We start from the raw sequence: 226,905 nt of genomic DNA on the forward strand, positions 1-226,905 counted from the left end.
TTGTGTAAAGAGCATAATTTACAGAGTATATGAAAAGGAAGATCAGTTATACCAAGCAAGAACAGTATAAGAACCCTGTTATGGGGTTCATTCAGAAACTTTCAGGGAGAAACTGTCTTTAAGCATGTTGGAGAAGAGAGTGCATCTGAGGAATGATGGGTCTTTCAGAATTTTGGCTGCTTTTCCTAGGCAGCAAGAGATGTAGATGGAGTCCTTGGAGGGGAGGAAAGTTTTTGTTATTTTCTGGGCTGTGTTCACCACCTTTATAGTTTCTTCCAATCTTGAGCAGAGCAGCTCCCATAGCACACTGTGATACATTCGCGAATTATGCTTTTGATGATGCATCTGTAGAAGCTGTTGAGGGACAAGGGGAGCATGCCAAACTCTTCATCTTCTACCAAAGTAGAGGCACTGGTGCCCTTTCTTGATTATCACATCAGTGTGTTTAGTCATGTCAGATCATTTATTCCTCAGAACATGAAGCTATATTCTTTCAACTTCACTGCCATTCATGTGGACAGGGTGTGGGTCTACTATTTTTCATTAAAATTATGTAAATAATTTGGATGACAGAATTGATGGCTTTGGGGCCAAGATACAAGGATAGGTGGATGGGCGTGTAGTATTGAGGAAGCAGGAGGACTTGAATGAGTTGAGAGAATGGGCAAAGAAGTGGAAGGTGGAATACTGCATAGGAAAGTGTATGGTAATTCACTTTGGTTGAAAGAATAAAGAAGTAGATTATTTTCTCAATTCAGAAAGCGGAGGTCCAAAGGGACCTGGAAGCCCGCGTGTGCAGGTCATTGTTCAGGTTGAGTTAGTAAGGAAACCAAATGCAATGTTGGCAGTCATTTGGAGAAGACGAGAATATATAAAAGCAAAGATGTAATGCTGAGCTTTTATTAGGAGTTGGTCAGACCAAGTTGTATTGTGAGCAGTTTGGGCCCAACTTCTAAGGAAGGATATGCTGGCATTAGAGATCTAGAAGAGGTTTGCAAGAATTATCCCAGGATGAGAGGGTCAATATTATGACGAGTGTTTGATAGCTCTGGGCCTGGACTCACTAGAGTTTTCATTGAAACCTCCTGCGTATTGAAAAGGCTAGATAGAGTGGATGTGGAGGGCCTGTTTCCAGTGGTGGGAGAGCCTGAGAACAGAGCCTCAGAATAAAAAAATACATCCCTTTAGAATAGACATGAGAACATTCTTCACCTAGAGGATGGTAAATCTGTGGAATTCATTGCCACACTTAGCCATGTCATTGGGCATATTTAAAGCAGAGGTTGATAGGGTCTTAAGTCGTAAGCATGTCAAAGGTAATGGAAAGAAGGCAGAAAAATGGGGTTGAGAGGAAAACTATATCAGCCATGATTTGAGTGGTGGTGCAGACTCATTGGGCTGAATGGCCTAACTCTGCTCTATGTCTTACAGTCTGCTCTTGCTCTACACTGGAACAACTCATTCTCCACCCCATTCCTGATCTCTTTGTCCTTGCAAACTTATCCATGTCCCTCTTCAAGGCCACTTTGGATCCTGCTTTCACTATATCCGCAGGCAGTGCATTTCAGAATCTAAGTAGACGCTGCATATTAAACAAATCCCCATGTCGCTATCAATACTCATCCTCTTAGTTTTATACCAATGACCTCCAGTACTTGATACCTCCACCAATGAGAAAATCTTCTGACTATCTACTCTCTTTACACACTTCATTTTCAATATTAAACCTCCCTTCAGTCTTTGTAAATGTTAGTTCTTACTGCTCTAATCAATCATTTTAACTGTGGTGCCATCACAGAACTATTCTGTTTTCGATATCTTCTGAATCTTTTCTGGACCCTCTCTAATGTCTTCACATGATCCTTACATGGAAATGCACACAATGCTCCAGTTAAGGCTTGTCTAAAGTTTTATCAAAGGTTTGGCATGCTCCGTTTTCATGCTCTCTGCCTTTTTTAATAAAGTCTAGCATGACTTACCAGCTACTTTACCTGCCATTTTCAATTGCCTCTCTTCATTCTTCTTATTAAAAAGTATCAGCTTGCAATTTCTCCATGTTACATTTCATTTATCAAATGTCAATCCATTCCACCAGCCTTTTTTCCCTCCTATTTTTCCCTATCTCCATTGCAATTCACAATACTGCCAAGTTTTGTGACACCCTCAAATTTAGAAATTTGTCATTTGCATCCCCAAGAATTTATCATTCATGTAGCTCTAGACATTGGTTACCTTCCTCCATCCTCATTTGTTATCTATAACATAAGTTCATATTCATGTTATCAGTGTACATATTTATGTCATGTGCTTTAACTTTTCAGATAAGCCTGTTATTGTTGCACCTTCTCAAAAGCTTCATGGAAATCTTTTGATTATGTACCCTCATTAAGTCTGTTACCCCGTCAAAAAAAATTCTATCAAATTGCATAACCACAAAGGTAGAGGGGATAGCAACTGAAATCTTCGGTAAACAAGCAAACTGCTGGAGGATATCAGTAAGAAATGGTCAGTCGGTATTTCAGGTTGTGTCCCTGCTTCAGGATTGAGAAAGGTGAGGGGAGACACTCTCTTCTCTCTTCTTTCTCCTAAAGCATGGTTTCGACCTGAAACATCAACTATCCATTTTCCACCATGGATGTTGTCTGACCTGCTGCATTGCTCCTAAAGTTTTGATGGATAAATATCTTGTGCTCTTAGCAAACCGCCTTTAATTAACCAATTTTCCTCTAGGTGACGATTGGTTCTGAACTGGATCAATGTTTCTAAATGTTTTCCCACCCCAGGGGTTCATATCATTTGCATCTGATTGCTGGGCTTGTCAATTTTTGAACATTTTGACACACTCCAGTAAAAGGAAAACATTTTCTCCAGAAATTTTCCCCAACATTTTAAGTGCATGAAATAAATAATCACAGCTGGAGACCACAGTTGCACGGTTTTGGAAAAAATAATCAATTCAGCTTAAAACAGATTGTTAAACTATAATAGAATAGCTATTTTTTAAATAGACTAAATGAAAGCAGTTTGCTTTGAATTTTGAGTGGTCCAGTGAAAAAAAGCTTTGCCTTTAATGTTCACAACCTCCTCTGAGCTTGCAACAGTGAACCATAGAAAGTATCCTGTCCAGATGCATACAAGTTCAGTACGGAAACTGCTCTGCCCAGGACCGCAAGAAACCTCAGAGTTTTGAATACAGTTCAGACCATCACACAAACCAACCTCCCCTCTGTCAACTCCAACTATACCTCCATCTGACTTGGAAAAGCTGCCAACGTATTAACAGACCCATCCCAACCTGACCACAATCTCTTTATCTCCTTCCACTGAGCAGAAGATACATGAACTTAAAAATGTGAGCATCCAGGTTCGACATCAATCTCCTTCTTACTGTTATCAGACTCTTAAGTGGATTGCTGATTGGCAGAAAATGATGTCCCTACACTGTTTAATTGTACTTTTCTCTATATCTTGCACTTTGTGATGGTAACACAAACACTGCATGCTTTGACATGCTGTAGCATAACCTGCACTTTTGTTTTATGTTGTACTATCTGATGTACTTAAGTGTGGGTTGGCTTGCAAAACAAATGTTTCCACAGTACCTTCTTACCAGTGACAAAAAAACCATTTGTTCTGGTCTATGCACATTCCAACTGCTTTGCCCACTTTTCATCCCTTATTCACTTCCCAACACCCTACACCTTGGGAGAGCTATTAGGTTCAGTAATGCAAATCAGGTAAGTGAAGTCCAATCTTGTCATAGCTGTTGTCAAAGCAGCAGGATGGAGAATGATGACTTGCATTTGACAAGGAAGAACAATTCTGAGGATACAGTCTTAAGATCTGGATGGGTTTAAGCTGAGTACTGGGCCGAAAATATTGGTGAACTGGACCAGACCAGAACATTAGGTCCAGTGTAGATATATGAGGATTCGGCCAGTCGCAGGATTTGTGGGGGGGAGGGGGGATGGTGGAGAGCACATTGACCTTCAACCCTTGGATGTGGGGGAGGAGTGGGGGTTGGTTGTGTACCATGCCTGGTGGAGGGGCAAGCGCTGAGCTGCAAAGCAGCATGTTCCAAAAGTGGTCTGTGGAAGCCAGGGTAAAGTTTGTTTCGTTGCAGCACGCAAAAGAAGGTTATAGTAACAATAATTAGCAATGAAGCTTGTCATTGGCATTTAATTATACTATTGGAATGAGCTACAAAATATGGGCCTTTTTCCCTTGATAAATCTTTAAAACTACTTGTACTTTAGCTGTCAGTTTTATTGCTTTAAGGAATCCTGAAGAAGTATGATAATGAGTACAATGTGCATGTGCCCAAAATTCTTACTGCCAAACAGGTATGTTGTTTCAAAAAAACAATTCCAGTTAAATAGGAAAGTCTACAGTGCAATACACAAAAGTGCTGGAGAAACTCAGCAGGTCGCGCAGGAGCTGTAGAAAGTAAAGGGTAACCAACGATTTGGGTCTGAGCCCTTCATCAAGGTATGAGCAAAAAGCAGGCAGGTGCCTGAATAAAAGCTGGGCGAGAGACTTCCCTTCCCTCTCCTTTCAGACAGCTACTTCCTCCCTCATCACCTCTCTTCTGCTCTACCCCTATCCATCTATGACTGCTTATCTGTCGGCTTTTATTTCTCCTCCGTTCCTTCCTCCCTCCTCTTCTTCCCCATCTCCCTTCTTCAGTCACCTCCCTACATTTTGCTCATACCTTGACGAAGGGCTCAGCCCAAAATGTTGATTAGCTTGTACTTCCGATAGATGTTGGGTGACTGTTAGGTCTGCTTTGTTCATGAATGAGTGAGTCAAACACCAGACTGAGTCGAAATCAAGGTTCTTTGTTCTTTATTGCCGGATTGTAACACTTGCAACTAACAGTGTTAGTTGGAGAAGGCGCATTCTGCCGTTATCAGCAAGTGGTGTTTTTTTATACCTCAGGATTTTCTTCTTTGGCTTGGCTTCGCGGACGAAGATTTATGGAGGGGGTAAAAAGTCCACGTCAGCTGCAGGCTCGTTTGTGGCTGACAAGTCCGATGCGGGACAGGCAGACACGATTGCAGCGGTTGCAAGGGAAAATTGGTTGGTTGGGGTTGGGTGTTGGGTTTTTCCTCCTTTGCCTTTTGTCAGTGAGGTGGGCTCTGCGGTCTTCTTCAAAGGAGGTTGCTGCCCGCCAAACTGTGAGGCGCCAAGATGCACGGTTTGAGGCGTTATCAGCCCACTGGCGGTGGTCAATGTGGCAGGCACCAAGAGATTTCTTTAGGCAGTCCTTGTACCTTTTCTTTGGTGCACCTCTGTCACGGTGGCCAGTGGAGAGCTCGCCATATAACACGATCTTGGGAAGGCGATGGTCCTCCATTCTGGAGACATGACCCATCCAGCGCAGCTGGATCTTCAGCAGCGTGGACTTGATGCTGTCGACCTCTGCCATCTCGAGTACTTCGACGTTAGGGGTGTAAGCGCTCCAATGGATGTTGAGGATGGAGCGGAGACAACGCTGGTGGAAGCGTTCTAGGAGCCGTAGGTGGTGCCGGTAGAGGACCCATGATTCGGAGCCGAACAGGAGTGTGGGTATGACAACGGCTCTGTATACGCTTATCTTTGTGAGGTTTTTCAGTTGGTTGTTTTTCCAGACTCTTTTGTGTAGTCTTCCAAAGGCGCTATTTGCCTTGGCGAGTCTGTTGTCTATCTCATTGTCGATCCTTGCATCTGATGAAATGGTGCAGCCGAGATAGGTAAACTGGTTGACCGTTTTGAGTTTTGTGTGCCCGATGGAGATGTGGGGGGGCTGGTAGTCATGGTGGGGAGCTGGCTGATGGAGGACCTCAGTTTTCTTCAGGCTGACTTCCAGGCCAAACATTTTGGCAGTTTCCGCAAAGCAGGACGTCAAGCGCTGAAGAGCTGGCTCTGAATGGGCAACTAAAGCGGCATCATCTGCAAAGAGTAGTTCACGGACAAGTTTCTCTTGTGTCTTGGTGTGAGCTTGCCACACTGACCACCGGCTGGTTCGCTGCAAGCTCAACCTCAGGATACGTACTTTGTAAATTATCATACCATTACATTGTCCAATGAATAAGCTGTTGCTACCCTTCTCTGTTAGTCTGCTGCACATCATTCTTGTTAGTGCAAAGCTTATCTTGAGTGTACAAGGTCACATCTGCATTCTGTTACTCCTTAGTACTGGGTGACTCCTTCTCCGGTCCCATCTCATGATGTTTTTACCTTACAGTGACCCGCTGAATTTCTCCAGCTTTTTCGTCAATTTTAATAGTATGCATTAATTTACCATATGGAAAAAGATAATAAATATAAAAAATAGATAATAAATGCCGTATATTTTGGCATACAAGTTGGCCGGCAGATAAGTTGATCCCCTTTTTTAGCCTCACTTTAATGGTTTTATGTTATGTCCGGCATATAAGTCGACCCCCATTTTTCAGGCTGTCTGGGCCTCCCAGGAACATGCCATAATTTTTAAAAGCTCCCCCAATCGCAAGTACAAAGCTGTAAATGAAGTAAGTTAAAAAAATCTCGGCCTACCAGGCAGCAGTGGCAATGGCCCCACGGAGCTGGAGCAGCAACATCGTGCTTTCAGTTGGAGCAGGAACCTTGGCCTAGCAGGTAGGAGTGGTGACGGCGACCTCAGGGTTCCGTGTAGGAGCGGTTATGGTGGCGCCCAGTGGTGCGGAGGTGTCGAGGACCAGCAGTGCTGGTGGTGGGGAAGTACTTCCAGCATCGACTTGTGCGCCAAATTGACATCGGTCTGTTTTTTTTTGGTGAATTTAAGGTCTCAAAAATATATCTGTCATATAAGTGAACCCTCTTTGAGAATTTTTTTAGGGTTTCACAACTCTGCTTATACGGCAAAATATGCAGTATTTACAATTACAGTAGAGCAAGAAATATTAATTGATTATTGTTGCAGTTATGTTTTGTTAAAAGTTGCTAAATACTTACAAGCTGTCTCATTACCAAATGAATATACGCAAAATTATCTAGGACTTAATAAATTAAAGCAGTGTAACCTCATGCTGTCCTGCTAGGAGAATTGTTGACAGTAGGAATACATTTTCTGAGTATATGGAACTTCTTGTACTATTTTACATAGCTTGCTTTGTCACATTTTTATTGAATGGAATTTATAGTCTTATTTATAAGCCATCCTGAATACTTAGGCTTTTTAAGGTGTATCTGAATAAATGAATTTGGATGTTGGGGCAAATTTTATATTGTCAGACTATTGGGTGGCTAATCCTCAACAGAGCGACAGGCCTGAGCCTTTTAATTCTCTTTATTATTGTTGTACAGGTGCCTAATCTTTTACCTGGAATCGTCAGGACTGGACACCTGCCGTTGTTCAGAATCATCCGGATTTCGGAATCATTTTAAAATGGCAGTCCCTTTAAGCAAATACGATGTTTCAAAATCACACAAAACAGGGGGTGTGGGATGTTAAATGAATTTAGATAAATAAAGACCATAATATCACTTTTTTTTAATTTTAAAGTAAAGCCTCAAAATAAAACTGGCACAGACATCTCAAATACTGCAAATGCAATAAATGCACATTACAGCTCAAACATCATGTCAGAAGGAACTCTTTTTAAAGACTTCTTCCAGTGTTGTCTCTTTAATTAAAAGGTTTCTGTCTAAGCAGAATATACAGATTCTCTAATTGAATATACAGCCATAACCTCATGCTCATTGATCAATGAACGTTGTTCTATCCCATCAATTCACTGATCGTACATTTTAACCATATCATCAGTGGGCATTTTTTAACAGGTGCGCACAATATCTTCATCCTCATCGGTATGTAACGCCATTTCAGCAATTTCCCCATCACTTAAGGAATGCACACTGGGTACATCATTGTCAATGTTCAGCACTTCTTCAATGTCAGATGCCTCTAACTTGTTTACATTTTCTGGTGCAACACTTTTGGCGTATTCGAGGAGGTGAGTGATCCTCCTCTCACTACTGACATGAAAATCTTCAAAGTCTTCACCTATAGGCTCATTTTCATCAAAATCTATGCCAAGATGTTTTAATGTTACTTCAGTTACATTTTTCCATGCATTAACAAGTGCATAATTTTAGAGTTTAAGTTTTCATTAAAAGTCTTTAATGCATATGCCTCTGTTGACTGCGTCGGGCGCACAGTTTAGTAAAAAGTCTTTTTAGTTGCTCTTCATTGTGCATAAAATTCCTTGGTCACAAGGCTGTATTAACGATGAAACATTAGGGGGAAGGTAAATGCTGAACACATTTTCTCACAAGAACTTCACCAGGGGGATGTGCGGAGCAATTGTCTAGGAGCAATAAAATTTCGAAGTTTTCTTCCAGGCCAGCCTCTGTACAATCTGTGCGTACAGCCGGTACAAAGTGGTTATTGAACCAAACAGTAAAAATTTGTTGCGTTACCCGTGCTTTCCTATTGGCATAATAATGCACTGTTAACCTTGTAACACCTTTAAAGCAGCAAGGTTGTTGGCTTTTTCCAAGCACTGCTAACGTTAACTTGTACGTGCCTGCAGTCACCCTGTCCTTGACATCCTTGAAACCTGATGGTGCTTTTTCATCTGTGGTTGTTGATGTCTTTCTAGGAAGGTAACACCAGTAGAGAGCCATCTCATCTGCATTGTAAATTTGCTCTGGGCTAAGATTTTGATAATGTATCATTTCAGCAAATCTATCGATGTAACATTCAGTAGCATCATAATCTGCAGAAGCTTTTTCGCCACAGAGTTTAAGATTGTTTATACCGTGACGCTTCAGCCAAGGAATATTAACACTCACCCTCAAGGTTCAGTTCTTTGTGGAATTTTTTAGCTGTTTCACTACCAGCAGACCAGTCAGTGGCATGCGTTCACTTCTCATTGACGCACCCACTCAATAAGTCAATATCTACGTTTTTTGCCCTATGTAAAGTTTTCCCTTTATTCATCAGTCTGTGGTTATCACTCTCACTGTAAAACTTCAACAGCTGTTCTTTCTGTTTCCTCAAACCATATAGGGTGGATCATCCCACACCATAATCTTCCATTAGACGACGCACAGATAGGCCACTATCAAGCTTCCTCAATAACACTACTTTCTGCGCACTGCTACCCATAGGGGACTTTGCCATGTTCATGGGTTTCACAGAGACTTCTGATAGCGTTCACTGGGAGGGCAGGTTGCGATGATGCTCAACAGGGAGGGGCTCTTATAAAGTGATAATCGCACTAATTAACACACTAATTAGTGCGCACCAGGAAGGACCACTTATTAGGTGATGATAGTGCAAATTATTGACGTGGAACTCAACAGGATACATGGGAGTTGAGCGAGGGTCACATCAGGTCATGTTTGGGCCCAAACTCCATCTTAAATGAGCAGATGTCTTTACCAAAAAAGTGCCAGTTTTTGGAGGTTGCCAGTGTTCGGAATTCCAGATAAAAAGTTAGGCACCTGTACAACAATCACTCTTGTGGGCAACACAGCTGCATCACGGCTGCTTAATTAATTAATTAATTACAGGTACTCCCTGACTTGTGACCTATGCGACTTACGTACACCCGCACATACAACCAAATTTTTTTAAAATCAAAAAGAAAATAAATAAAATTTACAAATTTATGTTGTATTTGATAAACTGTAACAAGGATACAGGGAATGTAAGAGCCAAAATGTGCATACTTACCTTGTTAGTCGGCATCCCAGGGTCCATAGGTTGGGTGTGGCAACTTGATTCCTGTGCACATGCACGGTGGGTTTGTGTATTGGAGTTCGGTTGGTGTATGCGCGAGAGTTAAGGGCATGAATTCAATATCATTAGGGCACTTAACTCTCATGCATGCACCACCCGAAGACACACGCATGCGCACAGGAATCAAGATGGCCACACCCAGCTTACGGACCCAAGGACGCCGACTAACAAAGAAAGTGCACAATTCCAACATGCATTCAATCTGAAATACGATCGGTCGTCCAGAACGGAGCATGGACGTATGTCAGGGAGTACCTGTATGTTAATTAAAAACTGAAGAGTCAATGTTGGCACAGATATAATGGCTCAATCCATTTAATACCTGGTGCTGGAGCATGATCAATGATATTAAGAAAATAATATGGAGATAGGGAGAAGAAACAGCATAATACCTGGTAGCTCACCTGGTGATCAGTAAATATTTCAATCTTTAACTTTCAGTTTATATAGTACTACTTATTCCAAATATTAAATGCATCTTGCTTAAGTTGCTTTTTCCCAAAGTACTTATTTTTAACTATTTTTCTTCCCTTCAGACTGGTAACTGAACATTGTTTCTGTCCCTACAGTGCTTTTGCCCGTTATCCCAATGGAGTTGTGGTCCATTATTTCTGCTGCAAAGACAGAAATGTTTGTCCTACAGAGACGTGAATATGCCAGCTAATTTGGAATGCAGGAATCTATTTGCCGCCAAAATGGACGTTTGGATAAGTTGGAGGTTGGGCTGGTAACCTGTCCTTCATTGAAGGATGAGCAATTGGGAAAATGACAAGCACTGTGTGATATATATTGTTGGCATTAATGACCATATTAATAATTATGTGTACATAATATTAATGGCTTGTTGGCTTTCTGCTTACATTGGGGAATTAGTGTAAAACTGGAAGCTGTTTCTTGTGTAAAGTTGTATATTTGACTTTTGCCACTTTATGAAAGACAGTTGCACTATTTGATGGGAAATCCCCAGCATCTGTAAACACTGTGCTGAAGTATTTTGTGAAGGAGTTGTTAAATTTTTAGCTTGACCAGGGATTAAATCTCATACAAAGCAAGATGACATTTTGAGCATTGTTCTCATTTAAGTTATTTCTTGTTCAAAGCCCTTTGTTCATAGCACTTTAGGTTTGTAACTTCTGGCTTTTTTCCCTTCATTCTCTTTTCTTTGAGTGTGTGCCTTCATCTAACATGAAAACTACCAAGCTCCCTAAGCAATGCATTGTACAGAATAATCTCCTTAACTACAAAGCTCTATTTGGAGTTTCTGCAATGATATAAAGTGAATTTAATGATCTTTCTATTTAAAATCTTGAATCTGTAAATGTTTTAAAAATTGGGATAAGTATACTTAGAACCCCAAATTTTGAAATGCAAATTGTTTCTTATATATCTTGCCACTTTGTATTTTTTCACTTAAACATCCTACTTAATAAAACATCACAGAATCATTTCCCTCCTGTTCTCGGGTTGGGGTAGGAGACATAATGCAGCATTTGATTTTGGCTCCCTTCTCCTTTCTCTGCCTTTTTTTTTCACTTTAGAACAGAATTCTTGCACCCGTATGTGACCAGGATGAAACATGTTCAGCTTTAAAGCCACCCACGGTTACCTGATATTCAACATCTGTGGAGGTGTCAGAGTATCATTGTAATCGTTTTGTTTCAAAAATGTTCTTTTGGCTTGAATTTTTTTTAAATAGCCCCTAGCTGTTTTGGCTGTTTTTATTTGTGTGATTGCAATGTCAGAGCAAGGAATGTAAAAATTTTTGCTTGTTCTGGGAAGGTATGTAGTCATACTGAGGAGGAAGGTAGCTGGGTAAAAGAGGGAAAGTCAGTGCAGGGCTCCCCTGTGACAGTTCCCCTCACAGCAAGTGTACCATTTTGGATTCTGTTGTGGGAGGGGAGGAGAAACAATCTACCAGGGACAACCCACAGCGCTCAGGTCTCTGGCACAGAGTCTGGTCCTGTGGCTAAGAAGGGAAGAAAGGAGAAAAGGTGAGCGGTAGCAAGAGGGGATTCCATAGTTAGAGGGAACAGATAAAGGTTCTGTGGAAGAGAAAGATAACCCCAGATGGTATGTTGCCTCCCCGGTGCCAGGATCTGAGCTATCTCTGATCGAATTCATGGCATTCACAGGTGGGAGGGTGTCGTAGTCATGTCATAGTCCATGTAGGGACCAATGAAATGTGTAGGAAGGGTGATGAGGACAAGCAAAGAGAGAGTGGATAGTGGATGATTGCCTCTCTTAATGGAGGCCTGTGACTAACGATGTGGCTCAGGGATCAGAGCTGGGACCATTGTTGTTTGTCATGCCACTGAGCTGGCTGATAATGTGGTGAATTGGATCAGCAAGTTTGCAGATGATACTAAGATTGGAGGCATTGTGGACAGTGAGGAAGGCTTTCAAAGCTTGCAGAGGGATCTGGACCAGTTGGAAAATAGGCTGAAAAATGATAGATGGAATTTAATGCAGACAAGTGTGAGGTGTTGGATTTTGGAAGAACAAACCAAGGTAGGACCTACATGGTAAATGGTAGGGCACTGAGGAGTGCAGTAGTCAGAGGGACCTGGAAATAGATACATAATTCCCTGAAAGTGGCATCACAGGTGGATATGGCTTTAAAGAGAGCTTCTGGCATATTGGCCTTCATAAATCAAAGTATTGAGTACAGGATGTTATAGTAAAGTTGATTAAGATATTGGTGAGGCCAAATTTGGAGTATTGTGTGCAGTTTTGGTCACCTAACTACAGGAAAGATATCAATAAGATTGAAAGAATGCAGAGAAGATTTACTGGTATGTTGCTGGGACTTCAGGAACTGAATTACAGGGAAAGGTTAAACAGATTAGGACTTTATTCCCTGGAGCGTAGAAGAATGAGGGGAGATTTGATAGAGGTATACAAAATTATGAGGGGTGTGCATGGTGTAAATGGTGGTAAGCTTTTTCCACTGAGGTAAGGGAAGAGACAAGCCAGAGGATATGGGTTAAGAATGAAAAGGGTAAAGTTTAGTGGGAAATTCTTCACAGAGTAGTGCGGCCTCAATTTGAACATTTAAGAACAAATTTGGACAGGTACATCGATGGGAGAGATATGGAGGGTTCTGAACTTGGTACAGGTCAGTGGGACTAGACAGAATAATAGTTCAACACAGACTAGAAGAGCCAAAGGGCCAGTTTTCTGTGCTGTAATGTTCTAATCAAGCCCCATCCAGGTCTTAGTTTAAAAGTGAATCAGAGCCTGTGACGCACTATATTACTTCCTGTGTAATGAATTGTGAGGTGCTTTCTTTGAGGTAAGATTAGGAGGGGCAGAGATAGTGGATATCCACCAACTTTTTCCCAGAGTGCTAATAGCCAATGCTAGAGGAAATCTGTTTGAGGTGAGTGGATGAAAGTTTAGGGGAGATGTCAGAAGTTGTTTTTTCTTACACAGAGAGCAGTTGATACCTGGAATGCACTGCTGGAGTAGTGCTTGAGGGGGTTGCAATTGGACATTTACAAGAGTCTTAGCTAGGCACAGGGATGTAAGAAAAATGGTTGGGTGTGTCATGGACTGTAAGGGATGGAAGGATTAGGCTGATCATGGAGTATGTTTAAATAGATTAGCACAACATTGTGGGCTAAAGAGCCAGTACTGTGCTGCAATCTATGTTCTAAATGAATTAAGCGTGTTCTCAATTCTGTTCCTCAGCTTTACACATTGACAATTCTATTCAAAAGTCCAGTTGTACACATACAGGCTTTGGGATACATTCTTAAAGCATCTCATAATGGACCCCACCAGGGGGAAGACGATTCTGGATTTGGTGTTATGTAACGATGGGATTTGATATGGGGCTTTGAAGTAGGGGACCCATTAGGTAATAGTGACCATAATATGGTGAGTTTTAATTTACAATTTGAAAGAGAGAAGGAAAGAAAGTCAGAAGTATCAGTATTACATCTGAATAAAGGGGATTATGGAGCCATGAGGGAGGAGCTCGCCAAAATACAATGGAAGGATACCCTGGCTGGGAGAACTGTGGAAATCCAGACTTGGAAGCATGTGGTCTTGAGTAAATTGAATGGACTGAAGGGTGATAAGTCCCAGGGCCTGGTGGACTGCATCCCAGGGTGCTTAGGGAAGTTGCTCTTGAAATTCTGGGCACATTGGTTGACATTTTCCAGTGTTCTTTGGATTCAGAAGAGGTGCCTGTGGATTTGAGGGTGGCTAATATTGTGCTGTTTTTCAAGAAGGGAGGGAGGGAGAGAACAGGCAATTACAGTCTAGTTAGCCTGACGTCAGTAGTGGGGAAGATGTTAGAATATATTATAACAGAAGAAATAACAGACAAGTAATAGTATAATTACAAGTCAGCATGGATTTCTGAAGGGAAAATCATGCTTGACTAATCTGAAATTTTTCAATCCTGTGACAAGGAGGGTGGACATGGGAGAGCCAGTGGATGTGGTGTACTTGAATTTTCAGAAGGTTTTTGATAAGGTCCCGCATAGGAGATTAGTAGGCAAAATGAGAGAGCATGATACTGGGGATAGGGTGCTGACATGGATAGAAAATTGGTTGACAAACAGGAAATAAATACTTGGGGGTTAACAGGTCACTTTCGGGATGGCAGGATGTGACAAGTGGGGTTCAGCAGGGCTCAGTGCTGGGTCCTCAGTTGTTTATCATATTAATGATTAGATTAATCATTATTAATGATTTAGATAAAGGGATTATAAATAACATTAGCAAATTTGCAGATGACATGAAACTGGGTGGCAGTGTGAAGTGTGGGGAAGATGTTAGGAAAATACAGAGGGCGGATGCATAGAAGATGCTGTTTAATGTGGATAAATGTGAGGTAGGACAGGAAGGCAGATTATAATTTAAATGGGGTCAAGTTAGGGAGTGGGGAAGTGCAACGTGATCTAGGTGTACTTGTACATCAGACACTAAAAGCTAGCCTGCAGGTTCAACAAGCTGTGAAAAGCAAATGGCATGTTGGCCTTCATAAAAAGGGGAATCGAGTATAGTAGTAAAGATGTCCTGCAATTGTACAGGGCCCTGGTGAGACCACACCTGGAGTATTGTGTCCAGTCTGGTCTAATTTGAGGAAGGACATTCTCGCTATTGAGGGAGTACAGCGTAGATTCACGGGATTGTGGGATTGACGTATGCCAAAAGGTTGGATAAACTGGGGTTGTATTTGTTGGAATGTAGAAGGATGAGGGGAGATATGATTGAGATATATAAGGTTATTAAGGGATTGGACACAATAGAAACTGATTACATGTTCCCGATGTTGGGGGAGTCTAGGACTAGAGGCCATCGTTTAAGAATACAGGGAAGGCCCTTTAGGACAGAGATGAGGAACATTTTTTTTTACCCAGAGGGTTGTTGGTCTGTGGAATGCTTTGCTGCAGAGGGTGGTAGAGGTGGGTTCTCTGGATAAGTTCAAGAGAGAGTTGGATAAGGTTCTTGTGGACAGGGGAATTAAGGGTTATGGGGAGAAGATGGGGACAGGGTACTGATAATGGAAGATCGAAATGAATGGCTTACTCCAGCACCTATTGTCTATTGATAATGTAAAATAGAGCTTATGGATGAAGCCTGTACCTTTCCTTGTGAAATTGCATGTATATTACTGGGATTATTAGCAGTCCTACTCCCATTTGTTTTTCAGCAAAAGTTACACTAATGCCTGACTTCCTGAAGTTTTAATTCTAGCATTTGTAAAAATTGCTGCTTCTCTAACCTGTTTCTCAGTTTGTGCAGTTTGAATGGAAAAGTCTTTTATCTTTTAAATTTTTAATTAAAAATCAATTACAACACAGTAGAAGCTAATTCCAGCCATTTTAACACAGCCCAATTGCACCAAATTAACCTACAATCTTGTACACCTTATGGAGGGTGGGAGGAAACTGGTGTACCCGGGGAAAGCCCACTGGGAGAACATGCAAACTCCTTACAGACAACGCTGATTCACACTCGGGTCACTGGCACTGTAATCATGTCCCATTAACTGTGCCACCCTTTTTGGTATTTTATCAAAAGCTATTTACTTTTCTGTGGAAATGTTCTCCCTTGAGGAATTTTGACCATTAATGTTGACATCAAGACGTATTATCCAATCTTTCCCTTCCATCCCAATAAAAGTTAAAGCATTGAATTCCAAAATGACCAAATGATGGGAAATATTTACTTTATTCTAACTTGGATTCGATTGTTCAGAATTGATGGAGATGTGCAGTGGCACAATGGGGCAAATGGCCCTTTTCTATATTGCACATTTTCTCTATAAGAGTTAGCTCTTATCTGTAATTCCCTCTAAACAAGCATCACCACCATTGGTTCCCAGTCTCCCTGAATCCCATGCCATTATAGTCATTCCTTTTGAAACAGTAAAGAAAGGCTTGTGGAGATCCTCTCGTCCCCTTCCCTTTTTTTCCAATTTACATGATTTAGTTTCCCCACTGACAAGGTTTAGTAAAAGATCTTTCCACAGATGGTGCTTGATTTTCCAGCATTTTCTGATTTTACTTCGGCATTGCAAGAATTGTTCTTCACTCCCAGTTCATCACCTGAACAATTGTTGATTCATCATAACCTTACTGCATTTCTTCTCTATGCATGTAGCATTGGAAGCTGGAGTGCAGGGAAAGGAAGAGGTCACTCAATTGAGACAGCTGTTTAACATAAGTAATTCAGTTGTGGTTTTAGCGAGACCATGTTGGGCATCTGGAATCTTTATTTGGATGGTCATCAATAACTAGTGGCATAATTCACTTGCAATGGGTTTGTTTAAGACTATTTTTCAATATTGGGAAAATAAAATATTGATGTTAACTGCCATCATACCTCCAAAGTAAGCCTATGTTCTATTGCTTCCTCACTGTAAGGGGTTATTATAAAGAGAAACAAGAAATGAGAATATTGTAAATAAACAGAAGACTCTTTCAATTTACCCAGCATTAAAGCTCTAAGTTCGATGGTACTGTACCATATCTAACTCGTGTTTTAAATAATGTGTCTATCTTCGTCTTTTTTTAAAAAATAAATAAATATATGCAATTTTGCTTAACAGGAACTCCAGTATCTTGGTGTAATTTAACCCATATTCACTTGTGTTTGCATAAATGCAAATCAATTCCCTTTTCTATTTTCCTTAATGTGCGGCATTGAAATGGAAGCCTTGAATGGGTTGATTTTTCTGATGTGTAATACTCTTTCTAATATTCATGGAATTTTAACCTCTAGTTGTCTTTCATGTAACATGGAGAGATTAGAGAACAGGGTGATTGATTTTTAGGTGGAGAACCTTTTCCAGAGTTTTACTGAAGTCTTAAATCTGAGTTATGTTTCAAAAATTGTCTCAAAACAGCAAGATTGATAAGGGTGCCAAATGGAGCATAATTTGTAATTTAATTAAATGATGCCATGCCTACTTAACAATGTGCACCACTGCTATTCGATTTGCCACCTGAAATAATGAATCATGGACTACTCCTCTATAATGTCTCACCATTCTGAAACTGTACTAATTTATACATGGGACTCTTTTGGTCAAACCATTCTCTCTAATGATAGACTGGGTTTGCTTACAGCTGAAGTTTACATGTACTTTTAAACCTCGAACCTGGAAGCTTCCACAAGAACAGTGTCAGTCTGAAGCTTTCTCTCTCTAGTTTCAGTTAAGGCATGGGTAACAAGCGGGCTTTGTGCAAACCTCCAGGCACAGCACATATTCTAGATATGAGTTACAAGAACATTTCCATTTTCCATTCAGAAAAGTTAAGCATGTAGTGATATGTATCCTTTATTTATTCAATAGTTTAGTAAAATTGGACAGAAAAGCTCACAAGAAGACTATTGACCATTTTAGTTTAACAAACAGAAAGTTCATATCCACTTAAATAATTCTGTTTTCCTCTGCTGCATTTCTCCTACATTTTAGCCTCTATTTAACAAATGTAGAAAACCATATCATCTTTAAAAACAACTCCAGATTAACTGAGCTCCAATTACACCAGGGCCATTACAAATGATCAAAACAGCTGTGGACGAATGTGTCCCCACCAAATCATTCAAAGTTTTCCCTAACCAGGCGTGCTGGACGAACAATGAAATCCGGAACCTGCTGAGAGCCAAATCAAAGGGATTTAAGGCCAGAGATCCGGAACACTATACAACACCACGCCATCTCATGTGAAGCAGAGATTACAGGTGAGAATGGAAACGACGAAGGATACCTGCCAGCTAAGGCAGGGCCAAAATGACATAATCTGCTACAAAGCCAAATCTAGTGCAATAGGTGATGGCTAAGCTTCACTCTCAAATAAACGATGCCTGATTTGAGCACCAGAGCAAGGAAGAATCACTGCACACTTCCATGTCCCTTGATGATCGTCTACTGTCAGTATCTGAAGATGATATGTGAGCTGCTCTCAAAAGAGCAAATCCAAATCTTTTCTGGGGGGGCTGGGTGGGGGAAATAGCTGTCACTACAAAATCAGTTGACGCTTGCGAGTGGATTCGCAAATCCAAATGGAGAGGGGAGATGTGGTTGTCCGACAAGGGATAAAGGACAACTCAGGAGGGGAAGGGGAGATTGGGGATAAAGAAGATAGAAATAGGAGAATAAGGAAAATGTTGTAGGAATGTTGTCTTATAAAGAGTTGAAAATAAGAAAACAGAAATGGAAAAGGAGGAAAGGTAATGATGGAAAAACGGAAAGAGAAGATAAACAAAATATAAAATGGCTACGCTGAACTATATGACTTTAAATATTAATAAAATACATAACCAAATTAAAAGGAAGAAACTACTAAATTTACTGAAAAAGGAAAAAATTGATAAAGCATTTGTCCAAGAAACACACTTAACTGAATTGGAGCACAAGAAATTAAAGAGAGATTGGGTAGGACATGTAACAGCAGCATCGTATAATTCAAAAGCAAGAGGAGTGGCTATATTAATTAGCAAAAATGTGCCATTTAAAATAGAAGAGGAAATAATAGATCCAGCAGGGAGATATGTTATGATAAAATGTCAGATATATTCGGAGTTTTGGAATCTACTTAATATATATTCACCTAACGAAGAAGATCAAAAGTTTATGCAAGATATCTTTTTGAAGGTAGCTAATACGCAAGGGAACATACTAATAGGAGGGGATTTCAATCTGAATTTGGATCCAAATATGGATAAAACGGGGAAAAAAATTAACAGGAAGAACAAAGTAACCAAATTTATAATTAAATCAATGCAAGAAATGCAACTTTTGGATATATGGAGGAAACAACACCCAAAGGAAAAGGAATATTCATATTATTCGGATACAATTAAGATACCTATCAGATTTTTATCAAACAAGGGAAAAACCAGACTGGACGAGATTAGAATTAGATAAAATAGGGGAAAAGATACCTGAACACATATTATATAAATGGGATGAAAAATTGGTACAACATAGAACTTCTCCAGTATTACATCATCTCAATATTTGGAAGAAGATTCATGTAGAAAGAAATAAAACAAATTATCAATTACCAAAACTAATATTGACGCAAAATAAGCTACTCCCTTTTACAATAGACAACTTTTCCTTTAGAAAATGGGAAAAAAAGGGATTAAAAGAATAGAAAATTGTTTTTCAGGAAGTAGATTCTTATCCTTTGAACAAATGAGAGATAAGTACAATATAACTGGAGATACAGCGCTGGCATATTACCAACTGAGATCCTACTTGAAAGATAAATTAGGAAGCAATTTGAGTTTACCAGAGGGAAGTAACCTTGAATATGTGATTACAGATACAATGTTAATCAAAAGATTTATAACAAATATGTATATTAAACTGCAAGAAAAGGAGAATGAGGAAACAAATGGTAAAACTAAACAAAAATGGGAACAAGATTTAAATATAAAGATAAAAAAGGAAACATGGGAGAAATTATGTTCTGGAACGATGAGAAATACAATAAATACGAGGCTACGTATGATACAATATAATTGGTTACACAGACTATACATTACAAGGCAAAAGTTAAATAAATGGGACCCAACAGTATCTGATAGATGTTTTCGATGTAAAAAAGAAATGGGAACAACAATTCGTGCAATCTGGACAAGTGAGAGAGTAGAAAAATTTTGGGATGATCTCAATCATATATTAAATAAAATAACAGAAAACAATATACCAAAGAATCCAGAGATCTTTCTCCTAAGTAACATAAAAAATAAAGAATTTGGAATTGATTTGGAGGATGCACAAAAAAGATTTGTTAAGATAGTCCTAGCCGTAGCAAAAAAATGTATTATGTCAACCTGGAAATTGGAAGATAATTTGAAAATACAACAATGGTATATAGAAATGAATAAATGTATTCCATTAGAAAAAATAACATATAGTTTAAGAAATAATATTGAAATATTCGAACAAGTATGGGAGCCTTACATTAAATACAATAGCGAAAATCTACCGGGAACAAACATTACCTAAGTTGATGGAAGGAGAAGGAAAGAAAAGAATGGACTCAGTAGAATTTCTGGTGTATTTTTGTTGAATGACAACATTGTCTGAATGGCTTAATGCAACCTAGATTGTATACCTAAAATGGAGGAGGGGGGGGATGGGGGGGTGGCTTGGGAGGAGGGAGGTGGGGGGAGAAAAAAGTCACTGTATATGTGTGAAAAAGTGTATATCATGGCTAATGTGATTTATGGTGTGAAAAATAAAAAATTTTAAAAAAAAGAGCGAATCCAAGGAAACCATCCAGTCTAGACAGAATACCCAGCTGAGTAGTGAAAAACTGTGCTGACCAATTGGCCGACGTATTCACGAATATCTTCAGCTTCTCACTCTGCCAGGCCATGGTATCTATCTGTGTCAAACAGGCTTCAATTATATCAGTGCCCAAGAAAAGTAGTAACCTGCCTAAATGGCTACTGACCAATGGAACTCACATCCACTATTATGAGAGGTTGGTGTTGAAGAACATCAGCTCCAGTCGGAGCAGCAACCCTGGAATAACTGGACAGCAAAAATGCAAACATCAGGATGCTCTTTATTGACTACATTTGGCATTCAAATCCATCCTCCCCTTAAAAATAATGAGCAAACCTGTGCAATTGGTAAGCACATTTTCTCAACAATCTCCATCAGCACTGGAGCACCACAGGGTTGCATACTTAACTCCTTCTCTACTTGCTTTACTCCTACGACTATGTGGCTTGGTACAACAACAACACCATTTACAAATTTGCTGATAATATCACCATAGTGGGCTGTCTACAAAGGGGTGATGAGTCACATATAGAAGTGAGATTTAAAACTTAGCTGAATGGTGTACTAACAACAACCTCGCACTCAATAGGAATGAAAAGACAGGGGAGTATGATCATTGGGGGATCAGAGGTGGAGAGGGCAAGCAAATTTAAATTCCTGGAGTTACCATCTTGCAGGATCTTTCCTGAACCCATCATACTAATGTCATCACGAAGAAAGCCTCTAATTCCTCAGGAGTTTATGTGAAGGTTTGGAATGTCATCAGAAACCTTGGCAAACTTCTACAGATGTGTACTGGAAAGTGTGTGGACCAGCTGCATCATGACCTGGTATGGGGGTACCAATATTTCTGAGCGGAAAGCACTGCAAAAGATTCCGGATACAACCAGGTCATCACCAGCAAAACTGTCCACACCATCAAGAACATCTACATGGAACACTGCCATCAGAGACCAGCAGTAATCATCAGGACATTCTGTGTTTTCACTGCTGCCATCAGGAAAGAGGTATAGTTGCCACCAAAAGAAGTGTACAACCAGGTTCAGGAAGAACTGCTACCCCTCCACCATCAAACTCCTAAACAACAGACTCATTTGTGCAAGAAACACATTTAACTGAATTGGAGCACAAGAAATTAAAGAGAGATTGGGTAGGACATGTAACACCAGCGTCGTATAATTCAAAAGCAAGAGGAGGAGCTATATTAATTAGTAAAAATGTGCCAATTAAAATAGAAGAGGAAATAATAGATCCAGCAGGGAGATATATAATGATAAAATGTCAGATATATTCGGAGTTTTGGAATCTACTCAATGTATATTCACCTAACGAAGAAGATCAAAAGTTTATGCAAGATATTTTTTTGAAGGTAGCAGATACGCAAGGGAACATATTAATAGGAGGGGATTTCAACCTGAATTTGGATTCAAATATGGACAAAACTGGGAAAAAAATTAACAGAAAGAACAAAGTAATCAAATTTATAATTAAATCGATGCAAGAAATGCAACTTTTGGATATATGGAGGAAACAGCACCCAAAGGAAAAGGAATATTCATATTATTCGGGTAGACATAAAACATACTCAAGAATAGACCTATTTTTGTTATTAGCTAGTATGCAGGATAGAGTAAGAAAAACAGAATATAAAGTGAGAATGCTATCGGACCATTCACCCTTAATACTGACAGTAAAGCTAGAGGACATCCCTCCAAGAATGTATAGATGGAGATTAAACCCCATGCTACTTAAAAGACCGGATTTTAGAGAATTTATTGAAAGACAAATTAAAATGTATTTTGAAATAAATACGGAATTAGTGCAAGATAAGTTTATACTATGGGATGCAATGAAAGCGTTCATTAGGGGGCAAATAATAAGTTATGTAACCAAGATGAAGAAGGACTATAATCAGGAAACAGAGCAGTTGGAAAGGGAAATAGTAAATATAGAAAAGGAATTAGCAATGAAGAAAGATACAACTAAAAGAAGAGAATTGGCAGATAAAAATATAAAATATGAAACACTACAAACATATAAGGTGGAGAAGAATATAATGAAGACAAAACAGAAATATTATGAACTAGGGGAAAAGACGCACAAAATTCTAGCATGGCAGCTTAAGATAGAACAAGCTAAGAGAATGGTATTGGCATCAAGGAAAAAAGACAAACAAATCACATATAATCCAACGGAGATCAAGGAAAACTTCAGAGAATTCTATGAACCATTATACCAAACTGAAAACGAAGGCAAAATAGATGAATTTTTAACTAAAATTGAACTACCAAAATTACAAATAGAGGAACAAAATAAATTAATAGAACCATTTGAAATAGTAGAAATACAAGAGATAATAAAAAAAAATTACCAAATAATAAAACACCAGGAGAGGATGGATTCCCAATAGAATTCTATAAAACATTTAAAGATTTATTAATTCCTCCCCTCCTGGAAGTAATCAACCAGATTGATAAAACACAAAGCTTACCAGATTCATGTAAAACAGCAATAATTACAGTAATACAAAAGCAAGGGAAAGATCCACTCGCACCAGCGTCATATAGACCAATATCTTTACTTAACACAGATTATAAGATAATAGCTAAACTATTAGCAAACAGATTAGCAGAACAGGTACCGAAAATGGTAAATCTAGTCCAAACTGGATTTATTAAAAAAAGACGCACAACAGACAATATTTGTAAATTTATTAACTTAATTCATGCAGAAGAAGGGAGTAAAGCGCCAACAGTAGCAGTTGCTTTAGACACAGAGAAGGCCTTTGACAGAGTAGAATGGAATTATTTATTCAAAGTATTGCAAAAATTCAGTTTACCAGAGAAGTATATTAATTGGATTAAAGCATTATATAAGGGGACATTGGCGAAAGTGACAGTAAATGGATATATATCAAAGCAATTTAACTTAAGCAGGTCAATATGGCAGGGATGCCCACTATCACCCTTATTGTTCGCATTAGCTATAGAACCACTAGCAGAATTGATAAGAACAGAAAATAATATAAATATAAATAATATAAATATAAAAGGGATAAAAATAAAAGACAAGGAATTGTCTATTGTCTGCAGTTTATTTGCAGATGATGTTATAGTATACTTAACAGAACCAGACTATCAATAAAAGAATTATATAAGAAATTGAAGGAATATGGAGAAGTGTCGGGTTACAAGATTAACGTAAATAAAAGTGAAGCAATGCCAATGAATAATGCGGATTTCTCAAAATTTAAGAAGGAATCACCATTCAGATGGCAAGTGCAAGCAATAAGATACCTAGGTTTCTAAATAAATAAAAATCTCTGCCATCTATATAAACTCAATTATTATCCACTAATGAAAAAAATTACAGGACGATTTAGAGCATTGGAAAGATTTACCATTAACACTAATAGAAAGGATAAACTGTATTAAAATGAACATTTTCCCAAGGATATTATACCTATTTCAGGCATTGCCAATACACTTGCCAGAGAAATTCTTCAAGGAGTTAAAGAAAATAATAAGGAAATTTTTATTGAAAGGGGGGAAACCGAGGATAGCACTAGATAAATTAACAGAATGGTATAAACAAGGAGGCTTACAACTGCCAAACTTTAAAAATTATTATAGAGCCGCACAATTAAGATACCTATCAGATTTTTACCAAACAAGAGAAAAGTCAGATTGGACTAGATTAGAACTAGATAAAATAGGGGAAAAGATACCTGAACACATATTATATAAATGGGATGAAAAATTGGTACAATGTAGGAGTTCTCCAGTATTACATTATCTACTCAATATTTGGAAGAAGATTCATGTAGAAAGGAATAAAACAAATTACCAATTACCAAAACTAATATTGACGCAAAATCAGTTACTCCCTTTTACAATAGATAACCTTTCCTTTAGAGAATGGGACAAAAAAGGGATCAAAAGAATAGAAAATTGTTTTTCAGGAAATAGATTATTATCCTTTGAACAAATGAAAGATAAATATAATATAACTCAAGTTACAGTGCTGGCATATTACCAATTGAGATCCTACTTGAAGGACAAATTAGGAAGCAGTCTGAGGATACCAGAGGGAAGTAACTTTGAATATGTGATTGCAGATACAATGATAATCAAAAGATTTATAACAAATATGTATATTAAACTGCAAGAAAAGGAGAATGAGGAAACAAATGGTAAAACTAAACAAAAATGGGAACAAGATTTAAATATAAAGATAAAAAAGGAAACATTGGAGAAATTATGTTCTTGAACGATGAGAAATACAATAAATACGAGGTTACGTATGATACAATATAACTGGAAACACAGGCTATACATTACACCTCAAAAGTTAAATAAGTTGGACCCAACAGTATCTGACAGATGTTTTCGTTGTAAAAAAGAAATGGGAACAACAATTCATGCAATCTGGACATGTGAGAAAGTAGAAAAATTTTGGGAAGATCTAAACCAGATATTAAATAAAATTACAGAAAACAATATACCAAAAAACCCAGAGATCTTCCTCCTAAGTAACATAAAAAACAAAGAATTTGGACTTGATTTGGATGGTGCACAAAAAAGATTTGTTAAGATAGCTCTAGCCGTAGCAAAAAAATGTATTATGTCAACCTGGAAATTGGAAGATAATTTGAAAATACAACAATGGTATATAGAAATGAATAAATGTATTCCATTAGAAAAAAATAACATATAGTTTAAGAAATAATATTGAAATATTTGAACAAATATGGGAGCCTTACATGAAACACAATAGAGAAAACCTACCAGGGACATTCACTACCTAAATTAACGAAAGGAGAAGGAAATGAAAAGAATTGACTCAGTGGAATTTCTTGTTTATTTTTATTGAATAACAACATTGTTTGACTGGTTTAATGTATCTTAGATTTTGTACTTTAAATGGATGGTGGGGGGAGGTAGGGAGGGTGGGATGGGAGGAGGGAGGGGGGAGAAAATGACACTATATATTTGAAAAGGAAAATGTATGTATTATGGTCAATGTGGTTTATGGTGTGAAAAATAAAAAAATAAAAAAAAAAATACTGCTGAATATTTATTTATCTGTATTTGCATTTGTTTACATTTCTTTCATTTGTACACATTTTTCTTTTTGGGCACAGTTTATAGTCACAAATATGTAGAAATTCTGCCTGGCCAGCAGGAAAAAGAATATCAGAGTTGTATGTGATGTACTCTGATAATAAATTTGAACTTGAAGATTATTACAGCTTGGCATTGGTGCACAAATAAAGGATGACCTGGAGGAATTCTTTTTTTTTAACAGTTGGAAATAATTTGAGTTGGATGACTGGAAGAAATGTAAGTTGTTTTAAAAGTTTCATATTGTGGATATACAGTTTACTATGTTTTTGCTATAAATTTAGGTGGATAGTCTCCAATGGATTTGACAGAGAAACATTTATTAATTGCAGAAGCTTGAAGAATCAGAAGGAGAATAGAGATAAGTGACAAAAGAACGAAAAGTGAGAAAATAAATTTTTTACACGGTGAGTGGTTAGAATCCAGAAAGCACTGTTTGGGACTGGAGTAAAGGTAGGTCCAAAAGAAATTTGATTCAAGTACTTGATAAGGATTCCAGGACTGCACAGTGCAAAGAGCCAAATTGCCTTTGCATTAAACTAATACTGACTCAATGGGCCAAATAGCCTCCCTCCCTGGTATGCTTTATATAACCATATAACCATACGGATATCACTTCATAATCTTGTCATGAGAGCATTTGAGAGTCGACCACAACAGTGTGCTCAGAGTTCTATCCAAGACAGATGGGGTAAGGGTAGTATATAGTCTGAAGGAGATGGGTTTTTACCACAGTCTGGTAGTTTAGTGGTTATCTTTCTGACACTGGCCTTTTTTTAATAATTCCGTATTTATTTAATTGCTTGAATTTAACTTCATGGTCAAGATTAAACGTGTCTTCCATTCAATAGTTCAGACTTATGAATAGTTGTCCTGTAACAATCGAAGAGTTGTCCATCACCACCTCTACTATTTTGGACTTGCATAGATTCAGGAACGTTTTGTATTGCTTTGTGATTGCTGATAGTTATTTGTTGAAGCCATAAAGGATTGAGTAAATTAAGTAGATCCTTAGCGTAATTAATAGTGAATGGACAAGAAAGGTCCAATTGTATTGGCCCTTGGTAAATGGAGGATTCTTTAACCAAAAGGATAACTTATCCTTCTGGAGCTTCACACATTAACTCAAACCATGTCTTCCATGTTCCTGGAGATAACATTTTGTGCGGGTGAGGCATGATTTAGTTTCATTAGTTCTGGGCTACTACACCCACTCTGATGTACTAATCTATTGTGGTAAAAGAATGAAGATAACCTTACAAAGCAGTTGAATCAACCATCTTTTTCTCTTGGTTACATTTAATAAGCAATTGAGAATTGCAACCAAATGTTTTATTGTTTCCCAGAACAGTCAAGTTTACAGGAGTGCTTGTCATTTTGTGAGTTTGAAATGGCCTCAGGCTTTTGTTTCTTAATTTATATTGTTTATTTTTGTATAAAGACAGCAAAGGTGTAACTCTTGCCTATATATGCAGCAATATTAGTTGAGCCACTTCACATTTGCAAATGTGCATGCAAATCTTAGTTTTCCAGTGCTTCATTAAGTGGATTAATGTGTGATCACTGTGCACTTCTACAGAAGTACCTTTTAAGACATTCCCTCACTTACAGTCAGGCGACCATTCCTCTTGCTCTCTCCTCCCAGCTTTCTCTCCATTGTAAACGCAGGTGTGTGTGCTGATCAGTTATTCCTGGGTAAACCTTTGCTCCTGAATAGACTACAAATGAAATCAGGTTTTTTTTTTAAATTTACCAGTATATATTTTTTTAAAAACATTAATATACTCCTATGCTCAGTTTTCCTGCTAACTGAGAGACTTGATGATGTCTCGTGCAAAGATTGACCCAGTATCCTTTATCCCACCTTCCTTAAATTCTTGCTCCTCACAATTTTGTTGCATTTTGTTTTAAATTGCAATGTTCTGTTTGCTGTGGTTTCCCATTCAGAAATCATCGCGAATCATGTCGGGGCGATAAAATTCTTGGGCTCAATGTCATTGTGCCATCAGCCACATGGTTCCCTTCCCCTTTGCCAAAATATTAATTTTTCAATTTTAACATGTTTTACCAGAAGAACTACAGCAGGAGGAAAAGATCACCCTGCCGCATGTTGGGAAATGGACTGAGGTAATCAGGGGTGAAAAGTTAGGGAAGAGTCGAAGGTTAATGAGAAAAATGTGCTTGATTTAAGTATCAACTTTATTTGAAGCAATGCACTGAGAGCATACTGGTAACAATGTTGTTAATAATAAGTTGAAGAGGGTGGAGAAAAAAAAATGTGAAGAATGTAAGATAAGGCAATTAAATGTTTAATACAGTATGAGAAAGAATGAGATGTGGAAGTTGTTGGAATATAGGGGTTAATTAATCATAGAAAATATGTAGAATATATGCTTATGTACTATTCATTTTGTATACATGAATCCAGTACTATGTAACAATTTAATATTTATCTCTTGGTGAAGGGAAAGAGTAATGTAAGTAAGGGGCTGCCACAGTATGTAGCAAAGTTGGCTGATTACAGTAGGCTTAGAATTGCCTGCTCCCAAAATACAAAAGAGAGAATATGTATGAAACAATTTAGTAGGAAGGTTAAGGCAAAAGGAGGTGTTGATTAGCACAGGAGACGATGGCCAGACAAGAACAAAGAGACTGTCAGAAACAAAGAGAATGGAATAACTCAGTAAGAAGGCAGAAGGAGGTGTTGAGTAGGACAGAAGAACATGGCCAAATGAGAACAAAGAAATAATTAGAAATATCTGGGGTATGAATTGATTTCTGATCAAAATAACAGGATATTCTGGCCTTGAGGATTAAGATGGGAGCTCTATACCCCAGATATCTGCAGAGCAGGAAATTACTTGTGATAAATCTTATCCAAGAAATCTAGCAAAGAAAGCCAACTTTTGATCTGTATGATAATGAGATCTAGCAAAGGAAGCCAACTTTTGTTCTGTATGATAAGGTCTTCTTCTTTGGCTTGGCTTCGCGGACGAAGATTTATGGAGGGGGTAAAAGTCCACGTCAGCTGCAGGCTCGTTTGTGGCTGACAAGTCCGATGCGGGACAGGCAGACACGGTTGCAGCGGCTGCAGGGCAAAATTGGTTGGTTGGGGTTGGGTGTTGGGTTTTTCCTCCTTTGCCTTTTGTCAGTGAGGTGGGCTCTGCGGTCTTCTTCAAAGGAGGTTGCTGCCCGCCAAACTGTGAGGCACCAAGATGCACGGTTTGAGGCGATATCAGCCCACTGGCGGTGGTCAATGTGGCAGGCACCAAGAGATTTCTTTAGGCAGTCCTTGTACCTTTTCTTTGGTGCACCTCTGTCACGGTGGCCAGTGGAGAGCTCGCCATATAACACGATCTTGGGAAGGCGATGGTCCTCCATTCTGGAGACGTGACCCACCCAGCGCAGCTGGATCTTCAGCAGCGTGGACTCGATGCTGTCGACCTCTGCCATCTCGAGTACTTCGACGTTAGGGATGAAAGTGCTCCAATGGATGTTGAGGATGGAGCGGAGACAACGCTGGTGGAAGCGTTCTAGGAGCCGTAGGTGATGCCGGTAGAGGACCCATGATTCGGAGCCAATCAGGAGTGTGGGTATGACAACGGCTCTGTATACGCTTATCTTTGTGAGGTTTTTCAGTTGGTTGTTTTTCCAGACTCTTGTGTCGTCTTCCAAAGGCGCTATTTGCCTTGGCGAGTCTGTTGTCTATCTCATTGTTGATCCTTGCATCTGATGAAATGGTGCAGCCGAGATAGGTAAACTGGTTGACCGTTTTGAGTTTTGTGTGCCCGATGGAGATGTGGGGGGGCTGGTAGTCATGGTGGGGAGCTGGCTGATGGAGGACCTCAGTTTTCTTCAGGCTGATTTCCAGACCAAACATTTTGGCAGTTTCCGCAAAGCAGGACGTCAAGCGCTGAAGAGCTGGCTCTGAATGGGCAACTAAAGCGGCATTGTCTGCAAAGAGTAGTTCATGGACAAGTTTCTCTTGTGTCTTGGTGTGAGCTTGCAGGCACCTCAGATTGAAGAGACTGCCACTGTTGGAATCTAGAGGTTAAAACATTATGAAAGAAATGATTAATTAATAATTTTATATTTACTGCATGGTTCAGGGAAAAAGAGGAATGTGATTAAGTGGCAATCACAGCATGGAGCAAAGTTGGCTGAGCAAAATTAGAAATATCTGGGGATGAATTAATTTCTGATCCAATCAACAGGATAGTCTGGCTTGGAGGATTAAGATGGGAGTGCTACACCCCAGATATCTGCAAAACAGGAGATGACTTGTGATAACCCTTATGCAAAAAGATCTAGCAAAGGAAGACAACTTTTGTTCTGTATGATAATGAAATCAAGCAAAGGAAGCCAATTTTTGTTCTGTATGATAAGGTTGATCTATATAAACTGAGCCAACTGGACAATAGGGGTCAGTCTTGGGGAATAGCTCACTGTGCAGGTGACCTATGAACTAACGACTGACCCAGAACTCTGTTAAGTTTTATTCTTGTGCTGTGTAATAAACTGACTGTTGAACCGAATACCTTCTCCTATCACTTCATTCAAAGAACACGCTGGACTCAGACCACACATAGACTAAATTAAGAGTAAGGTAAAGCCAGAGTCCGACAATTTGGTGACCCCGACGCGATGAAGATGGAGAAGTGACAGAAGAAAAAGATACGAAACACCGGTCGATTGTGGTGTGGTGATAACAACAAGTGACCATTCTACAAAGGGAGGTAAGCAGACGCCTGTTTTAACGAAGTTCTGCTATTGGCAACGATAAATTGTGTGTTGTCACTACTCTGCAAAAGCCCTCGTTAAAGCCCAAGAATAAAACAAAAAGGGGGTTGGAGTCCCCCTAGTAGAACGGGGTTGGAGTCCCCTGTAGTAAAAGGGGGTTGGAGTCCTCCTAGTAGAACGGGGTTGGAGTGTCCTGTAGTAAAAATGGGGTTGGAGTCCCCTGTAGAAAAAAGGGGGTTGGAGTCCTCCAGGTAGAACGGGGTTGGAGTCCCCTCGTAGCGATCTCGAGAGATAGGTTTAGACACTTGGCCAATTAGAATAAGGTGTATGGTGATGGTTATTTGCTTCTATAGTGTGTAATAAGTATTTGATTAAGGATCGTGTACCATAGTAGTGTATAATAAGTATCTGTATAAGGTGCATTGTGATAGTTATTTGTTTCTATAGTGTGTAATAAGTATTTGATTAAGGATCGTGTACCATAGTAGTGTATAATAAGTATCTGTATAAGGTGCATTGTGATAGTTATTTGTTTCTATAGTGTGTAATAAGTATTTGATTAAGGATCGTGTGCCATAGTAGTGTATAAGTATCTGTATAAGGTGCATTGTGATAGTTATTTGTTTTTATAGTGTGTAATAAGTATTTGATTAAGGATCATATACCATAGTAGTGTATATCCACCGTGAGCAGGAAAGGGCTTTGGCAAATACTAGAGCGCATCGGATGTCCCCCAAAGTTCCTCAACATGATTATCCAACTGCACGAAAACCAACAAGGTCGGGTCAGATACAGCAATGAGCTCTCTGAACCCTTCTCCATTAACAATGGCGTGAAGCAAGGCTGTGTTCTCGCACCAACCCTCTTTTCAATCTTCTTCAGCATGATGCTGAACCAAGCCATGAAAGACCCCAACAATGAAGACGCTGTTTACATCCGGTACCGCACGGATGGCAGTCTCTTCAATCTGAGGCGCCTGCAAGCTCACACCAAGACACAAGAGAAACTTGTCCGTGAACTACTCTTTGCAGATGATGCCGCTTTAGTTGCCCATTCAGAGCCAGCTCTTCAGCGCTTGACATCCTGCTTTGCGGAAACTGCCAAAATGTTTGGCCTGGAAGTCAGCTTGAAGAAAACTGAGGTCCTCCATCAGCCAGCTCCCCACCATGACTACCAGCCCCCCCACATCTCCATCGGGCACACAAAACTCAAAATGGTCAACCAGTTTACCTATCTCGGCTGCACCATTTCATCAGATGCAAGGATCGACAATGAGATAGACAACAGACTCGCCAAGGCAAATAGCGCCTTTGGAAGACTACACAAAAGAGTCTGGAAAAACAACCAACTGAAAAACCTCACAAAGATAAGCGTATACAGAGCCGTTGTCATACCCACACTCCTGTTCGGCTCCGAATCATGGGTCCTCTACCGGCACCACCTACGGCTCCTAGAACGCTTCCACCAGCGTTGTCTCCGCTCCATCCTCAACATCCATTGGAGCGCTCACACCCCTAACGTCGAGGTACTCGAGATGGCAGAGGTCGACAGCATCGAGTCCACGCTGCTGAAGATCCAGCTGCGCTGGATGGGTCACGTCTCCAGAATGGAGGACCATCGCCTTCCCAAGATCGTATTATATGGCGAGCTCTCCACTGGCCACCGTGACAGAGGTGCACCAAAGAAAAGGTACAAGGACTGCCTAAAGAAATCTCTTGGTGCCTGCCACATTGACCACCGCCAGTGGGCTGATAACGCCTCAAACCGTGCATCTTGGCGCCTCACAGTTTGGCGGGCAGCAGCCTCCTTTGAAGAAGACCGCAGAGCCCACCTCACTGACAAAAGGCAAAGGAGGAAAAACCCAACACCCAACCCCAACCAACCAATTTTCCCTTGCAACCGCTGCAATCGTGTCTGCCTGTCCCGCATCGGACTGGTCAGCCACAAACGAGCCTGCAGCTGACGTGGACTTTTTTACCCCCTCCATAAATCTTCGTCCGCGAAGCCAAGCCAAAGAAAGAAGATGTATAATAAGTATCTGTATAAGGTGTATTGTGTTATAGTTATTTGTTTCTATAGTGGATAAGTATCTGTTTAAGAATCGTATAGTGTATCATAATAGTTTATAATAAGTATTTGTTTAAGGATTGTGTACAGTGTGCCGCTGGTGTTTATAATAACGTGGGAAGGGTCGAAGTAGATTGCAGGGTGTCAAAATCTTACCAGGGGAGAGACCCAGTGAAGTACGAAGTCTAAAGGGTTAAAAATCGGAACAGAGATAGAAGGAGTAAATAGGGATGTAGGGCAAGAGCTCGGGGAAGACAGAGGAGTTCCCCCATCTGTAAACCGACAGTGGGAAAAAACAAGGAATCAATTACTGGGAGGAGTACCGAAGGGAGAGGAAGTACAGGCTATGGCACGGTACGAACAGATATGGAAAGAGCTGCAGAGTCAGGGGAAGGTACCACGAGGGTTTGAAAAAATCCGGCTCGTGCTGTACTTAGGAGAAGCAGAGAGGGAAGCAGCCAAGGAGGTACAGGAACATGAGGCAAAGGGACAAGGATCCAAATGGAATAGAAGAAGGCTTAAACAGCAGAAAGAAGTGAAGGAACAGAGAAGGGCAGATTTACACAATATGACATTGGCTTGCATGGCTGTGGAAGCGAACCTTCAACATGATATCATAAAGGAGAAAACGGGGGAGGTTAAGCCGTCAGCCCCGCTATATCCAAAGTTACCAGAGACATTGCCACCACCTTATCCGATTCCACAGATGCCAGTGATGCAGATAAATGAGGGAATAGTGAATGTCCCTGAATTAGCAGGTCACGAACTCCAGGAGGCGAAGGAGAGACTTAAGAGAGTTAGGCAGGAAAGGGTGGAGGAAATGAAGGAGTTAACAAAGGAAATACAGAATGATGTATGAAAAGTAAGGGAAACTAGTATGCGACTGGAAAAAACAAATGAGAGAGAGCAAGAACAGACACTTGAGAATGTCTTCTCGGTAGGAATGTCAGAGATCACATCACCCCCACTCCTCACAATAGACAAAAGGAGTCAGAGGATGAGGAGATCGTGACCTTTTTGAGTCAGTGTAAGGAGAGTTGGACGGATAAAGCAGGAGTACACCCAGCCACAGATCCCTTGCAGACTACACTCTTTAGGGCTGCAGTAACGAGCGGACTGCCAGCTGTAGTTAGGGAAGCGTTAGAGAATAACCCTGATATTCCTGGCTGCTCGAATGAGCAATGGGAAAAACATTTGACCCATCACATGAAACGTTACAGGGCTAGGCAAAAGGAGGACAAACAAACTACGGAGTCGGCACAAGTGCAACTCCTTATGCTTCAATTGGAAGAGGCTAGGAAAAAGGCAAATGAGGCAAAAAAGAATCCCTCAAAGGGTGCGAACCAGATGATTCAGCAGCCACCACAAGGGAATAATATGAGTTGGCACCCGGCCCCATATTGGGCACCGGGTCCCACCTATGTGGGCAGAACGGGAGGTCCAATGGGGGGATTCCGAGTAAGAGGGAGAGGTCGGGGTGCTCCACGAATGCAACCAGCCGTATGTTTTGTATGCGGTCAGCCAGGACACTGGAAGAGAGACTGCCCCCTGGCTTGGGATCCTCGGGACACTGGGGGAAGGGGATATGGACCACCACAAAATGAGCATTGGGTCCAGCCCCAGAGATCGTCAGTGCCACCCCCGGTACATCAGGCACCCTATGCGGCTCTAGCTCCGAAGAGACAATTCCCTTTGCTGACAGAGGAGGAGCAATATTGCCCACAGTGACGGAGCCCGAGCACCCACGAGCAGGCTAGGTTGGCAGACCCTTTCCTGCAGATTAAAGTAATGGACATGGAAGTATCCTTTTTAGTGGATACGGGAGCCAGATTTTCAACACTCACTGGCACTGAGTTTCAAGATAAAACATCATCCTCTTGCGTCCAGCTAATAGGGTTCTCGGGTACACCAGAAAATCTGCCGTTTTCTACACCACTAGTCACTTCTGTGGCGGGACAGACTTTTACACATCAATACATTTTGTCAGCCAGGTGCCCTACCAATCTCTTGGGCAGAGACCTGTTGGTCAAGTGCGGAGCATCGATCCTTTGTGGACCCAACGGAATAGAGGTCACCTTTCCAAATGGATATTCTATGAACTGTTCAGTAACTACACTTCATTCCGGTTCTCAGATGTTGTTGGCGGCAGCTGGAGGATCCGCGTCTGAGGGACAATGGGCTGACATTTACTGGGGGCTGTTGCAACCAGAGGACCCACAAAAGGGAGGGCTGCTAAAGCTTTATAATCAATGGAAGCCGTGGATCCAGACGTTACACCCATATACCCTCCTTCGGACCCTCCCCCATATGACCCTCTTTTATGATAGGGATGGGGATGAAATTTATCAGCATGCCTTTTATGAAGAGGTAGAGGGCATGCAATGGGTGATTAATTTGGACTACATAGTGGTAGGAAAGGAGGGAGTGGCCGCTACGGTAGCACTGACATCTGAACAGCTGGAATGGTATGAGATGGCAGGTGAGGCCATTCCTCATGTCACCCTTGCAATTGGCACTACTCACCAGGCAAAAAATTTGGGACCGATGTGTCGGAACTTGATGTCCCTAGGTGACTGGTCCGATACCCAAATACCGACAGTGCAGTTCTCCTCATCTGGTCAGGCAAACAGGATTTTGTCCCCGACATATGATCGAGTCCTCCTTGAGCATAGACAGATTGAACGCTTTCATGGTAGAGAGAAGATGGATCACCCCGACTCGGCCCCTATGCTAGATTCTCTCCCTGAGAACCTGTGGTCAGTGGGATCAGCAGATGTGGGTTTTTGTCAGCAGGTTGATCCCATAACCTTCGAACTGTCAGACTACACCCCAATTTGGCAGATGCAGTATCCCCACAAACCTGAAGCTGAGGAAGGTTTGGCAGATACCATTGATGGTCTTATGTATTCAGGGGTGTTGGAACATTCATGTTCTAGATGGAATACACCCATCTTACCTGTTCCTAAACAAGACACGGGCAAATATCGGATGGCCCATGACTTAAGGCGCATCAATGGTATTGTGCGAACACCCACAGTTTCAGTACCAAATCCATATACTGCCATGACTGCTTTAACCCCTAACCACAAGTGGTTCTCTTGCATAGATTTAGCGAATGCTTTCTTTTGCTTGCCGCTGGCAGAACCATTAAGAGATGTGTTTTCGTTCACGTATAGAGGTAGAAAGTTGCGGTATACTCGACTCCCGCAGGGCTTTATCTTATCCCCAGGGATTTTTAATCAGGTGTTGAAAGAACAGCTGGGGGGGCTAGCTCTGCCAGGTGGGGTAGTTCTGATCCAGTATGTAGATGACATCCTATTAGCAGCACCTGATCATACTTCCTGTTTGGAGGCCACACGTCTCCTGCTAGTGCAGCTGTTCAAGGCAGGCTTTAAAGTCTCTCGCTCAAAGCTGCAATGCTGCAGGCAGGTGGTCACCTTTTTAGGGAGAATGGTCTCAGCGAAAGGCACAGGGATTTCCCTTGCACATCGAACAGCGATACTACATCATCCAAAACCAAAGACAGTAAAGGAGATGCTTTCGTTTTTGGGTTTGTCAGGTTATAGTAGGCAGTTTATCCCATCGTATGGTGAGTTGACACATCCACTGCGAACTTTGGTGAATGAGCAAGGGATGAGGAATCTGGGAGGTACACTTGATTGGACTTCACAGACTGAGATGAGTTTTATTCTACTTAAGCAAGCTCTTACAACCGCTATAGATTTGGCGATTCCAAATTATAGACACCCTTTCTTTTTGGATGTTTCTGAAAAAGCACACACGATTGTTGGTGTCCTTTTTCAGAAAAAATGGGGTGGAAGATGTGTGCTCATGTATGTGAGTATCACACTAGACCCGACGGAAGACAGACACCCACCATGTACGAGACATGCAGCGGGAGTAGCAAAGATTTTACAAAAGGTGGCACACATAGTAATGGGACATGGCCTGACGGTATTAACAACACATAGCATTGTAGCATTTGTGAGCTCGACAGCATTTACAATGACTTCGCTAAGGCAGACGAGACTAGAAAAGATCCTGAATGCTCCAAATGTTACATTTACCCATGAAGGCATTAACATGGCAGACAATATGGGAGAGAGAGAACCACACTGTTGTGAGAAGAGGGTAGTGAAGGATATTAAAATAAGACCTGACTTACAGGCTACACCCTTAAGAGAACCAGATGAACCTTGTTTACAGATGGGTGTTGTTACAGACACCCCACAGATGGATTGAAATCATTACAGGGACAGTGAGAGGAAAGGAGTCAGCACAACTCGCAGAACTACATTGAATGATAGCAGCATTAGAATGGGCAGAAGGGAAGGAGGTCAATATATATACAGACTCGGCATATGTGGTAGGGACAATACAGGTTGAACTTAGTCAATGGATTAGAAGTGGGTTTTTAACAGCAGCAATGACCCCAATTAAACACGAGAAGGACGTTAGGAAATTGGCTGAGGCTCTCCTAAAACCAAGGGCATTAGCAGTTCTTAAATGTAAAGGACATGATAGAACAGATACGATGGTGGCTCGGGGAAATCAGGAAGCAAACATGGCCACTAAAAGGGCAGCAGGATACGGCCCTCAGTTTATTATGATACAGGCAGACAGAACAGCACATGACTTATTACCACCGTGTAGGGTAGAAGTAATAGTACAGGAACAAGCAAAGGCATCACCTCAGGAAAGGATGGTATGGGAGGAAAGGGGGGCAACCGAGGATCAAGGACTATGGAGATCGATAGACGGGAGGCCAGTTTTACCATCTGGACTCATGAAACCCCTCCTCGAGGAGGCGCATGGGCTAACACACTGTGGAAAGAAGCAGATAATAAGGTATTTGATACATTGGTGGCACCCCTTCCTGCCGGCGATGGTGGAGAACCATATTAGAGAGTGTGAGGTATGTATAACTTTCAATGTCAAGGCGACTGTAAAGCCACATGAAGGACAGTTCCCGTTACCTAAGTTACCAGGGCAGGAAATCGTACTTGATTATACGGACATGATTGAGAGGGTAAGTGGCTATCGATACCTCTTAGTAGCAGTAGATGTGTTCACAGGGTGGCCGGAGGCAATCCCTGCCAAAAGAGAAGATGCAAGGACGGTATGTAAATTCCTGATCAACCAGTATATTCCGACACACGGATTTCCTAGAAAAATTAGGTCCGATAATGGAAGTCATTTTAAGAATAACGATCTACAGGAGGTAGAAGCAATGTTGGGATTGAAACATGCCTTTGGAACGGTGTACCATCCACAATCCCAAGGGAAAGTGGAGAGGATGAACCAACCAATAAAAGGTAAGATCGGAAAAGGACAGGCACGGACCAAACTAAATTGGGTGGATGCGTTGCCCCTGGCATTAATGTCAATAAGGAGTTCGGTAAGTTCTGTGACAGGATTTACTCCATATGAACTACAAACGGGGCACCAGTTTCCGGGACCGGGAGCCGGAATTCAGACTACGAAGAATGAAGTAAGTTCAATGGGATGCAAGCTTTATTATGATAAACTAACGGTTCTGGTGTCAGATTTTTCACAACAGGTCACAAGTCCCAACAGAGAAGGGGAAACACTGATACCTTCAGTCGCGGAGTGGGTTCTGCTAAAGGTCATCAAGAGAAAGTGGTCGGAGCCCAGGTGGACAGGACCTGACAGAGTGGTGGAGAGGACGTCCCACGCGGTTCGACTACTGGGAAAAGGCGAGACGTGGTATCATTGGAGTCGGTGTGCAGCAACGGACCCACCTACATGGACACTGGAACAGATTCGAACGGAGATGACTGGGACCCTGTGAAGAAACCACGGACTAAGAACACTTAACACGTCCCTTTTTAAAGAGACTATTGGACTACGGTGACTGTATATCAGTGGTTGACGGTATAATCAATTTATTGGCATCAAAACAATGAAGGGAGCTGGGATGAATACTATGTGGGGACTATGGGTACTGGTGTTCCGAGCCCTTGAAGGGGCTGGGGAAGAAAACCACTGTACGAAGTGTTTGCACTCAGCCTGGGAGGCCCATAACGAACCGAACAGTACTTTGCGGATTGGACTGACGTTCCTGAACACTGTGTTGGGGCCCCCACTGGACTGAAGTGTGTTCATAATGGCCAAGTTTGTGAGGTTAAGTTTAACAAAGGGTCAGAGATGCCGGTCCTTGCAAAAAAACTCCTGAGGTCTTGGTCCCATAAGTTAACTGGTGGTTGGTCTCATTTTCATGAGACCAAAAGGGGGACTGTTGGAATCTAGAGGTTAAAACATTATGAAAGAAATGATTAATTAATAATTTTATATTTACTGCATGGTTCAGGGAAAAAGAGGAATGTGATTAAGTGGCAATCACAGCATGGAGCAAAGTTGGCTGAGCAAAATGGTCTGCTCCCAAATCTTTGGCTTGGCTTCGCGGACGAAGATTTATGGAGGGGGTAAAAAGTCCACGTCAGCTGCAGGCTCGTTTGTGGCTGACAAGTCCGATGCGGGACAGGCAGACACGATTGCAGCGGTTGCAAGGGAAAATTGGTTGGTTGGGGTTGGGTGTTGGGTTTTTCCTCCTTTGTCTTTTGTCAGTGAGGTGGGCTCTGCGGTCTTCTTCAAAGGAGGTTGCTGCCCGCCAAACTGTGAGGCGCCAAGATGCATGGTTTGAGGCGATATCAGCCCACTGGCGGTGGTCAATGTGGCAGGCACCAAGAGATTTCTTTAGGCAGTCCTTGTACCTTTTCTTTGGTGCACCTCTGTCACGGTGGCCAGTGGAGAGCTCGACATATAATACGATCTTGGGAAGGCGATGGTCCTCCATTCTGGAGACGTGACCCATCCAGCGCAGCTGGATCTTCAGCAGCGTGGACTCGATGCTGTCGACCTCTGCCATCTCGAGTACTTCGACGTTAGGATTGTAAGCGCTCCAATGGATGTTGAGGATGGAGCGGAGACAACGCTGGTGGAAGCGTTCTAGGAGCCGTAGGTGGTGCCGGTAGGGGACCCATGATTCGGAGCCGAACAGGAGTGTGGGTATGACAACGGCTCTGTATACGCTTATCTTTGTGAGGTTTTTCAGTTGGTTGTTTTTCCAGACTCTTTTGTGTAGTCTTCCAAAGGCGCTATTTGCCTTGGCGAGTCTGTTGTCTATCTCATTGTCGATCCTTGCATCTGATGAAATGGTGCAGCCGAGATAGGTAAACTGGTTGACCGTTTTGAGTTTTGTGTGCCCGATGGAGATGTGGGGGGGGCTGGTAGTCATGGTGGGGAGCTGGCTGATGGAGGACCTCAGTTTTCTTCAGGCTGACTTCCAGGCCTGAAGGCAAATACAGGGAGAGGAAATGCATAAAACGATTTAGGAGGAAATGCTCAAACTGAGGAGATGTTAAAGAGAACAGCAGAAATTGGCCAGACAGGGACAGAATGGTGATTAGAAATATCTGGGGATGAATTAATTTCTGATCCAATCAACAGGATAGTCTGGCTTGGAGGATTAAGATGGGAGTGCTACACCCCAGATATCTGCAAAACAGGAGATGACTTGTGATAACCCTTATGCAAAAAGATCTAGCAAAGGAAGACAACTTTTGTTCTGTATGATAATGAAATCAAGCAAAGGAAGCCAATTTTTGTTCTGTATGATAAGGTTGATCTATATAAACTGAGCCAACTGGACAATAGGGGTCAGTCTTGGGGAATAGCTCACTGTGCAGGTGACCTATGAACTAACGACTGACCCAGAGCTCTGTTAAGTTTTATTCTTGTGCTGTGTAATAAACTGACTGTTGAACCGAATACCTTCTCCTATCACTTCATTCAAAGAACACGCTGGACTCAGACCACACATAAACTAAATTAAGAGTAAGGTAAAGCCAGAGTCCGACACCATCCGTGCGGTACTGGATGTAGTTTATATAGCTCTACTGGATGTAGACCTATATAAACTGTAGAGACTGGACAGTAGAGGTCAGTCTTGGGAAATAGCTCACTGTGCAGGTGACCTATGAACTAATGACTGAACCAGAGCTCTGTTAAGCTTTATTCTTGTGCTGTGTAATAAACTGATTGTTGAAGCGAATACCTTCTCCTATCACTTCATTCAATGAGCACGCTGGACTCAGACGACACATAGACTAAATTGAGGGTAGGTAAAGCCAGAGTCCGACAAAGTACAGCTTTCCCTTATTGGTAAGATTGTTGTATTGTACAGATTGATAAAACCACAACAAAAGCAAACTAATCATTGGATATCCTGAGCAATAGAATTGGAAGGTGGAGAAGTTGTGTTAAACTTGATTTGAGCCTTATGCATATTACATTTAGAGCAGTTTGTTCAGCATTGGTTGGCAAGCAAAAAAAAAGTTCAGACACTGGGGTGGGTACAAGGCATTGACCTTCCTTCCCAAAAAAAGCACAATTATAACCATAAGACAATGATTTATAGACTGTGACTCTTCTCTGTTGACAAGGGAAAGCTGCAGTGACTTAGTGGTTGTCTTTAAAGTTGAGACCTTAGTTTCAGCTCTGCCACCTCTGTTCCAAATAACCCAGGCTTATCCAGTATTTTATCACATCAACAGTTTTTCAGTTCAGTATCTTAGCCCAATTACAATAGCCACATTGACTCCTGCTCCCAAATATAGTGAAGCCATTTTCTTTGGAATAAAGAATAAATCAATGGGAAAATCTTCATTTTCTAATTTCTACTTTTCAAATAATTTAACTACTTTGCTTTCTATATAAATTTATCTATAAAGTTCTCGCCCAGTATCTTTTGGGCATCCCAGTCCATGTCTTTATACCTCTTTACTCTATCAAGCACATTTGCAACAATAGGTTCATTTGACACCAGAAGCTGTGAAGCTTAAACATGATTAAAATGTACAATTTCAGCAATATGTGCATCCATCAGGTGGCATAAGAAATTAGAGATGTCTAATGTGCTTTCATCTTTGGTTAAGTTCTTTAGATTAAATGCATAGAATGTGTAGCACGTATGTTTTATGCTGTGTAACTTACGTAATCCAGATGCAGCACAAAATTCCAGATAAGAATTTGGAATTGGTAGAAATGTTTAATTTTTATTAAGAATCAAAGGAGAAGGTTTCACCATTCAAGGCACAATTCTCTGCCCTCAGTGAACAAAGTATAATAGTGTGAGAGATGAGTAAAACTAATATAAAAATATGAAGATGAGGAAACTAATAGATATATGGGTAAATGAATAAAGCCAGTATGAACAGGATAAGAAATGGATATTAGAATGTAGGAAGCAGAGTCAGTCTGAGTAAGATAAGAATCTTCTAGCCTTTAGACAGAATCAGCAAGTTCACCATATGAATAAGGGTCTTCTAGCCCTAGATAGAATTAGCAGGTTTTGCATATGTAATTAGTAAGCCCTAGACAGTATTAGCAAGTTCTACATATGAAGAGGTTGTAACCCTGAGAGTTGAGAAGGTGTAAATTAGAACAAAGACAAGTTTGTGAATAAGGACAATGAGGATAATGACATGGTGAGACACACCGACAGGATACCCCCTGGTCCTCCAAGTTCACAGAAACAGCACCTAGGCAGGCAGGATTGCCTAAACCTATCCAGGAGGCAGAAGAATGTAAGGGGGAGGGTATTCCTATACTGAAATAAACTGTATAAAAGTTGGGTGAGCCCCAGTGTATGTGTGTATTCCCAGGGTAAGGGGAAGCACCCAACTTTGCATTGTTGTTATAATAAATGTTCTTTGTTCTCAATTTCTGTGAAGGTACTTCTGTTTCTAACAGAAGTAACCCTTCGAGAGTATTAATTCTCTCATTGCTCATCTTCAGATGGCCAAAATTCAGAACAATCTACATAGTGTACTAATACTGTTGATTTAAAGATTCAAATCCATCTAATAGTCATCTTATCTCCAGTTAAATTTTGAGGTTCTCAACTGACATTTTAATTAAGCAGAACCATACTCCTATCAGGTTTGCAAATTTGAGGAGTTGCATCTTGTATTCTGTCTTGGCATTCTCCAACCAGACAGCATTGACTTCTCCAATTTCCAGTGTCCCCTCCCCCGTTTTCTCAAGTAACACTCCTCTTGATCCATATCTGTGGCATAATTTCCCCTCCTCCACCTTCCTCTACCTGCCCATCACCCCACCCCTCCCTTCCTTCTATTAGAGTGCATCTTCCTCAGGCCTCTGCCTCTTCCTCAGGCCTCTGCCTCTTCCTCAGACCTCTGCATCTTCCTCCTAGTTTCTTTTTTCCCCATTTCCATTCCCACACCTGTATTCACTTATCCCCTGCCTAAGTGTGGCCCTCCCCACTCTTTTATTGGGTGCCTGCCCGCTTCTTGCTGTTCCTGATGAAGGAATTCAGCCTGAAACATCGACTATCTTTTGCCTTCCATGGATTCCAGCATTTTGTGTGTTTCTCCAGTTTTGTTAGCATCTGCAGTCTTGTACACCTCAGCATGAGTAATAAATTCAAATGTTTTGCTCTGTAAGCATTCTTCAGTGTCTTTCAGCTGTGTTAAAGGTATTCAGCATTTTAGCACCTCCACTTGGTGATTAAGAAGTGGGTGTGAATTTAATGTTGAACTCAGTCAATTGAATGAACAATAGATAACGACTCAGATTAAGTGAACCAAGCAAGAATTTGACAATGTTCTTAAGAATGTCAACATGACTGCTCCCAGCTGTGGTCAGTATTCTTTATAAATCAGAAGATACACCAAGAACATCTACCCAGTTTTCTCTTTAAACTTTTACTGAGATTCTATTTAGCGTTAATTGAGCAGAGCTTGACTTGCAAAAAAGGTAATGTCCAAATTAGCAGTTTTGAAACAAAATGTGACAAGAAGTGAAGTCTTGCTGTGATTCCTGTTTTAGTTAAGTGAATGAAATTATTTTTGCTTCACAGTCAAACTTGTATCGCTCGAATGATTTTCATTTTGTGTATGTTAAAGATCATAGTAGCTTGAATCCAAGTCATATTTGAATTTAACAAGAGAATGGCTTGATGCTTCCACTCTGCATGCCTTAGATGCACATACCTTTCTGTACCTTTCAGCAGTTCTGGCACCCTAGTAATGGCATCTGTGATTGTCCAAGGTAAACTGAGGAAATCTGTCAGCAGGTGAAATTTCAGAAGATTATTGCAAAATGGGCCAATTTATGACAAGATCCCAGTAGGCCCAAAAAATGTCATGGAAGACTGCGGCACAGTGATAACAGAATGCAGAAAACTGCAATCATTGAAAAGACAAAAATGAAAGCACATCCTAGCAACTAGGAAAGAGAGAAAGTTACAAAATGTGAGTGTAAACTTACAAGGGGTATCAAATTCAAGGTGGTCCGAAGAAGCAAAGTGAGCCCCTATGCGTGCTAACTAATAATGCAAGTTAAGAGTAGAAGCAGGCGGAGATGTGTTGAATGCTTCCTTTGTTGGTAATTCCAATCTGGACATCACAAAGTAATGATGAACCAATTACTGAGACACACAGAAATTGACAGAAGCAAAATAGTAATAAAGTTAATGCAATCACTTGAACATTAAATTCCTAGCACCACATTGTTCCTTGGCATGGTTTTCAAAGGAGATAAGCAAATGCCCTCACTGTAACTTTGTAGAGTTCTCTTAACTCAGGAACAGCCACTTTAGGCTGGAGAGTCACACACATGATACAGGTATTTGAGAAAGGTGTAATTTACAGCGGAGAAACAAGAGATTCAATCCATTGTGTCCTTTGCGATTGAAAAATATTGATCAGTATTATCCAACATTGATTCTTGGGCTGTACCATTCAAGGTTACACCACATTATACATTTTCAGCCTACATGATACATTAAGCTTTTCATGATTTCTAATGACTATCAAGTTGGTCATATATGGTTTAAACCATGGTGACTTAATTTATTTTACAATATTTGATGTGATTTTGTCCTGGGTTATAGCTTCAAATTTTCTAACCACCATTGATAGCCTTTTTAAACATGTAATGTTTCCTATCATATAACCATATAACCACTTACAGCACAGAACAGGCCAGTTTGGCCCTACTAGTCCATGCCGTAACAAATCCCCACCCTCCTAGTCCCACTGACCAGCACCCGGTCCATCCCCCTCTAGTCCCCTCCTCTCCATGTAACTATCCAGTCTATCCTTAAATGTAACCAATGATCCCACCTCAACCACGTCTGCCGGAAGCTCATTCCACATCCCTACCACCCTTTTTTTTTAAATTTTTTATTTTTCACACCATAAATCACATTAGCCATGATATACACTTTTTCTTTTTCACACATATACAGTGACTTTTTCTCCCCCCCCCCTCCCTCCTCCCAAGCCACCCCCCCACCCCCACCCTCTCATCCATTTTAGGTATACAGTCTAGGTTGCATTAAGCCAGTCAGACAATGTTGTCATTCAACAAAAATACACCAGAAATTCTACTGAGTCCATTCTTTTCTTTTCTTCTCCTTCCATCAACTTAGGTAATGTTTGTTCCCGGTAGGTTTTCGCTATTGTATTTAATGTAAGGCTCCCATACTTGTTCGCATATTTCAATATTATTTCTTAAACTATATGTTATTTTTTCTAATGGAATACATTTATTCATTTCTATATACCATTGTTGTATTTTCAAATTATCTTCCAATTTCCAGGTTGACATAATACATTTTTTTGCTACGGCTAGGGCTATCTTAACAAATCTTTTTTGTGCATCTTCCAAGTCAATTCCAAATTCTTTATTTTTTATGTTACTTAGGAGAAAGATCTCTGGATTCTTTGGTATATTGTTTTCTGTTATTTTATTTAATATCTGATTGAGATCATCCCAAAATTTTTCTACTCTCTCACATGTCCAGATTGCATGAATTGTTGTTCCCCTTTCTTTTTTACATCGAAAACATCTATCAGATACTGTTGGGTCCCATTTATTTAACTTTTGCGGTGTAATGTATAGTCTGTGTAACCAATTATATTGTATCTTACGTAGCCTCGTATTTATTGTATTTCTCATCGTTCCAGAACATAATTTCTCCCATGTTTCCTTTTTTATCTTTATATTTAAATCTTGTTCCCATTTTTGTTTAGTTTTACCATTTGTTTCCTCATTCTGCTTTTCTTGCAGTTTAATATACATATTTGTTATAAATCTTTTGATTAACATTGTATCTGTAATCACATATTCAAGGTTACTTCCCTCTGGTAAACTCAAATTGCTTCCTAATTTATCTTTCAAGTAGGATCTCAGTTGGTAATATGCCAGCGCTGTATCTCCAGTTATATTGTACTTATCTCTCATTTGTTCAAAGGATAAGAATCTACTTGCTGAAAAACAATTTTCTATTCTTTTAATCCCTTTTTTTTTCCCATTTTCTAAAGGAAAGGTTGTCTATTGTAAAAGGGAGTAGCTTATTTTGCGTCAATATTAGTTTTGGTAATTGATAATTTGTTTTATTTCTTTGTACATGAATCTTCTTCCAAATATTGAGGAGATGATGTAATACTGGAGAAGTTCTATGTTGTACCAATTTTTCGTCCCATTTATATATGTGTTCAGGTATCTTTTCCCCTATTTTATCTAATTCTAATCTCGTCCAGTCTGGTTTTTCCCTTGTTTGATAAAAATCTGATAGGTATCTTAATTGTGCGGCTCTATAATAATTTTTGAAGTTTGGCAATTGTAAGCCTCCTTGTTTATACCATTCTGTTAATTTATCTAGTGCTATCCTCGGTTTCCCCCCTCTCCATAAAAATTTCCTTATTATTTTCTTTAACTCTTTGAAGAATTTTTCTGTCAGTTGTATTGGCAATGCCTGAAATAATTATAGTATCCTTGGAAAAATGTTCATTTTAATACAGTTTATCCTTCCTATCAGTGTTAGTGGTAGCTCTTTCCAATGCTCTAGATCGTCCTGTAATTTTTTCATTAGTGGATTGTAATTGAGTTTATATAATTGGCCTAGATTTTTGTTTATTTGTACACCTAGGTATCTTATTGCCTGCATTTGCCATCTGAATGGGGATTCCTTCTTAAATTTTGAGAAATCCGCATTATTCATAGGCATTGCTTCACTTTTATTTACGTTTATCTTGTAACCCGACACTTCTCCATATTCCTTCAATTTCTTATATAATTCTTTTATTGATAGTTCTGGTTCTGTTAAGTACACTATCACATCATCCGCAAATAGACTGATTTTATATTCCCTGTCTTTTATTTTTATTCCTTTTATATTATTATCTATTCTTATCAATTCTGCTAGTGGTTCTATAGCTAGCGCAAACAATAACGGTGATAGTGGGCATCCCTGCCGCGTTGACCTGCTTAAGTTAAATTGCTTTGATACATGTCCATTTACTGTCACTTTCGCTAACGGTCCCTTATATAATGCTTTAATCCAATTAATATACTTCTCCGGTAAACTGAATTTTTGCAATACTTTGAACAAGTAATTCCATTCCACTCTGTCGAAGGCCTTCTCTGCGTCTAAAGCAACTGCTACTGCAGGTGTTTTATTTCCTTCTACTGCATGAATTAAGTTAATAAATTTACAAATATTGTCTGTTGTGCGTCTTTTTTTGATAAATCCAGTTTGGTCTAAATTTACCATTTTCGGTACCTGTTCTGCTAATCTGTTTGCTAATAGTTTAGCTATTATCTTAAAATCTGTGTTTTGCAGAGATATTGGTCTATATGACGCTGGTGAGAGTGGATCTTTCCCTTGTTTTAGTATCACTGTAATTATTGCTGTTTTACATGAATCTGGTAAGTTTTGTGTCTCATCAATCTGGTTGATTACATCCAGGAGGGGTGGTATTAATAGGTCTTTAAATGTTTTGTAGAATTCTATTGGAAGTCCATCCTCTCCTGGTGTCTTATTATTTGGTAATTTTTTTATTATCTCTTGTATTTCTACTGTTCCAAATGGTTCTGTTAATTTATTTTGTTCCTCTATTTGTAGTTTTGGTAGTTCAATTTTAGTCAAAAATTCATCTATTTTCCCTTCTTTCCCTTCGTTTTCAGTTCGGTATAATTGTTCATAGAATTCTCTGAAGTTTTCCTTAATTTCTTTTGGATTATATGTAATTTGTTTGTCTTTTTTCCTTGTTGCCAATACCATTTTCTTAGTTTGCTCTGTCTTAAGCTGCCATGCTAAGATTTTGTGTGTTTTTTCACCTAGTTCATAATATTTCTGTTTTGTCTTCATTATATTCTTCTCCACCTTATGTTTTTAATGTTTCATATTTTATTTTTTTATCCGCCAATTCTCTTCTTTTGGTTGTATCTTCCTTTTTGTGCAATTTATTCTTGAACTATTAGTGGGATATCTGTTTATAGATAACAAGTGTAAAGGGGAGAACCTTTAAGTCAAAATTTGCCATCTACAAATCTACAGTGGACTCTCACATAACCTGTGTCAGTATGGGAAATCTTTTTTGGGTCTGCTGTCCTTGTGTGATATGACTCAAGGTTTGACTAGAAGCCAAGCCATTGGTTGGTTTTGCTGGAAGACCTAAAGTGGGTTTGCTTGTTTTTTTTTGAAATTTTTTATTTTTCACACCATAAACCACATTGACCATGATACATACATTTTCCTTTTCAAATATATAGTGTCATTTTCTCCCCCCCCTCCCATCCCACCCTCCCTACCTCCCACCCCATCCATTTAAACTACAAAATCTAAGATACATTAAACCAGTCAAACAATGTTGCCATTCAATAAAAATAAACAAGAAATTCCACTGAGTCAATACTTTTCATTTCCTTCTCCTTTCGTTAATTTAGGTGGTGAATGTCCCCGGTAGGTTTTCTCTATTGTGTTTCATGTAAGGCTCCAATATTTGTTCAAATATTTCAATATTATTTCTTAAACTATATGTTATTTTTTCTAATTTATTCATTTCTATATACCATTGTTGTATTCTCAAATTATCTTCCAATTTCCAGGTTGACATAATACATTTTTTTGCTACGGCTAGAGCTATCTTAACAAATCTTTTTTGTGCACCATCAAGTCCAAATTCTTTGTTTTTTATGTTACTTAGGAGGAAGATCTCTGGGTTTTTTGGTATATTGTTTTCTGTAATTTTATTTAATATCTGGTTTAGATCTTCCCAAAATTTTTCTACTTTCTCACATGTCCAGATTGCATGAATTGTTGTTCCCATTTCTTTTTTACAACGAAAACATCTGTCAGATACTGTTGGGTCCAATTTATTTAACTTTTGAGGTGTAATGTATAGCCTGTGTATCCAGTTATATTGTATCATACGTAACCTCGTATTTACTGTATTTCTCATCGTTCCAGAGAATAACTTCTCCCGTTTCCTTTTTTATCTTTATATTTAAATCTTGTTCCCATTTTTGTTTAGTTTTACCATTTGTTTCCTCATTCTCCTTTTCTTGCAGTTCAATATACATATTTGTTATAAATCTTTTGATTATCATTGTACCTGTAATCACATATTCAAAATTACTTCCCTCTGGTAACCTCAGACTGCTTCCCAATTTGTCCTTCAAGTAGGATCTCAGTTGGTAGTATGCCAACACTGTATCTTGAGTTATATTATATTTATCTTTCATTTGTTCAAAGGATAGTAATTTATTTCCTGAAAAACAATTTTCTATTCTTTTGATCCCTTTTTTCTCCCATTCTCTAAAGGAAAGGTTATCTATTGTAAAAGGGATTAACTGATTTTGCGTCAGTATTAGTTTTGGTAATTGGTAATTTGTTTTATTCCTTTCTACATGAATCTTCTTCCAAATATTGAGCAGATGATGTAATACTGGAGAACTCCTACGTTGTACCAATTTTTCATCCCATTTATATAATATATGTTCAGGTATCTTCTCCCCTATTTTATCTAGTTCTAATCTAGTCCAATCTGGCTTTTCCCTTGTTTGATAAAAATCTGATAGGTATCTTAATTGTGCGGCTCTATAATAATTTTTAAAGTTTGGCAGTTGTAAGCCTCCTTGTTTATACCATTCTGTTAATTTATCTAGTGCTATCCTCGGTTTCTCCCCCTTTCCATAAAAATTTCCTTATTATTTTCTTTAACTCCTTGAAGAATTTCTCTGTCAAGTGTATTGGCAATGCCTGAAATAGGTATAATATCCTTGGAAAATGTTCATTTTAATACAGTTTATCCTTCCTATCAGTGTTAATGGTAAACCTTTCCAATGCTCTAAATCGCCCTGTTATTTTTTCATTAGTGGATAATAATTGAGTTTATATAGATGGCCGAGATTTTTATTTATTTGTATACCTAGGTATCTTATTGCTTGCATTTTCCATCTGAATGGTGATTCCTTCTTAAATTTTGAGAAATCCACATTATTCATTCGCATTGCTTCACTTTTATTTACAGTAATCCTGTAACCCGACACTTCTCCATATTCCTTCAATTTCTTATATAATTCTTTTATTGATAGTTCTGGTTATGTTAAGTATACTATAACATCATCCGCAAATAAACTGATTTTATATTCCTTGTCTTTTATTTTTATCTCTTTTATATTATTTTCTGTTCTTTTCAATTCTGCTAGTGGTTCTATAGCTAACGCGAACAATAAGGGTGATAGTGGGCATCCCTGCCTTGTTGATCTGTTTAAGTTAAATTGCTTTGATATATATCCATTTACTGTCACTTTCGCCAATGGCCCCTTATATAATGCTTTAATCCAATTAATATACTTCTCTGGTAAACTGAATTTTTGCAATACTTTGAATAAATTATTCCATTCTACTCTGTCAAAGGCCTTCTCTGCGTCTAACGCAACTGCTACTGTTGGCGCTTTACTCCCTTCTACTGCATGAATTAAGTTAATAAATTTACAAATATTGTCTGCTGTGCGTCTTTTTTTAATAAATCCAGTTTGGTCTAGATTTACCATTTTAGGTACATAATCCGTTTGCTAATAGTTTGGCTATTATCTTATAATCTGTGTTAAGTAATGATATTGGTCTATATGACGCTGGTGCGAGTGGATCTTTCCCTTGCTTTGGTATTACTGTAATTATTGCTGTTTTACATGAATCTGGTAAATTTTGTGTTTTGTCAATCTGGTTGATTACTTCCAGGAGGGGAGGAATTAATAAATCTTTAAATATTTTATAGAATTCTATTGAGAATCCATCCTCTCCTGGTGTTTTATTATTTGGTAGTTTTTTTATTATCTCTTGTATTTCTACTATTTCAAATGGTTCTGTTAATTTATTTTGTTCCTCTATTTGTAATTTTGGTAGTTCAATTTTAGTTAAAAATTCATCTATTTTGCCTTCTTCCCCTTCGTTTTCAGTTTGGTATAATTGTTCATAGAATTCTCTAGTTTTCATTGATCTCCGTTGGATTATATGTGATTTGTTTGTCTTTTTTCCTTGATGCCAATACCATTTTCTTACCTTGTTCTGTCTTAAGCTGCCACGCTAGAATTTTGTGCGTCTTTTCCCCTAGTTCATAATATTTCTGTTTTGTCTTCATTATGTTCTTCTCCACCTTGTATGTTTGTAGTGTTTCATATTTAATTTTTTTTATCTGCCAATTCTCTTCTTTTAGTTATATCTTCCTTCATTGCTAATTATTTTTCTATATTTACTATTTCCCTTTCCAACTGCTCTGTTTCCTGATTATAGTCCTTCTTCATCTTGGTTACATAACTTATTATTTGCCCTCTAATGAACGCTTTCATTGCATCCCATAGTATAATCTTATTTTTCACTGATTCCGTATTTATTTCAAAGTATATTTTAATTTGTCTTTCAATCAATTCTCTAAAATTCTGCCTTTTAAGTAGTATGGAGTTTAATCTCCATCTATACATTCTTGGAGGGATGCCCTCTAACTCTATTGTCAATATCAAGGGTGAATGGTCCGATAATATTCTAGCTTTATATTCTGTTTTTCTTACTCTATCCTGCATACGAGCTGATAACAAAAATAGGTCTATTCTTGAGTATGTTTTATGTCTACCCGAATAAGATGAATATTCCTTTTCCTTTGGGTGTTGTTTCCTCCATATATCCAAAAGTTGCATTTCTTCCATCGATTTAATTATAAATTCGGTTACTTTGTTCTTTCTGTTAATTTTTTTCCCAGTTTTATGCATATTTGAATCCAAATTCAGGTTGAAATCCCCTCCTATTAATATGTTCCCTTGCGTATCTGCTATCTTCAAAAAAATATCTTGCATAAACTTTTGATCTTCTTCGTTAGGTGAATATACATTGAGTAGATTCCAAAACTCCGAATATATCTGACATTTTATCATTACATATCTCCCTGCAGCTCCCCACCATGACTACCAGCCCCCCCACATCTCCATCGGGCACACAAAACTCAAAACGGTCAACCAGATTACCTATCTCGGCCGCACCATTTCATCAGATGCAAGGATCGACAATGAGATAGACAACAGACTCGCCAAGGCAAATAGCGCCTTTGGAAGACTACACAAAAGAGTCTGGAAAAACAACCAACTGAAAAACCTCACAAAGATAAGCGTATACAGAGCCGTTGTCATACCCACACTCCTGTTCGGCTCCGAATCATGGGTCCTCTACCGGCACCACCTACGGCTCCTAGAACGCTTCCACCAGCGTTGTCTCCGCTCCATCCTCAATATCCATTGGAGTGCTTTCATCCCTAACGTCGAAGTACTCGAGATGGCAGAGGTCGACAGCATCGAGTCCACGCTGCTGAAGATCCAGCTGCGCTGGATGGGTCACATCTCCAGAATGGAGGACCATCGCCTTCCCAAGATCGTGTTATATGGCGAGCTCTCCACTGGCCACCGTGACAGAGGTGCACCAAAGAAAAGGTACAAGGACTGCCTAAAGAAATCTCTTGGTGCCTGCCACATTGACCACCGCCAGTGGGCAGATAACGCCTCAAACCGTGCATCTTGGCGCCTCACAGTTTGGTGGGCAGCAACCTCCTTTGAAGAAGACCGCAGAGCCCACCTCACTGACAAAAGGCAAAGGAGGAAAAACCCAACACCCAACCCCAACCAACCAATTTTCCCCTGCAACCGCTGCAACCGTGTCTGCCTGTCCCGCATCGGACTTGTCAGCCACAAACGAGCCTGCAGCTGACGTGGACTTTTTACCCCCTCCATAAATCTTCGTCCGCGAAGCCAAGCCAAAGAAATCTCCCTGCTGGATCTATTATTTCCTCTTCTATTTTAATTGGTACATTTTTACTGATTAATATAGCTCCTCCTCTTGCTTTTGAATTATACAACGCTGCTGTTACATGTCCTACCCAATCTCTCTTTAATTTCTTGTGCTCCAATTCAGTTAAATGTGTTTCTTGCACAAATGCTATATCATTTTTTTCTTTTTTCAGTAATTTTAGCAGTTTCTTCCTTTTGATTTGATTATGTATTCCGTTAATATTTAAAGTCATATAGTTCAACGTAGCCATTTAATACTTTGATTATCTTCCCTTTCCGTTTCTCCATCATCACCTTTCCTTCTTATCCATTTCTGCTTTCTTGTTTTGAACACTTTATAAGACAACATTTCTAAAACATCAAACATTTTCCTAATTCTCCTATTTAAAACTTCTTTAACCCCATTCTCCCCTCCCCCTCCTGAGTTGCCCTTTATCCCTTGTCGGGCAACCACATCTCCCCTCTCCATTTGGATTTGCGAATTCACTCGCAAAAGTCAACTGATTTTGCAGGGACCGTAACTCCTCTCCACCCAGCCCACCCCGGAAAAGATTTCAATTTTCATATGTAACAAAGGTCACTCTTTTAATTCCCTCCTTATTCCCTCTATTCCCTTTCATTCCCTTATTAATTCTTATCTATACTCTATATATTTTCCTCTAAATAGATACATGTATACACATATATACATACACACCCACATATATATATATATATATATATATATATATACCCATATACACACATACATATAGTTCGTGGTCATTTTTACTCTCATTACATGTCTTCATCTCTCTGCTTGTTTTGTCGTTGTTCTGCAAATTTTCGTGCTTCCTCTGGATCCGAGAATAGTCTGTTTTGTTGCCCTGGAATAACTATTTTAAGTACCGCTGGGTACTTCAACATAAATTTATATCCTTTTTTCCATAAGATCGTTTTTGCTGTATTGAACTCCTTCCTCTTCTTCAGGAGTTTAAAACTTATGTCTGGATAGAAAAACATTTTTTGACCTTTGTATTCCAGTAGCTTTTTGTCTTCTCTTATTTTCTTCATTGCTTTCTCCAATATATTTTCTCTTGTATATCTTAAAAATTTTACTAAAATGGATCTTGGTTTTTGCTGCGGTTGTGGCTTATGTTCTCTGTGCCCTCTCTATTTCCATTTCTTCCTGTAATTCTGGTCTTCCTTGGACCCTGGGGATCCAATCGTTTATAAATTCTCTCATATTCTTGCCTTCTTCATCTTCCTTAAGGCCCACTATCTTTATATTATTTCTTCTATTATAGTTTTCCATTATATCTATCTTCTGAGCTAACAGCTCATGTGCCTCTTTAACTTTTTTATTAGATTTTTCTAATTTCTCTTTTAAGTCCTCTACTTCCATTTCTACGATTATTTCTCGTTTTTCCAAATTATCCACTCTTTTTCCTTTCTCTGATATGACCATTTCTATTTTATTCATTTTTTCTTCTGCATTCTTAATTCTTTTTTTATCTCATTAAATTCTTGTAATTGCCATTCTTTCACTCATTCCATATCTTCTTTAAAAAAAAGATATATCCATTGTCTTGACTTTCTCTTCTTCTTCCATTTCTTTCTGTTCTTCTTCTTCTTCCTCTGGGTTGACCATCTGTTGTTTCCTTTTTACCCTCTTTCTTGTTGTCGTTATTTTCCATGTTCTGCACCTGTTGCTGTGCTGCAGGTGTCTCTCTCAGCTGTGGAGATTGACTCTGCAGCTGTTCCCCCCCTCCCGTCAGTGTGTTTTTTTTCATGCGCGGTTGCGCACTTTTACTTGGCTCTGTGAGCCATTTTTGTATTCCCGAGCCCGGGACTTCCACTGACCTGCGGGAGTGGGCTTCTCTCTCCGCGGCGGGCCTCCTCGGACAGGTAAGGCCTTCACTTTCTTCTTTCGACGTTCTTTCTTCTTCTCTTCTTCCCGTTGTTTTCGACTTTTCTCTCTTCGCTGCCATTTTCTTCTCACCTTTATTCTTACTTTGTTTTAAATTTTAATCTTGTACCTTTGTGTTTTGTGCGTTTTTTTTTTAAACTTTTCCGGAGAGGGCTGGAATTCCCTGACCGGCCACTACCCCATCACGTGACTCCTCCAAGTGGGTTTGCTTGTTGAAATGAACAGCAGATGCACTCAAAAGAAGCTCATGTAGTGGAGAGCTGACTTGGTTTTTTAACTGAGTCATCTGGATGTAATGAGTAAATGTGTTTACTTTAATGACCAGGGCCAGCAATCAGGTACAACCTGACCATTTGGGCACCTGTCTACATTTTGTCCATATCTTGAAACATAACATTGGTTCTTTATCTTTGACTATATAAAGTACACCATTTGACCTGCTTAGTTTCTCCAGCATTGTGTTTTTACTTCAATCATGGTGACTGCAGATTTTCATGTTTTACTACAACTTGAGTGTAATTACTTCTATAATCTACTGGCTCTTTGTGTTGGCTTTCCATTTCCCCAGTCTGGATTAGCAGCCCTAGTTGCAGAAGAAACTGGTTGAGAATGTTACTGCGTAGTCTTTGGATACAATTTTTATCATTTGCCAGGAATATAAAAATCAGCCTAAACGGATGGTGTTTATTAGCTTGAGCCGGGTATATCTGGGGTACATTGAATATAACCATTTAAGTTAGTGAAAAGTTAGGTTGCAGGGATAAAAATCACACATAGGCAGAAAAACTATTTATTTAAAAATCTACATCAAAAGCCAATTTACAATTTTGAATGATTCAAATTTCAAGTATATTTGTACTGTGGAACTTGCTCTTTTACCTTTGGCCACAAGGGTAGAAACTAGCAATGTCCCTACAATTTGAGGCAGAACCTCAAACAGTTATTTTGCTTGTTCCTCCAACTGTTGTGACAACGGCACTGTCTAAGACAGCGTGAAAGCCTCAAGTTACCATGATAAAGTACAATGGCTTCATTTGTCATCTTTGATCTCTCCTAATTGTTCAGTACTTCTGGCTAATTCTACAAACACCAGTCTGAATAGGCTGCTTTATGGGTTATAGACTATAGAGAGTGCAAAGCAAGTGACTTAACCAAGTCGGGGTGGGGGACAGTATCAGGCCAGAGTAAATCATTACAGCTGAACCTCCATGTGGTTTTCAAACTTAAAATCCTCAGCTCTTCAAACTGGGCACAGTTTGGAGCTCTTTATGATAATTTGGTGTCACTATGCTTAGATGTCATTCAAAAATTCTCCCTTCGAAATCAAACCCCATGAGCAAAAGAAAAAAAAAATCCCTGCTTTTTGTTCAATAGATTCATGGGCTGATTGAATTCAATCTACCGCCATGGGCCAGTTGCTTTAATGCTACTCAGCAAGAGGTGGGCTAGTGGATTTAAAAGGCACTCAGTCACAGTCATTTTGTTCTATTCAATTGGCTGCCAAAGACAAAATGGTTTAAAGCACAACTGTTGGTTAGTGAGAGTTTAGCACTGCTGCAGGCACATCTCAGGGAATGGAAGTAATTCTATGCAACAGGTTCCGCCGATCATGACCTGGCATAGCTCATTCCTGAACTAGGGGCTGGGAGAAACAAGCTAATCAGCAAAGATGCAGAGTTTGCTTCCTGGTTAAACCACAGTGAACATCTGCCTCAAAAAAGGAACGCAGTTGATTTGTGGTACCAAGTCTGGCCATGGTTGGGATACTAAATGTAATGTGAAAATAGCAGCTGTCTCACATTCTGACCAGAAGACTTCTGCTTGGAAAGGACACAGTGTGGAGTTGTGCCTGCCACTGTCCAGCAGATGACTGCCTCAGCTTCAGGTGAAACGGGTGCTATGGGGTGAGATGCTTGGTAGTCTCCATAAAACTGGAGCCTAAAGTTTAGATGGGGAAAACAATCACATGAAGGTGTGCTCAGAATAAGTTGGAGGAATGTTGATGGTGCAGTTTAACACACTGCAGTAATACACGGGATGTATACTTGCAACACAATGGATTGATCAATTTGATTCAAATATTTCCAGTGTCGTGAAGCAACATTCCAGTTCTCCAAGTTAAATGGCTCATAAAACTTTTAAATATCAAAATAATAAATACACAGTACTCAACACAATGCTCCTTCAAACCTTACTAGAACATAATCTGGTAATAGTCATCTTTGTAACTGTACACCACCAGCATGGACACTCTGTGGAGACAAAGGTGCAAATGTTAGTGACCCACACGCATCCCACTGAAGACCAAGTCTAGGCCTCCAATAGTCACAACTACCTTGCTTGCTTCGTCTGTCGTAGGGTAACATAACATGAAGCACACAACTGATGATTCTTTGATCCAATGAGTTCGTTCTTAAGACACTTAAAATCCTAGTATTGGCTGTGGACAATTTGGAAATAATTTTGTAAACAAGAAGCGAATTGTTAATGTGACACCTGTGTTCCATACTTATGGCCAGAGTGGTAAATTATCTAAGTTACAGCATTAACCTGCCTCAACCCTAACACCCAATCTCCATTCTCTGTGGCAAGTGAGGAGGGAGATTGGTGGGGTGGGAAAGACCTGCAGGGGAGGCCAAAGCACTTAGGAACCTTATTTCCCTCCGCCCCGATGTTCTGGAACAGCTCTTACCTCTTGACCAATTTGAAATGATGGATTTGGTCACAAATGGATTTCAGGTGGCGTTGTTTGATTGGCTGTGAGAACAGCTCCTGGACACTGGCATTAAACGTTTGTTCATCGCCATCGCACTGGGAAAGCAAAGACCGAGAATAGGAAGGATGCATAGGACAATCACCAATTTCATCAAGGCAAGGATGAAGCCATTTAACGGTCAAGTGCTGAGAGTGGGATCATTGTGTTGCTGAATAGCAGAGAGCTCCAAGCTGTGATCTTTACATGGATGTGACCCATTTGCAGGAGGTATACATGGACTTCCACTGGGTTGTGTGGTTGGGCCAGTCACAGACTATGGCAGCCTCCCTCACAGTTAGCTCGAGGGCCGGAAAGAGTCCAGTGTCTCAACTGCAGCACCTATGTGGATAGGCCCGGCTCCACACAGGCAGGTGGTTGGGAGAAAACCAGGGCAGGAGACCACTTTCAGAAACACAGTGAAACACCAAGTTTGCATGATCCTTCCCCTCACTACCAGAAAGCAATTTGCAAAGAGTTACAAATACAGAAAACTCCGAACACTCCACAGGTCAGGGAGCATCAAGGGTTAACGTTTCAGGGCAAAGATGCTTCATTAGTTTCATCAGTTGCTGCCTGACTTGCTGAGTGTTTGCAGGGTCTGCAGTTTTTGATTTAGGTTTATAGAGAATGGGACCCTACCTTCAGCGACAAGAAGCTCTTCACAGTTTCCTTTGATACATCAACCTGTGAATTACATCATACATGTAACTGACGGGATGCAGACTGCCAAACCTTTCATAATCCCTCCTAGGTGAAATGATTTGCTATGGCCAGGCCTCACTCTGAACAAAGGCAGACTTGCCAAGGGGAGAGTGGCACTCAGAACATACAAACAAGATGCAGACAGAGACCCACAGGTCATAAACCAAGTGCTGGGAAATTCAACACAGTCTGGTTTTCTGCCTGATGTGGACTCAGCAGGGATGTGGAAGGGTTATGGTGGTTTATTTCAGAGATGGATTAATTGGGCATGGGGAGGTTGAGTTGGCTATAAAAGCATTGGGAATAGGGACAAGTGGTGCCCTTCTCTCTCAGGGATCATTTGTCATTGCAGAATAACAGACAAGATGTACATTCAGATTTGAAATAAATGATCCAAACTCCTCCTCCCCCCACCCTCACCAGCCCAGCCCCCTGCCCTGATCATTGCACTGTGAGACGGGCACAATGCGCCACTTACCATTAATACTTCGATTTCACTACTTTTCTGCTGCAGGTTACTAACGAAGGTTTTAAGTCTTGTTAGTACCTAGACAGAGAGGAAAGACTCAGACAAGTGTTGCAGCAAATGAAGATTCCTATCAACAGGCAAGAGGTATTCTTTTTTGAACCCGCACAAATCTGTAGGAAGATGTACAATGTACTATATGGGTTTTGGAAGAGTACAAACAGTTTGCCAGGACTGAGTACAAGGATAGAAAGTAAGGTCTTGGCCACACCCACTTTTAACCCTGAATGTCTAATTTAATGCAATACATGTTGACAAAGTTTCAAATGTGTAGTGCTGTCTTGACATTTCTACTTTAGTTGATAATGAGGATCAAAGAATCTCATAACAGCATAGGAACACTAAGTAAGCCTCTCACCTTATCTCCATAACGCTGTTTGTTGCTGGCAGATAGCTTGTCAGGTGGAATGAAATTAAGGTTTGTGATAACAGAATCTTCATCTGCTTCAAAAGATCCTGTCGAGAGGAAAGCAAAAATGACGTCTAAAATTTATTAATAAACTCAGGAAATGACAGAATCGTTTCAACCGCAATTAATCTCAGGAACAGGCAAAAGTATGAAATGTAATGCCTGAATAACAGAAAAATACCACAAGTACCAGGAATGGAACTTAATGGTGACCCCAACCATAGGAGCCCATTCAATAATTAACAGCCACTTCCACATTATCTCCCTTGCACCATGTTACCTTTAGCACTGCAGAGTAATCCTTTCAGGCCCTGAGAGGAGAGGATCTCTGGAGATTCCCTGCTTATAGAGTGAAAGGGAAGAAAAATAAAGCAACCTTGCAAAATCAAGCTCACAACAGAATGAATAATGTCTTTTCCTGTATCATCTTTTAACACTGGCCACCAAGGATATTTGAAAACAAGCATATTATCTCCTAATGTTCTCAAATTATAGTGGGGGATAATTATTGAGCCAACCACTTGAAACCTGTATTGCAGCCTGTATATAGTATGGATTAGGCCACGTTAATAGTCGACTTTCTCAAACCATTATCATTAAACTGATAGTATTAACAGAACTTTCCTTCAGTAAATAAAGCTGGAAATACTGCAGGTATTTGTGAAGAGAGAAACAGGCAATGTTTCTCTCCAGGATCCTTCTTCGCAACTGAGAAAGACAGAAAGCAATGCCTCAAGACCTGATCTCCATGTTCACTGATGATGTGACACCAAGTCCATAATGGGTATCACATTCAACTCTGAGCATCATCAGTAGTTTTGATGCTGCTTATTGCTCCTGAGGTTGTGGCATAAGAGCTCCCAAACACTTTTCCCCCCATTTCCTTCAATATTTTTTATTCACTTCAATTTAATTGTCACAATCTACTCTTTGAGTTACAGGAAGGCTTTGAGATCTGTGTTACGCCCCTATTGTGAATCTGGATTCTCGAATCCAACCCATGGCAATAACCTTTGCTATTTCCCTTCTCCCATTTCTCAAAATTTCCCAGTCTGACCCACAGAGTTCACCACCAGTATTTACACCGGTGGATGGGATGCCCAGGATGAACTGTGCTCACCTGCTGATCTTGTCCTCAGATGCTAAGGGCCGAAGCTTCTGGGAAAAATACTCATGTAGGTCAGATTGCAAAACTCGCTTTTCCGTCTGTTTCTCTTTCTCAAATGACCTCACCTGAGGAGAGGAAATGCCATGACAAACCACAGTCCATTGATGAAGGTGAAGTGGAAGGTTTCAACTCAACAAACTCCTCTCTCTCATGTGAATATACACTCATACATATTTGCATATATTCGAGCACATACACAGCATGCAATGTGAACTCGTGCAAACATACACATGAGCACACACAAGCTTATGTGCACACTCATGCTCATACACACGTGTACATACACACATATTCACACATGCACATGTATGTGTGTGCTTCTGATTCCATTCTTCCAGAGAAGGGTCATAACCATCCTATGAGCAAAAAATGAGAAAAACTCATGAACCCTGCTCAGGACTTTAAATAATAGCGTTTTTAATCCCTAGGTTTCCAAAGCACAGGGATTACTTGAAATGGGCATGAGATTAGCATTATTCACATCTCAACCTGGAAAAGATTAATACCCTTGTGTCTCTTAATTATGACTGTATTCAAAGCAAAGATTTTTAATCCCATTGAAATAAAATAACAGCAAAATAAATCCAGATAAATTATTCCCTTGGAAGGGATAGCCTGTGGAGAGACTTAACAAACACCAGTGATAATTTCTAGATGTTCTGTCAGCCTGTCAAAACTGTTCATAAACTATATTGTCACTCCAGAGATGTGGTTTTACTGACTAAATGGGTCAGATCACGAAGCCACTGCTTCACAGCTCCAGCAACCCCATCACAGACTGATAGGTGAACTGGCCGCGATAAATATTGTCCACCCACAGTGTGCAGGTGAGTTAGGATGTGATGGGAGTTGGTGGGAAAATGGGAAGAATGAATTATGATGAGTAGGTGGATGGTTGAAAGTCTGTGCAGATATGTTGGGCCGAATGGCCTGTTTCCCTTTCCTATGACTTGACTATACAGGTAGCCCTTGACTTACAACCGTAACGGGGACTGAATGATTGGTTGTATCTTGGGTTTGGTCGTAAATAGGGGAATGGGGACCTCGGGCTGGCGCTGGTAAGGTGGACTGGAGACCACTGTATACAGTACTTTTAATACAAAATATGTACTTGTAAGGTAGTTTTAATAAAGATTTTTTTTAAATTGTTTGATCGTATGTGTGGGTGGACATGACTTTGAGTAGGTCAGAAGTCAAGGACTACCTGTATATGGTGGGGTAACTCAATAACCATCCTTGCAGAAGTAATGACATTGAATTTTTATGTGAAGATTTTAAAAGTCAGATACAAAGAATGTGGCTATTAACATGGAGAAGAATAACCTGAACCACTTGTACCTTCACATATTTAGCCTCTTTATCCTGGACCAGGACTGAATGACCTTCTGCTTGTTTGCAAGGCTCCTGAACTTCTTCCTGTTCACAGAAACAGAAAAGTTATCTTTGAAAACCACAATCACCAGAAGTACAGTTGACTGTAATGATATATTACAGTGTGGTCCTTAACCATTCAGGAAGGAACAGCTCAGATTCAGTTCCCAGGCAATGCTGAGTTGGTTGATCTCAGCTAGGCAAACAAGTGGGAGGGGCAGGGTTAGAAAAACTGCCCTGAGACAGAACAGGGGGGAGGGTGTGGAACAGGTGCACTCACCCCACTCCAGCTGCTGCTAAAGTGGCCAACTGCTACTCAATTCACATGCAAAGTTCACCTCTATAAAGGAGAAGAAAGGATAGCCTGAAGGCACTTACTGGCCACAAAAGACCAGATGTTTATATCAACCCCCAGAAGCAAGGCTTCCTTTGGTCCCTCACCCTAGAGCAATGATTCTCAATTTTTTTATTTCCATTCACATACCACTTTAAGCAATCCCTGTGCCATAAGTGTTCTGTGATTAGTAAGGGATTGCTTAAGATGATATGTGGGTGGAAAGAAAAAGTTTGAAAACCACTGTTTTAATCGTACCTCATTGACTTGTTATGTGCACAGTTTCATAACTCCAAAGGAAATATAACAATTTTTCTCAAGCAAAATATTTCAGTAAAAATTGGATCTAGAGCAGTGATTCTCAACCTTCCCTTCCCACTCACATCCCACCTTAAGCAATCCCTTACTAATCACAGAGCACCAATGGCATAAAGTGGGATGTGAGTGGAAAGAGAAAGGTTGAGAACCACTGCCCTAGAGGCTGTTGGCCATGGATGTGATGAGAACCAAGCCCTTTCTGATCCCTGCAAAAGTGATCTGGGCTTAATCCTGCCCTCGGATGCTGTCTGTGTGGAGTTTCCACTTTTCCCAAGGGTTTCCTCCCACATCCCAAAGACACTGATTGGATTGTGAACTGGTTGCTGTAAATTGCCCTGTTGTGTAGTTGAGTAATGGGACGTGGATGGAGTTTTTTTTTAATTTTTAATTTTTTAAAATTTTTTATTTTTCACACCATAAATCACATTAGCCATGATATACACTATTTCTTTTTCACACATATACAGTGACTTTTTCTCCCCCCCCCTCCCTCCTCCCAAGCCACCCCCCCACCCCCCCCTCTCATCCATTTTAGGTATACAATCTAGGTTGCATTAAGCCAGTCAGACAATGTTGTCATTCAACAAAAATACACCAGAAATTCTACTGAGTCCATTCTTTTCTTTCCTTCTCCTTCCATCAACTTAGGTAATGTTTGTCCCCGGTAGGTTTTCGCTATTGTATTTAATGTAAGGCTCCCATACTTGTTCGAATATTTCAATATTATTTCTTAACCTATATGTTATTTTTTCTAATGGAATACATTTATTCATTTAAATTTAGTAGTTTCTTCCTTTTAATTTGGTTATGTATTCCATTAATATTTAAAGTCATATAGTTCAGCGTAGCCCTTTTATATTTTGTTTATCTTCTCTTTCCGTTTTTCCATCATTACCTTTCCTCCTTTTCCATTTCTGTTTTCTTATTTTCAACTCTTTATAAGACAACATTCCTACAACATCCAACATTTTCCTTATTCTCCTATTTCTATCTTCTTTATCCCCAATCTCCCCTTCCCCTCCTGAGTTGGGACGTGGATGGAGTTGATGTGAAAGTGGGAATAATGAGTAATAATTCATATCAGGAGGTGGTTGATGGTCTGCCCAGACTGGTTGGGCCAAAGGGACTGTTTGCCTTCGCTAGGACTTGACTATATGGGCTGACCCAAAGTGAAGATATTTACTCAGGTACATAGAATAACATGGAGAAGAATAACCTGCACAACTTGTACCTTCATGTGTTTAGCCTCCTTTTCCAGGATCAGAATTGAATAACTGATGCCTGCCTGTTTGCAGTGCTCTTGAACTTCTTCCTGTTCATAGAGACAGGCAAGTTAAAAACGACAACCACAAGCAGTGGAAAACATAGATTCAACTCACAAGCAAAGCTGGATGGAAATATATATTCAAAGACAATAACTATACAGTCTGGTCCTGAACATTGAGGGAGGATCAACCCTGATTCCATTTCCAAGCAATGCTGAGTTGGACAATCTCAGTTTGGCAACAGGTGGGAGGGTCAATAAAACTGCCCTGAGAAAAAAAATAAGGGATTGGGCCTTGAAGAGGTACACTCATTCCACTCCAACTGTTGTTAAATGACCTTTCCAGGAAGGAAGGAAGAATGGTCTGATGGCCACAGAGACCAGATGTTTGTATTAACCCCCAGGAGCCAGACTTCTTCCCATCATGGATGGGTGGAAACCAAGCCCTTTCTGATCTGATTCCACCAGATATTAGAAGGTTACAATCAGTGACCCTTACTGATTTGTCCAAGATCATCTCTTTATTTCTAATTGGTACTGACCATTCGGGTAACTATGCAAGGATGAGTGATTTTTTTTTGGGGGGGAGGTATGTGTAGCATAGATGTTTATTATTAATAGCCAGACAGAACTTTTAATCACAGGGATTAGGCCTGAGAGGGTGCTGAAAAGATTCAAGGTTGATGGGACTGGAGGGCTTGAGTTAGAAGGAGACACTGGATAGGCTGGGACTATTTTCCCTAAGGGTCACAGATGAAGTACAAAAATCAGTCTTTTTCTCAGGGTAGGGGTGTCTAAAACTAGAGGAAATAGGGAGCTGAGGGCCAACCTTTTCACCCAGAGGGTGGGGGTATACTGAATAAGTGCCAGAGGGGGTGGTGGGAGTGGGGGTAGAATTATGACATTTAAAAATTGGATAGGAAAATTTAGAGGGATACAGGCAAATGAGACTAGCAAAGAGGGATGAGTTGAGATGGAGCCCATTTCTATGCTGTATAACTCTACGTCTCTATGACAATGATTGAGGTCAACACACAAGGTGTCTATCTGCTAAAGCGACAGATAGATGGGAGAACATGCAGCTAAATTCGAGCAACCGCCTCAGAAAGAAAGCACTGCTCATTGCTAATCTCCAGAACTCCATCAGGATGAAAGTTGTAGGGGTGTCCAAGCAAAGGCTGTGCCAAGATGAGAATATGGTGGTGGTAATCATCTGACAATACATTTGCTTCCGCCCACTAGACCAAACTACCTGCGGGCCCAACAGCCAGATTTGTGGTGCTTTACCTGGGTGACATCACACAGGAGCTCAGTATTTATCCCTACTTTCCACAGTTTCTGGATGATCTCGATGGCTTGGTCGATTGATGACCTCCCAACTGGAACCACCACTGCCTTACAACAGAAGCCAACATGCTGTAAGGGACAAAAAGTTTAGCCTTCAGCCATGGATATTTAAACAGGTAGTTCACACTGTTACTAGTCCAGAGGACCCCAAAACATAGCAGCAATAGATATTCATCAAGACAAATGGTTACTTAAACAAAAGTTGCTTTTAATTATCTTTAAACATGAAAACAGAATCACACTTTAACTTAACTAACCTAACTTAACCCCCTTCTAATTCTAAGTGCATGTGCATGTATAAGTTCAGAAAAGTTCTTTGATTCACAGTCCAATCTCACTTCTCATTCTTCTTTTTTTTTAATTTTTTTATTTTTCACACCATAAATCACATTAGCCATGATATACACTCTTTCTTTTTCACACATATACAGTGACTTTTTCTCCCCCCCACTTTCCTCCCAAACCACCCCCCCAGCCCCCTCTCATCCATTTTAGGTATACAATCTAGGTTGCATTAAGCCAGTCAGACAATGTTGTCATTCAACAAAATTACACCAGAAATTCTACTGAGTCCATTCTTTTCTTTCCTTCTCCTTCCATCAACTTAGGTAATGTTTGTCCCCGGTAGGTTTTCGCTATTGTATTTAATGTAAGGCTCCTATACTTGTTCGAATATTTCAATATTATTTCTTAACCAATATGTTATTTTTTCTAATGGAATACATTTATTCATTTAAATTTGGTAGTTTCTTCCTTTTAATTTGGTTATGTATTCCATTAATATTTAAAGACATATAGTTCAGCGTAGCCCTTTTATATTTTGTTTATCTTCTCTTTCCGTTTTTCCATCATTACCTTTCCTCCTTTTCCATTTCTGTTTTCTTATTTTCAACTCTTTATAAGACAACATTCCTACAACATCCAACATTTTCCTTATTCTCCTATTTCTATCTTATTTATCCCCAATCTCCCCTTCACCTCCTGAGTTGTCCTTTATCCCTTGTCGGACAACCACATCTCCCCTCTCCATTTGGATTTGCGAATCCACTCGCAAGCGTCAACTGATTTTGCAGTGACCGCTATTTCCCCCCACCCCGCCTCCCCCAGAAAAGATTTCACTTTTCATATGTCACAAAGGTCACTCTTTTAATTCCCTCCTTATTCTCTCTATTCCATTACCTTCCCTTATTAATTCTTGTCTATACTATCTATATTTTCCTCTAAGTACAGATACATTCACGTATGCACATTGTCTCTATTCACTCTTATACCTCTTTACCCGCATACATATCAATCGTGATCATTTTTACTCTCATTACCCGTCTTCATCCCTCAGTCTATTTTTGTCTTTACCCACATACATATCAATCGTGATCATTTTAACTCTCATTACCCATCTTCCTCCCTCAGTCTATTTTTGTAATTGTTCTGCAAATTTTCGTGCTTCTTCTGGATCCAAGAATAGTCTGTTTTGTTGTCCTGGAATAAATATTTTCAATACCGCTGGATGCTTTAGTATAAATTTATACCCTTTCTTCCATAAAATCGCCTTTGCTGTATTGAACTCTTTTCTCTTCTTTAGGAGTTCAAAACTTATATCTGGATAAATGAAGATTTTTTGCCCTTTATACTCCAGTGGTTTGTTGCCCTCTCTTACTTTTTCCATTGTCTTCTCCAGTACCTTTTCTCTTGTAGTATATCTTAGGAATTTTACTACAATAGATCTTGGTTTTTGTTGTGGTTGTGGTTTAGAAGCCAATACTCTATGTGCCCTTTCTATTTCCATTTCTTGCTGTAGTTCTGGACATCCTAGGGTCTTAGGGATCCACTCTTTTATAAACTCCCTCATATTCTTGCCTTCTTCATCTTCCTTAAGGCCCACTATCTTTATGTTATTTTTTCTGTTATGGTTTTCCATTGTATCTATTTTTTGAGCTAGTAGTTCTTGTGTCTCTTTAGTTTTTTTATTAGATTTCTCCAATTTCTTTTTTAAGTCTTCTACCTCCATTTCTGCTGCTACTGCCCGCTCTTCCATCTTGTCCATTTTCTTTCCCATTTCTGTTAAGGTCATCTCCATTTTATTTATTTTCTCTTCTGTGTTGTTTATTCTTTTTCTTAAATCCTTAAATTCCTGTGTTTGCCATTCTTTAAATGACTCCATGTATCCTTTAATAAGAGCAAGTATATCCTTTACCTTGCCTTTCTTTTCTTCTTCTATTTCACCATACTCTTCCTCTTCTTCTTCCTCTGGGTTGACCATCTGTTGTTTCTTTGTTGCCCTTTCCTCCTCTTCTTTCTTGTTTCTATTGTCTTCTGTGGTCTCTTCTTGCTGCAGGTGTTCTGCAGCTGTCGTTGCCGGCTGTGGAGATCGACTCCCCAGCTGGTCCCCCCTCCCGTCGGTGTGTTTTTTTTCATTCGCATCGCGCATGCGCGAAGTATCGCGCATGCGCGGTTGCGCACTTTTACTCGGCTCTGCGAACCATTTTTGTAGTCCATTATTTACCGACCTGAGGGAGCGGGTTTCTCTCTCCGCAGCGGGCCTCTTCGGACAGGTAAGGCCTTCACCTTTTTCCTCCTTTGTCTTCTCTTCCTCTCTTCTTACCGTTGCTTTCGATTTTTCTTTTTTTGTCGCCATCTTCTTTCCACCTTTATACTCACTTTTCTGTAACTTTTATTTCTGTGCCTTTGTGTTTTCTCTTGTTTTTCCCGACTTTTCTGGAGAGGGCTGGAGTTCACCGTCCGGCCACTACTCCATCACGTGACTCCTCTCACTTCTCATTCTTCCATGTTTACTGGTTGCAGTCAATTCTTATATTGTGCACAGAATTATGTCATTTATAAAGTTCACCAGGCTTTGGTGAAAGGTAAATGTTTGCCACTCAGGAAGGTTCTTGTCGGTTTTCAGAGAGAGATTTGTTGTATGATGGACACCCAGTCACTTCAGTGTCTTGCCGAAGAAACCTGCCCCCTCAGGGTTTTCCAGATGATAACCTCTTTCTTTCAGGTCTCCACAGAGTTCCTTCTTGTTTCTCTTATTTCAAGTGAAACATGAGACAGCCAGTGCTCTCCTCTTGCATGAACCACAAGGGCTTTGACCAGGCTGAACTAAAAACTCACAACCCATCTTCCAAATGGGGTTTTCCACAAGCTTGCCAGCTTGTCCTGTTCCAGTCCCAGCTGCTGTTGCTGGCTGTAACACTGTAGAACTGATTTTTCTCTCTCTCTCTCTCTCTCTCTGTGAGAAAGCCTATTTTACTCTCTCTGCTTGCGAAACCACAGGATCCTCTTAGAACATAAAGTTCCCCTCCAGACAGCCTGCGGCTCCGAGAAGTGCTTTCATCTGTTGCCTTTTTGTAAACAACAATCCATTAGTGAAGTCTTTTGGGCACTCTCTAAAGCTTTTGCAAAGACTCTGAGGCCCCGACATGTCTAACATTAGAAGAGCTCCAATTTTTTAAATAAGATCTGTTTTGAAGTGTTTGTATGTGATCTACACTAACAAACCATGCCCCAATTTATCTCCCAAAAACATATCTATATACTCTGTCACAACACTGCAGTAATTCAGCACAAACAACCAGAGGTGCTTATGCGAGATTATATGTCTGCCTCTCATCGCTGGTCATTCCCTCTCCAACGCTCTCCCATCCTGAGTCCAATGCAAGCACAGAAGCTGATAAGCTGGAGAGCTTGAACATATTTGCCAGTGCCTGCAGCAACTCTGACCTCACAATTAGGACAGAACAAACAGATGTTATGCACCAAACTGTACCAGACACCTCATGCTCCAAACTGATCGACCTTGTCAATGGCCAAAGCTCAGTAGTGAACAAGTTCATACATTGTGGCAGCACTCTCGAGATCAGTCAAATTTGATGACAGGAGACCAAAAGCCAGCTTTGCTTTTGGAAGATGAGGAGTAAAGTGTTGGAATGAAGAGGAATGAGCCTGATGCCCAAGTTGAAGGTGGGTCATGGCCCAGATGACGTGTTCTTGCTTCGTATCTTTTTCATTTTACTTTATGTTATTCTGGGTTTATATTTGGCTCCTTTAAGGGTCGGTGACAATAGATTTTTGTTTTTTTTTAAATGTTTGTTTAATATTAATAATCTTTTCCTCGTGATATTAGGGTATGGGAGGGAAGGGAGAGGGGTTGGGCTTGGGGTGAGGGGAAATGGACTCTGAATGTAATAAATCAGTGTTGAGAAGATTGTACTGATCTGGATTTGTGTGAGTTTTTGGAAAATCAAAAATCAAATATTTTTCAAAAAAAGATGAAAGTGGATTGTGCTGTTGTCGTAACCACTTCACTCAGTGTTTATGAGGTTATGAGACACGGTCATTGGGCAGTAGATCTGCCAGACAGCTTGATCTCTTACACCTCACCTGACTGCACAGAATACTTCACCTCAAGTGGCAAGATTCAAATTCAGACAACCCAGATTTTGTCCAAGACAAACCTCCCCAACATCTCCAGAGCTGAGAGAATCATAAATCAAAGGGACAGGACATGTTAGAAGACTGTCTGATGACAGAACATCAAAGCAGCTGCTTTTTGGAGAATTGACCAAAGGGAACTGGTCACATGTTGAGCACAAGCAGAGATTCAAAGACTCCGTTGAACATCCTGAAGAGTTTCAATACCGACATACCACTGGGCTCAGCAGTCACTGTTTGGTGTGTCTGGAATAATAACCAGTGTTTGTTTGCATGAGGAGTAAAAAGTGAAAAGAAAATTCAGAACCACGGTCACGACAGCATCTCTACTCCTCTGTCAGAAAGTTTCAAGCCCAGATGGGTCTCATCAGCCACTTTTGTACGCATCCCAATACTAAAGTCAAGATGTCATGGTCTAACTCAAGAACAAGCAATGAACAACAACAGACAATAATGATGGAAGATGACTTACTGGCACTAACGTGTTACAAAGCGTGGAGATTTTATCTAAGGCTAGGCTGACTCCCACAGCAGAAGGAAGTGGATCTGTGACTTGTGGCTCCCGGAACTCCTGGATCTAAAAGAGTGGAAAGGAATGATTTATTTCTTTATAAGGTCAATAGATTTACAACCCTGTTTAGCACCTCTGGGAAACCCCTGCAGTTTAATGGTCCTGCCTAATATGGCTCCCAAACTGATCTAGTTTGAGCACTGACCTCAATTCTGCCAACTTCATGTGGAATCATAGACCCGTGGAGCAGAGAAAGGACCCCTGTTGGCCCACCACCTCTATCTATGCTATTCCTATTTGTCACAGTAGGCCCATATCCCTCAACAACTTTCCAAGCCAAATGCCTTTTAAACATTGGGATTGTATTTGCATCCATCACTCCCTCTGGCAGCAGATTCCAGACATCCACCAATCTGTGTGGAAAACCCTGCTCTCAGATCTCTAACTTTCTCACTTTAAACTTGTGCCCTCTAGTTGTGGACTCCCCTGACCTGGGGAAAAGACTCTGACCATTTATCTGATCTATGCTTCTCTTAATTTTGTAAACTTCTAAGATCACCTTTCAGATTCCTTTGTTCTAGAGGCCCCTGCTGTGATGTGCTGTGAATCCTGCTCCGGCTCACTAGCAGAACGACTCTAGTGGTGTGGGGGATTATGGGTAAGGAAGACGCCCATTGCTTCTGAATTCCTAATTCAGCTGTCGCTATGAACCGGAGCGGAATGACACGGCAGCATCCCCACTTCCCCGCAACCCCCACCTCCATCTGGGGCAGCTGAGCATGTCGTTGGTGGGGGGTTACGACTGATAGGTGGGGGTCAACTGACGGCCAATACTTCCTGTGGGTGCATGATATGTCACTCACCACGTTATTGCAGGGGCAGGATCCCCTTTAATTCGCCATGTTGGTGATTTATCAGGTAGATCTGGCTGCAATTTGAAAGGTAAGTCCTGTACCCACATCCCAGTAATCGCACTATGGACCCAGGAGGGCTACCCCCAGGACCCAGGTGCTCCAATTTGAAAGCACAGTGAAGATGAACAGAGGGACCATGGGAACCAAATCCATGCCTCAAAGTTTCCCCACAGGTTGATAGGATAGTTAAGAAGGCCTATGAAATGCTGGGCTTCATTAATAGGGGGATTGTGTTCAGGAGTAGAGAGGTCATGTTGCAACTCTACAAATCTCTGGTGAGACCACATTTAGAGAATTGTGTTCAGTTCTGGTCACCTCATTTATAGGAAGGATGTGGAAGTTATGGAGAGGGTGAAGAGGAGATTTACCAGGATGATTCCTTGATTGGAAAATAAGTCTTATGAGGGAAGGTTACCAGAGCTGGGACTTTTCTCTTTGGAGCGTAGAAGGATGAGAGGAGACTTACTAGAGGTGTACAAGATTATGAGAGGCCTAGACATAGTCGTCAGCCTGCACCTGTTTCCCACCAGAGGACATATGTACAAAGTGAAGGGAGGGAAACATCAGGGGTAAGTTTTTTTTAAAAACGCAGAGTTGTGGGAGCCTGGAATGCCTTGCCATGGATGGTGGTAAAGGCTGAAACATTAGGGGCATTTAAGAAACTCTTAAATAAAGAAAAAATATTTCAATGGTTAGGCAGATGTGGGCACTGGGCTATGTATAATTGATTATACTCTGTTCATATCCCTGATCAAACCGAATACAGTAGCAAATATCAAACATACTACTTTGTTTAAGCTGTGCCGATGACTGACTGAAGCAGTGTTTAAAGAATGGGAGGACTACACTACAACCACTCCTGCATCTATCAAGAAGAACTGGAAAATACTTCCAAAGGAATGTGAGATGAAATGAACTCACCAGATTGTCGTATCTTCCACCAGCTGCGAAGATATCAGGAACCACGCCATGTCGCCGATTCACAAACGCAACGTATTGGAAAATGATTCCGCTGTAGTGGTGCACCTTGTAGACAAGACCCAGGCTGATCTCCATCTGCAAAGCAGGAACACTGTTCACTCTCTGGTCACCACAAAGAGCATCGTTAGTGACTTATGTTTGGAAATGTTGCTACGTGGAGGTAGGCTCAGGCCGACAGTGTAGGTTCTCTGATTCCACCTCCATAACAATTGGGCAGGCAGTCGAGTTAAAACTCAGGGCTGCAAATATTGCAGATCTGACAGTTAATTAAGACACCTAAGAATCAGAGGAATTCAGCTGCAGAAATACGTTCCTACTCCTGCTCCACTCCAGTAACACACCTCAGCCCTAACACTACAACAGATTATCAAAACTATGTGACATTTCCTGCATGGGGCTATTGCAACTAATGTGATTTCTCCATGAGGGATTAAATATACTGATGTGCAACATTCTTCTGGACCAACCTTTAATGCCGAAGACTCAGGATTTAATCTGGCATGATCTAAACAACTAAAAAGAGGAAAGGGCTGCACCAAAGCTAATGGCACTGGAGCATTGTTTAAATTATTTCAAAGTACTGCAACAAGCAAGATCAGTGCCCCTCATCTACTTGAATCTCAGAGTCTTCACTCGGAATCCATGAGGATCGTGGTTGAGGAATGTGGAGATCCTGTCTAATTCATTTGACTGAGGTATTCCAAAGAGGTGACCAAGCAGGCCAATTATTATGGATGTAGAGTCATAGAGCTGTGCAGCACTGCATCTGTGCAATAGACTACCAAGTTAATGAAGTCTATACTGACTTCAGTAGGACCTGTGTAAAAAAGGCCTATGTGAGAGAGACTGGTTTAATGGGCAAAAACCCACAAGATCCATGAAGGTCAGCGAATTGGATCCAAACCTGGCTTGGTAACTGGTGATGGTCAAGGGCTGTTCTCACAATTGGAAATCTGTGACCAGTTGTGTACTGCAGAAATCAGTGCTGGGACTCTTGCTGTTTGATAAATACACTGACAACCTGAATGTGAACACTTGGAGGCAGCAGTAGGATTTCAGATGACACAAGAATTAATGGTGATTTTGAAAATAAAGAAGGTGAAAGGTTCAGAACAATATTATCAGTGGGTGGAAGAGCCTGTTTCTATGCTGTACAACACTATGAAGTTCACGGTTGTGTGCAGACAGAAAGCTTAAGCTGGCATTTCACCAACATATTTGTTTAAATTAGAGGTGAAAATTGGGCCTATCTATGGTGGCCAACCTTTTGCAAGAGCTGACCTTGGTGGCCGCCATGTTGAGATATTTCACTGCATTTTAACTCCCTGTGTCCCCTTTTTTCCGATTCTGTTGCTCAATATTCTGATGGTCAGACAGATTTAGAGACTAGTAGAGTCCGCAGGGGGCTCAGGGTCCACAGCAACAGAGAGAATGAGAAGGATTTGGAGTTAGAGAATGGAAGGAAATCGATCGTTTTACACTTCAGTAAAGCAGGTAGGGCAATTCTGACATACATCTTTCCCAAGATGTATGTCAGAGAGTACCTGTACTAGCTCCAAACCAGTTTCCTGCCACAGGCAACACACTACAGGAAAGATGCCTCATTTTTTATCCATAACAAGATAATACTCTAGAATGGGATACGCACAATGAATTGAAGGACCCTAGGAAGTACAGTTGAACCTGGGACACGACACATCCAGGGATCTCCAAATCCCGCTGTATAGGTAGATAAGTGGTTCAGAAGGCACAAGAAACACTTGTCTCATGTTGACTAATGAGGTCATTTATCCCTCTGAGAAGAATTCTGCCTTTCTTTTCTTTTGGCCAAACAGTTTCTTTCTTTGTAGTGTGTTTAGATTTTCCTTTTTATTTATAATAATCTAATATATATTTGTGCATGTGTGACTGTTTGTTTGTCTGTTCTCCATGCAAATCTGGAGCTGTCCAAGGAGGTTCAGTAGGGGTAACATTTGAATGTCATGACCACATTATAGGTTAAATTCAAAGTTCAAAAATAATTTGAACTTGCACCAGGGACACTTCAATTAGTTACAATGCAGTGCATCAATGTACATTCAGAATAAAAACAAGTGGCCAAACCCAGTTCAATATGGGCCCAAAAAAAGTGAAACAACATTGGCAGAAGCTCTTCACAAGCCTGTAGAGTTAGACAAAGAGACAGCAGAGAAACATTAGTCTCGCCTCACTGTTGATGCTTTCAGACATGCAAGGAGCAGGCAGCAACAAATAAAACAGTAGCGATATGCCCATCTCAGTGCTCAGGCCTCCAGACAAACGAGGAGAAGGCAGCAGGAAACTTTGTTTCAACCACGTAGTCAACACCTGAATGTTTTATTTCCAAGATAATGCCAGGTATCCTGCTAGTAAAATAATAAAATATCAATATAATCTGTTTGATTAAAATGTGGGGTACCTTGGATGAAATGATATATTTAAGAGTAATGTATCTTTTGAATTTTAACATATATCCATCTGTATTTTTGGATGTGATATTTCAATGTTAATGAAAATATTGAAAAAGAAAGGATATTTCAAGGTCATTTGATCAAGGAGGTTTTCATCCAGACAGGGGTTGGAATTTTGTAGGCATTGCCTAAGTGGGCAGTGGAAGGAAAGACCCTCACAATGTGAAGAATGCAGATGGACAGTTGAATTGCCAAGGTGGAGAGACAAATTGGATCAGTACATATAAATACTTGAAGGCCAGCATGAGAAGAGTGGCCTGAATGTCTCTTTTGGTCCTGTGTAACTCTACAAGCCTATGGCTGGTGCATAGAGAAAGCTTTACAACCTTTAGTTGAAATTAAATCCTGTAGCTCTCCCTAACAAGGTCATACTCTGGTGATGAAGAACTGAACAAAACTGGTTTGTTAACAATTCCTGGTAAAGACACATCTGACATATACACCTCCTTAATTAGTAACTCTTGCACCTCTTTTCATAGTGTGTTCACTTCTAATCTCCAAATTTCCTCCGTCATAGACAGTTCCAGCATTTTGACTCTGTACAGTCTTTAAACAACACCTTGGTGATGCGAGTCCAGACCTATTAACTATAGAGAGCTACAATCTTCACTCAACAGCAACTAGAGCGCATTGTACAATGTCCAGGAAAGGGAACTCTAGCTGATGGCTAGAGGGAGAAGGCAGCAGGAAACTTTGCAGACCAACGATTAAACTGGAACTGTAAGGTTTAGCAGCGTTCAATGCCTTTAAAAAGTTGAGCTATCAGCTAATGTTTAAAAAGGGTCCTGACCCAAAACAATGATTGTCCATTTCTCTCCATGGACACTGCCCAATCGCCGTCCCTGCAACTTCTTGCTCTTTGCTCAAGGCCCCAGAACCTGAACCTGCTTTTCTTTGTTTCTCCATCAGTGACATTCTGACTTCGTTCTTGAAGAAGTCACTGTCATTATTACCAACCTGGTGTTTGATATTGAGTTTCTTTAGAAGTTTTGTCACGGCCTGCAGGTCCTTTAAGCCTTGTTTTGCCAGCTGGGAAACAGTCAACTTCCCCTTCATCAGAGGGTTCAACGTGGTGCACAATTCTTCTATGTCCACCTTCATCTTGATGTACTTGTACAGGTGCAGGAGCTGAATGAGTGAAAGCAGAAGCCTTAATAAGATAAATCACCTTTCCTGCTAATTTCTGCATCGCATCCTTCACAGCACACAACGTTACACATATGCATTTCGGGAAAGTAGGTTACAATAAAATTCTGATATAGTCCAACATCATTCAGCTATTTGCCACACACTCCTTCTAACCTGTCAGGACCCCAGTTCCTGTGCTCTCTTTAGACTGAGCAGGATCCTGGTTCCCACACTCCCTACATCTCAACCAGGTTCACTGGGAAACTTATTCTGCTACTTCGGTGCAACATTTTAAAAACATGTTGCATTAATGTTGAGAAAATCTGGTCTAGCAAAAATCAAATTCCCAAGTGTAGTGAATGAATGGAGTTTTACTGTAACCTTAAATGGAGAGCTTTGCTGTTTTGGTGAATGAACTTCACCTGCATCAGAAGGATTGCCATCGACCAGCTGTTCTCAATAACTAGACTTCGTCCATCCATTTGGTTCAGTTGCAGCTAAGGAAGTAGATGTCATTAAAGTGCCAATAAACAGACACCAAACTTACATTATTTTGAGATAGGGAAAGATTGTAGAACTTGGCTTCTCTCTCTCGTCTGGTCAGCTTCCCTGTCTGTAAAGGAAAGGAGAGGTTGACAGTTAGAACATTAATAGAGTTGGAAGAGCAATGCGTTTGGAAATAAACCAAACACAAGCATTTTGTATTTGAAGAGATGTATTTAAAGGCACAGACTACAGGTTATTTATGCAATAAGTCCAGTCAGATATGTTTATGTCCTTCAAGGATCTTTATAGAGTCAATCTTCAGGATAATTCACTTGTTTCATGTGGTACAGATGCAGGGACATTGGAGACCCAGTAACCGTAATAGATGGATCCAGGGACTGGAAAGTACTAACATTGTTTCCCATGGCGGTAGAGCCTATGACAAGAGGACACAATTTCAGAATTGAAGGACTTCCAGTTAGAACAGAATGCAGAGACATTTCCTTAGCTGGAGGGTGGTAAATCAGTAGAATTTGTTTCCACAGGCAGTTATGGAAGTCAGGTCATTGGGTGGTACTTCAGGCAGAGTTCTTGATTAGCCAGGGCATTAAAGGTTATAGGGAGAAGGCCAGGCAGTGGGGCTGAGTGGGAAAATGGATCAGCTCTGGATTAAATGGCGATGCAGACTTAATGGGCTAAATAGCCTATTTGTGCTCCTATGTCTTATGGTCTGTCTAGATTGGATGTTAACTGCTGCCTAAATTCAGATCAATATACCGGTAGAAGTCTCAAACATCCAGGAGTGAAGGAGTCCAGACTTACACAAGAGGCCATTTCATCCATGGGTTTACAGGGATATGGGCCAAATACAGGCAGGTGGGACTATTGCTGGTGGGACACTTTGGTTGCCTTGGCAGGTTGGGCCAAAGGGCCTGCTTCCACTCTGTATAGCTCAAATGACTCACATTTCACATCAGCCTGTCGAGGACTGGATACACCCAGATGTCGTTTCACCTTTGAAACCCAAGCTTTTTACACCAAGGCAGTTCACGTGACAGAGGGTTTGAAAAAAATCCCATGTTAAATAAATCAGGGCCATGGGATATGGACACAGGTTAGAATGACACAGCCAGTAGAGTTTTGTCTCATAGCCAGGGACACAGGCTCAGTTCTGATCTCCAGTGCAGACTGAAGTCTTCCTGGACGTCCCTGGGTGCTCACACTTCGGTCACATCCCAAAGACATGCAGGCTGACAAGTTAAATGGCCACTGTGATCGTCTTGTTGAAGAGAAAATACAGATGAGACTTGAAACACAGATGCCTTTTCTCCCCCACATTCACCTGCTCTGTCAGTACTGGGATCAATAATAGGCAGTAACAGAACCATCTTTGAATGCCATAGTATTTTCTGCTACAAGTACAGTTAAGGTTAAACTGCTCCCTTGACTTACCATGTCATCACACAGGATGTTGCACACCTGCTGGAATTTGTCCTCCGGTATCCCACAATGCATCAGCACTGCCCTTAACAGACATACATGGTTCAAATAGATGGTATAGTTTCTCTCCTGCAAAACCAGAAAAATGCAATAAGTTCTGATGGATGAGCTTAACTAAGTTAATTGTGCACCTCATTACAGCTGCAGTGATCTTAAAAGGGAAAAGGATGTCCATGATGTGTATGATCATGTGATATATCTCAGTCAAGGTGTTTGCGGAGGTTTGGCATGACACCAGAAACCCTGGCAAATTTGTAAAGAGGTGTGGTGGAAAGTATGCTGACTGGCTGCATCACAGTCTGGTATGGGAACACCAGAACGAAAAGCCTTCCAAAAGGTAGTGGACACAGCCCAGGACATCACAGGCAAATCTCTGCCCACCATTGAGAACATCTACATGGAATGCTGTGTCGAAGAGCGGCAGCCATCATCAATGACCCACACCACCCACCACAAGCTCTGTTCTTGCTGCTGCTATTAGGAATGAGGTATCGATGCCACAGACTTGCACCACCAGGTTCAGGAACAGCAGCTACCCCTCTACAACAAACTCAATTAGGGACTCATTTAAGGACCCATTACTTGTGCACTTGATTAAGAGTTTCTTTTGTTTTCTCTGTATTGCACAGTCAGTTTGTTTACATTTGTTATGATTACAGTTCTTTTATTTGTTTACATGTTTATTTTTTGGACTACCAATTAGTGGTAATTCTGCCACTAATCACAGGTTTGTATGTGATGTCATGTATGTACTCTGACAATAAATTTGAAATATGAAGTGTCCTCCACGGGTGCTCTCTTTTGCTCCCATATCTTGCTACATTGACCTGGATATTATGCAGCTAAGATGCAAACCTCAAAACTTCAAGGGTAATATCCAGCTGCAGAAATGACTCCAGCAAAACTCCATCCAGCAGGCTTGGGACTTCTCTGGTGGCTGACTAGCTGAGTTTCTGGATGACCGCATGCACATCTCCAACAGACTTTTTATTGTTTTCATTTAATATTTTATATTGAGAGTCTCAGCACAGTAACAGGCCCTTCCTGCCCATGAGAGCCCCTGCTGCCCAAATACACCAAATAACTGACAAACCCCATACATTTCTGGAGGGTAGGGGGAAGCTAGAGAATCTGGAGGAAACCCACACAGGTCACAGGGAGAACATACAAACTCCTTATAGACAGCACCAGATTTGAACCAGGGCTCTGGTGATGTAGTAGTTTGTTCCAATTTTTTTTGTTTGCTAAGATGTTAGCACAGCTAATATATTTCCAGTGAACCCAGTGCGTGATCGGGTGTGCAGGAAGTGGAGATCTGGTGAGTCATTAGGAATTTCCAATATTTGTATCGCAGATTGTGGAAGTTATAATGTTTCTTATCTACAAAGGCTTCACACGTTGGGATTTAACAAAAAGAATTAGATTGGAAGAGGATACAGACCATGAACTGAATCCCTACCTGCAGTACAGGAAACAACTGAATGATTGTGGCAATGGTATAGATGACTTCTGCATCTGGCAGGAGGTTGTTTGTGATTGGCGTAACAATATCAAATGCACATTCAAGGAGTTCCTTCGGTTGACAGCGGTGCAGCTTTCGTGGTCTGAATACCCGTTCGATACAGTACCTTGTGAATAAGGAACCAGACAACAGTGTGGATAACTACAGGCTTTAAACAAATAAAATAACACACTTTTACATTGCATTATGAGCACATTGTTTCATCATACAGCCCGAGAAGAAGAGAGAGATGGATAGATGAAGGTGAGAAACAGCCTTGTTTATTGCAACAGTATCTGGACTAACCAGACTAACTAAACCTTGTCAAATAGGGTCCTGAGAAGAATTTTTGGTTTACTAAACTGATCCCTGACAGATTTACTGGCAGGCTTCAGTCTTGGGATTGGCTGCTGCCTCTCACAAGGCACAATACCTTTAAGGCCAAATGTTTTACTTTGGATCGTTCATAAATAACTATCGTATAAGCAGTCTTGAAACCCTCAAAAAAAAGGGGATTGAACCCTTCAAAATCACTATCATCATCTAAGGCAAAGATGGCAGCAAACACATCCATACTCCCACTGTTTAAACACTCATCAGTCTGTAACCGATGAGGCAGTTTCAGCTCCGTCGTCAGTGTAGCACAATAAATCACCTTCGTACCATCAATTGCACAAGAGATCCCGCACTTTTTAAACAATTTTACCAGGCTCTACTTTCACTTTATCCCATGCTTTGAGCACAAAGTTACACAGAACACCAAGTGATGCAGCTCGCATTGCTCTGCCTTTTGTAAACGACTTTTCTGCACTCGTCATCCATTCCTCGTGCACCAGGTCTGGCTTGTTCACGCAGACGTCGAGAGGTTGCAATACAGACGTCAAACTACACAGGATAACTGCCATGTATTATGTAGTGCTAATCTACTTATAGTCTTCTCAGTTAAGTGGATACAAAACATATCCTGGACTAGCAATCTGTTTCTTGCGTAAACCGTCCGGCTGCTGTAGTGGGTTTGGAACACACACACACACCCACCCTCATACAATACATTCAGAAGTGATATGATCTTTCAGAGTGTGACGTCTACAAGCCAGAGGTATGAAGATCACATGATTTCCAAGAAAGTGCTGGTAACAGCTATTAAAATTCCAGTAAATGGTCACGTGGTTTCAAAGAATTGGAACTGACCTCATTGATGATGTAAATAGTCACATGATTTGGAGAAATATATTGTTAAATTCAGACATTTTGAATCAGAAGACGGCAGGAGTTGAGAAGTCAAGACCCTGTGGCACCCACACAGGAGCACAACAATAATCACTAGAAAGAGAGGGAGATACTGGTCTGTACTATATCACAGTAGCCGGAACACTGGTGTTAGACCCTTGTGAAGCAAAGGGTTGAATTAAAGTGACCAGAATAGGTGCCATTAGGTGACTCCTAACAAAAGGAGACTGCAGAAATAAGTGGATTTTGAAAGGGAGGTCACTTCTCAACTGCTCTTTTGAAGGGTGCAGCCTTATAAAGGGAAGAAACTCCAGAACTCTTAAGAAACTAAGAAGGAGTTGAAATCACGACTGTGAGAGTTTAGGAAGAAATCTCTTCCTGGGAAAATAGCTCAACAAGATTTGTGAGTTACATTCTAAGGACTGAATCATTGTTAACAAACACTTCATTACTGCTTTAAGCAACAATTTAAAAGAACTTGATGTTTCATAATCACTTCTGAACTACAATTTAATAGACCTTCAAGTTCAACAAGAGTTTAAAATACTGGGCCTTGACTCAAGTTTAAACCAAAATAGTTTGAGCTTTAATGCACACACACATTTATACAATTACATTTGTGCATAGTGGAGGGGGAGGGCGGGGGGTTAAACTTAAGAGTTTAGAATTAACTAGAACTGTTATGTGATTTTAGTTTAATAAAAACTATTATTTTGAATTTACCACTGTCTGGTAAATCTTCCTTTGCTGTTCCTGTGTTAGGACTAACGGGGGTTGGTTAGTTTTAACAGATATATGATAACAAATAAGCTTTTATGGCACCTTTTGCAGAACTTGCTTTAAGCCTCAACCAAAGCTTAGAGGTTTTTTCTCAGAGGTTTGAAAAACCTTGAATGCAGGTGGGCTCAAAAATAATAAAAGGGTATCCTGAGCTGGAGAAGTAGAAAGCAAACATAGAATTGCTGGAGGAACTCAGCAGGTCAGGCAGCATCGATGGGTAGATACTGTCACTCAATGTTTTGGGTCGAGAACCTTTGTCAAGACGAAGAATAAAAAAGATGAAATTGCAAAGGAGCTGGAGGAGAAGCCCAGAGGTGATGGGGAAATAGGAGATCTGGCCATAGTACCTGAGGGCAGTTGGAAGTGAGCAGTGGGAAAGCGTTCTGAGAGGGAGAAAACTTCAGATCGGGCTAGCCTTGAGAATTGGCAAATGAGAGCAAGTGTTAGACTAAGTAGAGGGAACTGCTGCAAAGGGAAGCTAATGGAATGACTTCCAACTTGGATTGAAAAGTCTGATTATAGTGAGAAGATGGGACGTACCTCGAGCAGCACAGTTCAAGATATCAAAGTACACAAGGCATGTCAATAAGAACAGAGGTCAAGGGCAGAAAGAAACTTCAAGGTGCAAATATATATTTGTAACACAAACAAATCAAGAGGACTCTGCTTCGGTTGTTCAGATCCAGTCTGGAGAACTAATATATTTCCATTGAGTTAGCTGGAGTAGAAGATTAAGGAGTGGACCAATGGAAGTGTTCACAATGATTTACAGATTTAAGAGTAGATTGGGGAAAATTGTCTGCTGCTTTCTGAGTCAAAGCTTCAAGTTCCACTCCAGAGACCAGAGTGGGCAAGGCCAGGTCAACAAGTTCAAAACTGAGAGGAGGTGCTGCACTGTCTGAGGTGCTGCTTTCAGAGCTGGTGTTAAATCAATGTCCCTTTGCTCTATCAGATGCCAAGGAGTATTTTAAAAGACAAATAGGGGAATTATTGTCAGTGCCAAGACAAGACTTACCATGAATGAGGAACAGTATACAGTCATGCACTACATAATGTCCACTTGGGCAATGTCTGACCACATATACGTCCATGCGCCCATAAGGTTACAATAGAGTTAGCGAATGGGACGTAACCGGACACTGTGAACACAACAGCTCTATGCAACACATGAATCTCATGCCTCTTGTTTACAAAGCGATTGTGCTGCCAGGTCTATAATGGTACAGTACATATATAACCTATAATACGTATGTCTTGCCAGTCATAATAAATGTCTATGTTACTGGCTTATGCATGTACTGTACTTTCTATCGTTAGTTTAATGTGAACTTTCCCTACTTACAAATAAACACAGTAATGTACAGTATTAACTTACTTAACTCATATATTACCTTGCCAGATACATGAACTGAAATGCAGTACTGTATGTGTACACTATGTTGGCTATTTAATCAATATAGGTGCAGTACGGTATCTCATATAGCTTTGCTAAGTATATATTACGGTGTTCGCACAGTCCAAATTGCATAACGTCCTATTTCACAGAATATATCGTGAATGTTAAATGGTGACTGCATTGGCATCTGGTCATTACCACATGACGTGTGCAGTATTTTTACCTTTATAGCTGTAAAATGCATACAAATATCCTGTGACTGTAATGGAGAGGCAGCATCCACCACCTGGTGGCGCTGCTGTGCTCCTGTTCAGAGGACACACTGCCTGCCAATCAAGACTAAAGACTCACCCAAGCCATCAAGGTGACCCTTATGACTGGCCCACTTAAATCACCAGGTGCTGCAGTCCAGACAGCCTGCCCAGACTCAGCCCTGGCCTTCACCTAATTGGCTTAGGTGAATCACGAACTGAACCCTGATGAGCCCCTGCAGTTGGCTTCAAGCCATTGGCCACAGCAGCCAACGGGGGCCCAGGCTGCCCCGAGTGATTGGTCCCCCAGTACTTCCTGCAGAACTATAAAGGACCGTGTGCCCCTTTGTTCTGCCTCTTTGGACTCCTCGTGGCATGTATCACCTTCCACACTGGGTTGGGGTGAGTCTCGAGGCCAGGCAGCAAGAGCCGTATCTGCACTGGTTAAGGGGTGGGGGCATGTAATATCGCCCTGATCCTGATTGTTGAATGTGTATGTTCATGTAATTTCCCCCAGTCTCTGTCAGTTCCTCCCTTGTTATCCGAAGTGTACATTTACGCGACTTCATCCCTAACATCGAAGTACTCGAGATGGCAGAGGCCGACAGCATCGAGTCCACGCTGCTGAAGATCCAACTGCGCTGGGTAGGTCACGTCTCCAGAATGGAGGACCATTGCCTTCCCAAAATCGTGTTATATGGCGAGCTCTCCACTGGCCACCGTGACAGAGGTGCACCAAAGAAGAGGTACAAGGACTGCCTAAAGAAATCTCTTGGTGCCTGCCACATTGACCACTGCCAGTGGGCTGATATCGCCTCAAACCGTGCATCTTGGCGCCTCACAGTTCGGCAGGCAGCAACCTCCTTTGAAGAAGACCGCAGAGCCCACCTCACTGACAAAAGACAAAGGAGGAAAAATCCAACACCCAACCCCAACCAACCAATTTTCCCCTGCAACCGCTGCAACCGTGTCTGCCTGTCCCGCATCGGACTTGTCAGCCACAAACGAGCCTGCAGCTGACGTGGACATTTACCCCTCCATAAATCTTCGTCTGCGAAGCCAAGCCAAAGAAAGATTGTGTGTGTATGTGTGTATAGGTTTGCCTAGCATATTGACCCCGTTGACCCGTTTGCATCCCCGAAATAAACGTGTGCTTTGTACCCTCAACTTTGGTCAGGTTCTTAACCACACGAATCCAAACAACAGTGACTATAAACATAACAGCACGTAATGAGCTAAATCACTTATGGTGTACCTATGTCTGGGCATATACAGTCCATCCCAATTAAATAATTTTCTTTTATGTCTCCTAAAGACACAACCCACCCCTCCTAAACCCCTTGTACCTTAAGTATGACTCCAAATGTGAGCTTGGTCAGTGGGCTATTAGGCAATGACGCATTAGGCCTCAACCTGAAGTCATCGCCACGTTACCTCTCTCACAAGCACTGACACCCAGGAGGCCAGTAACAAAAGCATCAGTTGACTTTGCCTCTCTGTAATCCAAATGGTTCTGGACCTGTGTCATCCCACACTACACAAACGTGTGGCTGACATGATCTTCAAATTTTAGAAAAACAATAGGCCCAAAAGGTGTAGAGAAGCTGAAGTGAACAATTCTGCTCACCTTTTTAAATTAGTGATGTTGTTTCTTGCCACAAATCTTGCAAATGGCACCTGAACAAACAAGAAGAAATAAAACCTGTGAATTCAAGACTAACTCAGCTTTTGGGAAAACATGCTTAACTCTTTTATTATTAAAATAACAAAATTTTCTTTAAGCACCCAACAATGTTTCACAAAGTGCATAATATGCTCCGAAAAGGCACCTATATTGCAATTTTTAAAAAATACAGATGTTAGAAAGTTGAAGCATCTGTGGAGGGAGAGAGAGAGTGGAAGAGAAAATGAGAGTGAGTGAGCAGGAATGAGTGAGGGAGGGAGGGAGGGGGAGTGAGATCTAGTTTCAGGTCCAACACCCTTAGTCAGAATTGAAGTCTGCTTCACTTTCCACAGACACTGCCTCAGATGCTGAGTCTTTTCAGCAGTACCTGCTATTAATCTTACATTCACCTCACTGAAAAGAGTTTTAACTTCTACAAGGATAGGAATAGACAGGAAATGAAGCACATTATGGATATTCAACCATCACACCCAATAATCAGCTAATCACATGGCTTACCCTAAGGTCATGGGGAAGCATCACCAACATTCCACTATGGTCCATGAAATATGCTCCTTCACTACTTTCATACAACTTTTTGTTCTTTGGCATTAATAGCAGTGTGTTTACCCAAGTGGCACCTGTAATAAGAGTTCAAGCATTCAGAAAAAACTCTACACTCAGTCACAGATACTTGCAGATGAAGAGTGGTCCCAGGTTTTGGTTACTCAGTACATTAGAGCATTAACTGAGTGGGAGAACAGTGTAGAGATTCCAGCAGCACGGGAGAAGGTCATCATTCCATGATAGCTCTTTGCTGGAACTGTTAATTCCACTATCCTGCACTTCTCTCCTTAATTTCAGAAGCAGTCTGGCAGATCGTTTTGTTGAGCACCTTTGCTCTGTCCACTGCAATAATGGGGACTTCCTACTTGTGTTTGTTTTGTTGTAATAAAGAAACTTGGGTTCTTTTAAAACAACTGTACATTATTAGCTAGAGAACTCATTCACGACTGAGTGGAGGCATCCATCTTGAATCCAACTGAGCTGCACCAATTAGTCTCCAACTCCCTCTAGTGGTCAGGAGGATCATTAGTATTCTATCATTACACCACTGGCCAACCATTTTAATTCCACACCAACATGTCTGACCAAGGCCTCATGCACTGCACTGCCAAACAGGGCTCATGCAAATTAGAGGAACAACATCTAATATTGTGTCTGAGGACTCTTCAACTGAATGGAATTGACATTGACCTCTCCAGTTTTAGTTAGGCCCTTCCCCTAATGTCTCTCTCTCTTTCCCTTTGCCTCCTTTCCTCCAGCTCCACCATCCCTTTCCCTTTCCATTCACAGAGCTATCTCCTCCCCCTACCACTTCTCAGCCTTTTTCTCCTCTGCCCTCCCACCCATATCCACTATGACCTGTGCACCTCCCACGACCTTTTCTTCCCTCCTCTCGTCCCAACCTTTTTATTCATACTTTATGTTCAGACCTTGACTAAGGGCTCAGGACAGAAATGTTAGTTACATCCCTTCACTGTGCCCCGCTGAGTTTCTCCAGCACTTTTTTGTATTGCAATGTAATAGACATCTTGCTGCTTAAGAAAACAATTTCTTCAGTATTTTGACCAATTACTGTCAATTTGTGCCTGTTGTTTACTGACCCTTCCTTTAATGGAAACCATTTATCTTTTAAAAAAAAGTTACAACTTTAAACACTTCTGTTACATTTTCTGTTAACCTCTGCTCCAATAAGAAAAATTCAGCCTCTCCAATTTCACCAACAACCCAAAATCCATCCCTGCACCAATATTGGATGGCACAGTCGGGCACAGTGTCAGAGTCCCGGATTCAATCCCAGCCTTGGGTGCTATCCATCTGTGTGGAGTTTCTACATTCTCCCTGGTAGGTTTCCTCCCACATCCCAAAGACATCCAGGTAGCAAAATTAATTGGCTGCTGCAAATTGCTCAAGTCTGTAGATGAGTGCATAGTCCGAGACAAGTTGAAGAGAGCATGGGGAGTACAAAATGAGATCAATGTAGGATCAGTGTCAGTGGATGGTTGATACCATTAATGGTCTTCCATGCAGCATATCAATGAATCTGTGAGTTGGATCTCAACTTGGGACTGTGGCCACAAGATGTGAGCAAGCAGATAAATTGGCAGCAGGATCGGTAAGTGTTCTTTTGGGTCTCTCCACTGGCCATTTAGTTCTAGCCAATAAAAAGAGGGGCAACACAAGCAGAGCAGCCAGTGAGCGGCTCAGGGGAGGAGTAGGACTTTGAGGATTTAGCTCGAAAGGCTTCGGTGAGAAGATTGCACCTTCTCCTCAGCCTCTTTTCACCGAAGCCTCTCGAGCCAAATCCTCAAAGTTGAGGCAAGGTAAGAACATGTTCTTCTAACTTTTTCCCCCCCATTTCATGGATAGTGGGAATGGCAGCCAGGGCAGAGACATGCTTCGCTTGCAGGACGTGGATTGTTATGGAAGCCACCAGTATTGCTGACGTCTTCACGTGTGAGAAGTGCATTAAACTGAGTTAGTGAACTGAAGCTAGTTGGATGAACTCCAAATTATTCAGGAGGGAGAGGGGATGAGAGACAGGAAGTTAAAGGGACACTGTACAGCTGGGAGGCAGAAGGAGTGCAGATGGGTGGCAGTCAGGAGAGGGAAAGGAACGGACAGTCAGCCAGGGTACCCCTGTGACTGTTCCCCTCAATAATGTATACCATTTTGATTACTTTTGCGGGGGGGGGGGTTACAACCTATCAGGCACAAGCCACAGTGGTTATGTCTCTGGCACGGAGACTGCTTGTGGCTGAAAAGGGAAGGAAGAGGCGAGCTGTTGTGATAGGGGATTCCATAGTGAGGGGGACATATAAGAGGTTCTGTGGTAGAGATCGAGTATCCCAGATAACATGTTGCCTCCTTGGTGCCAGGGTCTGAGATATCTCAGATCAAGTTCATGGCATTTTCAGCACAGAGGGTGAGCAGCCAGACGTATGGCCCATGTAGGAACCAAAGACATGGGTAGGGAGAGTGAAGAGGTCCTGATTGGAAAGTTTAGGGAGGCAGGCACTAGGTTGAAGGTCAGGACCTCCAGGGTAGTAATCTCAGGATTGCTATCCATGCCACGTGCTAGTAAGGTTAGAAATAGGAGGATAATGCAGTTTTACACGTGGCTAAAGAGATGGTGTAGGAGGGAGGGCTTCAGGTTTTTGAATCATTTGGCTCTTCCAGGGAATGCGGGTCCTGTTCCATCTGAACTGGAGGGAGACTAATATCCTTACGGGAAGGTTTGCTAGTGCTGCTCCGGGAGCTTTAAACTAAATTTGCAGGGGGACAAGAACCAGAGTAGATAGGGGAGTGGAGTGGGGTGGGGGGGCAAAAGGAAATGAAGATTACAGGTAAGGTCAGAAGTCAAAAGGTTGTACGTGATAGCAATGATCTCAGGTGCATCTATGTCAATGCAAGAAGAATTGTAGGAAAGGCAGACGAGCTTTGAGCATGGATTGGCATGTGGAATTATGACATTATGGCTATCAGTGAAACTTGGTTGAAAGAGGGGCAGGACTGGCAGCTCAATGTACTGGACTTCCATTGCTTTAGATGCAATAGAACAGAGGGAGGAGTGGCATTGCTCAACCAGGAAAATATCACAGCTGTGCTCTGAAAGGATAAAACAGAGGGCTTGTCTAATGAGGCTACATGGGTGGAAATTAGGAAAGGGAAAGATATTACCACCCCCATGGGGTTGTATTATAGTCTACTCAATAGTCAGGGAGAATCTGTAGAGAGATAGCAGACTGCTGCAGGAAACATAAAGTTGTGATAGTAGGAGATTTTAATTTTCCACATATTGACTGGAGCTCCCAAACTATAAAAGGGTTGGATGGCTTGGAGTTTGTCAAAATGTTCGGGAAAGTTTTCTAAATCAACATATAGAGGTACCAACTAGAGAGAGTACCTATTAGGGAATGAGTCAGGACAGATGACAGAAGTACGTGTACGGAAACATTTTGGGTCCAGTGATCATAATGTCATTAGTTTCAAGTTAATTACAGAAAAGAATAGGTCTGGACCTTGGGTTGAGGTCCTACATTGGAGAAAGGCCAATTTTGCGGAAATGAGAAAGGATCTAGAATGTGTGGATTGGAATAAGTTGTTTTCTGGAAAGGATGTATGAGGTAAGTGGAAGATCTTCAAAGGTGAAATTCTGAGAGTAGAGTTTGTATGTTGCTATTGGGATTAGAAGAAGAGGCATTGGGGGCTTTGGTTTTCAGGGGATATTGGGGATTGGGTTCGGAAAAGAAGAGAGAGGTGCTTTGAAGGTATAAGCAACAAGGAGTAAATGAGGTACAAAAAAAACACAAGACAAAACTTAAGGAAATCAGCAGGGCCAAAAGAAGACACGAAGTTGCTTTGGCAGACAATGTGAAGGAAAATCCTAAGGGCTTCTATAGGTATATAAAGAGCAAAAGGATAGTAAGGGAGAAAATTGGTCCTCTTGAAGATCAGAGTGGTTGGCTTTATATGGTGCCATAAGAATTGGGGGAGATCTTGAATGTTTTTTTTTGCATCAGGAAACTGACACAGAGTCTAAGGAAGTAAGGAAAACAACAGTGAGGTAATGGAACCTATAAAGAGAAAAGAGAAGGAAGTGTTTGCTGTCTTAAAGAAAATAAGGGTGGATATTCCCTCAAACCTTAAGGGAGGCCAGTGTAGAAATTGCAGGGGCTCTGGCAGAAATATTTAAAATGTCCTTAGCCACAGGTGTGGTGGCGGAGAATTGGAGGGTTGCTCATGTTGTTCCATTGTTTAAAAAAAGGATCCAAAAGTAACCCTGGAAATTATAGACCAGTGAGCCTAACGTCAGCAGTAGGTAAGTTAGGGATCAGGTATACAAGAATTTGGTAACCAGGGACTGATTAGATAGACAACATTGCTTTGTGCATGGTAAATCATGTTTAACCATTTTGAACAAAAGGCTGTGGATACATGGACTTTAGTAAGGCCTTTGGCAAGGTCCCACATGGAAGGTTAGTCAGGAAGGTTCAGCTGCTAGGTATTCATGGGAAGGTCATCAACTAGATTCGACAATGGCTGGATTTAAGAAGCTAGAAAGTAGTGGTGGATGATTGCTTCTCTGATCAGATTGGAGGTGTTGTGGACGGTGAGGAAGGCTTTCAAAGCTTGCAGAGGGATTTGGGCCAGGTGTAAAAATAGGCTGAAAATGGCACAGTAAATGGAAGGGCACTGATGAGTACAGTAGAATAGAAGAATCTGGGAATACAGATATATAATTTCCTGAAAGTGGCATTGCAGGTGGATAGGGCTATAAAGGGAGCTTAGTATGGACAAATTTGGAGTATTGTGTACAATTTTGGTCACCTAACTATAGGAAAGATATCAATAAGATTGAAAGATTGCAGAGAAAATTTTGTAGAATGTTGTCCAGATTTCAGGAACTGTTACAGGGAAAGATTAACAGGTTAGGACTTTATTCCATGGAGCATAAGAGAATGAGGAGATTTGATAGGGGTACAAACCATGGGTTAAGGGTGAAAGGGGAAAAGTTTAGGGGGAATTTCTTCACACAGAGAGTGGTGGGTGTGTGGAATGAGCTGCTAGTTGAACTGGTGAATGCGGGCTCAAATTTAAATTTTAGGCAGAATTTGGACAAGTACATAGATTGAATGGGTATGGAGGGCTATGGTCAGGTGCAGGTCAATGGGACTAAGGAGAATAATAGTTTGGTACGGACTAGAAGGACCCATTTCTGTGCTATATTGATGAATGGTTCTATGATTCTACCCCAACTGAGATCTAACCATTCGCCTCAATTTTATCCTTCACTCTACTGATCTTTATATATGACTCTATTTTATCAACAAAATATATTTATTTGAATGCTTTTGAGCATCAGTCACTGTGACTCTCTGGGTTAAACATGTCTCATATTTCTTCTTTCCAAATTGTTTTGGTCTGTGTCTTATTTGCATCTTTCCCAATTAACTTAGCCATTACATTGTGACCACAATTAAAAAGAAGACCCCAAGTGTCCTTCCCTCGTCTATTCTGGATCTTTCTCTGTGCTGGATCAGAAAGCATTGCCGACACATTGTTAAAAAGTGCCCCTTTTCTTGTCAGGCCATTGAGGACAGTCTCACTGAAAAAGAGCTCTCCGACACAACCAATTGTTCAAGCACTATATCCATAGTCCAATCTATATTTCCATTCATCCAAGACTTTTTAAATGCGATGACAGTTCCCCATCTACCTCGTTATCAGACCCATCTACACCCCTCTAACCCTGCTATCAATCGCCTTTTGTCTTTACCTCCTGTTTCTCAATCTTACTCAGAGCAACAGGCCCTTCCATTTATTCAGTCTCGGCACCTCACAATTTTTATGGCCCTCAGGTCTCTCCTCAACCTCCTATTTCAGAAGCAACAAACTCCACTTGATTTGGTTTCCTCCTACTGCTAGAATTCACATTTTTGTAAAAATCTCCACCACAACTAAGAGACAAAGTTTGAGGGAAACAAGTCTAAGTGGAGAAAATTGAAGAATCCCCATCATTCAAATGGTATTCCTTGCATCCTCTTCAGGACATGGGGCCAATGTTCCATGAAGCCCCAAGTCTAGATCATGTTGAAGTAAAACATGTCAGAAGAAGTGATGTGGTGGACATGGTGGGGTTTAGCCAGTGGATAAAGCAGGGTAATTACACACTCTCCTTCCTTCAGCAGTTGCCTCCACTTTCAGCTTCCCCTACCCCTTCCTGGCTCCGTCTGCCCTCTTTTTCTCTTTTATATATTGTCCCTCTTTGTCTGCTTCCATCTATCTCTCTCATGCCTCCCTCTACACCTCCTGGGTCCAATCGTCCGTCAATCATTATCCATCCTCAGTCCATCTGTCACCTACTGACCCCTCCCCAATGTTACCAGCCTCTCTTCCCTTTCTCCCACGCCTACTGTCCGCAGATGCTGCCCAACCCACTAAGTCCCCCCAGCAGTTTGGAGCTTTTGGCATTACACTCACCATGCCTTTTGAAAACCCGGCACACAGTCTCACGCACAAACTCCTGCACCATGTTGTGATGAACTGAGAAGCTTCCCTGAAGACATAAAATAAGTTACATCTCTGTTACAGATTCTTCAGAACCAAGAGAGGGGCCCACCACAATAAAAGGGGGCCATAAGAGAGACCGCAGATGCTAGAATCTGGAGCAAAAAAATCCAATTTGCAGGTTAAGCAGATTCAGAGAAAAAGAACGGTCAATGTTTCAGATCAGAACCCTTCACCAAGACAGTCCTTTTCTCCCAGCCAAGCTGCTCGGCCTGCAGAGTTCCTCCAGTTCCATTGCAATAAAAGGCTGCTGAGGCTGCCATCACCATAAGACGTGGATGTTGCTCCAGCACCCAGTTATAACCTGTATTCTGTGAAAAGGGTTTTGAAGTGTGTTGCAGGGGGAGAGATAAGGATCTGTTGATTTTTTTAAAGAAAGGACTGGTGAAGGAAAACAGCTCCTTGAATTAAAAAGGCCATATACACAATGAGAGAGAGATGGGCGTGCAGTGGTTGCATTGTGTGACAGAGTAACAGCTGGGCCAAACAGCAATTTCACAGGAAAAATAATGGATGAAAAACATCCATTCTGATTGATTTGATTTTGTTCTGGAGTAATAGAGATGGTTAATGACAGTAGTTTGATTAATGATGAATATTTAAAAGTTTTATGTTAGCAAAAGGCAGTGGGAGTATAGTTAGAAAATTGCCCAATGGACAGAAAACCATGAATTATTGCTTCACACACAGAACTATGTTACAGAATGAATTCTTCCAGAAATCAGCATCAGACACCTACAGATTTCTGGTTAGGCCTCACCAGGAGCCTCACATCCACCTCTGGTCACCAGACTTTAAGAAGAGAAAGCCATAGAAAGGTTCCCACCTGCTTCATATTGGTACCAATCATCCCGGTGCCCAAGAAGAACAGAGTGAGCTGCCTCAACAACTATCGTCCAGTAGCACTCACATCTACTGTGATAAAATGCCGTGAGAGGTTGGTCTGGACCCACTACAATTCGCTCCACAGCAGACACAATATCATTGACTCTCCACTCAGCTCTGAATCACCTGGACAACAGCAACTCATACATCTGGCTACTCTTCACTGACTACAGCTCAGCCATCAACATCATTGGTATGGGTGGCGTGATGGTTACCGCAACGCCTTTACAGGACCAGAGATTGGGACTGGGTTCGAATCCCACATTGTCTGTAAGAAGTTTGTGTGTTCTCCCCTTTTCTACGTAGGTTTACCACAAGGGTTCTGGTTTCTTCCCACTATTCAAAATGTACCGGGGGTGTAGGTTAATTGAGTGGCACGGATTTGTGGGATGAAATGGCCTGTTAGTCTATGTGTTGCAGTGCTGTATGCCTAAATTTAAATTTAAAAATTATTCCCTCAATAAGCTTCAAACCCTGGGCCTCTGCACACCCCTCTGCAAATGGATCCTTGACTACCTTATTGGAAAATCACAGTCAGTACGAATTGGAAACAACGACTCTTCCTCACTGACAATCAACACAGGCGCTACTCAAGGATGCGCGCTTAGCCCACTGCCATGAGTGCACAAGTCAAATGCTATCTGAAAATTTGCTGATGACACCATGGCTGTCGGCAGAATCACAGATGGTAATGAGGAAGTGTACAAGAGGGAAAAAAATCAGCTCATTGATGTCACAACCACCACCTAGCGCTCAACATTAGCAAAAGATGATTGTGAACTTCAGGGGAAAATCAAGAGAACACAAATCAGTCCACATAGAGGGGTTAGCAGTGGGGAGGGTCAAGAACTTAAATTCCTGGCTGTCACATCTCTGAGGTTCTGTCCTGGAGCCTCCATGTGATGCAATCATGAAGAAGGCTCGCCAACAGCTATACTTTGTAAGGTGTTTGAGGAGATTCAGTACATCATCATAGATTCTCAAAAACTTCTACAGGTGTACCACTGACAGCATACCATTTGGTTTCATCACTGTCTGGTATGGAGATGCCAACCTGTTACAGCCAGCGATTGGAACGGGTTCAAATCAGGCACTGTCTGTGAGGAGTTTGTATATTCTCCCCAAGACTGCGTGGGTTTTCTGAGTGTGCTGGTTTCCTCCCACTGTTCAAAATGTACCAGGGGCATAGGTTAATTGGGTGTAATTAGGTGGCATGGCTTCGTGGGCCAAAATGGCCTGTCACCGTGCTTAAATTAAAAAATTTAATGCTCGGGACAAGAAAAAACTCCATTGGGGTTTTAACTCAGCCTGTGACATCACAAGCTCCAGACTTCACTCCATCGAGGACATCTACATGAGGTGGTGTCTTAAAAAAAAGCATCTATCCTCAAAGATCCCCATCACCCAGCCCATACCCTCTTTACTCTACTACCATCAGGGAAAAGGTACAGGAGCCTGAAGATAAGCACAAGGACAGCTTCTTCCCCACTGCCATAAGATTCCTGAATGAACCATAGGCACTACCTCACTTTGTCTTTTTCTTGCACTAATTTTATTTATTTTGAAATGTGGTTTTATAGAAATGTTTGCACAGTGATACTGCCTCAACACAACAAAATTCATGACAATAAATTCTGATTTTGAGTAGGCACCAGAGAAGGCCCGAGAGTAGGCCCTAGAGAAGGCCTGCAAGTACGTGGAGAACTGCTTCTGGCTATCCATCCCATAGGATGACAATGGTTCCTTACAGTCTGTTTAATATGTGGTTGTACATGGAGAACTAGAACAACTGGGACTGTTCTCCCTAAACAGAAAATGCTAAAAGCAGATTTAATAACTGGTGCCCTGAAAGTGTGATGAGAAATCAAGATCATGCACCAGAAGGCCAGTCTCTGAATTTGTCAAAATGACTCCAGCATCAGTGAGAGCACCACAGGTTTCAACTGAAAGACCCAACAGAGATGATTCTGAGGACTGCATGTTCCAGGGACAGTGCCAAGTGAGGAAGGATGAAGGGGTACAGCTGACAAAACATGGACATGGATCAGAAACGTTGCCAGAAAGAAGATTTTTGAGCTCAGTGACTGATGTTAAAAGGAGTTTTGGTCAGAAAACAGGTCTGCATGCCCACAGGAGGCTACATCTCATTCAAAGATAATGAAACCATGTAGGGTATAGTGATATGGAAGGAAGGTGTAGAACCACACTGGTACCATAAGGAAGGCCATTGTGAGGCCTGCAGTGGAGCTGGTGGAGTGCAGCGGTAGATGGTAGGAGGGTGATGGTCTTCCTAGGTAATTCTGAACTATACAAGCACTTCAGCTGCTGGCGGCGGGTAGGTTCATTGGCCACATGGGTGTAATTGGGCAGAAGGGCCTGGTATCCCACTGTATCTGTAAAATAAATTAAAATTTTAAATTAACCGACAGGGACTGAGCTGAGGTTGGAGAGGTGGTAATGAACATAGATATGTCATGGCTGGAGCCAGGGTACAAAGCCGTGGATTTCTCCTCTCACTATTAAACTTCATCCCACTCTCTTCACCAAAACTAAACCAAATGGATCACTAGCTCTAGTGACGATGAGGAATCCACACATGACCCCAACATCCTTGTGTGAAACTGCAGCATTGAAACACACAGGATTTTGTCTATTGGTAGTTTGGTTCAGGCAGACTTCTAATGCTGAATCAACCTGTTGCTGCAACTGTGCCAAACTTAAACCTCATTGTATACTATCAATGAACACATACTGGACAACAAGATCCACACATGGTGACTGACTGATTTTATAGATGAAAGACACTCTCTATAGATACATAGAGGATAGAGCAAAGGATCAGGTTTTATGTGGTCGTCGCTGTGTAGATGCACCCTGACCCTACAACATAAACAGGTCACGGTGAGCATAGTGGTTAGGGCAATGTTATTGTTTGTTTCCCTATGAATGCTCCAGTTTCCTTCCACTTTCCAAAGACATCACTGTAACTATATACTGTGTAAATTATGCTCCTGACATGGCTGTAAGAATGTTAGAGATAACCTGTTAGTCTACGTGTACTAGGCATCAATGTGTCAAATAAACGTAAAGCATATAAACAAGCTGTCATGTGTACCGAGATATCGTAAAAAGCTTTGTTTTGCCTGCTACCCAGGCAAATTATACAAATAATAAATAAACAAATAAACCACAGTGTAGAAAGTACTGTTAGAATATGTCCAGAGTGCAGTTACAAAATCATAATGCAAGGAATGGAGAAATGTACAAACAAAAACAATGTAGGAGCATCATCCGATGTCAATGAGAGGTTAATTTTACAGTCTAATAACAGCAGGAAAGAAGGGGTCCTTGAATCTGGAGGTTCATGTTTTCAAGCTCATGCATCTTCTCCCCAAAGGAGGGGGTTGGGGAAGAACAAGAGTGTGATTGGAGTGAGATCGGCCCTTGGAATTTGTCAGCAACTTTCCAGAGGCAGAGGGAGCTGCAGAGATGGAGGGGAGGTTGGTTTGTGCAGTGCTGACAGATCCATTAAAGCTGCTGATCTCTGTAAGGTGAGGAATTAAAAGAGACGAGTGCAGGCCATAAATCACGTGTTAAATTGCACTGGGCTACTATTATTTTTCCTGCTGTCTGCAGCACCCCATGTCCTTGGCCCACCCCACGAGTACATTCAATGACGACACTATTCGACAAAGGAGGTGTTTGGGAGAGTGTTTCCTACCTTGTGAACATCGAAATCGTATGTGAAGTCCATGGCAGGGGTGATGTGTTGCGAGAAGATCTGAGTGACCATCATTCGGTAAGCCTTGCTGCAGGTGTTGGACAGCGTGTGGTGCAGCATTTCATGCAGCTCTGACTCCTCCATTTGGGGGGGCGGGAGGTGCTCACTTTTCAGCAATTCGACAGCGGTGGGACGCCTGGCCGGGTCGTGGTTTAACAGCCAGCCAATTATCAATCTCTACAGAGCAAACAAACAGCACTGGAACCCAGGGTGCATGCAAAACTTTGGTGAGAGTCAGGAGCTGGTGCTGAGCTACCATGGAAACAAGAGCAAACCATTTAGCTCCGATTTAATTAGAGCACAACTATTTGGTCACAGAACCCTCGTGGCCATCTTGGGAAGAGGCATGACTCTCCGCTCCTGGCCAGATCTGATAACCACAATGCTAACATAAGCACAGGAACTTTGAGCTACTCTGCTACACTTTTAGTGACTCCCAGGATGCTGATGGTTAGTTACATAGTCCTGGTTATGTTACAGAAAATTCAGGGTAAGTGGTGAGATTCTCTCGTTATCATTATTTAATCAGTTCAGGTCTGCAGGGTACTCGGGGGTTGCTGCCTTGGCTAAAAGTTAAACAAGAAAGTCTGCAGATGCTGCAGTCGAGTGCAATAATCAAATGTGCTGGGAAAATTCAAGCCCTGACAAAGGGCCCAGGCCTGAAACAGGGCCCAGGCCTGAAACGTTCCTCACCCTTCCTATGGATGCTGCATGACCTGCTGCGTTACCTCTGCACGTTGGTCCACTGCCTTGGCAAACAGCTCAGTTCTGATGGTGCAATGCAAGTATTAATTATGAGGTACCTGGCAGCAAGATCTGGTTTGGAGTGAAGATGCTGCTCCAAGAAACATTTGGAATCATGCCCGGGGTCTTGAAGAAAACTTTTTTTTTTAATTCATCCCATTCAATCCTTTTCTAATACATAAAGCTAATGCCATTTATTCTCATAATTTAACCTGGAATCCAGCGCTGGAGTCCCTAACCCTAATTTCCACCTACTCCAACAGGATTCCACCAGCAGACACACCATTTCCTTCTCCTGCCCTTCCAGCATTTCAAAGGGGCCGTCCCCTTCTCAGCAGCTCCCTGGCCCTCCCCAACAACTGCTCCCCTTCCAACTGCTCTTTCCCATGCAACCACAGGCAGCGCCACATCTGCCCTTTCACCTCTTTCCTCCCAACAGCCAGGGACCTTAGCAGTGGTTCCAGATGAAGTGACGACATACTGACCTTTTCCAAACTACTGTGCTGTATTCAGTGTTCACAAAGAATCCTCCTCTATGTTGGAGAAACTCACCAGCATTTGACTGACCACCGTGCATAACTTAGACTTCAGGAAGGATTCAGAGCTCCCTGCCAACGGACACATTAACTCTCCACCTCACTCCAATCCATCAGTCCTGTATTGTTATAGTGAGTCCCAAAGCTGGATAAGGTGTACCTCGTCTTCTATCAGGGTGCTTCGTAGCCTCCAGGCCTGGTGTCAAACTCTACAGCTGCAGGTAACTTGCTATCAAAGTCTGCTGTCAATCATCCATCTTTTGGATCATTTTTTTTCTCTCCATTAGCGCTATCTAAGTCTGCTGTCAATCATCCATCTTTTGGATCTTTTTTTCTCTCCATTAGCACAGCCTGATTTGCTAGATAGATCCCACCACATAATACCTTTTTATGTTCCTTTGTGTGTTTTCATTCTCCAGCTACCCTAATTTAATGACTTTTATTAATTTTCTTACTAACTACCCACACTGACCGACCCATCAATCAGATGACCTTTTCAACATATCCCCACAGCAACCTTGGCCGACCCCATCAGTGTTCCCTTTGTCCCCTATCATTGCCCCCTCCTCTCCAACCTTTTTTTTTGCACACATTTCCTGGATGGTAATCCCTTCCTGAGATGCAAAAAGCGAATCAGCAATTGGTTACAGATTCTAATGTAGGCACTTTAAAACTAATTTTGTCTCCTGTGTGTTGTATAAGCCCCCAATCAGCTAACTACAACATTATTACATTCTATTTGTAGCATAGGAAATATAGAAAAATATAATTTAAAATATAGAAGAAGAATAAAAGATCTATAACAATGAAAGAATAATAACAGGGACTGAGAATTTTAGAGACTATTGTATTAAAGAGCACCTCAAGATATCCCACAGAACTTCACAGCCAATTAAATACTTTTCAAATTCAATCATCACTGACCTCAGCTGCCTCATTCCAAAAACAGTAATTACACAGGTGTCCCCATGTTCTGGTTCCCTGTTGATGCCGTGCTACTTTCTCTGCTCAAATCAGTGAAGTGAATATTGAACATTTTCAAGGTAGGAGAGTCCAAAATATGATGGCATAAAGTAAAAACGGAAAGTTTAAAAGGGTCCGGAAGGGCAGGGATGTGGAACGAGCTGCCAGAGGAAGCAATGGAGGCAGGTACAACAATAACAATGTTTAAAGGACATTTAGACAGGTACATGGATAGGAAAGGTTCAGAGGAATATGGGTCAAAATCAGGCAAATGGGACTGGCTTGGGTAGTCAATTGGTGAGCATAGGGCAGCTGGGCCAAAAGGCCTTTTTCTGTGCTGTAAAACTCAACAACTCTAGGACAATGAACGGTGCCTCATTCCCAGACTCAAAGAACTTACTTGTACTACTAGTTCGGATTCCCTATTGATAAATCAATCCATCTTTGGAAATAAAATCTGTCTGCCACGCAATCCTCAGGTGAACACATCCCCTGGCTATAATTGAAGAACATACCTGTTTTGAACATTTTTCTTCATCAAAATCTTCAGGGAATTCAATAGTTGGCTAGGACAGAAAAAAAAATCTCAGTTGGTTATCGAGCAACATAGCTTCATTTGACTAACATTTAATTTCCAACTTCTTGATGCACAGTCCCTATAAGAGGGCATATAAGGCTATTTGATTTAGTGAAAGAGGTGAAAATATAGAAAAGGAATCAAAGATCTAGAACACTGAATGAAAAATGGCAAGGACCGAAAATTTTGGAGACCATTGATGGATAACTAAAAAGAGGAAGCGAACAGAATACTTTAGTAAATTAGCAAAAAATATAAAACAGATTGTACAAGTACCTCAACCATGCATACAGAGAGAAAGAGTTGAATCTTGGAATAGTAGGGCAATTAATAATGTGGAATAAAGAAATAAAAGAGGCATTACATTCTTCCCTCCTTTATATATCCAGATTTCTTAATGTTTTTGCCTGCCTTTACTATCTACCACTCTAAAGATCAATGAGGATAGTAAAGGCAGGCAAAAACATCCAAGAAATCTGGGTACATAAAGGAGAGAAAAGAGGAATCAATAGACAAAATGCATTAGGTACACTATTGGAACTAAAGATGATGAATTTCTTGGTCCTGAAGGCAGATATAAATTGGTAACATTGCAAAAATAACACCTCAATAAAAGCAGCAGTCAAAGGCTATGTAGCCATGGGCAGATTAACCTGACATCTGATGGCAAGGAAATACTGGATGGAGTCCATTATTAAGGAAGTAGCAACACAAGAGGGAAAAAAAAAAGAATGATTGAGCAAACATGGAGATTTTATGAGAGAGATTGGGTTTTGGCAAATTTCATAACGTTTTTGAAGTAACTAGTAGGGCTACTGAGTAGAAACCTGTGAATTCACTAAATATTTCAATTTCCAAAAGGCGTTCAATGATGTAACACAGAATAAATATAATTCTCCACAGTAAATAGAGGAAGCTGATATGATGGTAGCATTTAAGAGGCTTCTAGAGAGAGACACCTGAATATACAGAGAATGAAGGGATCATGTGCATGTAGCAAAGTTTTAGTATAAATAAAGCATCCTGTTTATCGCAGATATGTAGACCAATTCCTGTCCTGTACTGTAGTTTATAAGGGCTCGTAGAATTGAAGGTACACATTATCATTGCAGATATTGTTAACTGACAGAAAACAGAGTAGGTTAACAAGCTGGAACCATTGAGGTACCACATGGATCAGTACTGCTGCCTCAATTAATGATTTAGTTGAAGGGACCAAGTGCATTCTATCCAAATCTGCCACATAAACAGGCATCGACAAGTAAGTCAAGAGCCGACCATAAAAAGTATCTGCAAAAGAGCAAAGACATTGAAATGGGTGGGAAATTTCTGGTAAATGGGCACGCAATTATGGGAAACATAAGGCTATCCACCTTGGCAGAAAGAATGTTATTTAAAAGGTGTGAGAGTAATGAAAACTGATGTTCAATGATCTGGGTATCCTAATTCTGGAAATTAATATCCACAAACAGCAGGTCATTAGAAAAACCATGGAACATTAGACTTTCTGAAAGGGGGTTGGAGAACAAACGAAAAAGTCCTGAAGTATGACAAAGTTCTGATCTCTTAATTTAAAAAGAGGCAGATAAAATTTCTGAGAGGAAAGGATCATTTTAGGAGAAGAAATTGAAATGACTGGATCCAATAATGCTGCAGTTTTAAAAAATGAAACAAGATTTTGAGATGGAAAGAGATTGCAGGGGAATCTCAAACTTGGGAATGGTTGCAGGGTAAAAGATTGTCCATTTAAGTTAGACACAAAGAGAATTATTTTTCTTTCAGTCAATGGTGAACATATGGAATTGTTTCACAGAGGGATGCAGAGTTAGCAAGGCTGAGGTAGATAGATTATTGGGCATGGGAAAATCAAATCTTTTAGGGAGCAGGGGAGGAAAATGGCAACAAGACCAATCATCAGATGAACCATAAATGTATTAAACAATGGAGCTGGCTTGAATGGTCCTCCCCTCCCCTCCTATTTCTTGTCATATCCTTATGCTCCACGTAGTCAGACTAATATCGTATAGAAGCAGAGCTTCAGCCTATCATGTCTAGGCCATAATGCCTGTTTATACATCCCATTTGCCTACATTAATTCCATATCCCTCTACCCCCCTGCTCAATCAAGTATCTGTCCAGAACCCTCTTAAATGTTAACTGTTCCTGCTTTCACCTCCTGCTCTGGCAGCTCATTTCAGACACCAACAGTCTGTGAAAAATCTATCCCTCAAATCGCTACTTGTTCTGCTTGAACTTATCCCCTCTTGTTTTAGACCACACATGTCAAACTCTGGCCCGCGGGCCAAATTTGGCCCGCGATATAATTATATTTGGCCCGCAAGATCATTTCAAAAATGTATTAGAGGTGGCCCGCTGGCCGCGGCGCCAATATAGCATATGCACAGCTAATACTATAAATCCCAGAATGCATTGGCGTCAGCCCGCTAATCGCCCCCACCTCCTCTGTTTACGTTGCAGGGTCTCACTGTGGACTCTGGTTTTGGGGCCTGGCCGGTGTCAGGGGAAGCCAAGGTCGCTTCCCAGCACCCGAAACCGGAGGCCTCGGGCCTGACCTCGCCAGGACCGTTGCCCACTCCCCCTCCCTGCCGCAGGACGACCCGCGACTCACGGTGACGGGGCCGCTGATCCGCCGACCTGCAGCGAGAGCCGATGCCCCCGCACTGTCGTTGTCCAACCCGATCGCCCGCAAACCCCGCCCTCCCGCACACAGGCCTGAGTAAGGATTATGAACTTTCATCTCAGGATAAAACGATCTTCCAATAGTTTCATGTCACAGTGATAAATATATTCCTGGTTAAAAATGGTCCTGCACCTGGATACAAGCTCATTAGGCATCAAACTTGAAAAGTGTGTAAATCAAAGGATATCTGTACCAATGGAAAACGGGCATGGCAAATAACCCTGCTAGAGTTCATGCCCACAATTAGTCACCCATTTGATTGTTTCAGGAATCATGTTATTCTCCCACATTCTCAATAGCCCTCAGATTTTACTATTCCACAACACACCAGCAACATTTGACAAATCCTCTATGGAGAAATATTATTTATTGAATATTTTATTTCTCATTTGTTAATGCTTCTGGAAAGAGTTTATCCAAAACTATTATTAAACATTTATTTTAATAAGAAAAAGTTTAACATTACATATGTTGAAAGAAGAGAAAACATGCAGATGTTGTTGAAAATTTTCAATAAATATTTAGTTCGGCCCTCGACTTAGTCCAAGTTTTTAATTTTGGACCTCCGTGAATTTGAGTTTGACACCCCTGTTTTAGACCTTTACCTGAATGTCTGCTCAATCTGTAACCTTATATACCTCCTCTGCTCCAAGAAAAACAGACCCAGCTTATCCATTCTCTTATATCACAAGCACTCCAGTCCACGCAATATCCTTCTGAATCTTTTATGCATCATCTCTAAATGAATTACATCCTTCTTGTAGTGCGGCAATCTAATCTTTTCATAACTCTAAGTACTCCAAGTGTGGCCTAAAAAACTTTCTTTAAAATTGTAACACAACATGCCAATACTGCCAATGAAATCAAGTATGGTATGTACCTTTTTTTACCATCATGTCTACCTGGGTGGCTATTTTCAAGGAACCATGTATCTGCAGCCCAAGGTCTCCCTATTCAACAAGAATCTCCAGGGCCTTGCTATTTACTGTGCATGGCCTGCTCTGGTGCATCACTACATTTGTCGAAGTTAAAATTCCATCCACCATTTCTTTGCCCACTTTCCCTGCTAATCAATATGCAAATATAATCTTAGATAACCTTCTTCATTGTCCACTATCCTACAGTGTTGGTGTCACCTGCAAACTTATCAAACAAGCCATCTACATTCTCATCCAAATCATGAATAAATGACAAATGCCCAACATTTATCCTGCTGCAAAATGGTGGCCACAGGCTTCCAACTGAAAAACTCATCCTGCCATCATCAACATTCTTGGTCAACTTCTCAAAAAAAAACTTCATCGATTACGTGCTGACCATCACAAATCAATATTTGCCTTTCGTGGAAATAAATAATCCTTTCCATTAATTTTCCCATCTCTGATTTAAGGCTCGGCAGCCTGGTTCCCTTGGCTTATCCCTGCTGCCATTCCTAAATAAAGGCACAACATTAGCCACCCTCCAGTCTTCCGGTACTTCATCTGTGGCTAACGAAGACGCATGTATCTTTGCCTGAGCACTGGCAACCTCTCCTCCAGCTTCTCAAAACATTCTAGGATACACCTGGTCAGGCCCATACCCCAGGAAGATTTGCTGCCTGCACTTGCCCCTAAATACTGCTGCAATTTGAAATTTAGTTTTCAAGTAAGAGATGCCAGTATGATGAAAGGAGTTGTTTTTCTGCTTTTTGCAGTGATCCCCAAGCAGGTCAGGTCAGATAAAGAATGAATGTGCCTTTCCTTGAGCCTATGATCTCAAAAGAGAGCCATCAGTAGTTCTGAATGGGAGATAATTTAACACCAATGCTTATGTAGCAGACTTCAACAAGGATTTTATCTGAAGGCTACACCTGGCAATTGGAGTCAGGTGACTCAGGCAGTTGGATTTGAAAAGCTTCAGATCAGCAGGAAGATGGTTGGGCAATAGAGATCAAGTGATCCAGGGGACTTGTTCTTTTTCATGAACTTGTGACACAGTGTGGTATTAATTCACTTCAGCTCAGCAGACTGGAGACAAAACTATCAACTGGAGTTCCATACTGTACATGCAGCAGTGAGTAGAAAATTCACAACTAAGTAGTTTTTTTTTCTACACAATGGGTCACATTTTTTCAATAAAAATTGTGTTATTAGATCTTGCAACAATTATTATTGCATAACAATTTTAAAAACACTATTTGGCACATTAAACAAATCTAACATTGCCCTCCATAATGTTTGGGACAAACACAGCTTTTTAACCTTTATTTGCCCCTGTGCTCCATAGTTTTAAATTTGTAATCAATCAATGCCCATGTAATTAAAGTGCACATTCTAGATTTTATTCAAGGTTATTTGTATATATTTTGGTTTGACCATGTGGAAATTACTGCACATTTTATACATGGTCCCCTCATTTCAGGGCACCATAATATTTGGGACATAGCAATGGTGTGTATATTAAAGCAGTTACGTTTAGTACATTTTTGCATATCCCTTGCATGCAATGACTGCTTGAAATCTATGATTCAGGTAATAAGTATTTTCTCTGGTGAAATAAGTATTTTCTCAGGCCTCTCTACTGCAGCTATCTTCAGCTCTAGCTTGTTTTGGGGGCTTGTACCTGTGGCGAATGTCTGCCAAGCTGCCTGTCTCCTCTCTGGCGAGCCTTGCTGTACTAACATTGGCTGTGCATTATCTCTACTGTTAAGGACACTCCCCTTGGGTATAACTATATATGCATCTATTGTCTTTCATTATTGTACCATGAGTTTCTGCTAATAAAAGCCGTGATTATTGTTTGACCACATCGTCTTTGTCTACTTCATCAACTGGCACTTCAATTTTATTAGCAGAAATGGATGCAGCCCTCAAGCCAGAGTGGCTGATAATCGACCAGTCTGCCCCGAGGGCCAGAGCCTTAAATTTGCGGAGATATCCAGCGAACCAAAAGATATCGATGGCTTGTAGTGAACTTACAAAAACTGTACGGGACAAGTATAAAGTTACTTTAAATTTCCAGGGACATTGCCTGGCTGATGTGTGGCTCTTTATTATGCCGGAACTCTGCGCCCCTGTGGTACTGGGGTTAGATATTCAATCTCAGATGAACAGTGTAGTGTTAAATTTCGGTGGGCACTTTAATCACATGGGAATTGTAAAACTGTGGAGCACAGGGATATATAATGGAAAAAAACACTTTTGTCTCAAACATTATGGAGGGTAATGTAAAATTACAAAGTTCCATGCTCAATGATTTATATTCTGAGGATGTTGTAGAACAGAGTCCTAGGGTTACAGCTATCACAGGAAGCAGGATGGTGAAGAATCATTTGGCATCGTTGCCTTGATCATTCAGGGTATTGAATACAGGAGTTGGGACGTCACATTACATTTGTACAAAACATTGATGAGGCCACTTTTAAAGTATTATATGTTATCTTTGTCACCCAGCTATAGGAACAATGTCATTAAGAGTTCAAAGGTGGCCTTCTAGAGGTTTCTAAAATCATGATGGGCATGGATACAGTGAATGACTAGTCTTGTTCCCAGGGCAGGGGTTCCAAACAAGGAGTCATAGGTTTAAAGATTTAAAATGGACCTGAGGGGCAACCTTCTCACACAGAGATGGGAGGTTGCATGGAATGAGTTGCCAGAGGAAGTTGGAAAGGCAGGTACAATTGTGACATTTAGACTGTAAAATGGATAAAAAAATGGGTTGGAGGGATCCAGGCTAAGAACAGACAGGACTAGCTTGGTTGGACAAATTGGGATGAAGAGCATTTTTCTGTGCTGTGCACCTCAATGACTCTAGTTTGCTCAGTACACTTGGATTCACATTAAATACCTATTGTGAACATTGCAGGTTCTACAGTAGAATTCCACTGATCACCTTGGAATTTAAAAGTTGGACTGATTTATTGGAATTGAAAAAGCTGATTATTTCTCTCCAGCAGACACTTCACATGGAATCTATCACATCCCCACGGAGGGTGAAGAACTTACCATCCGTAGCTTGCTGAGGACAACGATCCTCTCAGAAGCAGTGTGCATAGGATGATACGACATCTCAAAGAAAATGATCCCTAAACTGAATAGATCCACTTTCTGGAAGAGATGATAGTGAATTTTAGTAACATTGACACACAGCAACAGATGGGACATCACACAGGCAATTTGGAACTTTTAAAAATGTGGTATATTTTGCCATTTACACATATATAATGTTGTTTGTCCTGCGATTCCACTGACTGCTTCCTTTGATGAGCCTTGCTAGGCACAGCAATCCTATCCTTTAATATCTCCTCCTTCCAACATCACCATCAAAGGCCCATTTTTAAGTTCAAGGGTGCCAACTCCCACCAGTTGGACCATCACATATGCAGAGGCAAGTAACACAATTCACTGTTCACATCAACCACTCCGTAGTGTTTAAACTTGGGTATATTTTTACTCAATCCCAAACCTGAGACCTCAAGAACAATAAAGGGGCATGGGAACCCCACCACTGCACATTCCCTTCAAAGTTGCACTTCATCCTAACTTGCAAATATATGGCTGTTCTTTATTTTTTTTTAAAAATCACCATGTGTAAATCCCAGAACTCCCCAACAGTGCTACAGGAGTACCTTCACCTGAAAGATTGCTGCAGTTCAAAACAAAATCTCACCAGTACCTTTCTGTGGGCAGTTAAGGATGGGCAGTGAATGATGGTCTTGTTAGCAACTTGCTGGTCTTCAACAATGATTTCATGACAAGGGATCTGCAAATTACAAGCTAATAATTGTTGTGGACTGACTTAGTAACTGACTAAGGCAGTTGTTCAATCTACGAAGCCTAACCATAATCAAGATTCAAATGGAGAATTTGAACAAACTGGTCTTATATTTATTAGTGAACGTTGCCTTTCAATGAAAACTGAAATTAGTACACATGTACCACACCATGTGCTCCATGCATCTAAATCTTTGCAGAAGGCTCAGGGTCAGGTGTGCTGATTTTATTGCAGATTATCAGCCATCGCACTTTCCTCTCAAGTTCTACTGCCCTGATTAATTCGATTCATGACTAAATGAATAAGCCTGTGCTAGTTTAATGTAACTCAGATGGTGATGCTTTAAAAGGACCAAGCAACTCAAGCCTAGTTCAAGTTTAATGTTGCCTTTGAAATGGACATTTCCAAAACTCAGCTAAGAACAACGAGATCTCCAATAATCAATAAAGCATGAATAGCTTGTACATCTCCATATAAAGGCTCCTTTCCAAGTGGCACTGACCACAACTGCAACATATTCCAAATGCCAAGCTAATCACACTGCAATAGGGTAGAAGACAAAAATAAATTAAAAATACACTCTGTCATTCTATAATTATATCAAACATGGAGAATGATGCTTAAGCCACTCGCAAGGTGACAAGCAGCTATCGGCACCTCTTAGTATTATTGTCAATGATCTTTACACACATATACAATGTATTACCTGATTGTAGGTGGCCTTTGCATTGTCCTGTACCTCAGGGCTCACGTACAGGGCAGTGCCAACCATTCCAGTTAAATTCTCTGTCAGGGAAACAAATACAGAGCTGTTAACTGAAACAAGTGAATGCAGATACTGAAATCTAGAGCAAAATAAGCTACGGGAAGAACTTAGGTCTGCCAGGATCTGTGGAAGTAGATAGTGATCAATATCCAGGCATCAGAATATAGCATCTGATGGATAATCTCTCCCCTTAAGGGCGGCACGGTTGGCGTAATAGTTAGCGCAATGCCTTTACAGCACCAGCAATCAGGACGGACCTGGGTTCGAATCCCGCGATGTCTGTAAGGAATTTGAATGTTCTCCCTGTGTCTACGTGGATTTTCTCCGGGGGTTCCAGTTTCCTCCCACCATTCAAAAACGTGCCGGGGTGTAGGTTAATGGGGTATAAAATGGGCAGCATGGACTCGTAGGGCTGAATTGTCTAAATTTAAATTAAAATTAAATCTCATTTTTCCAATCTCCAGTTCATACAGGGAAATCTTCCTCAAATCCTTTCCTCATCCACTTGTGCTGCTGTGATCAAACGGTAAGCATGTTTTCTGAGATAAAACTGCATGTTATAAATAAAGTTTTTATGAGAAATATGAAAAGAACAAAAACTTAACAGTTCTTCAACAGTAACAGCATCATCTTAAGACATGAAAGGTAAAATATTAAGAGGCAAAACTTCATTGGATTACAGAAGAAGATGGAAGGGAACAGATTCACTGTGGGCAAGGTGAGACCCAACAGTGGTTTGCAAATGTGACCAGCTTTACAAAGGTGAATTTAATTAAAATTCCACAAGACGCCTGATTAAAATTGATATGAAAACAAATTAGCATTGATGGCAGCAGACAATGAGAAGTGAAAGTCACACAGTAAGGACAGGCTGAATGGGCCAACTGAAGGAAAACATAAATTTTGGACGAATTCAACTGGTCTTGCAGTGTCCATCGGAGGCAGATATATTATCAACGTTTTGGGCTTGAGACCTTCAAGGAATAAGCAAAGGAACTGCACCCTCAGAGAGTGTTTTGATAAAATGGGGTATGACTCTTTTCAGCACCATCTTAGCTCCTCCCCATTACAAAAAAGTGGGAACAGGAGTCGGCCACCTGAAGGATTATGGCGGATCTATGGTGACCTCATCAGTTCCCCATGACCATCAATTCCTTGATTTTTCAAGCATTTAACTATCTCAACCTTAAATATATCTAATGATTATTCCTCTACCTCCCCTGGGGCAAAGAATTCCAGAGATTTCACTGTTTAATTTTAATTTATAGATACAGCCTGGTAACAGGGCCTTCCAGCCCACACCACCCAAATGAGATATTCCATACAGTATTTTGGTGGAAGGAAACCCATGCAGACACAGGGAGAACATGCAGACAATGTTGGATTTGCTGGTGCTGTAATTCTGTAGCGCTAACCACGCTTCCCTATACATGCTATAAAATCCTATTCATCAGGTCGTTCTGTCTCTGTGAAGAAATTTGAAATTTACTATAATTCACTAAATATTTACAAGGAACATATGAACAATCTATAATTTCTGAAATAAACAGAAAACATTGAAACTACTCAGTGGGTCTGGCAGCAGGTGCATTTTGGGTGAATGATTTTTTAATCGCAGTTAGTGGAAGTTAGAAAAAGAGCTATTTTTGAGTTACCGAGGAGACGCACGATCATGACAATAAACCTGATTCTGATAGGCCAGAGAGAACCAAGGGAGTGCCTGAGCCAGGGTTGGGATCAAGGGATTCAGAATGGCACAAGCAATGGAAGTGCTGGCTGAGAGAGGGTGATGAAGACTTGTTTATTGCAGTTCATCTGCCTGCAGGAGAATGATCACAGGGGAGTGAAATGGGAAGGCTGGTTAAAGTAACAGGCGACGAGGATCTCAAGGTCACCCTTGAATTCTCCGCCTACCCTCATCAGTATTGGTCTCCTGCGCTGTTTTAAGGAAACTCAACACAGGCTGAATGAAGGAGCTTCTCCCCTTCCCACTAGGCATGTTACAGCCTTCAAGACTCAACATTGAATTTAAGACAAGCAGGGTTTCAACTTTGTACCAGAACACAGTTCTGAGAAAAGATCAGATTTGCCTGAGCATCGGCAACTTCACAGAAGTTGCATCATCTGTAGCATTTTCTTTTATTTCCAATTTCCAGCAAATGGAGTGTTTTTCCCTCTGTTCTTATTCATCTCCTTCTGCTCCCCTCAGACAGAGCAGCTGTGAGCAACAAGTCTCCACCACCCTCTCTACTAGGACCCACCCCTTGTATCATTCAATCCCTCTCAGATCCTGATCTTCCTTTTCCATTCTTCACTCCTTCCCTTTCTCTTCAATTTAAAACATGTTGAATTTCTAAACTTTCCTCATTCTGATGAAAAGTCATCAGCCAAAAGCATTATTTCTGTCTCCTTCTGCAGAGAAGCTGGTTAACCTGCTGTGTACCAGTGTTTTGTGTTTTATCTCAGTTTTCTACAATCGATGCTTTTGGCTTTTCTGCTCTTTAACCTCTGCTGCAACTGGTCTGCCCTTGACACTTTATTTCATCGAGAAACTACCTTATTTGATGGCATACAAGACCCACAGCCATATATGACCCCCCCCTCCATTTCATTAGGGAATATTAAGAATTGTTTTTAGTGTACTTACGGGTAAGCATAATGTCTTTAATTAAGTTCTCACTCACTTTGTTGTGCGGCTTCTCCTTGGCAGGCCGCCCAGCACCAAGGCCCGGGGCACCTCTTGTGCCGCTGGCAGGGGCTGCCGTGGTCGGCCTTCTCACCAGAGGAAGTGAGTGGCAGTGGCTCCGGAAAGCACAGTCTTGCGCTGCTGGTGGGAGCCGCCGTGGTCAGCCTTCTCACCAAGGGAAGTGAGCAGTGGCTTTGGAAAGTACAAGCCACCCGAGGGAAGGTGGCCTGCAAAGCTGCAGGCCTGCTTTCTGGACAGCTGCAGAAGCACCGTGGGTTTCATGAAGCTGGATGATTAGCCAGCGGCCTGCTCAGCAGCCATCGCGGCAATGACAAGTGGAGAGTGGAGGATTCCTCCCTCCCTGATACACTGGTCAGGCAGCAATACCAGGTGGACAGTGGGGGATCCCTTCCTCCCTGATACATTGGTCAGGTGGCAATACTGGGCGGACAGTGGGGGATTCCTCCCTCCCTGATACACTGGTCAGACAGCAATACCAGGCGGACAGCGGGGGATCCCTCTCTCCCTGATATATCGGTCAAGCAGCAATACCGGGCAGACAGCGGGGGATTCCTCCCTCCCTGATACATTGGTCAGGCAGCAATACGGGGTGGACAGCGGGAGATCCCTTCCTCCCCGATACACTGGTCAGGCAGCAATACCGGGCGGACAGCGGGGGATCCCTCTCTCCCTGATATATTGGTCAAGCAGCAATACCGGGCAGACAGCGGGGGATTCCTCCCTCCCTGATACATTGGTCAGGCAGCAAATCGGGGTGGACAGCGGGGGATCCCTTCCTCACTGATACACTGGTCAGGCAGCAATACCGGGCGGACAGCGGGGGATCCCTCCCTCCCTCCCTGATACTGAACCATGCAGCGATGATGACCACTGTCAGCATCAATTTCAAATACAAGACCAGGGGATATTTTGGGGAAAAAAGTGGATCTTCTCTGCTGTCAAATAGGGTAATTCCTCTGGTAATCCAACTCAATTGGAATAATGGACCAAAGTATCAATTACATCTTCAGTCCAGATCTTCATTTAAACACGCAGCATTTTTCTTCACAGATACAAGATGATGATTGCCATTTAAAACAAGTTAATAGGACATAATCAAAAATTTCACCAGTTTGATTATGTTTACATTTGAAATGTTTAGTTTCTGCACCCACAGTAAGTCTTTGAATAGGACTTAAATTTACATCACTTTGGAACCACGTCAAATAAATAAAAGTACTGCAGGGTCACAGACATTTTGCTTGATGAACATCTTACTCATGAACAGAATTTGCTGATAACATGGAGACACGATAGATTGCAAATGCCGGAATTAAGAGCCAGAAAAAAGCACTTCAAGAGGAACTCTGCAGATCTTGAAAACTCAATGAAAACATAATGCTCAAGATTTGCATTAACTTGATATACCAGCTATAGGTGCCTTTCTGTAATCCAAAAACAAAACTCTTTGAAATAGAAGTGGAAAACAGCCAGGCCAGGCAGCATCCATGAAGATCGAAACATTTAGTTTGAAGGAAACATCTCCAACCTGAAACATTAACATTAAGCTGCTAATTGTTTCCAGTGTAGTTTCTTAGTAAATTGTAAATCTGCCACATGCGTGTGTGCAAGTGTAAGTTACTCTGTTGGCGTGGATCCTGGGTTAATTAAACCGACCATTACGGCCCAGCTCCTAGCGGTTAGCTGCCCCAAAGTTGACACAGCCTGGTGTGAATGGGCCAAGAACTAGAAGCTAGAATCATAATCTCTGTGCTACTGATAGTGGTCTCACCTGCTGGGTCAGGTTTAATCATGCAAATTGATCCACTTCCTTCTCCCTCTCGTTTGTTGCTTGCCTGTGGAAAAGAATATTTTAAATTTGCAAGTTTTATTTGTAGGTTGCAGTTTTTAGCTCATGACAAGTGACATGGTATCATGGCCTCAACCCATGATGTCTACATTGACCATCTGACATCTGTCTACTCTCCACACATTCCCATTATCGTCCCACAGATTTGACCAGTCACCTAGGGAAAGTTTATTGTGGCCAGCTAACTTCCTCCATGTCCCAAAGCAAGCCACATCTCTTTTGGACATTGGAAGAAGCTAGGACTCTTGGCAGAAACTCAGTAACAGAGAGAATGCCACAAAGACAGCAGAGTTCTGGTCTGAGCCCAGTTCATTGGAGCCTGGGCCTGCGTTACAGTAGGCCTTTTCACACTGCCATGTAAAAATTGGGATTCCCAGGGAATTTTCCCAGGAACCCTCCCGTGAACCGGCAGTGTGAAAATGTCAGCTGGGGAAAATTACCCACGTAATTTTCCCAGACCACCCTCTCCCTGTGGTGTGAAAAGGCAAATGGCCAAGCAGGGGAAGAGTCATGACATCACATTGCGTGCTGGGTCACACAGGCGATTAAAATAGTCATACTACCTGACAACAGTGGCCGCTTAGGGACAGTGGCTCAATGCGGGATCAATGACTGTCCTTGTTACCCATAATCTGTTATCACGGGGGGGGGGGGGGGGGGGCAGGACCCCCACAAAACTGCCAGTGAGGGCAAATTAGAGGGAATTTGGACTACAGTGTGAAAGGCCCAGGAGGACTTGCCATCCTGAGAATTTCACCCGTGTCCAAGTAGGGTCACCACTCGCTGGCGGGGTGAAAAAGAATGTCATTCCTCCTCCACAATCTCCATTAGCAGCTGAACTCCACAGGGCTGCGAACTTAGCCCCTGCTAAACTCGCTTTACACCCAAGACTGTGTGGCTCAGTATGAAAAACCACCATTTACAAGTTGGCTGACAGTACAACAGCAGTGGTCAGTATAAAAATGGGTGATGAGTCAGCATACAGGAGATAAATTGAAAATTTGGCTGAATGGTGCATCAACAACAACCTCACACTTAGATTCACCAAAACTAAATAGCTGAATGTAGATTTTAGGATGGAAAACCAGAGATGTATGATCCAGTGATCATTGGGAGATCAGGGGAGTCACTATCTCGGAGGAGCCTTTCATGGAGCCGACATACTAATGTCATTGTTAAGAAAGAACGTCAGCACCTCTACTTCCTCAGGAGTCTGCAGAAGTTCAGTATAACATCGAAAACCGTGGCAAACTTCCACAGCTGTGTAGTGGAAAGTGTGCTGGCCGTTGCGTTATGACCTGGTACATGGGCACCAATATCTCTGAGCGGAAAGCCACACAAAAGGTGGTGGGCAAAGCCCAGCAGATCACAAGCAAAACCAAATAAAGATGGTGGCACTGCCAGAGCTGTTGTAGAGGCAGCACTGCCACTGGTGCAGACCCACTGGGTGCAAGGGAGTGGAGATGCAGCGCTCCTGCGGGGTCCAGCCGCCCAGTCCACAGCCGTGGGCTCTGAACGGGCTTTGAATGGCCCGTTGAGGGAGCCAATGGGGAGTTTTTATTTGAAGACTCATGACTGCAGGCCTGCATCCAAGAGAGCAACGCCTATAAATCAGCAGCAACCAGGAGGGACTGCAGACTTCGGGGAAGCGGAGGACTGGAGCAGGACACCAGATCACCCCCAGTCTGAGAGGGAGAATTGGAGGAGACAACCTGCGGGGATGGTGACCACGGCGGCAGACCAGTGAGGGGGCTCTGCGGCTGAGGGAGCAGTGGGGCTGCAGGTGACTCGAGGTAAGGAACCTGTGGGCTGCTGTCAGGAGATTCACGCCAGGGTGCGGCCTGCTGGAGACTGGTTCAAACTGACTGGCGGGGTACCATGTATCGGAACCAGGATGTGAGGAAGTGCCGAGGCCGCTGAAGGGTTCCTGGCCATGTAGATTTCAGATTTAGAGCTCAGTTGGTAGCACTGGAGGCGACACTCTACAGACACTCAGTGACTCTGGGGGACTCTCTTTGCTTCTCTCTCTCTCTGACTGTAAGATGTGCTTAAGCAATTTCTGCCGGTGGAAATCTGTCCTCCTTGCAGCAGCAAAAGGATATATCATGTAATATGACGGTGTTTTATTACTCTTTGATGATAAACCCTCCCATATCGAAAACATCTGCAAGGAACGCTGCTGTCGGGGAGCAGCAACAATCATCAAAGATCCAAATCATCCAGGACACTCTCTGTTCTCACTGCTACCATCAGGGAAGAGGTGTAGGTGCCACAAGACGTGCACCACCAGGTTCAGGACCAGTTGCTCCCCCTGCACCATCAGACTCCTCAACGATAGACTCAGAGACTCATTTAAGGATTCTTACTTTGCACATTATTTACTACTGAATTTTTTTTTTCTGTATGGCACAGTTTATCTTTCTTTCCTGTTTACATTTTTTTCTTTTGTATACATATCTTTCTTCTTGTGTCCAGTTTACAGTAACTGATAAGTAGAAATTCTGCCTGGCGTGCAGGTAAAAGGAATGTCAGGGTTGAATGTGATACCATTTATGTACTCTGACAATAATTTTGAACTTTTGAGTGTTGAACTGAAGCTCTGGTTCTTTATTTACTTTGTGAGGTAAGTTTACATATGGTAATATACTTGTGTAAAACTTCATCCCATATAAAAGTCAACCTATTATTTTTGGCCAAAGAGTTTGAAATTTTCTATACATCTCATGTAAAAGTCAATCTTTATCTCTCACCTCAGCCCTGGAAGCCCACAGGCCGGAACTCCTGACACCTCTATGCAGATTTCCCACCTTGTCTCTACCGCCCACTGATCAGGCCTCCCGACAACACAGATACTTACTGCAGTTCCGACCTCCCAGGTACTGGCGTCCAGTTCAACTCCCTCGCCAGTTCCCATACCCTCAGCCCCTGTGCAGCTGACATGTCGGATACGTCCACTGTTGGATCCCACAAGCTCTGCCCCCCTCCCACCACTCCTTACTCTTCCCTATCCCCTCACATCTTTCCTTACTCAACCCCCCATCTACTCCTTTGTGTTTTTAATCAATCATGGGCGCTGTGGACTTTTGTGTTTTACTCTTATGGATTTTGTTAGGACGTGTGTGATGCGCAGATTCTGTATTATTTCTTTAATTCATTGTGTTTTTGATCATTATTTGTTTAGAAATCATTTGGACCTGCTACTGATACAGTGTTTTAGATTCAAGTGTGAATTTCAGCCCCTCAAAAGTAGTACCATGTAATAGTCGACCTCGTAAATGGAACACCCAACCCCAACCAACCAATTTTCCCCTGCAACCGTGTCTGCCTGTCCCGCATCGGACTTGTCAGCCACAAACGAGCCTGCAGCTGACGTGGACATTACCCCTCCATAAATCTTCGTCTGCGAAGCCAAGCCAAAGAAGAAATGGAACATTAAAAAATGGTCCAGAAAATTCAACTTTTATACAAGTACATGCAGCAAGCCAGTCTCATTTTCTTTGAGGAGGTTATAGGAATAAACAAAAGGTAATATATTCAGACCCTGTTATACTGTGCAAGGCTAATCTAAATCTCTACAACATTCACCTACTATTGATACCCTTACAACTCTAGCGATCTCAGTCTTCAAAGAGTTTAACATTTCCAAGTCCCTCTGTGTGACAAGGACTTCCTGGGTCCACCCAGAAGTGGCTCCATCATTTTAATTATTGGTCGCCCAGGGATACTCTCGCTTATGCCACATCAAATCCTCTTAAGTATCTCCATTAGCTCCTGCTTCAACCTTTAAATCACAAGAATATGTTCAACCCACTCTCATTTTTGCCTTCAGGGAACTTTGTGGTCCAATCATTCAGAACTCAAATACATATTTTACTAACAGATCATAAAATTAGGATGAAAACATTAAAAAGGATAATTAAGTTTCTCGGAAAGAAAATGAAATAAATAACATCAACAGCTTCTGCAAAAATACTGACTTCAGAAACCCCAGAGATTCAGCTTCTGGATCTCCAGATGATGCTTGCCACATCCCTTTCAAACTCACCAAGCCCCTGGTTCAAGCACTCCCTTCCAATCCACTGGGGTCCCAGTCGTCAACTTTCCCTTTAGCTCACTAGGGCTCCAGAGTCTGGGTTCCCTTTACACTGTCTGAACTCCATTTCCCACACTCCATTTAAGCTCACTGGAACCTCAATTCCCATGCTCCCATAAAATGACCTGGTCTCTGCTTAATATACTAGATTCAAATATACTAGGTTCATTGGAAAATTTATTAAAAGACTGTGTGACTTCTAAAAAAAATTAACTGTATTTTGGGAGTTTTATGGGAAATAATATCCAATCATTTGGAAATCTGCTGGTGCAGCACCAAATTCCAGATATGACTAATTTTGGTGTAAAAAGCTTCTGTTGAGATTGCTTGACCAGGAAGGAAGGGGTTAAGAGCAAGGTCTTGTAAGGAGACATTCTTGTCTTCCTTATGTTGAATCAACAAAGGGCCTCTCACCTGAAATTCCAGGGAGACCTGAAGTCACTATTTCCTTCTTTGGTGAGGGACAAATAGGCTCCAACAGGTGAACCACCACTTCTCACAAGCCAAGACCACTGAGCAATGACATTATTTTGGGAATACAAAGGGATGAAGGGAAGAACTATGCCAAATTGGGGGGTGGAGGGGAAATCTCCTGCATCTTCATCTTCTAAACAATATAAAAGAAAATCCTCAATTTCAACACATAAATGTTGGGAAAGTTCAAGAGTGGCTTCCCTAAACTAATTCGTTCTTTCTTTGGCTTGGCTTCACGGACGAAGATTTATGGAGGGGTATGTCCACATCTGCTGCAGGCTCGTTGGTGACTGATAAGTACGATGCGGGACAGGCAGGCACGGTTGCAGCAGTTGCAAGGGAAAATTGGTTGGTTGGGGTTGGATGTTGGGTTTTTCCTTCTTTGTCTTTTGTCAGTGAGGTGGGCTCTGCGGTCTTCTTCAAAGGAGGTTGCTGCCCGCTGAACTGTGAGGCGCCAAGATGCACGGTTGGAGGCGAGATCAGCCCACTGGCAGTGGTCAATGTGGCAGGCACCAAGAGATATCTTTAAGCAGTCCTTGTACCTCTTCTTTGGTGCACCTCTGTCACGGTGGCCAGTGGAGAGCTCGCCATATAACACGATTTTGGGAAGGCGATGGTCCTCCATTCTGGAGACGTTACCCACCCAGCGCAGTTGGGTCTTCAGCAGCATGGATTCAATGCTTGCGGACTCTGCCAGCTCGAGTACTTCAATGTTGGTGATGAAGTCATTCCAATGAATGTTGAGGTCGGAGCGGAGACAGCGCTGATGGAAGCGTTCTAGGAGCCGTAGGTGATGCCGGTAGAGGACCCATGATTCGGAGCTGAACAGGAGTGTGGGTATGACAATGGCTCTGTACACACTGATCTTCAGGTGGTTGTTTTTCCAGACTCTTTTGTGTAGTCTTCCAAAGGCGCTATTTGCCTTGGCGAGTCTGTTGTCTATCTCTTTGTCGATCCTTGCATCAGATGAAATGGTGCAGCCGAGGTAGGTAAACTGGTTGACCGTTTTGAGTTCTGTGTGCCCGATGGAGATGTGGGGGGGGGCTGGTAGTCATGGTGGGGAGCTGGCTGATGGAGGACCTCAGTTTTCTTCAGGCTGACTTCCAGGCCAAACATTTTGGCAGTTTCCGCAAAACAGGACGTCATGCGCTGGAGAGCTGGCTCTGAATGGGCAACTAAAGCGGCATCGTCTGCAAAGAGTAGTTCACGGACAAGTTGCTCTTGTGTCTTGGTGTGAGCTTGCAGGCGCCTCAGATTGAAGAGACTGCCATCCGTGAGGTACCGGATGTAAACAGCGTCTTCATTGTTGAGGTCTTTCATGGCTTGTTTCAGCATCATGCCGAAGAAGATAGTAAAGAGGGTTGGTGCAAGGACGCAGCCTTGCTTCACGCCGTTGTCAATGGAGAAGGGTTTGGAGAGCTCATTGCTGTATCTGACCCGACCTTGTTGGGTCAGATACTAATACAAGTAACAGAAATAACCCACACAACAGATATAACTAATTGTGGGCAACAGAACAGAAAGCACTGATGTTATAATTTATGTGACAAACTATGCACTTAATAATTTTAAAGTCACTTCTTACCACATTAGCAAGGTGATCTGTGGCTAAGCCAAAGTCTCCTATTTTCACATGATCATAGGAATCGAGGAAAATATTAACAGGTTTCAGATCCCTATGAATCATTCCCTGAAATAAGAAAGAACAGAACAGTTGGTCAGAAATTGGTCAGAGTTCATCCAAGAACATTATCTGGAGAACCAATCAAGATTCAGATTTGATTCAGGAAAAGCACATTTAATTCAAACTTTGGACTATCTTTCCAAATGATAATGTTTCAATTTGCAATATCTACATTTTTTTTCTTCAGAAGGCGGTATGGTTGGTGTAGGCAGCACAATCAGTGAAGGGGCTAGCACAATGCCTTTACAGCGCCAGTGATCGGGACCAGGGTTCAAATCCTGTGCTGTCTGTAAGGAGTTTGTGTATTCTCCCCATGCCTGCATGGGTTTTCACTGGGGGATTCAGTTTCCTCTCACCATTCAAAAAAAGTACCAGGGGTGTGGGCTGAAATGACCTGTTACTATGCTGTATGTCTAAATTTAAACATTTCTAAAAACTATTACTTTCCCTCATCTTGCCCATTCTTTCTCTATAAAACCCCACTGATATTCCCTTAAGATCTAGGACATAGGTGAACTTGAATGGAAAATAACGGTACAGTCTCTGATTGCATATATAAATCACTCAAGTCTCGGTATCCAAGAATAACAAAATAATTCCAGCTTTTCTTCTGCAATCCATCTTCTCATGCCCTGATTTCTTTCCCCCTCCATCCCTATTCTCCTGCTTGAGAGGTAATAGAACCAAGGGTCGTAGTCTCAGAATACATTTAGGACTAAGATGAGAAAAACTTTATTTACTCAGGAGGCTGGTAAACTGTGGAATTGTCTACCCAGAGGGTTTTGGAAGCAAGTTTGCTGAATATTATCTATAAAGGGAAAACACAACAATGTAGCTGTCTCAGTGCTCCAGTGACTTGGGTTTAGCTCTGTCCTCCAGTGTAGAACTTGCACATTCTCCCTAATACCTCCTGGGCTACTCCCAGATGCTCCAGTTTCCTCTCTTGTTCATCTTGGTAGATAAGTTAGTTTCCACACTTCCCCTGGTGTAGGTGTGTTACAGGAAATGGTCATATGAGACAAAGCAGGACACAGGAAAGTAAATGGGATTGGTGGGAATACTCAGGGCCAAATAGGCTTGACAGCCTCCTGATGTGAGAAAATACGAGAGGTAATTGAAGAGAAATATTTTTTGGCACAGAGAGCAGTGCGGGCTTTGGGGAGAGAGCAAGAATCAAGCCCAAACCACTGGTTCTCAACACTTTTACATCCACAGGCCACCTTACAAATTTCTTTATTTACCCTGCACTACCTATAATAAACCCATTCAGTGGGGAGGGAGCTGCTGAGAATACTTCATGGACCACTGATGGGATTTTTGTATTGGTGGGAAATATTTTTGAGAATTTTCATGTAACATAATAACATTATAGCATAGTACAGGGCCTTCAGCTCATGGTGTTGAGCTGATTTACCATTGTTGCCTTTGTTGTCAGATTTACCCCTCTGGTTTACATATTAACCGTATGCCATATCAGAAACATTTATCTATGCCGGGTCGCCAAGGGCCAGCTAGAAGAAGCTCGTGGACCACCAGTGGTCTGAAGACTGATATAAATGCACTGAACCATGATCACACTGAAAGGTGCAGCACTGTCACAGAGCCACTTCTGTGTTCTGAATTAACTTTGCCCATCTCTCTTGCGTCCTTTCATCTGTGGCCGAATCCTTCGCCCATTCCTTTGCTGTTGCCAAGATCAATTATTTCAGCACACTCTTTCCTGCCCTCCACAAGTTTCAGTTACCAGGAGCTTTTGTCATGCCCTCCCTCACGCCACCATTCGATGATTAGTCCACCACAGCAACTGCTCATCCAATGATTGGCCCTTTGTGCAGCGAAGCCTCGATTGAACACCTTTATCCTTGTTTTAAATCTTTGCTAACTCCACACATTTTTTTTGCAGCTTTACAACCTTCCAAAATCTTCAAACTTCTTCAGTTTGACTTCATCCAAGACCAATGAAGAATGAAAGAAGTGCAATACAAAGTCAAGGAAAACAGAACAGCCACAAAATAAAAATAAATTCTGAAAATGCTTATTGCAGGCCATAATGATAAACTCACGACTAATGTTGAAGTGGCAAAAAGCATTTATTGAAATGTATCTGATTTGAAGGATTTCAGCTAGAGTCTGGAGAGGCTAGGTTCTCCTGGGAACAAGAAAAGTGCAAGGATACTCGATGGAAGTGTACCACATTGTGGCGGTAAGAGAAGTGCACTTTCCATTAGGAAATGGTTTACGGACTGGGAAATAGAAATTTCAAGTGATGTCCAATAGGTGCAAGAGAGGTACGAAATAAATATGTTTAAAGCAAAGGGAAGATGTGATCAACAAGCTGCTGACCTGGAGCCTCAAGAAATTGCAGATGCTGCATTCTGGAGCTAAAAACAAACTGCTAGTGAAGCTCAGCAGGTCAGACGGCATCTGTAGAGGGAAAGGGACATGTCCTGAAACAGGGTCCTGACCCAAAACATTTATAATCTTTCTCTCCACAGATGCTGCCTGACATGCTGAGTGCCTGCAGTAGTTTTCTACTGCCCACCAATCCTGTTGAAAAGCCCTGACTGATTCCGTTGGCATTGTCCTCACAGGCAGGGTGTGGCGGATTGTAACTATCCTGGAGCTTTCCCTGCACAGTTTCTCTGAGGCTTTCCCAGCAAGTACAAAAATCAGACGCAACTTCATGGAAGTGCGACAACTGTCTACAACCTGGAGCAGAAACAGCAGTGCCGATTCATTGCCATGGTTCACCAAGACCACTCAGACTGGCAGTGGGAAGCAGTTCTGAACCACTGGCATTCACAATTTATACAAAGGATTTGGATTCAGAAATCAGTGACATGATTTCTAAAGTTGCATTCAGAACACTAATTAATCTGAAAACGAATGGGATAAAATTCTAGAAGTCAACTTGCAGGTGAGTGTCTAGATGACAAAATGAATTTCAATGGAGACAACTTCAAGGCCGGTGTATTTTGGCAGGAGCAGGATGAGAAACGTGCACTGCTATGACAGATGGAGGAGGCACGAAGAGGGCAAATGTAAGGGCAGTGTGGGGAAGGGGCACAGTCTGCAGCAGTCCTTCTCATCCTTTTTCAGCTATGCCTCCCTCCCCCCAGGACCCTGCTCAAAGTTTATGGGTCTCCTTCCCTGTGAAGCATTTAAGTTTTGGTTTATTTCGTATTTCTCTCCTTCCGACAACATGAAAAACAAAAATTGAAGTTACGTGAGGTGAAAAGAAAACAAGGCTTTTACTTAAATGTGCTGTGGCCCCCAGAGAGAATGGCTGGTCTGGAGTCCTTCCGTTAGTAGGCATTGGGGACTGAGACCGAGGGTAAGGGTAAGCCCCTCAAACAACAGAGGGGGAAATAATAACAAGGTGCCACAGTGTTGGAAATTGTGTAAATAAAAATGTATGAAACAATGTACAGTGATGGAAATGTATAGATACAGAACTAAGGGTGGGAAGAGACATTTGAATGGTTTTCCTTTGGTAAACAATTTATTGTGAATAAAGTCTATTTATGGTTAAAAAACCAGATACACAAATCATTGTAAAATGTCACACAAGTTCATTCCAATAAGATAACACGACTTCTATTAAGGTGCAAAATAGATTTAGATGGATCTAGCAGAACTGAGAGAACATACTGATTCTACCTCAAAATAAAAAGCTCTCTGTGGAAGGTGGGTGGACAGAGTGACTTGCCATCGATCCTCAAACTAGTGAAGGGTTTCATAAAATAGATGTATAAATAAATGTTTTTATTTCTGAGTAATCCACAGAAGGAAATGCTAGTCAAGTTTCAATAGGAGCATAACTGGTAGTAAGAGCAGTCTCAATGCTGGCTAACTGTAGCCATATAGATACAAAGCCACATCTGTGGTCATTTATTTATAGCTGACTGACTAAGTGGTCATTAAATCTAACCTCTAACCTGGATGTCTTTAATTTTTAAAATTCTCTCTCAAGGACATAATGTATATTGAAAGCCTAAAGCCAAACCAACCTGTTCGTGGATGTAGGCCAGGCCATCAAGGATTTCCCGGAACAGCCTCCAAAGAAGGTTGGTGTCTCCAAACAGTCCATGGTCGATGGCATCTCGTAAAGTGCTTTTCTCACAGTATTCCATCTGAAACAACCAAGTAAGAGCAATGTGTGTAATAGCAGTGTCATCACGAGCTTTATATCTCAGATTCAAGTCTTTGGTATTCCAAAAGATCAGTTCTTTAAATGAAATGCAACCACAGCTCTATCTCACTGAGTCAGCACAATTACAGATCTTTCAGCCAAGTTGGCACATGAGCTTGACTTCATATTATGTATGTGTGTACAGTTACAGATCCTGGCAGGTGGGGAATTTTGCCGTGGATTTTCTCAGAACTTCTCCCATTCACCAGAAACTCTGGAAGCCACAAGGAAGTGTGCTATGGCACGCTGCTGGTGTGGGCAGAGGGCAAGGAAGCTCATGTCCCCTGCCTGCCAGGATGCAGTGGGACAGTTCCAATTGGCTTAACTTGCTACGCAGCACAAATCCCTGTCTGCTTCGCAAATGGCCACAAGACACGACTGATAGAAAGCTGATGGAGGTGAAGAGTGAAATAGTGAAATATCTCATCACATCCTCATCCTTGTTTGCTTCATTATTTATCAATCACATATGATCTGCAACAGTTATGTAGGTACTTTTGTCAATTTTTACACAGCAAGATCCAAATGTACATTATCATTAAATAATGACAGTACTGCCAAAGCTGCTGTAAGTAACAGTAGCGTTGCCACTGGTGCAGACGTGAGAGAGTGGAGATACAGGCTGCTCCGCAGGATCCAACTGCCTGATCTTAATGTCGATGGCTCCGTACAGGCTTTAAACAGCCTGCTAAAGGAGCCGATGATGTTTTTAACTAAAATCCTGTAGTGCCTGTGCTGGGTAGCAGCAAAGAGGGGTTGCAGACTCTGGGAGAGCAGCGAATGGGTGCTGGGAACCAGGAGTGGGGAGAACACCCCTCGACCCCCACCCAGCCCATTGAGAAGGAGAAGCATAGGAGACAACCTATCAGCTCCTGCTTGAGCAGCGCCATGGATCCATTCCAATTCAACCATCGCAGTAACAGGCAGTTGCCATCTCACTGCCTCTACACAAAGCTCTGGAACATCTGAACAGCAAAGATGCATTCATCAGGATGCTCTTTATTGACTACAGTTCAGACCAAAATTGATCAACAAACTCCAAGAACTGGGACTCAAAACCCCACTTTGTAACTGTATCTTGGATTTTCTCACCTCCAGACCTCAATCAGTGAGGATCGGCAAGAACATCTCCAAATCTCCATCAGTACTAGAGCACCACAGGACTGTGTTCTTAGCCCCCTGCTCTACTCATTTTACACCTACATCTGTGTGGCTCGATACAACAATAACACCATCATCTACAAATTTGCTGACGGTACCATGGTAGTGGGTTGTATAAAAAGGGCCAATGAGTCAGTATAAAGGAGGGAGATTGAAAACTTGGTTGAATGGTGCACCAACAACAACCTCACACTCAGTGCCACCAAAACCAGGAACGACTGTTCACTTCATGAAGAGAAAACCAGAGGTGTAGAATCCAGTGATCATTGGGGGAAATGAGAGGTGGAGATTTAAGTTCTTGGATGTCACCATCTCAGAGTATCTTTCCTGGACCCAACACACCAATGGCATCATGAAGAAAACATGTCAGTGCTTCTACTTCCTCAGGAGTTTATGGAGGTTTGGTACAACCCCAGAAACCCTGGCAAATTTCTATAGATGTGTGGTGAAAGTGTGCTGACTGGCTGCATTAATGGAGACACCAATACCACTGAGTGGAAAACCCTGCAAAAGGTAGTGGACATAACCCAGGACATCACAGGCAAAACCCTACCCACTATTGAGAACATCTACAGGGAACACTGCCGTTGGAGAGCAGCAGCAATCATCAAGGATCCACGCCACCCAGCACACGCTGTGTTCTCACTGCTGCCAACAGGAGACAGGTATAGGTGCCACAAGATTCACATCACAGGTTCAGAAACACCTGCTACTTTTAAGAACTCTTACTTTTGCACTTCATTGATTTTTTTTTCCTCTCTGTATTGGTTTGTTTACATTTTTTATTTCTTTACACATGTAAGCTGTGTATGGTTTTCTTTAGCACTACAAATAAGTGGTAATTTTCCCTTACCTGCAGGAAAAATAATCTCAAGGTGTCATGTGTGTACTCTGAAAATAAATCTGAATCCAACAGGACAGTGACCAGTGATAGACTCAGTGGCTGAAGGACTCACACAGTTTGTAAGCTGCTGCCAACTAGCTCATGAGCAGCAGGTATCGGAACTTTGATTTGAGAGGGTGCTGAGGGCAAGAAGGGCCTCGGACACTAAAGGCTTCCTGATCGTTTTGGAGGTTTGGATCTGGAACTCAGGTTGCCAATGGAGTCTGTGAGGCAGGGGGAGGATTAGGGGTGAATCCATGGACACGCAGTGTCTCTGAAGGGATTCTCTTTTGCTCTCTCTTGGTTCCATTGTACTTTAAAAGCTGTGCTCCACCTGGCGTTCATATCTGCCCTTTGCTGAGGCTCCTGCAGTGGTGCAATGGCAATCCCCATGATACTGGAGTGAACAGAGGCAACATGCAGTGGCTGCCCCATGGCCTGATGTTGGGCAGGCTGGCTCCATACCAAGACATGCAACAATGACATTGCTTTAATCATAGGGGTAGGAGAGCATCTCTCCATCCCAGCAGAGGGGTGGGAGGGGTCACCCGGTCCCAGTAGAAGGATGGGAGGGTTCACCACAGGTAACCAGCACAGCATAGCTGCCAGTATCAAATATCAAATAATTACTCCTTTTAGTGGAAACACATCCTGAGCACCCTGTGGCCCCATCACTTCAATTAAGTCATTCAGATCTACCTTTGAGTGTTAGGCCTTTAGCCCTTCAGGTCACCAGTCTTCAAGTACAGGACTTATTCAGAGGTAGTAAGTTCCACATCTCCACCACTCTCTTGTTAAGTGTTACTTTACTCCTCAAGCCCCTCTTGCTAAAGGATATCGCTCCTTCCTCTTTATTTATTCTCAGCCTTTAATTCAGTCTTTCCTCAACCTCTTCCCAAAAGTAAAAACCAGCCATATCCCTGCAAAAATATCAAACTAAAGGCATAGCTCTTGTCTTTTTCTCCCTGCCTTATAAAATTCTCCTGCCTTTTCTGATCCTGTTGTCCTCAATCAACTGGATCCAGCATACATGCTGTGGTCCATCTCACATTGAATGCAATTTCAAGACAATGTTCCTGCCTCAGTGTAGAAAGAAAACATACTTCCTCACATCCCTTAACATTCTCCTATTTACTGCATATTGCTTAACCTTGCAGTACCTTCCCAAATGCATCACTTTGCCCATCTCCAGAGTAAAGTGGCCAGACTGACAACAGTTTCCTGTCTAAATCTTCCTTCCTGTTAATACACAGCCAATTCTTTCTCTCCTCATCAAATATCTTGATCAAGCCGTCTGTACTAAAATCGAGACCATTAATGAAAGAGATTGATTCCAAAGAATGTGGAAATTCACAGGATACAAGTACCCTGAGGCAAAAATACCTGTCAGCCCTATTTCCTGCCAATGAGTCAATTTTGGATCCAATTTGTCACTCTCCAAAGAGGATTTTAGCCTTTTTTTTTGCTCATCAAGCCGAAAGCCAAACTATAACCCATGTAGAGTGTATCCAACATATTGCCATCATCAACCTTCCTCCACTTCTTACTGCTTGCTCAAAACAGTCAAACAAGTTAGTTAGATAAAGCCTTTCCTTAAATCCAAGCTAGCAGTCCCCAATTAATCCACATCTTCCTAAATGTAGGTAAATACTGTCCGTCAGAGTTCATCAACACCACTAAATTTACTGGTAGTAATTACTTCACTTATCCCTTTAATTCAACAGTACAACACTCTCCATTACTAAATGTACAAACTGTGCACAATTTAATTGTTACTCAAATACACAAACATTGCACAGTCTGGAACATGCCCTTCCCTTTCCACAGATACTGCCTGACCTGCTGAGTATTACCAGCACATTTTTTCAGATTTGTATCATGTACAGTTTTTTTTTAATTATTTACTGGGATACATACAAGCAGGCAAAATATGCAAAATTTGGATTTACCTGAATGTACAAATAGTGCACGATTTGTGGCACCGGCATTATCTCTGTTCTCTCCACCTTCCCATTGCCTGGGTCCTTATTACTCACAGCTTCTCTGCTCTGTCAGCAAACAGATGATCATAATTTATTATCACACTGTAAGTCAAGTAGTCTGAGGTGTTAGCAAACATAACACACTCAAGCCATTGTTAGGACAAGAAGAAAATCCACATATTTGTTAAGAATCAAACATATGCAAGTAACCTTCTCAAAGAATTATTGCCAAGTCACCAGTGAAATCTTAGCAAGTGATATTATGCTCGAGTTAGTAGATTGTAATGCAGCCCTGTGGGTTACTGGGGATTTGGTCCTTGCCCTATCTTCTCAGACATGGGACTCTCAGCTTCATAATTAATTGCAACCCCAATTTACGAGTCTGTAAAGGTCAGTTACATCCTGCCTTTCCCTGGTTTTCAAGTGGTGTGGTTGGTAACCTTTAGGATTATTCAAGTATCAAGCTCATATAATATATTTATTGTTGTGGCAATGTTTTAGAAGAATTGCCAAGGTAGAATATAAACACAAAATCTCATTGGAATAGGCCATTTGGACGCTCAAACCTATTCCACCATTCAATGAGATCATGTGACTTGACTTAACCATGACTCTTATGTTCCTGTCTGCCTCCATAACTTTTAACCCCCTTGCTTATCAAATCTATTTACCTCTGCCTCAGAAACATACAAAGTCACTGCTTTCACTGGCCTTTGACAAAGAGTGTTTCAAAGACTTAAAATAGAAATAAAATTTTTCATCTCTGGCTGACATGGAGTTAGCGACATTAGTTCAAGATTCCCCCACAGGAAGGTATAGTCCCTGCACATCCACCTTGTCAAGATCACCTACATTTCAATCAAATCCCCCTCACTCTTCTAAATAAAAGCAGATACAAGCTTCACCAATCCAACCTTTCAGAGATCAGAAAAACCTGTCAGATGCAAAAAAATTAAAAAAAACTTTTGGGAGAGGCTGCCAGACACTTTCCACTGAGGTTGGGTGAGACAAGAACTAGGGGACATGGGTTAAGGGTGACAGGTGAAACGTTTAAAGGAATGTGAGGGGCAACTTCATGCAGAGTGGTGGAAGTGTGAAATGACCTGACAGCTGAGGTGGTGAATGCAGGCTTAATTTTGACGTTTAAGATACATTTGGATCGGTACATGGATGGGAGGGCTATGCCGGGAGATGGTCCAGGTGCGGGTCAATAGGAGTAGGCAGAATGTTTGGCACAGGCTAGATGGGTCAAAGGGCCTGGTGTTCTATGGTTCCATGGGAGTGTCTGGGATATTTGGAGAGTCACAGTCATACAGCAAAAGACAGGCTCTTCAGTCCAACTCATTCATCCTGACCAAACTGCCATTCTGGACTAGTCCCATTTGCCCGCATCTTTCCTGGTCCTTCCTATCCCTCTATCTATCCAAATATCTGAGCATTGTTGGTGTGCACTTTTTCATTTTCCTCTACCAGCTCATTCCAGATAAGGACTACCCTCTGAAGGAAATGAGTTGCTTGAATCTTTCCCCTCCCACCTTAAACCTAGGCCCTCGACTTCTAGATTAATCTCCCCCGGGAACAGGAATTCAATTTATCCATACCCTCATGATTTTATAAACCTCTACAAGACTGCCCTTCAGTCATCTACACTCTTAGGAAATAAAAACCCAGCCAATCCAATCTTTCCCCGTGTCAAAACCTCTCGTCCTAGCAACATTTGGTGAACTGTCCTCTGTACCCATTCCAATTTATTGCTGTCCTTCCTAAAGATGGGCAACAGTACTTCAAATCTGGTCTCACCTATGCCTTGTTCAGATGAATCACAACTTTTGATCTTCATACCCAGTCCAATGAAGGCCAGTATGCTAAATGCCACCTTCACCAATGTGTACACCTCAGTTGCTACTTTCAAGGAACTATCTATCTGTACCCCTACGTCTCGCTGTTCTACAACATTCCATTCACTGTGCAAGTCCTGTGCTGAGTTGACTTACCAAAAGGCAACACCTCCCATTTGTCAGTTAAATTCCATTAGCCACTCCATGGAGATCTTTCGTCACTGTCCAGATATCTAGTCCACCCCTGCTTGGATTCAACACTGAGTACTTCCTCAACCTGCACTGTGTTTATTATCCACCCATTTTAGAGTTAATGTTATGCTCTATTCTCCACATGCCTGTGCACCTCCACAGTGCAGTCTATCGCCTTTCCTTGCTCCTCCTTACAAACATGGACAGCTCCACTCTTCTCTTGCAATTCCTTACCCTTGTATTGTGCCCTCCCCACTCCCCTCCTATCCCATCCACCATGCTCTCCTATCCTGGCAAATCCTTGGAATGCTCATGCCACATCTTGGTTCCGAATATTAGGATGCTTGTTTCAGCAAGTCCAGTGTACATGTCAACAGAATGAAAAAATGTAGTGAATTCAGGAAATTGGCTACACTGAACTCCATTTGCAGCTCTCTGCTAATTTAGGCATGCTATGGCATGTAAATAGACCAATGAAAAGTGTATGACTGTTGGAAAGAGCAGATATAAGTCAAGTGAAATTCAATGCACCAAAGAATTAAGTGGTTTAGGAACAAGGCAAAATAAAGTGAACTATTAAAGAGGGGCAGGTGTTGAATGTTGCAGGGTAAGTTAATGAAAAGCAAACAGGATTTATTGTGGCGTGGAAGTATAGAACTGTTCACTCAAGTTTCCTTAAGGAGTCAAACAAACAGGCTATTCATCCCAACTTGTCCCTGGTAACCCAGGTATCTTCCTGAGATAGTCCTATTATGCTATATTTGGCCCATATCCCTCTAATCCATTCCTAACCATGAAATGGTCCAAATGGCTTTTAAACATTGCAATTGTAACAACCTCTCATTTCCTCATCCCATATTCCCTTTGTGTAAAAAATAAACTTACAGGTCCTCTTTCAATCTCTCCCCTTTCACCTTAAACCTATGCCTTCTAGTTTTGGACTCCCTCTATCCTTGGACAAGACTGTGAGATTCCATCATATCAATGCCCTCATGATTTTACCAGAGAAAGCAGAAAAAGGAGGCTAATAGCAATTATATACAGGGTCCCACCCAGCAGCCGGGATGAGGATTACAAAATACAATTGGAAATAGATAAGGAATGTCAGTAGGACAGCGTTACAATAATTATGGGGGATTTTAACATGAAAGTAGATTGGGAAAGTCAAGTCAGTTCAGGACTTCAGAGTTTGTGGAATGCCTATGGGATGGTTTTTTGGAGGAGCTTGTTGATGAGCCCACCAGCCGTTCTAGATTGGGCATTGTGTAATGAACCAAAGGTGATTACAGAGCTTAAGGCAAAGGAACACTGAGGAGGTAGTGATCACATACGATTGAGTTCACTTTGAAATTTGAAAAGGAGAGGTTAGAGTCCAATTTGTCAGTATTTCAGTGGAGTAAAAGGAATTACAGTCGCCCAAGAGAGGAACTGGCAACAGTCAATTAGAAAAAGCCACTAATGGGGAAGACTGCAGATCAGCAATGGCTGGAGTTTCTGCACGAAATGAGGAAAGTGCAGGACAGGTACATACCAACAAGAAAGAAAATTGTAAATAGAAAAATGAGACAGTTGTGGCTGACAAGGGGAGTTAAAGCCAAAGTAAAAGCAAAAGAGAGGGCAGACAAGGAAGCAAAAATAAATAGGAAGATAGAGAACTGTGAAACTTACAAAAATTTAGGGAAGACAACTAAGAAGGTGTTAACGAAGGAAAAGATGAATTATGAAAGGTGGTTAGCAAATAATATCAAACGGATACTAAAAACTTTTAAAAAATATATATAAAGAGTAAAAGCGTGATTAAAGTAGACATAGGACCGATAGAAAATGATGTTCGAGAAATTGTAATTGGAGACAAGAAAACAGCAGAGGAAATGAATGAATATTTGGATCAGTCTTCACTGTGGAAGACGTTAGTAGTATACTGCATACTGCACTCTCGTGACTCTCTGGGGAGAGAAGTGAATCGGTCAAGATCATATGAGAGAAGGTACTTGAGAAGCTAAATGGTCTAAGGGTAAATAAGTCTCCCGGACCGGATGGAATGCACCCTTTGGTTCTGAAGGAGGTGGCTGTAGAGATCGTGGAAACACTGGTAATGGTCTTCCAGGGATCAATGGAGTCTGGCATGGTTCCGATGGACTAGAGCAGGGGTGTCAAACTCAAATTCACAGAGGGCCAAAATTAAAAATTTGGACTAAGTCGTGGGCCAAACTAAATATTTATCGAAAATTTTCAACAACATCTGCATGTTTTCTCTTCTTTCAACATATGTAATGTTAAACTTTTTCTTATTAAAATAAATGTTTAATAATAGTTTTGGTTAAACTCTTTCCAGAAGAAGCATTAATAAATGAGAAATAAAATATTCAATAAATAATATTTCTCTATAGCCTTTAAGCTCCTTTTAAATGTATTTTTTTTCACAAGCCAACAAGTAAAAAAAATAACAATTTGCTTCAATGAAAATCCAATCTTTCAACTATGAACAGTCCAAAGTTAACCAAAGAAAATATTAATCCAAGCTTAGCTTGCTACACTGTGATTTACTCTGATGCACCCTGGTCTAAACCAGATACTTGGCATCTCTTCTTAGATCAAACTCTGGGGTCAGAGTTTGCCTCCCACCTGTCTTGAAAGGTCCTGTTTTTTTCTGTCTTTCGTTTGGCCATTTTTCGTAAGGGGTTTATTACATGTGAGTTGGGCGACAGGTCGCAGATGCTAATGAAAGTAAAGAGAGGAGGTGGGGGCGATTAACGGGCTGACGGGCCAGCGCCAACACATTTGCAAAGCATTCTGGGATTTGTAGTATTAGCTGTGCATGCGCTATACTGGCACGGCGGCCAGTGGGCCAGCTCTAATACATATTTGATATGATCTTGCGGGCCAAATATAATTATATCACGGGCCAAATTTGGCCCGCGGGCCTGAGTTTGACGTGTGGACTAGAGGATCGCAAATGTCACTAAGCTGTTTAAGAAGGGAGCAAGGCAGCAGAAAGGAAATTATGCAGCAATCAGCCTGACATCAGTGGTTTGGAAGCTTTTGGCGTCGATTGTCAAGGATGAGATTACGGAATACCTGGAGGTACGTGAAAAGATAGGCCCAAGTCAGTTTGGTTTCTTTAAAGAAAATCATGCCTGACAAATTTATTGTGATTTTTTGAAGCGATCACAAGAAGGTTGGACAGGGGAGATGCAATGGATGTGGCATATCTTGATTTTCAAAAGGCCTTCGACAAGGTGCCACACTTAAGGCTGCTAAACAAGATGAGAGCCCATGGAATTACAGGAAGGATGCTAGCATGACTGCAGCATTGGCTGGTCGGCAGGAAAAAGAGTAGGAATAAAGAGATCCTATTCTGGTTGGCTACCAGTTACCAGAGGTGTTGTGCAGAGGTCGGAGTTGGGGCCACTTCTTTTTACATTGTGTATAAATGATGTGGATTATGGAAAAGATGGCTAAATTTGCAGATGATACCAAAATAGGTGGTGGGGAGGTGGTGCTGAGGATACTGAAAGGCTGCAGAAAGACTTGGATAGATTAGGAGAATGAGCAAAGAGGTGGCAGATGAAGTATAATGTTAGAAAGTGTACGGTCATGCAGTTTGGTAGACGGGCAGACTAATATGTAGATAGGGAGAAAATTCAAATCTCTGAGGTGCCGAGGGACTTGAAGTCCTCGTGCAGGATGCCATAAAGGTTGACCTCCAGGTTGAGTTGGGGGTGAAGAAGGCGAATGCAATGTTGGCATTCATTTCTAGAATGATAGCATACAAGAACAGGGATGCAACATTGAGACTCGAAAGCACTGCTGAGACCTCACAGAGTACTGTACAGTTTTGGGCGAAGTATTTGAGAAAAGACGTGTTGGCTTTGGAGAAGATTCAGAGAAGATTTACTAGAATGATACCAGGAATGAAAGGGTAAGTATATGACAAATGATTGTCAACTGTTGGTCTGTACTTGTTGGAGTACAGAAGGATGAGGAGGGGGGGGCAACCTCTCAGAGGCATTTCAAATGCTGAAAGTCCTGGACAGAGTAGACGTGGCAAGGATGTTTCCCATAGTTGGGGATTCTTGAACCAGACGGCATAATTTCAGGATAAAAGGGCATTAATTTAAAACAGAGATGCAGAAAAATTTCTTTAGTCAGAGGGTCATGAGTCTGTGGAACATGTTGCCAAAGGTGGCTGGAGAAGTGAGGTTGTTTGAAGTATTTAAGGTAAATATTAACAGGTATTCAATTAGTCAGAGCATCAAGGGTTATGGAGAGAAAGCCAGGGAGTGGGGCTAAGTGGGTAGATGGATCAGCTCATGATTAGAATGGCAGACTCGATGGGCCACCTTCTGCTCCGAAAACTTGAGATTTTGTAAATTTAATACTTGAAAGGGGAGGGAAAGCAGTTTCGTAAAATAGGAAATTAGAATTTGTACTTGAAAAGAAAAAGTATAAACCATGATAAAATACAAATAAAATGAAACTAGATAGTTTTTTCAAAGAACCAGCAGCAATCCAATGCACAGAATGGCCTTCTTTTCTGTTGTTTGGCTCCACACAGATGTTATCCTGAATTAAAAGGATGTGTTGTTTTCTGAAAGCCACTGGAATCTGTCCATGTATGACGCTTCAATCCATCTTAACAAATCCCAGCATTTAGCACAACCACTAAACAGGACAGAGCTTGCAAGATACACATACCAGTTCAGAAGGGAATGAGAATAGGTCAATGGATCGGAAGTCCTAAAGAAGAAATAATATGGTGTTATAAATATGGTGCCCAATGGGCACAAACTGCTGAACCAGAATCCCAAATGGAAGATATGTAGTGACATGACAATAGTGGCAGCAGATCTCTGTGTTCATGCACCACGCTTGATGCAGTTTGCCAGCAACTGAATACAGCAACACACTACACCAGTTCCCTTGTAAGGTGGGACTACTTGAGATTAAAAGACAACTGATAATGCACCTGGTCTACAGATGATTCTATATAAAGCCTGTAGAACTATAAATAAAGCTTCAAAAACAGAGTTCACAACAGTGTCCAATTACATTCCTTATCTCTGTACCAGTTTCATACTTATTTCCCTATACCCCCACAAGGCATCAAAGATCATCATGGTGCGTCTTTTAAGGGCGCTGAATGCCTGCTGCTTTTCCCGGTTGGAAATCGTTTGCACACAGGCCCACACTCCCTTTCCCACTCATCAGGGTCCCAGTTCCCCGATGCACTAGGGCCCTGGTTCCCACACTCCCTCCCAATCACCAGGGCCCCAGTTCTCACACTTACCCCTCTCACTCACCATGTCCCCAGTTCCCCGACACACCAGGCTCCCAGTTCCCACACTCCCTTTCCCAGGGCCCCAGTTCCCACACTTTCTCCCACTCACCACGGCCCCAGTTCCCGCACTCCCCTTCACAGGGCCCCAGTTCCCACATTCCCCTTCCCAGGGCCCCAGTTCCCACACTCCCTCCCACTCACCAGAGCCCCATTTTCAGGATAACTAATTGTGTGTTCTAGATACTGTGCATTTATCAACAAATGGTGGAAATGCCCATATTAATTTTACTTTGCAGCTAAAAGCTGGTGAAGACTTTCTCTTCTTCGGATCAGGATCAGGCAAATCAGCTCAGTGGCACTGTCACCAACTGCAGCTCTTCTGAGTCTAGTTTTAAAAGAGCCAATAACAATGCAGTAGATGTCCAGAACTTCAGATGCCAGACCACCCAAGAATCTTGACCTCAAAACCTCCCAAACTTTTCAAATTTAGCGGGCTTTGTGTATGTGGAAGCACCACAGATGCACAATGACATTTTTATTTTTCTTTAATTCTACTCGTTTTGATAAATGAAGCATGCTTTATTTGCTCATGAATAAATTATCAACATTTACCGGTTCATTTCTTCTCCTTAAATTTGAATTTTAAAAGTACTGCCCAAGAATCCGGACCGACCGAATTCCCGAGCAGTCCGGATTTTCAGACTTCTACTGTATCTGGATTCTATATGTAGAAGATACCGAGTGTAACCGGGTAAAGGAAGATGATTAACACCAGAAATGCAGCACCACCTCAAGCCTGTACTGATCAGACAGTATTATTTCAATTTCCTCATATTATCAGGTTCAGTAAAACGCCCATATACCTTTCGCTACACAGTCATAGATCAAATAACAGCCAAATGTAAATTTAAACCTGGGCAACTCATCCACCTAAAACTGGGGAGAGCAGCGCCTGCCATCTATTACCTTCTGTCTCAGACGTGCGACTGCACCAAGCAGACGAGAAACTGAATATTCATGATAAAATTTTGGATCCTCACCATGGGGACATTGTTGCTGTTTTCATCGCCATTCTCAAAGATAATGTCACTGTCTGAATCAGTGTTGGCTTGTCTGCATATGCAAAGAGGACACTGAATATTAGCACACTGAGCAAGCAAAAGTACAAAACAGAACTCGAGTCAAGTCCCAATCGCACCCAAGGACCTCAAACACAAAAACTGCTGGAATTGGTGTTCAATTCAATATGTTTTTGGCCATTACATGTTATTTTATGGTGGCCTTAATTCTCTTTATCCAAAAGAGTCTACAACAAAAAGAAGGTAATGAGGAACCCCCGATTCCTGATGAATGGCCCTGGGTGTCCTTTAATTCCTATCCTTACTGCTCGACTTGCTGAGTTTCTCCGGCATCTGCAGATTTTCATATTCAACTCCAGTGAGGAATTCCGCTTTCAGGAACCACCAACTGAACACGTGCAACTCAGCTGCGAAATAGAATTGTGTAGTCTCGCTTTAGGCACTTTCAAGCAGGGAAAACACCCGTCTGTAAAGGCAGAGGTTCTTCACCCTTATGCCTAAAGACTTACCTCTCTGAATGTTCCGTGGCCGGCTCTGAGGCGCCAATTCCAACCCTTCTTGGGGATGGATAATCGGCGGAACGCAGCGCTCCTCCGCCTGACCTGAATGTAGGGCCGCTGCAAGTGACTGGTTAGGAGTGGGCTCATGACACCATCAGCCCACAACCCATCTCCCCACTCACCCCTCTTCCTCCATGACACCCTCAAGACAGGGGCGGCGGGCATGAGCTATCAGGGCACTGATAGCTAGTGGGATAGTGGGGGCCAACGGGGCAGCGGGAGCCATCAGGGAGAGGGTCCACTGTGAGCCGTCGGGGGGTGGTCGGTACAGGCTGTGACAGCCTCACCAGGCCGCTTTGTCCTTCGGGGCCGCTCCTTGTGACTCAAAACGCGGCAGAGCAATGGCTGTCTTTCCTACCCATAATCCCCCATGCAGCTGGAACTGTTCTGGGAAACACAGAGCAGTTTCAGCTGCATGGGGGAATTACAAGTAGGGAAGATGGCAATTGCTCAACCGCATATTTATGATGGGTGCTGTTACGGCACGAATCGCTCCTCCTCCATCGGCTCCAGAGGGCGCTACAAGGCGCCTCTCCATATGAATGCGACGCTGGAACAGCCTTTTAGGACTGCTGTCTGAAAGCTAAGTTTTTAAGTCTTGTTGCTCCAGACGGACGTCTGATATGGTGGCCTTTGATTCCTCGTGAACCGTTCATCTCAGCTACAAGGAACCAGGCATCACAAATGACCTCAATGGGAGTTTACTGAGCAACAGCAGTCAACATCCACTGCCTCGTGTCTCATACTGGGGATTCCCACGGGCTCGTAATTACTCAATCCAAGCTCAGCCTTGGCTGTGATATGGATTCTACAGCCAATCATCTTGTAGTGTCTAGAGAACAAGTCCAATCTTCACATAAAGTAGGGTTATGGAGGAAAGACCACAGTTTAAAAGTCTGCATTTTTATTACAGTGGAAATTCTCAATGAAGCCCCTCATCCATAAACATAATTATAGTGCATCTTTGTTTGGGCAACCAGCATCGTATACAAGTGGCACCATGGAGCAAAAACAACTCAAGAACAATTCACTTTAAATCCAATGAGCAAAAATCAAACAAAAATATTTTTATCTCAGAATCAAAATCAGATTCATATGTTTTGGGAGTGTCCAAAATTATGAAGATTTTGGGAGAATATCTTTCAATCTTTATCAACTATTTTAAAGATTAAAACAGACCCCTGCCATTTAACTGCCCTGTTTTTTTTTGTGAACTAGATATACTTTTGTCAGCCATCTCAAGAGAAAGTTTTAGCTTTTAGCACCTTGATAGCCAGACGAACGGTTTTAATGAAATGGAAACGTGAATGTTCAGTGGTTACATGATGTAATGACATATCTAAGTTTAGAGAAAATTAGATACCATATTAAAGATAGCCAGTTTCAGTTTGAAAAGATATGGGGCCCGTTCATAGAATACTATCGGAAGTGGTGGTTCTAGGTCATTTGGATGCTCCAGCAATGATCCGTCTGTCCTCTGAGGGTCGCTACTTGATCCATTTTCATATTTATTTGGTCCTATTAAGTAACCTTGATTGGAGGGAGGGTTAGATTAGTATTAGTTTTAGGTTTTTTTTCTTTTTTTTTTACTTAAGTTGATTATATATGGTTAAATTCTGATTGTTCTAGATCATAACAATTACTTAGATATTATACCAAGGTATGACAAGTGTTGGTATAATGTAACTCAAGATTATATTCAAAATTATTTTAACAAATAAAGTCAAATTAACAATTATGGATGAAATTGGTTGTAAAGTGCATTTTTATTAATTATATGGTATGAATATGCTATTAGTAGAACACACATATATATACATATAGGATTATTATGTTAAATTCAAAAATATTTTAAAGAAATCATCAGAATTTATTGTCATGAACAAGTCATGAAATTTGGTGTTTTATGGCAGCATCACAGGGCAATCATTCATATTATGAACCATCTCACAACAATATATATAAAAATAGTAGTGCACGAAAAGTAAGGCAGTGTCTTTGATTCATTGATCATTCAGGAATCTTGTGCTGCTGAGGGCTAAGCCCTGAAACGTTGAATACCTTTTGCTTTATACTTTTGGGTACTGCGGTTTTATCTATATAGTATTTTGAATTTCATTAGTCAAAACCATGTTTACAATAATGTGATTTCTTCAGCTTTTCTTGAATAACAAAAAAGTGAACAAGACTGAACAAGATCTATTTAACTCTTTCACAAATTAAATCAGGTAAAGTTTAGAGAAAATACCCAAGTGAATCAGTTTCTTGCCAAGCAGGTTATGATACAATTTCCTGACAATTTTGGAAGAATAAATATCCCATATTTTGAAATTGTAAAATGCTAAGCTTTTTTGGTTGCAAAATTGTACCTGCAGAATTTCAGCCAACACCAATATGCCTTTCCACAGCACTGCATGCCTACGGACGTTGCAGTGCAAGGTTGCAAACTGCCATCCTCCATCACCAGTAATCATCTTAGAACCTGGATTAATTCCACCCATCCTGGCTGATTTCACTCAGGAACAATAAACTGGAAGATCTGCCATTTATTTACTCATTTTCCTTGCCTCTTGTCTAGCAACAATTTCAAAGTTCTCCTCCCTCTCGTTGCTTCATTTGTCCCTAATCCCATAAACTTCACTCAAACTATAAACCCACCCTCCAATTCTGGCATCTTTTAAATTTCATTTTCAATAGTTTGTGGCTGAAATTCTCTTCATTTATGTCTCATCACCTCCGTTTTGTTAAGATAGCCCATAAAGCATACCTCCTCAACCAAGCCTCTGGCAACTTACCCCAGCATCTCCATAGATGAGGCATATAGAGTTTAGAAGGCATAGCTTTAAGGCAAGAGGGGAAAAGTCGAATAGTGATTGATGAGGCAGGTTTTGTTACACAGAGAGTCATGGGACTCTGGAATATGCTGCCAGGGGAGAAGTGAAAGCAGGTTTGATAGTAATATACAAGAATCATTTAGAGAGGCAAATGAAATGGGCACAGAAAAGGATATGGACCACGAGCAAACCATTGGTTGCGCGTGGTCCAAAGGGCCTGTTCCTGTGTTGTTTTTTAAAAAATTTTTAAAATTTAGACATGCAGCACAGTAACAGACCATTTTGGCCCACAAGTCCGTGCTGCCCAATTTACACCCAATTAACCTACACATCTGGTACATTTCGAATGTTCTATTTGGTTCATTGCCAATTTTTGCTCGACAATGTCTCTGTAACATTTTTACTGGATCACAACTGGTGACTAAATTCAAAATTTTGTTGTGGGGATGTTGAGATGGAATGAACATTGTAAGTAAATGGATGACCAGTTACAGAAACAGATGAGAGGATTGAACTATACAAATCCTCCTCAAAAAAATTAGCCCAGCCTGATATCGACTCCTCACTATAGATGGAGAAAGGATTATGCTGCTGTACAGTTCCAGTTTAATAGTTTGCAATTATCTAGGTTTAAGGGTAACTGACAAGAGAGCTGCAGAACTCCAAAGGAGGATACAAAAAACACACCATTTCAGGGGGACTGGTCCCCACACATGCGACCATCTCTTCCACTGTGATGCTATTTCAAACGTACTAAAATGCCAAAAATAAAAACCGTTAACTCTTCTGCAACATACTCACAAAAATGATGCACAAAACACATCCTCTTCATCATCATCGTCACTCGACTCCCTGTCCCCACACTTGGCACTTGACGATCTCTCACACGACGTGCTCCACTCCACTGAACTGGTTGTAACAGGAGGCGGGACATTCTTTTTACCTTCACCCGACTCGCTCCATTTAGTCTGGTGACCTGGCTCGGGTGTTTGAGAGGAACTTTCTGTGCTCGAGGTGATAGGAGGCTGGATTTTATGTTTCTCGATCCAGGCATTATAGTACCTCACAATGTTTTCATGATTGAGACGCGACAGCAGGGTCACCTCACCCTTTATTCTGCGGAACTGCTTACTGCTGGGATTCACCAGGATGCGTTTAACAGCATAGTAGCAGCCATCCAATTTATTCTTTACCTAGAAAGAAAAAAATAATAAGGCATTTAATTAACCAGACAAGGTCATAGAGGGGCAGCTGGGGGAGAAGCTCTGTTGTGGCGCTTTCTGTGCCTTTCCTCTGTTGCCTCTTTGACTTTTTTCTCAGCAGTGTCCACACCTTTTCTGATGGCATCCCACCACTCTGAGCGATCTTGAGCCAGATCCTCTCATGCTGATGGGGCAATGTCAGCTTTCTTGAGGCTCCTGTGCAGAACATCTTTGTATCATAGTCGCTTGGCCGTACAAGAGGCCCTTGGGCAGTCTTCCGTCAAGCATTCTGACTTGTCCTGCCCAGCGCAGTGAGGCTGACATCACCAAGGTTGAAACTGCTGGCATTCTGGCTCGAGAAAGGACCTCGGAATTGGAGACCTTGTCTCACCAGGTGATCTTCATCAGAGAATGTAGGTGAAGCTGCTGCAGTTGGACAAGCTGACATAAGTGACTCTGACATGGGCACCGCATCTCACATCCATGAGGCAAGGCTGATATGACAATGGCCCTGTACACCTCGCTCTTGGTGGCCAACCTGATGTTCTGTGACCAAACCCGATCTTTCAGCCGACCAAAGACAAAGCAGGTCTTTCTGGTTCTTGACTCAATCTCTACATCTCGAGAAGCTGAGGACGTTATTGTGCTTCCCAAGAGGCAAAACTTGTTGGCAACATTGAGACAAGTGTCATCAGTTATACCAGTTCAGTTCTTTCTTTCTTCTTTGGCTTGGCTTCGTGGACGAAGATTTATGGAGGAGTAATGTCCACGTCAGCTGCAGTTGTACAACTGCACAAAACAGTGGTCACATTATCAGTATCCACCCCTTCCTCAAAAGTTTTGCTCCTTAAATATGTATTTGATTCTATTACAAGTAGGTTATTTACCTACATTTCTCTAACATTCTCCTTTTCCAACCAGATAGGGAGCTATGTAAATGCAATCTTTTTGAACGGAGTGTGGCACTTTTGTTTCTGAAACCAGACTTTAAACCTTGAGCAGAGTCAGGGCTGTTGTCCTGACATCCCCTCTTGAAACTTTAAACTGAGACCACATCAATTTCCAAGTAGCTATTCACCTTATTTTCCAGCCAGATAGCATTAACACTGACTTTACCGCTTGCCATTAAACCTGCTCGGCTTTCCCCCCCCCCCACTTTTCCTGTCTTTCCAGTTCTTCTACCCACCCAGCCATCCCTCCTCCCCCTCATTGTTGCTGTCCCCTCCCTCTTTTCTCCACCTATCATCTTCCTTCCCCCCACCCAACTCTTATGTTTAGATACCCGCCTGCATTTTCCCACACTTTGATGAAGGGCTCAAGCCCGAATGTCGGTTCTGTATCTTAACCTTTGCTACATAAAGGACACTGATTGACCTGCTGAACTTCTCCAGCATTTTGTGTTTTTAAATACAACTACATTCTGTCAGCACTACTGAAACAATAGCTTTTTGCACGACTGTTTTATATTTATTATCTCTTTCCTCTCATGGTGCAGTGCTAATTTAATCTATATTTATTGCTTGTTAGAGTGTTTTATGCATCTTTTGAGCTGCATCTACAGTATACATTGTACTTGTGTTTATAACAATATCATTATCAAGAACAGCCTTTTCTCCCCAACAGTTTTCAGGCTCTTCGATCCCCCTCAATACTTTATTTCAAGGATCTGTCTGCAGTACTGACTCAGAACATTTTATGTACTATTGACCAACTGTGAGTAGGTATTGCTTTCTTCCCTTCTTCCTTTTATATATTTTCCTACTTGTGTGTTGTGCTTTATGATCTTGGAAATCTGCAAGATGCAAGACTTTCATTTCACTTGTACATTGCACTTCTGCATATGACAATAAACATAAGACATTTGTAATGGCAAAGATAGAATAAGGGAAGTTGATTCATTTTGATACCAAAGTCCATGTGAGACTCAAAATTAATTCAGCTTATTGTTTCATTCAGTTACTCCACAACAGCAAAAAAAAAACAAACAGCGGGGGGAAATCACGTCGACCAACATCCGTGGATGCAAAGGATAGATGATGTTTCAGGTCCTGATACAGGGTCTCAACCCAAAATGCCAACTATCCGTTTGCCTCCACAGATGGTGCTTGAACTGCTGAGTTCCTCTGGCCATTTGTGTTTTGCTCCAGATTCCAGCATCTGCTGTCTCTATTCCACAACAGCAATTTGTTTGACTGAAGTGGAGAAGAGGGTGAAACAAGACTGTATTAAAACTGCACTATCTTCATTTTTTTTTTCTGTATATAAATTTTTTTATTTTTCACACCATAAATCACAATAGCCATGATATACACTTTTTCTTTTCCACACATTTACAGTGATTTTTCACTATCTTAATTTTTGACACATAGGGCTGTGAGAAAGAATTGCTGTAAATAGAGGCTTTAGTTAAGATTTAGTGCGCAAATCTAAACAGCACAGCAACATCTCTAGAGAAAAATAAATGTATTACCGCATTTCCTTAAAATTACCATACCTGGATTACTGCACCAAAGGCACCTTTGCCCAGAGTTTTTAGCTCCTCAAACTCATTGTAATAACGTGAGAGCTGTTTCTGAGTGTCCGTGTAGAGTGAAGCTTTCAGAAGCTGGCTGTTCGAGGTAATACTCTCGGCACAGTCTGTTCCTCCAGCCAAATCTGGGAAGATGGAAATCTACCATATTAATAGGGTGTACATAACAAAGTTCAGAAGATTTACAATCATGTAAATTCAAACACAGAACAAGTTCAACATCCTCTGTACTTTGGAACTAAACTAATACTGGTCCTCGTGTGAACTCCAGAATCCCACACAGACAGTGAGAGCCATAAACAACCAAACCAGTAAATAGAGAAGAAATCATTGATTGCTGCAAAGTACATTCAAAGTACACAATTTATGTTAAATTCCCATCTCAGTATTAGAGTTATAAGTCAAGCAGAAGGAAAAGCAGTAAATAAAATTAAAAAATGATAGCATTTTAGGGTATCAGTGAAATACTGGCACATTAAAATAAATGGAAGTCAACTGGAGCAGAGATTCTAAAAGGGAAATTAGTATAAAATGTTAATATATATAAGCAGAAATTCTATTAAAAAGCTGAAGCAACATGCCACATGGGCAACTGAAAGAAGTTTTTTTTAATTATTATTTAGGGCACCACACCTGTGAGGAAAGTTGATTTACTAATTTACAAAATTTCCATGCTTGAATGGCATTCCTGGCCTCTAATGCTCCTGACTCCCTGGGGTGAAGGATAACTACAGTATTCTGTACGATGGTTTTCTACCACTTACCTTCTGGACCGTCTTTGTTGCAGTGGGAAGGAGCATGTACCAATGGGGGCTTTATAAAGGAATGCTGAAGCAGCTGTTGGGGGCTCCAGCGTGCTTTGTCCTCCAAACAGACGCACCTACAATACATGTTGTGTTCTGAGTGGCTGATTAAACATCACTTGCAACTATTCCAGTAGCAATAACCAATCCAGGGCTTCAGTAATTAAGTTGATTAAAAGTTATACAGTAAAACCCCAGTACCTGGAACCTATCCGGATTGGATAAGTGATTTTCCGGTTGTTTGAGATTGCATGTTGCGCGATTGGTGAACTAATCACTGCAGGTGCCGATTTTAAACTTTTGGGTTTTTTTTTAACCTATTTATTTCCGTGATTTTTTTGCCGGTTGCTTTAATTCCGGATAACTGGGGTCCAACTGTACTCTAACACTGGGACAGACAGTGAAGGAGGATGTTATGTAATAGGGCAGCATGGTTAGCGTAGTTGTTAGCACAAAGCTGTTGCAGCGCCAGCAACCCAGGTTCGAATCTGGCACTGTCTGTAAGGAGTTTGTCTGTTCTCCCATGTCAAAAAAAAACAAGTGGGGTTGGTAGGTTAATTGGGTGTAACTGGGCAGCACAAGCTCATGGACTGGAAGGGCCTGTTACCATGCTGTATCCTTAAATTTAAGAAAAAGAAAGCAACTGTTGATTTGTGAACATGTTTGATTGGAGGCTGCAACAGTAAGACTATAATTCTATATGGGGTCTCACCCTGATGTGTGTGGGTGAAAGGTGAGAGTGAATCCACACATGAACTGGTTCTCTCTCCACAGATAGTTGCCTGCAGAGTATCTCCACCATGATCTGTGCTAAGCACCTGCAAATTGACAACCCTTAAGTTTCCCATGAAAATTACACTCCAACACCTTTCCAGCCCTTGAATTTTGATTTACTGGAGTTTCTCTCTCTGTCTCTCAGTTGGGGAAACAGATGGACATGCAGTTGGATGCAGCAACCGGGGGATGTGATCAGCTGGTGGTTGGAAACCCTATTTCTAACAACTTTGTTTTCTACCTTTCATTGTAAAGGGGAAGTGCTTTACAATCATCCTTACAACAGATCAGGATCGTCAAATCTAATTTTATTGATGCAGCTCCATCATGGTAGGTTGTGCATTCAGGAGCAATGGAACAGATAGTCTAGGCTGGCATTTGGTTAGAGACCAGGGCCCAAAATTAGTTCCCTCTGTTGTTAATAATTCATGTAGCATGGAAACAGGCCCTTCAGTCGAACACATCCATACCAACCTGGATACCTTCCTGAGCTTGGTGTCATTTGCGTGCATTTGGCCCATATCCACTCTAACCCCTTGCTATCCACGTTCCCATCTAAATCTCTTTGAAACATTGAGGGGAAAAACAAGAGGGAAAAGATGCTACTTAAACACACAAATACCTTATTTACTCACATTCCTTCAATAAAAAAGACAGCCAGTCTCTGTTTTAAAACAGTACATTCACAAGTAGAATGTCCCTGGCAGACTCAATGTTTCTGCCCTACTGAATTCATCTCCTCACACCTCCACACAATCTTCTCTCCCCACCCCCCGCCCCCCCCCACCACCCAACCTTCCCACCTACATCCATGACCCACTCACACCACTGTTATGAAAACCTCCAACTCTCCTTTTCCATGGATGTGTATCCATTCCCCATCAGGAAGGTCTCAGTACCTTGACTCTTGATTGCAGATCTTCTCAGTGCCTTCGACCAACTGTATCCTCTGGCTGAACTCGTTCTTACCCACTACAACTTCAAGTTCTCACATCTTCTCTGAATCCAGGGTACAGCCATGAGCTCATGCATAGACCCAGCTGTGCCTGCCTTTTTCTCAGTTATGTGAAACAACTGTTGCTGTTCTAATTCTACCCCAGGACCATCCTCCAGATCTTTCTCCGCAACACTGATGATTGCATTGGTGCTGCCTCTTGTATCTGTCCAAAATATCTTTGCCAACTTCCACAAATTTACTTTCACTGTTTCTGACTCTCCAATTCCCTTCCTGAGCCTCTTCTGTCTCCAGGCCAATCTATCTATGGACATCTCTTCCAGATTCCTCCAGCTACATGGACTATACCTCTTTCCAGACTCTTAAAAGGACACCATCCCTTTCTCCCAATTGCTCTGCCTCTGCCAGATTTGTTCCCAGGATGAGTCCTTCCAGTATAGAACATCCACAGTATCCTCTCTTCAAGAAGGATGGCTTCCCTCTAATGTTGTCATTGATAAAGCCCCTACCCATGTCTCCATTTCACACATTTCCACTCTCACCAGACACAACCATGATACTGTCTGCTTGGTCCTCACTTTTAATCTCACCAACCTCCGCATCCAGCATATCATTCTTCAATGTTTCCGCCAACTTCAACGTGATCTCACCACCAGTCACATATTCTCTTTCCCACCCCTTTCTGTTTTTGCCTGGGATAATTCTCTTCACGACTCCCTGGTCTGCTCCTTCCTTCCTACCCAACCTTCCACCTCCTTGTGTACTTCCTGCTGTAACTGCAGAAAGTGCATCACTTGTCCTGACATTTCCCCCCTCATCTCCATCCAGGGTCATAAACAGTCCTTCCAGGTTAGGCAGAGTTCCAACCTAATCTATTGCACACAGTTCACTCAACGTGGCCTCTTCCATAACAGTGACAATAAACACAAATAAGGAGACTGCTTTGTCGACCACCAGCTTTCTGTCCTTGGGCACAAACTGGAACTCCTGCTTGCCAACCATTTTAAATACCTTCACCATTTGTGTCTTGATATCAGCCTATGAGGCCAAACAAAAATTTGAGGAATGGAACACATCATATGGCCTGAGGCCCAACTGCATGAATGGGTTTTTCCAAGATCTGGTTCCACTGTTTCCATCTGCCCTTTACCTGTTCCTGTTTTACTTCTCTCAAACACATCCCATACCCACACAGAGGTCTCTTCCTTTATCTGTCTCTCCACCTCTCTCACTTTCATTTGTCCAGTATCCTATCTCCTCAGTCCTTCCCCAGCCCACTCACTCCCTTCTTTTATGTTTGCTATCTCCCTTTGGTGACAAGGTGGAGATAGGTTTACAAAGGGGTAAAAGTCTACACTGATCTGACCTGGTCAACCCATGTTGATGCAATGGCCAAGAAAGCACACTTGTGTCTTTGTTTTCTCAAAGTCATTTGGCATGCCATTTGTGTCCCTGAACAGCTTCTAGAAATGCTCCACTGAAGTATCCCATCAAGGTGCATAACTACATGGGATAGAAACCACTCTGCCCAAGATTGCAAGAAACTGCAGAGGGCTGTATAGCACACATACTGCAGAGGCTCAGACCAGCACACATACTCCCACTTCCCGCCATCTGAAACTCCTACTGTCTTGGAAAAGCAGCCAACGACTCATCCCACACCAGCCACACGCTCTTCACCCTCCTTCTGTCAGATAGATTCAAGAGTTTGAGATTGCGCACGGCCAGATTCAAGGATAGTTTCTTTCCTACCGTTATCCGACTCCTGAATGAAGCCCGAAATAGTAAAATCCTGCTACCTTTGCTCTGTGAAAACTGATCTCTCTGTAACTCTACATTGTGTCCTGCTTGTTGTACTACTTATGAGATTCCAACCAGTCTGCTCACCAAACAACTTTTATCACTGCATTTTGGTACATGTGACAACAAACTTGAACTTGAGGGTCCCCTCCAAAGCAGTGATTGTCCTTCTCTCTCCTTGGACGCTGCCTGACCCATTGAGCCCCTCCAGATTTTTGTTGTTCATAGTAAAATCTTGATGACTGACTACCTCAACACTGATAGCCATTACTTATAAAGTAACCCAAGTACGTTTTTTAATATACACTCGATGCAGAATGAAAGCAGTTCCACCGAGGCATTAGTGTGCGAGCAACATGGCAGAAAGAACCCCGACAAATGGTATTTCAACTATTGGATGGAGCTTCCTTGGGGCTAGTAGGTGGAAGCAGGAGGCTTCAATCCACATTGGATTGGCTGGTTGGCTTCAGACAACTGGCATCCATACCTCCATACATGTGGCAGAGGAAAAAAATTGTTTCTGCTCACATTCTATGGCACATGGACACAAAAATCTGATACATGTAACCATCAGCAAGGGGAAAAGAATGGCGGTGCTGCGGCAGCTGCTGTGGATCCAGGAGAGCAGGGAGCACTCCTCTTAAGGCTCCTAATGCAAGGTTGTTACTCCGTTAGCCCCATATGCGTTTTAAACTGCCTGTAGAAGTTACATTATAACAGTGGCGAACCCATGGAGGTCCATGCCCAAGGTGGCAGCGGCATTACTGGCAGCCCAGACGACAAGGGTTACAGGCTCAGGGGATCTGCAGACTGGCACATGGCAACAGGGCAGGAGAACAACCCCTCCTCCACCCCACCCTCTGACGAGGAGAATCTTAGGAGACGACCCAACAGGGAAGGTGATCAGCATTAAGCTCAGAGACTGAAGGGCTCATGCGAACCAGGTATCGGGACCCCATGATTCAAGAGGGTGTTGATGGTGAGCAGGGCTCTCGATGCTTCTTGAGCGTAGCAGGTTTGAAACCAGGAGTTCAGGTTCATCTCTGCAATGGACAGGAGCCCGTGCAGAGGTTGTGGGAGGGCAGGAGGGGGGCTGAAGGGACTCTCCGTCTCCTCTTCTTATTGGTGGGGGTGTCTCTGTGTGTGCCTTTCAGGCAAACAAAAGTTAACAAATTTTGTGTGTTGTGAATCTTGAATATAACTTACTTGTTGAGAAAATCCTGGAACTCATTGGGCAGGTTGTTTGGCACAGATATTGGGTATTCCTTTACAACCGCTCCCTGGCTGAGAGCCAATAAGAGGAGACCCAGCCTCCACACATCACCTTTTTTCCCACTCTTGTAAGGCAGACCATTCTCACTGAACCGTACTTTCGTCTGCTCAAACACATCCTCTTTGCATATGTCTGCCAGCCTCTTGGAGATGCTGTAATCTGTCAGCTTTAAATTGCCTTCGATGTCAATCAGGACACTTGAGGCATCGAGAACCTTGTGCACCACTGAGTTACTGTGAAGGTAGTCCAAGGCTGTCAGCAGCTGGATTGCGTAATGCCAGAGCTGTTCCACAGCAATGGGGGCTCCTTTGTTCAGGACCTTCGACAAGCTGGAGCCATTGACATATTCCACCAGCAGACTGACCACAATAGACTTCTCCTGTTCTTGGCAGCACATCGCCAGGTAACGTACCAGATTGGTGTGGTTCAGTCTCAACAAGGAGCTAAACTCGGTTTCTGTGCCTTGTATCTGGAAAAATAAAAGTAAAAAACAAGAGTTTTTGACAGGCAGCACGCTAGACATATTAATCTGTTTTGGCCCCCTAACCTTGTCAAGAATTCATCAAATACAAATCTGTCCAAGCTATGGACTTACAAAAGTCCATTTGTAAGGTTAAAGTTCTCCCTGCACCTCGATTTAAACTTCATTCTGGGGGCTACACACTTAACTCTTTTCACCTCCTCCCCAGCCCTCTCTTTTTCTCCCTCCCTGTCTTTTTCATTCTCCCTCTCTCAGCGCTCCTTCCTCCCTCTTTGCCTGACCTCTCAGCAACCCATCCCACCTTCTCTCTCCCCCTGTCCATAATCCCTTCTCTCAGGCTTCCCCTTCCCTCTCCTTTATCCTCAAACATGTTGTGTTTTCCAGCATCTGCAGTCTCTCTTACTTTATTCCATCTCTCCCCTTCTCCAATCTATTACCATTTAGATAATGATCTGTCTTTCTGTTTTTGGAACTGAAGTAGATAACCTCAGATTTTTCCATAACTTTAGAGAAGGGGTAAGGGGGTTGAATAGAGACTGGGTTCACAGGAAGGGAGTGAGGTTTTTTTTTGAAGGGTGAGGGAATCAGAGCAGTTGAGATTGATGGGGCAGTGGCTGAAAATGGAGAGGAGAGCCACCATTATCAACTAACATGGAGGGCAGAAAAGCAAGTCAGATGCTGAGCAGTTTGCCTCGCAGATCAGATGAGAGGGCATGAGGAGAAACAACAGAGAAAGTAAGGAAAGATGCAAGTTCAGACTTGGATCAGGGAACAGCTAAAAAAAAGATTAATGTGGCGAGCTGGAGGAATCAGCAAAAACAGATGAATAAATGGTGTTTGTCACAAAAAAATTAGTTAGGTTCTCTTAGATTTGGACAGAGGGCAGGTAAGGAGAATGAAAGAAGATAGTCAGCAGTGGATTTTAGAGACAGTCTTTAATGGAGGGAATGATTAAAGAGTTTAGTTTGCCGATGGTATGGCTATGTATAAAAGGAGAGTGAATGAAAAATTTGTAATCAGAGGGAGGTATAATGTTCGGAAAGAGTGCAGGCATTAGGGAGATGAAAGTAGGAAGGAGTGATATCAAAGTGGGACCAAAGGAGAGGGTAGAAGCTAAGGAGGGACTCAAAGGTGATGAGGTATTAGAAGTTTGGAGAGACAGATAGAGGGAGACCTCAGAGGGGAAGGGATGGCATTAGGGGGAGAAAAATCAGGGGAGGAGTAGAGATGGAACCAGTGGGAGCAGATGGAGGTGGGGGTTACGAAGAATTGGAAAAACCAATGTTCGTACCATTCGGTTTCAGGTTCCCCAGGAGCAAGATGACTTGTTTTTCCTCAGGTTTAGGTCTGATCTCACCCCAGCCAAACACAGGCATGAGGGAATGCCGAGTGAAATTGAAATGGTTGGCTACTGGGAGTTCTAATTTAGACCGACATACAGTGCATAGATGCTTGGCAAAGCCGTCATCCAATCTGTGTTTGGTTTTACCGACACCAGGTCACAGCATGCAGTTGATCAAATTGTACGAGAAGTTCTGCCTCACCTGGCAAGTCAGTCTGTGGCCCTGGATGGGGGTGAGATGTAGGGCCAGACAGATTTTGCACTCTCCATGATTACAGTAGGATCAGGGAGTCTTGGAGAGACTGATTAATGCAAAAAACAGATTGGGAGGGAGGGGAGGAGAGAGAAGACAGAAGCTGGTGGTGGGATCGAGCTAAAGTTAGTGAAAGTACTGGAGCATAACGTGTTGGATGAAGAAGCTGATGGAGTGAAAAGCGAGAACCAGAAGGACTCTGTCCTTAGCCGCTTTCAGGTGGCCAGAATATCCAACTGTAAAGCTGCCTATTCTACCCCAATTCGGCTGTCAGGTGGCCACCTGAAAGTGGAGAACCTGACCAGGAGGAGCACTTACCTAATCCTCCTCAGGTAGGTATATTCTCTGGCTCGGAGAATCCCCCGTTGCACCCGAAAGCAGCACCAGGCAAAGCAGCTTGCAGCTTTCAGGCGCCTAGCAGTCCCGTGCCAGCTGCCCTAGCACTGACATTCCCGCGCTTGGGGGCTGTCAAGCAGCGAGGAGGGGGCTGTCAGGCAGCGAGGAAGGGGCTGTCAGGCAGCGAGGAAGGGGCTGTCAGGCAGCGAGGAAGGGGCTGTCAGGCAGCGAGGAAGGGGCTGTCAGGCAGCGGGACGGATGCCGCAACTCAGGAGCCAGCGTTTGCTCTGCGGCACCTCTCTTCCAACTTTGGACCTTTCAGGTGGCAGAAGATTGCCTTCAGCGCTGCCACCCTAACGCCCCTTCGCAGACACTCGCAGCCGCCCCACAGCCGCATTCTCCCAGCGATTCCACCTGAAAGCGGCTCTTGTTCTTGCTGGGGGTGGGGGGGAAGGTGGATAAAGCAGAAGCACAAGAAATGGAGGATATATAGGCTTTATCATTCAGTTGGAGAGAATCAATGTTTATTACAGAAAGAGAATATTTTGGATATCCTGGAGTGGAAGGCCTAATCCTGAGTGCAGTTGTGATGAAGGAATTGGGTGAAAGGGATTGTGTCCTTTCAAGAGGTATTTTAAACTTTTTAAAATTTAGATATACAGCATGATAACAGGCCACTTTGGCCCATGAGTCTGTGCTGGTCAATTCACACCCCATTAATCCATGCCCCCAGTACATTTTGAATGCTGCGAGGAAACCCGAGCCCCCAGAGAAAACCCATAGACACAGGGAGAACATACAAACTCCTAACAGACACTGCGGGATTGGAACCATAATCCAGATAGCTATGAATGTCAGTGTTTTTGTAAATAGATATCCATGAACCGTTTGCCTCCGAGGATGGAGACAAGGGTCCAATATGGGGAGGGGTGTCAGAAACAGAAAGGCAAAGACAAGTTGAGAGAACAAAGCATGGCAAGTGAGTCTTGATGAGAACATGGTCATAGAGCCAGAGGGCAGCATAAAGAGCAGGTGGGTGAACAGTGTGAGGGAGCTTCACAGAATTCCATTTAGAGAGAGGAATACTTATAACCATATAACCATTTACGGAGCGGAAACAGGCCATGTTGGCCTTTCAAGTCCGCACCAGTTCACTGATTTTGTGCGCCCTCTTCAGGCATTGGTCCCGGTAGATCTTCATTCAATAACGATGGGTGAATTCAATGCAGGTGGAATCTTACTGAAATTGAAAGCAAGATTGTTGTCCTGGCCTTGGGTGCTGTCTGCAGAGTTTATACACTGGGTTCCTGCCACATTCTAAGGTATGCTGGTGGGTTCATTCTTCAAAGTAAACATACCTTGAGAATTTGCAGTGGGGTAGAATGATAGAGAAACATAAAAACACCAGAAGATGGAGATGGTCAGGCAGCATCCGCAGGTAGAAATGGTCAGTCAACATTTCAGATCAGGACCCTATATTGATACTAAAGTAGGAAGGGTGATATTAAGTATATCAAGGGAGGGGGGATAAAGGGAGAAAGAAGCTGAGGAATTTGCAGCCTATCATCTTGTCCTGATAGCAACTAGGAATGGGGAAAAATACTGGTCTTGCAAGTAATACAAACAAGAACTTAAATTAATAAAAATTGACAAATTGTTCCATGTGCTCCTTGTACATTATCAGGTAGAGGTGAAGCTGGAGTGGAGAGAATTTTAAGGAAACCATTGAGAATGAAGGGGTCATATTTGATTCCAGCGTGATTGCTCCCCAGTCACAATCTCTTCTCCCCACTCTGTTGGGCAGAATGTACATACCCACCTCCAGATTCTTTTTTTTTAAAATTTTTTATTTTTCACACCATAAATCACGTTAGCCATGATATACACTTTTTCTTTTTCACACATATACAGTGACTTTTTCTCCCCCCCCCACTCCTCCCAAGCCACCCCCCCACCCCCCCCTCTCATCCATTTTAGGTATACAATCTAGGTTGCATTAAGCCAGTCAGACAATGTTGTCATTCAACAAAAATACACCAGAAAATCTACTGAGTCCATTCTTTTCTTCTCTTCTCCTTCCATCAACTTAGGTAATGTTTGTTCCCGGTAGGTTTTCGCTATTGTATTTAATGTAAGGCTCCCATACTTGTTCGAATATTTCAATATTATTTCTTAAACAATATGTTATTTTTTCAAATGGGATACATTTATTCATTTCTATGTACCATTGTTGTATTTTCAAATTATCTTCCAATTTCCAGGTTGACATAATACATTTTTTTGCTACGGCTAGGGCTATCTTAACAAATCTTTTTTGTGCATCCTCCAAGTCAATTCCAAATTCTTTATTTTTTATGTTACTTAGGAGAAAGATCTCTAGATTCTTTGGTATATTGTTTTCTGTTATTTTATTTAATATCTGATTGAGATCATCCCAAAATTTTTCTACTCTCTCACATGTCCAGATTGCATGAATTGTTGTTCCCCTTTCTTTTTTTTACATCGAAAACATCTATCAGATACTGTTGGGTCCCATTTATTTAATTTTGCGGTGTAATGTATAGTCTGTGTAACCAATTATATTGTATCATACGTAGCCTCGTATTTATTGTATTTCTCATCATTCCAGAACATAATTTCTCCCATGTTTCCTTTTTTATCTTTATATTTAAATCTTGTTCCCATTTTTGTTTAGTTTTACCATTTGTTTCCTCATTCTCCTTTTCTTGCAGTTTAATATCCATATTTGTTATAAATCTTGATTAACATTGTATCTGTAATCACATATTCAAGGTTACTTCCCTCTGGTAAACTCAAATTGCTTCCTAATTTCTCTTTCAAGTAGGATCTCAGTTGGTAATATGCCAGCGCTGTATCTCCAGTTATATTGTACTTATCTCTCATTTGTTCAAAGGATAAGAATCTACTTCCTGAAAAACAATTTTCTATTCTTTTAATCCCTTTTTTTTCCCATTTTCTAAAGGAAAGGTTGTCTATTGTAAAAGGGAGTAGCTTATTTTGCATCAATATTAGTTTTGGTAATTGATAATTTGTTTTATTTCTTTCTACATGAATCTTTTTCCAAATATTGAGGAGATGGTGTAATACTGGAGAAGTTCTATGTTGTACCAATTTTTCGTCCCATTTATATATGTGTTCAGGTATCTTTTCCCCTATTTTATCTAATTCTAATCTCGTCCAGTCTGGTTTTTCCCTTGTTTGATAAAAATCTGATAGGTATCTTAATTGTGCGGCTCTATAATAATTTTTGAAGTTTGGCAATTGTAAGCCTCCTTGTTTATACCATTCTGTTAATTTATCTAGTGCTATCCTCGGTTTCACCCCTCTCCATAAAAATTTCCTTATTATTTTCTTTAACTCTTTGAAGAATTTTTCTATCAGTTGTATTGGCAATGCCTGAAATAAGTATAGTATCCTTGGAAAAATGTTCATTTTAATACAGTTTATCCTTCCTATCAGTGGTAGCTCTTTCCAATGCTCTAAATCGTCCTGTAATTTTTTCATTAGTGGATTGTAATTGAGTTTATATAATTGGCCTAGATTTTTGTTTATTTGTACACCTAGGTATCTTATTGCCTGCATTTGCCATCTGAATGGGGATTCCTTCTTAAATTTTGAGAAATCCGCGTTATTCATAGGCATTGCTTCACTTTTATTTACGTTTATCTTGTATCCTGACACTTCTCCATATTCCTTCAATTTCTTATATAATTCTTTTATTGATAGTTCTGGTTCTGTTAAGTACACTATCACATCATCCGCAAATAGACTGATTTTATATTCCCTGTCTTTTATTTTTATTCCTTTTATATTATTATCTATTCTTATCAATTCTGCTAGTGGTTCTATAGCTAGCGCAAACAATAACGGTGATAGTGGGCATCCCTACCGCGTTGACCTGCTTAAGTTAAATTGCTTTGATACATGTCCATTTACTGTCACTTTCGCTAACGGTCCCTTATATAATGCTTTAATCCAATTAATATACTTCTCCGGTAAACTGAATTTTTGCAATACTTTGAACAAATAATTCCATTCTACTCTCTCGAAGGCCTTCTCTGTGTCTAAAGCAACTGCTACTGCAGATGCTTTATTTCCTTCTACTGCATGAATTAAGTTAATAAATTTACAAATATTGTCTGTTGTGCGTCTTTTTTTGATAAATCCAGTTTGGTCTAAATTTACCATTTTCGGTACCTGTTCTGCTAATCTGTTTGCTAATAGTTTAGCTATTATCTTATAATCTGTGTTTAGCAAAGATATTGGTCTATATGACGCTGGTGTGAGTGGATCTTTCCCTTGTTTTAGTATCACTATAATTATTGCTGTTTTACATGAATCTGGTAAGTTTTGTGTCTCATCAATCTGGTTGATTACATCCAGGAGGGGCGGTATTAATAGGTCTTTAAATGTTTTGTAGAATTCTATTGGGAGTCCATCCTCACCTGGTGTCTTATTATTTGGTAATTTTTTTATTATCTCTTGTATTTCTACTGTTCCAAATGGTTCTGTTAATTTATTTTATTCCTCTATTTGTAGTTTTGGTAGTTCAATTTTAGTCAAAAATTCATCTATTTTCCCTTCTTTCCCTTCGTTTTCAGTTCGGTATAATTGTTCATAGAATTCTCTGAAGTTTTCCTTAATTTCTTTTGGATTATATGTAATTTGTTTGTCTTTTTTCCTTGTTGCCAATACCATTTTCTTAGTTTGCTCTGTCTTAAGCTGCCATGCTAAGATTTTGTGTGTTTTTTCACCTAGTTCATAATATTTCTGTTTTGTCTTCATTATATTCTTCTCCACCTTATATGTTTGTAATGTTTCATATTTTATTTTTTTATCCGCCAATTCTCTTCTTTTGGTTGTATCTTCCTTTATTGCTAATTTTTTTTCTATGTTTACTATTTCCCTTTCCAACTGCTCTGTTTCCTGATTATAGTCCTTCTTCATCTTGGTTGCATAACTTATTATTTGTCCTCTAATGAATGCTTTCATTGCGTCCCATAGTATAAACTTATCTTCCACTGATTCCGTATTTACTTCAAAGTACATTTTTAATTGTTTTTCAATAAATTCTCTAAAATCCTGTCTTTTAAGTAGCATGGGGTTTAATCTCCATCTATACATTCTTGGAGGGATGTCCTCTAGCTTTACTGTCAGTATTAAGGGTGAATGGTCCGATAGCATTCTCGCTTTATATTCTGTTTTTCTTACTCTATCCTGCATACTAGCTGATAACAAAAATAGGTCTATTCTTGAGTATGTTTTATGTCTAGTCGAGTAGTATGAGTATTCCTTTTCTTTTGGGTTTTGTTTCCTCCATATGTCCACAAGTTTCATTTCTTGCATTGATTTAATTATAAATTTGGTTACTTTGATCTTCCTGTTAATTTTTTTCCCCGTTTTATCCATATTTGGATCCAAATTCAAAATGAAATCCCCTCCTATTAGTATGTTCCCTTGCGTATTAGCTACCTTCAAAAAGATATCTTGCATAAACTTTTGATCTTCTTCATTAGGTGAATATATATTAAGTAGATTCCAAAGCTCCGAATATATCTGACATTTTATCATAACATATCTCCCTGCTGGATCTATTATTTCCTCTTCTATTTTAAATGGCACATTTTTGCTAATTAATAAAGCCACTCCTCTTGCTTTTGAATTATACGATGCTGCTGTTACATGTCCTACCCAATCTCTCTTTAATTTCTTGTGCTCCAATTCAGTTAAGTGTGTTTCTTGGACAAATGCTATATCTATTTTTTCATTTTTCAGTAAATTTAGTAGTTTCTTCCTTTTAATTTGGTTATGTATTCCATTAATATTTAAAGTCATATAGTTCAGCGTAGCCATTTTATATTTTGTTTATCTTCTCTTTCCGTTTTTCCATCATTACCTTTCCTCCTTTTCCATTTCTGTTTTCTTATTTTCAACTCTTTACAAGACAACATTCCTACAACATCCAACATTTTCCTTATTCTCCTATTTCTATCTTCTTTATCCCCAATCTCCCCTTCCCCTCCAGAGTTGTCCTTTATCCCTTGTCGGACAACCACATCTCCCCTCTCCATTTGGATTTGCGAATCCACTCGCAAGCGTCAACTGATTTTGCAGTGACCGCTATTTTCCCCCACCCAGCCCCCCCCAGAAAAGATTTCACTTTTCATATGTCACAAAGGTCACTCTTTTAATTCCCTCCTTATTCTCTCTATTCCATTACCTTCCCTTATTAATTCTTGTCTATACTATCTATATTTTCCTCTAATTACAGATACATTCACATATGCACATTGTCTCTATTCACTCTTATACCTCTTTACCCGCATACATATCAATCGTGGTCATTTTTACCCTCATTACCCGTCTTCATCCCTCAGTCTATTTTTGTCTTTACCCACATACATATCATTCGTGATCATTTTTACTCTCATTACCCGTCTTCATCCCTCAGTCTATTTTTGTAATTGTTCTGCAAATTTTCGTGCTTCTTCTGGATCCGAGAATAGTCTGTTTTGTTGTCCTGGAATAAATATTTTCAATACCGCAGGATGCTTCAGTATAAATTTATACCCTTTCTTCCATAAAATCGCCTTTGCTGTATTGAACTCTTTTCTCTTCTTTAGGAGTTCAAAACTTATATCTGATAAATGAAGATTTTTTGCCCTTTATATTCCAGTGGTTTGTTGCCCTCTCTTACTTTTTCCATTGTCTTCTCCAGTACCTTTTCTCTTGTAGTATATCTTAGGAATTTTACTACAATAGATCTTGGTTTTTGTTGTGGTTGTGGTTTAGGGGCCAATGCTCTATGTGCCCTTTCTATTTCCATTTCTTGCTGTAGTTCTGGACATCCTAGGGCCTTAGGGATCCACTCTTTTATAAACTCCCTCATATTCTTGCCTTCTTCATCTTCCTTAAGGCCCACTATCTTTATGTTATTTCTTCTGTTTAATTTTCCATTATATCTATTTTTTGAGCTAGTAGTTCTTGTGTCTCTTTAGTTTTTTTATTAGATTCCTCCAATTTCTTTTTTAAGTCTTCTACCTCCATTTCTGCTGCTACTGCCCGTTCTTCCATCTTGTCCATTTTTTTCCCCATTTCTGTTAAGGTCATATCTATTTTATTCACTTTCTCTTCTGTGTTGTTTATTCTTCTTCTTAAATCATTGAATTCCTGTGTTTGCTATTCTTTAAATGACTCCATGTATCCTCTAACAAGAGAAAGTATATCCTTTACCTTGCCTTTCCCTTCATCTATTTCACTGTATTCTTCCTCTTCTTCTTCCTCTGGGTTGGCCATCTGTTGTTTCTTTGTTGCCCTTTCCTTCTCTTCTTTCTTGTTTCTATTGTCTTCTGTGGTCTCTTCTTGCTGCAGGTGTTCTGCAGCTGTCGTTGCCGGCTGTGGAGATCGACTCCCCAGCTGGTCCCCCCTCCCGTCGGTGTGTTTTTTTTCATGCGCATCGCGCACTTTTACTCGGCTCTGCGAGCCATTGTTGTAGTTCTTTTTCTACCGACCTGAGGATGCGGGCTCCTCTCTCCACAGCAGGCCTCTTCGGACAGGTAAGGCCTTCACCTTTTTCCTCCGTTGTCTTCTCTTCCTCTCTTCTTACCGTTGATTTTGATTTTTCTTTTTTTGTCTCCATCTTCTTTCCACCTTTATACTCACTTTTCTTTAACTTTTATTTCTGTGCCTTTGTATTTTCTCTTGTTTTTCCCGACTTTTCTGGAGAGGGCTGGAGTTCTCCGTCCGGCCACTACTCCATCACGTGACTCCCTACCCACCTCCAGATTCAAAGAGTTTCTTTCTTTCTGTTACCAGATTCTTAAACAGACCTCTCATTGATAAAAGATACTTTTTCCACTGTCCTTTCTCCACACCTTGCACTTTATTTCTGTAACACTATACTCTGCGAATTACTGTAACACTAAACCTTGCACCTTTTTTAAAAAAAAACTACTTAAATACCATCTGACTTGTTTGGAGAGCACACAAAGCTTTTCACTGTATCTTTGCATACATGAAAATAAATAATCTGATTCAAATCTGGAGTCACTATCCACTGAGCAGGCTGTGAAAAGCTGACCTTACCTTGCCTGACAATGTGATGTGCTCCATTCTAAAGACCAGTGACTCCCAACTAAATGAGCACATTCCCAACAGAAAAAAAACAATAATTAAAACTAAATCAGGTCACTTTGAACACGTCAGAATTTTCCATTAAAGATTAACATTAATACCTGCTTTCTGCATTTTTCAATTTTGTCCTTCTCCTCACTGGTCAGAAATTTCCCCATCTTCTTTTGCCATTGAAGAACCCACTCGTAGATAATCACAAAATTTCCTGTCTGTTCTTCTAAAGCATTGTAAACTGATCTGCTCAGGTGTTCACTCTCACCTATCGCATGAAGATAAAAACAAATCACTTGCACCTCCTAATAACATTATGCCAATTGTTATCAATCCCCAGAAATCAAACAGTTCGAGAGAACAAGTTTTTTTTTTAAATGTCAGTCTCTAAAAACATTTCTCACCAATAATCTTTCCAATATGTACAGTTGATCCTGTATTAAAATGTATCACTTTGTGCGTTTTGGAACTGTCTTCATTGCTGCACACAGAAAATTGGCGTTCACGTCTGTAAGTTGAAAAATAAATTTTCCTTACAATGTTTAATACTAATAGAGTTTTTAAAAAGTTTGTTTTAATGCAGCTAAACAATCTTCGCAGCAGCATTATCAAATTAATTTTCAGACTGAACCAGAAAAAAATGACCAAACCTTAGTCAGAAAGATAGGTTTTAAAGAGATGAGATTGGAGGGTTCGAAAGAGGTAAGAAATATAATTTTTAAATGGTGAGAAGTAAAGATTGTAGAGAATTGCATGGAGGAAATTACTAAAACTGCCAAGAGCTGATTATGCATTTAATATGTTTCATTGTACAATTAATTACTGTGCCCTACAAAAGATTATCAAGAAAGAAACTATGGGGACGCGAGGGGGGGGTGGGGGGGGGGGAAAAAAAAAAAAAAAAAAAAAAAAAAAAAGAAGAAAGAAACTACAAAAATCTTTCATTTTAATGAAACAATTCTGATGAAAGTGCCAACTTGTGAAACCCTCCAGTGAACCATTTGACTACGCTCAACTTGCATCTGGCACCATACTCTTACTGCAGACATTCTGCTATGATCTTCATACTTCGAGCGGCTACTGGAACTTGTTCGGCGACGATTGTTCCCTCCCTTTTTGTGATCAACTTGGTCCATCGCATCGTTATTCAAGTTGGCACAAGGCTGCTGGTTTAAAGCAGGAATCTCGGAAGGGTTTACTGGAATAGCCTCTTGGGCACTTTTCAACCATTCCTGGGACACAGGAAAAGAAAATGAAAGTGGGAGATTACACACACAACTGAGTGTTTCATTCAAACTCATCATCCAACAAGAACACAAGTAGCAAGAGTAGGCCATGCCGAAGCTTGGGCCTGCTCCTGCATTCAACAAAATCACAGCTGACCTATCTTAACATTTCCTCATCTATCTTTTTGTCCCCTGATTCCTTTAATATCCAGAAATCTGTTGATCTCTGCTTTGAATGCAATCAATGACGTGTCCATTCTATAAAGCCCTTCCACATCCTCTCCAAGACCTTGCCATTGAGCAGAATACCCCAATTGTGACACATGCTGAAATTAATGAAGTTTTAAACTTCCAAGCTCAACTTCCAGGTTCTTGTGTTCTGTTTGAAAATGCTTGCTTTTTAATGATCTTAGCCACAGGTCCTGCCACCCAAGATTTCTACACATTAATGCCTAGTTGTTCTTTATTTGTACCCCTTCAAAAGTTCTACAATTTGGTTTTTATTGCCTACCCCCCTCTCTTTAGTCATACCTTATCTTACTCAGCATTAGGTGGCATCTGCCACCCATTTCATTTTCTCCTTTTTTCCACATCCACCTCGTTGGGTTCCTGCTCACATTATTCACTACATTTTCATGTTTTAGTGGTAATCGGCAATCTTTAAAATTACATTCTCTGCATGAAAGTTCACATTAATGTACGTTGATAAAAGGCTGTGGTTTCATTACGGGGACATCAATGCTTACTTCCAACAGCTTGAGAGAGAACCAACTCTGTTTTCTGTCTCGGCCACAGTTGTACCCATGCAGCTATTCAGCCTTTTATTTGCTAAGTCTATTCTGTGATACTTCCACAAATGCCTTTTGGAAGTCCATTAACACATTGTCCACAATATCTGAAGACATGGCGGAGATAGAAGGTTAATTGGGTATATTTGGGTTGCGTGGGCTCGTGGACATGTTGTATCTCTAAATTTTAAAAATCACTTTCAACTGTCTCCACGACTTCATCAGTAACTTGGTCAAGATTTGAATCCAGAATCTGAAGAGGCACTTTCTACAAACCTGTTTGGCCAATTGATTCAGTTTCTTTGCATCTTTCTTTTCCTCTTTTTTCCTCTGTATTTCTTCAAGGATTTCACGTTGCTTCAAAAACAACTAAGAATTTAACAGTGTTACTCAAAAGTACCATGAAACCGTTCAAAACTAAAAAAGAAAACATTTATAATGTGGGAGGGAAGTAAGGTAGAGTACGTGGCCTGTCTGTATCAGCAGTACTGGACTGGAGACAGTGAAGAGCTTTTAAGTTTTTTGGAGTAAATATCACCAACAACTGGTCCTGGTCCAATGATATTGACAGCATGGCCAAAAGAATCATACTCCGAGAAGCCCAAGGACATTTAGCATGCCCCCAGTGTACCTCATCAATTCTTACAGATGCATCATTGGAGATGTCCTGTTTTAGATTGATTACACTTTGGTTTGGCAACTGCTCTGCCCTAAGACCACAAGAGAGTTGTGAACGCAGCTCAGAGCATCATACAAATCAATCTCCCCTCTCTGTCTTTATCTTCACCTCCCCAACTGCCACAGGAAAGCAGGCATCATAATAAAGAACACATCTCACCCAAGTCAAACTTTCTTCTCCACGATCACTTTCGTCAGATAAAAAAGGCTCTGTTAGTACACATATTAAAAATGTTTGAGCGAGCACAAGTGGGCATGTCCTTCTCCCATTGTCTAATCTCTACCAGTCTCGCCTGAGCGCAAACCAGGAAATGTAGAGAGTTAATTTTCCCAAATCTTGATCAACGCACGAAACAGAATTAAGTTGTGTGGACGTTATCCAGTCTGACTGCAGTTCACTATAACAAATGTCATGTTACCCTGCAAAAATGGCTACTAGTGTGCAACTCAGGGACCTGTGGAACCTGCACCCAACACAAGTCAGTGGCACTAGGAAAGGACAGCAGACGACAAGAACTTCCTGACACTACAATGTAGTTTCTTTCCTACTGTTATTAGACCCTTGAATGGATCTCACACTGGCTAAAGCTGATGCCCTGCATTGCATGCATTTTATCATTGTATTTTTCTCTGTTCTCTGCACTATGTTTTCATAGTTTTCCCTACCCCTTGCACTCTGACAACTGGAACACTTCTTCCTACAAAGTTGTCATTTATTTGTTATTATTGCACTACCTGCTATTTGAGCCGACTTATCTGGTGCGATAGTGGAGATCAAACTCACCATTTTCTCTTCGTGCTTCTTTTTCTGTTCCATCCTGCGTTGGTGCTCCTGTGCAAGCTGCCACTGCTGCTCCTGTTGGTTCTTCAGCATTTCCTCGTGAAACGACTTAGGGGAAGGGGTGTTATTTTCATTGAGGAATGACTGCACGTGTTCCGCCAAGAGGAATATCATCACCTGCCGCGAGAAACACCATAACACGAGGCTGCAGCACCTGCCTTCCTCAGACTGGATGTGAAAGCTGCCGTACGGTGCGAGGGTAAAATTAGAAAAGAGACTCCACTGGTATACGTCCACTGGGGAATCTGCCTCAGAGTGCAATGTTAAGAATTAATTCTCAAGCTCAGCTCTGACCTTCTTGTGTTAAATGGAATGAAGATTGCCAATAAACAGACACAGAGCTCAACTACTGGTCATTCTCATAAGTAGAAATAGCCTGAGGTTCTACCAAATATTAACTGAGGAAATATTTAACTGTCCTGCACTCCTGACTTACTAAATAATGTTTTAAAGGCATGGGGAATGGCAGCAACATGCTCCTGGCTTCACAGCAAAGTGTGATCCTTTCCTGACCATCAGCCACAAAAAGGAGATTCTCTAAAAGGTTTGTAAATTAACTGAACCTGGAAAATAGTGTTTAAGTCCACTGATTTCCATTGAAACCTGCCACAGTTCCTTGGTAAACTGTACAGGCATCAAAGTGTTGGCAAGCTAGTGTGCTCACATACAACAAGTTAGATGCTGCCACGTCGGTCAAACTATGTTTCTGAATTCACACTACTTTGAAAATTCCTAATTTTCTCACCTCCCCACAGCATTGTTTGGCGAGATCCACCAGCTCTCCCTGCAGCTGGTTGCGCTTTTCATTTGACAGCCCTTTTGCTCTCTTCAGCTCAATTTCTGGAGGTCTGTGTTGACAACAGAGAAGCAGCATTAGCACTGGACCAAAGAGTGGCATGGTGGCGCAGTGGGCAGAGCCGCCACATCGCAGCTCCAGCAACCCGGGTTCAATCCTGGCCTCTGACGCTATGCGTGCTTGAGTTAGCACATTCTCCCTGTGACCGTTTCATTTTCCTCACACAACACAAAAACTGGTTGGCTGGTCCACTGGTGGAGTGCTGAGAGTCATCCCGAGTGTGTACGAGAGTGGCAGAATCTTGGGAATGCAGGAAGGGTAAAATGGGATTCATGTAGGATGAGTGTGGATGGACAATTGATGGTCAGCACAGATTAGGTAAGGCCGAATGGTTTGCTTCCCTGATGTGCGACTCTGAAGATACAACTTGTGCAAGAAACTGAACCTCACTACATCCACTTCATCAACTTCCTATTGGTATGATGGGGATGGCTCTAAAATGTCATAACCACTGGGTCTGGCATTTTATTTGGATTTTAATCACTAGCTGCTTGCAAGGCCATTACTTGTTAATTGAATGATATTCTAATAATTCTGATTAGCAAAGGTGAAGCCAATTGAACAAAAGAACTGGTTCAAAGGCAGAGATCACAGCCACCAGAGTGTGTTGTTTTTTTTTCCCCCAAATTTGTTCCTGGGGTCATTGGTAGGACCAGTCAGGATCTTTTTGTTATCATTCTACCCTTGTTGTTCACTGGGCTTGCATTGCTGACATGCTCACAAATCGTAAATTCTGCAAATGAAATGTTGACCTATAGTGCCCTCAGTAATGTTTGCCCCCTGTGCTCCACTGTTTTACATTTATAATAAGATAATTAAAGTGCACGTTCCAGATTTTATTCCTGGCTATTTGTATACATTTTGGTTTGACCAAGTAGAAATTACAACTCTTTTTATGCCCCCATTTCAGGGCACCATGATGTTTAGGTCATTTGGCTTCACGTGTGGTGTGAGTACTCGGGAATGTTTAATTGCTTCATTGGTGCAGGTATAAGAGAGGACCAGAGTTGTGCCAAGAGTTGACACAACTCTGCTGCTGAAAAATGGCAACTACAGATGCCAAAGGTCATCAGAAGCTTAGACAAGTCCAGCTCTCTTATACCAGCACCAATGAAGCAATTAAACATACCTGAGTAAACACAAACAGTTGTAATTTTTACATGGTCAAACCAAAATGTATAAAGACACTTTATACAAAATGTCTTTGTCCCAAACATACGGAGGGCACTGTAAATAAACAATTTTACTGATCTTACCTAAAAACGTAAGTCTGAATTCATTGTCAGATACACAAGTTCAGTGTACAGCTGCACTAAAATTCTTGCTGCAGCCAAACAGATATACATAAGCCAGCTACAAGATTAAAAAATTAAATTACCCCAATATGCCAAGATAGAAAAATAGATTATATTTTTGGACAAATAAATAAATATTCACAGTTGCAGTTAGTGCAAGGTTAAAATACCTACCAAGTATCAAAACAGATACATGCTAAGCTATTAAATACATGAACAATTTCATTATCTTAAAAAACGTTGGTAATTGTAGAATAGTATCCTGATTTAGAAGGTCAGTGTACAAATTCATAAACAATTAGGCAGGTGACAAGAGCTTAGTTAACCATGTCTGTGAACTGACATAGGAAACATGATGTTAGCAAAGATCAGCCTTCCACTACTTCCATTGAATGCATTAATACTTCCAAGCAGCAATGGGTAAAATGATAGAGTGGACAGGAAAATGATATTTAATGGAGATAAATTTAAATGAAAACCAAAATGGCAAATGCTGGGAATCTGGGGGAGAAAAAACTTAAATTGCTGGAATCACCTGACCAGGCTGTATCCATGAGGAGAGATACAGAGTTAATGTGGCAGAACAAGAAATGAGAGAAGACATGTTGGTTTTCAGAACAGAGGTCGGTGAGGGTATGGAATATTTCTGATTGGGAGAGACCAAACTGGTTAATGTGTTGTAGGCAAAGCTGTGGGATGTGCCCAGCAGGCCAAATTGTACAGAGGTAAGTGTGAAAACAGCCAAACTCATGGATAGATGATTGGAGAAAGTGGCCAGCACACATATAGACAGAATGTCTCTAATGACAGCAGAGTACTGAAAACCTGTGCTGATCAACTTGCCAATATATTCATGGAAATCTTCAACATTTCACTCCGATAGGGCAAAGCAGCCACTTGTTTCAACACACTTCAGCCATACCAGTGCCCAGGAGTGTGGTAACCTGCCCAATCAACCGTCAACCAGTGGCACTCACATCCACAGTAATGAACTGTTTTAGGAGGCTGGTGTTGAAGCATATCAACTTTTGACTGAGCCATGACATGGATCCTTTCAAATATGCTTACTGCAACAACAGGTCTACAGCAGATGCCATATCACAGGCTCTACAGAGAACCCTGGGATACCTGGACAACAAAAATGTACACATCAGGATGTTCTTTATTGACTACATTTGGCATTCAATACCATCATCCCCTCAAGGCCTGACCTCATACCTCACTGTGCAATTAGACCCTCACCTCCAGACCTCATTCAGTGCAGACTGGAAAGAACATTTCCTCCACATCTCCATCGGCACCGAACACCACTGAGTTGCATACTTAGCCCCCTGCCCTACTCACATTACACCTATGACTGTGTGGCACAGTACAATAGGAACACCATTTCCAAATTCGCTGACGATACCACCGTAGTGGGCTGTACAAAAAGGGGTGATGAGTCAGCAGACAGGAGGGAGAATGCAAACTTGGCTGATTGGTGTACAAATAACAACCTTTTTGCTCAAGGTCACCAAGACTAATTCTTGAGAGTTTAGGAAAAGAAAACCAGAGAGCGTACAATTCAGAGGAGGAGCAGGTGAGAAAATTTTAATCCCTGTCTGATACCATCTCTGAGGACTTTTCCTGGACCCAACATACTAATGTTACCGTGAAGAAAGCACGTTAGTACATCTGCTTCCTCAGGAGCTTGTGAAGGTTTGGTAATGACATCAGAATCCTTGGCAAACTTCTATAGTTGTGTGGTGGTGTGTGCTAGAACAGACTGGTATGGGGGCACAATGCATCTGAGCAGAGAGCCCTGTAAAAAGTAGTGGACACATCCCAAAACTCTCCCACCATCAAGAACATCGTCATAGAACACTGCTGTTGGAAAGCAGCAGCAATCAAGGATCCACACCATTCAGGACCTGCCCTGTGCTCACTGCTGTCATCAGGAGGTGAGGAAACTAGAATTCCCCTGGTAGCTATAATTGGAGAGCAAGAACTAACAGAAGGAGTTCTCAAACTTCGAGATGTTTCTACAAGAGATTACTGTCAGAAGAGAAAATCTCATAGAAGAAATTGAGAAGCAAATATGCTCATTCTAATCTCGACCCAAAGATGCACGTCTGCTTTCCAGAGTGCAGCTCAGAACCACTTTTATTCATGGTCTCTTGTCAGTATAATGTGCTACTAAATAAATACTAATCTCTGGTTCCAACATAAAAAAAAGGAAGGAGGTATCCAGGCCACAGGATGCATACCAGCAGGTTCAAGAACAGTGGCCACCCCCGCAACCATCAGATTTCTGAACAAGACTCAGAGACTCATTTAAGGACTCTTACTTTGCTCATTATTTCTTACTGAATTTTTTTTCCCTGTAATGCAGTTTGTTTACATTTCTGACCCCTTCTCAGTGCCATCACTGACCCTCCCACTTCATTCAGCGCCGCTACTAACTCCCACCCTGCTCAGTGCCATCACTAACCCCTCCACCCCACTTAGCGCCACCAATAACCCTCCTACCTGCTCAGAGTATCCACTAACCTCTCCCCCACCGCACTGAGAGCCGTCATTACCCCCCCATCATTTCATTATATGGTGGGGGAGCACTCGGGATGTGGCCTGGAGGCCAAGGGGGCAGCAGACCAAAAAAGTTTGGGAACCACTGCAATACACGGTACATAAAGATCACATAAATAATAATTTTTTAAAAATTTAAATTAAAAAAAAATATATATATATATATATATATATGTTATGATTTACATGGTTAGAGGATACTATTCATCATTCTCACTGTCTGCAGGAAGAAGTTATTCCCTTACTGGCAGTCCTGATTTTGATGCTCCTGTATCTCCTTCTTGATAGCAGTGAATTAAAGATAGTGTGCTAGATAAAAAGGGGCTTCTATAATTCCTTGAGCCCGATTTAGAACACGTTCCCAGATAATGTCGTCAATAGAGATGAGGTGGTATGCTTTGGATCTTCCGCAGTTCCTTCACACCTCCGCACTTCGCTTTTGCCATCACTCTGACACAGGTTAATCTTGGTCTCATCTCTCCACAGGACCTTCTTACAGAATTTTGCAAGTTCTTCTAAATACTTCTTGGCAAAATGTAGTCTGCCCATCCTGTTTCTGCAGCTAACTAGAGGTTTGCATCTTGCAGTGTAGCCTCTGTATTTCTGTTCATGAAGTCTCCTGTAGACAGTATCATCGACACATCCACACCTGCCTCTGATCTGTTGGACAGGCGTTTGTGGAATTTTCTTCATTATGATGAGAATTCTTCTGTCATCAGCAGTGGAGATCTTCCTTGGCCAAACAGTTCCTTTGCTATCATTGAGCTCACCAGTACACTCTTTCTTCTTAATGATGTTCCAAACTGTTGGTTTTGAAAATCCTAAGGTTTGGGTGATGTCTCTTACTGTTTTATTACTGTTTATCAGCCTCACAATGAATTCTTTGACTTGCATTTGGCACAACTCTGGTCCTCATGTTGAAAAATGTCAAATACAGATTCTGAAGGTGATCAAAAGCTTAGAACAAGCCTAACTCTCTTATACCTGCACCAATGAATCAATTAAACATACCCAAGTAATCACAAACACCTGTGAAACTTAATATCCCAAACATTATGGTGCCTTGAAATTGGAGATTAATGTATAAAAAGTGCTGTAATTTCTACATGGTCAAACCAAATGTACACAAATAACCTTGAATAAAATCTGGAATGTGCAATTTAATTACATGTGAATAGTGTGATTACAAATTTAAAACTGTGGAGCAAGTTAAGGGGCAAGTAAAGGGAAAAAGTGTCTTTGCCTAAACATTATGGAGGGCACTGTATATAGACTTTACATTTGACACTTTGCAGCTACCCCACCACACAACGATGAAGCCAGACAAGACACTCTGAATTGTGCTCCTGTCAAAGGTCGTCAAGATGGGGGCTGATAGCCTTGCCCTCTTCAGCCTCCTTAGGAAGTGTAGGTGCTACTGCACCTTTCTGACTAAAGAGGTGTTGGGAGTCCAGGATCAGTTATCCTTAATATACAACTCTGAGGAACTTTATCCTCTGCTCTCTCTCTCTATGATGGAACCATTGATGTGTAATGGAAAATGGCCGATTTTAATTTTTTTTGGTCCACAATCATCTCCTTTGCCTTGTACATGTTGAGACTAAGCTTGTGGTTCTCACGCCATTTTACGAGCCTTTCAACCTCCCCTCTGTAATTTACTCATCATTGTTACTGAGGCCAATTACTGTTGTATCATTCGCAAATTTTTTAAAAAAAAGAGGGTGAGCTTTGTTAAATGTGAAGATAAAAATCTTTTCTGGAGGTGGTTGGGTGGGAGAGAATAACAGTCACTGCGAAATCAGTTGACGCTTACGAGTGGGTTCGCAATCCAAATGGAGAGGGGACAAGGGACAACTCAGAGGGAGATGGGGGGAACACTTGGGCTTAAGGGAATTTTAGATGTGGGAGTTGTTGAAATATTTTATGTTTTAGAAGTGTTGTCATACATTGAGTTCAAAAAGGGAAAACTGAGAGATGAAAATGGGGAAAAGGGGAAAGGTGGTGGTGAGGAAGCAGAAATGAGGTGTAAACAGAGTATGAGATGGGCATATTGAACTATATGACTATAAATATTAATGGAATACATAACCAAATCAAAAGGAAGAGGCTATTAAATTTACAGAAAAAAGAAAACATAGGTATCATTCGCAAATTTGTTAATTCTGTTAGAACTGAATCTGGCAGTACTATCATGAGTCAGCAATGTGAACAGTAGCAGGCTGAGCACACCCCTTGTGCCAATGCTCAGAGTGATGGGGCTTGAGGTTTTGCAGCCAACCTGGATAGACTGTGGACTTTCATCAAGAAGTTCAGAGTCGGAGGAGTCACGTGATGGAGTAGTGGCCGGACGGTGAACTCCAGCCCTCTCCAGAAAAGTCGGAAAAAACAAAGGAAAACACAAAGGCACAGAAATAAAAGTTAAAGAAAAGTGAGTATAAAGGTGGAAAGAAGATGGCGACATAAAAAGAAAAATCAAAATCAACGGTAAGAAGAGAGGAAAAGAAGACAACGGAGGAAGAAGCAGAAGGCCTTACCTGTTCGAAGAGGCCCGCTGTGGAGAGAGAAACCCGCTTCCTCAGGTCGGTAGAAATTGGACTACAAAAATGGCTCGCTGAGCCGAGTAAAAGTGCGCAACCGCGCATGCGCGAGGAGTCATGCGCGATACGCATGAAAAAAAACACACCGACGGGAGGGGGGACCAGCTGGGGAGTCGATCTCCACAGCCGGCAACGACAGCTGCAGAACACCTGCAGCAAGAAGAGAACACAGAAGACAATGGAAACAAGAAAGAAGAGAAGAAAAGGGCAACAAAGAAACAACAGATGGCCAACCCAGAGGAAGAAGAAGAGGAAGAGTAGTGAAATAGAAGAAGAAGGGAAAGGCAAGATAAAGGATATACTTTCTCTTGTTAAAGGATACATGGAGTCGTTTAAAGAATGGCAGACACAGGAATTTAATAATTTAAGAAGAAGAATAAACAACACAGAAGAGAAAATGAACAAAATAGATATGACCTTAACAGAAATGGGAAAGAAAATGGACAAGATGGAAGAGCGGGCAGTAGCAGCAGAAATGGAGGTAGAGGACTTAAAAAACAAATTAGAGGAATCTAATAAAAAAGCTATAGAGACACAAGAACTGTTATCTCAGAAAATAGATATAATGGAAAATTATAACAGAAGAAATAACATAAAGATAGTGGGCCTTAAGGAAGATGAAGAAGGCAAGAATATGAGGGAGTTTATAAAAGATTGGATCCCTAGGATCCTAGGATGTCCAAAACTACAGCAAGAAATGGAAATAGAAAGGGCACATAGAGCATTGGCCTTTAAACCACAACCACAACAAAAACCAAGATCTATTTCAGTAAAATTCCTAAGATATACTACAAGAGAAAAGATACTGGAAAAGACAATGGAAAAAGTAAGAGTGGGCAACAAGCCACTGGAGTATAAAGGGCAAAAAATCTTCATTTATCCAGACATAAGTTTTGAACTCCTAAAGAAGAGAAAGGAGTTCAATACAGCAAAGGCGATTTTATGGAATAAAGGGTATAAATTTATACTAAAGCATCCAGCGGTATTGAAAATATTTATTCCAGGAAAACAAAACAGACTATTCTCGGATCCAGAAGAAGCACGAAAATTTGCAGAACAACTACAAAATAGACGGAGAGATGAAGACGTGTAATGAGAGTAAAAATGATCACGATTGATATGTATGTGGGTAAAGAGGTATAAGAGTGTATAGGTATAATGTGCATACGTGAATGTATCGGTACTTAAGAGGAAAATATAGATAGTATAGACAAGAATTAATAAGGGAAGGTAATGGAATAGAGAGAATAAGGAGGGAATTAAAAGAGTGACCTTTGTTACATATGAAAAGTGAAATCTTTTCTGGGGGGGGCTGGGTGGGGGGGAATAGCGGTCACTGCAAAATCAGTTGACGCTTGCGAGTGAATTCGCAAACCCAAATGGAGAGGGGAGATGTGGTTGTCCGACAAGGGATAAAGGACAACTCAGGAGGGGAAGGGGAGATTGGGGCTAAAGAAGTTATAAATAGGAGAATAAGGAAAATGTTGGATGTTTTAGGAATGTTGTCTTATAAAGGGTTTAAAATAAGAAAACAGAAATGGAAAAGGAGGAAAGGTAATGATGGAAAAACGGAAAGGGAAGATAAACAAAGTATAAAATGGCTACGGTGAACTATATGACTTTAAATATTAATGGAATACATAACCAAATTAAAAGGAAGAAACTGCTAAATTTACTGAAAAAAGAAAAAATTGATATAGCATTTGTCCAAGAAACACACTTAACTGAATTGGAGCACAAGAAATTAAAGAGAGATTGGGTAGGACATGTAACAGCAGCATCGTATAATTCAAAAGCAAGAGGAGTGGCTATATTAATTAGTAAAAATGTGCCATTTAAAATAGAAGAGGAAATAATAGATCCAGCAGGGAGATATGTAATGATAAAATGTCAGATATATTCGGAGTTTTGGAATCTACTTAATGTATATTCACCTAACGAAGAAGATCAAAAGTTTATGCAAGATATCTTTTTGAAGGTAGCTAATACGCAAGGGAACATACTAATAGGAGGGGATTTCAACCTGAATTTGGATTCAAATATGGATAAAACTGGGAAAAAAATTAACAGAAAGAACAAAGTAACCAAATTTATAATTAAATCAATGCAAGAAATGCAACTTTTGGATATATGGAGGAAACAAACCCAAAAGAAAAGGAATATTCATATTACTCGGTTAGACATAAAACATACTCAAGAATAGACCTATTTTTGTAATCAGCTAGTATGCAAGATAGAGTAAGAAAAACAGAATATAAAGCTAGAATACTATCGGACCATTCACCCTTAATATTGACAGTAAAGCTAGAGGACATCCCTCCAAGAATGTATAGATGGAGATTAAACCTCATGCTACTTAAAAGGCAGGATTTTAGAGAATTTATTGAAAAACAATTAAAAATGTATTTTGAAATAAATATGGAATCAGTGGAAGATAAGTTTATACTATGGGATGCAATGAAAGCATTCATTAGAGGGCAAATAATAAGTTATGTAACCAAGGTGAAGAAGGACTATAATCAGGAAACAGAGCAGTTGGAAAGGGAAATAGTAAATATAGAAAAAAAATTAGCAATGAAGGAAGATACAACTAAAAGAAGAGAATTGGCGGATAAAAAAATAAAATATGAAACATTACAAACATATAAGGGAGAGAAGAATATAATGAAGACAAAACAGAAATATTATGAACTGGGTGAAAAAACGCACAAAATCCTAGCATGGCAGCTTAAGACAGAACAAGCTAAGAAAATGGTATTGGCATCAAGGAAAAAAGACAAACAAATTACATATGATCCAAAAGAAATTAAGGAAAACTTTAGAGAATTTTATGAACAATTATACCGAACTGAAAACGAAGGGAAAGAAGGGAAAATAGATGAATTTTTGACTAAAATTGAACTACCAAAACTACAAATAGAGGAATATAATAAATTAACAGAACCATTTGGAACAGTAGAAATACAAGAGATAATAAAAAAATTACCAAATAATAAGACACCAGGAGAGGATGGACTCCCAATAGAATTCTTCAAAACATTTAAAGACTTATTAATTCCGCCCCTCCTGGATGTAATCAACCAGATTGATGAAACACAAAGCTTACCAGATTCATGTAAAACAGCAATAATTACAGTAATACTAAAACAAGGGAAAGATTCACTCTCACCAGCGTCATATAGACAATATCTTTACTAAACACAGATTATAAGATAATAGCTAAACTATTAGCAAACAGATTAGCAGAGCAGGTACCGAAAATGGTAAATTTAGACCAAACTGGATTTATCAAAAAAAGACGCACAACAGACAATATTTGTAAATTTATTAACTTAATTCATGCAGTAGAAGGAAATAAAGCACCTACAGTAGCAGTAGCTTTAGACGCAGAGAAGGCCTTCGACAGAGTAGAATGGAATTATTTGTTCAAAGTATTGCAAAAATTCAGTTTACCGGAGAAGTATATTAATTGGATTAAAGCATTATATAAGGGACCGTTAGCGAAAGTGACAGTAAATGGACATGTATCAAAACAATTTAACTTAAGCAGGTCAACGCGGCAGGGATGCCCACTATCACCTTTATTGTTTGCGTTAGCTATAGAACCATAAGAATAGATAATAATATAAAAGGAATAAAAATAAAAGACAAGGAATATAAAATCAGTCTATTTGCGGATGATGTTATAGTGTACTTAACAGAACCAGAACTATCAATAAAAGAATTATATAAGAAATTGAAGGAATATGGAGAAGTGTCGGGTTACAAGATAAACGTAAATAAAAGTGAAGCAATGCCTATGAATAATGCGGATTTCTCAAAATTTAAGAAGGAATCTCCATTTAGATGGCAAATGCAGGCAATAAGATACCTAGGTGTACAAATAAACAAAAATCTCGGCTAATTATACAAACTCAATTATTATCCACTAATGAAAAAATTACAGGACGATTTAGAGCATTGGAAAGATCTACCACTAACACTAACAGGAAGGATAAACTATATTAAAATGAACATTTTTCCAAGGATATTATACTTATTTCAGGCATTGCCAATACAACTGACAAAAAAATTCTTCAAAGAGTTAAAGAAAATAATAAGGAAATTTTTATGGAGAGGGGGGAAACCGAGGATAGCACTGGATAAATTAACAGAATGGTATAAACAAGGAGGCCTACAATTGCCAAACTTTAAAAATTATTATAGAGCCGCACAATTAAGATACCTATCAGATTTTTATCAAACAAGGGAAAAACCAGACTGGACGAGATTAGAATTAGATAAAATGGGGGAAAAGATACCTGAACACATATTATATAAATGGGATGAAAAATTGGTACAACATAGAACTTCTCCAGTATTACATCATCTCCTCAATATTTGGAAGAAGATTCATGTAGAAAGAAATAAAACAAATTATCAATTACCAAAACTAATATTGACGCAAAATAAGTTACTCCCTTTTACAATAGATAACCTTTCCTTTACAGAATGGGGAAAAAAAAGGGATTAAAAGAATAGAGAATTGTTTTTCAGGAAGTAGATTCTTATCCTTTGAACAAATGAGAGATAAGTACAATATAACTGGAGATACAGCGCTGGCATATTACCAACTGAGATCCTACTTGAAAGATAAATTAGGAAGCAATTTGAGTTTGCCAGAGGGAAGTAACCTTGAATATGTGATTACAGATACAATGTTAATCAAAAGATTTATAACAAATATGTATATTAAACTGCAAGAAAAAGAGAATGAGGAAACAAATGGTAAAACTAAACAAAAATGGGAAAAAGATTTAAATATAAAGATAAAAAAGGAAACATGGGAGAAATTATGTTCTGGAACGATGAGAAATACAATAAATACGAGGCTACGTATGATACAATATAATTGGCTACACAGACTATACATTACACCTCAAAAGTTAAATAAATGGGACCCAACAGTATCTGATAGATGTTTTCGATGTAAAAAAGAAATGGGAACAACAATTCATGCAATCTGGACATGTGAGAAAGTAGAAAAATTTTGGGAAGATCTCAATCAGATATTAAATAAAATAACAGAAAACAATATACCAAAGAATCCAGAGATCTTTCTTCTAAGTAACATAAAAAACAAAGAATTTGGAATTGATTTGGAGGATGCACAAAAAAGATTTGTTAAGATAGCCCTAGCCGTAGCAAAAAAATGTATTATGCCAACCTGGAAATTGGAAGATAATCTGAAAATACAACAATGGTATATAGAAATGAATAAATGTATTCCATTAGAAAAAATTACATATAGTTTAAGAAATAATATTGAAATATTCGAACAAATATGGGAGCCTTACATTAAATACAATAGCGAAAACCTACCGGGGACAATCATTACCTAAGTTGATGGAAGGAGAAGGAAAGAAAAGAATGGACTCAGTAGAATTTCTGGTGTATTTTTGTTGAATGACAACATTATCTGACTGATTTAATGTAACCTAGATTGTATACATAAAATGGATGGGGGGGGGGGGGTGGCTTGGGAGGAGGGGGGGGGGGGAGAAAAAGTCACTGTATATGTGTGAAAAAGAAAAAGTGTGTAGCATGGCTAATGTGATTTATGGTGTGAAAAATAAAAAAAATTTTTAAAAAAAGTTCAGAGTCCAGTTGCAGAGATGGATGTTGAATCCCAGCCTCTCAATGATCATGTTGGATGCTGAGCTGGTCAATGAACAACTTGGCGTATAAGGCAGTATTCTCCTAATGGGTCAGGATGGAGTGGAGGGCCAAGGCTATTGCATCATCTGCAGAACAGTTAAGATGGTAGGCAAATTGGAACAGGTGTAAAGTCATTGGAAGTTGCCTTTGATACGTTCCATCACCAGCCTCTCAAAGCACTACATGATCGTAGACGTCAGTGCCTTTGGGCGGTAGTCATTTAGTCTGGTTACCAGTGTTTTCTTGGCATGGGATGATGGTGACTGTTTTGAAACCTGCAGCGACAGTGGACAGTGAGATGTTGGAGTTGTCCACTTTGACAGCTGGGCTGCAATTACCTTCAACAGCCTGTTCTTTATGGGAGACAAGGCCTTCTTTGATGTCTCTTGCATCAAACAATGCGTAAAAGGAAGGAATGCATGATCGTAACTGACCATGTCAACCTTACAGGTCAGAGACAGTTTGAATACCCTGCTACACAGGCCTCGTGTTGCTGGTGTCACACAGGAGACAGTGCGTATGTAGGCTTTGCCTTCTTGATTACATGGGAGAGTTCTGTCCTTGCTGATCTTAATTTTACCTTGTCTCTCAACCTGAAAGCAGTGTCACACGAACCTCCAGATCTTGCCATAGTTTTAAATTTGTTCTAGATGTGTAATGTTTGATCAATATTTAAATTTAGACATACAGCACAGTAACAGGTAATTTAGGCCCACGAGTCCGTGCCATCCATTTTACACCCAATTAACCTACAACCCCTAGTACGTTTCGAATGGTGAGAGGAAACTGGAGCCCCCAGGAAATACCCACGTAGTCACGGAGAGAACGTACAAACTCTCTACAGATAGCGCGGGATTCGAACCCCATTCCTGAATCGTTGGCGCTGTAAAGACCACTACGCCAACCATGTCACCCAATATACTTCCCTATGTAGCTGGTCTGTGCTTGAATACTCATCGATGTGGATGTGGTCATTGTAGGTGGCCACCTCCCTGCATCTACTCCAGTCTGTGATTTTGAAACAGTCCTGCAACATTGCTGTGGCTTCTTCTGGCAAGGTGCTGATCTCCCTGTGAACTGGTTTGACTTGTCTACAAGCAGGTATTAGCAGGATCTGAGTATCCGGGAGTGCGAGGCAACCTTGAATGCTCCAGGGGCATTTGTATAGCCCAGATTTAAGATATTTTCTCCTCTGGTTGCAAAGTTGACATTTTGTTGGAACTTCAGCATGACTGTGTTTAAATTGATGTGATTGAAGTCTGGTGGTGATCACCCTGTTTGCACATTTTAAAGGAGGATATTCCAGACTCGTTCCAGAAAAAAAAACATAACCACAAACATTCTCAATGAATGAAAAATCAGGCAAGTAGAAATTGATAAAGGATAGATATCTTGAAGGAAGAGATGAGATGTCTAGGAATGAGGAATTTGAAATCAAGGATAAGAATTTTAAAATCAGACTTTCCTTACCCTGGATCTAATCTATAACAGAGGTAGGGACACAAGAGTCCTCATGACAGATCTACAGAGCTGAAGCCCAGACTCTGGCTTTTTCCCTCCATGAGATTTTGTGATCATAAAAAAAACATGTTAAGTAAATAAACCAAATTAAAGTGGCTTGCAAATGCAATACTCCCTTATTGCTTCTTGTCTGGAGCATCACATCCTGTGACAACCAGTAGACACTGATTGTCAGTTACAGAATCCGAATTCATGGTCATGAACAAGGTGTGTTTGCAGCAGCATCAGAGAGAAAACATTCATATTATAACCATCTTCCAACAGTAATATATATATAAAACAAAATAAAAATAGTCATGCACAAACACCTTTACCTATTCCTCTGTGCCACAGCTCACTGAATTTCTGTATTATGGAGTTTCTGAAGACACTGACTCAGTCATACAGCTCAGAAGCATGCCCATTGCCACAACTTGTACACGTCGATCAAGTTGTCTACCAGAGCTAACCTGATTGACCCAGGGTTGGCCTATATCCACACACCTACCTAAACATTGCAATTGTGCCCGACTCGACCACTCGAGCATTACAAGACCTTGTGATATTGAAGACAGAGCAGAAAGGTTCACTACAGTGACTCCTGGAATAAAGATGTTGCATTAAGAGAGATTGAGCTGGAAGGAGGAGTCGCGTGATGGAGTAGTGGCCGGTAGGAGAATACCAGCCCTCTCCAGAAAAGAAGGAAAAAAAGTGAAGAAAAAACAAAGCCCCAGACACACAAATCACAACACATAAGAAATAAAGGTCTGGAGAAAATGGCACCTAAGAAAGAAAAGCCAAAAACAACGGGAAGAAAAGAAGAAAGAAAGACGCCGGAAGAGAAAGGTGAAGGCCTTACCTGCACGAAAAAGCAGGGACCCGCCGTGGAAAGAGGAGCCCACTCCCCGAGGTTAGTGGAGACCCTGCAGGGTCGCAACCCACCGACCGCATGACTGCAAAGATGGCTTACGGAGCCAAACACTGATGCGCACGACAAAGACAACACCGATGGGAGGGGGGACCAGCTGTGGAGTTTCACTCCACAGCACGAACAGCTGAGAGAGACCTGACAGCAGGGCTCCCAGCTGGAAGATAAAGAAAACAACGGGAACGGGAGGGGTGAGAATGAAAAAAGGAAACTAGAGACACATCAGATAACCAATCCAGAAGAAGACCAACATCAAGACACCATGGAAAAAAAATACCCAACTAACTGAGACAAGCAGCTCAACAAGAAAGTCAGAAGAGACACAGATATAAGGAAGAGAAATAGAAGACACAAACCCAAGAGCAGACACAGAAGAAGAAGTAGGAGAACACCAAACTCTGCACAGAGGAATAGGAGGTAAAATGAATGGACAGTACAAACATAAAAAATTTTTTCAAGAACATATGAAAGCATTAAGAGAATGGCTGACACTAGAATTTAGTGAAATAAAAAGGAAAATGAAAAGTACAGAAGAAAAAGTGAGTAGAATAGAACTGGTCATTAAAGATGGTGGGAAAAGATTAGAAAATGTGGAAGAACGTGTTATGGCGGTAGATATGGAAGTGAACGACTTAAAAAGAAAATTGGAAGAAAGTGATAAAAAAGTTAAAGAAACACAGGAGTTGTTAGCTCAGAAGATGGATATAATGGAAAACTATATAATGGCGAAACAAGATAAAGATAGTGGGCCTTAAGGAAGATGAAGAAGGCAAAGATATGAAAGAATTTATAAGAGAATGGATCCCAAAGGTCCTGGGAATGCCAGAAATGCAGGAAGGAATGGAAATAGAAAGGGCACACAGAACATTAGCCCCAAAACCACAGTCACAACATAAACCAAGATCCGTTTTAGTAAAATTCCTGAGATATAGGACAAGAGAAAATATATTGGAGAAGGCAATGAATAAAATGAGAGAAGACAAAAAACCACTGGAATACAAAGGTCAAAAAAATTTTTCTAACCAGACACAAGTTTTGAGCTCCTGAAGAAGAGGAAGGAGTTTAAAGCAGCAAAATTGAACCTATGGAAGAAAGGGCTATAAATTTATGTTAAGATTACCAGCAGTGCTTAAAATAGTTAACCCGGGGCAGCAAAACAGACTGTTCACAGATCTGGAGAAAGCACGAGAATTTGCAGAACTTCCGCAAGACAGAAAGAGAGATGAAGAGATGTAACAAGAACAAAGAACAACGACAAACTACATATAAAGAAGAAAAAATAATGTATAAGTAAGAACTAAAGAAGGGAAGAAAAGGGAAATAAGGAAGAAGGGGGGAAAAGAGGAGGGGTTAAAAATATATATAAATAATAAAATTGATAATAAATAAATAAAACATAAAAAGAAAAAGAGAAGAAATGAGGGGGAGCTTTATTGTAATGGTAAGATAAAAGTCTTTTCTGGAGGGGGTTGGGTGGGAGAGAATAACAGTCACTGTGAAATCAGTTGACACTTCCAAATGAGTTCGCAGTCCGAATGGAGAAGGGAGTTGTGGTTGGCCAGCAAGGGACAAGGGATGACTCAGAGAGGGGGGGACACTTGGGGTTAAGGGCATTTTAGATGTGGGAAAGGTTGAAATATTTTATGTTTTAGAAGTGTTGTCATACAGTGCGTTCAAAACAAGAAAACTGAAAAAATGGAAATGGGGAAAAGTGGTGGCGAGGAAGCGGAAACAAAGTATGAAATGGCCATGTTGAAATATATGACTATAAATATTAACAGAATACATAACCAAATCAAAAGGAAGAGGCTATTAAATTTACTGAAAAAAGAAAAAATTGATATAGCATTCGTGCAGGAAACGCATCTAACTGAAGTGGAACACAAGAAATTAAGGAGAGACTGGGAAGGGCACGTAACGGCAGCATCATATAACTAGATCCAGCAGGGAGGTATGTAATGATAAAGTGTCAGATATATTCAGAGTTTTGGAATTTGCTAAATATATGTGCACCTAATGAAGAGGATCAAAAGTTTATGCAAGATATCTTTTTGAAGATTGTAGATATGCAGGACAATATATTGATAGGAGTGGACTTTAACCTTAATTTGGATTCATAGATGGATAAAACTGGACAAAAGACTAGCAGAAAGAACAAAGTACCCAAATTTATGGTTAAATCAATGCAGGAAATGCAACTTATGGATATATGGAGGAGACAAAACCCAAAGAAGAAGGAATACATATTATTCTAGTAGACATAAAACATACTCAAGGATTGACCTGTTCCTGTTGTCAGCCCATATCCAAAAGAGAGTTAGGAAAACGGAATATAAAGCTAGATTATTATCGGATCGCTCACTCCATTATTAGCAATAGAGCTGGAGGACATCCCACCAAGAACGTATAGATGGAGATTAAACTCCATGCTACTTAAAAAACAGGATTTTAAAGAATTAATTGAGCGCCAAATTAAAATGTACTTTGAAATAAATACGGAATCAGTGAAAGACAAATTTATATTATGGGATGCAATGAAAGCCTTCATCAGAGAGCAGATAATATGTAACTAAGATGAAAAAGGACTACAATCGGGAAATAGAACAGCTGGAAAGGGAAATAATAAGTACAGAAAAAGAACTAGCAACAAGGGAAGATACAACAAAAAGAAGAGAATTGGCGGACAAAAAAATAAAATACGAAACACTACAAACGTATAAGGTGGAGAAGAACATAATGAAGACAAAGCAGAAGTATTATGAGCTAGGAGAAAAAACACACAAAATACTAGCTTGGCAGCTTAAAACAGAACAAGAACAGTATTGGCATCAAGGAAAAAGGACAAACAAATTACATATAACCCAACAGAGATCAATGAAAACTTCAAGGAATTCTACGAGCAATTATACCAAACTGAGAACGAAGGGAAAGAAGACAAAATAGATGAGTTTCTATCTAAAATTGAACTACCGAAATTGCAAGAAGAGGAGCAAAAGAAATTGATAAAACCATCTGAAATAGAGGAAATACAGGATATATTAAAAAGGCTACCGAACAATAAAACGCCTGGAGAGGCCAGACTCTCAATAGATTTCTATAAAACATTTAAAGACTTATTAATTCCTCCTCTCCTGGAAGTAATGAACCAGATTGAAGAAACGCAAAACATGCCAGATTCATGTAAAACAGCAATAATTACAGTAATATCAAAGACGGGGAAAATCCACTAACACCAGCATAGTATAGACCAATACCTCTACTTAACTCAGATTATGAGATAATAGTAAAACTATTAGCAAACAGATTGGCCAACTGTGCACCAAAAATAGTAAAACTAGATCAAACTGGATTTATTAAGTAAAGACGAACAATGGAAAATATCTGTAAGTTTATTGACTTAATCCATGCAGTACAAGGAAATAAGACGCCAACAGTGGCAGTTGCTTTAGACACAGAGAAAGCCTTTGAAAGGGTAGAATGGAATTATTTATTCAAAGTACTACAGAGGTTCAACCTACTAGAGAAATATATAAATTGGATTAAAGCATCTGAAGGTGACAGTAAATGGATATATATCGAACCAATTTAAATTAAGCAGGTCAACTAGGCAGGGATGTCCATTATCTCCCTCACTGTTTGCTTTAGCTATAGAACCATTGGCAGAACTGATAAGAACAGAAAATAAAATAAAAGGGATAAAAATAAAAGAGAAGGAATATAAAATCAGTCTATTTGCAGATGACATCATAGTATACTTAACAGAACCAGAATTATCAATAAAAGAATTACTTAAGAAATTGAAGGAATATGGAGAAGTATCGGGGTACAAGATCAACGCAAATAAAAGTGAAGCGATGCCAATGAATAATGCGGATTTCAATCAGTTTAAGAAAGAATCACCATTTAAATGGCAAACACAAGCAATCCGATACCTAGGTATTAAACTAGATAATAATCTAGGTCATCAGTCTTCTATACAAATTAAATTATCAGCCATTAATGAAGAAATTACAAGATGACTTAGAACATTGGAAAGATTTACCACTAACACTGATAGGAAGGGTAAATTGCATTAAAATGAATATCTTCCCAAGGATACAATACCTATTTCAATTGCTACCAATTCACCTAACAGAGAAATTCTTCAAGGAGCTACAGAAAATAATAAGAAAATTCTTATGGAAAGGGGGGGAAACTGAGGATAGCGCTAGATAAATTAACAGAATGCTAAAAACAAGGGGGCTTACAGCTACCAAACTTTAAGAATTATTATAGAGCAGCACAATTAAGATATCTATCAGATTTTTATCAAACAAGGGAAAAACCAGATTGGACCAGGTTAGAGCTAGATAAAATAGGAGAGAAGGTACCAGAACATATACTTTATAAGTGGGATGAAAAGCTGATGCAACATATAAGTTCACCAGTACTGCACCATCTGCTCAACATTTGGAAGAAGATTCATGTAGAAAGGAAAAAAACAAATGACCAACTACCAAAATTATTATTGACACAAAATCAACTAATCCCTTTCACAATAGATAATTGTTTTTTTGGGAAATAATTTATTATCTTTTGAACAAATGAAGTACAAATATGGTATAACTCATGGTACAATGTTTGCATACCACCAACTGAAAACCTACTTGAAGAACAAACTGGGAAGCAGATTGAGGTTACCAGAAGGGAGCAATTTTGAATATGTGATTACTGACACAATGATAATTAAAAGATTTATAACAAACATGTACATCAAGCTGCAAGAGAAAGAGAACGATGAAATAAGCTGTAAACCCAAACAAAAGTGGGAACAAGATCTTAACATAAAGATAAAAAATGAAAAATGGGAAAAGCTATGCTCTGGAACTATGACAAATACAATAAACTCGAGGTTACGTATGATACAATATAATTGGTTACACAGGCTATATACCACACCCCAAAAGTTAAATAAATGGGACCCAACAGTATCAGATAGATGTTTTCACTGAAAGAAGAAAACAGGAACAACAGTACATGCAATTTGGGCATGTGAGAAAGTAGAAAAGTTTTGGGAAGATCTAAATCAGATATTAAATAAAATCACAAAAAGCAACATACCAAAAAATCCAGAGATCCTTCTTCTAAGTAATATAAGAAGAAAAGAACTAGGCCTCAATTTGGATGAAGCACAAAAAAGATTTATTATGATAGCCTTAGCTGTAGCAAAAAAATGTATAATGTCAACCTGGAAATCAGAAGAGAGCCTAAGAGTACAGCAATGGTACATAGAAATGAATAAATGTATTCCATTGGAAAAAAAAAACAAATAATTTAAAAAATAACGTCACAGTATTCGAACAAATTTGGGAACGTACATGGAACACAACAGAGAGGGCCTACCGTGGACCTCCACCCCCTAAAATGACAGAATGAGAAGACTAAATGAACTGATCCAGTGTGTAAAAGTAGATGACACAATTTTCTTGTTTAATTTCATTGTATGATGACATTGTTTAATGGGTTTATTGTATTGTATATTTTGAGTGGGTAGGGAGGGGGGTGGGAAGGAAGAAGAGAAGGGAGGGGGAAAAGGGGAGAAAATGACACTGTATATTCAAGTTTGTGTGTATTTTGGTTCATAGTGTGAAAAATAAAAAAATTTTTAAAAAGCGATTGAGCTGGCTGGGCCAATACTCATTGCAGTTTAGAAAATTGAGGTTATCATTTTAAAACACGCAAGTTTCTGAGGGGGAATTAACTGTTTGGACTGTTAAGAGAGGAGAGCTTCCCTAGTGAGGTGATATCCAGAAATAGGGGGGGGATAATTTCAGAATAAGGACTACCCATCTTAAAATAAAGATGAGGAATTCCTTCTCTCGAAGAATTGTGAATTTTGGGGCAATAGATAATTGGGGAAACCTGGGAAAAGTGGTGTTGAGACCAAGATTAGATCAGCTATGATCTTACTGAACAGTGCAGCAGGCCAAAGGCAATCCCGTCCTCACCCTTAAACACCCACTCATTTCTGATGTTTTTGAACCCAAGAATCAGCTTCCTAGAAAAAAGATGTACAGAGGAACTATTATTTTTTTCTGTGTACACTGCACTCTTTATCTTATGTTAAAAAGATCCTGGGCATTTGTTTTATTACTGCACTACCTGCTGTACTTAAGTATGAGTTGCTTGCCTGAAGAGTAGGCAAAAAAAGCTTTTTACTGAATCCTGGTAAATAAATGTTTCACCTGGGTCAAGTCTAGGACATAGAGTACCCCATGTCTGCCTGACCTGCCAAGTACTTCCAGTGTCACCACTTTATATTGGGACTTCCACCAGCTCTAGTTTTTTCCTGCTGATTACTGTGAGAAAGATGAGATGTGACCAGGTTAACTCATTCATGGCCAAGGATCTAAAATTGCAAATTTGGTTCTAAGAAATCTCCACTTCTTACTGAAATGGTTCTTGGGCTGTGGTGTAGATATTCAAGAGATATGGCTGATTTTCAATTATTTCTCACAAGAAAGACAATCGGCCCATCGAGTCCCTGTTGACTTTCAAGGCTTCCCTTCAGTCCCTTTTACTCAATTATTTTCCTGTCCACTGTTCTTGCTCACATGGGCCTTCTATTCTCCCCAATTATCTTCCTGTGTTCCTCAGTGCTATAATTGTATAAGCTGCCACATCACCAACTTCTCTCCTGACACAGTCACTCTCTCCGCACAACTTACATCCAGCCAAGCGCATAGGTAACCGAGCGGTGCAGCAAACTGAGCCGTCAACTCACTGCTCCAGTGATCCGGGTTCAATCCCAACCTCGGCCACTGTTCTGTGGCAAATTGACCTACCTGAAAGCTTTGAAATCCAGCAGGAAACCTGAGCATCCTGAATCCCCAAAACATTTGGAGATAGGGTACCGTGGACTATTATTATACAAGTCTCAATATTTTACTGTGTTTATTTTCTATTCCAACTTGTATTTATGTAAATCTGCTCCGTGGTCCTAGAGAAGCGCTATCTCGCCTTTACCATGCAACCATAGTATAAACGACAAATAAAGGTGACAACTTGAAAGCCATGTAGTTACATAGAGAAGATGCAAACTCCACCTTCTCCAATGCCAGAATTAAACCTGGATCACTGCAGGTATGCAATTTATTCTTTACAATTGCATATCTAATCTTATCTCACAATACCAGATAAAGGTCTTCATTTGCCTGTGAAACATGTAGCAGCACACAACAATTGCTTCTGCCACTACCTACAAATCACTATCTGCTCTTTCCATTCTAATATCCTTCCTCTATGCCCCAGTGCTATAATTTATACAAACTGGCACATCACCATCTTCTCTCCTCCTTAACAGCAGAATGCATGGATGTAAATTGGATTGAGCCACCTCCTCAAAGTTCCAGTGACCCGGGTTCAACCCCGACCTCAGCTGCTGCACTGTGGGATTTACCCAGGTGCTTCAATTTCCTCCCAAATCCCAAAGACATGCAGGTCGATCTCTAAATGTCCCCAAGTGTGTGGGTGAGCAGTGGAATCTGCAGCGGCTGTGGGGTTGAGTGTAAATGAATGTTGAATAATTGGCATGGATTCAATGGGCTGAAGGGCCTGTTGTGGTGCCGTACCTCTCCCCAACACTCAAACTTCATTTATGTTCTCCAGTCACAGGAATCATTACATCAAATTTTACATTTAGATATACACCACAATTACAATTCCCCTCAAATGCCCCCCCCCCAATACTACCAATTAACCTACCACCTCTGTACATTTTTGGAGAGTGGGAGGAAACCAGAGCATCTGTTCTCAACCTTTTTCTTTCCACTCACATTCCACTTTAAGTAATCCCTATGCCATCGGTGCTCTGTGATTAGTGAGGGATTGCTTAAGGTGGGATGTGAGTGGGAAGGGAAGGTTGAGAACAACAGCTCTAGATCCAATGTTACTGAAATATTTTGCTTGAGAAAAATTGTCATTGGCCCATTTCCTTTGGAGTTCTGAAACTGTGCACATAACGAGTCAATGAGGTACGATTAAAACAGTGGTTTTCAAACTTTTTCTTTCCACCCATATCCCACCTTAAGTAATCTCTTACAAATCACAGAGCACCTATGGCATAGGGAATATTTAAAGTGGTATGTGAGTGGAAAGAAAAAGGTTGAGAACCACTAACCCAGAGGAAACTCACGAAGGTCATAGGGAGAACGTTCAAACTCCTTACAGACAGCACTGGACTCAAAGCCACGACACTGGCTCCGTAATGGCATTGCACTAACCGTTACTCTAACCATGCCCCCTGAGTCTTTATGAAGTTATACAGGCCAGTTGACTACCTCCTTTTCTGAGAACCCCTTTGCATTTATAATTCACGGGTAATTCAAAAATATTTTTAAAAATGTGTTTTACTTCCAACTGTAAAATTCAACATAAGACTCTGCAGATGCAGATCTCAATTTAAAACGCTGACAATTTGCATTTCACCCCCCCCCCCACCCACCACCACCGAGTTCCTACTGCAGATTTTTTTTTGCACTCAATAGGTTTTTCATCCACTATTCCCCCTCCCACCCAGACATCTGGCTGCTCAATCCTTCATCAGCCCAGATGGCCCTGTGCATTCACGTACAATTGTTATGGCTGTGGTGATATGTAATTACACCACTAGGTCACTAGGGGTCATCCCGGTGACCTTGTATATAAAGCAGTCCAGAGCTACAGTCTTGCCTTCCAGGTTTGTCATGCAGAGACAAGACCTCTTAGTGTACATATTAATTTATTAAAGCTGTCTTGTACTTGCACTGCTAGTGTGGTTATTGTCAGTACAATTTAATAAACTAATGACAGCTACTAGGATGGAAGCTGCTTCTGCTCCAATGTGCATTACTGACCACCTGGAGACTCTCCCTGAGGAATGGAATCCAGCGACAACTAGCACCCATGTGCATCCGAGGACAGAGACGGCGAGGAACCACTGTACTGGAATCATGGTGGAATGCGGAGAAGACCACAGAAGTATGATAGGGCAGTTAAGAAATGGCCAAGAGGCCTGCCTGCCCATAGGTTTGCCGATACAGGCACCGCCAACCCTAAACCCCAGTCCGATCAGAAAGAGGCCACTACAAGCGCAGGTAGAAGGATCTCCGCGTCGAGAATTCCCGACCACTCCAGAGCCAGAGAAAGCAGACATCTCTACCGTCACTCCCCCAGTAGCAGTTTCCCCAGTACCACGGAGACCTGACACTACCACTGGGATCCCCACTAAGCCCGCTGCAAATGTCCCAAAGCCAGAGACTCAGCCAACAGCTCCAAGCACCCAGGTTACTCCTCCAGCAGACACAAGCCCCACAGAGGCTCTACCAGCAGCACCCAGTACCCCAGGGTCCACCCTTGCTACACCTAAGGGACCAGAGACTGGGGCTTAGCCATGTGCTGCGACCAGACAGGCTGGAGCTCGACCCCAGAAATCCCTAACCCGGCACGCACTTCGGCCGCTGGCAGAGATGCTTTCTGAATTACGTGGAGGGTGCTGAGGCATCGGATAAAGAGCTGTTAATGCTGTTGTTAGCGCAGCTAGGAGACCACCCTTACTCCCTTATACAGGATGCCAGGTCCTACCAAGAGACAATGAGCATTTTACAGAGGTATTACAGTAAGGGGCATAGTGAACTCTACTCCCGGTACAGACTCATGACCAGGTCACAACAAGTAGGGGAATCTGCCAGAGACTTTATACTCTCTCTGAAAGACGTGGCAAGAGGCTGCAACTTTAAAGCACTATCAGCTCAGGAGCATGCGGAGGACCTTATTAGGGACAGAATTGTTGCAGGCATACAGTCCACTGAGATGAGACATCGAGTGCTGGAGAAAGGAATGGTGGGATTAGATGAGGCAGAGACTATTGCAGAAGCTTTAGAAAGCACCAGGAAACACTGCAAAATCAGTTGACGCTTGCGAGTGGATTCGCAAATCCAAATGGAGAGGGGAGATGTGGTTGTCCGACAAGGGATAAAGGACAACTCAGGAGGGGAAGGGGAGATTGGGGATAAAGAAGATAGAAATAGGAGAATAAGGAAAATGTTGGATGTTGTAGGAATGTTGTCTTATAAAGAGTTGAAAATAAGAAAACAGAAATGGAAAAGGAGGAAAGGTAATGATGGAAAGACGGAAAGAGAAGATAAACAAAATATAAAATGGCTACGCTGAACTATATGACTTTAAATATTAATGGAATACATAACCAAATTAAAAGGAAGAAACTACTAAATTTACTGAAAAAGGAAAAAATTGATATAGCATTTGTCCAAGAAACACACTTAACTGAATTGGAGCACAAGAAATTAAAGAGAGATTGGGTAGGACATGTAACAGCAGCATCGTATAATTCAAAAGCAAGAGGAGTGGCTATATTAATTAGCAAAAATGTGCCATTTAAAATAGAAGAGGAAATAATAGATCCAGCAGGGAGATATGTTATGATAAAATGTCAGATATATTCGGAGCTTTGGAATCCACTTAATATATATTCACCTAACGAAGAAGATCAAAAGTTTATGCAAGATATCTTTTTGAAGGTAGCTAATACGCAAGGGAACATACTAATAGGAGGGGATTTCAATCTGAATTTGGATCCAAATATGGATAAAACGGGGAAAAAAATTAACAGGAAGATCAAAGTAACCAAATTTATAATTAAATCAATGCAAGAAATGAAACTTGTGGATATATGGAGGAAACAAAACCCAAAAGAAAAGGAATACTCATACTACTCGACTAGACATAAAACATACTCAAGAATAGACCTATTTTTGTTATCAGCTAGTATGCAGGATAGAGTAAGAAAAACAGAATATAAAGCGAGAATGCTATCGGACCATTCACCCTTAATACTGACAGTAAAGCTAGAGGACATCCCTCCAAGAATGTATAGATGGAGATTAAACCCCATGCTACTTAAAAGACAGGATTTTAGAGAATTTATTGAAAAACAATTAAAAATGTATTTTGAAGTAAATACGGAATCAGTGGAAGATAAGTTTATACTATGGGACGCAATGAAAGCATTCATTAGAGGGCAAATAATAAGTTATGTAACCAAGATGAAGAAGGACTATAATCAGGAAACAGAGCAGTTGGAAAGGGAAATAGTAAACATAGAAAAAAAATTAGCAATGAAGGAAGATACAACTAAAAGAGAATTGGCGGATAAAAAAATAAAATATGAAACATTACAAACATATAAGGTAAAGAAGAATATAATGAAGACAAAACAGAAATATTATGAACTAGGTGAAAAAACACACAAAATCCTAGCATGGCAGCTTAAGACAGAGCAAACTAAGAAAATGGTATTGGCAACAAGGAAAAAAGACAAACAAATTACATATAATCCAAAAGAACTTAAGGAAAACTTTAGAGAATTCTATGAACAATTATACCGAACTGAAAACGAAGGGAAAGAAGGGAAAATAGATGAATTTTTGACTAAAATTGAACTGCCAAAACTACAAATAGAGGAACAAAATAAATTAACAGAACCATTTGGAACAGTAGAAATACAAGAGATAATAAAAAAATTACCAAATAATAAGACACCAGGAGAGGATGGATTTCCAATAGAATTCTACAAAACATTTAAAGACTTATTAATACCGCCCCTCCTGGATGTAATCAACCAGATTGATGAGACACAAAACTTACCAGATTCATGTGGAGGGGGGAGGACGTGGACCTGTCCTCGGGCCTGCGCAAAGGAGCTTTTAGGTGGAGTGCAGTGCGCGCAGTACTGGCCCCACCCTTTACACCCATGGTTCGTGTGCCGTGGCCAAGCAAGCTGGGACGTGGCAGCGAGGTCCTTGGGTCGTAGGTTTTATATCGGAGTGGCCTTCTCCTATGCAGGTTTCTTAACCGGGCTGGAGGGGCCTGCCTCCCCTCCTAGGTCGGTCCATACTGCCCGGACCGGGGCCGAGGCCGCCGCAGCTCACCCTGTGCCTGGACTGGGGCCGCCGCCTCCCACTCTCTGCCCGGATCGGGGCCTCCCCCTGCCCCACTCGACCGAGGCCGGGGCCGCCGTCTCCCCCTTGCTCCTGCCCGGATCGAGGCCGCCGCCGTCTACCCTTTGCCCGGACCGGGGCCGGGGCCGCTGCTGCTCTCCCTGTGCCTGGACTGGGGCCGCCGCCTCCAACTCTCTGCCCGTATCGGGGCCTCCGCCTGCCTCACTCGACCGAGGCCGGGGCCGCCGTCTCCCCCTTGCTCCTGCCCGTATCGGGGCCGCCGCCGTCTACCCTTCGCCCGGACCGGGGCCGCTGCTGCTCTCCCTGTGCCCGGACTGGGGCCGCCGCCTCCAACTCTCTGCCCGAATCGGGGCCTCCGCCTGCCTCACTCGACCGAGGCTGGGGCCGCCGTCTCCCCCTTGCTCCTGCCCGTATCGGGGCCGCCGCCGTCTACCCTTCGCCCGGACCGGGGCCGGGGTCGCTGCTGCTCTCCCTGTGCCCGGACTGGGGCCGCCGCCTCCAACTCCAACTTCATGTAAAACAGCAATAATTACAGTAATACTAAAACAAGGGAAAGATCCACTCTCACCAGCGTCATATAGACCAATATCTTTGCTAAACACAGATTATAAGATAATAGCTAAACTATTAGCAAACAGATTAGCAGAACAGGTACCGAAAATGGTAAATTTAGACCAAACTGGATTTATCAAAAAAAGACGCACAACAGACAATATTTGTAAATTTATTAACTTAATTCATGCAGTAGAAGGAAATAAAGCATCTGCAGTAGCAGTTGCTTTAGACACAGAGAAGGCCTTCGACAGAGTAGAATGGAATTATTTGTTCAAAGTATTGCAAAAATTCAGTTTACCGGAGAAGTATATTAATTGGATTAAAGCATTATATAAGGGACCGTTAGCGAAAGTGACAGTAAATGGACATGTATCAAAGCAATTTAACTTAAGCAGGTCAACGCGCCAGGGATGCCCACTATCACCGTTATTGTTTGCGCTAGCTATAGAACCACTAGCAGAATTGATAAGAATAGATAATAATATAAAAGGAATAAAAATAAAAGACAGGGAATATAAAATCAGTCTATTTGCGGATGATGTGATAGTGTACTTAACAGAACCAGAACTATTAATAAAAGAATTATATAAGAAATTGAAGGAATATGGAGAAGTGTCGGGTTACAAGATAAACGTAAATAAAAGTGAAGCAATGCCTATGAATAATGCGGATTTCTCAAAATTTAAGAAGGAATCCCCATTCAGATGGCAAATGCAGGCAATAAGATACCTAGGTGTACAAATAAACAAAAATCTAGGCCAATTATATAAACTCAATTACAATCCACTAATGAAAAAATTACAGGACGATTTAGAGCATTGGAAAGATCTACCACTAACACTGATAGGAAGGATAAACTGTATTAAAATGAACATTTTTCCAAGGATACTATACTTATTTCAGGCATTGCCAATACAACTGACAGAAAAATTCTTCAAAGAGTTAAAGAAAATAATAAGGAAATTTTTATGGAGAGGGGGGAAACCGAGGATAGCACTAGATAAATTAACAGAATGGTATAAACAAGGAGGCTTACAATTGCCAAACTTCAAAAATTATTATAGAGCCGCACAATTAAGATACCTATCAGATTTTTATCAAACAAGGGAAAAACCAGACTGGACGAGATTAGAATTAGATAAAATGGGGGAAAAGATACCTGAACACATATTATATAAATGGGACGAAAAATTGGTACAACATAGAACTTCTCCAATATTACATCATCTCCTCAATATTTGGAAGAAGATTCATGTAGAAAGAAATAAAACAAATTATCAATTACCAAAACTAATATTGACGCAAAATAAGCAACTCCCTTTTACAATAGACAACCTTTCCTTTAGAAAATGGGAAAAAAAAGGGATTAAAAGAATAGAAAATTGTTTTTCAGGAAGTAGATTCTTATCCTTTGAACAAATGAGAGATAAGTACAATATAACTGGAGATACAGCGCTGCCATATTACCAACTGAGATCCTACTTGAAAGATAAATTAGGAAGCAATTTGAGTTTACCAGAGGGAAGTAACCTTGAATATGTGATAACAGATACAATGTTAATCAAAAGATTTATAACAAATATGTATATTAAACTGCAAGAAAAAGAGAATGAGGAAACAAATGGTAAAACTAAACAAAAATGGGAACAAGATTTAAATATAAAGATAAAAAAGGAAACATGGGAGAAATTATGTTCTGGAACGATGAGAAATACAATAAATACGAGGCTACGTATGATACAATATAATTGGTTACACAGACTATACATTACACCGCAAAAGTTAAATAAATGGGACCCAACAGTATCTGATAGATGTTTTCGATGTAAAAAAGAAATGGGAACAACAATTCATGCAATCTGGACATGTGAGAGAGTAGAAAAATTTTGGGATGATCTCAATCAGATATTAAATAAAATAACAGAAAACAATATACCAAAGAATCCAGAGATCTTTCTCCTAAGTAACATAAAAAACAAAGAATTTGGAATTGATTTGGAGGATGCACAAAAAAGATTTGTTAAGATAGCCCTAGCCGTAGCAAAAAAATGTATTATGTCAACCTGGAAATTGGAAGATAATTTGAAAATACAACAATGGTATATAGAAATGAATAAATGTATTCCATTAGAAAAAATAACATATAGTTTAAGAAATAATATTGAAATATTCAAACAAGTATGGGAGCCTTACATTAAATACAATAGCGAAAACCTACCGGGAACAAACATTACCTAAGTTGATGGAAGGAGAAGGAAAGAAAAGAATGGACTCAGTAGAATTTCTGGTGTATTTTTGTTGAATGACAACATTGTCTGACTGGCTTAATGCAACCTAGATTGTATACCTAAAATGGATGAGAGGGGGGGTGGGGGGGTGGCTTGGGAGGAGGGAGGGGGGGGGGAGAAAAAGACACTGTATATGCGTGAAAAAGAAAAAGTGTATATCATGACTGTGCCCCAGTCCGGGCACAGGGAGAGCAGCGGCGGCCCCGGCCCCGGTCCGGGCGAAGGGTAGACGGCGGCGGCCCCGATACGGGCAGGAGCAAGGGGGAGGCGGCGGCCCCAGTCCGGGCACAGGGAGAGCAGCGGCGGCCCCGGCCCCGGTCCGGGCGAAGGGTAGACGGCGGCGGCCCCGATACGGGCAGGAGCAAGGGGGAGGCGGCGGCCCCAGTCCGGGCACAGGGAGAGCAGCGGCGGCCCCGGCCCCGGTCCGGGCGAAGGGTAGACGGCGGCGGGCCCGATACGGGCAGGAGCAAGGGGGAGACGGCGGCCCTGGCCTCGGTCGAGTGAGGCAGACGGAGGCCCCGGTCCGGACAGGGAGTGGGAGGCGGCGGCCCCAGTCCGGGCACAGGGAGAGCAGCAGCGGCCCCGGCCCCGGTCCGGGCGAAGGGTAGACGGCGGCGGCCCCGATCCGGGCAGGAGCAAGGGGGAGACGGCGGCCCCGGCCTCGGTCGAGTGAGGCAGACGGAGGCCCCGGTCCGGGCAGTATGGACCGACCTAGGAGGGGAGGCAGGCCCCTCCTGCCTGGGTAAGAAACCTGCATAGGAGAAGGCCACTCCGATATAAAACCTACGACCCAAGGACCTCGCTGCCACGTCCCAGCTTGCTTGGCCACGGCACACGAACCATGGGTGTAAAGGGTGGGGCCAGTACTGCGCGCACTGCACTCCACCTAAAAGCTCCTTTGCGCAGGCCCGAGGACAGGTCCACGTCCTCCCCCTCCACGTCCTCCCCCTCCACGTCCTCCCCCTCCACGTCCTCCCCCTCCACGTCCTCCCCCTCCACGTCCTCCCCCTCCACGTCCTCCCCCTCCACGTCCTCCCCCTCCACGTCCTCCCCCTCCACGTCCTCCCCCTCCACGTCCTCCCCCTCCACGTCCTCCCCCTCAAAAGATGCTCACAAACTCAAGCTAGCATGCTGGAACATCAGAACCATGCTAGATAAGACTGACAGCCATCGACCTGAACGTCGGTCTGCCCTCATTGCACATGAACTCCTCAGACTTGACATCGACATAGCCGCTCTCAGTGAAGTCCGCCTGGCAGATGTAGGCAGCTTCCAAGAACGCGGCGCGGGCTACACACTCTACTGGTCTGGCAAGCCTTCGGATGAACGACGCCTATCTGGTGTAGGCTTCATGGTCAAGAGCTTCATTGCCTCCAAACTCGAAAACCTTCCGACAGGCCTCTCGGACCGAATCATGTCCATGCGACTCCCACTTCAAAACAAGCGTCACATCACCCTCATCAGTGTCTATGCTCCAACCCTCCAGGCGGAACCAGCAGAAAAGAACAAGTTCTACACCGACCTGCGCAACCTCATCCAACGTACCCCTACAGCCGACAAGGTTGTCATCCTGGGCGACTTCAACGCTCGTGTCGGCAAAGACTCAGAAACCTGGCCAGGAATCCTGGGCAAGCATGGCGTCGGCAAGTGCAACGACAATGGGCGCCTCCTGTTGGAGCTCTGCGCAGAACAGCGGCTTGTCATTACAAACACCCTTTTTCAGCAGAGGGACAGCCTTAAGACCACCTGGATGCATCCCCGATCCAAACACTGGCACCTCCTGGACTACATCCTGGTGCGAGAAAGTGACAAACAAGATGTGCTCCACACCAGGGTCATGCCTAGCGCGGAATGCCACACTGACCACCGGCTGGTTCGCTGCAAGCTCAACCTTCACTTCAAGCCAAAGCCCAGGAACAATAAAGCCCCCAGAAAGAGGTTCAATGTTGGAAAACTGCAGTCAGACGAAGCGAGAGGAAACTTCCAGGCAAACCTCAAAGCAAAGCTCGACGTTGCAACCCGCCTCACGGACCCGTCCCCTGAAACCCTCTGGGATCAGTTGAAGACTACCATACTGCAATCCACTGAAGAGGTACTGGGCTTCTCCTCCAGGAAAAACAAGGACTGGTTTGACGAAAACAGCCAGGAAATCCAGGAGCTGCTGGCAAAGAAGCGAGCTGCCCACCAGGCTCACCTTACAAAGCCGTCCTGTCCAGAGAAGAAACAAGCCTTCCGTCGCGCATGCAGCCATCTTCAGCGCAAACTCCGGGAGATCCAAAATGAGTGGTGGACTAGCCTCGCCAAACGAACACAGCTCAGCGCGGACATTGGCGACTTCAGGGGTTTCTACGAGGCTCTAAAGGCTGTGTACGGCCCCTCACCCCAAGTCCAAAGCCCGCTGCGCAGCTCAGACGGCAAAGTCCTCCTCAGCGACAAGATCTCCATCCTCAACCGATGGTCAGAACACTTCCAATCTCTTTTCAGTACCAACCGCTCAGTCCAAGATTCCGCCCTGCTCCAGCTCCCTCAACAGCCCCTAAGGCTAGAGCTGGATGAGGTTCCCACCCTGGATGAGACATATAAGGCAATCGAACAACTGAAAAGTGGCAAAGCAGCAGGTATGGATGGAATCCCCCCAGAAGTCTGGAAGGCTGGCGGCAAAACTCTGCATGCCAAACTGCATGAGTTTTTCAAGCTTTGTTGGGACCAAGGTAAACTGCCTCAGGATCTTCGTGATGCCACCATCATCACCCTGTACAAAAACAAAGGCGAGAAATCAGACTGCTCAAACTACAGGGGAATCACGTTGCTCTCCATTGCAGGCAAAATCTTCGCTAGGATTCTACTAAATAGAATAATACCTAGTGTCGCTGAGAATATTCTCCCAGAATCACAGTGCGGCTTTCGCGCTAACAGAGGAACCACTGACATGGTCTTTGCCCTCAGACAGCTCCAAGAAAAGTGTAGAGAACAAAACAAAGGACTCTACATCACCTTTGTTGACCTCACCAAAGCCTTCGACACCGTGAGCAGGAAAGGGCTTTGGCAAATACTAGAGCGCATCGGATGTCCCCCAAAGTTCCTCAACATGATTATCCAACTGCACGAAAACCAACAAGGTCGGGTCAGATACAGCAATGAGCTCTCTGAACCCTTCTCCATTAACAATGGCGTGAAGCAAGGCTGTGTTCTCGCACCAACCCTCTTTTCAATCTTCTTCAGCATGATGCTGAACCAAGCCATGAAAGACCCCAGCAATGAAGACGCTGTTTACATCCGGTACCGCACGGATGGCAGTCTCTTCAATCTGAGGCGCCTGCAAGCTCACACCAAGACACAAGAGAAACTTGTCCGTGAACTACTCTTTGCAGATGATGCCGCTTTAGTTGCCCATTCAGAGCCAGCTCTTCAGCGCTTGACGTCCTGCTTTGCGGAAACTGCCAAAATGTTTGGCCTGGAAGTCAGCCTGAAGAAAACTGAGGTCCTCCATCAGCCAGCTCCCCACCATGACTACCAGCCCCCCCACATCTCCATCGGGCACACAAAACTCAAAACGGTCAACCAGTTTACCTATCTCGGCTGCACCATTTCATCAGATGCAAGGATTGACAATGAGATAGACAACAGACTCGCCAAGGCAAATAGCGCCTTTGGAAGACTACACAAAAGAGTCTGGAAAAACAACCAACTGAAAAACCTCACAAAGATAAGCGTATACAGAGCCGTTGTCATACCCACACTCCTGTTCGGCTCCGAATCATGGGTCCTCTACCGGCACCACCTACGGCTCCTAGAACGCTTCCACCAGCGTTGTCTCCGCTCCATCCTCAACATCCATTGGAGCGCTCACACCCCTAACGTCGAGGTACTCGAGATGGCAGAGGTCGACAGCATCGAGTCCACGCTGCTGAAGATCCAGCTGCGCTGGATGGGTCACGTCTCCAGAATGGAGGACCATCGCCTTCCCAAGATCGTATTATATGGCGAGCTCTCCACTGGCCACCGTGACAGAGGTGCACCAAAGAAAAGGTACAAGGACTGCCTAAAGAAATCTCTTGGTGCCTGCCACATTGACCACCGCCAGTGGGCTGATAACGCCTCAAACCGTGCATCTTGGCGCCTCACAGTTTGGCGGGCAGCAGCCTCCTTTGAAGAAGACCGCAGAGCCCACCTCACTGACAAAAGGCAAAGGAGGAAAAACCCAACACCCAACCCCAACCAACCAATTTTCCCTTGCAACCGCTGCAATCGTGTCTGCCTGTCCCGCATCGGACTGGTCAGCCACAAACGAGCCTGCAGCTGACGTGGACTTTTTACCCCCTCCATAAATCTTCGTCCGCGAAGCCAAGCCAAAGAAAAGAAATATCATGGCTAACGTGATTTATGGTGTGAAAAAAAAAAGAAAGAAAGTACCAGGAAAGAATTGGAGGAGTACTCACAGGACCCTGGGGCTGGGACAAACGTCACACTGCTGGACTCTCTAGCCCCACGAAAAGAAAACTACGCTGCCTCACAGGAATTCACAGCAGCAGCTGCACCTTGAGGGTCCCAAGTGCTTTTTCTGTGGACAAAGAAAGCACCCCAGAGCCCTCTGCCCTGCCAGAGAAAATGTCTGTTCCAACTGTGGAAAACATGGGCATTATGCAAAAGTCTGCAGAAGCCCCAAGGCTCATTTCATGCTAATGAAAGGCGAGAAAGCTCTAAACAGAAGTAGAAGAATGCCATGTGCAGCCGGCCATCTTGGACTAATGCTACAAAGCAGAAATGAATAGGATGCCAAGTACTATCGGATGGAAGGACACGGTAGACTTGCTTCCCTACGCATGAATCAGCAAGTCCACACAATTTATCTGATGCCACTGTGTGCATCAAAATTAATGATGTAAAGGTAAATTGCTTACTAGATAGTGAAAGCACTTAAAGTTTTATTGACCAGGGGTTAGTCAACCGCCTTGCCCTCCCCACACGCCCAAGTGAGCACCAGATCCTGTTAGCAGCCAGGAGCCTTGCGGTTGAGGTAAAACAGTTTTGCAGGGTTACTCTAAAAATCCAGGGCACAAAATACGAAGGGTTCAAATGACTAGTATTCTCTCACCTCTGTGCCCTGGTACTATTGGGGTTAGATTTTCAGTGCCAGTTAGAAAGCATTACATTAGTGCACAACGGGCCTCACCCCCCACTACGCCTTACAAAGAAACAACACTGCAGCCTGTCTGTCCTGAACATAGAACTCCCTCCCCTGTTCACACACCTGACCCAAGAATGCACACCAATAGCAAACAAAGAGCAGGAGGTACAGCCCGAGGGACAGAGCCTTCATTAGGACAGAGGTCCGCAGGCTACTACAGGAGGGCATCATAGAGCAGAGCACCAGCCCCTAAAGAGCCCAGGTGGTTGTAGTAAAGTCAGGAGAAAAACTGCACATGGTAGTGGATCATAGCCAGACATTCAACAAATTTACACAAGTAGATGCCTACCCTCTGCCAGACATGGTCAACAACATTGCACAGTATAAGGTGTTCTCCACCATAGACCTGAAAGCAGCATACCACCAACTGCCCATTAGAAACAGCGATCGCGTTTACATGGCATTTGAGGCAGACGGCAGGCTGTATCAATTTCTGCGACTCCCTTCAGTGTCACCAATGGAGTGTCCCTGTTTCAGAGAGAAATGGACCAAATAGTAGATGAATTCCAACTGAAAGCGGTGTTCCCCTACTTAGACAACGTGACAATCTGTGGCCACTCTGAGGAGGATCACGACACGAATTTAAAATGCTTCTTCCCGGGAGCCGAGGAAAAGAACCTAACATACAACAGGGACGAATGTGTCTTTAGCGCCAGGAAGATGCCAATCCTGGGCTACATAGTGCAGAACAGGGAAATCAGCCCAGACCCAGCCCGCATGCGCCCTCTCCTAGACCTCCCAGTGCCACACACGCTGAAAACACTAAAAACGTTTGGGACTGTTCACTTACTACGCTCAATGGGTCCCCAACTACACCGACAGGGCCCGCCCACTTATAAAAGTCTCAGTTTTCCCACTGTACCCAGCAGCCACCAGAGCATTCAGGGACATTAGGGACCATATCGCTAAAGCTACCATGCAGTCCATAGATGAGTCGATCCCGTTTCAAGTAGAAATGGATGCATCCGACATGGCTCTGGCAGCAACCCTAAACCAAGACGGCCCTCCAGTGGGTTTTTTCTCGCGAACCCTACAGGGGTCAGAGGTAAGACACTTCAGCAGTAGAGAAGGAGGCCCTAGCCATTGTGGAAACTGTAAGGCACTGGTGACATTATCTGTCGTGCAAACACTTCATCCTTGTCACGGACCAACAGTCTGTGGGTTTTATGTTCGATAACCAGAACGGGGAGAATTAAGAATGACAAAATCCTGCACTGGCAGATAGAATTGTGTACATTTAACTACGACATTCTATACCGCCCCGAGAGACTCAACAAGCCCTCGGACATGCTGTCCAGAGGAACTTGTGCCATCCTTAACCACACGTCCCAGTTGCAGAGCTTGCACAATGAGCTGGGCCACCCAGGGGTCGCTAGACTGTTTCACTTCATTAAAACCCAAAACCTCTAATTTTCGGTAGAGGAAGTGAGGTCAGTGAACAAGAACTGCTCCATCTGTGTGGAATGCAAATCGCAATTTTACCGGCCAGACAAAACCATCTTGATAAAAGCTACCAAACCTTTTGAGCACCTCAGCCTCGATTTTAAAGGCCCGCTCCCGTCCAATAATAGAAATGTCTATTTCCTAAGCTTAATAGATGAATATTCCCGTTTCCCCTTCGCAATCCCATGTTCACTGTTATAAAATGCCTCCAACTCATCTTCAGCATATTTGGGTACCCGAACTACATACACACAGACAGGGGTGCTGCATTCATGAGCGCAGAAGTACAGCAGTACCTGCACGAAAGAGGGATTGTTATCAGCCACAGTACAATTTACAATCCCAGGGGGAATGGACAAGTCAAAAGGGAAAATGCCACCATCTGGAAAACAGTCCTCTTGACTTTAAAAGCAAAAGACCTGCCTGTTACCAGATGGCAAGATGTTGTGCCAGAAGCCCTACACTCCTCGCACCAGCGTCATATAGACCAATATCTTTACTTAACACAGATTATAAGATAATAGCTAAACTATTAGCAAACAGATTAGCCGACTATGTACCAAAAATAGTAAATCTAGACCAAACTGGATTTATTAAAAAAAGACGAACAACAGACAATATTTGTAAATTTATTAACTTAATTCATGCAGTAGAAGGAAATAAAGCTCCAACAGTAGCGGTTGCTTTAGACGCAGAGAAAGCCTTTGACAGAGTAGAATGGAATTATTTATTCAAAGTACTACAAAAATTCAGTTTACCAGAGAAATATATTAATTGGATTAAAGCATTATATAAGGGGCCATTGGCGAAAGTGACAGGAAATGGATATATATCAAAACAATTTAACTTAAGCAGATCAACAAGGCAGAGATGTCCACTATCGCCCTTATTGTTCGCGTTAACCATAGAACCACTAGCAGAACTGATAAGAACAGAAAATAAAATAAAAGGGACAAAAATAAAAGACAAGGAATATAAAATCAGTTTATTTGCAGATGACGTTATAGTATACTTAACAGAACCAGAAATATCAATAAAAGAATTATATAAGAAATTGAAGGAATATGGAGAAGTGTCAGGATACAAGATTAACGCAAATAAAAGTGAAGCAATGCCAATGAATAATGCGGATTTCTCAAAATTTAAGAAAGAATCACCATTCAGATGGCAAATGCAAGCAATACGATACCTAGGTATACAAATAAATAAAAACCTCGGCCATCTATATAAACTCAATTATTATCCACTAATGAAAAAATTACAGGACGACTTAGAGCATTGGAAAGACTTACCACTAACACTAATAGGAAGGATAAACTGTATTAAAATGAACATTTTCCCAAGGATACAATACCTATTTCAGGCATTGCCAATACACTTGACACAGAAATTCTTCAAGGAGTTAAAGAAAATAATAAGGAAATTTTTATGGAAAGGGGGGGAAACCGAGGATAGCACTAGATAAATTAACAGAATGGTATAAATAAGGAGGCTTACAACTGCCAAACTTTAAAAATTATTATAGAGCCGCACAATTAAGATACCTATCAGATTTCTATCAAACAAGGGAAAAGCCAGATTGGACTAGATTAGAACTAGATAAAATAGGGGAGAAGATACCCGAACATATAAATGGGATGAAAAATTGGTACAACGTAGGAATTCTCCAGTATTACATCATCTGCTCAATATTTGGAAGAAGATTCATGTAGAAAGGAATAAACAAATTACCAACTACCAAAACTAATAATGATGCAAAATCAGCTAATCCCTTTTTACAATAGATAACCTTTCCTTTAGAGAATGGGAGAAAAAAGGGATCAAAAGAATAGAAAATTGCTTTTCAGGAAATAAATTATTATCCTTTGAACAAATGAAGGATAAATATAATATAACTCACGATACAATGTTGGCATACTACCAACTGAAATCTTACTTGAAGGACAAATTGGGAAGCAGTCTGAGGTTACCAGAGGGAAGTAATTTTGAGTATGTGATTACAGACACAATGATAATCAAAAAATTTATAACAAACATGCATATTAAACTACAAGAAAAGGAGAACGAGGAAACAAATAGTAAAACAAAACAAAAATGGGAACAAGATCTAAACATAAAGATAAAGAATGAAACATGGGAGAAGTTATGCTCAGGAACTATGAGAAATACAATATATACGAGGTTACGTATGATACAATATAACTGGATACACAGGCTATATATTACACCTCAAAAGTTAAATAAATGGGACCCAACAGTATCTGACAGATGTTTTCGCTCTAAAAAGGAAATGGGAACAACAATTCATGCAATCTGGACATGTGAGAAAGTGAAAAAATTTTGGGAGGATTTAAACCAGATATTAAATAAAATCACAAAAAGCAATATACCAAAAAACCTTGAGATCTTCCTCCTAAGTAACATAAAAAACAAAGAATTTGGACTTGATTTGGATGGTGCACAAAAAAGATTTGTTAGGATAGCCCTAGCTGTAGCAAAAAAATGTATAATGTCAGCCTGGAAATTAGAAGATAACTTGAGAATACAACAATGGTATATAGAAATGAATAAATGTATTCCATTAGAAAAAATAACATATAATTTAAGAAATAATATTACAATATTTGAACAAATATGGGAGCCATACATGAAACACAATAGAGAAAACCTACCGGGGACATCTACCACCTAAAATGACAGAAGTAGAAGGGAATGAAAAGAATTGATTCAGTGGAAATTCTTGTTTGTTTTTATTGAGTGACAACATTGTTTGACGGGTTTAATGTATCTTAGATTCTGAACTTTAAATGAATGGGAGGGGAGGTAGGGAGGGTGGGATGGGAAGAGGGGGGGGGGAGAAAACGACACTGTATATATTTGGAAAGGAAAATGTACGTATCTTGATCAATGTGGTTTATAGTGTGAAAAATAAAAATTAAAAAAAAAGCCCTACACTCTATACATTCTTTGTTGTGTACTGCCACTAACATGACCCCACATCTTTTCTTTCACAAGGAAAGCCACGACAGGTACAGTGCTGCCTAAATGGATGATGACATCGGGACCTGTTCTCCTCCAGAAGCACTGCAGACCCCACAAAGCGGACCCGCTCGTGGATCAAGTGGAGTTTAGGCACGCAAACTCTCAGTACGCCTTTGTCACATTCCCAGATGGAAGAGAAAACTCGGTGGCCACCAGGGATCTCGCCCCGGCTGGATGTGTGAACAACGCGGAGGAAACACAGATCTCTATGGATCAACAAGGAGCGCAGCAGCAGTCACTAGAACGTCCAATGAGTTACCCCAGAGGACTATACCACCCACCCCGGAAATCAGGACCCTGGGTACGCCTGCCCCACAAAATATCACCACCCTAGACTTGATGGCAGGACCTAATCCCATACAAGAGGATCCCCAGCCCACAAGGCCATTTAGTACTTCCCACTCCCACACCTCCACCAAGAAAGGTCGAAAGGCAGACCGCACTCCCCACCCCTATACCACTACCAAGGAGGTCCAGAAGGCAACGGAAGGCACGAAAAATTTTGGACATGAACTTACAAACAAGGGAAGGAGGACGGGGGTGGGGGGGGGGGAAGGAGGACGGGGGTGGGGGGAGGGGGAAGGAAGGGGTCAGGGGGAATAACAATTTTTTTCCTAGTGGTGTACAGCCACAGATTTCAAAAGGCCTGACACAGCAGGAACGAAAAACTCACACATCTGGGTAGTTGGGTGGGCAAATTATGTGCAAGTCCACTGCAACGTGGCTCTCTTTATCACTGATCAGCCCCCGAGGGTGCAGTACAATACAGACTTCAGGGGGGCGTTTCACCTGGGACAGAAACAAGGGGTTCGATTTATTAGTAGAAGCAAAAGGAAAAGCCCTGATCCCACAAACAAGGATAACTAGATCCCCCTCCCTCCCCATTTTCCTCTCCCTCGACCAGCCCCCTCCCTCCCACCTCCCTCGACCACCCACCTTCCTCGACCACCACCCTCCCCGACCACCACCCTCCCCTCCCCACCATCCTCCCACCTGCCTCGACCACCACCCTCCCCTCCCCACCATCCTCCCACCTGCCTCGACCACCCCCCTCCCCACCTTCCTCCCACCTGCCTCGACCACCCCCCTCCCCACCTTCCTCCCATCTCCCTCCGCACCATCCTCCCATCTCCCTCCCCACCATCCTCCCACGACCACCCCCCTCCCCACCTTCCTCCCACCTCCCTCGACCACCCTCCTCCCCACCTTCCTCCCACCTCCCTCCCACCTCCCTCCCACCTCCCTCGACCACCCCCCTCCCCACCTTCCTCCCACCTGCCTCGACCACACCCCTCCCCACCTTCCACCCACCTGCCTCGACCACCCCCCTCCCCACCTTCCTCCCACCTGCCTCGACCACCCCCCTCCCCACCTACCTCCCACCTGCCTCGACCACCCCCCTCCCCACCTTCCTCCCACCTGCCTCGACCACCCCCCTCCCCACCTGCCTCCCACCTTCCTCCCACCTGCCTCCCCACCTTCCTCCCACCTGCCTCGACCACCCCCCTCCCCACCTCCCTCGACCACCCCCCTCCCCACCTCCCTCGACCACCCCCCTCCCCACCTCCCTCGACCACCCCCCTCCCCACCTCCCTCGACCACCCCCCTCCCCACCTCCCTCGACCACCCCCCTCCCCACCTCCCTCGACCACCCCCCTCCCCACCTCCCTCGACCACCCCCCTCCCCACCTCCCTCGACCACCCCCCTCCCCACCTCCCTCGACCACCCCCCTCCCCACCTCCCTCGACCACCCCCCTCCCCACCTCCCTCGACCACCCCCCTCCCCACCTCCCTCGACCACCTGCCTCGACCACCCCCCTCCCCACCTTCCTCCCACTTCCCTCGACCACTCCCCTCCCCACCTTCCTCCCACCTGCCTCGACCACCCCCCTCCCCACCTTCCTCCCACCTGCCTCGACCACACCCCTCCCCACCTTCCACGGATCCTGGTCCCGCATGTCCACGAAGTCGAGCCCATAAATGGAGTTGAGCGCTTGGACCTCGGCCTCCTGGGTGTCCTCTCGGCTCTCCGCCTCCGGCAGGTTCATTACCGCACGACCCGGCTCGCTTCTCGAGTCAGGTGGCTCCGTTTCCGCCTGCAGCTCCCTGCCCTCGGCATAACGGCAGGCCCCGGCGCCGCGGCCTCAGGTACAGCCCGTCCGCTCCGGAACCAGAGCCCACAGCGGATCTTCCCCAGTCCAGGCTTCCGGTTCCGCGGCAGGCAATCCCTGCCCGCTCCCCTCCCCCCCCCCGCCCGCTCGCCCCCCCCCGCCCGCCCGCTCGCCCCCCCCCGCCCGCCCGCTCGCCCCCCCTCGGGGCTCCCCTGCGCTCTCCCCCCCCCCTCGGGGCTCCCCTGCGCTCTCCCCCCCCCCCTCGGGGCTCCCCTGCGCTCTCCCCCCCCCCCTCGGGGCTCCCCTGCGCTCTCCCCCCCCCCTCGGGGCTCCCCTGCGCTCTCCCCCCCCCCCCTCGGGGCTCCCCTGCGCTCTCCCCCCCCCCTCGGGGCTCCCCTGCGCTCTCCCCCCCCCCTCGGGGCTCCCCTGCGCTCTCCCCCCCCCCCTCGGGGCTCCCCTGCGCTCTCCCCCCCCCCCTCGGGGCTCCCCTGCGCTCTCCCCCCCCCCCTCGGGGCTCCCCTGCGCTCTCCCCCCCCCCCTCGGGGCTCCCCTGCGCTCTCCCCCCCCCCTCGGGGCTCCCCTGCGCTCTCCCCCCCCCCCTCGGGGCTCCCCTGCGCTCTCCCCCCCCCCTCGGGGCTCCCCTGCGCTCTCCCCCCCCCCTCGGGGCTCCCCTGCGCTCTCCCCCCCCCCTCGGGGCTCCCCTGCGCTCTCCCCCCCCCCCTCGGGGCTCCCCTGCGCTCTCCCCCCCCCCTCGGGGCTCCCCTGCGCTCTCCCCCCCCCCCTCGGGGCTCCCCTGCGCTCTCCCCCCCCCCTCGGGGCTCCCCTGCGCTCTCCCCCCCCCCCTCGGGGCTCCCCTGCGCTCTCCCCCCCCCCTCGGGGCTCCCCTGCGCTCTCCCCCCCCCCTCGGGGCTCCCCTGCGCTCTCCCCCCCCCCCTCGGGGCTCCCCTGCGCTCTCCCCCCCCCCTCGGGGCTCCCCTGCGCTCTCCCCCCCCCCCTCGGGGCTCCCCTGCGCTCTCCCCCCCCCCTCGGGGCTCCCCTGCGCTCTCCCCCCCCCCCTCGGGGCTCCCCTGCGCTCTCCCCCCCCCCCTCGGGGCTCCCCTGCGCTCTCCCCCCCCCCCTCGGGGCTCCCCTGCGCTCTCCCCCCCCCCCTCGGGGCTCCCCTGCGCTCTCCCCCCCCCTCGGGGCTCCCCTGCGCTCTCCCCCCCCCCTCGGGGCTCCCCTGCGCTCTCCCCCCCCCCTCGGGGCTCCCCTGCGGCTCTCCCCTCCCTCCCGGCCCCTTGCATGCTCCCCCCCCCCCCCCGGCCCCTTGCATGCTCCCCCCCCCCCCCCCCCGGCCCCTTGCATGCTCTCCTCCCCCCCCCCCTGGGCCCCTTGCACTCTAATCCCCTCTGTCTCCCTGCATTGAGCCCCAGTCCCCTTCATGATCCCTACACTCTGCCACCCCTGGAAATCCACTCTCCCCTGACCTACCCGCCTCCCCTGGCTGTCCCCCTCCCTCTAGCATGCCCCAACCCAGTGTCATCATAAGTGTTTACCCATTTTCAAGAATTCATTAGGATGGCTCCTTCTCTCCACAACCAACCAAGATCTGGGTGCTCACTTGAAAGTATGTCCCAGTTATTTCCAGTAACTTTACCAGGCCCCTCTTCCTCCTTCGTGTGGTGAATGGAATCATGATTTGTAAAAGGGGATAGAACTCAGTGAATCATTGGAATCTTCACAAAGAGTCAACCTTGCATTAAGTTAAGGCCAGTTAAGGTCATTTTTGACTCAGCACACATTGGATTAATAATATGTACCCACTGTTCCTGCTGTGTTTAGGGGGTGACTGCTTTGGAAAACTAGGTGGAAAATAGACAGGCTTGCAGTCCTATCACTTCCGTCTGCATCTCTTGTTGAACAACCATGACCACGTTCCAGCCACTTGCCAGTGACACCCAACACTTCCCCTTCACAGTTAACTGTACATGACAACCAGAGTGGTGGAACCCTCTGAGACATTTGACACAGGATTTCTGGAATCCAAGTTTTGTGTTCATGATTTGGGTCCATTGTCAAGGGTGGCATTTATTGCCCATTCTCACCTGTCCTTAAGAAGGCAGTGAGGAGCCTCATTCTTCAACTGCTGGAGTAGCAGTAATGAGACAATCAGTGGCTTCACGTAAGCGTCTGTCCATGCATCCTACCTTCTTGGAAAAAAGGAACAAGGCAGAATGAAACCGGAATGTGCTGGAAACCCTCAGCAGGTCATAAAAAGACCGTTAATGTCTCAGGTTAAAGACACTTTGGCAGTTATTCCTAGTTTGTCAGGCCTGCTGAGTGTTTTCAGCGTTTCCTGATCTTGTTTCAGATTTCCAGAACATGTGTTTTTTTTTAAAAAAACATTTTCATTTACTAAAAAATGGAGAGCAGATTCTGACCATTTGAGCTTGATTTCACAGGTAGAGATGTGTTATAAGTGAAGGTTCGTGTGGGTCTCACAGGTTAAGAACCAGACCGAGATCGAGGTACAAAGCACAAGTTTATTCTCAAGAGATGCAGAGGAAACAATGGAATTTAAACGCAAAATTAACTTGAATACACAGTGCGCAAGGGGATGAATATGCACTGTGGGGAAAAAAGGAAAACCGACAAAACTTGGGAATGGCACAAACACACATATAGTAAACAATTCGATCAAGGTAACGCTACGTCCCCCACCCCTTGACCTGTACGGACACAGCTCTAACTGGCCTCGGGACTCATCCCAACCCAATACAGAAGGTGATACAGCCATGAGGAGTCAAGAGAGAGAGCAAAGCTAAGCATGGTCCTTTATAATCCTGCAGCAAGTATTGGGAGACAATCACTCGGGGGCAGGTTGCTGTAACTAATGGCTTGAATCCAAGTGCAGGAGCTCGGCAGGGGTCAGCTTAAGTGATTCACCTTGGCCAATTAGGTGAAGGTCAGGGCTAAGTCCAGGCAGGCTTCCTGGGCCAATCACGAGGGTCATCTTGATGGCTTGGGGCAAGTCCGGCCGTGATTGGCATGCAATGTGTCCTCTGAATAGGAGCCTGGCTGTGCCACCATGTGGTTGTCATGATCTCTCCACTACAAGACGTGACTCTCACAGACCAGCACTCCACCTCCTTCACAGAGTTCAATGCAAGGTTGACCTACAAGGTCTCTGTTCCAGTTTGGATCCTGAGAGAAAGTGTGCCCTCTCAATGGAGGTGAAAGTCAGCCCAACTTACCCGTAGGTCTAGAATGTCATGTACAGTCCACTTCACCTTCCCGGCCTGATACAATCCCTCTGGCACCTGAACAGCCAGCCCACTGCCACTTACCTCTTTCAAGATGTTGGAGGTCATTGGGGCCATGGACATCCATAACAGACTCTTACCCCAACTCTTTAACTGAAGCTCATCCACAGGAACGGAGAGAAAAAAAATCAGTGTATACAGAGTGACCAAAAAAGAGCTAGAAACCGGAGGTCAACCTCTGCTTAAGGACGTAACAGCAGCCTGTCTGCCGATAAATAGTTAAAACTGTGGCATGTTATCTTCACTCATTCTCGGTCATATCCTACACTCCTCTACCCAGATGGTGATCAATTCCAGACCTCCCACAGCCACTAACTCCATTTGGGATTATATGAAGTTACTGGAATCCATCACTGTTGAGATAACTAGACTATCTCAGTTTTAGCTGGAGTAAATGTGGATCTACTTGGATAGGGGAAAATCATGTTTGGAAATTGTAGCAAGTTTTTATATGTTACTAGCAGGATGAATGAAGGTATAATGTTGAGAACTTGATAAGGTATCACACATCAAATATGGACTTCCAGATGACATGGAGGGGGATTGGTTGGGGAGGAGTCACGAGATGGAATAGTGGCCGGTCAGGGAATTCCAGCCCTCTCAGGAAAAGTGGAAAAAAAACACACAAAACACAAAGGTACAAGAGTAAAAATTAAAACAAAGTAAAAATAAAGATGAGAAGAAAATGGCAGCGAAGAGAGAAAAGTCGAAAACAACGGGAAGAAGAGAAGATGAAAGAACGTCGGAAGAAGAAGGTGAAGGCCTTACCTGTCCGAGGAGGCCCGCCGCGGAGAGAGAAGCCCGCATCCTAAGGTCAGTGGAAGTCCCGGGCTCGGGACTACAAAAATGGCTCACAGAGCCGAGTAAAAGTGCGCAACCGCGCATGTGCGACGAGTCGCACATGCGTGATGCGCATGAAAAAAAACACACTGACGGGAGGGGGGGAACAGCTGCGGAGTCGATCTCCACAGCTGAGAGAGACACCTGCAACACAGCAGCAGGTGCAGAACACAGAAAATAATGACAACAAGAAAGAAGAGGGTAAAAAGAAAACAAGGAAACCACAGATGGTCAACCCAGAGGAAGAAGAAGAACAGAAAGAAATGGAAGAAGAGGAGAAAGGCAAGACAATGGATATATCTTTTTTTAAAGAATATATGGAATCAGTGAAAGAATGGCAATTACAAGAATTTAATGAGATAAAAAGAATTAAGAATGCAGAAGAAAAAATGAATAAAATAGAAATGGTCATATCACAGATAGGAAAAAGAGGAAAATGTGGAAGAACGAGAAATAATCGTAGAAATGGAAGTAGAGGACTTAAAAGAGAAATTAGAAGAATCTAATAAAAAAGTTAAAGAGGCACATGAGCTGTTAGTTCAGAAGATAGATATAATGGAAAACTATAATAGAAGAAATAATATAAAGATAGTGGGTCTTAAGGAAGATGAAGAAGGCAAGAATATGAGAGAATTTATAAAAGACTGGATCCCCAGGGTCCTAGGAAGACCAGAATTACAGGAAGAAATGGAAATAGAGAAGGCACATAGAACATTAGCCCCGAAACCACAACCGCAGCAAAAACCAAGATCCATTTTAGTAAAATTTTTAAGATATACAACAAGAGAAAATATATTGGAGAAAGCAATGAAGAAAATAAGAGAAGACAAAAAGTCACTGGAATACAAAGGTCAAAAAATTTTTTTCTACCCAGACATAAGTTTTGAACTCCTGAAGAAGAGGAAGGAGTTCAATACAGCAAAAACGATCTTATGGAAAAAAGGATATAAATTTATGTTGAAGTAGCCAGCGGTACTTAAAATAGTTATTCCAGGGCAACAAAACAGACTAGTCTCGGATCCAGAGGAAGCATGAAAATTTGCAGAACAACGACAAGACAAGCAGAGAGATGAAGACATGTAATGAGAGTAAAAATGACCACGAACTATATGTATGTGTGTATATGGGTATATATATATATATATGTATATGGGTGTATATGTGTATACATGAGTGTATCCGTATTTAGAGGAAAATATTATCTTCACTCATTCATCAGATGCAAGGATCGACAACGAGATAGACAACAGACTCTCCAAGGCAAATAGCGCCTTTGGAAGACTACACAAAAGAGTCTGGAAAAACAACAAACTGAAAAACCTCACAAAGATTAGCGTATACAGAGCCGTTGTCATACCCACACTCCTGTTCGGCTCCAAATCATGGGTCCTCTACTGGCATCACCTACGGGGCCTAGAACGCTTCCACCAGCGTTGTCTCCGCTCCATCTTCAAAATTCATTGGAGCGACTTCATCCCTAACTTCGAAGTACTCGAGATGGCAGAGGCCGACAGCATCGAGTCCACGCTGCTGAAGATCCAGCTGCGCTGGGTGGATCACGTCTCCAGAATGGAGGACCATCGCCTTCCCAAGATCGTGTTATATGGCGAGCTCTCCACTGGCCACCGTGACAGAGGTGCACCAAGGAAGAGGTACAAGGACTGCCTAAAGAAATCTCTTGGTGCCTGCCACATTGACCACCGCCAGTGGGCTGATATCGCCTCAAACCGTGCATCTTGGCGCCTCACAGTTCGGCAGGCAGCAACCTCCTTTGAAAAAGACCGCAGAGCCCACCTCACTGACAAAAGACAAAGGAGGAAAAACCCAACACCCAACCCCAACCAACCAATTTTCCCCTGCAACCGTGTCTGCCTGTCCCGCATCGGACTTGTCAGCCACAATCGAGCCTGCAGCTGACGTGGACTTTTACCCCCCTCCATAAATCTTCGTCCGCGACGCCAAGCCAAAGAAACATAAGAATTAATAAGGGAATGAAAGAGAATAGAGGGAGTAATGAGGGAATTAAAAGAGTGACCTTTGTTATATATGAAAATTGAAATCTTTTCCGGGGGGGGGGGCTGGGTGGGGAGGAGCTACGGTCACTGAAAAATCAGTTGACGCTTGCGAGTGAATTCGCAAATCCAAATGGAGAGGGGAGATGTGGTTGCCCGGCAAGGGATAAAGGGCAACTCAGGAGGGGGAGGGGAAAATGGGGTTAAAGAAGTTTTAAGTAGGAAAATAGGAAAATGTTTGATGTTTTAGAAATGTTGTCTTATAAAGTGTTCAAAACAAGAAAGCAGAAATGGATAAGAAGGAAAGGTGATGATGGAGAAACAAAAAGGGAAGATGAACAAAGTATGAAATGGCTACGCTGAACTATATGACTTTAAATATTAACGGAATACATAACCAAATCAAAAGGAAGAAACTGCTAAATTTACTGAAAAAAGGAAAAATTGATATAGCATTTGTGCAAGAAACACATTTAACTGAATTGGAGCACAAGAAATTAAAGAGAGATTGGGTAGGACATGTAACAGCAGCGTCGTATAATTCAAAAGCAAGAGGAGTAGCTATATTAATTAGTAAAAATGTGCCAATTGAAATAGAAGAGGAAATAATAGATCCAGCAGGGAGATATGTAATGATAAAATGTCAGATATATTCGGAGTTTTGGAATCTACTAAATGTATATTCACCTAACGAAGAAGATCAAAAGTTTATGCAAGATATTTATTTGAAGATAGCAGATACGCAAGGGAACATATAAATAGGAGGGGATTTCAACCTTAATTTGGATTCAAATATGGACAAAACTGGGGAAAAAATTAACAGAAAGAACAAAGTAACCAAATTTATAATTAAATCGATGCAAGAAATGCAACTTTTGGATATATGGAGGAAACAACACCCAAAGGAAAAGGAATATTCATATTATTCGGGTAGACATAAAACATACTCAAGAATAGACCTATTTCTGTAATCAGCTCGTATGCAAGATAGAGTAAGAAAAACAGAATATAAAGCTAAAATATTATCGGACCATTCACCCTTGATATTGACAATAGAGTTAGAGGACATCCCTCCAAGAATGTATAGATGGAGATTAAACTCCATGCTACTTAAAAGGCAGGATTTTAGAGAATTCATTGAAAGACAAATTAAAATGTACTTTGAAGTAAATACAGAATAAGGGAAAGATAAGTTTATACTATGGGATGCAATGAAAGCATTCATTAGAGGGCAAATAATAAGTTATGTAACCAAGATGAAGAAGGACTACAATCAGGAAACAGAGCAGTTGGAAAGGGAAATAGTAAATATAGAAAAAGAATTAGCAATGAAGGAAGATACAAGTAAAAGAATAGAATTGGCAGATAAAAAAATAAAATATGAAACACTACAAACATATAAGGTGGAGAAGAACATAATGAAGACAAAACAGAAATATTATGAACTAGGGGAAAAAAACGCATAAAATTCTAGCATGGCAGCTTAAGACAGAACAAGTTAAGAAAATGGTATTGGCATCAAGGAAAAAAGACAAACAAATCACATATAATCCAACGGAGATCAAGGAAAACTTTAGAGAATTCTATGAACAATTATACCAAACTGAAAACGAAGGGAAAGAAGGCAAAATAGATGAATTTTTAACTAAAATTGAACTACCAAAATTACAAATAGAGGAACAAAATAAATTAACAGAACCATTTGAAATAGTAGAAATACAAGAGATAATAAAAAAACTACCAAATAATCAAAACACCAGGAGAGGATGGATTCCCAATAGAATTCTATAAAACATTTAAAGATTTATTAATTCCTCCCCTCCTGGAAGTAATCAACCAGATTGACAAAACGCAAAGCTTACCAGATTCATGTAAAACAGCAATAATTACAGTAATTAAGTGAAAGATCACTCGCACCAGCGTCATATAGACCAATATCATTACTTAACACAGATTATAAGATAATAGCTAAACTATTAGCAAACAGATTAGCAGATTATGTACCTAAAATGGTAAATCTAGACCAAACTGGATTTATTAAAAAAAGATGGACAACAGACAATATTTGTAAATTTATTAACTTAATTCATGCAGTAGAAGGAAATAAAGCTCCAACAGTAGCGGTTGCTTTAGACGCAGAGAAGGCCTTTGACAGAGTAGAATGGAATTATTTATTCAAAGTATTGCAAAAATTCAGTTTACCAGAGAAGTATATTAATTGGATTAAAGCATTATATAAGGGGCCATTGGCGAAAGTGACAGTAAATGGATATATATCAAAGCAATTTAATTTAAGCAGATCAACAAGGCAGGGATGCCCACTATCACCCTTATTGTTCGCGTTAGCTATAGAACCACTATCAGAATTGATAAGAACGGAAAATAATATAAAAAGGATAAAAATAAAAGATAAGGAACATAAAATCAGTCTATTTGTGGACGATGTTATAGTATACTTAACAGAACCAGAAATATCAATAAAAGAATTATATAAGAAATTGAAGGAATATGGAGAAGTGTCGGGTTACAAGATTAACACAAATAAAAGTGAAGCAATGCCAATGAATAATGCGGATTTCTCAAAATTTAAGAAGGAATCACCATTCAGATGGCAAATGCAAGCAATAAGATACCTAGGTATACAAATAAATAAAAATCTCGGCCATCTATATAAACTCAATTATTATCCACTAATGAAAAAATTACAGGGCGATTTAGAGCATTGGAAAGATTTACCACTAACACTAATAGGAAGGATAAACTGTATTAAAATGAACATTTTCCCAAGGATACTATACCTATTTCAGGCATTGCCAATACACTTGACAGAGAAATTCTTCAAGGAGTTAAAGAAAATAATAAGGAAATTTTTATGGAAAGGGGGGAAACCGAGGATAGCATTAGATAAATTAACAGAATGGTATAAACAAGGAGGCTTACAACTGCCAAACTTTAAAAATTATTATAGAGCCGCACAATTAAGATACCTATCAGATTTTTATCAAACAAGGGAAAAGCCAGATTGGACTAGATTAGAACTAGATAAAATAGGGGAATAGATACCTGAACACATATTATATAAATGGGATGAAAAATTGGTACAACGTAGGAGTTCTCCAGTATTACATCATCTGCTCAATATTTGGAAGAAGATTCATGTAGAAAGGAATAAAACAAATTACCAATTACCAAATCTAATAATGACACAAAATCAGTTACTCCCTTTTACAATAGATAACCTTTCCTTTAGAGAATGGGAGAAAAAAGGGATCAAAAGAATAGAAAATTGTTTTTCAGGAAATAGATTATTATCCTTTGAACAAATGAAGGATAAATATAACTCAAGATACAGTGTTGGCATATTACCAATTGAGATCCTACTTGAAGGACAAATTAGGAAGTAGTCTGAGGTTAACAGAGGGAAGTAACTTTGAATATGTGATTACAGATACAATGACAATCAAAAGATTTATAACAAATATGTATATTAAACTGGAAGAAAAGGAGAATGAGGAAACAAATGGTAAAACTAAACAAAAATGGGAACAAGATTTAAATATAAAGATAAAGAAGGAAACATGGGAGAAGTTATGCTCTGGAACGATGAGAAATACAATAAATACGAGGTTACGTATGATACAATATAACTGGATACACAGGCTATACATTACACCTCAAAAGTTAAATAAATGGTACCCAACAGTATCTGACAGATGTTTTCGTTGTAAAAAAGAAATGGGAACAACAATTCATGCAATCTGGACATGTGAGAAAGTGGAAAGATTTTGGGAAGATCTAAACCAGATATTAAATAAAATTACAGAAAACAATATACCAAAAAACCCAGAGATCTTCCTCCTAAGTAACATAAAAAATAAAGAATTTGGATTTGATTTGGATGGTGCATAAAAAAGATTTGTTAAGATAGCTCTAGCCATAGGAAAAAAATGTATTATGTCAACCTGGAAATTGGAAGATAATTTGAGAATACAACAATGGTAGGTAGAAATGAATAAATGTATTCCATTAGAAAAAATAACATATAATTTAAGAAATAATATTGAAATATTTGAACAAATATAGGAGCCATACATGAAACACAATAGAGAAAACCTACCGGGGACATCTACCACCTAAATTAACTAAAGGAGAAGGAAATGAAAAGAATTGACTCAGTGGAATTTCTTGTTTATTTTTATTGAATGACAACATTGTTTGACTGGTTTAATGTGTCTTAGATTTTGTACTTTAAATGAATGGGGGGGAGGTAGGGAGGGTGGGATGGGAGGAGGGAGGGGAGGAGAAAATGACACTATATATTTGAAAAGGAAAATGTATGTATCTTGGTCAGTGTGGTTTATGGTGTGAAAAATAAAAAATTAAAAAAAGAGGGGGATTGGTTGGGACAAAGTCCAGGGCAGGGTTGTTTCAAGTCCAAGGTTTATTGAAGCCTCCTTAGCCAAGAGTTGGTGTGGATTCAAAGGAACGAAGACCTCTCTGGACAGCTATGAAACCCAGTACTCCACATGCTTCACCAACTACTCTATCTACACTCTGCTCTTGCAGGAGATTTGTGTGTATATACAGCGCTTGACTCTTTAGAACCAGAGAGTGATCCATTATCTTCATTACAAAGGTTCCCATTACTCTGTCCGTGATGGAGCTGTGACTCGGTTAACCAAGAGTTCTGGAAAGGATGGGGGAGGGGGGGGGGATGAAACAGTGAAGAAAGCCGGAGTGTGGACAGGATGAGGAATTTGCTCTGGAGCCAGAAATATTCAGGAGCAGGACTTTATCCAAATGAAAAGGAGAAGACAGAGAGTGAGCTACGTTTCTGGTGTGAGAGCCTCCTGTGGTCAAGAGCCCTGGTGCCATTAGATTACTCCATAGAAATGAACATTCAATAAACCAGACACCCTTTCTCCCCAACTGATACGAGAATCACTGATTTCACGGCACAGGATATTTTTAGTATCACTACATTTTATGTTAATGGCGTAAAAAATCCAAGAACAAGCAGGGGTAAAGTTGAAATAAAACCTCAAAGTCCTGTTAATTAATCACGTTGGTGGTTAATGAGCACCACTGAGGTAAATCACCAATAGTTTGTACTAGATCAGTGTAGAGAACCGTTCAGGCCACATTAAAGCTGCAGGGATGATCGGAGAAAACATTGAATCTTCTTCTCCTGCCTCCATCTATTGGGCAGGGATTCAGATGCATCTCCACTCCAAGTCCAATCAACACATAAATTAGCAGCAGGAGTCACTGCCAGCCCCAATCACCCAAGTCCTGTGTCTGTCACAGAGGTGCCAATCTTGGGCTTTCCCATCCTGTGACTCGCAGGACGCCACCGTAACACAGTCAGGGCTAGGGAGATAGCCATTGTTCACTGCCTTTCCCAGCTGTCTGTACAAAGCAGCCTATGCCTTGATGTTGTGACACCTCCGAGTGAGAATATGTATGTATGCATGCGTGCACCAGTGCATTCAATGCAAGTATTGCACAGTGGATTCTGCAGTCAGCTTTCGCTCCAGTCTGCAGCAGCCCAGGGAGGGAGTGGGGAGGAGTACTCCCAGTCCAGCCCCGTGTAGCGCAGGGCATGTAGGTACATTACCAAATCTCTGGGAGAGGGGTCTTTCCGGACCAACCGACATTCCCCGCACAGCTCATCCTTCACCACCCAGGATCGTACCGCCTCATCACCTACTTCACCCCCGCCAGCCTCTCCACTATCCCCTGCCGCTCTTTCACCAATTGTAGTCTCCGTCCAGTTGCTGGGGAGAGGGGGGTGATCTTCCTCTGGGAAATCCAGGAGGTCCAGGCTCTCCCTCTGCCGGTGAAGCTCTACCAGGGCTTTCAACAGCTCATCATTCGTCTTGTCCACCTTGCCCCACATGCCCCGGTCTGGACCCCAAGCCTCAGTGTTGTACACGGGGTCATTGACGATGGGGTGACCCAGGTACTGCAGGTGGACGCGGATCTGGTGAGTGCGGCCGGTGTAAGGCAGGCAGCGCACCACACTGGAGCTGCCATTGCAGCTCAGCTTCTGGAAGACAGTTCTGCTGGGCTTCCCTTTGGGGTGCACTCGGCACACGCCCACTTTGTAGGATACCACTAGGATGGGCTCCTCGCACGTCACCTCACCGTCAGGGAACTCCCCCTCCACCCGGCACACATACTCCTTCTGCACCTGCAACGACACCACAACTTAATTAGGGCAAGGGCAACATTGCCAGGCAAACCCAGCCACCGACTTATGGCAATGCAGTACCTCCCCCTTGAACCACTTCTCCCTCAGATCCTTCACATGAACACAACTTACACTGCCATTCAATAGCCACAGAAAGAAACAAATAGCATGCCATTCATCCCATCGAGCCTGCTCCACCATGTAATAGGATGCCTGATCTTGTGACCTCAGTACTGTACCCTATTCCTGCTTTCTCTCCATACCCCTTAATCTATCTTACAAGCCCTGATTAAATTCTCTGAGGGTACAACATGAAGGAAGAGTGGTGAATATAGCGCATATGGATTTCAGTGAGGCATTTGATAAGGTAGCCCTGCAAAGCTCATTCAGAAAATAAGGAGGCATGGAAGCCAAGGAGGTTCTGTTTTGTGGATACAGAATTGGCTTCCCAGAGAAGGCAGAGAGTGGTTATAGATGGTTCAGATTCTTCATGGAGGTCAGTGACAAGTGGTGTTCCACAGGGATTTGTTCTGGGACCGCCCTTCTTTATAAATGACCTGGATAAGGAAGTGGAAGTTTACACAAATTTGCTGGAGAAACCAGCAAGTCACACAGTGTTCTTTTTGTAGCGGTGTTGTGGATAGTCTGGAGGGTTGTCAGAGGTTACAGAGGGACATTGATAGGATGCAGAGCTGGGCTGAGAAGTGGCATATGGAGTTTAACTCAGGAAAGTGTGAAGTGGTTCATTTCAGTAGGTCAAATGTGAAGGCAGAATACAATATTAATGGGAGGACTCTCAGCAGTCTGGACAAACTGAGACATCTTGGGATCAGAGTCCACAGGGCACTCAAAGCCGCTGCACTGGTTGAGAGTGTTAAGAAGGCACATGATGTAATAGCCTTCATCAATCATGGGATAGTGTTCAAGAGGTGTAAGGTATTGTTGCAGCTATACAAGGCTGTGGTTAGATCCCACTTGGAATATTCCATTCAGTTCTGGTCACCTCAGTACAGGAATGATGCAAATGCTTTAGAGAGGGTGCAGAGGAGATTTACAAGGATGCTGCCTGGATTGGAAAGCACACCTTATGAGGTAAGGTTGAGTGGACTTGGTCTTTGTTCCTTGAGGCAATGGAGAATGAGGGGTGGCTGGATCCAGCTGTACAACATGATGGTGGGTATTGATTTGTGGGGATGACCAGAGGCATTTATAAAGGAATACACTGCTACCAATGGTGGTGGAGGCAGGTACAACAAGATCTTTACAGAGACCATGAGATAGGTACATGGAAATGAGAAGAACAGAGGGTAGCGAATTTTGAGGCAGTTGTTGGAGTAGGTTATTAGGTGGGCATGACACTCTGGCCAAAGGGTCTGTGCTGTGTTGTAGGTGCCTAAGTTCTATATTTCCCTACCTACACCACTGTCTTTGGTCGGGAATTCCAAAGATTCAGGAGAAGTGGTTCCTACATTTTAAATGACTGTCTCTCCATCTTGTAACTGTGCCGCCCCCTGGACCCAACGTCTCTTTCGCTCTTGCTTTTACTTCGGCTGGAAAGAGTTTCTGCTCCTGAGATTGAGGCAAAGGTTGTTCTCACCTGTAGGGAGCGATTCATGGTGGGGCAGGGAGGGCAGGCAGTGACACCAAGCAGTGTAGGAACACCTGCCCACATTCAGCACACATCCTGTGTGACCAAGTCATGCCTGCCACCTCCTCTGCTAGCATACAGCTCCAGGTTTCCCTGGTCAGTGCCATGAAGGTGCAGCGTACTGGAAGGACTAGCATGGGTGTGGTGGGAAGGTGGCACTGAACCCAATACGAGGAACTGAGTTTCAAAGAAAGGTTAAATAGACGACAACATTTCCTGAAGCATCAGAGATTGAGGGGTACAAAATTATAAGGGGTAAATACAATCAGGCCTCTTCCACGGAGGTTAGGTGAGACAAGCGCTCATGACATGGGTTATGGGTGAATTTTTAAGGGAAACTTCTTCACGAGGAGAGTAGTGGGAATGTGGAATGAAATGCCAGCTGAAGTGGTGATTGTGGGTTCAATTTTCCATTAAAGAAACATTTGGACAGGTACATGAATGGGAGGGGTATGAAGGGTGAAGATCCAGGTGCAGGTCAATGGGATAAGGCAGAATAACTGTTTTGCACAGTCTAGATGGGCCAAAGGGCCTGTATCTGTGCTGTGATGTTTTGTGGTTCTTTTCTTGAATAGTAAAACAGGCTCCAGGTGCTGCCATCTCCTCCTATTCCCACTTCATGTTCTTCCCACAGAGCCATGGCTGGTCTAATCCTTCCATTCTAAGCAGTGATCAGATGTACAGACTCCTGCTGCCACCCTCTCCGAGAACAGATGTATCAAGGGATTCTGGAGAGTTAACAGCTGGGCTGTCACCCAATCCCAGGACTAGAGCACGCAGCTGAAACCAACATGCCCAGGACTGAGATGAGATGGAGTGTCACACAGAGTCGATGGGATTGAAGTATTTTGACATGACACAAGGGGCTCTTTCTGCCGCCCCATTCCACCCAATGCTCGCATAGCAGGGAGAGGGCAAGCAGGCTGGGTCTTTATTCCCTGGAGAACAAGAGGTAAGGGGGTGGGTGGTAGGAGACGAACGAGGCAGGTTTGTAAAATCATGAGGCGCACGGATAAAGTGATGCTTCACAGTCTGTTTTCTGAGTTTGAGAGACAAGTTTTGAGAGAGTCTTGAGGGGCCACTCTTCCCCTCAGAGGGTGGTCTAATCCAGAGGAAGTGGGTTTGATTTTGTTCAAAAGGCATTTGGACAGATACGTGGAAAGGAAAGGTTGGAACGATTTGGACCAAATGCAGAGAAATAGGACAAGCTCAGAATGCCAACTTGGTCAGCATGGACAAGATGGGCAGAAGGGCCTGTTCTGTGCCACGGCTCCAGGAGTCCAATGCTAGTGAGAGCCTGCCCTTGAGTTCCTACCTGTCTGTCTCGGACCTGCTGATCCATCCTCTTGGAGACCTCAAGGGTCCTGGCGAACATAAGCACCCCAGAGGTGAGTCTGTCCAGCCGGTGGATGGTGTGCAGCTCGGTCAGGTTGTGCTCCTTGCCAAGTATGAAGATAACGGTGTTGTGTCGGAATCGTCCGCAGGGGTGCACCGGGATGGAGGTCGGCTTATCCACCACGACCATATCCTGATCCTGGCTCAGAATCGTGATGGGCTGGGCTGTGACCGGAGGCTCATGTCTGTGCACAGTGTTCCGCATGAAGTCATTGCTCTGGAAGAGGGTGGAGGGAATAATTTCATGCTGACACTGGCAGCTGAGAGAGGCAAAGCTCAACCTAACTGCTCAAACCCAAGACAAAGCTACCAATGACTGTGCCCTGGGATCCCCTGCAAACACTGGCCCCGGGCGCCCCCGCAAACACCGGCCCCGGGCGCCCCCGCAAACACCGGCCCCGGGCGCCCCCGCAAACACCGGCCCCGGGCGCCCCCGCAAACACCGGCCCCGGGCGCCCCCGCAAACACCGGCCCCGGGCGCCCCCGCAAACACCGGCCCCGGGCGCCCCCGCAAACACCGGCCCCGGGCGCCCCGGGAAACACTGACATTCCGCAGGAGCCTCTAAAATTCCTGCATTCCCCAGGACCATGTAGCAGAATGAACACCATGCACTCACCACCCCCCCCCCCCTCATCAATGTGAAGATTTGCTGGCTGATCTCCAAGCATGACTGGGCACAAGCCAGTCATTGGGTCACTGCGGTACCTTCAGGACTGTGTTGAGGTCGGCGGGCTGCTCGTTGAGCCGGATTCTCCCCGCTTTGACAGCCTGTGTGTAGTACTCTATGGGCTCCGCACGGAACTCGGTGCTGAAGACTTGGTGCAGGGTCTTCCCCACCCAGCGCCCCTTGCAGTAGGTCTGGAAGTCGAAGTAGTAGGGAACCACCTTCCTCAATCCATGCTCAAAGTAATACTCCGTCTCTGAGGGGGGGGGGCGGTGGTAGAAGGAACATGCGTCACTGGTCAGGCATCTCCCACCTTCCCCTCTGCCCGCTGGCACCCCTGGGTGGAGGTAGAAGGAACATGGATCACTGGTCAGGCATCTCCCACCCTCCCTGCTGGCACCCTTGGTAGGGGTAGAGGGAACGTGGGTCAATGGCCAGGTCGCTCCCACCCTCCCCTCTGCCCAGTGGCACCCCCAGGGCAGTTTCCCATGGGGAAAGCATCACAGCACAACCTGATGGCTATGGGTCTCTTTCACAGGTGTGGGGGCAGGACAGTCCAGCAGATGAAGAACAGCAGGGCAGGTCTTTGGTGTTGTTGTGAGGACCAGTGGTTGGAAGGTACCTCACTAGGTTTGGGATTCAGGGCAGGGAGGGTGCCTCCCACATCCCACGGACACATTTGGCACCGGTGGTGGCAAATGAATCAGAAGTCAGAGGGCGTTGACAGAAAATAAGTAGCATGGGCACAAGGTCATGGGGGAGGGAGTGGGTTTGACCTGATGGCAGCACGTACGATGGGCTGAATGATGTCCTTTTTTGAAAAGTTTATTTAATTTTTTAAAAAATACATATGAAAAATACAAAAATAAACCTTCTAAGTCTACCCCCTATAAACCCCCACCCTCCACCCCAATATCCCTCCCCCACTCGGAGCTTAACATACACAAAGAAAAGAATTTATAAACAAACAGAGTGGGTTAGGCTGCAATACATCAATTCAACAATCCAAACAAAAATAGAAAAATTACTTAACATCTAAATTCATACATTTCAATTATGGAGTCCACATTTTTTAAAAAAATTTTGCAAATTATATGTAATTTTTTCTAAACTTAAACATGATTGAATTTCATTATGCCATCTCTCTATACTCAACTCCACATCATTTTTCCAAGTTACCGCTATACATTTCCTTGACCTTTGTCATGGTAATTTGGTTGGTACGAGAGCTGGAGTAGAGTTGGTTCCTGGAAGCATGGAAGAATCAAGGGAAGGTAGACCCAGAAGGGGCAAGGGCAACATCAGAGGTGGACACAAAATTATGACATCCAGTTGGCTGCCCAGCTGAATGCAGCGACTCAGAAAGCAGGGGTTGTTGACATTAATGAAGGGAGGTTAGAGGCAGCCCAGGTGGGAGGTTGACAAGACACAATATGCTTAGAAAGATTGCACCGGGAGATGAAGTGCATTTAAAGCCACACAAGAGGAACAGGATTGAACCTACTAAATCAGATTTTTCAAAAAGACACAATTTCAATTGCCTGCCCACACTCTCACTGGTGCAATGGCCACTGTGAAGCAATGAGACAATCTATTGAGCTCAGTCCAGACCCACCCACATTTTTACTGATGTGGTGGTCAGGGTAGAACAAATAAATCTATTGTGAAGCACACATAACTACAGATGTTTATTCTTGAATGTCGATAAGATGGAGGGACAGTGGGTTAATTTCATGTGCAGTTAAGAAAGAGGTCATTTCAGATGTCCTGGAGTGGAAGGCCTCGTCCTGCGAGCAGATGATTTGTATTCTTACAGGAGAGCGTGTGAGAAGAGGTGTACTCCAGGTAGTTACGGGAGTGTGTAATAGATGTCTGTGACTGGAGTCCAGGAAGGAGAGAGAAGGGTGACAGAAACAATCTGAGTAAATTGAAGGGTATTTATTTAGACATAGACCATAGTAACAGGCCATTTCGCCCCTCGAGCCCATGCCGCCCAATTTTCCTACATCCCTGGTACGTTTTGAAGGTTGGAAGGAAACCAGAGCCCCCGGGGAAAACCCACGCAGACACGGGAAAAACATGCAGACTCCTTACAGACGGCGCTGGATTCGAACCACGGTCCCAATCGCTGGCGCTGTACAGGTGTTATGCTAACTCCTACGCCAATTGTGCTGCCCCCTTAGAAGTTGGCAGTGAAGTTAATGAGGGTCAAATTGTGTACAGGTGGAAGTAGCACCAATGCAGCAGAGGCAGAGAGTGGTACCCCAGTAGAATTGGCACATGCTCCACAAAAAGGCATCCGTAGCATGGGCACATCTGGATCTGGAGAAAACAGGAGTCAAAGACGCTGTAAATGGTAAGAACGAGTGAGGAACGTTCAAGGGTCGAAGCCTTCCTGATGAGAATGAATGTGGAAGGGTATTGTACATCCATGATGATAAAGCTGTGAGTAGCTGAAATGGAATTCAATTACACAGATAATCTGTTGCGCATCCCGGACCCGCCCGCACGTTCACCGCTGTACTCGTCACTGTGAAACAATGAGACAATCTATTGCGCTCTTTTCAGGCCGCCCACCCTGCACTGGGCACTGTGAAAAGTCTGGCCCGCCCGTACCCTCACCGCTGCAGCAGTCACGATGAAACAATCTACTGCGCTCTTTTAGGGTCCGCCCACACGCTCACCACTGCAGTGATCACTGTGAACAGTGGGGCCCGCCCGGACTCTTACCACTGAAGCGGTCACTGTGAAACGATGAAACAATCTACTGCGCTCATTTCGGGCCCGCCCGCACTCTCACCGCTGAAATGCTGTTGACTGAAGCTTATGCCCGGATTCTTCTTCCTGGGCGGGGGCACGTAGCGCTCGCTTGCCCCGCCATTCCTCCCCTTCTTGTTCCGTGGCTTTTTATTCAGGGGTTCACCATTATCTTGGAGTCCGATTCCCAGCTCTTGCTGCAGCCCTTTCCTTTTGTCGCCGCCGATAGACCCGCTCATCCTGGCAACGACGATGCGAATTGAAGACAGGCGACAGCACAGCCACCTCATGATAACTTCCGGCGTCTGGGAGACCTCTGACTCTAGCTCAAGAAACTCTCAAGGACCCGAGGTGAGAGTGTCCCACAATATGCCTCATCATTGCCTTTATACTTGCATGTGGTGGAATGGCATGTGGTGGAATGGAACCCAGCAGTGAACTGTTGGAGCAAGTCCCCTCACCAACGACTGAAAACATTTTGAGCCTGTTTCCCCCTGCAATGGCCATTTCCAAATTTCCATAAAGGACATGGTCATAGGTTTCAATAAGTATAATGTGTTTAAAAAGATATGTTATAAAAATCATATTTTAAAAATAAAATAAACTGTTTTGCAAAAACAACAAATGCATATGCACCTATGTAGTAACTTATGACCATGTCCTCCTTTTAGAATGGCCACCCCGTGATTAAATTCCAATTATGGCCTTTGCTCCATGTCCTCAAATTATGACCTGCAGGCCTGGCCCATAAGGGAAATGTGCAGGCCCGACCTACAAAGAATGGTGCACAGCAGCCATAGTAATGGAGGTGAAGCCAAGTAAAAGGGTGACAACTTTGTGCTCAATGTCACCAAAACTAAAGAGCTGATTATTGACTTCAGGAAGGGAAAGCCAGAGATAAACAGTCCAGGTATCAGAGCTGGAGAGGGTGAGCAAATTTAAGATCTTGGGAGTCCCTATTCGGAGGATCTTTCCTGGACCCAACACACCAATGTCATCGTGAAGAAAGCACGTCAACATCTCTACTTCCTCAGGAGTTTGCGCAGGTTTGGTATGAAACCAGAGATCCTGGAGGGGTGGAAAGTGTGCTGACTGGCTGTATCACAGTGTGGTATGGAAACCCCAATACTACTGAGCATTAAGCTCTCCAAAAGGTAGTGGATACAGCCCAGGACATCAAAACCCTCTCCACTATTGAGAACCTACAGGGAACGCTGCAGTTGGAGAGCAGCAGCAATCATCAAGGATCCACACCACCCAGCACACGCTCTGCTCTTGCTGCGACCCATCAGGAAAGGTGCCACAAGACTCACACCACCATGGGTAGCAGAAACAGCTGCTACCCCTCCACCATCAGACTCCTCAACAATCCAATCAGACTTATTTAAGGACTCTCACGTGCACTTTGTTGATTCTTTTTATTCTCCCTGTACTACAGCTTGTTTATATTCTTCATGTCCTTGACTTATGGCAATCCAGCAGCTAATTTGCAGGAGAAACAAACAGTACAGAAGCAGGCCCAAGCAACTTCTCATACCATGGAATGATGTCCCGACTCAGGAGAAAGAACAGGGAAAGATGGATTCAGAAAGTGGGGAAGGCAGTTTCTAAACCCATTCCCCTCCATTGCTAGGAAATCTGCAGACACCATGTCAAGTAAAAACACAATGTTGGAGAAACTCAGCGGGTCAGTGTCCTTTATTTAGCAAATGTAACCAATGTTTCAGGCTTGAGCCCTTCATCAAGGTACAAGACCTGCTGAATTTCTCCAGCATTGTATTTTTACCCCTTTATTACTATCAAGGTTTTCTCCCGAGACTCAAGACCAGGAGGCCATAGTGCAGGGAAAATTTTATCAGATTAAACAAGATATTATCTGGAGGGAAACAGAAATCCTGCGGATGCTGAGATCGAGTGCAATACACAGCAGTACTGAATAAACTCACTAGCATCAATAGAAAGCAAAAAAAACTAATTAGTTTTGAGTCTGAACCTTTCTTCAGTTGTGCTGAAAATCAGCCAGACTCCCGAATAAGGTGGTGGAGGGAATGACAGGCTAGCAGATGATAGCTGGTTACAGGTTGGGGGAATGGAGCTCTGAGAACTCTGATAGGAGAAAGGGAAGGAGATAGTGAGAGTTAAATGTTCAGATTTATTGTTAAGAGTATATACATATCACACACAATCCTGTGGGCCAGGCTGTGACATAGTATATAGACGTGTTTGGGAGATAAATTGGAAAAGGTTTGTTAGAGCAGGTCACACACACTTTAAAACATATTTTTTCAGGAGCTTTTGCAAGAGTGTTCAGACTCGTGATGGACTGTCATTTGAAAAAAGGCAACAAATGTAACAACATACTGATGCATCTTTGTCTGGAAAACAGAATGTACTGTCTGGAAGGTGGTGATCTTTGCAGACAGAGAGGAGAAAAAAACAGGCTTTGCTCTCAGCAAGTTGAAGGGAGTGAGAGAGACAGACATCAGTTCCAGAGGGACAAGCTGGCAAGCTTTGGAAACTGGCCTGGTCAAATGAGAGGACTGGCTGTCCAGTGTTGCCCTTGGAATAGGAAAAACAGAAAGGAACTATGTGGTGACCTGAAAGAAAGAGGCTATCATCTGGAGGACCCTGAAGGGGGCAAGTTTCATCAGCAAGACACGAGTGACTGATTAAAAAGGATTCAGTTGTGGATGTCCTCGAACAAGAAAAATTCTCTATCTGAAAACCAACAAGAACCCTTCTGAGTGGTAACCATTTTCCTGTTAAGCACCAAAGCCTGGTGAACTTTATTTTTTTTTTTAATTTTTTTATTTTTCACACCATAAATCACATTAGCCATGATATACACTATTTCTTTTTCACACATATACAGTGACTTTTTCTCCCCCCCTCCCTTTCCTCCCAAACCACCCCCCCACCCCCCCCTCATCCATTTTAGGTATACAATCTAGGTTGCATTAAGCCAGTCAGACAATGTTGTCATTCAACAAAATTACACCAGAAATTCTACTGAGTCCATTCTTTTCTTTCCTTCTCCTTCCATCAACTTAGGTAATGTTTGTCCCCGGTAGGTTTTCGCTATTGTATTTAATGTAAGGCTCCTATACTTGTTCGAATATTTCAATATTATTTCTTAACCAATATGTTATTTTTTCTAATGGAATACATTTATTCATTTAAATTTGGTAGTTTCTTCCTTTTAATTTGGTTATGTATTCCATTAATATTTAAAGTCATATAGTTCAGCGTAGCCCTTTTATATTTTGTTTATCTTCTCTTTCCGTTTTTCCATCATTACCTTTCCTCCTTTTCCATTTCTGTTTTCTTATTTTCAACTCTTTATAAGACAACATTCCTACAACATCCAACATTTTCCTTATTCTCCTATTTCTATCTTATTTATCCCCAATCTCCCCTTCACCTCCTGAGTTGTCCTTTAACCCTTGTCGGACAACCACATCTCCCCTCTCCATTTGGATTTGCGAATCCACTCGCAAGCGTCAACTGATTTTGCAGTGACCGCTATTTCCCCCCACCCCGCCTCCCCCAGAAAAGATTTCACTTTTCATATGTCACAAAGGTCACTCTTTTAATTCCCTCCTTATTCTCTCTATTCCATTACCTTCCCTTATTAATTCTTGTCTATACTATCTATATTTTCCTCTAAGTACAGATACATTCATGTATGCTCATTGTCTCTATTCACTCTTATACCTCTTTACCCGCATACATATCAATCGTGATCATTTTTACTCTCATTACCCGTCTTCATTCCTCAGTCTATTTTTGTCTTTACCCACATACATATCAATCGTGATCATTTTAACTCTCATTACCCGTCTTCCTCCCTCAGTCTATTTTTGTAATTGTTCTGCAAATTTTCGTGCTTCTTCTGGATCCGAGAATAGTCTGTTTTGTTGTCCTGGAATAAATATTTTCAATACCGCTGGATGCTTTAGTATAAATTTATACCCGTTCTTCCATAAAATCGCCTTTGCTGTATTGAACTCTTTTCTCTTCTTTAGGAGTTCAAAACTTATATCTGGATAAATGAAGATTTTTTGCCCTTTATACTCCAGTGGTTTGTTGCCCTCTCTTACTTTTTCCATTGTCTTCTCCAGTACCTTTTCTCTTGTAGTATATCTTAGGAATTTTACTACAATAGATCTTGGTTTTTGTTGTGGTTGTGGTTCAGAGGCCAATACTCTATGTGCCCTTTCTATTTCCAATTCTTGCTGTAGTTCTGGACATCCTAGGGTCTTAGGGATCCACTCTTTTATAAACTCCCTCATATTCTTGCCTTCTTCATCTTCTTTAAGGCCCACTATCTTTATGTTATTTCTTCTGTTATGGTTTTTCATTGTATCTATTTTTTGAGCTAGTAGTTCTTGTGTCTCTTTAGTTTTTTTATTAGATTTCTCCAATTTCTTTTTTAAGTCTTCTACCTCCATTTCTGCTGCTACTGCCCGCTCTTCCATCTTGTCCATTTTCTTTCCCATTTCTGTTAAGGTCATCTCCATTTTATTTATTTTCTCTTCTGTGTTGTTTATTCTTTTTCTTAAATCCTTAAATTCCTGTGTTTGCCATTCTTTAAATGACTCCATGTATCCTTTAATAAGAGCAAGTATATCCTTTACCTTGCCTTTCTTTTCTTCTTCTATTTCACCATACTCTTCCTCTTCTTCTTCCTCTGGGTTGGCCATCTGTTGTTTCTTTGTTGCCCTTTCCTCCTCTTCTTTCTTGTTTCTATCGTCTTCTGTGGTCTCTTCTTGCTGCAGGTGTTCTGCAGCTGTCGTTGCCGGCTGTGGAGATCGACTCCCCAGCTGGTCCCCCCTCCCGTCGGTGTGTTTTCTTTCATTCGCATCGCGCATGCGCGGTTGCGCACTTTTACTCGGCTCTGCGAGCCATTTTTGTAGTCCATTATTACCGACCTGAGGGAGCGGGTTTCTCTCTCCGCGGCGGGCCTCTTCG

General features: G+C 42.1%; 4 protein-coding genes across 8 annotated transcripts in view; 1 reads left to right on the forward strand and 3 right to left on the reverse strand.

The window, feature by feature from the left end:
* vps39 (VPS39 subunit of HOPS complex) overlaps window positions 1-16,817 on the forward strand; it is a 136,269-nt gene extending 119,452 nt beyond the window's left edge. Inside the window, exons 24-26 of the mRNA XM_069915495.1 lie at window positions 270-402; window positions 4,279-4,343; window positions 10,199-16,817. Of these exons, the coding sequence (XP_069771596.1) occupies window positions 270-402; window positions 4,279-4,343; window positions 10,199-10,399 (399 nt within the window). The 3' untranslated portion in view covers window positions 10,400-16,817. The remainder of the gene's footprint in view (window positions 1-269; window positions 403-4,278; window positions 4,344-10,198) is intronic.
* Window positions 16,818-55,298: 38,481 nt separating this feature from the next.
* Window positions 55,299-203,234, reverse strand: eif2ak4 (eukaryotic translation initiation factor 2 alpha kinase 4). Of its 5 annotated transcripts, none has more exons than XM_069917245.1 (41): window positions 202,946-203,234; window positions 201,684-201,799; window positions 161,806-161,908; window positions 161,004-161,177; window positions 159,818-159,910; window positions 158,596-158,759; window positions 157,932-158,035; window positions 157,638-157,795; window positions 146,904-147,439; window positions 142,130-142,245; window positions 141,330-141,490; window positions 138,435-138,826; window positions 134,201-134,273; window positions 132,578-132,619; window positions 125,817-125,915; window positions 121,642-121,764; window positions 117,533-117,637; window positions 111,303-111,366; window positions 106,765-106,844; window positions 105,290-105,391; window positions 98,544-98,594; window positions 95,726-95,962; window positions 91,033-91,108; window positions 84,505-84,626; window positions 83,950-83,999; window positions 78,624-78,792; window positions 77,117-77,233; window positions 75,726-75,791; window positions 75,008-75,178; window positions 71,502-71,636; window positions 69,628-69,732; window positions 64,659-64,787; window positions 63,339-63,419; window positions 61,423-61,500; window positions 60,037-60,149; window positions 59,197-59,255; window positions 58,866-58,963; window positions 58,460-58,528; window positions 57,919-57,963; window positions 57,217-57,335; window positions 55,299-56,776 (listed from the first exon to the last, which is right to left on the reverse strand). In XM_069917245.1, the coding sequence occupies exons 1-41, from the start codon at window positions 203,057-203,059 to the stop codon at window positions 56,719-56,721; spliced, it is 5,067 nt and encodes a 1,688-aa protein (XP_069773346.1). In that variant the 5' UTR covers window positions 203,060-203,234; the 3' UTR covers window positions 55,299-56,718. The 5 variants fall into 5 exon arrangements, with proteins under 5 accessions (XP_069773346.1, XP_069773345.1, XP_069773347.1 ...); XM_069917244.1 differs by having other exon boundaries at window positions 59,197-59,258; XM_069917246.1 differs by lacking the exon at window positions 132,578-132,619 and having other exon boundaries at window positions 59,197-59,258.
* On the reverse strand, window positions 203,059-204,405 carry LOC138752884 (basic salivary proline-rich protein 3-like). The gene has a single exon (XM_069915496.1). It carries the CDS (start codon window positions 204,403-204,405, stop codon window positions 203,059-203,061), a length of 1,347 nt encoding a protein of 448 aa, XP_069771597.1.
* A 6,845-nt stretch (window positions 204,406-211,250) lies between these two features.
* Window positions 211,251-222,329, reverse strand: rpusd2 (RNA pseudouridine synthase domain containing 2). Its single transcript, XM_069917249.1, has 4 exons — window positions 221,978-222,329; window positions 219,219-219,433; window positions 218,433-218,729; window positions 211,251-215,469 (listed from the first exon to the last, which is right to left on the reverse strand). Exons 1-4 carry the CDS (start codon window positions 222,222-222,224, stop codon window positions 214,798-214,800), a joined length of 1,431 nt encoding a protein of 476 aa, XP_069773350.1. The 5' UTR covers window positions 222,225-222,329; the 3' UTR covers window positions 211,251-214,797.
* Window positions 222,330-226,905: the final 4,576 nt, after the last annotated feature.

This window comes from Narcine bancroftii, chromosome 2 (genome assembly GCF_036971445.1).
Source record: "Narcine bancroftii isolate sNarBan1 chromosome 2, sNarBan1.hap1, whole genome shotgun sequence".
NCBI lineage: Eukaryota > Metazoa > Chordata > Chondrichthyes > Torpediniformes > Narcinidae > Narcine > Narcine bancroftii.

Coding starts and splice junctions, on each gene's coding strand:
- LOC138752884 (XM_069915496.1), bottom strand. CDS start 204,405: ATGCAAGGGGCCGGGAGGGAGGGGAGAGCCGCAGGGGAGCCCCGAGGG.
- rpusd2 (XM_069917249.1), bottom strand. CDS start 222,224: ATGAGGTGGCTGTGCTGTCGCCTGTCTTCAATTCGCATCGTCGTTGCC. Junction 219,434..221,977: donor CAGTCAACAGCATTTCAGCG/GTGAGAGTGCGG, acceptor CCCCCCCCTCAG/AGACGGAGTATTACTTTGAG. Junction 215,470..218,432: donor AGCAGGTCCGAGACAGACAG/GTAGGAACTCAA, acceptor GTGTCGTTGCAG/GTGCAGAAGGAGTATGTGTG.
- eif2ak4 (XM_069917244.1), bottom strand. CDS start 203,059: ATGAACCTGCCGGAGGCGGAGAGCCGAGAGGACACCCAGGAGGCCGAG. Junction 111,367..117,532: donor CAGATCACCTTGCTAATGTG/GTAAGAAGTGAC, acceptor TCTTTTCCACAG/GCAAGCAACAAACGAGAGGG. Junction 75,792..77,116: donor ACATCCTGTGTGATGACATG/GTAAGTCAAGGG, acceptor TTTCCTTTACAG/ACAGGGAAGCTGACCAGACG.